Genomic DNA, 236543 nt, shown 5'->3' with positions numbered 1-236543 from the left:
TCTCTATGGGGGTACCACAGGGTTCAATTGTCGGACCGACTCTCTTCTCTGTATATATCAATGACGTCCCTCTTGCTGCGGGCGATTCCCTGATCCACCTCTATGCAGACGACACCATTCTGTATACTTCTGGCCCTTCCTTGGACACTGTGCTAACTAACCTCCAAATGAGCTTCAATGCTATACAACACTCCTTCCGTGGCCTCCAACTGCTGTTAAACGCTAGTAAAACCAAATGCATGCTTTTCAACCGTTGGCTGCCCGTACCCGCCCGACTTGCATCACCAACTTGGAAGGTTCCGACCTAGAATATGTGGACAACTATAAATACCTAGGTGTCTGGCTAGACTGCAAACTCTCCTTCCAGACTCATATTAAACATCTCCAATCCAAAATTAAATCTATAATCGGCTTTCTATTTCGCAACAAAGCCTCCTTCACTCACGCCGCCAAACTTACCCTAGTAAAACTGACTGTCCTACCGATCCTCGACTTCGGCGATGTCATCTACAAAATAGCTTCCAACACTCTTCCAACACTCAAACGACTGATTTTCAATAGAATATCTACATAGGCGTTGTGGCAGACCAGGGGTTTTAGTCAAGATGTTTACATAGATCAGACACGGACAGAGTATGATTAGCTCAGTTTCAAGGGTGTTTATTAAATAATAAATCAAAAAGAAAAGGTCTCCCCAATGAGACCCTCTCCGGGATACCTTCTCCTGGGCCTTCCTGTATCCTGTCAGGTACACAAACTCAACTCCCTCGGGTAACCGTATCCAACCACCTGGAAGTCACCTCACTTCCCCTAGTCCTCCTTGTGTGCTGCCCTTCTGGCAGCTTTATGGGCCTCGCACAGCTGGTGAGCAATCCGCCCTTGATTACTCACCAGCTCCCAATCAGCCCCAATTAGTCCTGTCCGGAGAGCCCGTCGAGACCTGGCACGTCCAGCAGATGGAGCCACCGCCTCGTTATGTATACTCAATCTGTTACCAGGCCTCGACGAGTGGCTGACTGGTGGCTGACCTGCTGTACGCCACAGCGTACAGAGGCCCATTATCAGCAACCATCACTCCTGTGTTTCAATGGCACGTTGTGTTTTTATTTATTTATTTTATTTTACCTTTATTTAACCAGGTAGGCAAGTTGAGAACAAGTTCTCATTTACAATTGCAACCTGGCCAGGATAAAGCAAAGCAGTTCGACAGATACAACGACACAGAGTTACACATGGAGTAAAACAAACATACAGTCAATAATACAGTATAAACAAGTCTATATACAATGTGAGCAAATGAGGTGAGAAGGGAGGTAAAGGCAAAAAAGGCCATGGTGGCAAAGTAAATACAATATAGCAAGTAAAACACTGGAATGGTAGTTTTGCAATGGAAGAATGTGCAAAGTAGAAATAAAAATAATGGGGTGCAAAGGAGCAAAATAAATAAATTAATTAAAATTAAATACAGTTGGGAAAGAGGTAGTTGTTTGGGCTAAATTATAGGTGGGCTATGTACAGGTGCAGTAATCTGTGAGCTGCTCTGACAGTTGGTGCTTAAAGCTAGTGAGGGAGATAAGTGTTTCCAGTTTCAGAGATTTGTTAACTAATCCAAGTTATTATTTTAAAATGCTTATTGATCATTAGAAAACCCTTTTGCAATTATGTTAGCACAGATGAAAAATGTTGTTGTGATTAAAGAGGCAATAAAAATGGCCTTCCTTAGACTAGTTGAGTATCTGGATTCTTGTTCTGAGAAATGAAGGCTATTCCATGCGAGAAATTACCAAGAAACTGAAGATCTCATACAATGCTGTGTACTATTCCCTTCACAGAACGGCACAAACTGTCTCTAACCAGAATAGAAAGAGGGGTGGGATTTGATGTTATTTTAATGGACAAAAAATTGCTTTTCTTTAAAAAATAAGGACATTTCTAAGTGACCCCAAACTTTTGAACGGTAGTGTATGTATATATATTCTTAATCCATTCCTTTCTTAGATTTATGTGTATTTTGGGTATATGTTATGAAACTGTTAGGTATTACTTGTTAGATATTAATGCAATGTCGTAGCTAGAAGCACAAGCATTTCGCTACACCTGCAATAACATCTGCTAAACACGTGTATATGACCAAAAAATAATTATTTGAAAAGAACAAATCATTCATGAACTACACATCACTACTGATGTGGCCTGTAAACAGGCGTTTCCAAACACCTCTTTGTTAGGGAATAACTAGGCCCTCCAAAGAATGGCCTTATGATAAACACTGAACAAAAATATCAAAGAAACATATTGTTCCCACATTTCATGAGCTGAAATAAAAGACCCCAAAAATCTTCCATACGCACAAAAAGCTTCTTTCTCTCAAATGTTGTACACAAATTTGTTTACATCCCTTTAAGTGAGAATTTCTCATTTGCCAAGATAATCCATCCACCTAACAGGTGTGGCATATCAAGAAGCTGATTAAACAGAATGATAATTACACAGGTGCACCTTGTGCCGGGGACAATAAAAGGCCACTCTAAAATGTGCAGTTTTGTCACACAACATAATGACACAGAAGTCTCAAGTTTTGAGGGAGCGTGAAATTGGCATGCTGACTGCTGAATGACCACCGGAGTTGTTGCCAGAGAATTGTATGTTAATTTCTCTACCATAAGCAACCTCCAACATTGTTTTAGAGAATTTGACAGTACGTCCCCCTATTTGGGGGGGGGGGAATGATTTCTGATTGGCTGGGCCTGGGTCTCCAGTGCACCTTTGCCCAGTTATGTGAAATCCATAGATTAGGGCCTAATAAATGTATTTCAATTGACTGATTTCCTTATATTAACTGTAACTCAGCACAACCTTTGAAATTGTTGCATTTATATTTTTGTTCTGTAAATGTAATGTATTGTCATAAACAAAGAGTTTAAGTTTAAAGGCTAATAAGACGGGTGGAACCAGTCATAGAGGGTTCGAGGAAGAACCCTTCAAAGATAAAAGGGTTCTTGGTAGAATAATTTTGCAGGGTTCTATAAAAAACCTTTATAGGTTAAAAAGTTATTGGTTGAGCCCTTCTTAGAGGGTTATAGGTAGAACCATTTACATTCCAAAAAGACAAACTCAAAATGTTGTCGCTTACAGACACAGGGAACTTAAATGATTCACTGACAACCAAATTGAAATGGCTGGAGTTTTAGAATGTGTTCTGAAAGGCATCCATGGGAGTGCCTACTGGGTGCTGGCCAAGAAACTCGAGTAGGGTCTTAAAAGACGGTTCCCAGTCCGGAGGCTCCAGCGGGGGTTCCCAGTCCGGAGCCTCCGGCGACGATCCACGGCCTACAATGTCCCAAAACTTTTTGGAATTAGTGCCCCCTCCCACCCTCCCCCATTTCTCCTTCACCCAAATCCAGATAGCTGATGCTCTGAAAGAGCTGCAACATCTGGACCCCTACAAATCAGCTGGGATAGACAATCTGGACCCTCTTTCTAAAATTATCTGCCGAATTTATTGTAACCCGTATTACTAGCCTGTGCAACCTTTCTTTCGCAACGTCTGAGATTCCCAAAGATTGGAAAACAGCCGCAGCCATCCCTCTCTTCAAAGGGGGAGACACTCTAGACCCAAACTACTACAGACCTATATCTATCCTACCCTACCATTCTAAGGCCTTCGAAAGCAAAGTTAACAAACAGATTACCGACCATTTAGAATCCAACCGTACCTTCTCCGCTATGCAATCTCGTTTAGGAGCTGGTCATGGGTGCACCTCAGCCACGCTCAAGGTCCTAATCGATATAACTGCCATTGATAAGAGACATTACTGTGCAGCCGTATTCATCGACCATGTGGACAAACTAAAAAGCCTTGGTTTCGCAAATGACTGCCTCGCCTGGTTCACTAACGACTTCTCTGATAGAGTTCAGTGTGTTAAATGTGTTAAATTCTCGGGCCGACTCTTTTCTCTGTATATATCAATGACGTTGCTCTTGCTGCGGGCGATTCCCTGATCCACCTCTACGCAGACGAAACCATTCTATATACTTCCGGCCCGTCCTTGGACACTGTGCTATCTAACCTCCAAACGAGCTTCAATGCCATACAATACTCCTTCCGTGGCCTCCAACTGCTCTTAAACGCTAGTAAAACCAAATGCATGCTTTTCAACTGTTCGCTGATGGTTCCGACCTTGAATATGTGGACATCTATAAGTACCTAGGTGTCTGGCTAGACTGTAAACTCTCCTTCCAGACTCATATCAAACATCTCCAATCGAAAATCAAATCTAGAGTCGGCTTTCTATTCCGCAACAAAGCCTCCTTCACTCACGCCGCCAAACTTACCCTAGTAAAACGGACTATCCTACCGATCCTCGACTTCGGCGATGTCATCTACAAAATAGCTTCCAACACTCTACTCAGCAAACTGGATGCACCCACCACTGCGACCTGTATGCTCTAGTCGGCTGGCCCTCGCTACATATTCGTCGCCAGACCCACTGGCTCCAGGTCATCTACAAGTCCATGCTAGGTAAAGCTCCGCCCTTCTTTGTACACTGTTAACTAACCTCCAGATGAGCTTCAACGCCATACAACTCTCCTTCCGTGGCCTCCAACTGCTCTTTAATGCAAGTAAAACTAAATGCATGCTCTTCAACCGATCGCTGCCCGCACCTGCCCACCCGTCCAGCATCACTACTCTGGACGGTTCTGATTTAGAATACGTGGACAACTACAGTCTATCACAGGGCCAGCCAACGAGAGCATACAGGTTGTAGTCTATCACAGTGCCATCCGTTTTGTCACCAAAGCCCCATATATTACCCACCACTGCAACCTGTATGCTCTCGTTGGCTGGACCTCGCTTCATATTCGTCGCCAAACCCACTGGCTCTGGGTAATCTACAAGTCTTTGCTAGGTAAAGCCCCGCCTTATCTCAGCTCACTGGTCACCATAGCAGCATCCACCTGCAGCATGTGCTCAGGCAGGTATATCTCACTGGTCACCCCCAAAGCTAATTCCTCCTTTGTCCGCTTTTCCTTCCAGTTTCTAGTATATGGGGCTTTTCATCCCCCTGAAGCCATTATTTTTACACTGTAGCTGGGAGAGAACCATTCAGAGTGGATAAAACAGAAATACCTGTTCTTCTTTATCTGTGGGGAGACGATAACAGTTCTGCAGAGTCAATACGCACTTCATAACATCTTCATTAACCTGCTGGAAGTTCAGACAGTGTCCATAGAAAAAGTAAGGTACATTTCAATGAAAGTGCATGAATTTGAATTTGAACCAAAAATGCAATGAAAATTCAGCCAATAAAAGTATGTCTCTTACCATTAAAACATATTACTTAAATATTATTATTCATTACATGAACCATGTTTAATTTTCCACTAAATTACAATTCTCAAACAATCATCTAAAACAGATTACATTTTGTGACGATAGAAAATCAACGAAGTTGCACATTTTCATTTTCTATACTTTATAATAAAATGTTATATAAATAGGGTTTAATAGGTTAATGGTAGCCTGTTTTGAAAGTCCCCCAATAGGAAGAGTCTGATGTTAACACTAAGTATAAAACACCCTGGGTGAGATCTGTAATAACAAAATGACAACACTTCTATCCAGGGGCTATGTGCTAATCTAGGGTGAGGAAAAACACTAAATTCTCAGAGGAGATTTAAGTAAAAAGATGTTCACCGGTGTGATTCTGCCCCAGTTTTCACCAGTGTGCATGTGTGTGACAGTGTGTGTGTGCAGGGCCGGCTATTGCCTTTTGGGGGCCCTAAGCTAGATCTCACATCTCACAACTAAATATTTGAGTCGGCCCTCATGACTGTTTTAAACTTCATTTCCTGCAATTCTACACATTTTTCCATGGGGGAAGGAAAAATGTTGCAGTTTTAAAGCAAATCTTCTGCAATTCTACATATTTTGGCATGGGGCTGAGAGAAATTGTTGCAGTTTTAAAGCAAGTCTTCTCCAATTCTACCCATTTTGCCATAGGGTGGAGAGAAATGTTTGCCATATCAAACCCAATTCCTTGCAACAAAAAAAGAAGTCTTATGCCATGTTAATATGATATCTGAGTACGAATGACTAACAAAATCAATGGGTGGAGGCCCTGGAGGTCATGGCCTTGGCACGTGCCCTGTGTGTCCGGTCGGTATTCAGACAGTTTAGATGGTTTAGATGGCTGGCTAGACTAACTACCAATCATAAAATGGTTAGCTGATATGCCTAATTGAGTGACGGTCAGTGACTGACATATAGTGCTGAGCGATTGGTACTTTTTGAGGTCGTTTCGGTTTAATATGCATTATGTGTTTTGAATACTGTAACAACACAGATTTTAACAATTAATACGAGTCCCATGATGGTAGTGACTAGCCATCATTGATTATCACTTATTACCCATCATTTATTCACATTATTTTACTCTATAAAATATTTATGTTGTTGTGTATATTACATTTGTTTTATTTGATGACTTTATTATTTCATTCCAAGTTATTTCTTCTCTATAGAGCTGCATGCTGCCTACGCTGTTGGACAAATCACTATTTTAGTAGTTCTTCAAAGTAAATAAGGCATATTTTTATGACTGCTGAATACCAACTATCAGTCACTTAGATCATGTATTTTCAGGTAGACATACCGTACGAAGCTACTACTCTCGATTGCACATTTTTCTTTCTCTTTTAGGTGGCAGGCGACTTTGGTCCAGTAGTTATTAAAAATACAAAATATAATGTTTATTGATTTTGGGACGGCCCTAAGTGACCGCTTATGTCGCTTATGCCTGGAACCGACCCTGTGTGTGTGTGTGTGTGTGTGTGTGTGTGTGTGTGTGTGTGTGTGTGTGTGTGTGTGTGTGTGTGTGTGTGTGTGTGTGTGTGTGTGTGTGTGTGTGTGTGTGTGTGTGTATTAAACTGAGTGTGTCATTAAGTCCAATGGGTTTGATCAAACCAACATACATTCCTCCGCAGCCAATGGAGGGACAGAGCTTGTTACTGGGCAGTTATGGGTTTATTTTTTTATCATGTTCTTTTGTGAGGTCGATGTCAAGCCTCAAGCCTCATAGAGTCTTGAAGCAGCATGAGTCTTTACAACACACCAGAGTCCTGCAGTTGTGATGAGCATCAGCAATCTCACTGGTTTTGTAGGTCAACCAGTATTGAGCTATGGGTGCAGCTCAGCTTCTGCCACACAGCCTTGTATACAGTGGCTTTAGACAATGTACATAGATCAAAGGTCACACTATTCATGTGTATTGGTCAAGGTAGTCATGCAAGAATACACTGGGTATCGATTTAAACAGATTCCCATTTTATAATTTTTTTATTTTACAAATGTCGTATTTTGCATTATTTTTATGGTCTCAAATGTTTGCTTTCAGTGACTTTTTAGTATCTAAAGTGGCTGTTCGAGAAACATATATATTTTTTACAGTCTTAAACGTATTCACTGTAAGATATTTTGAAAAACAATTATAAAGCAAGGATTCCCTCATTGCATTCCAATCAGTGACCATGTCATTTTCTTTTGTGCTCCCACTCCTGACCAGGGGAGGGCACTTTTCTGTATTGACATCTACATCAGGGTTTCCCAAATGTGGTCCTGGTGGCCATTCTGGGTCCACATTTTGTTTTTTTGCCCTGGCTCTACACAGCTGATTCAAATAACCAACTCACCATCAAGCTTTGATTATTTGAATTTGGGAAAACCTGGCCCTACATTAGAAAGCACACACACACACACTGTCCTGATTTGGACTTTGCGGACAGAATTTTCTGTGGTTCCAGATTCTCTTTACTTGGCCAGTGAGTCAATCTTAATGAGCTCAATACTGCATTAGGTGACTCATTTACTCCTTACAAGAACAATATCAACAAAGACAACTGTCATAATCTCCAAAGAAACAACAAGATATCCAACAACAGAGGAATTAAACATGAAGTAAGACAGCTAATTAATGGCTATCCTCTTCCCAAGCAAATCAACGCATCAAAGATCTTTCCACTTTATCACAAAACTTCAGAGATTTTATTGAGATAAAAGAATAGTGAATTATACAAATTGGATTTAAATAAATTAACTGCATCGGAAAAGGTGATTTTGATTTGGAGACTTGGTTAGTTCTGGACTATTTATTTCCCATGTGCCCTTTTTTAGATGGTCAATGTGTTGCTGTCGACAGTTTTTTATTTAGGTCAGTGTGGCCCCCTCAGGCCCTGACAAACCACTTTCTCCCAGAGTCATAGTGATTGACATATTATCTGATGGCAAATGAAGTCCTGGGCTTCTCAGGTTTTGAATTCTTGATGAGTAACATGTCACAAAATACAACACAGGAGACCATTGTTGCTACTCAGTGTGATTTTAAAAAATCCCTCAATATCCCATCAATGGGAGAGTTTCAGCAGCCTTTAACCACAGAATGGATACGAGGAACTTGGCTGTGAACAGAAATATATGTTTTCCTCAAATGACTTTTGAATATTTCTTCCACATGCATTAATCAGTCAGTTCCTCTGGCCCCACAAATACACAGATGTTCAAGATACACAGATTGAAATCCAAGATAGCGTAGCAGTCAGACGTCTTTGTCTTTGTCATGCCGTGTCCCTTGTATATACTGTATCTTTTTCTCTGCATATCTTTTAAAAATATTTTCATAAACCTCAATTTCTAAATACTCTCCTGTAACCCGCCTCACTCAATGTGGCGTGAATCTGTTTTTTTTCTAAAGTATTTCTATTTACTTTATCAGGAATCCCTCAACTGAAGCTAGCCAGCAAATTACCTACCAGCTATCAGTCAGAAAACCACTGCTAGCGGTCATCAGCTAACCTTTAGCTCGGAAAGCTCTTGCCAGTTTGTACAGCGTGACTCAAACCAGAGCATAACGGACCTATTTTTTTCTCTCCATATCCCCGGATTCCTACCCCAAATTCTGAACAGTTTCATCTGGATCTTCGCAACTAGCTAACCGCAATCCCGGGTGACTACTCCTGGCTAGCGTTTCCATCCCAGGGGGCAAGCACCTATTATCCCGGAGCTAGCCTGGTTAGGGCTCCTGGGCTACCACCGAAGCCCACTCCTGGGCTACAATATCCGGACACCTTCTACTGCCGGTACGGGGCACGGAACCCCGCCGATCCTCTACGACTGGAATACCGACAATCTGCCCGAGGATTCCAACAGGCCCCTCAGGCGCGACGTCCGCTGAATGCCCATTCTGCTAACAGCGGCCTGCTAGCTACCTAGTGCTACTTGGAACCCTACTAATCCACGACTGGTCTATCAACGTCACCGCACGAAGAGGCAAAAACAGACTTACCTCCATCTCAATGTCCCCCAAAGGCCCTTCTGCTAGCTTGCTAGCCCCGGTCTGCTAACTGCTAGCTTGCTAGACCCGGTCTGCTAACTGCTAGCTTGCTTGCCCCAGTCTGCTAACTGCTTGCTTGCTAACCTGGTCTGCTAACTGCTAGCTTATTTAGCCCCGGCCTACAAACTGCTAGCTTGTTAGCACCGGCCTGCTAACTGTCTGAATCGCTGTGTTGCCCAGCCAGCCCAACCACTCACTGGACCCATATGTTCACTTGGCTACGCATGCCTTTCTCTAATATCAATATGCCTCGTCCATTAATGTCCTGGTTAGTGATTACTGTCTTATTTCACTGTAGAGCCTCTAGTCCTGCTCAATATAACTTAACCAACCATGTTGTTCCACCACCTACATATGCGATGACATCACCTGGTTTAAACGTCTCTAGAGACTATATCTCTCTCATCATTACTCAATGCTTAGGTTTACCTCCAATGTACTCACATCCTCCCTTACCTTTGTCTGTACACTATGCCTTGAATCTATGCTATCATTCTCAGAAAGCTGTCATTTTACTCTCTGTTCCAAACATGCTAGACGGTCAGTTCGTATAGCCTTTAGCCGTACCCTTATCCTACTTCTCCTCTGTTCTTCTGGTGATGTAGAGGTTAGTCCAGGTCCTGTAGTGCCTAGCTCCACTCCCACTCCCCAGGTGCTCTCATTGGTTGACTTCTGTAATCGTAAAAGCCTTGGTTTCATGTTAACATTAGAAGCCTACTCCCTAAGTTTGTTTTACTCACTGCTTTACCACACTCTGCCAACCCACTTAGAAAACCACCAAAACCCTGAAATCTCCATCCCTAACTATTACATTTTCCACCAAGATAGAAATGCCAAAGGGGGCGGTGTTGCAATCTACTGCAGAGATATCCTGCAGAGTTCTGTCTTACTATCCAGGTCTGTACCCAAACAATTCAATTCAAATCAAATCAAATCCAATTTTATTTGTCACATACACATGGTTAGCAGATGTTAGTGCAAGTGTAGCGAAATACTTGTGCTTCTAGTTCCGACAATGCAGTAATAACCAACAAGTAATCTAGCTAACAATTCCAAAACTACTACCTTATAGACACAAGTGTAAGGGGATAAAGAATATGTACATAAAGATATATGAATGAGTGATGGTACAGAGCGGCATAGGCAAGATACAGTAGATGGTATTGAGTGCAGTATATACATATGAGATGAGTATGTAAACAAAGTGGCATAGTTAAAGTGGCTAGTGATACATGTATTACATAAGGATGCAGTAGATGATATAGAGTACAGTATATATACGTATACATATGAGATGAATAATGTAGGGTATGTAAACATTATATTAGGTAGCATTGTTTAAAGTGGCTAGTGATATATTTTACATCATTTCCCATCAATTCCCATTATTAAAGTGGCTGGAGTTGAGTCAGTGTGTTGGCAGCAGCCACTCAATGTTAGTGGTGGCTGTTTAACAGTCTGATGGCCTTGAGATAGAAGCTGTTTTTCAGTCTCTCGGTTCCAGCTTTGATGCACCTGTACTGACCTCGCCTTCTGGATGATAGCGGGGTGAACAGGCAGTGGCTCGGGTGGTTGATGTCCTTGATGATCTTTATGGCCTTTATGGCCTCGGGTTGTGTAGGTGTCCTGGAGGGCAGATAGTTTGACCCCGGTGATGCGTTGTGCAGTCCTCACTACCCTCTGGAGAGCCTTACGGTTGTGGGCGGAGCAGTTGCCGTACCAGGCGGTGATACAGCCCGACAGGATGCTCTCGATTGTGCATCTGTAGAAGTTTGTGAGTGCTTTTGGTGACAAGCCGAATTTCTTCAGCCTCCTGAGGTTGAAGAGGCGCTGCTGCGCCTTCTTCACGATGCTGTCTGTGTGGGTGGACCAATTCAGTTTGTCTGTGATGTGTACGCCGAGGAACTTAAAACTTACTACCCTCTCCACTACTGTTCCATCGATGTGGATAGGGGGGTGTTCCCTCTGCTGTTTCCTGAAGTCCACAATCATCTCCTTAGTTTTGTTGACGTTGAGTGTGAGGTTATTTTCCTGACACCACACTCCGAGGGCCCTCACCTCCTCCCTGTAGGCCGTCTTCTACTTCTAAAAATTCACCTTTCCAGAAACAAGTATCTCACTGTTGCCGCTTGCTATAGACCTCCCTCTGCCCCCAGCTGTGCCCTCGACACCATATTTGAATTGATTGGCCCCCATCTATCTTCTGAGCTTGTGCTACTAGGTGACCTAAACTGGGACATGCTTAACACCCCGGCCATCCTACAATCTAAGCTTGATGCCCTCAATCTCACACAAATTATCAAAGAACCTATCAGGTACAACCCCAAATCCATAAACACAGGCACCCGTATAGATATCATCCTAATTAACTCCCCCTCCAAATACACCTCTGCTGTTTTCAATCTAGATCTCAGCGATCATAGCCTCATTGCCTGCATCCGTAATGGGTCCGCGACCCAACGACCACCCCTCATCATTATCAAACGCTCCCTTAAACACTTCTGTGAGCAGGCCTTTCTAATCGACCTGGCCGGGGTATCCTGGAATGACATTGACCTCATCACGTCAGTAGAGGATGGCTGGCTATTATTTAAAAGTGCCATCCTCACCATCTTAAATAAGCATGCCCCATTCAAAAAATGTAGAAGTATGAATAGATATTGTCCTTGGTTCACTCCAGATCTGTCTGCCCTTGACCAGCACAAAAAACATCCTGTGGCATTCTGCATTAGCATCGAATAGCCCCTGTGATATGCAACTTTCAGGGAAGTTAGGAACCAATATACACAGGCAGCTAGCTTTTTCAAACAGAAATTTGCATCCTGTAGTACAAACTCAAATGTTCTGGGACACTGTAAAGGCCATGGACAATCAGAGCACCTCATTCCAGCTGCCCACTGCTCTGAGGCTAGGAAACACTGTTACCACCGATAAATCCACTATAATTGAGAATTTCAATAAGCATTTCTCTACGGCTGGCCATGCTTTTCACCTGGCTACCCCTATCCCGGTCAACTGCCTGGCACCCTCCACAGCAACCCGCCAAAGCCCCGACCCTGTATCCTTCACCCAAATCCAGATAGCTGATGTTCTGAAAGAGCTGCAAAATCTGGACCAATACAAATCAGCCGGGCTAGACAATCTGGACCCCCTCTTTCTAAAATTATCTGCCGCAATTGTTGCAACCCCTATTACGATCCTGTTCAACCTCTCTTTCGTATCGTCTGAGATTCCCAAAGATTGGAAACTGCCGCGGTCATCACCCTCTTCAAAGGGGGTGACACTCTAGACCCAAACTGCTACAGACCTATATCTATCCTACCCTGTCTTTCTAAGGTCTTCGAAAGCCAAGTTAACAGATTACCGACCATTTAGAATCCCACCTTGCCTTCTCTGCTATGCAATCTGGTTTCAGAGCTGGTCAGCCACGCTCAAGGTCCTAAACAACATCATAACCGCCATCGATTACTGTGCAGCCATATTCATCGACCTGGCCAAGGCTTTCGACTCTGTCAATCACCACATTCTTATTGGCAGACTCGACAGCCTTGGTTTCTCAAATGATTGATTCGCCTGGTTTACCAACTACTTCTCTGATAGAGTTCAGTGTGTCAAATCGGAGGGCCTGTTGTCCGGACCTCTGGCAGTCTCTATGGGGGTGCCACAGTGTTCAATTCTCGGGCCGACTCTCTTCTCTGTATACATCAATGATGTCGCTCTTGCTGCTGGTGATTCTCTGATCCACCTCTACGCAGACAACACCATTCTGTATACTTCTGGCCCCTATTTGGACAATGTAATAACTAACCTCCAGACAAGCTTCAATGCCATACAACTCTCCTTCCGTGGCCTCCAACTGCTCTTTAATGCAAGTAAAACTAAATGCATGCTATTCAATCGATCTCTGCCCGCACCTGCCAGCCCGTCCAGCATCACTACTCTGGACGTCACTGACTAAGAATACAACTACAAATACCTAGGTGACTGGTTAGACTGTAAACTCTTCTTCCAGACTCACATTAAGCATCTCCAACCCAAAATTAAATCTAGAATCGGCTTCCTATATCGCAACAAAGCATCCTTCACTCATGCTACCAAACATATCCTCGTAAAACTGACCATCCTACCGATCCTCGACTTCGACGATGTCATTTATAAAATAGCCTCCAACACTCTACTCAACAAATTGGATGCAGTCTATCACAGTGCCATCCGTTTTGTCACCAAAGCCCCATACACTACCCACCACTCCGCTCTCGTTGGTTGGCCCTCGCTTCACACTCATCGCCAAACCCACTGGGTACAGGTTATCTACAAGTCTCTGCTAGGTAAAGCCCCGCCTTATCTCAGCTCACTGGTCACCATAGCAGCACCCACTCGTAGCACGTGCAGGTATATCTCACTGGTCACCCCCAAAGCCAATTCCTCGTTTGGTCGCCTTTCCTTCCAGTTCTCTGCTGCCAATGACTGGAACGAACTGCAAAAATCACTGAAGCTTGAGACTCATATCTCCCTCACTAGCTTTAAACACCAGCTGTCAGAGCAGCTCACAGATCACTGCACCTGTACATAGCCCATCTGTAAACAGCCCATCTATCTACCTCATCCCCATACTGAAATAAATAAATAATCTTGCTCCTTTGCACCCCAGTATCTCTACTTGCACATTCATCTTCTGCACATCTACGATTGCAGTGTTTAATTGCTATATTGTAATTACTTTGCGACTATGGCCTATTTATTGCCTTAACTCCCTTATCTTACCTCATTTGCACTCACTGTATATACTTTTTTTTCCTACTGTATTATTGACTGTATGTTTTGTTTATTCCATGTGTACCTCTGTGTTGTTGTATGTGTCGAATTGCTATGCTTTATCTTGGCCAGGTCGCAGGTGCAAATGAGAACTTGTTCTCAACTAGCCTACCTGACTAAATAAACTAAATTTAAAAAATAAAGTCAGGCTGTAGCCAACGCCTTGTTATGTTTTGTTTTAACCATGGGGAGCATGGAGCCATAACGTTGTCAACCTGTTGTCCCCCATCACACCCCCATACAATGTGGTCATAATCAGCGGCCTTTTAGAAACCAGCATTACCAGGACATCCACTAAGCACATAATGCCTGTCTTAGACAGTAGGCATCTGTTGGCATTTCCACGTGGTATTAGATGCAGAGTAATTACAGGCTAGGGGAAGAGGAGGAGAAGAGGGACAGGATGGGATTAAGGAGGAGAGGAGAGGGGGAGGAGAAGGATGACCTGACCACATGCTCCTCCTGCCGTAAAGCTTAGTTATTACCTCTGGCCCTTTGCTTTGCTGTACTCTGGACGGCCATTCCAGGTCAGACCTCCCTTGGTGGTGATCCTCCAACCTCTTTGGTGCAATCTACCTGCAGTCATCATCACCACAGTCTCACCTCTTTGTTTTCTCTCTCCCTCTGTGTCTCCCCCCTGCTTTGACCTCACATATCTATATATTTACGGCCTTGTCTTGGGTGGCCTCCACCTCCTGCTGAGAGAGAAAAGGGTATTTTAATTAAATGGGACACACACATTTCACTGTAGGTGTCCTGGAGGGCAGGTAGTTTGCCCCCGGTGATGCGTTGTGCAGACCTCAGTACCCTCTGGAGAGCCTTACGGTTGTGGGCGGAGCAGTTGCCGTACCAGGTGGTGATACAGCCCGACAGGATGCTCTCAATTGTGCATCTGTAGAAGTTTGTGAGTGCTTTTGGTGACAAGCCGAATTTCTTCAGCCTCTCTTCAGCCTTCTTCACAACGCTGTCTGTGTGGGTGCACCAATTAAGTTTGTCCGTGATGTGTACGCCGAGGAACATTTGCTACCCTCTCCACTACTGTCCCGTCGATGTGATTAGGGGGGTGCTCCCTCTGCTGTTTCCTGAAGTCCACGATCATCTCCTTTGTTTTGTTGACGTTGAGTGTGAGGTTATTTTCCTGACACCACACTCCGGGGGGCCCTCACCTCCTCCCTGTAGGCCGTCCTGTTGTTGTTGGTAACCAAGCCTACCACTGTAGTGTCGTCCGCAAACTTGATTATTGAGTTGGAGGCGTGCATGACCACGCAGTCGTTTGGTGAACAGGGAGTACAGGAGAGGGCTCAGAACGCACCCTTGTGGAGCCCCAGTGTTGAGGATCAGCGGGGTGGAGATGTTGTTACCTACTCTCACCACCTGGGGGTGGCCTATCAGGAAGTCCAGTACCCAGTTGCACAGGGCGGGGTCGAGACCCAGGGTCTCGAGCTTGATGACGAGCTTGGAGGGTACTATGGTGTTGAATGCCGAGCTGTAGTCGATGAACAGCATTCTCACATAGGTATTCCTCTTGTCCAGATGGGTTAGGGCAGTGTGCAGTGTGGTTGTGATTGCGTCGTCTGTGGACCTATTGGGGCGGTAAGCAAATTGGAGTGGGTGTAGGGTGTCAGGTAGGGTGGAGGTGATATGGTCCGTGACTAGTCTCTCAAAGCACTTCATGATGACGGAAGTGAGTGCTACGGGCGGTAGTCGTTTAGCTCAGTTACCTTAGCTTTCTTGGGAACAGGAACAATGGTGGCCCTCTTGAAACATGATGGGACAGCAGACTGGGATAAGGATTGATTGAATATGTCCGTAAACACACCAGCCAGCTGGTCTGCGCATGCTCTGAGGACGCGGCTGGGGATGCTGGGCCTGCAGCCCTGCGAGGGTTAACACGTTTAAATGTTTTACTCACGTCGGCTGCAGTGAAGGAGAGACTGTATTAATAGTTAACAATTATATATACTTAACAAATAGTAAGACATTTTTGTTCTACTAATGCTGTGTTTTGTCAGGGTGTATACTCTAGTTCCCTGCAGCTAGTCTAGGTGTGTGGTCAAGGACATGGATTTTACTCGAGATAGGGGTATCTGGAGGTGACAATTGATTTAATGGGTTGGTGATAAAACCTACAGCATGCATTTCATAGAATGAGTTGGTGTTTGTATATTGTAAGGTACCAGGGAGAGAAGGCTCGGGTATGGATAATGATAAGAGGAACCTTGTTTTAGGGTATAAACTCTGGTCTCTACAATAAGCACAGTCTTCATAGCAAATGCTATCTAGCTGGGGTATACTCCTTTCTCATATATCAAGTCTCACCTTGTGACCCATTGCACACATCTGCTGTTTTGTCATGGAGACTAAGAGGGTGCATCGTTGCTATAAAATATCTTTGTATTTGTTGAATGTCAGGCTGCTCGGCCCAACAGTAAAGAGTGTTGGGTTGACTTGTTTTATTATTGCAAAAATGAATCGATATTAAATAAAGATGATTGTTTTGAAGAAATTACAGTATGAATTTCCACGACATCAGTTATTCATGGACTTTATAAGAAATCTGGTTATTGTTGATTTAAAATGATGTTTAACAGCAAATATGGGAAAAGTTCATCTAGTCTGTTTTTGGGAACATTACAGTTAATGTTCCGATAATAAACTCAGACTTATCTTCATCTGAATAATTCGATTCATTGATATGTTTGACACATTTCTATTTCTATATAACATTTCTATTGGTGCTTTTGGGGAAAAACAAACCAGAGATTGTAGATTGGAGATTGTCACCTTGACACCTTGTTTCTGCCAGTATTATGAGTAGATGCTTCGTTTTTGAACTAGTGAACTAAAAAAGTGTAGAACATTCACTATCCTTTTCATGCTCACGTATGGGTCAAGTTCACACTGTTCTACTGCAATCTTGCCTATTCAGCTATACATTACAGTCAACCTCATCCCTCTAACTGTACTTTCCTATGATCTTTCCGCTTTGCTCTCCTCTGGCACGTCTCTGCTGAAATAACCCAGAGGATACAGCATTTTACAGTATGAGGAGGTGACTTTCTCTCTGACAGGTTCTCTGCTGGGTGAAGACAAGAGATGCCCACGGGCAGTGTGCCAGTGCCAGGGCCAGATGGGATCACCAGCCAGCCCCTACTGTACCTGCCTGTCTGCCTTCACATTCTTCCCTGTCCCCTGGTGCCCGTCACACTTGCCTGCGCCATCTGTGCCCACTAGCCTGCCCATCCCAGGCACTGACTGTCAGCCTGAGAAGAGGGAGCGCCCGGTTGCATATGGCAGCGGTGACGGCAGACCCAGCTGTGCAGATGTTGTCCCGGCGACAGGGCAGCAGAGAAGGCAGATTGAGGGACTGAGGGGGAGTGAGGGAAAGACAGCCATTCCAACATCTGTGTTCCCCATGGGAATGACGGAGCAGCACTTTGCAGAAAAGCCAGCCTGGTGGTGTGATACCCTGAGCCCCAGTATGAATACTCTCTCTGAGACACTGGCAGACAGGGTGGAATAGTACTTAGCACAACAAATTGTTCAGGGTGCTGCTCTCTGCTCTGCAGACCTGGGTTCAAATAGTATTTTCTTCTCTTCAAATACTGTAGTTGTGCTTAATTGAGCTTACCTGGCACAATAATGGACCCACTGGAATAGTCCCAAGCGTAAACCCTGCCTGGGGCGGCAGGGTAGCCTAGTGGTTAGAGTGTTGGATTAGTAACCAAAAGGTTGAAAGTTCAAATCCCTGAGCTGACAAGGTACAAATCTGTCATTCTGCTCCTGAACAGGCAGTTAACCCACTGTTCCTAAAAATATCTAGCACTCTAGATAAGCTCAATTGAATGCTCTAAGTATTTGAAAGAGAGAAAATAGTATTTGAACCTAGGTCTGGTTCTCTGAGACATAATGGTCAGATCCACAGTTAAGATATACAGTCAGGTCCAAAATGATTGGCACCTTTAATAAAGATGAGCAAAAAAGACTGTATATAATAAAAATACTGAGATGTATTGTATGCTCAAATTTGTTTTGAAAGTGTATTTTATACTAATACAATTGCTCAGAGAAAGAGATTTTGTTTAACAAGTAACACCTTTTTTTATTGGCACCCCTGTTTTCAATACTCCGGCAACCTCCCCTTGCTAGGATAATGGCACTGAGCCTTTTTCTAAAATGTTTTATGAGACTGGAGAACACATTGGGGGAGGATCTTAGACCGTTCTTCAAAACAGAATCTTTCCAGATCTGTAATACTGTATATTTCGGTCTGCACTTAGGGACTGACATCTTCAATTCAAACCATAGGTTTTCAATGGGGTTCAAGTCTTGATTTTGTTGTCAATCAACCATTTCTTTGTGGGTTATCGTGTGTGCTTAGGTTTATTGTCTTGCTGGAAGATCCACTTGCGGCCAAGTTCAGCTTCCTGGCAGAGGCAACCAGATTGTTGGCCAAAATGTTCTGGTACTTGGTAAAGCTCATGATGCTGTTGACATCAAAGATCCATCGCCACATTTCAGAGTAGCTTCTTCTCTGCATATGCATCCCTCTTTCGACGCCAAACACACCACTGGTGGCGCAGCCAAAGAGCTCTAATTTTGTGTTATCTGAGTTTAGCACTGGTTCCAATCGACGTGCCAATGTAGGTTAGCAAACTGAAGACGTTTACATTTGTAGGTTGCTCTCAATAAATATTTTTTTCGGGCAACTCTTCCAAAGAGCCTATTGGCATGGAGGTGGCATCTAATTAGGGATGAGAATCATTCGAAACATACAATATAGCTCACTATTTGAATTATTTATTTTATACAGTGTTTTTTGATAATCTTTATTAAGGGTGCCAGACTGTACCAACAACAAATATGATGACATTTAGGGCCACATATGTCATTAACATGACAAGCACATAACATCACACTCCACGTCAGGGAATAAGTGACCAATCTAAATGTCATCTTCTCTCTCAATCCCACAGCAAGTGGTTTTCTGAAACACTATAGCATGATTATTTTCACAAATCGGTTCCATCCAAAGCTTGATGTCCAAACCGGCTGAAAATTCTCCAGTGTATTCAGAGTGAAAATGATCTTAGCTCCGATGCTCCCTGTGCATCTTGTGTGTGTGTGGCCTGTCATGGCTGATGTGTCCATCCCTGAATGTTGTTCCCCACCGTGCTGGCCACTTGTTACAGTCTCTGACTTTTCTCAGGAAGCCCTTCATTACCACCTCTGCCTCTCACACACACCCGCACACTCACTGCCTCAAATGAATGAATGTAACCTCTGCTCTGGCCAGGTTTCTTGAGAGAGAAAGAGAATGGAGAGAATGGAGAGAGAAAGAGAGATTTGAAGGCAGAAAAGGAAAAAGGGAAAATGAATAAAAGGACTTCATAAATTTTTATGACCACGCCGATAAGGTCAGCCATGTGCCATGGTTACTAAGCAACGCTGCTGCCACCCCGTGTTGGACAGTTGCGAATCGGAGAAGTCAAACTCAAATGTGTTTATTTCAGCTGGGAGTATGACAGGCTATCAGACAGCCTCTGTGCATGTCTCTGGTATAACATGCAATAACATGGAGGTCTTTATCGGTCATGCCAACACACTCAGATGTATGCTTTGTCAATAGAGATCACCATGCCAACAGCTCGTTCCACGGCATTGATCATCAGGTTGACTATGAGCCACAGAGTCAGTAAAAATCTCAATCCATTAGTCGTGCTTACACAACATATAACCTGTGTTATGATGCTAGTAAAGATAGGAAGTTTATGGCGTTTAGTGTGTGACTTTTAGAAAGTTTGAACGACACCTCCCATAATATAAACTTATGAAGGAATCAGGGAATGCTAAAAGTAGTACAGAATCAGTGAATTCTAAGACCCTACCTTAGCAGACTGTCAACTAATGAACAGGTTTAGTACAAAGGAGAAACAGGTTGACTATAGAGAACTCTACTACTTAATCAGGACTAGACAGAAATGCATTGAGCTGTGAGATGGAGAGCAGTCAGTTAATATAATCAATGTATGGATCTACTAAGGTAGGGCCATCAAGAACCTCTGTCTGTGTCCAGTCAATTGCCCACTACCTTTTGAGAAAAGGGTGATTTAGTTTTTTTTGTTTTTTACCTTGTTTTCTCCCCATATTTTGTGGTATCCAATGGGTAGTTACAGTCTTGTCTCGTCGCTGCAACTTCCCTACGGACTCGAGAGAGGCGAAGGTCGAGAGCCGTGCGTCCTCCGAAACACAACCCAATCAAGCCTCACTGCTTCTTGACACAATGCCCACTTAACACGGAAGCCAGCCACACCAATGTGTTGGAGGAAACACTGTACACCTTGCGACCGTGTCAAGGTGATCTGCCACCGTGCTTCTACATCTACATTGCATTCTGTTTGGGGTTTCGGGCTAGGTTTCTATATAGCACTTCTGCTGATGTAAAAAGGGCTTTATAAATACATTTGATTGATTGATTGATTTTCTTCAATTTGTCTTTTAAATATCTATTTAGACCTTAGATATCTATCTGACCTTGCAGCAAACGAAAGGATACAAGTCTTAGTCTACAGTATATGGGCAACCGGGATTGTTCATAAGAAAATATGAATAATTTGTCCCATTCTCTCTGTTGTTCTGCTTTCGCCAAACCAATGCTCCTTGTATGAACCACATTGGGATAAGTCATTGTACTGTAGGCTATAGCTATTTAAAATCTGAGACATGACGGGGTTTTTTCTCATTTCTGTCTTATTGGTGGAGAATTACTGTCAACGAGAACATGGTTTCTCCATTTCTTTATTCTGGAGACATGTCCACTCATTAAAGATTAACTGGGACTTTGTCTCACGTTTCTCACAGAAATCATAATGGGCAGAGAGAGATTCTAAGAGGTTCCAATAAAATCAGGATCTCTGGATGTACATTAGCCTACTGTTTCTACCTATCTCCTACATAATATAGCTTGAATTATTCAACATCCAGACCCAGGGACCCAACCAAGCACTCTTCAAATTGAGCCCATTTCAATGAATTCTCCATCACTGCCTGCAAGATAGGTTAGTGTTTAATGGATGTTTTAATATTATCAAAATACTCTGTGACCTTTAAGTTTTCACTCCAGGGGCAAGCTCTCTATTACTATGAGCGAGGGATACGAATACCAAATTGTTGTTTTCTCAAATGATCAATTGGTACAGTAGAGTATGTTTTGATGGTGAGTTCACTGAGGCCTACACTGAGTAGTGTTCCATAACCTTCACGCTTCTCACATGCTTTTGGGCTCTCCTCATCGCCCAGAAATGATCAGACATCTACCCAGTGTTTTGGTCAAGCCTGGGTACTCACGTCTTGACGAGTGCATGTCACAATGTAGGCTCTTTGGGATATTTATAGTCCCTTTATGTGTCCTCATATTGAGTGATGTGAACAGGCTTGCCATTGCACTCACATTTCATTTGCCATAATACTGGTTATTGCAACCGGCCTCAAATCAGCTTTCTCCCTCCCTCATCCCTCCCAAGCTTTCTCTTTCACCATCCCCCTTTTATCTATCTGTATCACTCAGAGCCATTGTTTTGGACAACAAAGGGATGGTGAAACAGAGATTCTGCCATTCTCTTTCGAAACAGGGTGCTGTGGAGGCTCAAGGAGAACAAGCCGCCCCTGCAGGGCAGTATGGGATATGGTCACCTGACATACAGCAACACCAACAACGAGACGTCTTTTTTTTTATGTTCTGTGAGAACATCATGGAATATTGGGAACACAATACAAATGCACACACTGTAACAGTTATAATTTGGGAGAAGTTTGGAGATTTGGTATCACAGGAATTAAAATACAATCTGTCAAAAGCCATGTGCGATTGAATGACATGATATGAAATGGTATGTAGTGAAAACCGTGTCCTTGTCTCAAACAATTTGTATTTGTAACAATTTTATATTTTCAGCTTCTGTGCTGAAATTAGCCAGATGCTGATTGTCAGTAGGGATTTGTATTGACAAGATCATTGCCATATAAGCTCTCGAGCCATAATACCTTTGATTTCATCATAACCTCTTCATAGAAAATCATGGGAAAAAACAAAGGATTATTGACCATGGGATTTATAAAGCTGATCTCCTAATACCCAAACAGACCACTGGGATTAAAGCCAATGAGTAAAACAACCATAACTGTTACAAATGGCTTTTGATGAGTACATGATTAGTCATCATGAAACATATGCATCATATTTATGAGACAGATGGGTAATCACGTCAAATCTTTTGCTCATTCACATTATCATTACAACAGAACAAGAAATAAATTGTAATACCATTCACAACTATTTGAGTTAAAATACATACCTTAACGATAAAAAGCCAATTAATTAACAAGACACAAACTTTATAAATGTAACAATAAGATGGATAAACAAAGATAAATGCTAATAATAAGCGGTCAAGTTCTTTAATCAAATTGTCTGAGAAATTGCTTAATATTGCTAACAGCCTGAGAAGAAAGCTGCCATATTTGGTGAGCTGAGCTGTTGAGAGCTACAGTATTCAATAAACTGTTTCTAATAATAATCCAGCTGAAAGGCTAGTGGGGTGTTGAAAATGGACGGCAGGCAGGCAGCAGGCTGCAGAGAGACCAGTGTCTGTAGAGAGGCAGCCAAGAAAAGGCAGAAAGGACTGGAGCTGTGCAGATTACCAAGAACAATGCCATGACTGGATGAACAACACACACCCACCCCTCACTGCAGAGAGAGAGAGAGAGAGAGAGAGAGAGAGAGAGAGACCAAGACCAACGCTGCTCACAAATAGGAGAAGAATTACAATCTAGTAGGCATGAGTAACCATTTGAAGACCTTGTATGCCATTTTGGTTGGGATGATTGAAGTCAGGCTTAATGTTAATGATATGTTTTATTTTGGTCTGGGTGGCCACAGGCACAGCACACAATGCAAGGCCAGTGACAGGCAGGCCTTGAATTCCTGGTGCAGTGCATGTACCGGTCTGATGTGGATGCTAAGCCTATGAGACAGAGGCTGCATTAGGTGGAGTGTGCTGCAGTTTAACTGGCCCACTAAAATGAAGGCCAGGATGAATCTGAACAGACAACAAATAACAGTTTCCCTGCTCTAGGGTTGACTATTGATACTGTTTACATATAATTAAACAGAACAGTGTATTATATAGCTCTTATAGTTTCTTAATTTGCGTGTTTTTTTCTAGTATTACATTGTTATTGATTACTGCATTGCTGGGTTTTGAGTTTGCAAGAAAGGAATGTCACTGTACTAGTGCATGTGACATTAAAACTTGAAACTTCTGTTAATGTTATCAACATCACCATCATCCTCCTCCTTGTCACCCTTAACTTACTATATCGCACTTGATTATAGAAAAGAGTAATAGAGTATAACAAATATCCATGTGATGAACAATTCTACCTGACTCAACTATATTGTTTTATTTTAGGATATGTGTAGCGTAAAATAAGTCTTCACATCAAAGGAATATTAATGTAATGGAAAGGAGTGTAATCCTGATTGTAAGAATGTCTTCTCTCTCTGTACTGGCCTTTCGTATCATTGTTTCTTGAAGCAATACTAGAGGTTCAATTATAGTTTTGCTCAGGGTGCTGATCTGTTGTGAAGATTGAGTGGTTGTTTGTGCCTCACAAATACACGGAAAATCCATGCATTTCAAGTTTTTTTTTACATTACAAACAATGCAGGCCTCTTTTTCCAGATCACAGTTCTATGATCGCTATACAGTGGCTTGCGAAGGAATTCACCCCCTTGGCATTTTTCCTATTTCGTTGCCTTACACAGACCATTTGATCTACACAACATGACTACCACTTTGAAGATGCAAAATATTTTTTATTGTAAACAAGCAAGAAATAAGACAAAATAAAAATAAATCTTGAGCTTGAACTATTCACCACCCCAAAGTCAATACTTTGTAGGGCCACCTTTTGCAGCAATTACAGATGCACGTCTCTTGGGGAATGTCTCAAAAGCTTGGCACATCTAGCCACTGGGATTTTTGCCCATTCTTCAAGGCAAAATTGCTCCAGCTCCTTCAAGTTGGATGGGTTCCGCTGGTGTACAGCAATCTTTAAGTCATACCACAAATTCTTGCCTAGCTTGCCTAGCTTGCCTGGCTTGCCTAAGCCATTCCAAGACATTTAAATGTTTCTTCTTAAACCAGTTGAGTGGTGCTTTAGCAGTATGCTTAGGGTCATTGGCCTGCAGGAAGGTGAACCTCTGTACTCATCTCAAATCTCTGGAAGAGTGAAACAGGTTTCCCTCAAGAATTTCCCGGTATTTAGCACCATCCATCATTCCTTCAATTCTGACCAGTTTCCCAGTCCCTGCCGATGAAAAACATCATGGTGTTCTCTGGGTGATGAGAGGTGTTGGGTTTGCACCAGACACAGCGTTTTCCTTGATGGCCAAAAAGCTACATTTTAGCCTCATCTGACCAGAGTACCTTCTTCCATATATTTGGGGAATCTCCCACATGCCTTTTGGCATGTTTGCTTATTTTTTTCTTTAAGCAATGGCTTTTTTCTGGTCGCTCTTCCGTAAGGCCCAGCTGTGTGGAGTGTACGGTTCAAAGTGGTTCTATGGACAAATACTCCCATCTCCGCTGTGGAGCTTTGCAACTCCTACAGGGTTATCTTTGGTCTCTTTATTGCCTCTCTGATTAATGCCCTCCTTGTCTTGTCTGTGAGTTTTGGTTGGCGGCCCTCTCTTGGTAGGTTTGTTGTTGTGCCATATTCTTTCCATTTTTAAAATAATGGATGCTCTGTGGGATGTTTAAAGTTTTGGATCATTTTATAACCCAACCCTGATCTGTACTTCTCCACAACTTTGTCCCTGACATGTTAGGAGAGCTCCTTGGTCTTCATAGCATCGTTTGCTTGGTGGTGCCCCTTGCTTAGTGGTGTTGCAGACTCTGGGGCCTTTCAGAATAGGTGTATATATACTGAGATCATGTGACAGATCATGTGACACTTAGATTGCACATAGGTGGACCTTATTTAACTAATTATGTGACTTCTGAAGGTAATTGGTTGAACCCGATCTTATTTAGGGGTTTCATAGCAAAGCGGATGAATACAAATGAGGTGGCAGGTACCCTAGATAATACCCTCGAATCCCCGAGCTGACAAGGTATACATTTTTCACTCTGCCCCTGAACAAGGCATTTAACCCACTGTTCCTAAGGCCATCATTGAAAATAAACATTTGTTCTTAACTGACTTGCCTAGTAAAATAAAATAAAAATTTAAGCACCACTTTTCCATTTTTAAATGTTTAGATTCTTTTGAAACAAGTTATTGTTTTCATTTCACTTCACCAATTTGGACTATTTTGTGTATGTCCATTACATAAAATCCAAATAAAAATCAATTTAAATTACAGGTTGTAATGCAACAAAATCGGAAAAACACCAAGGGGGATGAATACTTTTGCCAGGCACTGTATAGGCCTATCTATCCATGTATCTATCCAGTAGTCAGACCCTTTACTCAGTACTTTGTTGAAGCACCTTTGGCAGAGATTACAGCCTCGAGACTTCTTGGGTACGATGCTACAAGCTTGGCACAACTGTATTTGGGGAGTTTCTCCCATTCTTCTCTACAGATCCTCTCAAGCCCTGTCAGGTTGGATCTGGAGCATCGCTGAACAGCTATTTTCAGGTCTCTCCAGAGATGTTCGATCGGGTTCATGTCCGGGCTCTGGCTGGGCCACTCAAGGACATTCAAAGACTCCTGCATTGTCTTAGCTGTGTGTTTAGGTTCGTTGTCCTGTTGGAAGGCGAACCTTCGCCCCAGTCTGAGGTCCTGAGTCCTCTGGGGCAGGTTTTTATCAAGGATCTCTATGTACTTTACTCCGTTCATCTTTTCCTCGATCCTGACTAATCTCCCAGTTCCTGCTGCTGAAAAACATCCCCCGGCATGATGCTGCCACCACCAAACGTGCCGCTTGGCATTCAGGCCAAAGAGTTCAATATTGGTTTCATCAGACCAGAGAATCTTGTTTCTCATTGTCTGAGAGTCTTTAGATGCCTTTTGGCAAACTCCAAGCAGGCTGTCATGTGCCTTTTACTGAGGAGTGGCTTCCATCTGGCCAGTCTTCCATAAATGCCTGATAGTTGGAATGCAGCAGAGATGGTTGTCCTTCTGCAAGGTTCTCCCATCTCCACAGAGGAATGCTAGAGCTCTGTATCAAATCAAATCAAATTTATTTATATAGCCCTTCGTACATCAGCGGATATCTCAAAGTGCTGTACAGAAACCCAGCCTAAAACCCCAAACAGCAAGCAATGCAGGTGTAGAAGCACGGTGGCAAGGAAAAACTCCCTAGAAAGGCCAAAACCTAAGAAGAAACCTAGAGAGGAACCAGGCTATGTGGGGTAGCCAGTCCTCTTCTGGCTGTGCCGGGTGGAGATTATAACAGAACATGGCCAAGATGTTCAAATGTTCATAAATGACCAGCATGGTCCAATAATAATAAGGCAGAACAGTTGAAACTGGAGCAGCAGCACGGCCAGGTGGACTGGGGACAGTAAGGAGTCATCATGTCAGGTAGTCCTGAGGCATGGTCCTAGGGCTCAGGTCCTCCGAGTGAGAGAAAGAAAGAGAGAAAGAGAGAATTAGAGAGAGCACACTTAAATTCACACAGGACACCGAATAGGACAGGAGAAGTACTCCAGATATAACAAACTGACCCTAGCCCCCCGACACATAAACTACTGCAGCATAAATACTGGAGGCTGAGACCGGAGGGGTCAGGAGACACTGTGGCCCCATCCGATGACACCCCCGGACAGGGCCAAACAGGAAGGATATAACCCCACCCACTTTGCCAAAGCACAGCCCCCACACCACTAGAGGGATATCTTCAACCACCAACTTACCATCCTGAGACAAGGCTGAGTATAGCCCACAAAGATCTCCGCCAAGGCACAACCCAAGGGGGGGCGCCAACCCAGACAGGATGACCACATCAGTGACTCAACCCACTCAGGTGACGCACCCCTCCCAGGGATGGTATGAGAGAGCCCCAGTAAGCCAGTGACTCAGCCCCTGTAATAGGGTTAGAGGCAGAGAATCCCAGTGGAAAGAGGGGAACCGGCCAGGCAGAGACAGCAAGGGCGGTTCGTTGCTCCAGAGCCTTTCCGTTCACCTTCCCACTCCTGGGCCAGACTACACTCAATCATATGACCCACTGAAGAGATGAGTCTTCAGTAAAGACTTAAAGGTTGAGACCGAGTTTGCGTCTCTGACATGGGTAGGCAGACCGTTCCATAAAAATGGAGCTCTATAGGAGAAAGCCCTGGCTCCAGCTGTTTGCTTAGAAATTCAAGGGACAATTAGGAGGCCTGCGTCTTGTGACCGTACCGTACGTGTAGGTATGTACGGCAGGACCAAATCAGAGAGATAGGTAGGAGCAAGCCCATGTAATGCTTTGTAGGTTAGCAGTAAAACCTTGAAATCAGCCCTTGCTTTGACAGGAAGCCAGTGTAGGGAGGCTAGCACTGGAGTAATATGATCCAATTTTTTGGTTCTAGTCAGGATTCTAGCAGCCGTATTTAGCACTAACTGAAGTTTATTTAGTGCTTTATCCGGGTAGCCGGAAAGTAGAGCATTGCAGTAGTCTAACCTAGAAGTGACAAAAGCATGGATTAATTTTTCTGCCAAATTTTTGGACAGAAAGTTTCTGATTTTTGCAATGTTACGTAGATGGAAAAAAGCTGTCCTTGAAATGGTCTTGATATGTTCTTCAAAAGAGAGATCAGAGTCCAGAGTAACGGCGAGGTCCTTCACAGTTTTATTTGAGACAACTGTACAACCATTAAGATTAATTGTCAGATTCAACAGAAGATCTCTTTGTTTCTTGGGACCTAGAACAAGCATCTCTGTTTTGTCCAAGTTTAAAAGTAGAAAGTTTGCAGCCATCCACTTCCTTATGTAAGAGTGACTCTCTCGGGTTCTTGGTCACCGCCATGACCAAGGGCCTTCTCCCCTGACTGCTCAGTTTTGCCGGGTGGCCTGCTCTAGGAACAGTCTTGGAGGTTCTAAACATCTTCCATTTAAGAATGATGGAGGCCATTGTGTTCTTGGGGACCTTCAATGCTGCCAAAATGTTTTGGTGCCCTTCCCCAGATCTATGCCTCAACACAAATCTGGTCTTCGACCTCATGGTTTGGTTTTTGCTCTTGAAAAAGAAAAGGAGAGCCGCACAGTCTAGGAGCTCAGATGCAATAAGTTAATAACCTAATAACCAATGTTTCGACAGACAAGCTGTCTTCATCAGGGTATAATGACAAACACTGCGGGTTACTAGTTCATAAAGTGTCAAAGAACATACAAAAACATGAATGGATAGCATACGATAATAGATACAATTTGGCTACATAGGCCTACAAACATTTACAATGAATAGCAAAATCACAAGAATGGCTTCAGATCAAAGTCTACATTGAGACTGAAGGGAGCAAGGGTCTTTAAATTAAAGATCCAGGCAGCCTCTCGTTTTAACAATAAATTGTTGAGGTCACCCCCTCTCCTAGGGAGCGTGACATGTTCAATGCTGATATAACATAGGGACAAAATCGAGTGGTTCACTTCCAAAAATGATTTGCGCTTTGTTTTACCCACATCATTTTTTACCTCAAGGACAAGTTATAAGATAAATAACTGTCTTAGTGGAGCACGTGATAACACCTTTGATTTGGATCTGTTTCCCTGTTTGGGGTGTTAAAAGGATCTACATTTGTAAGTGCTATTGCATTGAGGACAGCCATTACACTTGTAGTTTCGATCTGGTAGAGGCGCAAACATACGATGTGCAGGGATTTTTTGGGGTGGTAAATCAGAGTTTACCAATTGATCGCTGACATTTCTGCCCTGCGAGGATACAACCAAGGGAGGGTCCAAAAGCACATTACCGATACTGTCATTGGATCTTAGAATCTGCCAATGTTTGTGAACGATTCACTTAATTTGTTCAGCACGCATTGAATAGTGGATAGTTAGAATGCAAGAATGCTTCTATTTGCGAGACAGTCCATGAAAGAGATCATGTGTAAGGACTGTGCTGAGAGTCGGGAAGCAAGTACAGGGAGTGAGTGTTTTAATAAATAACCACAACAATAAACACAAACACCGCACCGACATGAAACAGACTCAATAACACCTGAGGAAAGAACCAAGGGGAGTGACAGATATAGGGAAGATAATCAAGGAGCTGATGGAGTCCAGGTGAGTGTCATTAGGCACAGGTGCACGAGACGATGGTACAGGTGTGCGGGATAATCAGCAGGCTGATGACCTAGAGGCCGGAGAGGGAGTATATGTGACATCATGTATCGATTTGGTTTTTGCTCTGACATGCACTGTCAGCTGTGGGATCTTATATATAAAGGTGTGTGCCTTTCCAAATCACGTCCAATTAATTGAATTTACCACAGGTGCTCCAATCAAGTTGTAGAAACAACTCAAAGATGTTCAATGCAAACAGGATGCACCTGAGCTCAATTTCGAGTCTCACAGAAAAGGGTCTGAATACTTACAGTACCAGTCAATAGTTTAGACATGTACTCATTCAAGCGTTTTTCTTTATTTTCACTATTTTCTACATTGTACAATAATAGTGACGACATCAAAACAATGGAATAACACATATGGAATCATGTAGTAACCAAAAAAGTGTTAAATCAAATATATTTTAGATTACAGATTCTTCAAATAGCCACACTTTGCCTTGATGACACCTTTACACAGTCTTGGCATTCTCTGAACCAGCTTCATGAGGTAGTCACCTGGAATGCATTTCAATTAACAGGTGTGCCGTCTTAAAAGTGAATCTGTTGAATGTATTTCCTTCTTAATGCGTTTGAGCCAATCAGTTGTGTTGTGACAAGGTAGGGGGGCTATACAGAAGATAGCCCTATTTGGTAAAAGACCAAGTCCATATTATGGAAAGAACAGCTCAAATAAGCAAAGAGAAATGACAGTCCATCATTACTTTAAGACATGAAAGTCAGTCAATGTGGAACATTTCAAGAACTTTGAAAGTTTCTTCAAGTGCAGTTGCAAAAACCATCAAGTGCTATGATGAAACTAGCTCTCATGAGGACTGCCACAGGAAAGGAAGACCCAGGGTTACCTCTGCTGTAGAGGATACGTTCAGCCTCAGAAATTGCAGCTCAAATAAATGCTTCACAGAGTTCAAGTAACAGGCACAACTCAACCAACTGTTCAGAAAAGACAACGTGAATCAGGCCCTCATGGTCAAATTGCTGCAAAGAAATCACTACTATAAGACACCAATAATAAGGAGACTTGCTTGGGCCAAGAAACACGAGCAATGGACATTAGACCGGTGGAAATCTGTCCTTTTGTCTGATGAGTCCAAATTTGAGATTTTTGGTTCCAACCACCGTGTCTTTGTGAGATGCAGAGTAGGTGAACGGATGATCTCCACATGTGTGGTTCCCACAGTGAAGCATGGAGGAGGAGGTGTGAGGGTGTTGGGGTGCTTTTCTGGTGACACTGTCAGTGATTTATTTAGAATTCAAGGCACACTTAACCAGCATGGCTACCACAGCATTCTGCAGCGATGTGCCATCCCATCTGGTTTGCGCTTAGTGGGTCTATAATTTGTTTTTCAACAGAACAATGACCTAACACACCTCCAGGCTGTGTAAGGGCTATTTGACCAAGAAGGAGAGTGATGCTATGTATGCTGCATCAGATAACCTGGCTTCAACAATCACCGACCTCAAGCCAATTGAGATGGTTTGGGAAGAGTTAGACCGCAGAGTAAAGGAAAAGCACCCAACAAATGCTCAGCATATGTAGGAACTCCTTCGAGACTGTTGGAAACGCACTCTAGGTGAAGCTGGTTGAGGGAATGCCAAGAGTGTACAAAGCTGTCATCAAGACAAAGGGTGGCTATTTTGAAGAATGTAAAATATATTTTAAGTTGTTTAACACCTTTTTTGTTACGACATGATTCCATATGTGTTATTTCATAGTTTTGATGTCTTCACTATTATTGTACATTGTAGAAATTAGTAAAAATAAAGAAAACCCCTTGAATGAGTAGGTGTGTCTAATTATTTTTGAATGGTACTGTACAGTATGTAAATAAGGTATTTCTATTTCTCACAAACCTGTTTTTGGCTTTGTCATTATGGGGTATTGTTTGTAGATTGCTGAAGATAAAACAATGTTTTATACATTCTAGAATAAGGCTGCAAGGTAACAAAATGTGGGAAAAGTCAATGGGTCTGAATACTTTACGAAGGCACTGTATATTAGGCTAAATCTATTTTAATTTCTGTTTGATTATCTTGACAAACCAAAAGATGCCCAGTTATTGGAAAATACATTCACATGGCTATATTTCTTTCAACACCACTGCATTTTGTTCAATAGGTTACCTCACAGCCTTGAAAGGACATTTTCCCGACCCTCCTTTTCACGTGACATGAGGGAAACCATGAGACGTTGTGCAGCACGTGACAGAAGAAAACATGTTGTTTTTTGCTGGTAAGAGAGATGCTGAGGGGAGTAGGCTATGGTAGCCTACTTCACATTAACAAACTGCAGTAGAGGCTATACTTATCCATCTATTCAGTGACCATTTTGAGTGTGTAGTATGATAGCTATCGGCAAATGGATACATTTCCAATCTTACGTTTGGTCTCCCTAGTCGGTTAGATGCACGTGGTTCCTGACATGGCCGCTGTCGATGCCCCTACTGCAAGAGAGGCCTCTGCTCATATTCGTCAAGGTCAATTGATGAATGCAGTCAAAGGCTGGCTGAATCCCAACACTCCCGCAGGGCACATTAAAAAACACATTAACACATTAAAGGACATGATTTGATGTCCTCCAATTAAAATAATTTCGTTTTTTTTTCTTCTAAAATGAATGTTAGTCTAGCCAGGTGTGTAGCACGCCTTTCTCATCACCCCATATCCTAGCAGATAGCATCTACAGCAATCATTGGGCTAATTATAACTCGATTAGTTTAATGTAGGCAATAATAATGTCCTTATATACCAATGATGGACACCTTGGTATCCTCTCTCTCATAAAGTGGAGGCAACCCCTGTATGCAATCTAGCGCACAGCACAAGGGGTGGAGTGGCGAACTGCTGCACCTTTAAGGCAATGAAGAAGAAAAGCGGCCGCGGCCGCGAAGGAGGAGGCGAGAGTTATTCCATAATGCTCTGAGCCAGGGAAGGTTAGCACAGGGACCAGTGTGATTTGTACGGCTGCGGGAAGATGCGTGTGCTTGTTGCTTGCTGGATGGAGAGAGGCGGCGAAAAGGGAATGAGTTTTCAGTACAGCTAACAACTATTGCTTCCTGCTTACAAATTCATACGTAATTTTTTATCCAATCCAAATGTATGCATATTTTTCACTGGAAACTTTTTTGTCTCATTATTTATTCATAGTGTTTTCTTTATTTTGTAGACTAATTCGAATTGTTTTAACTTAATTCTTTATTTTCTTTGAATTTCATTTGGAATTCCACCTGTGCATATTGCGCTTGTCCCTCCTCGTGTCGTATGCGTCTTCAGCCTCCAGTCTCCGCTCTGACTCAGCCGCACTCACCTGGACCAGAGCTCAAGGAGGCGAGACCCACATGTACCCCGCAGAGCATCGCGCCCAGAAGCGGGGAAGGCTGCACTAAGGCACGGCGTGGCCACTTCAAGAGAGACGTACAGTTGGATCTAAGCACTTATCATAAGACAATCACCAGAAGCTCATACCTCCTCTTCCCAACGCGAAGAGAGAGAAAGAGAGAGAGAGAGAGATACTGATTTGTACAGACCATCGTTCATTGCAACTGGCATATTGAAGAAATATAAAGAAAACTTAAGGAAGAAAGTGTGTGGATTGAAAAAAAGAAAAAGCATAGCTTGGATATTGAACGGTGCGGGGCATGTGGATATTGGCTGTCATCTTTTTTCAGTGCATCTTGAATGGTAAGTTGTGCTATTTAAAATTAACTTCATTAAAGACATGCTCTGGAAATGTTAATTTAATGTTAATTTTCCTCTGAGCAAATCTTACCAGATATAGCCCATCTTAATTATTTGCGGAATAATATGACTTATTTTATGGTAAAATGATATAGTAAATAGTTGTTGGTATGTCCTGAGAGCCCAATTGAGGAGCGGTTGGATTGGGCAGCAGAAGCAGTGCTGGCTGAGCTGAGCCTGCCAGTCACATCCCGGTTAATTTGGCTACCTAATACCTATAGTTGGATACAACTATGTGAAAACACTGATTTAAAAACACTGAACAAAAACTAGACTCTACTTTGTTCTTTGGGGCGATTAACATAATATTTTATAGTAAGACATTTCTAGAGTAGTGTAATAGTGCATAGGCTACAGTATATGGCGATGGCTTGATATGAAAATATGAACTAAATGCAGGTATCGTTTTGATACATTTCGCAGGTTACACTTCAATAATAAGTAACCTTATTTCAATTTTGTCTAATTGTACATTATCCCCATATTTGTATCTAATGAAACTGATTGTGAGTGTATATTTTGATAAAAGATTTTTTGGGGAAGGGTAACTTCATGTTTAAAGTAATATCATATTTTGTTTTATTTTAATGATTTCCAATTAGTTATTATCGTAGGTCATTTGCATATTAACATCAATACAATTAGGAATTCTATATATTCATTCATAACAGCATAATCACATGTGAATTACACTTAAATAGTGTGCCACTTAATTGTGACAATAAAATGCAAAGATTTCCCCTAGGCACTTAGGGTATATTGATATTTTAAAAGGGTTTTCATTAGGGAAAAAACATGCTTATTTGCTATGGGAAATTTAATAGGCCAATTCATGTTTTATATGAGAATACAATTCACTAAAATATTCCATTGATTAACTGAATTAATATGTGCATAAGATCATCTCTTTATTTCTATCAAATCAGAAGGTATCCTGTGAGATAATAGTGAAAAAGGAAACAACTCCGTTTGTGCTGTCTTTTTTTTATGGAGCTACACCCACCATATTAGAAGTACAAACATGGAGGCATCAGGATAAAAAAAAACAGTTGAGGCAAGCCCCTTGTCGCTCATTTCCCTGTGTTCCCCCTGAAACAGTTGAACACAATCCTTTTGTGTTACACAATGCAAAAGTGATTGGCCTGTAATTCCTTAAAAATATGGATTTGATAAGAGGCAAATGTGCTTTTGGGTTGGGGCTGCCTGAACGCTTAGCGAGTACAAGAAGGGTGTGTGTGTGAGATAGAGGGGGTGGGGGTGGGGGAGAAGGAGAAGGAGGTTGAGGAGGACAAGGGGTTGGGGGTGTTTGTGGGGGGGAGAAATAATCCAGAGACAAATTGGACATTTAGAGGATCTTTTTAAAGATGGATGGATGGAGTGGGGGTTCAAATTAAAGTGGACAGATGCATGTAAACTGAGGGGAGAGAGATGCGTCAACCAAAGATGACAGAAAAACCATTTTGTGGCAATGCTGAAGGGCTGAATGAGGTAGTGGTTTGCCACAGAAAATACAGTGATGCAGTGAGGGACGTGTACAAATGCATTTTAACACAACTGAGGCGGGACTGACTGGTTCTAGAGAGAGTCCCTGTTCCATAGTATGATGTCCATTTCAAATATCAATCCATTATGTGTTACAATAAACCCTTGTGTGAGCTGAGAGCACTATCTCTCCTTTAGCTTTTGAATGGCTTCACATGGTGTGTTTTGACCATGCAGGCTTTGGCGTTGTAAAATGGCTGCTCCTGGAGCGTTCAGCATGGAAACTTTGAATGAAAACACCACTGTGGATATGATACATGCGGAGTCTATGGCTGATGTTGAAGATCTGTGCTTTGTTGACAGATTAAGTTTACGCAAGAGGCACGTTGTCAATCTTTGAGGTTGTTGAAATTATTGTTTTGTGGACAGGAATGGCATACAATAATATACAATACAATATTATTTCATTTTATATGCTTCTTTCTTTCAAAATGACGTGTTTTTTAAATCAATAAATCATAGATATGGCTGATAGGTCATAAATTGAAAAGGTCTTATACTGCAGTGTTTCTTATGATATCAGGCTACTTTGCATATTGCTCTATTTCTTCCTGATTTGTATTTTTTTGAATGTCCAACCAGCGTCCCCATCACCAGCACTATCCTATATTAGAATAGTACAATGTGTAGCCTAGCTCTTCTGAGCAGAGAGAGAGAGACGGAGAGTGATCGAGATTGGATTCCAGACATAACGGCTTTTAGGGTTCTGGTCTAGCAGCACATGCTCCTGAGGTGGTCTCTATGGAAACATGGATAATGAGTGTTGGCGCAGTGTGGGCTGGGTCTGAGCAAGGCCGCACTCTGTGCAGGTGACCCCGGAAGTGCTTCCCCACAGATTAGACCTATCACTCCTGCAGCTCTATGATATTGTTGTAGATAGAGAAAGAATATGTGAAGGTTATTTTTGCATGTTTTAAAGATGTTACTCTGGTGGTTAGTTGTCTGTCATTCTGATATGTTATTCCCAGGTTTCTGTTCTTTTTCAAGGACTGACTACCTCAATCAGTAATAGTTTGGTTCATGTCTATTTGTTTGGTTTAGATCTTGTATTAGATTGTGTATTTATAGTATTTGAGTTATACAAAGGTATGGAGCAATTTATTAACAAGTTGTTAGATCATGTTTTCTTTTTTTAACTACAGCCTGACATTTGACCATGTAAATCTGCACAATCTATAGGGCTCTTTCTGTTGCATATATTTGCTGCTTTCTGTTTTCAAGACTGAGGTGCAAACTCATCTTGTCTTTGGATACAATTTACAATCATAAACAATTCACAGTTGCAACGAGTTAAAAGCATTGTAGTGTTGATGTCAATGACACTTTTCCAGTGCTGTTGCATCATTATTAAATGTACTGGGAACAACAGATCTATCCATGGAGAGACAGACTGGGGAAATGGCATAATGTTGTTTTTGCTCAGCAATGCCAGGGGGCAAATATGACACATGCTCAATTGGACACTAATAAGCAGTGCAAATATACAACAATGCTCCTCAATTGGCACTCAGTATCACTGTGTGTAAGTGTGTGTGTGTGTGTGTGTGTGGGGGGGGGGATTTGCCCCCTACCTCGGCTAATTCAAACATGAACCATCTCAGTGTGGATTCACCCTACCACTTTTCAGACAGACAGTAGTGTCTTGCCATCAGAACATAAACAAATTGTGTCTTTCATCTTATTCAAACACACATTCAGTAGTAAGACTTCCAATGTGGAAAATGCCTTAATCTATGCTGGCCTACAAGAGGATTCCTATTTAGAAGATTAAAGCTATCCTAGGCCTGGCATCTGAATAGCTGTCACTATCAGTTAGACTGCTCGTTTCGAACAGGAATAGCCCAGGGAACCAGGCTACAGGATTAACCTTGATAAAGCTGTCATGACCACAGAGATTTTAATCAACCCATCTGGGAGATCTCCACAGAGAGAGACCCAGGTTTGGTGTTATCATAGCAGACATGTTGACTTAGTAATTGGCTGCTGTGTTTTTGTCATTGCATATGGGGGCAGGTGAGTGGAAGTAAAGGGCAATTATATTTTGAGTGTAAATGTACCTGTAATTATACAAAACATTAAGAACACCTGCTCTTTCCATGACATAAGACTTAGACTGACCAGGTGAATCCAGGTGAAAGCTATGATGTCACTTTTTGATGTCACTTGTTAAATGCACTTCAATCAGTGTAGATGAAGACAGGTTAAAGAAGGATTGTTTCAGTTGCCTTGAGACAATTGAGACATGGATTGTGTATTTGTGCCATTCAGAGGGTGAATTGGGAAGACAAAAGATTTAAGTGCCTTTAAATGGGGTATGGTAGTTGGTGCCAGGCACACCGGCTTGTGTCAAGAACTGCAACGCTGATGAGTTTTTCCACGCTCAACAGTTTCCCGTGTGTATGAAGAATGGTCCACCACCCAAAGGACATCCAGCCAACATGACACAACTGTGGGAAGCATTGGAGTCAACATGGGCCAGCATCCCTGTGGAATGCTTTCGACACCTTGTAGAGTCCATGCCTTGACGAATTGAGGCTGTTGTGAGGGGAAAAAGGGGTTGGGTGAGGGGGTGCAACTCAGTATTAGGAAGGTGTTCTTAATGTACAAATCTGGTACAAATCTGTCATTCTGCCCCTGAACAGGCAGTTAACCCACTGTTCCTAGGCCGTCATTGAAAATAAGAATTTGTTCTTAACTGACTTGCCTAGTTAAATAAAGGTAAAAAATAAAAAATGTTTTGTACACTCAGTGTACGTGCCAATGATGGATGTCGTTTATCACAAAATGCAGGAATATCTACACACATATCCCCACACAGATCCCCATTGTGTTGAATCCTACTGTACTAAATACAGATATAATTTTTTTCAAGATAGTGTATTACTTTCCAGTCATTGTTTCAAATATCAAAGATCAACAAACCTGCACTCCAAACGCCATCTGTGCAACTCATAGATTTGATTTGGGGTCTTTTCTCTTTTCTAAATGTCACCTTATGAAAGACATTGAATAGTTTGTAAATAAACAGTTATTATTGCATTATCATTATTATTTAACTAGTAAAAACAGAAGACAACATTGTTTGGAGGTCATGTTCAGGCCAGTGGGAAACTGGCTGGTGGTGTCCTTTGGTATATATCTGTCAGTTCACGTAGAACCAAGCCTGTATGACAGAGCCACAGCAACAAACACACACCCACAAGAATAAAGGGATATTTGATAATACTCCTCCAACAGCAAAACGTTTGATCTAAAAATGACCTAATAGATAAATACCAACAGCACTATAAAATAAAGCCTTACAAAATACATCCTTCCCATAAAAATCAGCATATGGCAAGTATTTGCAATATCTAAAACATTGTGCAAGATGGATGTCATGACATCTCCTAACATATCCCTGAGCTTGGAGTTGGCTGTTATATCCAGAACAGACTGAACCATATGGTAATGTGTGCACATTGAAATGTTAACTGTTTCTTTTAACCCAGGCCAGAATGCTTAAGGAGATGATGGAGTGCAACTAAGCAGAGAGAGAGAGAGATAAAGAGAGAGAGAGAATGAGTCAGCATGTGGTACACACTGGTGTTTGACACACTGTAAGGAAGTAAACTATTACACAAGGTTCCCACATACATGCACATACACACACACAGGTTATTCCTGGTAGGTGGTGTTTTATATCTGTGAATGAATAAAACAATAGTAGTTAGTAGATAGCCTACGTCATTTGTTTTCCACTTAGCTGGCATGCTACTGTTTCCATGTTAAAGTGGGACAGTGGCTAATGCCCTGACCCTTCAGGAAGGCAGGACCTGAACTAAATGTGGCACAGCTAGCCTACAAGTGGGGATACTGTGGGCCCTACTGTATATTCACAAGAAAAGTGTCCTGCTTGGACTTTTTTTCTTACATTTGATTGTTGTACTGTGCAGCATGTATTTCTCAGAACTACCAGTTTGTCAATGTTGTATAAGATTTTATCTAGCGAAAGGGTATGCTTTCCTTGTTCATAGGCCCTCTTTTTCCTTTGAGATACAGCATACCCCTTCAGCTACAATATCATTATAGATTGAGGCCTGAAAGGTACATATTTTAGGACGAGTTGAGTACACAGGATGAGTTGTTTTGACTTTGAGGGTATGTTATATATGTCAGGGACTGGTGCTGAAGCCAACACACACACATAGCCTACAGTATACTGTAGACTTGGTAATGGACATTGCATCCATATATCTATAATCCAACAGGAGCAGCGTGAGCATCAGTTGACATATAAAGTTTCCGGCTAAAGTCTTTATTTGTTCTCACATGCTCACTCTTGCCCTCTGGGACATCACCATGGCACTGTACTATAGACGTATCTGCTATTTTGAACAAGCATTAGAACAACAGTGCCAACAGCCCTTCCTGAGATAAGGGCTGTGTCCGGGTAGCCAGATGTGGAGACAGGGGTTGCCAGGCGAAGAGGTTCCTGCCCGGTGGGTTTCTGTATGTAATGTGGTGCACGTCCACACACACTGCAGAGCTATTTTTGGGAGACCATTTTTAAAGTCTGTCACAGGGGTAGTGGAAGGAGTGCCAAATGACCTCTACAGAAAGACTCAGGCTTTGGGGTTTTCTACACACACGCACACTCACACCAGGTCAGGCTCATTTATAACACATGGGACAGGTATCCCGCTATGCAAAAGTGATTGATCTCCTGAGTTGACGTGGGAGGCAGGTGAGGTGGCTTATGCATCTACACAGATCACATTCTTCTTTTTCTGTAGGTGAATAACATTAGAGTTGATAACCTTGAGTACAATAAATTGCAATACAATGTAGCCCATTAAAGACAATGGTATACATTGTTGTCGTATTGCACCAGTATTATGGAAAAAGCAAAAAAGCTGTGTAGCCAGTTTGAAAGATTTTTTGTCAGACGTTTCAATTGTCTTCAGTCCATAGAAATGCTTCTAATGAAAGAGCATTATCAAATCAAATTTTATTTGTCAAGCGCTCCGGATACAACCTTACCTTGAAATGCTTACTTACAAGCCCTTGACCAACAATGCAGTTCAAGAAATAGAGTTAAGAAAATATTTACTAAATAAACTGAAGTAAAAAATATATACAATTAAAAAGTAAAACAAGAAAATTACATAACAATAACGAGGCTATATACAGGGGTTACCGGTACCAAGTCAACGTGCGGGGGTACAGGTCCCTCCTTTACGTTTGAGTATAATGCATTAAATTAGCACATTTAAAAATATCCAATTGAAACGAAGCAACACACAAGGTTAGTGTGTTTTATTGTTTCAGTGTGTGAAGTGATGCCTGTTTTCTTATTCAGCCAGTGATTGTTAGCTGCTCGGCTGACTATTAGATGCGTTGAGGCATATCCGACAAGCCCTGATTAGTATGCAAAAAAATCGGCACAATTTCTGTGGCCAGAAATGTGTAACATTTTCAAAGATTTTCCACAAATGTCTCATTAAAGTGTTGCTAGCTCTGGGTCAAATCTGTTTCAGTCTCCATTCTATCAGGCCTTCCCCAGAAGTGATTATGCTAATTGCTGTTTGATCAGATGATTAAATTATAATTTGATTAATCCTGAGCACTAAACGGTCTGAATACGTTTATGTCCACTTGGTAGCATAGCTTTGCAGAGCTAACGTCTCCTGTCACTATGTAAACAGACATGACAGAGGAAGGGAGGGATGACCAGAGAATGACTGAGGCACACCATCCAGATAGAAATAAACATTATTTTTTATTATAGATTGCATTTATTTAGATACGTTAACCAAAAATGTAAATTGTCTTAATGTATATCACATTAAGCCAATAAAAAATGCAGGTGTCCCAGTCAGAGAACACCTAAAATTGTAAATAAATATTAGTGTAGCCTATTTTTGCAGTGAGTAGAGTAAAGAATAGCCTGAATGCAGCTTGCTGTCATCATTGTCGTAGTGAATTTCTGCCAATCTTGTGTACCCTCAGTGTCCATTACAATTATTATATTGTTGTGAGGTTGGGTCCTGTTGATAATATCACTGACTGATGAGGACAGTGTCCTGTGTGTCCCCTAGAATCCACCCCTCCTGTTGGGGACAATTTCAGGTGTTCTCTGACCGGGACACCTGCATTTTTGAAGGGCAGGTTCCAATGCTTGGTCACACACACACACACACACGCGCGCGCGCGCGCGCGCATACGCACACCCACACGCGCGCGCGCATACGCACACCCACACACGCGTGTGCATACGCACACACACACACAAAGAAAAGCTACCTGGCTCTGTCTCCCACTGTGGTATTAGAGACGACTCTGCTGCAGTATGCTTACTCAAGATGGAGTAGCCCTGCCTGTGAAGCGAATGGAGAGGGTGGGGGAGAGGGAGCGGTAGAAATGAGAGGGAGGGGAGAGAGAGAAGGGCATGTTTCCTGAAGCATCAGAGAATGGCTGTGAACGGGAGGGAAGGCAATGATGTCTAGTTATCTGACGCACAATCCCTTTTAACCCCGGGACTTTGATTTGCCCTATTCTCGTGACAGCCTCTAGCTACTATGGCTAACTGTTCATAGCTTTTTGTTTCTGTGGCTGCACATTTCTTTAACACCAAAAATATGCAGCTTCTATATTTGCAATGTTTAATAAATGATTCCTGTACACCTTTTTGTTGTTTCTGTGGCTTGTTTGAGCACGCCATATAAAAAGAGGAAGCTACTATACAGTATCTGTAAGGTTAACCATCAATACAGTTTTTCATAAACCCTAACTTGCATTGAAAAGGACATGTGTCTCCCTGATATATTTAACCATTTTAACCATTTATAATTCATGCTCACGGTGATTCTCTGTCAACTGCTTGCATCTACCGCCCCAGCTGAAGCCTTGGTGCTGCACACCACATGGATGTTCTTAACTTTCTTGAGCTAGGGTCTATATTCCTGAATTTCCGCCTGACTGACGTGCCCAAAGTAAACTGCCTGTTACTCAGGCCCAGAAGCCAGGATACTCATATAATTGATATCATTGGATAGAAAACACTTTGCAGTTTATAGCAATGTTACAATAATGTCTGAGACTATAACACAATTGATATAGCAAATTCCAAAGAAAAACCAACCAGGATTTTTTTTGATCTCCAAGGCTCTTATACTGGAAAGCTATGGGTTCTATGTAATTCCAGCTCCCAGATTACAATTCCTATGGCTTCCACTAGATGTCAACAGTCTTTGTTCATTGTTTCAGGCTTGTTTCTTCAAAAACGAGCAAGAAACATGTGTCTCCCCGATACATTTAACCATTTATAGTCAATTATTGGTCACTGTGATTCTCTGCCAACTGCTTGCATCTACTCCCCCAGCTGAAGCCTTGGTGCTGCACACCACATGGATGTTCTTAAGGATGTCTGCTATATTATCCAGCCTCTTCTATTCCACAAAATCTCCCTGTTCATCCCTACCTACTGGATCCAATATCCAATAGGACCTATAGCATTAATCTCACCTGATCTCCCTGCACCAATAAGACTCACAGGCTCAAATTGACTGGCCTATCACAGGCATGTTTGTCAGACTGTCCTTTGAGTCTTGTCCTATGAGATAATTGTTAGTCACTGTACACAGTCCTTTCGTACCCAGATACTCATAACTTTTGGTTTGGGGTTTGATGACTTATTTTGATCTGAATCTTCTAGTCTTTTACATTGAGGGAGACTCATGTCAACAAAACAAGCGCTGATTCCTACTTTGAACTGGAAGAGATGCACACCCATAGTTGTCATTAAACATTCTCTGTAGTGTGCTTGAGAAAGTTTTTCCAAAGAATGTCATTCCGAATGTTGTCAGATGTATGTTTCTTATAAGGTCGTCATGACCAATATGTGAGATTTTAGAATATCGCTGGAGGGGATGGCTGCCGTTTTACAGGCTCCTGACCAATTGTGCTATTTTGTGTGTTTTTTCGCATTGTTTGTTACTTATTTTGTACATAATGTTTCTGCTACCGTCTCTTATGACCGAAAATATCTTCTGGATATCAGAATGCAAAGTATATACTGTTGTTCCTGGACCAGTCCCAAAGCCTCATCATTTGCATGAAGAAAAGACTGAGATACAGGGTGCGTAGATTCGGGTGCCTTGTGAGAATTCTTCGGCGAGTGGGTAACCCTCCTCTACCATCCGTTCTATTGGCCAACGTGCAATCACTGGAGAATAAACTGGATGAGCTCCGTTCGAGACTATCCTACCAACGGGACATTAAAAACTGTAATATCTTATGTTTCACCGAGTCATGACTGAACGACGACACAGATAATATACAGTTGGCTGGGTTTTCCATGCATCCACAAGACAGAACAATGACCTCCGGTAAGACGAGGGTTAGTGGTGTGTGTCTATTTGTCAATAACAGCTGGTGCGTGATGTCTAATCTTAGTGAAGTCTCAAGGCAACCTGAGGTAGAGTAGCTCATGATAAGATGTAGACCACACTACCTACCAAGTGAGTTTCATCTTTATTTTTCGTAGCTGTCTATTTACCATCACAAACTGAGGCTGGCACTAAGACCGCACTCAGCAAACTGTATAAGACCATTAGCAAACAAGAAAATGCTCATCAAGAAGCGACACTCCTAGTGGCCGGGGACTTTAAAGAAGGCAAACTTAAATTTGTTTTACCTAATATCTACAAGCATGTCACATGTGCAACGTGAGGACAAAAAACTCTAGACTACCTTTACTCCACACACAAAGACACATACAAAACTCTCCCTCGCCCTACATTTGGCAAAGTTGACCATAATCCTATCCTCCTGATTCCTGCTTACATGCAAAAACTAAATCACAAAGTACCAGTGACTGGTTAAATACCGAAGTGGTCAGATGGTGATGATGCTAAGGTACAGGACTGTTTTGCTAGCACAGACTGGAATATGTTCAGGGATTCGTCAAATTGCATTGAGGAGTATACCACCTCAGTCACCAGCTTCATCAATAAGTGCATCGACGACGTCGTCCCCACAGTGACCGTAAGTACATATCCCAACCAGAAGCCATGGATTACAGGCAACATCCACACCAAGTTAAAGGAGCGGGACACTAATTTGTATGGTTATAAGAAATCCCACTATGTCCTCAGACACACCACCAAACGGTCAAAGTGTCAATACAGGACCAAGATTGAATCATCATAATACGGCTGTGATGCCTGTTGGATGTGGCAGGGCTTGCAAACTATTATGGACTACAAAGGGAAACCCATCCCCGAGCTGCCCAGTGACGTGAGCCTACCAGATGGGATAAATCCCTTTTATGCTCCCTTCTAGGCAATCAACATTGAAGCATGCATGAGAGCACCAGCAGTTCTGGATGACTGTGAGATTGCGCTCTCCGTAGCCGATGTGAGCGAGACCTTTAAACAGGTCAACATTTTTTTTAAATGTTTTTAATTTCACCTTTATTTAACGGGGTAGACTAGTTGAGAACAAGTTCCCATTTGCAACTGCGACCTGGCCATAAAGCATAGCAATTTGACACATACAACAACACAGAGTTACACATGGAATAAACAAAACATACAGTCAATAATACAGTAGAACAAAATAAAATAAAAAGTCTATATACAGTGAGTGCAAATGAGGTAAATTAAGGAAATAAATAGGCCATGGTGGCGAAGTATTTACAATATAGCAATTAAACACTGGAATGGTAGATCGGCAGAAGATGAATGTGCAAGTAGAGATACTGGGGTGCAAAGGAGCAAGATAAATAAATAAATACAGTGTGGGGATGAGGTATGTAGATAGCCCATCTGTAAACAGCCCATCTATGTACAGGTGCAGTGATCTGTGAGCTGCTCTGACAGCTGGTGCTCAAAGCTATTGAGGGAGATGAGAGTCTCCAGTTTCAGAGATTTTTGCAGTTCGTTCCAGTCATGGGCAGCAGAGAACTGAAATAAAAGGACCAAAGGAGGAATTGGTTTTGGGGTTGACCGGTGAGATATACCTGCTGGAGCGTGTGCTACGAGTGGGTGCTGCTATGGTGACCAGTGAGCTGAGATAAGGTGGGGCTTTACCTATCAGAGACTTGTAGGTAACCTGTAGCCAGTGGGTTTGGCGACAAGTATGAAGCGAGGGCCAACCAACGAGAGCGTACTGGTCACAGTGGTGGGTAGTGTATGGGGCTTTGGTGACAAAACGGATGGCACTGTGATAGACTGCATCCAGTTTGTTGAGTAGAGTGTTGGAGGCTATTTTATAGATGACATCACTGAAGTCGCGGATCGGTAGGATGGTCAGTTTTACAAGGGTATGTTTGGCAGCATGAGTGAAGGATGCTTTGTTGCGATATAGGAAGCCGATTCTAGGTTTAATTTTGGATTGGAGATGCTTAATGTGAGTCTGGAAGGAGAGTTTACAGTCTAACCAGACACCCAGGTATTTGTAGTTGTCCACGTATTCTAAGTCAGAGCCGTCCAGAGTAGTGATGCTGGACTGGCGGGCAGGTGTGGGCAGTGATCTATTGAATAGCATGCATTTAGTTTTACTTGCGTTTAAGAGCAGTTGGAGGCCACGGAAGGAGTGTTGTATGGCATTGAAGCTCGTCTGGAGGTTAGTTAACACAGTGTCCAAAGCGGGGCCAGAAGAAAACAGAATGGTGTCGTCTGCGTAGAGGTGGATCAGAGAATCACCAGCAGCAAGAGCAACATCATTGATGTATACAGAAAAGACAGTCGGCCCGAGAATTGAACCATGTGGCACACCCATAGAGACTGCCAGAGGTCCGGACAACAGGCCCTCCGATTTGACACACTGAACTCTATCAGAGAAGTAGTTGGTAAACCAGGCGAGGTTATCATTTGAGAAACCAAGGCTGTCGAGTCTGCCAATAAGAAAGTTGTGATTGACAGAGTCTGAGGCTGCACAGTAATGAGGCTGCACAGTAATGTCTCTTATCGATGGCGGTTAAATGTGGTTTAGGACCTTGAGCTTGGTTGAGATGCACCCATGACCAGCTCTGAAACCAGATTGCATAGCAGAGAAGGCAAGGTGGGATTTGAAATGGTCTGTAATCTGTTTGTTAACTTGGCTTTCGAAGACCTTAGAAAGACAGAGTAGGATAGATATAGGTCTGTAGCAGTTTGGGTCTAGAGTGTCACCCCCTTTGAAGAGGGGGATGACCGCGGCAGCTTTCCAATCTTTGGGAATCTCAGATGATATGAAATAGAGGTAATAGGGGTTGCAACAATTTCAGCACATCATTTTAGAAAAAGAAGGTCCAGATTGTCTTTCCCGAATTATTTGTATATGGGTCCAGATTATGCAGCTCTTTCAGAACAGCAGCTATCTGTATTTGGTTGAAGGAGAAATGGTGGGGGCTTTGGCGGGTTGCTGTGGAGGGTGCCTGGCAGTTGACCGGGGTAGGGGTAGCCAGGTGAAAAGCATGGCCAGCCGTAGAGAAATGCTAATTGAAATTCTCAATTATAGTGGATTTATCAGTGGTAACAGTGTTTCCTAGCCTCAGAGCAGTGGGCAGCTGGGAGGAAGTGCTCTTATTTTCCATGGACTTTACAGTGTCCTAGAATCTTTGAATTTGTACTACAGGATGCAAATTTCTGTTTGAAAAAGCTAGCCTTTTTTAACTGCCTGTGTATATTTGTTCCTAACTTCCCTGAAAAGTTGCATATCACGGGGGCTATTCGATGCTAATGCAGAACGCAACATGGATGTTTTTGTGCTGGTCATGGGCAGACAGATCTGTAGTGAACCAAGGACTATAACTATTCCTAGTTCAATTTTGAGTGGGGCATGCTTATTTAAAATGGTGAGGAAGGCATTTTTAAAGAATAGCCAGGCATCATCTACTGATGGGATGAGGTCAATGTCATTCCAGGATACCCCTGCCACTTCGATTAGAAAGGCCTGCTCGCAGAAGTGTTTTAGGGAGTGTTTGACAGTGATGAGGGGTGGTCGCTTGATCGCAAACCCATTACGGATGCAGGCAATGAGGCAGTGATCACTGAGATCTAGATTGAAAACAGCAGAGGTGTATTTGGAGGTCGAGTTAGTTAGGATGACATCTATGAGGGTGCCCGTGTTTACTGATTTGGGGTTGTACCTGATAGGTTCATTGATAATTTGTGTGAGATTGAGGGCATCAAGCTTAGATTGTAGGATGGCCGGGGTGTTAAGCATGTCCCAGTTTAGGTCACCTAGTAACACGAGCTCAGAAGATAGATGGGGGGCAATCAATTCACATATGGTATCGAGGGCACAGCTTGGGGCAGAGGGTGGAATTCAGGATTCAGACACGGCTAAGACATCTGGGTTGGCAGAGTGTGCTAAAGCAGTGAGTAAAACAAACTTAGGGAGTAGGCTTCTTACATTAACATTCATGAAACCGAGGCTTTTACGGTTACATAAGTCAACAAATGAGAGCACATGGGGAGTGGGAGTGGAGCTAGGCACTGCAGGACCTGGACTAACCTCTAAATCACCAGAGGAACAGAGGAGAAGTAGGATAAGGGTACGGCTAAAGGCTACATGAACTGGCCGTCTAGCACGTTCGAAACAGAGAGTAAAAGGAGCAGGTTTCTGAGCACGATAGCATAGATTCAAGGCATGTGACAAATGAAAATGTATTTATTTTGTTTACGTGCACGTTCAGATTTATATCGTCAGTAGAGGGATCTTGTTTAGCCGTTAGTAAACAGAGTTCTTCTGTTTCCTCATCATGCCAGCTCTCTGCCACTCTCTCTCTTCTCTCTCCCCTGTCCTCTCTCTTCTACCTCTCCCTCTCTCTCTCTCTCTCTCTCTCTCTCTCTCGCTTTCTCTCTCACACACACTCTATCCTCTTCTTTCTCTCTGTCCCTCTCTCTCTATCTCTCTTTCTCTCTCTCCTCTCTGTGATTCAGACATCAATGTCTCAGTGCTGTAACTGATTAAGATCTAACTGGCATCCCCTCAGGATCTCCTCTCTCCTCATTCCTGTTCCCCGCTCATGGAAATGAGCATTCAGATGCATCAACTAACCCACTTGAATAAAAAAATAGAAAAAGTGCAAGAATGACCCTCATTTCATCATGCGTCCTCAGGAGGATCCACATCAGAGGAGGATATCATTGGTTTTACATAGCGCTGGAGCAGAGTGCCACTAAGCATGCTGCTCAGTATTATTCATGAGAGCAAATTGGGAGCCGGGGAGTTAGTCAGCAGCAGTGGTAGGCAGGCAAGGGCCCTTTCGTTCCTGGGCTGTAGCAACGCGCCTCTTGCCGTGTAAGCCCTGGGGGCAGGAGGGGGAAGGGGGTGTGCTTACTCACTGCCACAGGACCCTGTCCATCCCGAACCCCCCTCATCCACCCCCTTCTCTCTCCTGAAGCGCTCTGGCTTAATTACCTGCAGCTCCAGACATGGCCTGTCAGTGTGCCACAGTCACTGTTTGCCACTGGGGATGCCCAGCAATGGGCCAGACCACACCACACACACACAGACAGACAGAGCCTTGCCCTGCTCTGTCCTCACCAAGCATGGTCATGACTAACAGCCAACCAGCAATGCTACAGCCACTAGCACTCAGACAGCCTAGCCTTAGGAATTGACTAGAGGACATGATATGGCCAATTGCTTGCTCACTGTATGGAGGTCAAGGGATGGCGAGATACTGTTGCACACACTTGTGAATATGGAGGACACCTAGTCAGTTGTACAAATGAAGGCATTCAACTGAAATGTATCTTCTGCATTTATCCCAATGCCTCTGAATCAGAGAGGTACAGGGGGCTGCCTTTATCAACATCCACGCCCAGGGAGCAGTTGTTGGGGATTAAGAACAGATTTTTACCTTGTCGGCTCGGGGATTCGATCCAGCAACCTTTCAGTTACTGGCTCAATGCTCCTATCCGCCAGGCTACTTGCCACTAAAATATTAAAAGAAGGATGTAAGTAATCAGTAGCTGAAATTAGGAAAATTGAGTAGCTTGACTATCATCTGTTGTTGGGTGGGTGTTGTTTGATGGAGGTAAACACATGTGCAGAATGGAGCCACTGAAGCATCAATAGGCTAGCTGCTAATGCATGGGTCTATTTATGTTGCTGTTACCTCTATCAGTATTGATCCTACATTTACTTAAATAAATCGCCTGGGTGGTTTTGAAAGCAGCAGTGGAGCAGAGAAGTAGGTGATGTTTTGTGCCCTTGAGCTGTCAGGCAGGCCCATAGCAATGTAACAGACAGGAAGCACCCAGAGCCAGACCTGAGCGGACAGGACAGGGAGAGTGCATTAGAGTCACCAGCAATCCAGGATCAGTGCCTTCATTCACTATGGGCCTTCTCCAACAGAGAGTGACACAACTACAGAGCCATCTATTATTTTACACCAAGAGAAGGCCCTCTTCCAACTCCAACAGCCAAACCAGCCAAGCCCTCAACCCCCTCAGCTTTGCTGATAGAGGGAAATAAAAAAGCCCCATTCATTATAGATATGTTGGATGCATTATTGAACAGTATCAATTTTTTCTTCTTTGTGGTTTGGCTCATGGAAAAATGATGTCGATTAAAGGTGCAGTTCGCTGAGCGTGTGGTGGATTTTAGAGAGGTTGTAGGGATGACTGACAGGTCAGTGAAAGGTGTGTGTGTGTGTGTGTGTGTGTGTGTGTGTGTGTGTGTGTGTGTGTGTGTGTGTGTGTGTGTGTGTGTGTGTGTGTGTGTGTGTGTGTGTGTGTGTGTGTGTGTGTGTGTGTGTGTGTGTGTGTGTGTGAGTGTGTGAGTGAGAGAGAGGCCTTAAGCATCTGCATCTGCCTCTGCCGCAAAGGGTTGCATGCTCGAATCCACCAAACATTAACCATCCCCTTGACCATTCTGAGTTAACATCTAACCTTAAGATTTCGGAGTAAATGCCTTAACTTAACCTTAAATTCTGACATGAGACTGTGTGAACTTGTTGGATGAAGAGAAGGTTAGGAGAGATTTGAGTTGTTCTGAATGTGTCAGGCCAGACATAAAGTAGAACCGCAGGTTGTACATGCATGTGAACAGTACATACATAGAGTATATGTACGTGAGTGGGTGCATGTGTCCTGATGCATCCCCAGGTGGCCCTGCCCTAGTAGACACAGTAAGGTTGTGTGTGTGTTCAGTCATGGGTGGTTGGGTTGGTCCTAGAAGCTTTTTACAATTAAAGTGTTTTTCCTCCTCAAGACAAACCTGGCTCTTCCCTGGCTATGTTGCATCGATTCCTTCACATCTAAAACCAAAACCAATGAAAATGTATGTACTGTACAGATAAAATGAATCAAATCAATCAAAATTGGTTGTATATTGTATTGGTCACATGGGCCGAATGCAACAGGTGTATACTTTACAGTGAAATGCTTACCTATGATCCCATTCGCAACAATGCAGTTAAAAGGTAAGGCAAATATTTGGTTAATGAAAAGGAAATAGAACACAATAAAAACAATAATGAGACTATACACAAGTAGTCAATCAATCAATCAATCCAATTTATTTACAAAGCCCTTTTTACATCAGCCGATGTCACAAAGTGCTATACAGAAACCCAGCCTAAAACACCAAACAGCAAGCAATGCAGATGTACTGTAGAAGCACGGTGGCTAGGTAAAACTCCCTAGAAAGGCAGGAACCTAGGAAGAAACCTAGAGAGGAAACAGGCTCTGAGGGGTGGCCAGTCCTCTTCTGGCTGTGGCAGGTGGAGATTATAACAGTACATGGCCAAGATGTTCAAATGTTCATAGATGACCACCAGTGTCAATAATAATAATCACTGTGGTTGTAGTGGGTGCAACAGTTCAGCACCTCAAGAGTAAATGTCAGTTGGCTTTTCATAGCTGATCATTCAGAGTTAGAGACAGCAGGTGCGGTAGAGAGAGTACCGAGTCAATGTGTACCAGTACCGAGTCAATGTGCAGGGGAATGAGGTAGTTGAGGTAATTGAGGTAATACAGTATGTACATGTGGGTAGGGGTAAAAGTGACTAGGCAATCAGGATGTATAATAAACAGAGCAGCAGCAGCATGTGAAGAATGTGAAAGTGTGTCTACCTGTGAGTGTGTGTGTGGGGGGGGGGTCAATATGCATGTGTGTCTTTTGTGTATGTGAGCATATGTAGTGTGTGTGTGTATGTGTGTGTTGGAGTGTCAGTGTACTACGTGTGAGGGTGTGGGTAGTGTCTAGTGTGTGTGCATAGAGCAGTCCAAAAGGAGTCAACGCAATAAATAATAAAGGTGGTCAATGTAAATATTCAGAGTAACCATTTGATTAACTGTTCAGCAGTCTTATGGCTTGGGGGTAGAACCTGTTCAGGTGCCTTTTGGTCCCAGACTTGGCGCTCCGGTACCACTTGCCGTGTGGTAGCAGAGAAAACCATTTATGGCCTGGGTAGCTGGAGTTTTTATTTTTAGGGCATTCCTCTGACACCGCCTGCTATAGAGGTCCTAGATAGCAGGGAGTTTGGCCCCAGGGATGTACTGGGCCATAACCACTACCCTCTGTAGTGCCTGGCAGTCGCATGACGAGCAGTTGTCATACCAGGCGGTGATGCAGCCAGTCAAGATGCTCTCAATGCTGCATCTGTAGAACCTTTTGAGGATCTGAAGTGCCTCTGCAAAATCTTTTCAGACACCCGATGGGAAAGAGGCATTGTCGTTCCCTCTTCACGACTGTGTTGGTGTGTTTGTACCATGATAGGTCCTTTGTGATGTGGACACAGAGGAACTTGAAGCTCTCTACCTGCTCCACTACAGCCCTGTCGATGTGACTGGGGGAGTGTTCAGCCCTCCGTTTCCTGTAGTCCACGATCAGCTCCTTTGTCTTCTCACGTTGAGGGAGAGATTGTTGTCCTGGCACCACAAAGGGAAACTCAGCCGTGAGCTGCCCAGTGATGCAAGCCTTCAAGATGAGCTAAATGCCTTTTATGCTCGCTTCAAGGCAAGCAACACTGAAGCATGCATGAGAGCACCATCTGTTCCAGACAACTGTGTGATCACACTCTCGGTAGCCGATGTGAGCAAGACCTATAAACAGGTCAACATTCACAAGGCCGCTGGGCCAGACGGATTACCAGGATGTGTACTCAGAGCATGCGTGGACATTTCCAACCTCTCCCTGACTGAGTCTGTAATACCTACATGTTTCAAGCAGATCACCATAGTCCATGTGCCCAAGAAAGCAAAGGTAACCTGCCTAAATGACTACCGACCCGTAGCACTCATGTCTGTAGCCATGAAGTGCTTTGAAAGGCTGGTAATGACTCACATCAACACCATCATCCCAGAAATCCTAGGCCCAGTCTAATTTGGATACTGCCCCCACAGATCCACAGATGATACAATCTCAATCTCACTCCACACTGCCCTTTCCCACCTGGACAAAAGGAACACCTATGTGAGAATGCTGTTCATTGACTACAGCTTAGCGTTCAACACCATAGTGTCCACATAGTTCATCACTAATCTTAGGACCCTGGGACTAAACACATCCATCTGCATCTGGATCCTGGACTTCCTGATGGGCCACCCCCAGGTGGTAAGGGTAGGCCACAGTTGGTAAGGGTAGGCAACAACTCATATGCCACTCTGATCCTCAACACTGGGGCCCCTCGGGGGTATGTTCTTAGTCCGCTCCTGTACTCCCTGTTCACCTACGACTGCGTGGCCAAGCCCGACTCTAACACCATCATTAAGTTTGCTGACGACGCAACAATGGTAGGCCTGATCACCGACAACGATGAGAGCCTATAGGGAGGAGATCAGAGACCTGGCAGTGTGGTGCCTGGACAACAACCTCTCCCTCAATGTGAACAAGACAAATGAGCTGATCATGGACTACAGGAAAAGGAGGGCCGAACAGGCCCTCATTAACATTGACAGGGCTTTAGTGGAATGGGTCGAGAGTTTCAAGTTCCTTTGTGTCTACATCACCAACAAACTATCATGGTCCAAACACACCAAGACAGTTGTGAAGAGGGCACGACAACACCTTTACCCTCTCAAGAGACTGAAAGGATTTGGCTCCAGATTCTCCAGATTCTCAAAAATGTGTACAACTACACCATCGAAAGCATCCTGACCGGTTGCATCACCTACTGGTATGGCAACTGCTTGGAGTCTGACCGTAAGGCGCTACAGAGGGAAGTGCTTACGGCCCAGTACATCACTGGGGCCAAGCTTCCTGCCATCCAGGACCTATATACTAGGCGGTGTCAGAGGAAGGCCCAAAAAATTGTCAAAGACTCCAATCACCAAGTCATAGACTGAACCCTCTGCTACCACACGGCAAGTGGTACCAGGGCCCAAGTCTAGGTCCAAAAGCCTCCTTAACAGCTTCTACACCCAAGCCTTAAGACCCCCCTCCCCCTTTGATTTTACACTGCTGCTACTCACTGTTTATGATCTATGCATAGTCACTTTATGACCTACCTACATGTACAAATTACCTCGACTAACCTGTACCCTCGCACATTGACTCGGTACTGGTACCCCCTGCATATAGCCTCGTCATTGTTATTTTATTGTGTTACTTTTTATAGAATTTTTTATATTTTCTTTACTCTATTTCTTGAACTGCATTGTTGGTTAAGTGTTTGTAAGTAAGAGTTTCACGGTAAGGTGTACGTACACCTGTTGTATTCGGCGCATGTGACAAATAAAAAGTTGATTTAATGCAAACTCAACATAACAATGGCCAATAGCTTACATAACACGTTATTGAAAACAAAGACACAAACATTAGCGCTTACAATCAACTTTCAAAACACCCCTGAAACGAGAGAAAACAATTAATGAGAGGCATGCGATACCTGTGGGTAAAGCCACATGACTGGCACACACTCACCTACCAAGCCAGTTGAGTTTAGCGGTGGTAAGTTGAACGGATCGGCAATACAAAACAAAGACAAAACAATGGTAAACAGACTCTGGCATTTCTGCTTTTATATATGCCTAATACAGGGCATGCATGATGTTTGATGGGATTAGCGATAGCACAGGGTTAGCAAGCAATGTTTGTACCAAACAATCAGTCCATTTGTGTGGGGCACAGGCACATCATTCCTTATTATATAAATTTCTAAAGGGAAATTAATGAATAGCCAAATTGTGGAGCATAAATGAGATTCAAAACCTATAGTAGGCTGTAGTAGTCTTTCAGACCAAAAATGGCCCAAAGTGTTGCAAATGCAGACAGACAGGCAGACAGACAGACAGACAGACGGACGGACGGACGGACGGACGGGCGGGCGGACAGACAGACAGACAGACAGACAGACAGGCAGGCAGGCAGGCAGGCAGGCAGGCAGGCAGGCAGGCAGACAGACAGACAGACAGACAGACAGACAGACAGACAGACAGACAGACAGACAGACAGACAGACAGACAGACAGACAGACAGACAGACAGACAGACAGACAGACAGGCAGGCAGGCAGGCAGGCAGGCAGGCAGGTCTGTTGTCTTTCCCATGCTGATGGCTGTGTATTGATAGGATACACATTCATCTTTGATCTGTCTTTTTATGTTTCCCACGGCCTGGTTTTGATCTTTCCCTGGCTGCTATCCTCTTGTTATTATCAATAGATTCTCAGAAGTGGCGCTGCTACTCTGTAAAACAACTGTTTATACTTCAGTGATCTGACTGCTTTATTACTGCTGTTAATGAGATTATTATTCAGAGGGGTCGAATAAAACACACACAAACACCCTCTAGAACTTCACTGCCAGCCCCACCCAAACACACAGGGGCTGTTTTGGTAAACACTGTTGATTTAGCTCAATTTGACTTGGTCATTCAGTTACTACAGCTAAAGTCTTGGTCATAAGAGACAGCTAAGTGCTTTATGATGTGTGTGGTTGTGGTAGGACTTTACATTACAGCACGGAATAAAGTGATGATAATGTGGTAATAAGCTTGTTAATTTACATACATTTGACCTGGTCATTCAGCTATTACAGCTGAATATGGCTGGGTCATAGGCCTTTCCTGTTGTCAAATGACAAAATAGCCCTCTAGTGGCCTCATGGGTGGAATGTTATTGATATTTTTCATAATTTCATAATTAATAAACATCAAATCAAATCAAATGTATTTATATAGTCCTTCGTACATAAGCTGATATCTCAAAGTGGTGTACAGAAACCCAGCCTAAAACCCCAAACAGCAAGCAATGCAGGTGTTGAAGCACGTTGGCTAGGAAAGACTCCCTAGAAAGGCCAAAACCTAGGAAGAAACCTAGAGAGGAACCAGGCTATGAGCTGTGGCCAGTCCTCTTCTGGCTGTGCCGGGTGGAGATTATAACAGAACATGGCCAAGATGTTCAAATGTTCATAAATGACCAGCATGGTCAAATAATAGGTCTGGGACAGGTAGCACGTCCGGTGAACAGGTCAGTATTACATAGCCGCAGGCAGAACAGTTGAAACTGGAGCAGCAGCACGGCCAGGTGGACTAGGGACAGCAAGGAGTCATCATGCCAGGTAGTCCTGAGGCATGGTCCTAGGGCTCAGGTCCTCCGAGAGAGAGAAAGAAAGAGAGAAAGAGAGAATTAGAGAGAGCATACTTAAATTCACACAGGACACCGGATAAGACAGGAGAAGTACTCCAGATATAACAAACTGACCCTAGCCCCCCGACACATAAACTACTGCAGCATAAATACTGGAGGCTGAGTCAGGAGACACTGTGGCCCCATCCGATGATACCCCGGACAGGGCCAAACAGGAAGGATATAGCCACACCCACTTTGCCAAAGCACAGCCCCCACACCACTAGAGGGATATCTTCAACCACCAACTTACTTAGAGAATCCCAGTGGAAAGAGGGGAACCGGCCAGGCAGAGACAGCAAGGGCGGTTCGTTGCTTCAGAGCCTTTCTGTTCACCTTCATACTCCTGGGCCATACTACACTCAATCATACGACCCACTGAAGAGATGAGTCTTCAGTAAAGACTTAAAGGTTGAGACCGAGTTTGCATCTCTCACATGAGTAGGCAGACCAGTCCATAAAAATTGAGCTCTATAGGAGAAATCCCTGCCTCCAGCTGTTTGCTTAGAAATTCTAGGGACAATTAGGAGGCCTGCGTCTTGTGACCGTAGCGTACGTGTAGGTATGTACGGCAGGACCAAATCAGAGAGATACAGTGCCTTGCGAAAGTATTCGCCCCCCTTGAACTTTGCGACCTTTTGCCACATTTCAGGCTTCAAACATAAAGATATAAAACTGTATTTTTTTGTGAAGAATCAACAACAAGTGGGACACAATCATGAAGTGGAACGACATTTATTGGATATTTCAAACTTTTTTAACAAATCAAAAACTGAAAAGTTGGGCGTGCAAAATTATTCAGCCCCCTTAAGTTAATACTTTGTAGCACCACCTTTTGCTGCGATTACAGCTGTAAGTCGCTTGGGGTATGTCTCTATCAGTTTTGCACATCGAGAGACTGAAATTTTTTCCCATTCCTCCTTGCAAAACAGCTTGAGCTCAGTGAGGTTGGATGGAGGGCATTTGTGAACAGCAGTTTTCAGTTCTTTCCACAGATTCTCGATTGGATTCAGGTCTGGACTTTGACTTGGCCATTCTAACACCTGGATATGTTTATTTTTGAACCATTCCATTGTAGATTTTGCTTTATGTTTTGGATCATTGTCTTGTTGGAAGACAAATCTCCGTCCCAGTCTCAGGTCTTTTGCAGACTCCATCAGGTTTTCTTCCAGAATGGTCCTGTATTTGGCTCCATCCATCTTCCCATCAATTTTAACCATCTTCCCTGTCCCTGCCACCACCATGTTTGACAGTGGGGATGGTGTGTTCAGGGTGATGAGCTGTGTTGCTTTTACGCCAAACATAACGTTTTGCATTGTTGCCAAAAAGTTCAATTTTGGTTTCATCTGACCAGAGCACCTTCTTCCACATGTTTGGTGTGTCTCCCAGGTGGCTTGTGGCAAACTTTAAACAACACTTTTTATGGATATCTTTAAGAAATGGCTTTCTTCTTGCCACTCTTCCATAAAGGCCAGATTTGTGCAATATACGACTGATTGTTGTCCTATGGACAGAGTCTCCCACCTCAGCTGTAGATCTCTGCAGTTCATCCAGAGTGATCATGGGCCTCTTGGCTGCATCTCTGATCAGTCTTCTCCTTGTATGAGCTGAAAGTTTAGAGGGACGGCCAGGTCTTGGTAGATTTGCAGTGGTCTTATACTCCTTCCATTTCAATATTATCGCTTGCACAGTGCTCCTTGGGATGTTTAAAGCTTGGGAAATCTTTTTGTATCCAAATCCGGCTTTAAACTTCTTCACAACAGTATCTCGGACCTGCCTGGTGTGTTCCTTGTTCTTCATGATGCTCTCTGCGCTTTTAACGGACCTCTGAGACTATCACAGTGCAGGTGCATTTATACGGAGACTTGATTACACACAGGTGGATTGTATTTATCATCATTAGTCATTTAGGTCAACATTGGATCATTCAGAGATCCTCACTGAACTTCTGGAGGCTGCACTGATAATTTTTTGCACGCCCAATTTTTCAGTTTTTGATTTTTTAAAAAAGTTTGAAATATCCAATAAATGTCGTTCCACTTCATGATTGTGTCCCACTTGTTGTTGATTCTTCACAAAAAAATACAGTTTTATATCTTTATGTTTGAAGCCTGAAATGTGGCAAAAGGTCGCAAAGTTCAAGGGGGCCAAATACTTTCGCAAGGCACTGTAGGTAGGAGCAAGCCCATGTAATGCGTTGTAGGTTAGCAGTAAAACCTTGAAATCAGCCCTTGCATTGACATAGGATGATAGAGCAGCAGTAAGGGCTCTTCGATACTGCACGGTACTGTCTTTCCAAGCTAGTTGGAAGAATTCCAGTTTGGTGTGGCGCCATTTCCGTTCCAATTTTCTGGAAGCTTGCTTCAGAGCTCGGGTTTTTTCTGTATACCAGGGAGCTAGTTTCTTATGAGAAATGTTTTTCGTTTTTCGGGGTGCAACTGCATCTAAGGTATTGCGCAAGGTTAAATTGAGTTCCTCAGTTAGGTGGTTAACTTATTTTTGTCCTCTGACGTCCTTGGGTAGGCAGAGGGAATCTGAAAGGGCATCAAGGAATCTTTGGGTTGTCTGTGAATTTATAGCACGACTTTTGATGCTCCTTGGTTGGGGTCTGAGCAGATTATTTGTTGCAATTGCAAACGTAATAAAATGGTGGTCCGGTAGTCCAGGATTATGAGGAAAAACATTAAGATCCACAACATTTATTCCATGGGACAAAACTAGGTCCAGAGTATGACTGCGACAGTGAGTAGGTCCAGAGACATGTTGGACAAAACCCAATGAGTCGATGATGGCTCCGAAGGCCTTTTGGAGTGGGTCTGTGGACTTTTCCATGTGAATATTAAAGTCACCAAAAATTAGAATATTATCTGCTATGACTACAAGGTCCGATAGGAATTCAGGGAACTCAATGAGGAACGCTGTATATGGCCCAGGAGGCCTGTAAACAGTAGCTATAAAAAGTGATTGAGTAGGCTGCATAGATTTCATGACTAGAAGCTCAAAAGACGAAAACGTCATTTTTTTTGTAAATTTAAATTTGCTATCGTAAGTGTTAGCAACACCTCCGCCTTTGCGGGGTGCACAGGGGATATGGTCACTAGTGTAACCAGGAGGTGAGGCCTCATTTAACACAGTAAATTCATCAGGCTTAAGCCATGTTTCAGTCAGGCCAATCACATCAAGATTATGATCAGTGATTAGTTCATTGACAATAATTGCCTTTGAAGTAAGGGATTTAACATTAAGTAGCCCTATTTTGAGATGTGAGGTATCATGATCTCTTTCAATAATGACAGGAATGGAGGAGGTCTTTATCCTAGTGAGATTGCTAAGGCGAACACCGCCATGTTTAGTTTTGCCCAACCCAGGTCGAGGCACAGACACGGTCTCAATGGGGATAGCTGAGCTGACCAAACTGACTGTGCTAGTGGCAGACTCCACAAAGCTGGCAGGCTGGCGAACAGCCTGCTGTCTGGACTGCACCCTATTTCATTGTGGAGCTAGGGGAGTTAGAGCTCTGTCTATGTTCGTAGATAAGATGAGAGCACCCCTCCAGCTAGGATAGAGTCCTTCACTCCTCTGCAGGCCAGGCTTGGTCCTATTTGTGGGTGAGTCCCAGAAAGAGGGCCAATTATCTACAAATTCTATCTTTTGGGAGGGGCAGAAAACAGTTGTCAACCAACGATTGAGTTGTGAGACTCTGCTGTAGAGCTCATCACTCCCCCTAACTGGGAGGGGGCCAGAGACAATTACACGATGCCGACACATCTTTCTAGCTGATTTACATGCTGAAGCTATGTTGCGCTTGGTGACCTCTGACTGTTTCAACCTAACATCGTTGGTGCCGACATGGATAACAATATCTCTATACTCTCTACACTCGCCAGTTTTTGCTTTAGCCAGCACCATCTTCAGATTAGCCTTAATGTCGGTAGCCCTGCCCCCTGGTAAACAGTGTATGATTGCTGGATGATTCGTTTTAAGTCTAATACTGCAGGAAATGGAGTCACCAATGACTAGGGTTTTCAATTTGTCAGAGCTAATGGTGGGAAGCTTCGGCGCCTCAGACCCCGTAATGGGAGGAGTAGAGACAAGAGAAGGCTCAGCCTCAGACTCCGACTCGCTGCTTAATGGGGAAAACCGGTTGAAAGTTTCTGTCGGCTTAATGAGCGACACCGGTTGAGCATTCCTAAAGCATTTCCCTCCAGAAACCTTGAGAAAGTTGTCCGGCTGCGGGGACCGTGCGAGGGGATTTATACTAACGTTACTACCTGTACTTACTGGTGGCACAGACGCTGTTTCATCCTTTCCTACACTGAAATTACCCTTGCCTAACGATTGCGTCTGAAGCTGGGCTTGTAGCACAGCTATCCTTGCCATAAGGAGATCATTCTCCTGTATATTATGAGTACAGCGACTGCAATTAGAAGGCCTCATGTTAATGTTACTACTTAGCTTTGGCTGTTGGAGGTCCTGACGAACCACGTCCAGATAAAGCACCCGGAGTGAAAAAGTTTAATGAAAAAAAGTTGAGTGAGGGAAAAACCAAAAATATAAACGGTAATTAAAAAGTAAAAAATGTCTGCTCTACCCAAAATTACAACCAATTATTTGCAGCATTACTACAAAAATGTAAGAGGCAAGTAGAAGGGGAAAAAAGTAAAGAACTTGTATGTCGACCCTGTATTAAAGAACATAAATGGTTAAAGAAAAGTGTGATAAATAAAAACATATACCAATTTAATTTAAGGACCAAAAAACTGACAGCTGTGCCATATAAATTGCAAAATAGTTGGTTAGAGATTTTGGATGTACCCATTCGATGGCACATGGTTAATGAATTGATATGCAAAACAACGCTGGATTCAAAACTTCTCATTTTTCAATTTAAATTACTGTACAAAATCCTTGCAACCAATAGAATGTTATATATATGGGGGATACAATCTTCCCAGCTCTGCAGATTCTGCTGTGAGGAGGCAGAGCCATTAGATCATTTATTTTGGTATTGTCCATATGTAGCTCATTTTTGGTCACAGGTCCAGGAATGGCTGAAGAATTGCAACATTTGCCTAGAACTAACGCTGCAGACAGCAATACTGGGTGATTTGAAAAGCCATATCAATCAATCAATAATATAATAATTATTTCAGCAAAAATGTTTCTTTTTAATTTACAATCTGTAGAATCTATGAGAATAGGAAGGTTCAATTATTTTGTGAATCACCACAGCACATTTGAAAAATATAAGGCAAATAGAAATCCAAAATGGCTGATGTTGAGAGATAGATGGGAGGGGTTGAATGGAGCTGAAGGGTGGGACTAATAACAAGATAAACAATGTAAAGCATACGGCATCTGTAAAATGTATATAGGTTCGGAACTTCTGTGAAATAGCACAGTTACAAATAGAAATCAAACTGGATGGACATCAGAAATAGAGGAAGGACTAAGAACAAACAAGATAGAACTATTGTAAAGTAGACTGTGTCTGTAAAATGTGTATAAGATATATAAATTTAAGGTAAAAGCAGAAGTGTTTATTAGTTTACTCCAATTGGCGGTAGGGTTTGCGGGGAATAATAATAAAGGTATATTCTTTTAAAAAGTATCTATGTCTATATAGGTATGTGTATGTATATATGTGTATATGTATGCATGCGTGTATGGATATATATATTTACCAAAAAATATATGGGGGATTGGAAATTATGCAGGCAATTACATTGGAAGCAACATTCTTTCCGCAATATTAAGCTGATCCTCCCTCTAAAGAAAAAAAGTTTTTAAAAAAGTAAAAACCGTAAAGTTGTCAGGTAGCAAAGAATGGTTGGCAACAAAACGCACAAAACGCACAGCATCACGTAAACAAGTCTGCAAGTTGTGGCCGGAAAAGTCCGGAAACAAAACATGTTGTTGTTTTTTACGCAGAAAATCATTATGTCAAACGGTTTTGTTATATTTCAGTCTTCTGTGATGTACAGTATATAACGTGTAATATTGGGCTGCAAACTCAAAAGGGAATACATTTCTACTCTATATTTGACATGGTATAGGTGTCTTCTTTTTTAAGCCCATAACCATGTGTGTGAGGTGTGTACCTTTGTTTGAAAGTAGATTTGTTTAAGACTGCCAAGAAACACCCTGCATGACCCTGATTTAGCCCACTGCAGTAAAAGGTTAACAAAACAACTACAATTGCAGTACATACAAGTTCTCAGACTGTATTTAGGATGTAGGTAGATCGCCATCTTATCCACTGTCCTCTCCAGTAATTTGGGTTGCGAGTCAGTGTGGTATACATGGAGGTCCAAGAGAAGAAAATAAATGGCATTTCAGCCAGGCCAGGGCATAATGTGTACTCTACTCTCTGTGTGAGGGAGATGCACTGTTTTGTTATTTGTTGTTTGCTTTCCTGCACCTGTGTCCCCCTGCTCTGTACAGGTTGAGCAAGCCTTGATGTGAGAGACAGGGTCACTTGACCATGAAGGAGGGCTGAAGGTTACAGAGGAACTGGAAGGAGAGGAGGAGAGAGAGAGAAGGAAGGAAGGAAGAGGCAGAGAGAGAGAGATGATAATGAGAGAAGAGAAGATGAGAGGAGAGGAGAGAGAGCAGGATGGAGTGGAGATGAGAGAGACAGAGAGAAGATGAAAGAGGAGGAGTGTGAATTTGCTGGAAGAGAGCCAAACAGAGAGAGTGGGAGAATGCCCCTGACCTCCCTAGTGGCCTCTCTCCCTCTCTTTCTCACTCTCTCTGCTAATAACTGCCTGCATGTTATTGTCTGAGTGCTTTCCATTTCTCTCTCCACTCTTCCTCACTGTTTTCCTTGACAAATGTTTTTTTTTCTCTCTATAGTATCTCTCTGCTCTCCTCCATTGGGCTCTGGGCTCTGGAAGCACCTGCATGTGTCTGTCATGGCTTCACTGTCTTAAGGAATCAGCCGCCCAGAAATAGGGGCTACATTTTTCATGAGTGTGTTAAAAGGCGTATTGAGACAAAAGCACTCATGAGGCAGCCTCTCCCTTTTTCACATTTCAAACACACTCAGAACTCAGCTTTGATGGCTCTTTGTTCACATTAAAAACCTGCAAAGCACAGAGGAGGCTGGCTTTATTCTCCAAACAATAGCTACAAACCTTTTGGGACCTGTATGTATTGACTGCCCTGACTGTGGTCCTGCTAAGAGGGGTCCATCCATTGTAATGGCTGATGATGGAGCTGGTTGTATTTATATTTATGAGCGCTTAGCTTCAGGCTAACTCTTAGCATGTATTCATGCTATGATGAGCCACCTGCAGCTGCTTAGCTGGGCTGAGAGCTATTGATCTGTGTGTTAACCATAGGGGTAAATACAATGAGGACACACACACACACTTCAGGACTGGTGCAGAGGCAGAGAATGGGTGTGGCCCCTGCCCCTCTGGTCCATGGCTGTGTTGTGGAACATGCAGTTACTACACTATGCTATTCAGGCCGCTGATCAATCAGCCATGTGATACTTGGCTGTGTGTGTCTGTCTGTTAATGTTGGGGTCTCAAGATTTCCTGTTAGCCGATCAATATGGTGCAGTGCTAGAAGTCCATAAGGATGGAGCACTCTTGCACTTCCCTTCCCCATTCCCTGCTTATGGAAGTCTCAATACAATTCATGATCATATGATTTCGATAAGAAACAGAAAGGACTGATGACAACACCTGCAATTAAATTTTGAGCTCCCTCATGTCTGTATCTTTGAGGTACAAATAGTAATCCTGTGCATTTGGGTATGTGTGAATGTGAAGTGAGATCTGGTCCCAGGGATTCCCACAGTAAAAAAGCTGAAATTCACTACTTTCATTAATCTGCATGTTCTGCCCTCATATTTAGCCTCACATTTAAGTGTTTTACAATTTTCTTTCCAGGAGAACACAAAGTAGAGCACAAAAACAATTTGACATAAACACTTGCATTCATGAGTTTTATTGACAAATGTCAATTAAAAAAATAAGGTCCACCAAGAAAACACAGATTTAAAAAATGCATTTATTAGAATGCTATAACTACAGAAATAATTTGCTCAGTGGGAAATGAATATCCAACTAGTCAATGACAACTGTGTGGAGTGTTGAGTTTGTGACAGCAATCCAATGCAACAACAAAGAAGTCCGTAGCTTAAAAACACAATGTTTAAAATGGGTTGGAAGCACGTTTCCAAGATGTTTTGTCTCGTCCCTTGTATATATCATTTTTCTTCGTATATATTTTGTATATATTTTGTATATTTTTAATCTCAATTTCCATCTAGCGAGTATAGGAAACACTGTCACCACAGATAAATCTACGATTATCAATCATTTCAATAAGCATTTTTCCATGGCTGGCCATGCTTTCCTACTGGCTACCCCTACCCCAGCCAACATTTCAACAGCCCCTGCAGCAACTTCCCCAAACAGCTGATGTTCCGAAAGAGCTGCAAAATCTGGATCCCTATAAAACAGCTGCGCTAGACAATCTGGACCCTCTCTTTCTAAAATGATCCGTTGAAATTGTTGCAACCCCTATTACTAGCTTATTCAACCTCTCTTTCGTATCGTCTGAAATCGACAAAGATTGGAAAGCTGCCGCGGTCATCCCCCTCTTCAAAGGGGGAGACACTCTAGACCCAAACTGTTATAGACCTATATCCATCCTGCCCTGCCTTTCTAAAATCTTCGAAAGCCAAGTTAATAAACAGATCACCGACCATTTCGAATCCCACCGTACCTTCTCCACCATGCAATCTGGTTTCCGATCTGGTCATGGGTGCACCTCAGCCACGCTCAAGGTCCTAAACGATATCATAACCGCCATTGATAAAAGACAGTACTGTGAAGCCGTCTTCATCAACCTAACCAAAGGTTTTCGACTCTGTCAATCACCACAATCTTATCGGCAGACTCAATAGCCTTGGCTTCTCAAATGACTGCCTCGCCTAGTTCACCAACTACGTCTCAGATAGAGTTCAGTGTGTCAAATCGGAGGGCCTGTTGTCCGAACCTCTGGTAATCTCTATGGGGGTACCACAGGGTTCAATTCTCGGGCCTACACTTTTCTCTGTATATATCAATGATGTCGCTCTTTCTGCTGGTGATTCTCTGATCCACCTCTACGCAGACGACACCATTCTGTATACATCTGGTCCTTCTTTGGACAAACATCCAATCAAATCAAAATCAAATCAAATTTCACACAGGACACCGGATAGGACAGGAGAAGTACTCCAGATATAACAAACTGACCCTAGCCGCCCGACACATAAACTACTGCAGCATAAATACTGGAGGCTGAGAGAGAAAGGGGTCAGGATACACTGTGGCCCCATCCGATGACACCCCCGGACAGGGCCAAACAGGAAGGATATAGCCCCACCCACTTTGCCAAAGCACAGCCCCCACACCACTAGAGGGATACCTTCAACCACCAACTTACCACCCTGAGACAAGGCCGAGTATAACCCACAAAGATCTCCGCCACGGCACAACCCAAGGGGGAGCGCCAACCCAGACAGGAAGATCACATCAGTGACTCAACCCACTCAAGTGACGCACCCCTCCTAGGGACGGTATGAAAGAGCCCTAGCAAGCCAGTGACTCAGCCCCTGTAATAGGGTTAGAGGCAGAGAATTCCAGTGGAAATAGGGGAACCGGCCAGGCAGAGACAGCAAGAGCCTTTCCGTTCACCTTCACACTCCTGGGCCAGACTACACTCAATCATATGACCCACTGAAGAGATGAGTCTTCAGTAAAGACTTAAAGGTTGAGACCGAGTTTGCATCTCTCACATGGGTAGGCAGACCATTCCATAAATATGGAACTCTATAGGAGATAGCCCTGCCTCCAGCTGTTTGATTAGAAATTCTAGGGACAATTAGGAGGCCTGCGTCTTGTGACCGTAGCGTACGTGTAGGTATGTACGGCAGGTCCAAATCAGAGAGATAGGTAGGAGCAAGCCCATGTAATGCTTTGTAGGTTAGCAGTAAAACCTTGAAATCAGCCCTTGCCTTGACAGGAAGCCAGTGTAGGGAGGCTAGCACTGGAGTAATATGATACATTTTTTTGGTTCTAGTCAGGATTCTAGCAGCCGTATTTAGCACTAACTGAGGTTTATTTAGTGCTTAGTTGTGTGCTCACAAGGACAGATGCAGAGCCTCGGTCTGATGCCATTAAAAGGTAATTTACCACCTTCACAAGTGCAGTCTCAGTGCTATGATGGGGTCTAAAACCAGACTGAAGCATTTCCTATACATTGTTTGTCTTCAGGAAGGCAGTGACAGCCTTTTCTAAAATTTTTGAGAGGAATGGAAGATTCGATACAGGCGATAGTTTTTTATATTTTCTGGGTCAAGGTTTGGCTTCTTCAAGAGAGGCTTTATTACTGCCACTTTTAGTGAGTTTGGTACACATCCGGTGGATAGAGAGTCAAGCACAGGAAGCAGCTCTTTCAGTAGTTTAGTTGGAATAGGGTCCAGTATGCAGCTTGAAGGTTTAGAGGCCATGATTATTTTCATCATTGTGTCAAGCGATATAATACTAAAACACTTGAGTGTCTCTCTTGATCCTAGGTCCTGGCAGAGTCGTGCAGACTCAGGTTAACTGAGCTTTGAAGGAATATGCAGATTTAAAGAGGAGTCCGTAATTTGCTTTCTAATAATAATCTTAATTAAAGTTCATTAATTTATTACTGCTGAAGTGAAAGCCATCCTCGCTTTTTAGTTAGCGACAGTATCAAAAAGGAATTTCGGATTGTTCTTATTTTCCTCAATTAAGTTGGAAAAATAGGATGATCGAGCAGCAGTAAGGGCTCTTCGATACTGCTTGGTACTGTCTTTCCAAGCTAGTCGGAGGACTTCCAGTTTGGTGTGGTGCCATTTCCGTTCCAATTTTCTAGAAGCTTGCTTCAGAGCTTGGGTATTTTCTGTATACCAGGGAGCTAGTTTCTTATGATAAATTATTTTAGTTTTCAGGATTATGAGGAAAAACATTAAGATCCACAACATTTATTCCATGGGACAAAACTAGGTCCATAGTATGACTGTGACAGTACGTAGGTCCAGAAACATGTTGGACAAAACCCACTGAGTCGACGATGGCTCCGAAAGCCTTTTGGAGTGGGTCTGTGGACTTTTCCATGTGAATATTAAAGTCACCAAAGATTAGAAAATTATCTGCTATGACTACAAGGTCCGATAGGAATTCAGGGAACTCAATGGGGAACGCTGTATATGGCCCAGGAGGCCTGTAAACAGTAGCTATAAAAAGTGATTGAGTAGGCTGCATAGATTTCATGACTAGAAGCTCAAAAGACGAAAACGTCTTCTTTTTTTTTGTAAATTGAAATTTGCTATCGTAAATGTTAGCAACACCTCCGCCTTTGCGGGATGCACAGGGATATGGACCCTAGTGTAGCCAGGAGGTGAGACCTCATTTAACACAGTAAATTCATCAGGCTTAAGCCATGTTTCAGTCAGGCCAATCACATCAAGATTATGATCAGTGATTAGTTCATTGACTATAATTGCCTTTGAAGTAAGGGATCTAACATTAAGTAGCCCAATTCTGAGATGTGAGGTATCATGATCTCTTTCAATAATGACAGGAATGGAGGAGGTCTTTATCCTAGTGAGATTGCTAAGGCGAACACCGCCATGTTTAGTTTTGCCCAACCTAGGTCGAGGCACAGACACGGTCTCAATGGGGATAGCTGAGCTGACTACACTGACTGTGCTAGTGGCAAACTCCACTATGCTGGCAGGCTGGCTGACAGCCTGCTGCCTGACCTGCACCCTATTTCATTGTGGAGCTAGAGGAGTTAGAGCCCTGTCTATGTTGGTAGATAAGATGAGAGCACCCCTCCAGCTAGGATAGAGTCCTTCACTCCTCAGCAGGTCAGGCTTGGTCCTGTTTGTAGGTGAGTCCCAGAAAGAGGGCCAATTATCTACAAATTCTATCTTTTGGGAGGGTCAGAAAACAGTTTTCAACCAGCAATTGAGTTGTGAGACTGCTGTAGAGCTCATCACTCCCCCTAACTGGGAGGGGGGCAGAGACAATTATTCGATGCCGACACATCTTTCTAGCTGATTTACACGCTGAAGCTATGTTGCGCTTGGTGATCTCTAACTGTTTCATCCTAACATCGTTGGTGCCGACGTGGATAACAATATCTCTATACTTTCTACACTCGCCAGTTTTAGCTTTAGCCAGCACCATCTTCAGATTAGCCTTAATGTCGGTAGCCCTGCCCCCTGGTAAACAGTGTATGATCGCTGGATGATTCATTTTAAGTCTAATACTGTGGGTAATGGAGTCGCCAGTGACTAGAGTTTTCAATTTGTCAGAGCTAATGGTGGGAAGCTTCGGCGTCTTAGACCCCGTAACGGGAGGAGTAGAGACAAGAGAAGGCTCGGCCTCTGACTCTGACTCATTGCTTAATGGGGAAAACCGGTTGAAAGTTTCTGTCGGCTGAATGAGCGACACCGGTTGAGCATTCCTAAAGCATTTCCCTCCAGAAACTGTGAGAAAGTTGTCCGGCTGCGGGGACCGTGCGAGGGGATTTATACTAATGTTACTATCTGTACTTACTGGTGGCACAGACGCTGTTTCATCCTTTCCTACACTGAAATTACCCTTGCCTAACGATTGCGTCTGAAGCTGGGCTTGTAGCACAGCTATCCTTGCCATAAGGCGATCATTCTCGTTCTCCTGTATATTATGAGAACAGCGACTGCAATTAGAAGGAGTCATGTTAATGTTACTACTCAGCTTCGGCTGTTGGAGGTCCTGACTAACCATGTCCAGATAAAGCATCCCGAGTGAAAAAGTTGAATGAAACGGTAATTAAAAAGTAAAAACCGTAAAGTTGTTAGGTAGCAAAGTAAGTAAGTAGCAAAGTAAGGTTTGCAACAAAACGCACAGCAACACGTAAACAAGTCTGCAAGTTGTGACCGGAAATGGCGTCAAAATCACAATCAAGCTTCAATGCCTTAAAACACTCCTTCCATGGCCTCCAATTGCTTTTAAAAGTAAGTAAAACTAAGTGCATGCTCTTCAACCGATTGCTGCCGATTGCTGCCTGCATCCTCCCGCCTGATTAACATCACTACTCTGTACGTTTCTGACCTAGAATATCTGGACAACTACGAATACCTAGGTGTCTGGTTAGACTGTAAACTCTCCTTCCAGACTCACATTAAGCATCTCCAATCCAAAATGAAATCTAGAATTGGATTCCTATTTCGCAACAAAGTCTCCTTCTCTCATGCCGCCAAACAAAATTGACTATCCTACCAATCCTTGACTTCGGCGATTTAATTTGCAAAATAACCCCCAGTACTCTACTCAGCAAACCGGATGTAGTCTATCACAGTGCCATCCGTTTTATCACTAAAGTTCCATATATTACCCATCACTGCTCTCGTTAGCTGGCCCTCATTACATATCCATCACCAAACCCACTGGCTCCAGGTCATCTATAAATCTTTGCTCACTGGTCACCATAGCAACACCCACCCATAGCATGCGCTCCAGCAGGTATACTGTATCTCACTGGTCATCCACAACACTTCCTTTGTCCGCCTTTCCTTCCAGTTCTCTGCTGCCAATGACTGGAACGAATTGCAAAAATCTATGAAGCTGGAGTCTTATATCTTCCTCTCTAACTTGAAGCATCAGCTGTCAGAGCAGCTTACCGATCACTTTACCTGTACACAGCCAATCTGTAAATAGCACACCCAACTACCTCATCCCCATATTATTACGTACCCTCTTGCTCTTTTGCACCCCAGTATCCCTACTTGCACAGCATCATCTGCACATCTTTCACTCCAGAATTAATGCTATATTGTAATTATTTTCACCTCTATGGCCTATTTATTGCCAATATCTCTACTTTTCCACATTTTCACACACTGTACATAGATTTTTCTATTTTTCTTTTCTTTTGTGTTATTGACTGTACGTTTATTTATGTGTAACTCTGTGTTGTTGTTTTTGTCGCACTGCTTTGCTTTATCTTGGCCATGTAGCAGTTGTAAATGAGAACTTGTTCTCAACTGGCATACCTGGTTAAATAAAGGTGAAATAAAAAAAAGTAAAATAAAAAATCACGCCAGTATGATTGTGGCCTCAGAGATATCTGCACAACCAACATGCATGTGCAAGTGTTTGTAGGCTATATGTTATACCTGATTAGGTGAAAGCGGTTGGTGGAGTTTGGAACTCTTGTTAGGATTTTATGAAGTGATAAAATGTTTGTTACCAAGGGAGGGGGTTTGGCAGCCACCACAGGCAGGCAGGTTGGGTAGTGACATGCCAGGGAGTGTAGGATCACACACCAACAGGTAGGCTGGTTACAGTGACAACAGTAGCAGCTTTAGGCCACAAGTCACAGGCAGGTTGTAGGAAGTCTGGAAAATGACTGTATACCTAATTAAGTCACTACAAACTGTGATGAGATGACAAATGTACAACAACAAATCCAATCTATTCGCGTTTAAGAAAAAATACAGGTTTGGTATTGTTCTCAACAGTTTGTTTCATATACAGTTTAAGTCGGAAGTTTACATACACCTTAGCCAAATACTTTTAACTCAGTTTTTCACAATTCCTGACATTTAATCCTAGTAAAAATTAGGATCACCACTTTATTTTAAGAATGTGAAATGTCATAATAATAGTAGAGAGAATGATTTATTTCAGCTTTTATGTCTTTCATCACATTCCCAGTGGGTGAGAAGTTTACATACACTCAATTAGTATTTGGGAGCATTGCCTTTAAATTGTTTAACTTGGGTCAAACGTTTCGGTTAGCCTTCCACAAGCTTCCCACAATAAGTTGGGTGAATTTTGGAAAATTCCTCCTCACAGAGCTGGTGTAACTGAGTCAGGTTTGTAGGTCTCCTTGCTCGCACACACTTTTTCAGTTCTGCCATACATTTTATATGGGAATGAGGTCAGGGCTTTGTGATGGCCACTCCAATACCTTAACTTTGTTGTCCTTAAGCCATTTTGCCACAACTTTGGAAGTATCCTTGTGATCATTGTCCATTCGGAAGACCCATTTTTGACCACGCTTTAACTTCCTGACTGATGTCTTGAAATGTTGCTTCAATATATCCACAAACATTCCCTCCCTCATGATGCCATCTATTTTGTGAAGTGCACCAGTCCCTCCTGCAGCAAAGCATCCCCACAACATGATGCTGCCACACCTGTGCTTCACAGTTAGGATGGTGTTCTTCGGCTTGCTTCCTCCAAACATAACAATGGTCATTATAGCCAAACAATTCTATTTTTGTTTCATCAGACCAGAGGACATTTCTCCAAAAAGTACGATCTTTGTTCCCATGTGCAGTTGCAAACCGTAGTCTGGCTTTTTTATGGCGGTTTTGGAGCAGTGGCTTCTTCCTTGCTGAGCGGCCTTTCAGGTTATGTTGAGATAGGACTCGTTTTTACTGTGGATATAGATACTTTTTAAAAACTTGTTTCCTCCAGGATCTTCTGTTGTTCTGGGATTGATTTGCACTTTTTGCACCAAAGTACGTTAATCTCTAGAAGCCAGAACGCGTCTCCTTCCTGAGCGGTATGACGGCTGCGTGGTCCCATGGTGTTTATACTTTTGTACTATTGTTTGTACAGATGAACGTGGTACCTTCAGGCATTTGGAAATTGCTCCCAAGGATGAACCAGACTTATGGAGGTCTACATTTTTTTTTCTGAGGTCTTGGCTTATATCTTTTGATTTTCCTATTATGTCAAGCAAAGAGGCACTGAGTTTGTAGGTAAACCTTGAAATACATCCACATGTACAGCTCCAATTGACACAAATGCTGTTAATTAGCATATCAGAAGCTTCTAAAGCCATGACATCACTTTCTGGAATTTTCCAAGCTGTTTAAAGGCACAGTCAACTTAGTGTATGTAAACTTCTGACCCATTGTAATTGCGATACAGTGAATTATAAGTGAAATAATCTGTCTGTAAACAATTGTTGGAAAAATTACTTGTGTCATGAACCAAGTAGATGTCCTAACCGACTCGCCAAAACTATAGTTTGTTAACAAGAAATTTGTGGAGTGGTTGAAAAATGAGTTTTAATGACTTCAACCTAAGTGTATGTAAACTTCCGACTTCAACTGTACAATAATAATCCATTTAACAAACCAACGGCCATATAAGAAGTAGATTGTTCATGTACTTATTCCAAAGCCTATGTTGACAATCGGTTACATGGAGTGCTTGCCTAGTATCTCTGATTTCCCAGAAGCCTCAGTGCCTGCCTATGCAGCACACCACACTACACTCTTAGCAAAAAGGGTTCCAAAAGGGTTCTTCGGCAGTCCCTATAAAAGGGTTCTTGAAAGGGTTCTCTGGGGTTCTATGGGGACAGCCCATAGGAAAACCCTTTTTTTCTAAGTGTGAAGCTCATAAAAGATTGGTGCAGTATTGGGTTGTAGGGGTGTGGTGTGGTATGGTATGGTGGAGTAGCAGCATCCACCCACACACACAGCACGTTTCTTATGGCGGTTGGTGAGCAGACCTCTAGCCGCAGTTTCCCATGATGCACTGTGTTTGTAATCAGGTCTGGTGGTATGCTGGCCCTCCAAGTTCCTCTCCTCTCCCTCAGCTCCTCTGCAATGCCTCTCAATGCTGAACAACTCTCCTTTCTCCAATCCTCATTGCAGTTAAAAACAGCACTTTGGCCATGTCGTCAGAGCACAAAACCATTATACCACCACAGACCTAAAGTGTAGTACAATATAAGAAACCTTAAAGATAAATGCATAGTGGAGCTCTGTCTATTCCAATACCAAAACTTGATTTAAAAGCTCTGCTGACTAGGCTTTCAGAGGTTTTAGTTTAGAAAAATAGTACAATGGCCAACATTGTTAAGATGGAGACTGGTTCTTCTGGATCCTTCAAGCCATTCATTGATTGTTCTTTTTTTGTTTCAGTTTTTTTTCTAAAACTCAGAATGTTACATTGTAAAATAATCCTCATAAAAATACCATTCAAATAAGGATGAAAAAAACCCATCCCTAAAAACATAAATGGGCTCAGTATTTTTTCTTCACATTTAGGATCAGGGATATAGTGGTATAAATCAAAGGTGACTAAAGGCTGAACATTGGTTGAGAAGAAAACCTACACACAATCAATGACTAACATTCCCCCCTCTCCTCTCCTCTGTTTGCCTTGCAGTTTTCAGTGAAGATTTACGTTCCAGCTTATATTTTGTCAATGCATCTGTGCAAGAGGTAGTGTTTGCCAGCACCACAGGGACCTCGGTGCCCTGTCCCGCCGCGAGCGTGCCCCCCGCCTCGCTGCGCTGGTACCTGGCCACCGGAGAGGAGATCTATGATGTCCCCGGGATCCGCCACGTGCACCCAAATGGCACCCTCCAGATCTTCCACTTCAACCCCTCCAGCTTCAGTAACCTCATACATGACAACACCTACTATTGCACAGCGGAGAACCCCTCAGGGAAAATCAGGAGCCAAGATGTCCATATTAAGGCTGGTGAGTTGTCTATCTAGTTGGTTTATACCTATACTTTACAGTGTGGTTGTTTATTTACAGTATAGGGGCAATGCCAAGGCTGGGGTTGATTCCATTTCAGTTCAGTCAGTTTAAGAGATGAAACTGAATTGACCATAGACCATAACAATACAATATAATACTGTTCTATTTAGTCTTGTGCCCTGGACCATGTAGTGGTTAGTGGTCAGTGTGGTTCTGGAAATTAACTGTTGATTACAGAGGTGGGAGTTAGGGCTGCAGACAGTATGGCTGTGAAGAAGTTGACCAGAAGCTTGTTGGTCACTAAGTGGGACTAGTGACCACAAGCTCAGCCTTTCAGCTGGAAATGTACAACGTGAACCACAGACCTCACATTGGGTTGAGAGTGTGAGCAAAGCAGCGAATTAAGAAAAGGAACAAAATATATAGACTTACCAAATATTTTGACAAAACAGGAAAATAAAAGTCAATTCGTTCATCAGTGTCATTTCTTGTGTAATTTCTTATGTTTTTCAACAAGAACATTTGTCTGTATCCCCCCCCATTTCTTTCAGTTCTACGAGAGCCCTACACGGTCCGCGTGGAGGACCAGAAAGCCATGAGAGGCAATGTGGCAGTGTTCAAGTGCATTATCCCAGCCTCAGTGGAGGCCTACATCACCGTTGTGTCCTGGGAAAAAGACACAGTGTCAATCAACATCCAGAGTAAGTCTCTGCTCTCTAATCGCTACTGTAATGTATACAGAGAAATGTATGTAAAAAAATAAAATTAAAATAAAAAGAGTCTGGTAAATGAGTATCACACTGCAAGAAAGGAAGGCCATAGGTTTGAGATAGCGTTTTGACCCCAGGGATGTGTGCATGTGCTATGCCCTGTCTGTCTGCAAGGCCTTGTGAGGTCAGGCTAGACTAGTATAGTGCCCATGCCCCTTGTCCCTGTTCCAGCCATGCAACCAGCCTGTTGCGTTGTCTTGTGTCCATGTCTGTCTGACCTCATGACTGACTGGCCCTATTTCCCTGCTGACCTGGCTGGGCGAGAGTCTTCCACGAGAGCAAGGAGGAGGGCATGGCAGCCCTGTGGTGTCACTTAGCCTCAGTGCTATTGACCTAGTTCTCTGGTGATGGGGGCCATTGCATGGTACGCGTTGCACAGTTTGATCATTCAAATTGCTTAAATGGGACGCTCGTCTACTCGATTGTTTCCTAGACCCCGGGGGCAAATTCACTTTATGTGGGGCATTTAACAAACTCAATAGACAAAGATAATGTCGTTTTGACTTTTGGATGGAGGGCAAATGCAGCGGTTTCTTTTTTGTTGATCTTTCACAATTTGTCCGCTGAGGCGAAAGCAACCATGTTGAAAGCTATATCAATCTCTTAATCGTCCATAAATGGATTTGCCGGGAGGACGTTTTGGAGCTGAGAGGATATGCGGTTATGGTTTATGGAATACATACGTTTCATAATGTCAAGTATTTTTTTTCCCTAGATTTAATACTTGACTGTATTCTAAGACTTGTCATATAATCCATTCGATTTATGTACTGTAAGGACGCAATGCAATCATTTTCATATGCAAGTCTAAATGGGTATTTTTCCTTGCTGTCCTATGTGAACTTCACTATCAAAACAAAATGTTTACTTTGTGCTGTTAAAATCTAAATGTACACGCTGTCAGAAAGATGTAGCCGCCACCAATCCAGTGCTCTTCTCCATGCTAAATAATAGATGACGGAAGTCTATGAATCTAACAGCAAATAGTCTTTATTAATTTCTCAACACATGCACCCACTGTCCATCCTCCCCATTCTTCATGACTCACGCATATCAAGTGCAACTTAAATAGTCTGCGTGTGTGAAATAATGTGTGTGCGTGTCCATGTGTGCGTGCATGTGTGTGTCTGCGTGCATGCGTGGTATCCATGCGGACTGGTGGCTTTAGGCAGATGACCATGCCCTACTCTTGTTTTCTAGGGGCCGCCAAAGCCCACCTTTTAAATGTTTAATGAGTAAAAAAAATAGAAGACAATATCAACACTTAGACTCGAAAAACTTCATGAAATAAAGTTTTTCTGTCTCTGGTAGTATGAATTATGGATGATAGTATTTCTATTGGAGAGGTGTACCATGAAGCAGGCAGCTGGCCCCATCTAACCATCCCTCTGTAAGTCTCACTGGGGTTAAGCCTACTTTAGGATGGGTTGCTGTGCAGAACCTAACAATGCACCACTCAAAGAGCTCCAGTGTCTGCATGCGTGGAATGACGGTCTAATATGAAAAGTGTGAAAAATACACACAATCAAGAAGACAGTCACTAGAAGTTGCAGTGCAGTAAGTGCATTGTCTGTGTCAGTGGTCATAGATAATCCCTGGAAATGGTTAGCTACTAGGTGTGCAGGTTTTTGTTGCAGCCCAGCACTGTCTTACAGTACACAACAGTACTGCTCTTCAGGACCTTGACTTGTTAAACCAGATGGTTGATGCAGGGCTGGAACAACAACCTGTACACCATATAGCTCTCCAAGCTCAGCGTTGTTGACCACTGGTGAATGTAATTGATGTATCATTACATTGAACATTTGGCATTACATGGTTCAAAACAATATGGTAACATCATTTTAGATGGAAAGAAAAACTGGTAGGGTGATGATCGAGTGGCAGGAATTACAGCAATGATTTGAAGGAAAAAATTGTCATGCCCTGACCTTAGAGAGCCTTTTTATTTCTCTACTTGGTTAGGTCAGGGTGTGATTTGGGTATTCTAGTTTTCTATTTCTTTGTTGGCCAGGTAGGGTTCCCCATCAGAGGCAGCTGTCTATCATTGTCTCTGATTGGGAATCATACTTAGGCAGCCTGTTTTCCTCCCTAGTTTGTCTTGTCTTTGTATAGTTGCTGTTTAGCACTACAGAGCTTTACGTTTGTTGATATATATATATATATTTTTTGGTGTTCATTTAATAAAGTACGATGAACACTTTCCACGCTGCGCTTTGGTCTCACTCATTCAACAACGGACGTAACACATATCCCATTCATTTGTGTCTATAGCTACATGGTCCCCTCCTCTGATAAGCAGCTGATTGTCACTAAGATATGGCTGGGGATGAAGCAATGACACCCACACATGTATCTTTTCCGCTGCTCTGCTGCGTGGCAGGCTGCTACAGCATAATGCAGGATGAATCCAGTGATGTATTGTTCTGCGTTCAAAGCTCTGAAATGTTTTCATTCCCATGGTGAAGGGTTCCTTGCATCTGCAACTGTCTTATGGATTGTGTTCTTCCGGGAACCATTTTAGGAATCCTCCTCATGGGTTCAGTCGGCTTCCCTTCACTGTTTGTGAATAAGACTTAAGACAAGGGATATTATGAAATATGCCCAATAGTAGAAAGCTCATCCTATAGCTACTATGCTGATGACACTAATGGTTGTATTTAAACCAAAACCTCAAAATAGCTTCTCATGTTGAAAGAAAGTATGCTTGTTGCATTGATAGCCTCTGACAAAATCAAAAAAACTATTTTTGTTGCATGCAGTAATAAACATTCAATTGATATTCTATTAATTGAGATTATATTGTTGAAACAAACCCAAATACTTATTCTCCATCAATAGCAAAAAGAGTGTTCATATTAGGTTTGTTTGTGTCATGTTGGGGTTGGGTTGCTGATTCTGTTTCTGTTGACTCACAGAGAGAGAGAGAGACAGCCCAAGCAGTGTTCTCCATTCCCCAGGTGCAGACTGAGGGCTTTGCTGTGCTGTGCTGCAGTCACTGAGGAGGGCCTTGTAGTGATTTGCCATGGCCTGATCTGGCCTGCTCTGCATTCAGCACGAGTGGGGCCGGCCCCCAGCACTGCAGAGAGGCACACACGCACACTCTCTACACACTCCTTCTCATTCCACACACGAGCCACAAACCAGGGCTATCAGCCATCACATCACATTGCCCTTTTCTGCTCCACCTACCCACCCCCATTCTCACACACACACACACACACACACACACACACACACACACACACACACACACACACACACACACACACACACACACACACACACACACACACACACAAACACGCCATGGTCACTCCCTGTCCTTGTATTTAGGAGCAAAGTGATAAGGTACATTATGACATGGGAAGTCATTTGTACCACCATTGACTTTGTACCATCCTCATACCATCAGTATATACGGGTTATTGACTATATGTGTTATACCTGAACGTGTAACATTTATTGTTGAATCAGCTATCCAAAAGAGCTGTTCTCTTTCAGAATACACACTATGTGATATAATGGTGTTCAGCAACAACATAGTATTCATATTGTTCTTATTCCTGTCTTATTGATATTCATCCAAGCTTCCCTGATTTGTTCTTCTGGTTGGAAGTTCAACACTGTTGCCTATCTATCTGGTGTATTTCACAGTTTATCACTCATGTTTCATTGCCATTTTCCAGCCATTTTCAAGTTGTTTAGTGGCCAGCCAGTCAGTCATGTGTGTCTCCGGGCTGGTGGTCACTGTGAAGTAAATATCAATTGTTTCATCAAAAGCCAGGCCACCATCATCATGTGTTCATGGGCTGGTGTTTTCTCTGCTCTCTCTGTCTCTCTCTCTCTCTCTCTCTCTCTCTCTCTCTCTCTCTCTCTCTCTCTCTCTGTCTCTCTCTCTCTTCTCTCTCTCTCTCTCTCTTCTCTCTCTCTCTCTCTCTCTCTCTCTCTCTCTCTCTCTCTCTCTCTCTCTCTCTGTCTCTCTCTCTCTCTCTCTCTCTCTCTCTCTCTCTCTCTCTCACGCTCTCTCTGTGGTGTCAGCTTTACAGTACTCTCAGTTGGTATTAGCTAGAATGTCTTAGCCCTGTCCACCTTTGGGAAAGCAACCTGTAATTACCTTGGTAACCCCGAAAAAAACGAACCTTTTTCAAACGCAATTTTGTAGCTGTCTGCTTGTTTTAGTCCATTTCAAAACTACATTTAGGAAAAGTACAACATGTCTAAAGATGATTTCAACATTGCCTGCTCCAGAACATTCTTGGCACGTAGAAAAACGTAATATTGTTGTTCTTTCCTCATTGTGCTGCTTTTATAATTGCACTAGCACTGGAATACCGGCCACCCCTGCAGACCCCGCAAGGCAGGGGGGCCCACGAGCTCTTGGGCCCATCGATGTCTATTTTTTGTTTTAAAAATCATTTTACAGGAACCCTCCAAAAAGTAATTAATAAATCTTTTTAATTTCCATATGTACTAGGAAGCTAATTGTTTGTTTATTGGGTTTCAAGAAATTGACTGACTCAGGCCTTGAAAAATAAATTATTGAAAGTAAGGGGGTATCGTGAACAAGTGCAATGAGTGGAGCTTACTCAGGTGTTTAAAAGCACATATCAGACCGACAGCCCAATGCTTCTTAGGTAGTTCTTTATGAGTTTATTTTAGAAAACGATCTCAGGGATGGTTACAGGGATGGTTACAGGGATGGTTACAGGGATGGTAAAAACAGCTTGATTGCCGTAGCAACATCAGGGAAACTAGGCAGAAAGGAGTGGTGCTTCAAATACAGCAGTTCTGCAACATCTTTAATTGGTCCTCTCATTACCCTTCATTGCTGGAAAGAGATGACTTGTGTAGGAAGCCCTGGGGACAGGTCGTCTGGATATTGGACAGCCATAACAGATTATCATCTTTAGCGGACAACAGTTCAAAAAAATCGGTTCGCAATGTCGTTCATACTGGTGAACTGGCTTTGTGTGGTTGCAATATCAACAGTCCCTTTATCTCTGGTATATCTTGGCAAGCATCATTCAAGACTAAGTTTAAATCGTGTGCAGCGCAATGTACATAGAGTATAACACATGTCTCAGTAAAGATTGTCTGGCTTGTCAATACTTAGTATAGAAAACTGTTGGGCCCACAACCTAGGCCTACGGGCCGTGGTGAAAACATTTGCACATAAAAATGCAAGGCGACGCACTCGCGTACTCTAGTTTCTATAGCCCTCTACGTAGAAAAAAGAGAGAGACATTTACAGACACAGATAAACATTTTTCTTAGAGAAACAAAGAGAAAACGAGACACAGGGAGAGAATACTTCAGGATAATTGTTAGGTTATTTGATGTGTAATTGTTATTAAAAGGTTTATTGTAGCAGCTTAATACTGTATTTAGCTATAGATAGTATGCTGCACTGCATAATGAAACAATAAGCTAGTATTTTCAGGGTAGAATGGCTGTATTATTTAGTGTTAATAGTTGGTTTTAGTATGCAATTTTACAGTTAGCATGGTTTGATTTTCCAACTTTAATTACGGAACCAGTATTTACATTATTGCCACCAGCCAGCAGTCTAAATGTCAGCATTGCTACATCGTATATAGCTTCTTGAAATGTTATCCTTAACATGAGAAAATTATGACCAAATAGGCTTACCAATAAAAATGTATCCATTGTCTAAAGCAAACCTTTAGGCTACATGCCCTGGCAGTGGCACCACAGAAAGCCTATCATCAATTCGACAGACAGCCGCATTGACATGCCACAATTTCAGCACCATGGACAGCGATCAGTAGTCTATACTTTTTGAATGGCTGTACTAAACAAGTTAAATATCTAACGTGTGATGAAATGTTTTACACACATAGCTTACGTTACGTGTACTTGGACACCTGGTCCCACAATTGACCACTCTCCCACTCTGAATACCCTGAAGCCACAGGTCTCTCCTCACAGCCTCTATTTCCTTACGTGGGAGCATTGCAAACTTTAGATCGGGATTTTTGACCTGGTTTGACATACATTGTATAACACAGCAGTTTTCAACATGGTTTTTGATTTCTGTATAATACAAAATAAACAAAAATGTTGGCTCTTTTTCAATGGGGAAGAAGGGCCTAGGGGAATTCCCTGTGACGTGAATATCGACTGGGAGTATATGGTCGGTGTTTGTAAACAGTCCTCTCTGAAATGGGACCGATGATTTTATCACAGAATATATACTATCAATATTACTTTCTGTACACCATTGATTTTAACATTTTGTATTGCGTTGGAGCAAATGTGGATATCACCATTGAAAGTTTGATGTCATACATGCATGTAAAGGGGTGTAAAACTCAGCATTTTTGTAGCTATTCGAAAGTAAAAGGGATAGTTCATCCAAATAACAAAATGACGCATCGCTTTCCTTACACTGTAAGCAGTCCGTGGACAAGGTACAGTGGTTCTTCCTTTAATTTTTTTTAATGCAGCACAGCTTGCCTGGTGCCGCAGAATTCTATGGTACGTTATATAACTGTCAGCCATTGTTGCCAGAATGACACAATTTACCACAATCTGCCACCATCTACCACAAACGGTTGCAACATAAGCTCAAAACTTTTATGGGAAAACAAATGTATGACAGAAATCCAAGCTTTGCTTTAGTTTCCCTGGCACTGTTTCCAAATGCATTTCTGGCACAAATCCAATTTAGCATTTAGTATTTGTGGTACAAATCCCATTCAAGTCATGGGACTGATTTTTGCATTTTTCGTGCATCATGTTCAAATCATCTGTAAGTGACTTTGTTAAGCGTCACAATTCATTGTCGATACTTTCGGATTATTTGGACATAATGAGCAAAAAATGATAATATTGGTCGCATGAATTGAATGGGATTTGTGCCACAAATGCTAAAACTTTAGCATTTGGAAACAGTGCCAGGGAAATAAAACCAATGCATAGATTTCTGTCATACCTTGTAAATAGACTGCTTACAGGTTAAGGTATCCAATGCATTTTTTGTATTTGTGTGAACTATCCCATTAAGTATTAGATCAACATTTGTAGAGGGAAAAAGTCATTAGTAATTCAGCTGTATTGATGTTTCCTTTTTGAGGACTGAAGAGAAAATTAAATTGGAAGGAATCATTTCTCATATTACTTTAACTATAGACTACATATATCAGGTGTTATGGTGTGTTGAGTGTAAATTGCAGCATTCATACAGTATAGCACACTCACTGTTGGTTTGCTCTATGGTAAAACAGTATAGAAGCAGCGTAAGCATTGGTGAATGCAGCACAGCCTTGAGAAGGGGGCTGAAGCTGGGGCTGAGGCAGAGGAGGGATAATGGTTTTACTGGTCTCTGTGTGATGGAGACAGAGAGAGAGAAGGGACGGAGGGAGGGATGGAGGGGAGGACTAACATGGCCGTGTTTCTGGAAGCCATAGCCATGTTGGAGGAGGAGGGTGGGGTGAGGTGAAGGTCTCTCTCTCTCTCTCTCTCTCTCTCTCTCTCTCTCTCTCTCTCTCTGTCGACAGGCAGGGTTTGGACTCTGATGCGTGACAGGCCGGATGGAGAGTCTTTTTCGAGCGCTCGTCATTCCTCCTCTCTATGATTGGCTGGAGTATTGTTATTCACACCGAAAATGGGTCAGGCGGCCTGTGGAGGATTGAGTGTTTGTACAGACGTACAGTCCGCAGACACACACACACACACACACACGGCTCAAACTAAGGTTGAATGTATTCTGGAGCAGAGCACTCACTCCCTGCAAAAATCAAATAGATAAATAGAAATAAATGGTGTGCTGTATAGTGAGCAAGGTAGTGAGTGTCTCTGGTGTAACCAGCATTCTCCTCCTCCTCTCACAGGCTCCCGGCTGGTTCTCCCGCAACACCTGGTGGCAGGGGCCTTAGCAGGAGAAATAACGGGATGAATAAAGGGATACACAAAAAAATAGGGAGGAAAATCGATACCTGTGCACATGAATCTGGCTGCGGCTGCCACTAAGCATTAGGGGATCATGACGGGAGAGAGGCAGTTGTGCGCAGGGCAGTGTGAACACAACGTGATAAGCATGGGTGTGAGGGAGGAGAGAGGAGGGGAAGCATGCTCCCCTTAGCCAGCCAAGCCACATGGAGAGCCAAAATGTCCCCCGTATTTTATTATCCATGCACTTATTTAAGTTTGAAAGATCCTATGAAGATCCTGACACTGTCGTAGACACTCAGTGAGCATTTGTGAATGTTGATAAATAATGTAATGCAGATCCATATGTGGTTAGCTAGATTCCAACAGCCTTTGTCAGCCTTCCCCTGCTCCACTCCCAGACCTAGACAGATATATTAATTCTCTTATCTCCCCCACCACCACCACCACATTCCCTGCACTGATCAAACTCCCACCTCTGCACTGTGGCTGTTTGCTCATGAATAACCACAATTTGTTCCTTATTAAACTCCAGGCCCGGGCTGGGAACGATTAGAGCTCTGAGCCGGTGTGAGGGAGAGAGGGGGACTAAGTGCAGCTTAGTCTTTGATAAACAGTGAGCGAGGGCTCCATAGGTGCTGCTGCAGTTTGGCACATGTACTGTATCCTCCAGGGAGGAGAAAGATGTTGGTAGTTGTGGTGGACTCTTTTTACAGCCTCCAGACCCCAGCAGCACCAGAAAGATCTGGAGCCCTGCCAGGTCACACGTGGCCCCCGTCCAAGATACAGATTAGCTATCAGCGCAACATGGGCTAATCATGGAAGGAGCCACACATTAAATAGCATTTAGAGATTTCTGTGGACTGGATGTTTTGGAGGCCCTGATCTTTATTTTACTCTTCTTATTATCTATCCTGATGCCTAATCACTTTACTCTGCCTTAATGTACATATCTACCTGAAATTGTATTTATCAGTGGGTCAAAGGGAAGGTGTCAGTGGTGATCGGAGAGTAGAGAGTGTGCGTTTTAGTGACATTAGGATGTTGTTTTTTTCCAATGATTTGAACTACACTAGTGTCTCTCTGGGTCCCTCTTGTTTTGTGGCGAGACACACACGTGACAAGACGAGGTACCTATGATCTTATAAGGCCGTTTGTTTGTCCAGTTTGAGTTTCCATTCAATTGAATGTAGACATGTTATGGTATGCCATGTTTTCAGACAGAAACAGGCCCTGACACGCTGGTGTCAGAGTGTTAAAGAAGTGAACGTCTTCGCAGAGTTTACAAGAGAGTAGAGGAGGGAAGGTTATGATGGTCAGCTGAGGAAGGGTAACCCATCACTCTGCTGAGATGGCTTTATACAGTAGATGGTCCTGCCATGGAGGAGGGACAGCAATATCAGATGAATGCTACACCTACATCTGGACAGACAGATGGACACACAAGGTGTCTGTGATATAGATATGATACACAAGGTGATATAGGAGAACATCTGGAGGAGGAGCCCAAGGAGAACGTTCTAACTTTCTATAAAGAATACTTTCATCGTCCTGGTTTCTGTTGGGTTGGTTAAGCGATCTTGAACCATAATGTAAGAGCAGAAAGACTAGGGAAGGACAAGGAAGGGAGGAAAAAGAGCCGTGTTCTAGAGCTAGAGACGATGGTGACAAACACGAGCCTTAGCGTCAGTCTCAGCCAGAGACAAACAAATGGTTGTGCTGCTGTCTTCTTAGCACCGCGTGATTACTCTGTCAGCGAGAAAAGAGGGGAAGGCTATTCCCCCCTCCATCACTCCATTTCTCTCCCATGTTTAACCTTGCTGTTGGTGATGGCGACGTCACAATTAGGTGATCCATAAGACCAACCTTTGACTGGCGACATCTGCATGGAAACTGCAGCAGGCTGATGGCAGAGAGATGTGTGTGTGCGTGTGTGTGTGTTTGCAGGGAGAAGGAGGGGGAGGGGGGCGGAGACTGTGGCATAGGCTGCTCTTATCGCATGTGTGCAGCTACTGCAGTGTCTTTGAGAGACAGAGGGGCTGTCCATGAATGCCACTCACTCTCCCTATTCACAGTAAAAACACACACTCTCTCTCTTCCTCTCTCTCTCTTCCTCACTCTGTCTCTCTCTCTGCCTGCACTGCATTTTCTGTCAAGACTGAGAAAGAAATAAGAAAAACATGACTTGAGCTTTGATGCAGACTCACGACAAATGGGTCCATGTTGTCACATTTTCAGATTTCTTTCTAATAAGGGACAGGCGAAAAGTGAAACGTCATTTGACATCAGAGCATTTCTCTTCTGATGTATGTGTGCGTGTCTGTCTGTCTCTGTGTGTGTGTGTGTGTGTGTGTGTGTGTGTGTGTGTGTGTGTGTGTGTGTGTGTGTGTGTGTGTGTGTGTGTGTGTGTGTGTGTGTGTGTGTGTGTGTGTGTGTGGATCTGTTTTTTAAACACTTATGATTGCAACAGCAACATTAAACCCAGAATATATCACAACTATCATACTAGGGTAGACCTTTACAGATTTAAATATATATATATATATATATATTACGTACATTTATTCACATATAGAATTGGATATAATATATCACAATACCCAATTTTTTTCACTGCTTCTGCAGGGTTATAGTTTGTACCATGTTGATGCAGAAATCAACCACACCTGTGTAATGTGTAATGCACAGCCTTCTGAAAACAGCTCCTCTTAATCCATGTCTGGTTCGCTCTGATTCTGTCTTTAGACAGAAAAATATGACATATTGACAAACATTCTTTTAATGATTAAATATAAAAATCTAGGAACCTTTATCAACTCAATGAAAGGAAGAGCTCAGTCATCCAGGCCAGGGGGAGTCCCCTCCCTTCTCTCTCCATCCCAGGATCTGCCAGAAGAGGATAGTGTATAGTGATGATGAATCCCTCCAAGGTCATGATGCTAATCAGAACAGGGAATAATGAAGTTAATTCATTCACCACGGAGGGAGGGAGGGAGATGCTCCGCCAGGATAAAGGTGACCTGCCTATAGGTGTTTCCAAGGCTACAGTACTTCCTCACCAGGGGAAATCACCTTGATAGATAGGTCGACATATTGGGCAGCTGGGATAGTGATATCCCTGTGTACTGAATACCAGAGTGGGTTCTGGGAATTCTACCCCCCACCCATCTCTCCCCACCTTGTCCCAGTCTCCCCTACCCAGATGCAGTGTCATGTCCTACTCTTAGAAGTTATTTATTGAATGCTGTGATAAGGGACCTTGAGTTTGATGTGGTATTGAAGAACAGATGGGGAAGGGATGACTGGAAGATTTATGCTAAGTAGTGTGTCTACACTGAAAGACCCTTACCTTAGAGGTTGTTTCTTTGTAGGTGTTTGTATTAGGACATGTTCATATTATGAATAGTGATTCTTCTGTTTTGGAATAGCAAGTAAAAAGTAGTTGGCAATCAGTAGATTGATGATTTAATAATAGGCTTCATGATCACATTGTTTACCAATGATCAATTTGGAACTTGTATTAGTTTCATTGATAGTGAATTTCACTGTTGTTGTGTAATACATGCAAATGTTGGTGGTGTTTTTAATGATTATATTCTACAAATTTGATGTAATAAAATTAAACTAGATATATTTTTATAGAATAGTTTAATTGTAAAATATGACACATTTATATTTTGATATTGCATTTTTATTAGCAACATTTTTAATTCGATTTTATCTACATAATATAATTCAATTCTTGATTAATTATTTTCATGCGTATATTTTTTATTTTATTGGTATGTTAAAGATATTTATAAAATGTATTTGTTTTTGTGTTTCAGTTCAGTCAACCAATTATGTTATGTATTACAAAATATATTTAGAATAATGTATTTATATAGAAAGTAATACTATTTCATATATATAAGAGTGACATACTTTTTAAAAGAACAATGGCCCATCACAGAGGAGCCTTTCTTGATAAAGATATCCACAGTGTTCCCATGTTGGCATATCAAGGCCAGTTACTCCCTGGACCCTGTCCTCCTGCTATGCACACGGAAAGCTTATACTCACATAACTCAAGTACACATTGCCTATGTATGGTGGACAAAGTGCACTGCATTTCCAGCATGTTCTCTCTCTGAGGTGTAGAAATCTATTTGCTTTTGGAAGCTGCTTGCATAATCCTTTAGTTACACTTGGCAGCTGCAGAGACAGATACAATAGTAGGAGAGTTGGTTGTAAAAAATCATTCTGGGCACAAAGAAATTGAACTGATAAGCGTATGTGTGTAGGGTCCTTTGCATAATCCAGTCTAATCTATAGCAGAACACAGAATGAAGTGTGTTAACTAAAAAGAACAGTGTCAGCATTCAAATTCACAGGAAGCCTTTTATTTGGCACGATGCAACATGATCTGGTTTGTGTCATTGCTCTTGTCCATGCCTTTGATTTTTTAATTTTTTAATTTTTTGATCACGCAATCGAATATGCAAAACCATTTGCTTCTCGCTTTCTTGAGGTTTTAGACTACCAGTGAGTACCATTTAGATTATACTGTATGTATTAACATTTTTAAAAAAGAACAGAAAAAAATATAAGATTTCTGTCAATTAAATATTGAATAATTAAATTATATTTAATGTGATGTTCTTTATGTTTGAGGTATTAATATTTGGCTGTCAGGAGTCCCATAACATCCCTGATCCTCAGTATAGTAAATATCAATTTGGTTGCTGAGGTTCTCAGTTGATTTTGACTGAGGCACCTGATTGGTGCATTGGGTGGATGACTCGTCGAATGCTTAGCCAATAGCGTTTTCTGCACTAACACTCTTTTTTTCTTTCTAAATAAATTGCCTGGAGAAATTGAACAAAACAGTTGAGAAAGGGAGCAAGGCTTTCATCTCATTGAGAAGCACATATTAGCTGTGGTGGGAAGATAAGCTACTCTCTCTCAACAGCTATTAAGCTCACTGTATGGTAGCCAGTTTCTTATTTTTTAATTGTGCTTGGTTTTTACAAGCTTTCGCCTGTGTGCACTCACGACACTGTGGCGTAGGTTTCACTGTTTGTGCGTGTGTGTGTGGTGTTTGTCAAATGACGGGCAACCTGCAGAAACATTATGCAAACTCCAAAATGGAGGCCAGACCATGTGACCTTGTGCAGCCATTTTCTCTCCGTCTCACTGACACACACACACACACACACACACACACACACACACACACACACACACACACAGCGATCACTAAGGGGTCTCTCACACACACTCCTAGGACGGTAGGGGAGAACCTCCTTCTGTGGAAGGCACCATGTACTCCTCTTTGCGCCACATAATTTCCTGCCATTTAAATGCCATCAAAAAATATGTTTTCAGCAATTTATGATACACTGAATATTTTATTTGAAAAGATTCGTGTTTTAAGTATTTACAAATGCCAAATTGAGTTTTCCTTCAGGCGTTTAATATATTATGGATGATCTATTTTTATACTATTTATTCAGTTTCTTTCTATTTCTATTAGTTATATCTGTTATGAATTGTCAGTGAATGGAGTTCTAGAATTTGATAGCAGTGTACAGTTCTTTTGTTTGTTTTGCACCGACGTGGTCCGATACAGACTCCTCTAATCCTTGAATGGCACATTTAATACTCTACAATTAATGCTCTATAACATATGTTATAATTGTCATTGTAGATAAACATCTGTTTGGATTTATCCTACTGTCTGATTCCTTGGGTGTGATGTGTCACTGATTACATTGTGTGTTTCTGGTGCCTTGATCCCAGTTTAGCCCCAAACCAGGATTACTTTTCCACAAAGCCTGGGTCAGTGAGCGCAACGTAACCCAAGATTTCTTGGCATCCATGGCAATACTCTTGAAGAAAAAGCAATCAACTATCTTATACAACAGATAGTTCTTAATCTGCTGACAATCAGGGTGAATAGACAGACAGAGAAGGCCGCTGGTAATGAGTTTATTTTTTCCAAGGAGCAGTGCTGGGAGCAATGGGGTTATGTTGTGAATAAACGGCAGCCATTTTGTGAGCAGGCCTCTGTTACTTTATCAAAGACAGTGCTGCCTGGTACTCATTGAATATTGAATAGATGAATTGATCAATACAGAAAAAATATAATCGGCACAGTCTCCCTTTGCTATCACCCCTGGACCATTGATGAAATACTTTTAAGAACGGAAATGAGTTCTGAAGCAAATATAGTCAATGTCCTATGATCAGCTTTGCAAATGTTGTGAAGTGATAATTTGGTCCATTCTCTATTCTCGTTTTTGTTTCTGTAACATAAAGAGAAATAGAAATAAACACTTATAGGAACATTTAACACATCATTAATTGATTAAATCTATGCCATGCCCTATTGAATGTAAACCTTTAGAATCCATAGGTGAGGGATATTCTACCAAACATTCTGACTTTATAGAAAGTACTTGATTTCTGTTTTTTTTTTTTTGTGTATCTCTTTATTTTTTTGTATTTTTTTTTTAACCCTTGTTCTTCCCGGTTGGTCGTTACCTTCATTGCAACTCCCGTACGCACTCGGGAGAGGCGAAGTTTGAGAGCCATGCGTCCTCCGAAACACAACCCAGCCAAGCTGCACTACATCTTGACACAACGCCCGCTTAACCAGGAAGCCGGCCAAACCAACGTGTAAGAGGAAACACTGTACACCTGTCGACCGTGTCAGCGTGCATTGCGCACGGACCGCCACAGGAGTCACTAGTGCGAGATGGGACAGGAACATCCCTGCCGGCCAAAGCCTCCCCTAACCCGGACAGCGCTGGGCCAATTGTGCGCCGCCCCATGTGTCTCCCGGTCGCGGTCGGCTGCGACAGAGCCTGGACTCGAACCAGGATCTCTAGTGGCACAGCTAGCACTGCGATGCAGTGTCTTAGACCCATGCGCTGCTCGGGAGGCCTGCATTTGAATTTATCTCTCATAAAAGTTCAGACAACTCCAACATGATTGCATTGGTGACACAGACACTGCATCAGATATATGATGCTGTATTCTACTGATAGAAACTGAGGCAGAGACAGGAAGGGACGTGAAATTCATACCATGCCAGAGAACAAAAACCCAGCAACAGGTGTGCTTGTTTATCAGCCACGATCATTTCTCTTGTGTGAAAGAGTGATGCTATAATGGCACTATTGTCTGTACAGGCAGAGCAAACAGTCAGGTGAGGTGATCAGCCAGCCAATTCAAATAGCCCATAATGGCTGTTCTAATGGTTGTTTCTCTAAGGCTTGTTTGCTTGCTGCTTTGTGGCTCTGTGGCCATGTGTCTGACAGACGGGTCTACAGGGATTATACCTGCTAATGAGTGGAGGAGGAGCTGGAGGCGGGGGGTGATGAGGTTGTGGGGATGTGTGGGACAGGACTGTGGCAGCAGGGTGGGTAGGTTGTTACAGTTATGAAGTCACATTGCTAAATAACTTGCCCAACCCTGTGACCCCTGTGAGCTTATCTGTGGCAAGCAGACTCCTCTCCTCTCCTCTCCTCTCCCTCTCTCTCCTCTCCTCTCCTCTCCCTCCTCCCTCTCCTCTCCTCTCCTCTCCTCTCCTCTCCGGACAACACAACAGATACCTGTTGAGCCAGCTGCTATGCCCTTTATGGAGCGATGGAGAGGAGGAAAATCTAGGGGGAGGGCAGGTTGTTGTCATGGCAATCTTTTTTTATAACTACACACTCCCCATATTGTTTTCTTTTTTTTAGGAAATGCATGCCTGTACCAGTGAAAGAACGGACTATAGTTTTGCCACATGGAAAAAGAGCTGCAGTCTGAAGTTGTGTGACTGCATAATGCTCACAGTAGTTTTCCATTCACATGCACAGTATAATGTCCACTCCCACCCTCATGTCACTTATAAGAATACTCTGAATACTTACCCAAGGTTGATGCCTTGTCTTTTATAAGTGGATAACTACTGCACTGACCTTAATAACTCATTGTTAAGTGCCATAGAGACAGATTCCTCTATGTCTAGATAGATATCTCTGTGACCTCTTCCTGGGATTCCAACATCATTCCTTCCCTCAGAGTCTTCCTGATCTACTGGTCAAGTTGTTTTCCAAACCCCCATTCTCAGCAACAGTTGCGCAGCTGTTGCAGGCCTGAGGTCAGAGAGTCAGGTCAGTATGCCAGCCCAGACCAGCTCTAGCTTGGTCTCTACCCAGGGGGGTCTCACTCTGCCTGCATCCGTCCGGTCGCTCAGTCGGGTGCTCGCTCTTCTGCCAGGATTAAAGCTAACCTCCCCTGGTCTGGTCCAGACAGCATGGCTTTAATATATCTCTAATCCCACCAACATATGGAGATGGCAGGAATTAACACAGCGGAAGAAAATAAATGAGTTAAAGCGGCCAGTGGCTTAGGGCCCCAATATTTGGTCTTGGGTGACCCGTCTGCCATGCCGCAGAGTTTCTTGGGACAGATTAGGACACTTCTGGAAAGCATTGACTGATGGCTTGGCTTGGTTATTTGAGAGTTATCTCACTTAGATGCATTTCAGTAACATACTGTATGAATAAAGGACACCTTGTTCTTGCCTTGAATTTTTTTCAATGCATGCTCCTACAGTGGTGCCTGTTCAGATTATTTTGGGGTAGAGGGTGCAGGTAGGAGGTCGGTGGGGGGTATGACACTTTGAATGAGGTGCTTTGAGGTGCTAACACCCGTCCCCATAGGGCTAGTTCACATCATAGGCTAACACATCACCATCCCTGAACCCATTGCACTCCTGATATCACCCCAGCCCAGCCCAGCCCAGCCCAGCCCAACCACCCTCCTGCAGCACAGCCAGATCCTGTTAAATAGGATTAGACTGGCTACCTGCCTAGCTACCGCTCAATGCTAGAATGGTACTCTTATGCATCTCCTGGTTTACAAATGGCTGCCAACAACAACATGTGACTATTTATATTGAATAATAATACCATACTATGATACCTGTTCCGACAATCTCCATTGGTTAGCTTTGGTAGTACTAATGCTATCCCCTCAGTACTGATTTACATAGCTTAGCATTGTTAGTTAAGCATCGTTAGCGGGGCGTTTCATGCCTAATTGGGATCTATTGGGTGGCCTCACACTTAAGGGCACTCAGGCTCAAGGCAATTAGCTGCTTTGATGCCGACTGAGTGCTCTGTGTGTTTTTCTACCTCGTCACATTTCTACGTCCATGTTGCTCTGCACTGTAAATACCTGTGATATAGGCCTTTTGGTTCAAAAGTATAGTGCACACACTAGACAAAATCCCATGATTTGAACATGGAGACAAAAAGGGGACGTTTGTAGGACAGACAGAGCAGTCTGTTTTCTTGAAGCGCATGATGTGACGTGCCCAAAGCAGCCTCCCTTTTTCTTTAGGACCAGTGGACACCAATTCCACAGGGTAAGAGGCTTTGTGGCCAAATCCCCTGTTGATCTTTGTAAAGTTTGTGTCTTACAATTAAGTACAGATGGTTTGCCGCTGTAAGGCTAGTAAATAACTAGGGCCTCTATTTTTGCCAGGGTTTTTTACTGGTAATCCCGCTATGTAACAGTTTACCAAGATTTAAATCTGCCAAGGCTTTACCTCGCCCACTTCTCCCTATCCCTCACTCCATCAAAAAGCTCCTTATCCTCATTTGCATATGCTATCATTAAGTGGGAGCACACACAGAGGGAGCAAATGACTATATCTGTTAACATGGACAGGCATGATGCCAGTAATCTCTTTTATTCATCCTCTCAGTTTAGAAATCCACATCTATAGACTCAGAGCCATTGTCTAGACGCAAATCTATCTGTTTTGTCATAGAACTTGGGGTATAGATGAGTAACTAACAGTGCAGGCACACACACACAAACACACACATACACCTTCTGAAAAAAAACAGATGAAAAACTTAATGGATAGATAGACACATGAATAAAAGACAACATGATATGTATAAAATAGTAAATGTGGTTACACTTTATTTGGATAGTCCAGATAGTACATCTGTAGATGCTCTACAAATGGTCATTCTATCAACAAACTATCTGTTGATATAACCCAACCCCTCTGAATCAGAGAGGTGCGGGGGGCTGCCATAATCGACATCCACGTCTTCGGCGCCTGGGGACTGCTTGCTAAGGTTACGTTAGGATTAGGGTTACATTTAGATTTAGAATAAGGGTTAGCACAGGGTTCGCCAACTCTGTCCCTGGAGAGCTATTGTCCTGTAGGTTTTCGCTCCAACCTTTATCTAGAGCACCTGATTCTAATAATAAGCTGGTTGATAAGCTGAATCAGGTTAGTTACAACTAGGGTTGGAGTGAAAACCTACAGGAGGGTAGCTCTCTAAGAACAGGGTTGGAGAACCCTGGGTTAGGGTAAGGGTTAAGATTAATGTTAGGGTAAGGGCCTCCCGGGTGGCGCCGTGGTTAAGGGCACCACCCGGGCGCCATCAGAGACTCTGGGTTCGCGCCCAGGCTCTGTCGTAACCGGCTGCGACCGGGAGGTCCGTGCGGTGACGCACAATTGGCCTAGCATTGTCCAGGTTAGGGAGGGCTTGGCCGGTAGGGATGTCCTTGTCTCATCGCGCACCAGCGACTCCTGTGGCGGGCCGGGCGCAGTACACGCTAACCAAGGTTGCCAGGTGCACGGTGTTTCCTCCGACACATTGGTGCGGCTGGCTTCCGGGTTGGATGCACGCTGTGTTAAGAAGCAGTGCGGCTTGGTTGGGTTGTGTATCGGAGGACGCATGACTTTCAAACTTCGTCTCTCCCGAGCCCATACGGGAGTTGTAGCGATGAGACAAGATGTTAGCTACTAAAACAATTGGATGCCACGAAATTGGGGAGAAAAAGGGGTCAAATTAAAAATAAAAAAATAAAAAATGTTAGGGTTAAGGTTTGGGTTAGGACCAGGGTTAGTCATTAGTTGAAATGATACTGATAGTCTGTAGATTTTCTGTAGAGTATCTACAGATGGATTAACTAAAAACATAGATGTTTTTGAGGATTTGAAATCTCAGGGAGGTAGCCTAGTGGTTGGGCCAGTAGCCGAAAGGTCACTGGTTCAAATCCCCCAGGCGACTAGGTGAAAAATCTTGCGATGTGCCCTTAAGCAAGACACTTAACCCTAATTGCTCCTGTCAGTCGCTCTGGATAAGAGTGTCTGCTCAATGACTAAAATGTAAATTGCTACAGTGGCTTTCGAAAGTACTCAACACCCTTGGCATTTTTACTATTTTGTTGCCTTTACAACCTGGAATTAAAATTGATTTGTATCATTTGATTTACACAACATGCCTACCACTTTGAAGATGCAAAATATTTTTTATTGTAAAACAAAAAAGAAATAAAACAAACAAACTGAAAACTTGAGCGTGCATAACTATTTACACCCCCCTCCAAAGTCAATACTTTGTAGAGCCAACCTTTTGCAGGAATTACAGTTGCAAGTCTCTTGGGGTATGTCTCAAAAGCTTGGCACATCTAGCCACTGGGATTTTTGCCCATTCTTCAAGGCAAAACTACTTCAGCTCCTTCAAGTTGGATGGGTTCTGCTGGTGTACAGCAATCTTTAAGTCATACCACAGATTCTCAATTGGATTGAGGTCTGGGCTTGACTAGGCCATTCCAAGACATTTAAATGTTTCCGCTTAAACCAGTCGAGTGTTGCTTTAGCAGTATGTTTAGGGTCATTGTCCTGCTGGAAGGTGAACCCCTGTCCCCGTCTCAAATTTCTTGAAGCCTGAAACAGGTTTCCCTCAAGAATGTCCCTGTATTTAACGCTATCCATCATTCCTTCAATTCTGACCAGTTTCCCAGTCCCTGATGATGAAAAACATCCCAACAGCATGATGTTGCCACCACCATGCTTCAGTGTGAGGATTTTGTTCTCGGGGTGATGAGAGGTGTTGGGTTTGCGCCAGACATAGCGTTTTCCTTGATGGTCAAAAAGCTCAATTTTAGTCTCATCTGACCAGAGTATCCTCTTCCATATGTTTGGTGAATCTCCCACATGCCTTTTGGCATGTGTTTGCTTATGATTTTCTTTGAGCAATTCATTTTTTTCTAGACACTCTTCCCATAAAGTCCAGCTGTGTGGAGTGTACGGTTTAAAGTGGTCCTCTGGACAGATTTTCCCATCTCCGCTGTGGAGCTTTGAAGCTCCTTCAGGGTTATCTTTGGTCTCTTTGTTGCCTCTCTGATTAATGCCCTCCTTGCCTGGTCTGTGAGTTTTGGTGGGCGGCCCTCTCTTGGCCACAACTTTGTCCCTGACCTGATTGGAGAGCTCCTTGGTCTTCATGGTGCCGCTTGCTTGGTGTTGCCCCTTGCTTGGTGGTGTTGCAGACTCTGGGGCCTTTCAGAACAGGTGTATATATACTGAGATCATGTGACTTAGATTGCACATAGGTGGACTTTATTGAATTAATTATGTGACTTCTGAAGGTAATTGGTTGCACCAGATCTTATTTCGCGGCTTCATAGCGAAGGGGGTGAATACATATGCATGCACCACTTTTCAATTTTTAATTTTTTAGAACTTTTTGAAACAAATAATTTTTTTCATTTCACTTCACCAATTTGGACTATTTTATGTCCATTACATGAAATAAAAATACAAATCTATTTAAATTACAGGTTGTAATGCAACAAAATGGGAAAAACGCCAAGGGGGATGAATACTTTTCCAAGGCCCTGTATAGCATACCTTAAACAGGTCAGTTTGAGTGGAAGTCATTACTGGATTATGTAACTAATATGTGAGTCAGGTTATGTCTTCAGTCACGTACAGTAGGCCTGTACATCATTAGGGCTGTGGAGTAACAGGAGTAGTTACCTCAGCCTATCTGCTGGGTGAACCACAGATATATCACAGTATCATAAACATGATGCTATTTGCTTAACTTTGGTCTGTAGATAATGTATGATTTGAGCTACAGTCCACATAAGAGGCCCGTTAAGCCCATCTTTCTCATGGGACGGTGCTAGGGCCCAGAGCAAAGCAGGCCTTAATGAGGAGAGCACCATTGGCAGGGGTTACCGCCAACATCCTGATATTGTGATAATCAGAAAAATAACCAGCAACAGTTGATCCTCTGCAACAGTTGATCCCCATATGCTGCTTTTCACATTCGACTGCTCTCAATATTCAAATGTATTTATACATGGTCTGTAAGTAGGGAGCTCCGCTCCGGATTCATCTACATAAGACGGTAGTTACGCTGGAGCTGGAGTGCCTTGGGATAAGAACAGATGGGAGCGTTTAGCAACCTTATCACCACCCCCCTCAACCTCTCCTTCTTTTCTCTCCTCTTCTCTACCCTTCTCCCCTCGCGCTACCCCCCGCCGGCTGTTCAGTTAACCTGTCACTTGTCATTGCCCAAAAATCCAAGGTACCATATGCCTCGCTGTGACTTCCTCCCTCCTCCCCCCTCCCCTGTCTCCTTCACAATGGCATGAAAGTCCCCTGTCGTCTCTTGAAACATAAGGATGTGGCTTTTCCTCTCTGGTGTCGCATAGTGCGTGGCGCTGGTTGTTACCTTTTGATACAGAGTGTGTTGCTGAGATCACAGACCCCATGTGTAGCTCCTCTTGCATAATGAGCGGAGTCTGTTAACGTGACACTGCAGTCACAAGCAGTGCAGCAGGCATGACACACTGGAGCAAAAATACTTCTGATAACCATGAGATAACTCTGGAATGTTTATAGAAGACACCAAAGCTTTGTCATTGTCAGTTTCACTCACTGTGCTGCTGTTTCTCTGAATACCTCTCTACTACCGTGACATCATCATACCTGATCCAATCCAGTCTGATAGACACGTCCCCTTCTCGGAAATGGGACTGACTGTGTGGCCTCACTGATTGACTGTAAGATAATCAGGACTGGAGTATTACTGGTTATGATTGGTTGTTGTTTTGTCCAAAGTATAATGTTAGACCAGTGTATGTTTATAAAATTTTGAATCAAATGATAAGCATTTATAAAGGCTTATTCACAGGTTTTTGTTTCTTAATAGTGTGTAAAAAGATAATTATAGTGGATGGCGCTTGGTTCCTGTTGGAATTTCGAACTGTTGTCCGTCCACAGAGGGCAGCTCCCAGCAGACATTGCAACGCCCACAGTTTGTTGTTGTTGTTTATGTTGCTTTCATAAGGTCATCCCCACCACATGGGGCAGCATACTTACAACAGCCACCCCATAGTTCTGTTTGTCCCTGACAGTCTGTTTATATGTGGGCTCCCCTCACCCCATTCTAAAGGTCAAAGAGCTATTACACTCATCATCACAACACTCCAAGACTGTCACTGTAGTTCCATCACTCCCGGTTAGCTACTGGTTTACTGGTCTGCCTTATTCAATCATTGCACGACTAAAGGATGCTTATGGATGAGTCAGAGTATAGTGAATGGCAACAGGACTGGTGTGATCTGGGTTGGAGAAAATGAAAGCCCAAAAGCTACGAATCGGTCAATTCCACTCTATTTCTCTGATAAATGTTCTAATCCAATACATTTAGTGTATGTAACTGAGAGTTAATAATAAATAGAGAGTAAATAGCTACATATTTTTTAAATTTTTTAAATTTTATTTCACCTTTATTTAACCAGGTAGGCTAGTTGAGAACAAGTTCTCATTTGCAACTGCGACCTGGCCAAGATAAAGCATAGCAGTGTGAACATACAACACAGAGTTACACATGGAGTAAACAATTAACAAGTCAATAACACAGTAGAAAAAAAGGGGAGTCTATATACATTGTGTGCAAAAGGCATGAGGAGGTAGGCGAATAATTACAATTTTGCAGATTAATAACACTGGAGTGATAAATGATCAGATGGTAATGTACAGGTAGAGATATTGGTGTGCAAAAGAGCAGAAAAGTAAATAAATAAAAACAGTATAGGGATGAGGTAGGTAAAAATGGGTGGGCTATTTACCGATAGACTATGTACAGCTGCAGCGATCGGTTAACTGCTCAGATAGCAGATGTTTGAAGTTGGTGAGGGAGATAAAAGTCTCCAACTTCAGCAATTTTTGCAATTTGCAATTTGCTTTATCTATCTGTATGGACTGAGATTATATTGTTTTCACAGAGTGAAATGCAGACCCAATCCTCTGCAGTTCCAGTCTGCACTGTGTGTCTCTAGGAGCAGGAACAGCTAGGTCAGGTTGTTAGCAGCAGAGCACTGACAGTCCAATCCAGCACACATTCACGAGACTCTTTTGTTTTTACCTTCCTTTCTTCTGCCAAGAAAAAAAGAGGGTGCATCGCTCTTCGGAGTAACCCACTGACACCTCCCTCTGATCTGCCTGCTTTCTTCCTAACCCCCCCTCTTCTCTCCTCTCCCTCCATCCATCCCTCTCTCCCCTCCTCCCCACCCTCTCTCTCCCCATGCTCATGTCATCTCCTGAGAGTCAGTCTCCTGGTTGCCACAGTAACCAGTTCACCTCTCTCTCCAGTCTCAGTGCACCTAAAGAGAAGAAAGAATATGTCTGCTGGCGAGGAGGGAGAGAAATAGGGAGGGAGAGAGAGGGAGGGGGAAGGAGGAAGCAAGGCTTGAAGTGAGTGAGAGCCTAGACATACACCCTTCCCAAAAAAAAGGGGATAGACATGTTTCAGTAATGGAAAACTGCTGTTTCACATTTCTGTCTTTCTTCAGTTTTTATCCAGCGCCATGAAGAAATCCCCCAGAACAGATACAGCTGCTAGTGGGTGAGAGAGAAAGAAAGATTAGGAGAGAGATGGAGGGGAGAGAGGGAGAGAAATGGAGATATGAGAAAGAGAGAGTGGGAAAAGGAGGTGTGTGTGTGGAGAGTGTGGGGGGGGGTCTGATATGACAACCTTGCTTTTTGCACATTTGCAGGCTTCACAGGACAGTCATATTTTTTCAAAATCCCCCATCACAAATCACCATCCACCAATCCCTACCCGGTCTCCCTCCCTCCCTCCCTCCCTCCCTCCCTCCCTCCCTCCCTCCCTCCCTCCCTCCCTCCCTCCCTCCCTCCCCCCTCCCCTCACTCCCTCCCCTCACTCCCTACCCTCACTCCCTACCCTCACTCCCTCCCTACCCTCACTCCCTCCCTATCTCACTCACTCCCTCCCTCCCTCCACTTTTCCCCATCCCAGTTTACTGGTGGAAAGGGAGCTGTCTCTGTCTGCCCTGCCAGCCTCAGCCCCAGTGTGCCCATGCATGCGTTCTCGTTCCAAAGACAAGGCTAGTCCTTCATCGCTTTGCTCTGCGCCCTACTACACTCGCTCAGACACTGCCAATTACACCCACATTACCACCTCATTACCCTGGACGCAACAGCCACTGCTACTGCAGCAATCACAACTAAAACGCAATATAAATCAATTACATTCATTTTGACATTATTTGCAAGTGTTTTTTCAATGGATGGGGGGTGGGGGCTGTCACATGTTAAATGCTCTCCTGGTGATTGTGGTCATTTAGAGTGATATGGTAATGCAGTGTTGATGGCTATTTCCCTAAGCAGTTTTTTTTAATGTATTAATCTTGTGGCATTACCTTTCGGTGATGTGAGATGATTTAGGTATTTTAGATGACGCGTACTGGGTAGTAGACTAAGCATTTCATCTAATCACCTCAACCGTTACCAATACAGTTATTATACTATTATCTTCATCCTCATCCTCATCATCCTATGTATGTTGTGCTCTTCACGTGCCAAATGTACTCACGTATATTTCCCCTCTCACAGAATGCAAATGACTAAATAGTGGGACCTTGATTATATTGATGGTGCATTGATTTGTAATGGAGGTACCTAGCCTCACTGTCTATCTGTACAGTACGGTGTAAGTGTCGTCCCTGCAGACCCCAGCCCAGTCACCCCATCCAGAGCTTCTCCAGACTAGAGGCAGAGCCATCATTGAGCATGATGTTAATGGGGTTCCCTCCTGCTGGTTAACGAGGGCAGGCAGACACGCTGCACTAATTGCTCTGTGTGATATATAACAGCCAGCCAAGCAGCCTGAGTTTGGGACAGAGAGCGCATGAATGCAATGAGACTGAGACAGCAGCTGCTTGCCTTCCTCTTAGCCCAATATTTGCTTATTAACCCTGGGCTGGCTCTGGCTCTGGCCTAGTGCGTCTATGGGGAGACTGGGGTTATATATCAACAGCAGAGGGGCTGTGTTGTGGCATGCATGGTGCCTGGGATACTGGTTTTTGACTAATTTAGAGCCTTGTAATCTCCATAGGAGGACTCAGGGTGCAGTGTTTGAGTGTCAGTGACTGTGTCAGCGGTGGCAGACGTCTGTCTGTCTGTCTGTCTGTCTGTCTGTCTGTCTGTCTGTCTGTCTGTCTGTCTGTCTGTCTGTCTGTCTGTCTGTCTGTCTGTCTGTCTGTCTGTCTGTCTGTGTTGTTTAGAGTGATACAGATGTAGAATCTTAATTTGAGCCAGTTTGCTACAGGCAGTAGCATATCCATCCGCCTTGCCTCTCTGACACCAAGGAGGGATGAAATCCTAACCAAGGTCTTGGGAAAACCAACAGTAATTAGTGATACATAGACAGAAATGACTGGCCAACTACCACCCTCAGCAGACTAGAGATTTGGGAGACTGTGTTGTAGTAGTTTGAGAATACAGCAGATAACATGGAATAGCTTACTGCAACGACACCCCATTGAATACATCTGGAAAATAATTATCTCTGTGAATAACTGTGGTTAATTGACTATGCACTGAACTGCACAGTATGTTCAACCTGTAAACAGAGAGAAACACAACTGGGAAGAGAAGCCTTAGAGGGGAGGAGAGATGAGGAGCTCTGTTCTTTTCTTTTCTGTCTCCACGGTAACATTGATTGATATTCTTCAGGTGGAGCAGCAGGGCTGACCACTGCAGGCTAACACTCCACTCCACCGCCAGAGGGGTGGGGGAGGGAGGGAGAGGAATAGGAGTGGTGAAGGCTCGGAGACAGGAAGTGAAGTAGAGAGGGAGAGTGGGGTGGTAGAGGTAAGGGTAGAGAAAAGTGCACGGAGACAGAGAGAGGGGGAGGGGAGAATCAGTAGAATATCTGTTGGTTAACCCCCAGATCCTTTTAATCCCAGACACTCCTGTATCGACTCTGTTGAAATGAGGCACAATATACTTTGCGCACACATGCGAGTGTGACTGCATAAGTGTGAGTGTGTGTGTGCCCTGTGCATTTTGGCCATAAATCTGAGGCTGGACTAATGAATGTGTCTAGGCCCCAGTGACCCTGTTTCCTAACTGTTACTATGGCAACACAGGGCCACCTTTGCATGAGAGTGGCCTGCCTGGCCACTCCCCCAAGCCTTCACCTCTTGTGAGGGGAGAGAGAGAGAGAGAGAGAGAGAGGGGAGAGGGAGAGAGAGAGAGAGGGGGAGAGAGATGCAGGGGTTGTCTCCCTGTGCTCTACTGTGTGTTAATTTCACACGTCTGCTTTATTAAGAGGTAGTCGGGCAGAACGCTATAATTAATTAATTACACACACACACAAACACACACACCAATTTACTGAGCACTCTCCCAACTTTTACTCTCCCAACTTTACTCTCCATTGGTTGGCTTCACTCTTTTTTATTCAAAACATTACAAACAGTACAGTGTCAGGCAATCAACTTAAACAACTCCCCTGTAGCATCGTACAGTATCTTTATTCCAGGGCAAAATGTTTTTTAGAAAAGCAAGTTTATATGCAGCATGATACAAGTGACTGTGATTGTTTTATCTCAGTAAAACATATGTATGTTGAACTGCATCAATCAAACAGCAGCTGTTCATATGAAAGATTCCCAACTATAATATGCCAGATAATCTGCTGCTATTAGCTAGAGCGAGTGAGGTAGAGCACGGAGAGATGTCTTCACTCAGTGTCTTCTCTCTCCCTCTCTCCTTCTTTCTCCCTCTCTATCTCGCCCTCTCACTCTCTCTCTCCCTCTCTCTCCGTCTGGCTCCTGAATATTTAATGGGGCTGAATTACAGAGGCCCTCAACCATAATAAATGGAGAATCAGACAATTAAAGCAGAAGCGCCTGTGCTTTGAGTCTTACCTCTCCCAGAGGAGTCAGAGATTATTTAAAGTGGCACACTGTTTGATTATCTAATCCTCCCCTTGCCCTTCTGTTTTACTTACCGCGATGCAGCACTGCACTGTGCTCCACACTGCCTGCTCCCTCCGTTTGCCTTCGCAAATTACCATGAAATGCCAATGAAAACTCAATCTATCTAAGACCAGTCTATACTGTAGGCGTTAGATCTGAGGAAGGACCTGAAGTCACTGCCACTGAACTTTTTCTTCTTCTTCTCACTTAATTGACTTGGTTTTTAACAGAGGTTTGGTTTAGCTAGGGATGGCCTGGTTTTCAGAGCTGGTATCAACATCACATTTGACAAAACATCATTTATTTGAAAGAAACATGTTTGGAAAGTTGACAGGTGTTTGTTTTTGTGTGTGTGCGAGAACCATAGACATTAAAACCAGTAAATAGTGAAAGCGCTGACGTCATCCACATATTCCTATGAAAAACTCCCGATGGAGTATTTGAAGCGCTCCATATTGCTGAATGGGGCTGAATGGCACCAAAAAAATAGCTAAGGTCCATGGTGAAAGTGGCCTTAACTAGCAAAGGTCATGGTTGATGTAGTCGTTTTCATCCTGCCTGAGAGACTCAACCTTAATGTCTATGGCATGAGGGCGCGAGCCTCCTCGTAGCCTGCCAACCTGTGATTGGTCTGTGTCAGCATAATGTCCTGTGTGACGACAAACATAGTAGTCAGAATGGAACACTTTAATTAAATATCTCAATTTGTAGTGAGCTTTAAAAGAATTCACCATGGTGATCGAACTTGATTGTAATAAACACATTTTAGTGCCCAAAACAGCCATAAAAATATAAATGTTTGGCTGTTCTGCCGATCGTAACTTTCTAGGGCAGACCAGTAGCCGACCTGCAGAGGTCGTGACTTCACGTTCCAGACCGGACACTGGGGGGCGTGAACCCACAAGTGGAACCTCTCACTCCTTGATGGTTGCTGACATCCAGAGAGGTGACTCAGGACAGGTGAAAACACTGATCTCTGTATGGACTATTGAACTGTCACAATGCCTGGAGTGGTGGGTGCGGAGTCAAACGCAGAGAGCAGAGGATACTGGGGAAACCAGACTTTATTTCGGTTTCCAATGTTAACGCCCAAAACAACAGGCGAAATAATCACAAAAATGTCCAACACAACACAAGGCACAAACGGACAGGAACACTACACGCACAACCACGACTAACAGAAAAAAACAGGCGGGCCTAACATGCTTAAATAGTCCTGAATCTAAAACAAAATTAGAGACAGGTGCAACCAATAAGACAAAACAAACAGAAAAGGAAAAGGGGATCGGTGGCAGCTAGTAGACCGGCGACCACGACCGCCGAGCGCCGCCCGAACAGGCAGGGGAGCCACCTTCGGTGGGAGTCGTGACAGTACCCCCCTCCCTGACATGCGGCTCCGGCAGCGCGCCGCCACCGGCCTCGAGGGCGACCCAGGGGGCGAGGCGCAGGGCGATTCGGTTGGAGGCGGTGGAAGTCGCTCAGTAGTGATGGGTCCAAGATGTCCACCACCGGTACACAGCACCTCTCCTCCAGACCGCACCCCTCCCAGTCCATGAGGTACTGTAGGCCCCTCACCCGGCGTCTAGAGTCCAGAATAGAATGTACAGTGTACGCCGGGGACCCTTCGATGTCCAGAGGGGGCGGAGGGACCTCCGGCACCTCACCTTCCTGCAGGGGATCAGCCACCACCGGCCTGAGGAGAGACACATGAAACGAGGGGTTAATACGATAGTAAGGAGGAAGCGGTAACCTATAATACACCTTGTTTATCCTCCTCAGGACTTTAAATGGCCCCACACACTGCGGCCCCAGCTTCCGGCAGGGCAGGTGGAGGGGCAGGTTTTCGGGTCGAGAGCCAGACCCGGTCCCCCGGTGCGAACATGGGGGCCTCACTGCGGTGCTGGTCAGCGCTCCTCTTCTGCCGTCCACCAGCTTGTTTCAGTGATTCCTGGACGGCTCTCCAGGTCGCCTTCGAGCGCTGCACCCATTCCTCCACCGCAGGAGCTTCGGTCTGGCTCTGATGCCATGGGGCCAGGACCGGCTGGTAGCCCAACACGCACTGGAACGGTGACATTTTAGTGGAGGAGTGGCTGAGGGAATTCTGAGCCACCTCCGCCCATGGGACGTACCTTGCCCATTCACCAGGCCGGTCCTGGCAATACGACCGCAGAAACCCAACCACATCCTGGTTCACTCTCTCCACCTGCCCATTACTCTCGGGGTGAAAACCCGAGGTCAGGCTGATCGAGACCCCCAGATGTTCCATGAACGCCCTCCAAACTCTGGACAAGAACTGGGGACCCAGATCAGAAACGATGTCCTCAGGCACCCCGTAGTGCCGGAAGACGTGGGTAAACAGGGCCTCCGCAGGGCCGTAGGGGGACCGGGCAATGGGATCAGACGACAGGACTTAGAAAACCGATCCACAACGACCAGGATCGTAGTGTTTCCCTGAGACGAGGGAAGGTCGGTGAAAAAATCCAACGACAAATGTGACCACGGCCGTTGTGTAACGGGGAGGGGCTGTAACCTCCCTCTAGGCAGGTGTCGAGGAGCCTTGCTCTGAGCGCACACCGAGCAGGAGGAGAAATAAAACCTCACGTCCTTGGCCAAAGTGGGCCACCAGTACCTCCCCCTAAGACTCCGCACTGTCCTCTCAATACCAGGATGACCCGAAGAGGGTAGTGTATGGGCCCATCGAATCAAACGATCATGGACACCAAGCGGCACGTACTGAACACCTGCTGGACACTGAGGAGGTGCAGGTTCCAACCGTAACGCCCGCTCGATTTCCGCGTCCACCTGCCATACCACCTGTGCTACCAGACATGAAGCTGAAAGGATGGGAGTAGGATCGATGGGCCACTCCTCGGTGTCATAGAGACGGGACAGCGTGTCAGCCTTAGTATTAAGGGAGCCTGGCCTATGGAGATCGTGAAATGGAATCGGGTAAAAAAAATATGGCCCACCTGGCCTGACGCAGATTCAATCTCCTCGCTGCCCGGATATACTCGAGATTACAATGGTCAGTCCAGATGAGGAAAGGGTGCTTGGCCCCCTCAAGCCAATGTCTCCACACCTTCAGAGCCTTGACCACAGCTAACAACTCCCGGTCCCCCACGTCATAGTTCCGCTCCACCGGACCGAGCTTCCTCGAGAAGAAAGCGCAGGGGCGGAGCTTCGGTGGCGTGCCCGAGCTCTGTGATATAGCACGGCTCTAACCCCAGCCTCGGACGCGTCCACCTCCACTATGAACGCCAAAGAGGGGTCTGGATGAGCCAGCACGGGAGCGTCGGTGAACAGCTCCTTCAGACATTTGAAGGCTCTGCCCGCCTCCGCTGACCAGTACAAGCGTGCCGGCCCCCCCTTCAGCAGTAAGGTAATGGGAGCAGCCACCTGACCAAAACCCCAGATAAACCTCCGGTAGTAATTGGCAAATCCTAAAAACCGCTGCACCTCCTTTACCGTGGTCGGAGTCGGCCAATTACGCACGGCTGTAACGCGGTCACACTTCATCACCACCCCAGAGGTGGAAATGCGATAACCCAGGAAGGAAATGGCTTGTTTGGAGAACACACATGTACAGGTCATGCTTGATGTACAGGTCATGCTCCAGCAGTCGCCCAAGTACCCTATGCACCAGAGACACATCCGCGGCGCGTGTGGCAGAATAGATCAGTATATCATCGATATACACCACCACACCCTGTCCGTGCAAATCTCTGAGAATCTTGTCTACGAATGATTGGAAAACAGCTGGAGCATTCTTCAACCCATACGGCATGACGAGGTACTCATAATGACCAGATGTGGTACTAAACGCGGTCTTCCACTCATCTCCCTCCCGGATACGCACCAAATTATATGCACTCCTAAGGTCCAGTTTTGTGAAAAAACGCGCCCAATGAAATGATTCCACCACCGTGGCGATGAGAGGTAGTGGGTAACTAAACCCCACTGTGATGGAATTTAGACTTCTATAATCAATGCACGGAAGCAGACCTCCCTCCTTTTTCTTCACAAAAAAAGAAGCTCGAGGAGACAGGTGACGTGGAGGGCCGAATGTACCCCTGTCCCAGAGATTCAGTGACATATGTCTCCATAGCCACTGTCTCCTCCTGGGACAATGGGTACACATGACTCCTGGGAAGTGCAGCATTTACCAGGAGGTTTATCGCACAATCCCCTCGTCGATGAGGTGATAATTGGGTCGCATTCTTCTTACAGAAGGCGATAGCCAAATCGGCATATTCAGAGAGAATGCGCGCAGTGGAAACCTGCACAGTGGAAACTCTCCACCGTTGTCGCACCGATGGAAACTCCTCTGCACCTACCTGAACACTTCTCTGACCACCCTCGGAGAGCCCCTGTTTCCATGAAATCTCAGGATTGTGATTAGCCAGCCAGGGAAATCCCCAGCACCACTGGAAACGCAGGTGAATCAATAAGGAAGAGACTAATCCGCTCCTTATGATCCCCCTGCGTTACCATGTCCAGTGGAACCGTGGCCTCCCTGACCAGCCCTGACCCTAATGGTCGGCTATCTAGGGGAAGGGTTGGTCTTGAGGCACCAGGGGAATCCCTAGCCTTAACGTGAGCCGACGATCCATAAAGTTCCCAGCTGCGCCTGAATCAACTAGCGCCTTAGGCTGTAGAGAGGGAGAAAACTAGAGAAATAAATTAGTAGGAACATATGACCAACAGGGAGCTCCGGGTGAGTCTGGTGCTGACTCACCTGGGGTGAACGAGGAGTGCTCTGCCTGCCCTCCCGACTCCCAGACAAGCTCCTCCAGCATCGATTGGCAGTGTGTCCTCTCCGACCACAGCTGGTGCAGGAGGAGCCTCCTCCTCCGGTTCCCCTCGATGCGGCCCCCCCTAACTCCATGGGGATTGGAGCGGGAGGGCCGGGAGGTGGAACTAACAGGGCCCGTTCTGAACGCCCGCGGGCAGCTAGCAGGTTGTCCAGTCGGATAGACATGTCTATGAGCTCGTCGAGGGAGAGGGTGGCGTCCCAACAAGCTAGCTTCCTGCGGACATCCTCTCGGAGGCTACACCGGTAGTGGTCCATCAGGGCCCTGTCGTTCCACCCCGCCCCAGCAGCCAAGGTCCGGAACTCCAGCGCAAAGTCCTGCGCACTTCTCGCCTCCTGTCGCAGGTGAAAAGGCCGCCGCTCGGCCTTCAGGTGGGTGGTCGAACATGGCCCGGAACCGGCGGGTGAACTCGGGGTAGTGGTCCCTCGCCGAGTCTGGGCCATTCCACACTGTGTTGGCCCACTCCAGCACCAGATCGGGATGCCGTAGGAGGGGTAGGTGGTGCTGGCGGAGGAGGAGCTGGGGGTGAGGTAGAGAGGCCACTCCCCTCCCATCGGCCCATCCTCTCCATCATTTGGTCCATTGCCGACCCGATACGGTGGAGAATGGCCATATGATGGAGGACTCGCTCCTCCATGGATGGGAGAGGAGGTGCAGCTGCTCCTGCTGACTCCATAGTGTGGTGCGTGCTTCTGTCACAACAACTGGAGTGGTGGGTGCGGAGTCAAACACAGAGAGCAGAGGAAACTGGGGAAACCGGACTTTATTTCAGTTTCCAATGCTAACGCCCAAAACAACAGGCGAAATAATCAGAAAAATGTCCAACCCAACACAGGGCACAAATGGACAGGAACACTACAAGCACAACCACGACTAACAGAAAACAAGCCCGCACAAAAACAGGCGGGCCTAACATGCTTAAATAGTCCTGAATCAAAAACTAAATAAGAGACAGGTGTAACCAATAAGACAAAACAAACAGAAAAGGAAAAGGGGATCGGTGGCAGCTAGTAGACCGGCGACCACGACCGCCGAGCGCCGCCCGAACAGGAAGGGGAGCCACCTTCGGTGGGAGTCGTGACATGAACAGAGAAAGTGAGAGATTGGAGAAAGGCCTACTTTTTCATCATGTGCATACAAAGCACATTTTTTCACACGTGGCATCATTTTGGGTGTTCAGATCGTAGATATTAATTGAATTGATAGTGATAGCTAACTTAATGCTTGCCAGTTCTCTATGCACAAAGGTTTCACATCAGTGCAGCTGAGAGGGGAGATCTACTATACATATTCATGAGGTATACAGCTGAGGCCCATCACTGGGGCCATTTAGCATCAGCCAGGGAGAAGCCAATGATAGCATTGTAAATGCACAGCCATCAGTGGCTTAATGACTTGAGTCTAACACTGGCCAATTAAGACGCACAGTCACTCACCATGGCCCAATGGCCCCCATTCATTTCAGAGGAAATAGAGTCTGAAGTGAGCCTGTGTTCACATCCCAAAAACATATGTGTGTGTGTGTGCGTGCATGTGTGAGTTGGCCAATGTTTAGCTCAGCAAGGAACCTTAGTCCCAATACATACAAACCTTGCTCCAATGTGAACTGCATAAATGCAGTAGGTGTGTGTAGGAGAGGACAGTGCTGAACAGCTGTAAGTTAGTCCTAATGAACAGAATGAGCACTGATACACAGCTCTGCCCATCATAATATCATCACACACTAATCACGCCCTAAAGCCACTACTGTCTGTGTACGTGTGTGTGACCCTATTTTAGTTATTTTTGTATGTATCAAGGGAACATAGTCACGGCCTGCCATTGTCATGGGGTTGTTGTACTGCAGAAGATAATTTATTTGTTTTTGATCATTTTGACTACCTTGATCCTCATAGGATGAATCAATATATGAACGTTAGGAATTAATTTAAAACGTCCTGTGCAATGACCAACGACAGACAGTAATGAGTGATTGATACAGTCTCTTGCTCCAGGGCATCGTTAGTTAGACTATTATTGTCTTGTCACTGGGACAATGTTAAATGTCCATCCACAGTTAATAGCAGTAGTGTGTGTTCAGTCTGGCAGAATATGACATCTTTATCCTCCACTCTGGCGTACACGCCTACGGAAGGAGGGAGTCGTCAGCCCCAGGCTACTGTAACTAGTTAATGAGCAGAGGGATGTTTCTCCTGATTATCACCATGTAGAGAAACTGTTGCTCACTCAACTGCATACATACTGTACATCTACAATACATGGTGTGCCTGGATTTAATGCTAGCTAGCTAGCTAGCTAGCTAGCTAGCTAGCTAGCTAGATAGATAGATAGATAGATAGATAGATAGATAGATAGATAGATAGATAGATAGATAGATAGATAGATAGATAGATAGATAGATAGATAGATAGATAGATAGATAGATAGATAGATAGATAGATAGATAGATAGATAGATAGATAGATAGATAGATAGATAGATAGATAGATAGATAGATAGATAGATAGATAGATAGATAGATAGATAGATAGATAGATAGATAGATAGATAGATAGATAGATAGTCTGTAACTTGCCTTACTGTCAGTGTGTTCCCAAGCTGTAAGCTCAACCAGGTAAGAGAGAGGAACATATACATAATATATACAAAAGTATTTGGCTATTTCAGCCACACACATTGCTGACATGTGTATAAAATTGAGCACACATCCATGCAATCTCCATAGACAAACACTGGCAGTAGAATGGCCTGACTGAAGTGACACCGTCATAGGATGCAACCTTTTAAACAAGTCAGTTCGTCAAATGTCTACCCTGCTAGAGATTTCACAGTCAACTGTAAGTGCTATTATTGTGAAGTGAAAATGTCTAGGAGCAATAACAACTCAGCCGCGAAGTGTTAGGCCACACAAGCTCACAGAACGGAACCACCGAGTGCAGAAGAGTGTAGCGCGTAAACATCTTCTGTCCTCGGTTGCAACACTCACTACCGAGTTCCAAACTGCCTCTGGAAGCAACGTCAGCACAAGGACTGTTTGTCGGGAGCTTCATGAAATGGGTTTCAATGGCCGAGCAGCCGCACACAAGCCTAAGATTACCATGCACAATGCCAAGCGTCGGCTGGAGTGGTGTAAAGCTCGCTGCCATTGGACTCTGGAGCAGTGGAAACACGTTCTCTCGAAGTGATGAGAAACACTTTCTCTCTTTCAGCATGACAATGCCCCTGTGCACAAAGCAAGGTCCATACAGAAAGGGCTTGTTGAGATCTGTGTGGAAGAACTTGACTGGCCTGCACAGAGCCCTGACCTCAACCACGTCAAACACCTTTGGGATGAATTGGAACGCTGACTGCGAACCAGGCTTAATCGCCCAACATCAGTGCCCGACCTCACTATTGTGGCTGAATGGCAGCAAGTCCCCACAGCAATGTTCCAACATCTTGTGGAAAGCCTTCCCAGAAGAGTGGAGGCTGTTTTCGCAGCAAAGGGGGGACCAACTCCATATTAATGCCCATGAGTTTGGATTGAGATGTTCGATGAGCATGTGTCCACATACCTTTTGGTCATGTATTGTAGCTAAGGAAAAGATGATGTGTATTATTTTTTTCATCTGTTGTATCTGGAAACCTGTGTGTGTACTAACTTACTGCATGTGTGTGTGTGTGTGTGTGTGTGTGTGTGTGTGTGTGTGTGTGTGTGTGTGTGTGTTTCCATTGTGAGCTTAGCACATTATGCAGACAATTGTTTGGTAGGAAGGTGCTGGGATAGGGATAGCGTTGCCCTGACAACCCCAGTAGCTGTCAACAGCTTCCTGTAATGGTGACAAATGGTGGTTATTACAGGAGGGGTAATATGGTGGAATCCCCCTCTACCGAACTGTACTGTACTGCCTTAGAGATACGGAGCTTCTTCTCCTAAGGACTGACAATTAATAAGACCAGGCCTTATTACAGTACAACTCAGGGCCTCTTCTACTCTGACACTCCCTCAGAGTACATAACAGGCCTGTGTTGAAGATAATTATAGTGAAATCTTTTGAACACATTGAGCGTTTGATTGAGCATGCCAGGAGTGCCTTGATGGGCAAGTTTCGAACCCTTGGGACTATTCCATAGATTCCATTGCGCTAGACAAGCTCAATCAAGCGCAGCTAAAGTATTTGACAGAAAACAAGTAGTATTTGAGCCCAGGCATGGCAGACGCCGCTGCATAGGACCTTGATGTGTTGTTGTTCAGAAATTATTTTTAAAAGAGTCTTTCAGAAGTGGAGAGAAAACACAATAATTATGCAGTTCATGTCTTTTCAACAGCAGCTTCAAGTCTGAGCGCAGCAGGGAACACACACGCGCGTACACACACATACAGACACACACAGAGGGAGTAGACAGAGAGAGAGCGTGTAGAGGATATATTCATTATAGATGCAGATAGCTGCAGGTGGGCTAGCGTACTGCTGTTCATGTCAGGTAGTGTGAGTTTGTGTGGCCAAGGTTACAGTGACAATAATAACCCCTGTCTCTGGGGGTGAACCAACCTCCACTCCCCAACACGGCACATCCTGGCAGAGACAGCCTGGCAGAGACAGCCTGGCAGGGAGCACAAGCTATTGCTAGTCGGCTGGCTCTGCAGGGACTGGGCTTCTGCCCTACTTGGAGGATAATCAAATGATGATGAAGCAAATTTCAATTTGTGTTGTTGAAAGATAGCTTGGATGTATTTTTTTATTTACGCGAGCTGTTCAGCTGCCACAGTTCAAAGTTCAAAAGGGATGTTAAAAGTGTTTATGCTCCTAAAAGACAGCTTGCATTTTGACAATATAACATTAGCCTAATTCAGCAAAGGGATGTGAGAAATGTTTCAGCAAGAAGCATTTTACTACCAGACTATATCTTACCTCCCATCTAGAGAGAGACAGAGAGCGAGGCTGTGAGGCCGGAGTCTTCAAGCGCCTGTTGGGATCTGTCAAACAGACACGGCTGACATTTTTATGAAAATTGCTCTGCCTGGCCATGATCTGTATTAGCATATGAAAGTTGTCTTCTTCCCTTTTATTTCTCTCTCTCTCTTGCACATTGGTGTATGCTAATTTGTAAGTCATTTCAGATGACAGAGAGTGGTTGTATCCCAGAGGTGCTGTCTCTTTCTCTCTCTCCCTTTCTCTCTCTCTTTCTAACCTCCCATACTGTCTCAAACTCCCTCTCCCATACGCGCTCTTTCTCTCATAGTCTATTTCTCTCTCTCCTCGTGTCTCTATCAGTGTAGAATCAGCTGATGCCTCAGAACTGTGCTGCGGGTCCTACGCAGTGGTCCTTTTGTCAACAGTCATGGAGAAAGCCCCCTTTTAGGAAGATGGTCTCCCAGTAAGCATAGGCCAGCCTGGAGAAAGAGTTCAACAATGCCACCATGTGTCTCCCAGGGAGAGATGATTTGTTAATGTTATTCATTTTTGTGTGTAAGGTTGTTGAGTTATTTTATCAGTGCAAAATTGCCAAAAACTGAATTTCCTAAATGGAAACAGCATGAGAGGACATTTTACAATATCATGTATTAGTATGGCTACAATTCTCTGTTACTATTCATGGCTATGATTCAGTCAGAATTTGTCAAATACCCCATGTAGAGAATACAGTCTACATTAGTACTCACTGCAGAATCTATTGAGTGGAGACTCACAGAGGCTGACTTGTGTTCCTGATCATGGCCATGCCAAGCACCTGGCTAGAGGAAGAAGAGGGGAAGGGGATGGATGAGGATTGGTGCCACCTGGGGTTTGGTGATGCCATTGCCATACCCTCAGACACTCACTCGCATCACACACACACACACACACACACACACACACACACACACACACACACACACACACACACACACACACACACACACACACACACACACACACACACACAGCTCTGCGTTATCAGGGAGGGCTCTCTCTCTTCCCTCGTCTGCGTTAGTATTCAGTAGGCGGACTGGGGGAGCAAGGGAGGGCGTAGTAGAGCCCTGTGGATCGTTATTATTGACCAAGCCTCTGTGTAGCCCTGTGCTGCAGAGACAAGTCCACACACACACACACACACACACACACACACACACACACACACACACACACACACACACACACACACACACACACAAAGTGTAGTTGCTGTAGTGTGAGTCAGTTGAACATTCCATATTCACAATTATCCCTAAATAATAGTTAAAAATATATATTAATTATTAATTGGGCTTGATAAAATAAATATAATTTTGAATGGTCGTAGAGAGAAACCCCATCCTAAGCATGCATCAGGAATCTGATTTCAGCCCTCCACTGAGGGGAGCGGGATTCAATAAACAACAATCTAGAGGCTCTGTGTTTGTGTAATTGTGTGAGTGAGTGAGCAAGACTGTGTGTGTGTGTGCGTGTGTGTGCGTGTGTGTGTGACTCCACACAGACTTTTGAGGTGCTTGAGCACACACACACACACACACACTCCTCGCTCCACACAGACTTTTGAGATGCACGAGCACACACACACACACACTCCTCGCTCCACACACACACACAAACATGCACGCACAAACACACATTACTCGCTCTCCGTTGTCATGGATTAGATGAAACCTGTTTTAATGAAAGCGCCTCTCATTCATAAGCCTGTAGAACAAAATCTTGTCAGCTTTTGACACCTAGCAGCATGCCAGGCGAAGTTCAGTGGAAAGGAGGATCAAAGAAGGAAGGACTGGAGAGACTGACTGATTCCCCCTCCTTTGATATATGTTATTTATAATAGCTTGGAAATGAATTATTTTTCTTAACCTGCATGTCTGTCTCACTTAGGGTTGTCTTGTCTTGAAGAAAATAAAGAACAGTTGAGTTGTTTAATAGCTTGTAAAATATCACATCTACTGAGGAGTGTAATTGGTTTAGAAAACACTAGGATTCCATTCTCCTCTGCTATAAGGTTTAGCAGAGATGATGTGTTTGTCTAGCATGCAAGTACACACACACACACAGAAACACACACACACACACGAATGCGCAAACACTCTCCTTTCCCCCTCATTTTACCAGTGGTTGCCTGTCACACACAACTGCATGTAAATCACAAGCTGAAAAGCCCTTCAGGATATCAAATCCATGCTCTAACTAGGTCAACGCTCGCTCCTCACAATGCACTGCTGCATCCTTCTCGCCTCCCTCTCTCTCTCCTTTTATATCTGCACTACATGACCAAAAGTATGTGGACACATACACATATGCTTGTTGAACATCTCATTTCAAAATCATGTGCATTTATATGGAGTTGGCCCCCGCTTTGCTGCAATAACAGCCTCCACTCTTCTGGGAAGGCTTTCCACTAGATGTTGGAACATTGCTGCAGGGACTTGCTTACATTCAGCCACAAGAGCATTAGTGAGGTCAGCCACTGATGTTGGATGATTAGGCCTGGCTCGCAGTCGTCGTTGCAATTCATCCCAAAGGTGTTCGATGTGGTTGAGGTCAGGGCTTTGTGCAGGCCAGTCAAGTTCTCCCACACTGATCTCGACAAACCATTTCTGTATGGTCCTCGCTTTGTGCACGGTGGCATTGTCATGCAGAAACAGGAAAGGGCCTTCCCAAACTATTGCCACAATGTTGGAAGCACAGTATCGTCTAGAATGTCATTGTATGCTGTAGCGTTAAGATTTCCATTCACTGGAACTAAGGGGCCTAGCCCGAACCATGAAAAACAGCGCCAGACCATTATTCCTTCTCCACCAAACTTTACAGTTGGCACTATGCAATCGGGCAGGTAGCGTTGTCCTGGCATCGCCAAACCCATATTCGTCCGTCGTACTGCCAGATGGTGAAGCCAAAAAACGTGTTTTCACTGCTCCAGAGTCCAATGGCGGTGAGCTTTACACTACTCCAGCCGATGCTTGGCATTGTGCATGGTGATCTTAGGCTTGTGTGTACCTACTCGGCCATGGAAAACCATTTCATGACACTCCCGACCAAGAGTGCTTGTGGTAACGTTGCTTTCAGAGGCAGTTTGGAACTCGGTAGTTAGTGTTGCAACAGACGATTTCTACGAGTGACGCGCATCACAACTCGGTGGTCCCATTCTGTGAGCTTGTTTGGCCTACCACTTCGTGGCTGAGCCGTTGTTTCTCCTAGATGTTTCAACTTCACAATAACAGCACTTGCAGTTGACTGGGGCAGCTCTAGCAGGGCAGAAATTTGATGAACTAACTTGTTGGAATTGTTGCATCCTATGACGGTGCCACTTTGAAAGTCACTGAACTCCTTAGTATGGCTGTGTGCTCGATTTTATACACCTGTCAGAAACGGGTGTGGCTGAAATAGCCGAATCCACTAAAATGAAGAGGTTTCCACATACTTTTGTATATACAGTGCATTCGGAATGTTTTCAGACCCCTTGACTTTATCCACACTTTGTTACATTACAGCCTTATTCTAAAATGTATAACATTGTTTCTTATCCTCATCAATCTACGCACAATACCCTATAATTACAAAGCAAAAACAGGTTTTTAGAAATGTTGGCAGATGTTAATTTTTTAAAACTGATATATTACATTTTCATTTTCAGCCCCTTTACTCAGTACATTGTTAAAGCACCTTTGGCAGCGATTACAGCCTTGAGTCTTCTTGGGTATGACGCTACAAGCTTGGCACATCTGTATTTGGGGAGTTTCTCCCATTCTTCTCTGCAGATCCTCTCAAGCTCTGTCAGGTTGGATGGGGAGCGTCGCTGCGCAGCTATTTTCAAGTCTCTCCAGAGATGTTCGATCGGGTTCAAGTCCGGGCTGTGGCTGGGCCACTCAAGGCATTCAGAGACTTATCCAGAAGCCACTCCTGCGTTGTCTTGTCTATGTGCTTAGGGTCATTTTCCTGTTGGAGGGTGAACCTTCGCCCCAATCTGAGGTCCTGAGAGCTCTGGAGCAGGTTTTCATCAAGGATCTCTCTGAACTTTGTTCCGTTCATCAAATCAAATCAAATCAAATCTTTCCCTCGTTCCTGACTAGTCTCCCAGTCCCTGAAAAAAATTCCCACAGCATGATGCTGCCACCACCATGCTTCACCGTAGGGATGGTTCCAGGTTTCCTCCATACATGACGCTTGGCATTCAGGCCAAAGAGTTCAATCTTGGATTCATCAGGCCAGAGAATCTTGTTTCTCATGGTCTGAGAGTCCTTTCGGGGGCCTTTTGGCAAACTCCAAGCGGGCTGTCATGTGCCTTCTACTGAGGAGTGGCATCCGTCTGGCACACTCTACCATAAAGGCCTGATTGGTAGAGTGCTGCAGTGATGGTTGTCCTTCTGGAAAGTTCTCCCATCTCCACATAGGATCTCTGGAGCTCTGTCAGATTGACCATTGGGTTCTTGGTCACCTCCCTGACCAAGGCCCTTTTCCCCCCGAGTGCTCATTTTGGCCGGGCGGCCAGCTCTAGAATGAGTCTTGGTGATTCCAAACTTCTTCCATTTAAGAATGATGTAGGCTACTGTGTTCTTGGGGACCTTCAATACTGCAGAAACATTTTGGTACCCTTCCCCAGAGCTGTGCCTCAACACAGCTCTACGGACAATTCCTTCAACCTTGGTTTTTGCTCTTAAGCTCTACGGACAATTCCTTCGACCTTGGTGTTTGCGCTAAAGCTCTACGGACAATTCCTTCGACCTTGGTGTTTGCTCTAAAGCTCTACGGACAATTCCTTCGACCTTGGTGTTTGCTCTAAAGCTCTACGGACAATTCCTTCGACCTTGGTTTTTGCTCTAAATCTCTACTGACAATTCCTTCGACCTTGGTTTTTGCTCTAAATCTCTACTGACAATTCCTTCGACCTTGGTGTTTGCTCTAACATGCACTGTCAACTGTGGGACCTTATATAGACAGGTGTGCGCCTTTCCAAATCATGTCCAAACAATTGAATTTACCACAGGTAGACTCCAATCAAGTTGTAGAAATATCTCGAGGATGATCAATGGAAACAGGATGCACCTGAGTTCAATTTCGAGTCTCATAGCAAAGGCTCTGAATACTAATGTAAATACGTTTTTCAGTTTTTAATTTTGAATGAATGTGCAGAAATGTCTAAAAACCATGGCATTATGGGCTATTGTGTGTAGATTGATGAGGAAAAACATGTATTTAATCCATTTTAGAATAAGGCTGTAACATAACAAAATGTGGAAAAAGTCAAGGGGTCTGAATACTTTCCAAATGCACTGTTATAGTGTATCTCTTTCTTTCTCTCTATTTCACCTTCTCTCTGTGTTTTCTCCTTCTTCATTTCAACTCTCCTCTTTCTATCAAATGTAAAATATCACAAGGTTGAATCAATATTCTTTAATTAAACATCAAGGACATGAACACAGGTTCGCTACTGCCTTCTATGGATTATTGTAGCATTCTGCACAAAGGCCAATACAAAACAGTATGTCTCATTACTCCTTTTTCCCTTTCTATATCAAATAGAAAATGGGGTCAACATTTGTGTAGATTGTTGCAGTGTTGTAATGGGTTTTGTGTTTTACAGACAGTATTCAATAAGAGGTGTAGGTCACTGTTCCAGTTCTCATAGCTTCAACACTGACTGGCATAGATGGGAAGGAAATGGGAGGTACTGTGCACATGCCATTCGCAACCCCATCCTAAACAGCATCCTCCATCATCTCTGTCTGAGGAATATCCTCCCAGCTCCTGCTATGACAGCTCCGGCAGCTATCAGGCATTAGTCCTCCTAAACGTTGACGACCTCCCCCCATTTCCAGTTTTCCCACGAATTAGCATGATATTAGCACATCCGACCTGAGCTGCGCCGCGGTGCCATATCAAAGCGCTGTGTGATCTCTGTCCCTGGATCTCTCTGCTTTAGTCTGAAAGAGAGAGAGTTCCGCCAGAGAGAGACAGAGCAGAGCGATGAGCTATGTGATAACGAGCGGTGTTAGACTGCCACAACACACAGCCGTGTCACATTCCCTCTCAGATGTGTTCAGCTAAATGGGCTGGAGCAGATGCTCAGTGTCTGGAGTCTCGTCGCCTGGCACATCACAGAAGACAACTCTGCAAATATTTACCAAGCCGCATGGATATTCTATATCAAGTTTTGCTATGGCTGTTTTTAGTGTTTTTATTTGTTGAATCATATCTGTGCATGCAGGATGATTCTGATACCACTCTGTTGTGAATGAAAAAGAAAAAGAAAGCATATATGCCACACAGCTGTATGGTTGTACAGTATGTTGCTCCTAAGCTACATAAGCAGGTTGAATGCTGCATATGTCTAACGATTAGCTGTGTCTTGTTATGTTGCAGCGCCTCGGTTCCTCATCACCTCCACGGGAGCCCTGTACATCTTGGACGTGCAGAATGAGGACGGATTGTATAACTACAGGTGTATGACACGCCACCGCTACACAGGAGAGACCAGGCAGAGCAACAGCGCACGCCTCTTTGTGTCAGGTATGCAGAGGGACAGTACAGCTTGGATACGAGTCTGTTGTGCAAGTTGAGTGCCAATGATAGCCTGGAATACACTCTGAATATCACTAGGTTTCACCATTGTTTCACTTCACTCCTTCAATCTGGACCTGTTCCAAGCTAGTCAACTGAGTATTGCTAACAATGCATACTTTTGACCAAAATATTGCATTTCTCTCACCTTTGGCCATTGCTCGTCCCTCAGACCCCTCCAACTCGGGGCCGGTCATCCTGGATGGTTTTGAGCGTCGCGAGGTGATGACATCACACCGGGTGGAGCTGCCGTGCAAGGCGTCTGGTCACCCGGCCCCGAAGTACCGCTGGCTGAAGGACAACCGTCCGCTAGAGCCGGACAGCCGCTTCAGGCAGAGTGTGACGGGCCTGTTGATAGAGAGGGCGCAGCCCAGTGACAAGGGAAGCTACGTGTGTGAAGTGTGGAACAGCTATGGCAACGCAGAGGTGGTGGGGAGGCTGCAGGTCAAAGGTCAGTAATAGACTGTGTGCAGCATGTTGTGCTAAATGTACAGTATATTTGTTGTTCATCTGTTAATTGTATATCTGAAATACTGTTCAGAGTTGGATACTGTTCAAAGTTCATACATTTCTAGCTGATATACAGTATGACGCATTGACAATAAGCTCCCTCTTCCAGAGCCCCTGAAGGCAGTGGTCAGCCCGAGGAAGGTGAAAGGCAGCGTAGGTAGCCAGGTGTCTCTGTCGTGCAGTGTGAGTGGCTCGGAGGAGTACGACCTGTCCTGGTACCGGAATGGAGAAATGATCTACCCTGGGAACAGTGTTCGTATGACTGGCAACAACCGGGAGAACCTGGTCATGGCTGGGATGGCTAAGAGTGATGGAGGAGCCTACCAGTGCTTCGCTAGGAAAGGCAAGATGTCCGCCCAGGACTTTGTCCAGGTCATCCTGGAAGGTCAGTACTCTCAGTGGATGTCTGTGTGGTCAGGGGGTTAACAATGTTACTTTCAATCGCAGCAGAAAACCTGTGTGTTTTTATTTTTGGGTAGTTGTGTGTTTTTAGTGTGTATGTGCATGTGAGCATTGTGTGACCATGCATCTGTGTGTGAGTGTCCATGCATGTGAGTGTCTGCTTGCCTGCATGTGTTTTTTTGTGTGACTGCAGAATTGGGGAACACCAACCATTGATCAGGTGTCTGTGTGTGAGTGCTAATGAGGGCTGCAGTAAAGCCCTGCCACAGCCTCTATGATTAGATTATCTGAACAAGCCTCACATTGCTCGCATGGCCTGAACTCTGTTGCTGTGGCAACTGTCTCCCATGGCCATGGACCAATATAAAGAGGGTATTGATAATCTATAATGAGGAGGAGGAGGAAGAGGAGGGGGGAGGTGGAGTAGGAACAATTCCAAATCCTCTCCACTGAGATATACAGTATTAGTGTGAATGGACACTGTGTGTGCTCATCATGATCCTTTGATGCATGTGACTTGAGGTCAACAGTTTTTTTTAATCCCTGATTTACTGTATCTGGCAAAAAGACAATGTAATGAATTCTCCTTTTATAAACTAGACATACTAGACATATATCTAGGATCAGTCGACCCAAACCTAATCATCACCTTGACCTTAAAGGAAAACTCCACCCAAAAACTATCTTTTGGTATTTGTTTCATTAGTCCATTGTTGATATAATCCCAAAATGTTTTGCTTGTCAGCAATCAAGTTTTCAAGATATGTAACTTTCAAAATACAGAAATATGACCCGAATGACAAGTAAAACATTTGGGGAATATATCAACAATGGACCAATGAAACAAATACCAAAATATACTGTAGTTTTGGGGTGGAATTTTCCTTTAAGGCGGATAAAATGCAGCTGACTTTAGATTGGTATCTAGATCTACTAGAAAAAAAGTATCTTTAACTCTAACCCACCTCCCATCTTGTCTCCCTCTCCCCCTCTCTCCAGACGGCACGCCCAAGATAATCTCTTCCTTCAGTGAGAAAGTGTTTGGAACCAACGAGTTTGTGTCACTGTTCTGCACGGTGAAAGGCACACCAGAGCCCAGGGTGATGTGGACGCTGGACGACGATCCGGTCATCAGGGACTCCCGCCACCGCATTGGCCACTACACCGACCAGGAGGGCCATGTGATCAGCCACCTGAACATCAGCCAGACAACAGGGCCAGACGGGGGTGTCTACCGGTGCATCTGCAACAATTCGGCCGGGGCGGTATCCTACCAGGCGCGAATAAACGTAAGAGGTGCTTGTCAGATCAGCTCCTCCAAAACAATTACATTTTACACATTTATGAACTTATGAATTATGAATTAATTTGTTGTTGTTGTTGTTTTTCCTGATGCATGTGTTTTTTTCCGAAGATCCTTTGAGAGTGCCTGACTAACCTCTTTCGAACTTGTTTCAGTGTCTCCTTGTTGTTTGTGTGTTCTGTGTGTGTTGTGTCTTAGTTGTGTGTTAGTTGTGTGTTCTGTGTGTGTTGTCTGTTAAATGTGTGTTCTGTGCGTGTTGTGTGTTATTTGTGCATTAGTTGTGTGTTCTCTGTGTGTTAGTTGTGTGTTAGTTGTGTGTTCTGTGTTAGTTGTGTGTTCTGTGTGTGTTGTGTGTTATTCGTGTGTTCTGTGCGTGTTGTGTGTTATTTGTGTGTTAGTTGTGTGTTCAGTGTATGTTGCGTGTTAGTTGTGTGTTCTGTGTGTGTTGTGTGTTAATTGTGTGTTCTGTGTGTGTTGTGTGTTAGTTGTGTGTTCAGTGTGTGGTGTGTGTTAGTTGTGTGTTCTGTGTGTGTTGTGTTATTTGTGTGTTAGTTGTGTGTTCAGTGTGTGTTGTGTGTTAGTGTGTGTTCCGTGTGTGTTGTGTGTTAGTTGTGTGTTCTGTGTATGTTGTGTTTTTAGAGACATTTTTTGTTTCTTTCCTTCTTGTTTTGTTTACGTACTGTATGTCACAAATATGTGTATGTGTGTACATGTGTGTCTGTGTTTTTGTACATGAGTCTGTGTGTGAGCGTGTTCTATCTGGTCTGTTTTCCCCTACGGTCGTTCTGTCTGTGTCGATGTGTGTATCTTTGTGTCAACTAGCTCCCCTGTCTGTCTGTACCCATCTTTTTCCTTTTGATTTAATTTCCTATTCAAAACATGCCAGATTATCCTAGGGGCTCGTATAGTGCTGCGATCATCACTCACTGGTGTCAGCGGTAACTTCTCTAATGCCCTACTCCCTACCTAACATTCACTGATGGCTTTATATTGGGACGCCATTAAGTTGATTTACACTAGCACTAGCATTTGACTGAGGAGCAATCTACACTCAGCAGGGAGGTGCCGGGCAGCTCTATAGCCAGCTACTGTAAGACTGACTGTCACCATGGTTACTAGGGGTATATCTAGAGACTCCAGGCCCTTCATCCTCCACTCAATGCTAATTCATTACCTTATAAAGGCTCAAAACAGAGAAGGATAGGCCTTCTGTGTTAGATATTGGATAACTCATTTTGATGGTTTTCCCACTGGAAAGCACAATAATGTAGCTAAGCATGGGCTTAGTGAGGGGATGCTAAAGTCTCCAGTTCAGTAGGTTAGCTAGCCTAGCGCAGAAGAGAGCGGAGCTGAGCAGAGTGTCCATGTCTTCTGAATGCAGCCTGAGCGTAGAAGATAAATATCCACAGGTGGCATAGCAGAGACAGTGTAATGACTGTTTCTCACATTGTTTGCTTCTTAATCATGCTAAAGAGAGTAGCAACGTGGATGCCTTTACAGTGCGCTAGAGGTGCACACCACCACAGTTTAGTTCAACTGTTCTATCTAGCTACAGTACCTAACTCTAGATTTGTACCTTTCTGTAAAGTGTTAGTTTTCCTATGGCTCCTATAGGCAATACAGGATGGATTGGGTAACTGTCATCTATCTACAGTATGTTAAATATCCTAATAGTCAGTCAGTATCCCTGGTAGGGTCTGTATTATAGAGCTGTGTTGGTTACATGCTGTTGGTTTTCCAGCAGTATGAGAGAGCGAGCAAGGGGAACATGAGTAATGCTTTTGATAATATGTTCATAAGTGGAGAGTGGGAACATTGGGCTCTAATGCTTGTCAAATGCAATCATGCCTGGCGTCTAGCAGGTGCTAGAACAGTGTGATAATATTCACTTCACCTCGGAGAGTTTAAAATAGGAAAGTAGGTACACGCCCTCTGGAACACTCAGCTATGGATCGGTCCCAGGGACGAGGAACTAGGGTGATTTTATATTACTATTATTCAATGAGATTTATGTAAATGATTGCCTTTTATTTCCTAATTACAGGAAAATGAGGTGTTGATATTATACTAATAGTAGGATATTGTAGTCATGGCACTTAGCAAGTCCCAATGGAGTATAGTATTTTAATATGCTTTACAATCTCCAATAAATGTTGTCCTTGTCTTTCAGAATGAATCCCTGTCTGTCTCCATGGTTTCTGACACACTTAAACATCTCAAACTTCTAAAGTTTCACATTTCTCAGCCTCAAAATCATTTTAAGAGAGGTATTTCTCTTCTGTCTCCATTAAGGGCCTGCCAGCATACGACCAATGAAAAACCTCACCGCCATTGCTGGGCGGGACATGTACATTCACTGCCGCGTCATTGGCTACCCGTACTACTCCATCAAATGGCACAAGGACGCCAACCTGCTCCCCTATAACCACCGGCAGCGGGCGTTTGAGAACAATGGCACGCTAAAGCTGTATGATGTACAGAAGGATGTGGATGAGGGAGAGTACACGTGTAGCGTGCTGGTCTCACCTTCTCTCTCCACCAGCCAAAGTGTGCACGTCAGTGTGAAAGGTACAGTATGCACTCAAACCTTTAACCTACTCAGTTAAAGATATAAACCAGGGGTCCCAACCTGTAGAGCTATCTGCGGGCTTTATGCTATGTTCATAACCAAGTAGCAAGGTGGTAATTACCAGTTGTGAGGTTGTAAATTCAGGCAATGGCATCTAGAATAGGCTACCTGTCACCCCTCTAACATACATGATTCTTCTCATGATCTACTCAGAAGGACCTTGATTTGATGAATCAAGTGTGTTAGAGCCTCTTGTATAGGCACAGATATATGCCATAATCAGTAAAAGGTATGGCTCTTACAATCAAATCAAATTGTATTTTTCACATGCTTTGTAAACAACAGGTGTAGACTGACAGTGAAATGCTTACTTACAGTGCCTTGCAAAAGTATTCATCCCCCTTGGTGTTTTTTCTATTTTGTTGAATTACAACCTGTAATTTAAATGGATTCACCCCCTTTGTTATGAAGCCCCTGAATAAGATCTGGTGCAACCAATTACCTTCAGAAGTCACATAATTAGTTAAATAAAGTCCACCTGTGTGCAATCTAAGTGTCACATGATCTGTCACATGATTTCAGTATATATTCACCTGTTCTGAAAGGCCCCAGTGTCTGCAACACCACTAAGCAAGGGGCACCATCAGCAAGCGGCACCATGAAGACCAAGGAGCTCTCCAAATAGGTCAGGGACGAAGTTGTGGAGAAGTACAGATCAGGGTTGGGTTATAAAACATATCCAAAACTTTGAACATCCCATGGAACACCATTTAATCCATTATAAAAAGGTGGAAAGAGTATAGCACCACAACAAACCTGCCAAGAGAGGGCCGCACACCAAAACTCACGGACCAGGCAAGGAGGGCATTAATCAGAGAGACCAAAGATAACCCTGAAGGAGCTGCAAAACCTCACAGCAGATATTGGAGTATCTGTCCATAGGACCACTTTAAGCCATACACTCCACAGAGCTGGGCTTTATGGAATAGTGGCCAGAAAAAAAATATTGCTTAAAGAAAAACATAAGCAAACACGTTTGGTGTTCGCCAAAAGGCATGTGGGAGACTCCACAAACAAATGGAAGAATGTACTCTGGTCAGATGACACTAAAATTGAACTTTTTGCCATCCAAAAAAACACTGTCTGGTGCAAACCCAACACCTCTCATCACCCTGAGAATACCATCCCCACAGTGAAGCATGGTTGTGGCAGCATCATGCTGTGGAGATGTCCTTCATCGGCAGGGACTGGGAAACTGGTCAGAATTTAAGGAATGATCTTTAAGTCATACCACAGCTAAATACAGGGAACATCTTGAGGGAAACCTGTTTCAGTCTTCCAGATATTTGAGACAAGGATGGAGTTTCACCTTCCAGCAGGACAATGACCCTAAGCATACTGCTAAAGCAACACTTGAGTGGTTTAAGGGAAAACATTTAAATGTATTGGAATGGCCTAGCCAAAACCCAGACCTCAATCCAATTGAGAATCTGTAGTATGACTTAAAGATTGCTGTACACCAGCAGAACCCATCCAACTTGACGGAGTTGGAGCAGTTTGTCCTTGGGCAAAAATCCCAGTGGCTAAATGTGCCAAGCTTATAGAAACATACCCCAATAGACTTGCAGCTGTAATTGCTGCAAAAGGTGGCTCTACAAACTATTGACTTCTTCAAAGTGGTATGCATGTTGTGTAAATCAAATGATACAACCCCCAAAAAAAAACTATTTTATTTCCAGGTTGTAAGGCAACAAAATAGTAAAAATGCCAAGGGGGGTGAATACTTTCGCAAGCCACTGTACGTGACCTTCCCAACAATGCAGAGACAAGTGAAAAAGAGCTCCACCATGTGGTGGTCTCTAATAGAGGTGGCGGTTTAGATATAGGTGCAACTGCACCCGGCATCCCGGTAAGAAGACAGAAATGACCGGTAGGAGACAGGGATGCAATTCACACATTATTTCCACACTCAAGACAGGCACACACACACAGCAAACAGGAAGTGGACTAGGTGGAAGTGTTGTAGTGATAGTGACAGTGGTTTGTAGGTCAGTGACACGCTAACACTAGCGTGTGTTGGGAGAGTACAGGGCTGCAGAAGAAATGGTCAATGGGTTGTGGCCCAGCCGTTGATGTGCAGGGCAGAGGTTTATGCTCCTCACTCTGCCACTGCTTGCTGAAGACTTACCCCGGACTGGGCTAGATTGTGCTTTTATACTTGTCCTGGTCACACCTGCTTATTGGACAGATGTACTGTGGAGATGCAGTTCAGCAGGATCAAAGGTGGTGATGGGCGGTCAAATGTCCTAAGCAGAGGTCACTGGTTGTGGCATGTAACTGGAGAGCTCCAGAGATGCAAACAGAGTAGCCTGTAAACAATGAGATCCCATCCCTCGCCTCTGCAGAGTCAGGGAGTCAGGCAGAGTTAGGTAGGCTACTTGTTTCAAGAGTTAGAGAGGGCTATGAGTTAGTTCATGAGAGGGACTGTAAGGGTTTTCTACACATGTGGTACCAGTGCTGAGTTGATGTGCAGGGGTACGAGGTAATTGAGGTAGATATGTGCATATGAAAATCAATCAAATTTTATTGGTCACATACAGATATTTAGCAGATATTATTGCGGGTGTAGCGAAATGCTTGTGTTCGTAGCTACAGCAGTGCAGTAGTATTTAACTGTGCAGTAGTATCTAAATCAATTCACAACAATACACACAAATCTCAAAGTAAAAGAATGGAATTAAGAAATATATAAATATTAGGACGTGCAATGTTGGAGTGGCATTGACTAGAATACATTAGAATACAGTATATACATATAAAATGAGTAAAACAATATGTAAACATTATTAATAAGGAAAGAAGTGTTTTCAATACGAAACTGATTTTAGCAGGTGCGTCTTGTCGAATTTCCAAGACTGTGTCCCTGTACTAAAACTGATATTTCTTATTCGTTTTGGAAGTTACAAGCCTGAAACCTTGAACATAGACTGCTGACACCATGTGGAATCCATAGGTATTGCATCCTGGGAGCTATAACATTCCATTGTAAGAACATGGTCTCTCAAAAACAAAATTCTGGTTGGTTTTTCTATGGATTTTCTCCTGCCATATCTATTGTGCTATATTCTCCTACATCATTTTAACATTTCTACAAACTTCAAAGTGTTTTCTTTCCAATGGTACCAATGATATGCATATCCTGGCTTCAGGGCCTGTGCAACAGGCAGTTTACTTTGGGCACGTCAGTCAGGCAGAAATTGAGAAAAAAGTGGCCTAGCCCTAAAGTGACCAGTGATCCTTTATTGAAGTGACCAGTGATTCCATGTCTATGTCCATAGGGCAGCAGACTCTAAGGTGCAGGGTTGAGTAACCGAGTGGCAGCCAGCTAGTAACAATGACTAAGTTCAGGGCAGGTTACTGGGTGGAGGCCAGCTAGTGATGGCTATTTAACAGTCTGATGGCCTTGAGATAGTACCTGTTTTTCAGTCTCTCGGTCCCAGCTTTGATGCAGCTTTGATGGGGTGGCAGATAGCCTAGTTGTTAGAGAGTTGGGCCAGTAACCGAGAGGTTGCTAGATCGAATCTATGAGCTGAGAAGGTAAAAATGTGTCGTTCTGCCCCTGAACAAGGCAGTTAACCCAGTGTTCCTAGGCTGTCTTTGTAAATAACTGACTTGCCTAGTTAAATAAAGGTTAAATAACTAAATAAAAACTGTACTGACCTTGCCTTCTGAATGATAGTGGGGTGAACAGGCTGTGGCTTGGGTGGTTGATGTCCTTGATGATCTACTACTGTTGTGTAGGGATAAAGTGACTAGGCAACCGGATAGATAATAAACAGTAACAGCAGCGTATGTGATGAGTCAAAAGAGCTAGTGTAAAAAGGGTCAATGCAGATAGTCTGGGTAGGTATTTGGTTAAGTATGTAGCAGTCTTATGGCTTGGGGGTAGAGGCTGTGCAGAGTTCTTGCTGTGCGGTAGCAGAGAGAAATGTCTAGGGCCTTCCTCTGACACCACCTGGTACAGAGGTCCTGGATGGCAGCTGTAAAACATTTTGAGGATCTGAGGGCCCATGCCAAAATTTTCTGTTTCCTGAGGGGGAAGAGGTGTTGTCATGCCTTCATCCTGACTGTGTTTGCGTGTGTGGACCATGTTAATTCCTTAGTGATGTGGACACCGAAGAATCTGAAGCTCTCAGCCCTCCATTTCCTGTAGTCTCCCTCAACGTCTTGCTGACGTGGCACCACACTACCAGGTCACTGACCTCCTCCCTATTGGCTGTCTAATTGTCTTCAGTGATCAATAAACTTAATGATGGTGTTGGAGTCGTGCGCAACCACTCAGTTGTGGGTGAACAGGGATTACAGGATGGGACGAAGCACAAACACCTGAGGGGCCCCTGTGTTAAGGGTCAGCGTGGTGGATGGGTTGTTGTCTACCCTCACCAATTGGGGGTGTCCTGTCAGGAAGTCCAGGATCCAGTTGCAGAGGGAGGTGTTCAGTCCCATGGTCCTTAGTTTAGTGTTGAGCTTGGAGGGCACTATGGTGCTGAGCTATGGTCGATGAACAGCCTTCTCACATAGGTGTTCCTCTTGTCCAGGTGTGGAGTGCAATAGATATTGCGTCATCTGTGGATTTGTTGGGGCGGTATGCGAATTGGAGTGGGTCCAGGGTGTCTGGGATGATGGTGTTGATGTCAGCCATGACCAGCTATGACTAACATTGTAAAGAATCCCATCGTCAGCTGATCTGAACATTCACAGCCGCTATGCCAGTCTGCCAGTACACTACAGTACTTAACCTCAGACGGCTCTCCCCACTGAGCACAGATGTCAATTAAACGTCTATTGCATGTTGGTTCAACATAATTTAATTGAAATGACATGGAAACAACAATGATTAAACCAGTTTGTGCCCAGTTGGTCTTTCCTCAATAATGGTGCTGCATAATTTGAAGTATCAGAAAGAACATACCAATCGGAATCCTCTCTCACGGGTCTCAGCGGCGCCGCCACGTTAACATTTGTGCGAGGTGGGGGAAATCACGCCGACTGTGGCCCTAAACAAAGCCCAGAACAACGACATTCCCACTGTACCTAATTTGCCTCTCAGCTGCTTAGCATTCTGAGGCTGCGGAGAGGAGAGGAAAAGAGTGGGAATCCCCAGGAGCCCATTATTCTTACTTTGTTGAGAATTAAATAATTGTTGAAGTGTCGTTTATTTCAATGTTATTTTAAATCATGAATTCTTCAAAGCATCTGCTTCGCACCATGGCTATAGTGTCCCCAGAGAGAGAGAGAGAGACAGAGGAAGAGAGAGTGAGAGAAAGAGGGAACAAGGGAGAGGTAGAGGACAGCCAGCCTCTCCGCAAGGGGAAATGTAATTAATTTCTCTCTCTCATCTGCATCTCCATGGTGTTAAGCCATGCTATTAATACATTTAGAAACTAGATGGGGATGAGGATGGTTGATCAGAACTAACTAAGTTGAATCCTTGCTTTAAGATACAAACATAAATACCCTTTCCATAACTCTACCCGTCTCTTTCTCCTGCAGTTCCCCCCACCATCCATCCCTTCGAGTTCCCTCGTTTCTCTATTGGCCAACGTGTGTTCATTCCGTGCGTGGTGATGTCAGGTGATCAGCCTGTCTTCATCACCTGGCAGAAGGACGGTCGGCCAATCCCGGCCAGCCTCGGCGTAACGATCGACAACATAGACTTCACCAGCTCCCTACGTATCTCCAACCTGTCTCTCCTGCACAATGGCAACTACACCTGCATCGCACGCAACCAGGCCGCCACCGTGGAACACCAGAGTCAGCTCATCGTCAGGGGTGAGGAGGGGGAGGGAGAGGGGTGAGGAGAGGTGAGGAGGGGAGAGAGGTGGGGGAGGTGTGAGGAGGGAGATGGAGAGCGGTGAGGAGGGAGAAGAGTGAGGAGGGAAGAGAGTTGAGGGGGGAGAGAGGTGAGGAGGGGGATATAAAGCAGTGAGGAGATGAGAGGGTGAGGAGGGGAGAGGAGGGAGAGGGGTGAGGAGGGAAGAGAGTTGAGGAGGGAGAGAGGTGAGGAGGGAAGAGAGTTGAGGAGGGGGATATAAAGCAGTGAGGAGATGAGAGGGTGAGGAGGGGAGAGGAGGGAGAGGGGTGAGGAGAGGAGAGGGGTGAGGAGGGGAGAGGGGTGAGGAGGGAGAGGGTTGGGGGAAGATGTGGAGAGGGGTGGGAGGGGGAGGGAGGGAGTTGATGTGGGGAGAGAGGGGGGAGAAGGGTTGACACCACTCAAAGATATGAGTCGAGAACGTATTTGCTAGTTTTTCCAGTATTCTGCAAGAGTAAACTCTCTTCATATGTTCCCCTACAGTTGGAGTGGATCCAAATCAACCTACCACTAGGCCTATGTTGGGTATAGCAAAAGAAAACCTATATGCTAAAACATAATATAACCCTAAACCCAATAGCAGTGTTGCACATTCTGTTTTACTGTAATCTTTTAATGTTGTGATGTGAGATGCCACTTATTCCACTACTGGGCAAATATGCTAACCCACTCGCTAGCATTGGCTCTTCTTGTTTTTCTCACACTTGGTGTGAAAATATAGCATTTCTAATTTGTGCTATTTAAGCCACAAGGTATTACAAACTCAAACTACAACACCATAACAGATTAACCCGTTTTAATTACCTTTTGTCTGTTGCTCTCCCAACCAGTCCCTCCAAAGTTTGTGGTGCAGCCCAAGGACCAGGATGGCATCTATGGAAAAGCTGTGATCCTCAACTGCTCTGCAGAGGGATACCCCGTCCCTACCATAGTGTGGAAGCACTCCAAAGGTAAATAGGCCAAAATATAAAAGAATTGTGTTAAGTAGAGAGTTAATGTTTTGACATGGAGTGAAACATGGAGGTACTGCATGAACCTGTCCAAATAGAACACAGATGTTCCATTTCAAAACGTTTTGCTACAGTGTGCACTACTGAGCATGACCCAGGATGAATTAAAAGCTATTCTTCTCCCTTCTGACCACTATGATGATATGTTTACACACTTTGTTCATGATTGAGGATAAATACCCTTCTGTAACTGTGCATCTTCCATTTCTACTCCTTTGACTATCTTGCTGAATTGCATAAACACAACATTGTCCTACGGCAAGCTTTTTTATTAAAGAGCATCTGTTTATGAGAGCCAACACAGCAAACACAGTGTCCACAGCCTTAAGGTTGAATTGTGAAAGCTAAGCGCTGCAACTCTAAACAAATGTAAATAGGAAGAATGGAAGGCAACATCTTCTCACGTTACCGTAAAGGAGGAAATGGAAATGTACTGTAGTTTTTGTTACTGCAAAACATCCATCCATTATGTAATAATTCTTCATAATTTGGTCATAAACTATGCAAGAGGTGTTTTTAATACATCTTACATCTTCCCCTCCTCCTCTCTCTACCTCCCTCCACCTTTCCCTCTCTCCCTCTCTAGGTGCGGGGGTTCCCCAGTTCCAGCCTATAGCCTTGAACTCGGGCTTCCGTATCCAGGTACTGGTCAACGGCTCTCTGCTCATCAAACATGTGCTGGAGGAGGACAGCGGCTACTACCTGTGTAAGGTCAGCAATGACGTGGGAGCTGATGTCAGCAAGTCCATGTACCTCAACGTCAAAAGTAAGTCATCTGTCATGGCTGTATTTTTATTTTATTTTAAATTTTGCCTTTATTTAACTAGGCAAGTCAGTCAAGAACAAATTCTTATTTTCAATGACGGCCTAGGAACAGTGGGTTAACTGCCTGTTCAGGGGCAGTTATCAGCTCTGGGATTTGAACTCTAACCACTAGGCTACCCTGCCGCTGGACTTCAGTGTCAAATGGAAGATTCCTCTTCCAGTCAGGACTATGTACCTTAACCTCTTATAGGGGGGTAACATATGGAATTGTTTTAAGAAATGATACCACGGATCATTTAGATATTTTATTTGAAGTGTAGGACCCCTTTCGGTATCAATTAGTTATATTTTTGTATTATTTGATAAAATGTTGAATTTGACCTTTACTATCATAGCCCAAAGAAAATAATTGAATAACACAATCATAAATGGCAAAAAAGACAGTCAAATGCATAAAGGAATAAGGTATTGAAGTGTGTCCTTTATCTTGGAGATATAAGAAAGCTCAGGATATATTTTAGTTTTTTTGGACATACTTAACCCCTTATTTTTGTTGCCACAAAACTACCTCCATACTTCCATTCATTTGTATGGGTTACCTTCAGACAAGTCCTGTCGTAGAGCACAAAACTACCTCCATACTTCCATTCATTTGTATGGGTGACCTTTAGACAAGTCCTGTCATAGAGCACAAAACTAGAGCACAAAACTACCTCCATACTTCCATTCATTTGTATGGGTTACCTTTAGACAAGTCCTGTCGTAGAGCACAAAACTACCTCCATACTTCCATTCATTTGTTCATTTGTATGGGTTACAAGTCCTTCAGACAAAAACTACCTCCATACTTCCATTCATTTGTATGGGTTACCTTCAGACAAGTCCTGTCGTAGAGCACAAAACTACCTCCATACTTCCATTCATTTGTATGGATTACCTTTAGACGAGTCAAAACGGAGCAAAACAGAGAGAGAGAGTATCCCCTTTCCATAGTGGGGTCATAATAGTTTGTAGGCCAAACCGTTTGGACGCTACAGATGTTTTTGTGAGAAGATTTTCAGGTGTCACATGCTCTGACAAACACCGCTGTAGCTCGGCCACCTTCACCGCAGATGGCCGACATAGGCGGATGAGACGCAACCCATGAGACGCAACCCATGAGACGCAACCCATGAGACGCAACCCATGAGACGCAACCCATGAGAGGCAACCCATGAGAGGCAACCCATGAGAGGCAACCCATGAGACGCAACCCATGAGAGGCAACCCATGAGAGGCAACCCATGAGAGGCAACCCATGAGAGGCAACCCATGAGACGCAACCCATGAGAGGCAACCCATGAGAGGCAACCCATGAGAGGCAACCCATGAGAGGCAACCCATGAGAGGCAACCCATGAGAGGCAACCCATGAGAGGCAACCCATGAGAGGCAACCCATGAGAGGCAACCCATGAGAGGCAACCCATGAGACCCCCATGAGAGGCAACCCATGCGAGGCAACCCATGAGAGGCAACCCATGAGAGGCAACCCATGAGACGCAACCCATGAGAGGCAACCCATGAGAGGCAACCCATGAGAGGCAACCCATGAGACGCAACCCATGAGAGGCAACCCATGAGAGGCAACCCATGCAAAAAACCTGATATCTCTAGCTTAAATTGACAGATTTTAATGGGATTTTTTTATTATGTTACTTAGATTGACGCATGGTGCGTTAATAGACTCTTAATTAAATATGGTATGCATGTGGGAGCAAAGGGTTGAAAGAAGTAATGAGAGCTTGGAGAGATCTCACATTTGATTGGTTTCGTTATCCAATGAAAACTGCTTTAATTTTACTTGCTGGACAAGAATATAGTATCATGCATTCAATTTATATTATATCATCCATAAGAAATAATTCCCCAAATATTTGGGGGAGATTATGTAATATTTGAAAGGGGCTGAAGGTGCTGAAAAAAATCTAATTCATTTAATTTAATTTAATTTTACTTGGGTGGATGGAACTGGCTCTAGAGGTGGGTGATGGGCACAACACCACATCATGTCACTACCAATCAAATCCCAGTGGTTAGACTGGGAGACACACAATGATGGGAGATGGAGGGAGGAGGGACAGAGGTAGGAGAGATGGAGACAGGTAGACAGGGCAGGGGAAATTATATTGTATCAGAATTTAAATACAGTTAAATATTACACACACACAAATAAGACAGAGGGAGAAAGACAGAAAGAGAAGACAGAGGGAAATAGGAAGCAGAAGAGGAGGAGGAGGAGGAGGAGGAGAAAGACAGACACACAGAAGAGCAGCCTATGGAGGGGAGGGGAGAGAGAGAAGGGGGAGACAAGGGAGGGTGACGGACGGGTAGTCCATCCCTCCACCCCCCCCGGCCCTCTTTTCCACATGGCAGCCTCTGCCTGCATACAGAGTTCAGAGCCTAATGGAGGGGAGCTAAGTCCATGGCCACTCAGCGGATAAACGCCTGTGTTTCTCTGAGAGAAAAAGAGAGCGACGGATACTGGGAACGCTGCATGGTTGCTTTTGTGGGATATGTTCAGGCAGAAAGATACAGGGCCATGGTAGTGTTGGTGTGGTGGTGGCACCACACTGGTGGCCTCTCTGTCACAGAGCACAGTGACACCAGTCACTTAACATTTAGCCATTTAACGCAACAAACACTACCCAGCACTATACTGGACCACCCCACTGTAAATACAGAGCTAAAACAATGTGTGCTCTTTGACATCCCTAGCACTCTATTCCCACACATGGAAACTCATTCCAGCACAGACCACTAACATGACAAAATCAAACAGAAATGGATGCTCGGGAAGACTCCATAAAAAGGCTTTCATGAATGTCTCTAGTGAGAGCCAACATGTAGCCTAGTGCTTCCCCATGGGTCTCCCTTTAGATGTTAAAGTCTATGATTATACTATAAGTTGTGGCTGTATATTTTTCCAATAGGAACACCTCCCTCTTCAGGTGAAAAAAGGAAACTGTCGAAAAAGTGAGGCCAGACTATTGTTTTCATCTTTCATGTTGAAGGAGTTCCCATTTGATGTTGATGTTGAATAGACTATGTAAACTGCACTGATTTGTAATATGAAGGAGGAACTGTTGATTGTCCTAAATCAACATAAACATTTTTAGCCAAAGTTTCTGGGTAAATCAGGTTCTTAGTGTGTCTGGGAGGTGTGTGTTGTTTATGTGTACAGTTGCAGTCGGAAGTTTACATACACCTTAGCCAAATACATTTAAACTCAGTTTTTCACAATTCCTGACATTTAAACCTAGTAAAAATTCCCTGTCTTAGGTCAGTTAGGATCACCACTTTATTTAAAGAATGTGAAATGTCAGAATAATAGTAGAGAGAATGAGTTATTTCAGCTTTTATTCCTTTCGTCACATTCCCAGTGGGTCAGAAGTTTACATACACTCAATTAGTATTTGGTAGCATTGCCTTTAAATTGTTTAACTTGGATCAAATGTTTTGGGTAGCCTTCCACAATTTTCACACAATAAGTTGGGAGAATTTTGGCCTATTCCTCCTGACAGAGCTGGTGTAACTGAGTCAGGTTTGTAGGCCTCCTTGCTCACACAAGCTTTTTGGAATTGAGGTCAGGGCTTTGTGATGGCCACTCCAATACCTTGACTTTGTTGCCCTTAAACCATTTTGCCACAACTTTGGAAGTATGCTTGGGGTCATTGTCCATTTGGAAGACCCATTTGTGACCAAGCTTTAACTTATTGACTGATGTCTTGAGATGTTGCTTCAATATATCCACATAATTTTCCTGCCTCATGATGCCATCTATTTTGTGAAGTGCACCAGTCCGTCCTGTAGCAAAGCACCCTCACAACATGATGCTGCAACCTTCGTGCTTCACGATTGGGATGGTGTTTTTCGGCTTGCAAGCCTCCCCCTTTTTCCTCCAAACATGAAGATGGTCATTATGACCAAACAGTTCTATTTTTATTTCATCAGACTAGAGGACATTTCTCAAAAAAAGTACGATCTTTGTCCCCATGTGCAGTTGCAAACCGTAGTCTGGCTTTTTTATGGTGGTTTTGGAGCAGTGGCTTCTTCCTTGCTGAGCAGCCTTTCAGGTTATGTCGATGTAGGTCTCATTTTACTGTGGATATAGATTCTTTTGTACCTGTTTCCTCCAGCATCTTCACAAGGTCCTTTGCTGTTGTTCTGGGATTGATTTGCACTTTTCACACCAAAGTACGTTCATCTCTAGGAGACAGAACGTGTCTCCTTCCTGAGAGGTATGACGGCTGCCTGGTCCCATGGTGTTTATACTTGCGTACTATTGTTTGTACAGATGTACGTGATGCTGTTCCTTCAGGCGTTTTGAAATTGCTCCCAATGATAAACCAGACTTGTGGAGGTCTTCAATTTTTATCTGAGGTCTTGGCTGATTTCTTTTGATTTTCCCATGATGTTAAGCAAAGAGGCACTGAGTTTGAAGGTAGGCCTTGAAATACATCCACAGGTACACCTCCAATTGACTCAAATTATGTAAATTAGCCTATCACAAGCTTCTAAAGCCATGACAGCATTTTCTGGAATTTCCAAGCTGTTTAAGCACAGTCAACTTAGTGAATGTAAACTTCTGACCCACTGGAATTGTGATACAGTGAATTATAAGTGAAATAATCTGCCTGTAAACAATTGTTGGAAAAAAATTACTTGTGTCGTGCACAAAGTAGATGTCCTATAGTTTGTTAACAAGAAACTTGTGGAGTGGTTGAAAAACGAGATGTAATGATTCCAAACTAAGTGTATGTAATCTTCCGACTTCAACTGTACGTGTATGTTTGTGTACGTGTATGTCCTTGTGCGTGTGTGTATCTCTGTACGTGGCATGTATGTGTGCGATCTCCTGCTGCACTCCTAAGGCTGGGCTGGGTGCTCATGTAATTCCAGTCACACAGTGTGGGAGCTTATACCCTTGTAGCTGTTATCTGGTCAGAGCAGAGTGTCTGTCTGTCTGTCTGTCTATCTGTCTGTCTGTCTGTCTGTCTGTCTGTCTGTCGCAGCCAAATACTGCTACCTCATGACTAGCTCTCTGTCTGTCTGTCTGTCTGTCTGTCTGTCTGTCTGTCTGTCTGTCTGTCTGTCTGTCTGTCTGTCTGTCTGTCTGTCTGTCTGTCTGTCTGTCTGTCTGTCTGTCTGTCTGTCTGTCTGTCTGTCTGTCTGTCTGTCTGTCTGTCTGTCTGTCTGACTCAATCACTCATGTAATACTCTCACACAATTCCTCAAAAACATACACACACACAGTACATGTACCAGGACACGTACACTTACGAACAAGCACATACACACTCACATGGATAAACACAATTATACACTGTACACCAGTGGAGGCTGCTGAGGGGAGAGCGGCTCATAATAACAGCTGGAACTGAGTAAATGGAATTGCATCAAACACATTGAAACCATGAGATTGATGTATTTGATACCATTCCACCGACTCCACTCCAGTCAGTACCAGAAGCCCGTCCTTCCCAATTAAGGTGCCACCAAACTCCTGTGCACTACACACTTAAAGCCTTAAAGTCTTACATCTAGACACACACAGCAGAGAACCCACAGGAGTGGGAGATTTTCATCGCTGTGTACATTTTTTGGACATAGGCTGCTCAGTATTGTCTGCACGCACACACACACACACACACATGCGCGCACACACACACACACACACACACACACACACACACACACACACACACACACACACACACACACACACACACACACACATACACATACACATACACACACACAGACATATGTCCCTCTGCGTTGTGTGTGTGTGCGTGCGTACGTGCGTGCATGTATGTGTCTGTGTGTGAGCCTGTGTGTTCTCCCTTAAGGTTGAGCTGGTCTCCTGGAACAGGTTGTTGTTTTGATCATTGTGCGGTCGGATCGGGGCGATCGGGTGTTGGTTGTGTCTGCCCCTCCTGCTCTCTGGAAAGTGAGCCTCCCTGGGAGCCCTGCTCCCCTTGTCTCCTATGGATCAGTGTGCTTGTGCCAGACGAGACCCTCGTTAACCCACAGGGCCTGTCCTCTGCTGACCAGGTGTAGTGTTATATACTGTACCCACACCAGACTGTATCCTCCTCTCCATACATGTAGGCACTAAGCATGCTGCAGACTAGCAGTTGTAGTGTTATATACTGTACCCACATCAGACTGTATCCTCCTCTCCTCTACATAGACGGTAAGCATGTAGCAGACTGCTGGAGCAGTACAGGCTGTGCTGTACTGGTGTGTGTTGTTAATCCAGGCCATATGACACCACTGCTGCTTGGGAAGCTGCTGCCACTTAAGAGGCTTAGGTGTAAATTAGAGCAACACTGGAAGTGACGGCTGTAAAGTGGTCAGGTGATATACAGTACTGGATGAGCTTTTGACTGGGTGATCACTCATAGAAGTTTACCTGGCTGTGTTACTGGAAAATACACACATATAGGCATACACACGCACACGCACGCACGCGCGCGCACACACACCACACACACACACACACACACACACACACACACACACACACACACACACACACACACACACACACACACACACACACACACACACACACACACACACACACACACACAGGCCATTACTGAAGAATCATGGTCCTCACAGGCTGCTACTGTAATTCAGCGGTTTAGACAGATTCCATTCGGCCAGGCTATTGTGGCGGACGAACGGGGAAATTAATTGCGGCTGTTGTGATGTCATAGTGAGACGTTTTCATTGTTATTAGTGTCTGTGCATAGGCTAATGCCTAACCATAATACACCATGCATCAACACATTGGAACGCTGTCACAGACGCCCACAGCCAGCAGAAATAGCTTATGTTGCACTAGCAGTATTTTCACAGCTTTATGTGTGTGCGTGCGTGCATGTGTACGTGTGTGCGTGCATGTGTACATTCACAGTATTCATACTTTATATATCACAGGTTCAGAATATTTGGCATATTGCCTAGACACGTTAACACTTCATTCTACCTTCCTTAAAATTACCCATGCCCTTATTTAGATTTTGTACAGCTGAGGGAACCAAAAACATCTGAACCCATTCCCCTGTCTAAATGACTACAGTCTCTACTGTATACTGTACGTACCTCCACTGATGCAATTGACTGGATGCATCACTAATCCAGAGTAGGTTGGTTTTATCAAAGTGGGTCAACAGCCACTTAATGTTTATCAGTGCCAATTAGGATCAATTAAGGGCAATACACTCATAACGCTCCGAGACACAATGATGAGAGCACACACATAATGAGACTTAATTGGTGAAAAACAGCATTGTTGCCTGGTCGCCAAGCTCCCAATCACCCAATCAGACAGCTTCCCTCAGACACTGGAGTATAGAAAATAATCATTCTGTCTCTCTCTCTCTCTCTCTCCCTCTCTCCTTCCTCTGTTAGAGCCAACTCCCCACACAAAGCAGCCTGTCTGCAGCCATATACTCAGCATCATGCTCAATATCCAACCCAATTGTGCAGCTAAGGGAATTATTTTGGTGCAGTGAGTAGAGCTAGCACCCAGTGAACCAGTCATCTCTGTGCCATCACCGCCATTCTCCCTACCTACCCACTCTACACGCACACACACACACACACACACACAGTGCCCCAGGGGCAGTGGGCTCCTGTAGGGAGTGATCCCGTCTCGTTCTCATCTCACTCCCATGGTTCAGTCATCCAGCCAGGGCACCCTGTGGCCTACATTCCTCAGCCAGAAACTCACTCTGCTGGGGTAAACAGAGCCTGATGCCTGCGGCTGTCCATCCGACCTGGAATCTACAGTCATACACCATTCAAAGGTTTGGGGTCATTTAGAAATGTCCTTGTTTTTGAAAGAAAGGCACATTTTTTGTCCATTAAAATAACATCAAGTTGATCAGAAATACAGTGTAGACATTGTTAATGTTGTAAATGACTATTGTAGCTGGAAACGGCAGATTTTCTATGGAATGTCTACATAGGTGTCCAGAGGCCCATTATCAGCAACCATCACTCCTGTGTTCCAATGGCACATTGTGTTAGCTAATCTAAGTTGATCATTTAAAAGGCTAATTGATCATTAGAAAACAATTTTGCAATTGTGTTAGCATGCTGAAAACTGTTTGTCTGATTAAAGAAGCAATAAAGCTGGACTTCTTTAGACTAGTTGAGTATCTTGAGTATCAGCATTTGTGGGTTCGACTACAGGCTCAAAATGGCCAGAAAGAAATAACTTTCTTCTGAAACTATTCTTGTTCTGAGAAATTAAGGCTATTCCATGCGAGAAATTGCCAAGAAACTGAATATCTCGTACAACACTGCGTACTACTCACAGAAGCTTTTACTTTGCAACTCTGCCAATAAGGCCAGCATCCCGGAGTCACGTCTTCACTGTTGACGTTGAGACTGGTGTTTTGCAGGTACTATTTAATGAAGCTGCCAGTTGAGGACTTGTGAGGCGTCTGTTTCTCAAACTAAACACTCTAATGTACTTGTCCTCTTGCTCAGTTGTGCACCGGGGCCTCCCACTCCTCTTTCTATTCTGGTTAGTGCCAGTTTGCGCCATTGGAACACAGGAGTGATGGTTGCTGATAATGGGCCTCTGGACGCCTATGTAAATATTCCATAAAAAATCTGCCATTTCCAGCTACAATAGTCATTTACAACATTAACAGTGAATACACTGTATTTCATATTGATTTGATTATATTTTAATGGACAAAAAATGTGCTTTTCTTTTAAAAACAAGGACATTTCTAAGTGACCCCAAACCTTTGAACGGTAGTGTAGGTTCATGTTTCTGTTAGATGACCATTCAATGTACTGCATGTTGATGGATCAGGGGTGTCAGGTTGGTATGAGATGGGATGTTTTGTTATCTGTTTCAACTGAGTGAATAAGATGGTGGAAATATAGGCCTACTGCATATTTCACATCAGGCATATGTATGGTACATCTATTTAAGTCTGCCTGGTGATACAACCTGTTTGTCATGTGTTTGTCAAGTTCAGTTCCTGCTACTGCCACCAAAATGTACAGTGCATTCAGAAAGTATTCAGACCCCTTCACTTTTCCACATTTTGTTAGGGTATTTTGTTAGGGTACAGCCTTATTCTAAAATGGATTCAATATTTTTTTTCATTCAACAATCTACACACAATACCCCATAATGACAAAGCGAAAACAAGTTTAGACATTTGCTATGAGACTCGAAATTTTGCTCAGGTGCATCCTGTTTCCATTGATCATCCTTGTTTCCACAACTTAATTGGAGTCCACCTGTGGTAAATTCAATTTGGAAAGGTGCACACCTGTCTATATAAGGTCCCACAGTTGACAGTGCATGTCAGAGCAAAAACCAAGACATGAGGTCGAAGGAATTGCCGTGAGAGCTCTGAGACAGGATTGTGCCGAGGCACAGATCTGTGGAAGGGTACCAAAAATGTCTACAGCATTGAAGGTCCCGAAGAACACTGTGGCCTCCATCATTCTTAAATGGAAGAAGTTTGCAACCACCAAGACTATCCCCAGAGCTTAGCAATCGGAGGAGAAGGGCCTTGGTCAGGGAGGTGACCAAGAACCCGATGGTCACTCTTACTGAGCTCCAGAGTTCCGCTGCAGAGATGGGAGAACCATCCAGAAGGACAATCATCTCTGCAGCACTCTACCAATCAGGCCCTTATGGTAGAGTTGCCAGACAGAAGCCACTCCTCATTAAAAGGCTGATGACAGCCCGCTTGGAGTTTGCCAAAAGGCACATAAAGGACTCTCAGACCATGAGAAACAAGATTCTCTGGTCTGAAAAAAATAAGATCGAACTCTTTGGCCTGAATGCCAAGCTGGTCTGGAGGAAACCTGGCACCATCCATACGGTGAAGCATGGTGGTGGCAGCATCATGCTGTGGGGATGTTTATCAGCAGCAGGAACTGGGAGACTAGTCAGGATTGAAGGAAAGATGAACAGAGCAAAGTACAGAAAGATTATTTATGAAAACCTGCTCCAGAAGTCTCTGAATGTCCTTGAGTGGCCAAGCCATAGCCCGGAACTTAGCCCGATCGAAGATCTCTGGACAGACCTGAAAATAGCTGTGCAGCGATGCTCCACATCCAACCTGACAGAGCTTGAGAGGATCTGCAGAGAAGAATGGGAGAAACTCCCCAAATACAGGTGTGCCAAGCTTGCAGCGTCATAACCAAGAAGATTCGAGGCTGCAATCACTGCCAAAGGTGCTTCAACAAAGTACTGAGTAAAGGGTCTGAATACTTATGTAAATGTAATATTTCAGTAGGTTTTTATATATGTGCAAAAATGTCTAAAAAACTGATTTTGAGAGAGAAGCAGGGAAGCAGGCTGAGCAGGCTGGAGTGCATCATGGTTGTTGCCCTCTGGGCTGGAGGTTTTGAAACAGGGCTCTACTAGCCTCTCCTCTGTCAGCTAGAGATACACATATCCGTCAGTGCTGCTGAATAAAGCGCTTGCATGCGCGCATGCCTGTTTATTTAGTCCGCAGGGTGAAATAAAAAATGAGTGGTTGTCTAATGTGTGAGTCTCCCAGTGGAGGCGTCACCTCGCTCCCCTGCCCCCAGAGCCGTGTTCCTCTGCCCATAATTCTGCTAGATATTAAAGAAATACGTCAACACAGCAATTACAGAAACAGCCTGGCACTGTGGCAAATGCCTCAGGACAGACAGACAGACACAGCTGTGCTGCTTACTCTCTCACACACTGGTTACATTGGTCTTGTCTCCTCCTGTGTGATGCCCACCTCACCTCATGTAGCCCTTCCTTATAGTAGGAGTTTCATTGACTACGTTTTTTTCAACAGTGTAGCGTCCCATTGAAGGCCTCTCATCCAATCTCAACATGTCATAATTATGGTAATTCTAGTGGACAATGTCATAAATGTGTGTTATAGTTTATGACTTTGTAAACATTTGTAAAATGAGAATACCATTGCTCAAAATACTAACATTTACAGAAGGCTGTAATGAATCTTTTTTTACCTCACTACTCCAAGTGCATCTCACAAAAAAATCATAGTTGTCATGCTAAATAAATCAGCCTTATTTTTCTGTAGCACGGCTCAAAATGGCTGGGGAGTGAATAAGAGATGAAGCTTAAATGTCTGCACCCCCTCGCCTGACACTTCCCATTACATCACAGGAGCCATGGTGTGTGTGTGTGTGTGTGTGTGTGTGTGTGTGTGTGTGTGTGTGTGTGTGTGTGTGTGTGTGTGTGTGTGTGTGTGTGTGTGTGTGTGTGTGTGTGTGTGTGTGTGTGTGTGTGTGTTTACACACTCAGTTGTGGGGGTAATGAGCTGTGTGTGTTTGAGTCTCTAGTGTGTGTAGTGTGCTGTCCTTAGTGTGCTGTCAGAGACCGACCAATAACAATTTACTCCTATCCAAGCCTTGTCTGCTTGTGGTCATAAGATGTTAGCTGTCACAGCTCAACATAACAGGCAGGCATGGAGTTTATTTTGTATTATGTTAGAAGTTGGAGCAAACCAGCACACTTTGCAACCAATGAAGTCAGCTATACTATGACTCAATTAAGTGTAATTTGAGCAGTGAGATTTGATTCATTACACTGTTCCCCTGTCTTGTAACTACCCTCCATGTGGCAGGTATCACTATGATGTCCCACTGGAATTGTATTATGGCTAAACATGTTCAGCCAGTCTTACTTCATAACTAATGTAACATATGCCTTCTCCTCTTTTCTCTCTCTCTATCCCTCTCCCTCTCCTCCTTTCTCAATCTCTGTATTTCTCGCTCTCTCTCTTTCCCTCCCCTCTTTCTCTCTCCCTCCCAGTCCCAGCCATGATCACGTCGTACCCCAACACCACGCTGGCCACGCAGGGCAGTGAGAAGAGGATGAGCTGCACGGCCCACGGGGAGAAACCCATCATGGTGCGTTGGGAGAAGGAAGATCGCATCATCAACCCAGAGAGCAGCCACCGCTACGTGGTCACCGTCAAAGAGGTGGCTGATGAGGTCATCTCCACCCTGCAGGTACACATACACACCACCAGGGGTGCTCGCTTCCCAGTTACAGTTACCTCAGCTGAGGCCAGGTGGAGCGCTACTGGTTATGCAGAGATTTTGCTTGGACCAAAGCGTTGGAGAAAAAGCCTGCCTACTGAGTTTGTCAGTTTGTTATGATGGCTCATCATGAGCCCTGTCTGTGAATGATATAGCCCAGAATGTGTATTTCCCATAGACATTCTTATCTATGTAGCTGACCCTCTTTTTCCATTATAGATCCGGCCTACAGGGAGGGAAGACTCTGGCTTCTTCTCCTGCCATGCCATCAACTCCTATGGTGAAGACCGAGGGATCATTCAGCTAACAGTGCAAGGTACAGCTGCCTAACACTGACAATTGTCATGAAAACATCATGAAATAAAAAGATATAACCCCCCCCAAATAAGGTAATGATGCAACATCAGCATAATAATAATAACAATAATAATAATAATAATAATTTATTCAACTTACATAGCGCTATTCATTACATAAAGAATCTCAAAGCGCTTTAAAGCAACACAAAAAAAAGACGAGCAATTTAGAAAACAACAACAACAGCATTATTCAAGGTTATCAGAGGGTCGGAAAGTTCATGGCTTGACTGATCATCAGAGGGAGGTGGTCAAAAGGGCAGAGTAAGCAAAGATGGTCTCTGGAGCATGTCCAGGGGCATGCAGTGTCATCAAGATGTCTCGCCATCCTTGCCGTTTGTGTGGCTTCTCCATAGTAGGACTTGGATGAAGTTTGAGCTCAGCCACTGCAGTTAGTGGACTCCCTAGTAGGTGTAGCTAGCTAGCTAGTCCTTCACTACTACCATAGTCTTGTATACCCATATTAGAGCTCTGCTACCCCAACCAAGCCTGACAATCCCCAACATTATACATTGGGTTAGGACCGGGTAGGGCTTGTTTTTTCATCAGTAACTATGGTACGGGCAGGGCTCGGGAATCACTAAATTGATCACTAACATTTTGAAGCTGAGCCATTTGCTGGTGCTCTGCTGCACTGCACAGTTATATCTGACTAAGATCATAACATTGTGTCAGAGGTGCTTCAACCTCTTCAAATATAAAACAGGACAGATTATTTCACAGATAATAATAATGTTCATTGAGTTTTGTCACGAAAAGTAGCTAAAAGCTAACTGCTCTCCCGTGTCTCTTCATTGAGCAGAGCAGCCTAAGCGGAGCTGTTGCTATGAATACTCAGAGTCAAAGCGCCATGAGCAGAGCGAATGCAGAGCGCCCTACGCACAGGGAGCGAGTGACAGACAGAGGGGCATCTAATAGATTTACTAAAAGCAGAAGTTATTTCTGATTTCGGGTTTCAGGCAGGCCGGGGCCTTAAATTTGGCTGAAGCAATCTGGCCTGGGTTGGGTAGGGCTTTAATGTCGCAGGCATGGGAAGGGCTTGGTGTCACGTTCTGACCTTAGTTCTTGTATTTTGTCTTTGTTTTAGTATGGTCAGGGCGTGAGTTGGGTGGGTTGTCTATGTTCCGTTTTCTATGTTGTGTTTGCGTTTGGCCTGGTATGGTTCTCAATCAGAGGCAGGTGTCGTTAGTTGTCTCGGATTGAGAATCATACTTAGGTAGCCTTTTCCCACTTGTGTTTCGTGGGTGTTTGTTTTCTGTTTTGTGTGTCGTCACTAGACAGGACTGTTTCGTTTTCGTTCGCTCTCCTTGTTATTTTGTTTTTGGTGTTCAATGTTAATAAATTATCAACATGGACACGTACCACGCTGCATATTGGTCCGATCCTTCATACTCCTCATCAGAGGAAGACGAATATCGTTACACTTGGGGTTAAAATTCATGCCTGTGCAGGGCTCTAACACATATGTGTGACTTTGTGGTGTCCTTCAGAGCCCCCGGACCCTCCTGAGGTGGAGATCAGAGAGGTGAAGGACAGGACCATCGCCCTCCGCTGGACCATGGGCTTTGACGGAAACAGCCCAATCACAGGCTTCGACATTGAGTGCAAGAACAAATCAGGTACAAGACAAACAATAGTTATCTTTGTGAGAGATGGTATGTTCTGGATGCCAGCGATGTATAGTAATACTGTAAGCAGTGTTTCACCTATATTCATTTTGCAGTGGTGGGCCGTCACTACTAAATTGTTGCCTCTACTCCAAAGTTATGATTTATATACAATATTTCTACCGAGACGTGCTTTTAAAAGACTAGTGCGAGATTTTGGCAAGTAAGCCCTTTTTATACTTACACAGAGTCAGTTGAACTCATGGATACCATTTTTATAACATTTGTATGTCTCTGCATGCAGTTTGAAGTAACTTGCTTACTAGGTTTAGTGCAATATCTATGACTTCCAGTCTTTCTGCTGACACTAACTGCTGACACTAAGACATAAACATGGTATCAATGAGTCACGAGTTATTCTGATTCTGGAAAAGTATAAAATGGCTTGATTTCCAAAATTTCGCACTATCCCTTTAACAGGGACAGAGTGACAAGTGACAACATCAATTTGTAGCAAACAAAGTGAACAATGGCGCGAATGAGAGCCACGAGTGCACAGCCACCACTTGCTCCTCATCTCCATACAGTGCAGTGGCACGCATTAGTTATATTTCAGATGATGTCAACAAAATGTCATTTTCATGCACTTTGGAGTAGAATGTCTTAAAAAAAAATCACCATCAGTGACATTCTCACAGTCGTTCTACAAAAAAATCTCCCGGAGGTGCATTCCCCAGAACACCCCCAGGAAAGAGCAACCCCCCCCTATCACCGCTGCCTTTTCCACTGCTGCTAAAGATAATCTTAGGCGAAACACTGTATGAATACAAATCCTTTAACTTCCTGTGTATGTCTATAGTCTATCCTGATTAAAGGCTTCTCTGTATCATCATGTTAAGATGGATGTGCTCCTTTTGTCTTCCAAATAATCATTATTCATGATATTTTCTTGTCTCAGTGCTATAATTCAATACCGCAGATTAATGCACTTAGCAGGCGCTGACCTCTAGCCCCACTCAGTGGTCCTCACAAACCCACATAAACCTTGACCTCCGGCCCTGCAGGCTCCTGGGAAACAGCCCAAAGGACCAAAGATGTGTCTCCCCAGCTCAACCAGGCCACCATCATAGACCTGCACCCCTCCTCCACCTACAGCATCCGCATGTTCGCCAAGAACCACATCGGCAAGAGTGAGGCCAGCAATGAACTCACCATCACCACAGACGAAGCAGGTATAGACTCACTAGACCACCACTGGTAATATGTATGCACTTGCAGCATACACACACAGACACCCCAGCTAACAACAAACGTTCCCGCAACTTTAGAGAACGTTGTCTTAAGATTCTCAATAGGTCATTAACTAAGGTTTTCATAGGAATGTTCCCGTGATCTGCAAGGAATGTCTCCAAGAGACCATTCCCTTAATGTGAAATAGAGTTTACCGAGATTGTGGTTACCATGTTCTCTGAACATAAGATATTAATGTTCTATACACATTGAATGAGACCATTGCAAGAACATTCATGTGTCCAGTTTTCTGTGGGTTAGGTGAATATTCCATCAACGGCCCACCAAACATACACAGAACATGGTTTCCATGTGGGCCTTTGCACTTCACCAAACAGAGGAAGGGAAGGGTGCTCAACAACAATGACAAAAAGGGTTTACCAAGATAAACTTCCAATAGCACTAATTTGAGGTACAAAGGAGTTGGAGCACTCAACAAAAAAGCTGAGATTTATTTATTTTAGCTCACTGTAATCAAATCAAATCACGTATTTATATAGCCCTTCGTACATCAGCTGATATCTCAAAGTGCTGTACAGAAACCCAGCCTAAAACCCCAAACAGCAAGCAATGCAGGTGTAGAAGCACAGGATGCGAACAGGTGACTGACGTTTTAACATTAAGCTGACGTCTTCCTCAGAGTGACCTGACCATTGCACTTAGTTCCTTTTTATAGCCTAGTGGCCTATTGAGACACAACAATGTACGAAAATAATAATGATTTCATCAAGGTAAATGGCAAGTGATAGTACAAAAGAATGCTAATAATAACAGAAATAGTTTGATATTTGGGTGTTTGTGAATCCGGAGACACAGAGACCAATAAAATCAAGGCAATAACATTATAGAAACAAAGACAGTGAAAAATCATAGTTTAGCTCCTTAGGATCTACAGTGTCTAAGGCAGCATTTCCCAAACTCTGTCCGCGGGACCCCAAGGGGATGCACCTTTTGTTTTTTGCCCTAACACTACACAGCTGATTTAAATTATCAAAGCTTGATGATTAGTTGATTATTTGACTCAGCTATGGAGTGCTAGGGCAAAAAACAAAATGTGCACCTCATGGGTTCCAGAGGGCCGAGTTTGGTAAACCCTGGTCTTGTTACATAACTAGGAGTGATGGGTGCGGAGTCAGGCGCAGAGAGCAGAGGTTTAAGGAAAAACGTATTTTTTTCGGTGATAAATAGTCCTGCCAAAACAACAGGCTAAGAAAATGACCGGCCCAAAACAGGACCCAAACAGTCCGGAAAAATTACAAACTATACCATCCACACAACAGAACAGAGAAACAAGCCCGCACAAAAGCAGGCGGGCATACCAGGCTTAAATAGCCCTAAACCAAACCCCAAACGAGAAACAGGTGAAACCAATAAGACATAACCAACAGAAAAGGAAAAAGGGAATCGGTGGCTGCTAGTAGACCGGTGACGACGACCGCCGAGCACCGCCCAAACAGGAAGGGGAGCCACCTTCAGTGGAAGTCGTGACAGTACCCCCTCTCCCCTGACGCGCGACACCGGCCTCGAGGACGACCCAGAGGGAGAGGCGCAGGGCGATCCGGATGGAGGCGATGGAAATCCCTCAGCAGTGATGGATCCAAGATGTCCCCCCCAGCACCTCTCCTCCGGACCGTACCCCTCCCAATCCACGAGGTACTGTAGGCCCCTCACCCGGCGTCTAGAGTCCAGAATAGAATGTACGGTGTACGCCGGGGACCCCTCGATGTCCAGAGGGGGGCGGAGGGACCTCCGGCACCTCACCTTCCTGCAGGGGACCAGCCACCACCGGCCTGAGGAGAGACACATGAAACGAGGGGTTAATACGATAGTAAGAAGGGAGCTGTAACCGATAACACCCCTTGTTTATCCTCTTCGCGACTTTAAATGGCCCCACACACTGCGGCCCCAGCTTCCGGCACGGCAGGCGGAGGGGCAGGTTTGGGTCGAGAGCCAGGCCCTGTCCCCCGGTGCGAACATGGGGGCCTCACTGCGGTGGCGGTCAGCGCTCTTCTTCTGCCGTCTACCAGCTTGCTTGAGTGATTCCTGGACGGCCCTCCAGGTCTCCTTTGAACGCTGCACCCACTCCTCTACCGCAGGAGCTTCGGTCTGGCTCTGATGCCACGGTGCCAGGACCAGTTGGTAGCCCAACACGCACTGAAAAGGTGACATGTTCGTGGAGGAGTGGCGGAGTGAGTTTTGAGCCACCTCCGCCCATGGAGCGTATCTCGCCCATTCTCCTGGCTGGTCCTGGCAATACGAACGCAGAAACCTACCCACATCCTGGTTTACTCTCTTCACCTGCCCATTACTCTCAGGTGATAACCCGAGGTCAGGCTGACCGAGACCCACAGACGCTCCATAAACGCCTCCAAAATCTGAACGTGAACTGGGGACCCCGATCAGAAACGATGTCCTCAGGCACCCTGTAGTGCCGGAAGACATGGGTAAACAGGGCCTCCTCAGTCTGTAGGGCCGTAGAGGAACCGGGCAATGGGAGGAGAAGGCAGGACTTAGAAAACCGATCCACAACAACCAGGATCGTAGTGTTCCCTTGAGACGGGGGAAGATCGGTGAGAAACTCCACCGACAGATGGAACCACGGCCATTGTGGAACGGGGAGGGGCTGTAACTTCCCTCTAGGCAGGTGTCTAGGAGCCTTACTCTGAGCGCACACCGAACAGGAGGTGACATAAAACCTCACATCCTTCGCTAAGGTGGGCCACCAGTACTTTCCCCTAAGACCTCGCACTGTCCTCTCAACACCAGGTCGGCCCGAAGAGGGTAGCATATGAGCCCACCGAATTAATTGATCACATACACCAAGTGGCAAGTACTGAAGACCCATAGAACATAATGTTGTTGGAATATTCTCCTAACCCTATTGCAACATTCTCATGAAATGTGTCTAGAACTTGAATTTCTGAGAACATGGCAACCATGTCCTGTGTATGTCTAGTGGAATGTTGATGAAATATTCTCCTAACCCTTAGAAAACTAGACACATGAATATTCTTGCAACGTCCCATAAAATGCATCTAGAACATTAATGTTGTAAGAGGGGAATGGGGAGTCAAGTCAATTCATTAACAGTGGAGTGACATCAGCTCAATTGGCTCTATTGCATTAATGAAGACACGCTGACCCTGCACTAAAAGCAGGACTTTTCAATTAACAGACCATGTTGTAAATGTCACACTGCAATCAATGTCTCACTGCAAATTGCCCCTGTTCCCTTTGGTGGTTATTTGGTGGTTCCTCCCAACCCCCACTCTGCACTTCTCTCTCTCACTTCTCTTCTGACTGTCTGTCCCCCATGACCTCTCATAAACATGACCACCATCTTCATTATTGTGAAGTGGGCTGGGCCATCTGAGACCAACTACTCTGGTCTACCCATAGATACAGTAGGACCTTAGCCTTCCATGTCTCAGAATCGTAGAATTGACTTGACCTTGGCATAACCTTCAAAATACACTCAGTTTGGATAGTTCCATTCCATTGGCAGAATGCTGGTAGACTGACTTCTTTGCCCTGTACCTCATCTACTGCACTGATAGTAGCTCAGATCTCAATTACCTTAATGTGTCTTTTCTTCTAGCCCCTGATGGTCCCCCACAAGATGTGCAGCTTGAAGCTTTCTCCTCTCAGAGCATCAAAGTCTCCTGGAGGGTAAGCTACATTTAACCTGCTATTACCACTAGGACTGTATAACCCTTACTGCAGCTCTATGGTCTGTTTGCTACATGGTCTGCTACTCTTCAGGGCCTTGAGGGCCACAACCATTCTTCTGTCCTTAAAGAGCTTTTGAAAAATACACATTTCCCCCAATATCTAATGTGCGTTTCCCTCTCCTACTTCTTCACTCCCCCTCTCTGTCCTCCCCCAGGCTCCTAAGAAGCACCTCCAGAACGGAGCGATCCGAGGCTACCAGGTGGGCTACAGGGAGTTCAGCTCCGGGGGAAACTACCAGTTCAATGTCATCACCATGGAGACGACGGGGGACAACGACCACAGTGAGAGCATCACCCTGGACAACCTGAAGAAGTTCACCCAGTATGGGGTGGTGGTGCAGGCCAGCAACAGCGCTGGGACTGGACCCTCCTCCCAGGAGGTCATCTCTACCACACTGGAGGATGGTGAGGACATGCGCACATGCACTAAGGCACACACACACACACACACACACACACACACACACACACACACACACACACACACACACACACACACACACACACACACACACACGTGCGCACACTGCCCTTAGCTATCAGTAACAATATGGTAGACAGTGGAAATCTTATGGATTTCACAAATGTATTTCGCAGAATGAAGGTATTCTACGGTATTGTGGTGCATCAAGGGTCAAACGGCGGATGTTTTGTCTTTGAGGGGAGGGAACTCCCAGGATGGAGCTTTATTGCCATCTAGTGGATAGTGTTGATACTGCTTGTGTTGTGACTGTCACATGATCAGTATGTGGCGGTCATTATTGCCATGGCTCTAGAAAGCATGATGAATGCTAGATCCCAAAAGTTCAAATAAGCATTTTGAAGTTCACTTCCATTGTCCTCCAAGAGTAGCTCAATATTTTCATCTCTTCAGTAATCTCTTCTGTTCATGCTTCTTGTTTGGAGAGTGAGGTAACAGTGTTGTTTTTCCTCCTGCGTGGTTGTAACAGTTCCCAGCCGACCTCCAGAGAACGTCCAGGCCACGGCGGCGTCACCAGAGGTTATCTCTCTGTCCTGGCTGACCCCTCCTAAAGATGCCCTCAATGGCATCCTGCTTGGCTTCAGAGTCATCTACTGGGCCAACCTGCCAGACGGAGGTACAGCAACACACAGTACACAGTACACAGTACACAGTACACACACACACACACACACACACACACACACACACACACACACACACACACACACACACACACACATAGAGGGAAGGATGTAGATGTTACACTGTATCTTGCCTGGTCCGTAACTCTCCAAGACACACTGTATATAGAATGTATACAGTATCAACATGATTCGCTATGCATGAAAATTGAAGTGGATGAATGAGACACATTAGTAGTGACCCAGGCTTTCTAGTCCAATTCAGACAGCCTGGCATGGCATGCAGTCGTCACGTGCTGGAGAGACATCAGAGTGACCGCTTCTGACAGCCACGTTACCTTTGACCCCTCATCTGTCATATCACATCCTCGCTGATGGCCCCTGGATGCACTAATAGAAAAGCACCGCTCACAGCTTGACAGCTCAATCTAGTTTGCATAGTAACAGTGCATTTCATAGTGGGACACGCTCCAGAGTGCCAACAATACTACAGCCATAGCCATGTGTTGTATATATTCAAAACATATTGATATCGTATGTAACATTGAGTATGAATACAGATCTTATTCATTTAAATGAAATATGTCACTCATTATGTGCGATAAAAAAATCATATTTATGTATTTATTGTCTAAGACACTTGTCTAAACCTTCAGCCAGTGCCTGTTGTGCTCTTCATATATTCAAAATATGAGCCAAATATCATGGGTTGTTAAACCCTCATGCACCAGCAGACGGGGCTATAGGCCCTTTTTCTAAGTCGGTGGAACAACTTTGTTTTATTCATCCAACACTGCTGTTCTAAACATTTGACTCTATCCCGTCACTGCAGTAATCAAACTCAAAATAATGTTTTCTTTTATTATTTGCATTCAAGCACTCATCAATGGTGAATATTTATCACCCATTTCATGAGTCAGAATAGTGATTAAAACTATCGTAAACCACAGCATATATTGTACTATACATTTCCAAATCACAGCATTCTGACTCGTAAACCTTTCACTCACTGTTATATCCCAAAGAAGTGCTCTGAACAGCCCACAACACAACCATAAAGGATGGAGCTACAGAGACATAGATGAACAGATTCCAGCTAGTGTAGAACACCTGAGCTGTTAATATGCTATGGCTGCATTGGGACAGTTTGGTGTTTGAATGGCATCATTAAAGAGAGCGAGGAGGAGGGAGAGAGAGAGGGAGGAGGAGGAACACCTGTACTAACAGGGAGGATGGCGCACTAGGATGGCGCACATTACAATTCCAGTGGGTTGGAAGTTTACATACACTAAGTTGACTGTGCCAGCTTTGAAAATGATGTCATGGCTTTAGAAACTTCGATTAGGCTAATAAGACATAATTTGAGTCAATTGAAGGCCTACCTTCAAACTCAGTGCCTCTTTGCTTGAAATCATTGGAAAATCAAAATAACTCAGCCAAGACCTCAGAAAAAAATTGTAGACCTCTACAACTCTGGTTCATCATTGGGAGCAATTTCCAAACACCTGAAGGTACGAAAAGTGCAAATCAATCCCAGAACAACAGCAAAGGACCTTGTGAAGATGCTGGTGGAATCAGGTACAAAAGTATCTATATCCACAGTAAAACGAGTTCTATAACGACATAACCTGAAAGGCCGCTCAGCAAGGAAGAAGCCACTGCTCCAAAACTGCTATAAAAAAGCCTGACTATGTTTTTCAAGTGGTGACAAAGCTTGTACTTTTTGGAGAAATGTCCTCTAGTCTGATGAAACAAAAATAGAACTGTTTGGCCATAATGACCATTGTTATGTTTGGAGGAAAAAGGGGGAGGCTTGCAAGCAGAAGGACACCATCCCAACCGTGAAGCACGGGGGTGGCAGCATCATGTTGTGGGGGTGCTTTGCTGCAGGAGGGACTAGTGCACTTCACAAAATAGATGGCATCATGAGGCAAGAAATTTATGTGGATATATTGAAGCAACATCTCAAGACATCAGTCAGGAAGTTAAAGTTTGGTTGCAAATAAGTCTTCCAAATGGACAATGACAACAAGCATACTTCCAAAGTTGTGGCAATATGGCTTAAGGACTTCAAAGTCAAAGTATTGGAGTGGCCATCACAAAGCCTTGACCTCAATCCCATAGAACATTTCTGGGCAGAACTGAAAAAGCGTAAGGTTTGAAGGAGCCCTACAAACCTGACTCAGTTACACCAGCTCTGTCAGGAGGAATGGGCCAAAATTCACCCAACTTATTGTGGGAAGCTTGTGGAAGGCTACCCGAAGCGTTTGACCCAAGTTAAACAATTTAAAGGCAATGCTACCAAATACTAATTGAGTGTATGTAAACTTTTGACCCACTGGGAATGTGATGAAAAAATAAAAGCTGAAATAATCATTCTCTCTACTATTATTCTGACATATCACATTCTTAAAATAATGTGGTGATCCTAACTGACCCAAGACAGGGCATTTGTACTAGTATTAAATGTCAGGAATTGTGAAAAACTGAGTTTAAATGTTTTTGGCTAAGGTGTATGTAAACTTCCGACTTCAACTGTACCTTAAATTTTTTTAGAGTGGCCTTTTATTGTCACCAGCAAAAGCAAAGAAAAATTGCTGACTTACAGAGATGTAAACAAATTTGTGCACAAAATTTGAGAGAAATAAGCTTTTTGTGCATATGGAATGTTTCTGGAATCTTTTATTTCAGCCCTGAAAACATGATCATGAGAACGGTGAGGAATCAGCCCAGAACTACACGGGAGGATCTTGTCAATGATCTCAAGGCAGCTGGGACCATAGTCACCAAGAAAACAATTGGTAACACACTACGCTGTGAAGGACTGAAATCCTGCAGCACCCGCAACGTCCCCCTGCTCAAGAAAGCACATATACATGCCCGTCTGAAGTTTGCCAATGAACATCTGAATGATTCAGAGGAGAACTGGGTGAAAGTTTTGTGGTCAGATGAGACCAAAATGCAGCTCTTTGGCATCAACTCAACTCGCCGCGTTTGGAGGAGGAGGAATGCTGCCTATGACCCCAAGAACACCATCCCCATCGTCAAACATGGAGGTGAAAACATTATGCTTTGGGGGTGTTTTTCTGCTAAGGGGACAGGACGACTTCACCGCATCAAAGGGACGATGGATGGGGCCATGTACCGTCAAATCTTGGGTGAGAACCTCCTTCCCTCAGCCAGGGCATTGAAAATGGGTCGTGGATGGGAATTTCAGCATGACAATGACCCAAAACACAATGCCAAGGCAACAAAGGAGTGGCTCAAGAAGAAGTACATTATGGTCCTGGAGTGGCCTAGCCAGTCTCCAGACCTTAATCCCATAGAAAATCTGTGGAGGGAGCTGAAGGTTCAAGTTGCCAAACGTCAGCCTCGAAACCTTAATGATTTGGAGAAGATCTGCAAAGAATCAAATCAAATCAAATCAAATTTTATTTGTCACATACACATGGTTAGCAGATGTTAATGCGAGTGTAGCGAAATGCTTGTGCTTCTAGTTCCGACAATGCAGTAATAACGAACAAGTAATCTAACAATTCCAAAAAACTACTGTCTTATACACAGTGTAAGGGGATAAAGAATATGTACATAAGGATATATGAATGAGTGATGGTACAGAGCAGCATAGGCAAGATACAGTAGATGATATCGAGTACAGTATATACATATGAGATGAGTATGTAAACCAAGTGGCATAGTTAAAGTGGCTAGTGATACATGTATTACATAAGGATGCAGTCGATGATATAGAGTACAGTATCTACGTATGCATATGAGATGAATAATGTAGGGTAAGTAACATTATATAAGGTAGCATTGTTTAAAGTGGCTAGTGATATATTTACATCATTTCCCATCAATTCCCATTATTAAAGTGGCTGGAGTAGAGTCAGTGTCATTGACAGTGTGTTGGCAGTAGCCACTCAATGTTAGTGGTGGCAGTTTAACAGTCTGATGGCCTTGAGATAGAAGCTGTTTTTCAGTCTCTCGGTCCCAGCTTTGATGCACCTGTACTGACCTCGCCTTCTGGATGACAGCGGGGTGAACAGGCAGTGGCTCGGGTGGTTGATGTCCTTGATGATCTTTATGGCCTTCCTGTAGCATCGGGTGGTGTAGGTGTCCTGGAGGGCAGGTAGTTTGCCCCCGGTGATGCGTTGTGCAGACCTCACTACCCTCTGGAGAGCCTTACGGTTGAGGGCGGTGCAGTTGCCATACCAGGCGGTGATACAGCCCGCCAGGATGCTCTCGATTGTGCATCTGTAGAAGTTTGTGAGTGCTTTTGGTGACAAGCCGAATTTCTTCAGCCTCCTGAGGTTGAAGGGGCGCTGCTGCGCCTTCCTCACGATGCTGTCTGTGTGAGTGGACCAATTCAGTTTGTCTGTGATGTGTATGCCGAGGAACTTAAAACTTGCTACCCTCTCCACTACTGTTCCATCGATGTGGATGGGGGTGTTCCCTCTGCTGTTTCCTGAAGTCCACAATCATCTCCTTAGTTTTGTTGACGTTGAGTGTGAGGTTATTTTCCTGACACCACACTCCGAGGGCCCTCACCTCCTCCCTGTAGGCCGTCTCGTCGTTGTTGGTAATCAAGCCTACCACTGTTGTGTCGTCCGCAAACTTGATGATTGAGTTGGAGGCGTGCGTGGCCACGCAGTCGTGGGTGAACAGGGAGTACAGGAGAGGGCTCAGAACGCACCCTTGTGGGGCCCCAGTGTTGAGGATCAGCGGGGAGGAGATGTTGTTGCCTACCCTCACCACCTGGGGGCGGCCCGTCAGGAAGTCCAGTACCCAGTTGCACAGGGCGGGGTCGAGACCCAGGGTCTCGAGCTTGATGACGAGCTTGGAGGGTACTATGGTGTTGAATGCCGAGCTGTAGTCGATGAACAGCATTCTCACATAGGTATTCCTCTTGTCCAGATGGGTTAGGGCAGTGTGCAGTGTGGTTGAGATTGCATCGTCTGTGGACCTATTTGGGCGGTAAGCAAATTGGAGTGGGTCTAGGGTGTCAGGTAGGGTGGAGGTGATATGGTCCTTGACTAGTCTCTCAAAGCACTTCATGATGACGGATGTGAGTGCTACGGGGCGGTAGTCGTTTAGCTCAGTTACCTTAGGAGTGGGACCAAATCCCTCCTGAGATGTGTGCAAACTTGGTGGCCAACTACAAGAAAAGTCTGACCTCTTTGATTGCCAACAAGGGTTTTTGCCACCAAGTACTAAGTCATGTTTTGCAAAGGGGTCAAATACTTATTTCCCTCATTAAAATGCAAATACATTTATAACATTTTTGACATGCGTTTTTCTGGATTTTTTGTTGTTGTTATTCTGTCTCTCACTGCTCAAATAAACCTACCATTAAAATTATAGATGGATCATTTATTTGTCAGTGGGCACACGTACAAAATCAGCAGGGGATCAAATACTTTTTTCCCTCACTGTAGTTAGTTAATTCTGCATTTGACAACTCTTGATATCATTGTTTTTCTTCCTTCCTTCTTCCCTGTCTCTTTTCCTTGCTATGTACTTCTCTTTCTCTGCCTTCCTCCTCCCCATATTTTTCTAATTGCTCTCTATCCCCTTCTCTTCTTCTCTCTCTCAGAGCTGGGGGAGATCCGTAACGTGACCACCTCTAAGCCATCTCTGGAGCTGGATGGTCTGGAGAAGTACACTAACTACAGCATCCAGGTGCTGACCTTCACCCGGGCAGGGGATGGGGTGCGCAGTGAGCAGATCTTCACCCGCACCAAGGAGGACGGTACGCACACTAGTAGACCAGGACACCCCAGGCACTGATCTAGGATCAGCTTACCCTACCTAAATTCTAACCTTAACAGTTAGGGGGAAGGTGCAAAACTGTATCATACTAAATTGGGGTTAACCTAGAGGCCAGGGGTCAACTGGCAGGTAAACCGTGCCTAGATCCGCATATCCCCTCTTGCATTATGGAAGAGCATGTTGCCAAGTATAAATCATTTTGACAGGACTTCTGTTTGAATTTGGTGTGAAATTATAGAAATATGAGTTGATAATCGGTGCAGACAACTCACATTAGTAGTAGGTGAAAAACTGCAGCTCTAGCATATTGCAGATCGCCATGTAGCATAAGAAGTTAAGGCACGCTCATTGGAATGACAGATTTTGACACTGACAAAATTTAAATACAGAGTGGTTTCCTTAGATGTTGCTCAAAACAAGAATAAGGGTAATAATGTATATTTCCCTATTTCACGGTTTTCCCTCACCAGTCCCTGGTCCTCCGGCTGGCGTGAAGGCAGCGGCAGCATCTAACTCAGTGGTGTTTGTGTCGTGGCTCCCTCCTCTCAAACTCAACGGCATCATCAGGAAATACACTGTCTTCTGCTCTAACCCACACCCCACGGTAAGGAGGGCACAGAGTACAGGGTCTCAGAGCATAGTGATGAAGGCAAGTCAGTGGTGGGCATACAATAAATTTGAGGCCTAACATAATTGTAGGAGAGGAAGGCACCAGGTTCCGGGGCTAGACTAGATATGGCATGAGAGGTCTTATAAACCATCCCTCCAGCTCACATTGTCATGGCTGTGTCATCAGTGTTCAGCTCTAAGGATTGATAGTTTGTTACAGACTTTTGGAATAGGTCCTGTATCTCTCTGCTAACATCATGCCGGTCTCTCCCCTCCTACAGGTGAGCAGTGAGTTTGAAGCAGCTCCAGACATCTTCTTCTACCGTATCCCCAACCTGAGCAGGAACCGTCAGTACAGCATCTGGGTGGTGGCCGTCACTGCAGCCGGCCGCGGAAACGCCAGCGACATCATCACCATCAAGCCCCTGGCCGAGGGTAGGTGGAGCTAGGGCTGTTGCGGTGACTGTATTACCACCACAGGCGGTCATGAGTCATGAAGTAGTCACAGTAATTAGGCTATCAAACTTTCTAATTGCCTGGAATTATATTGTCCCTCTAATCACTCTGACATCAATGCAAATGTATTTGTGAATCTAATCAAACACTTCCCATGAGCCTATGAGCTCATGTTGCACAACAGTTCTATAGACTATGCAATTGCGGGAGAAAACAGAGGCCACTAATAAAAAGACGAGGATCCCATCAGCTTTCTATAGGCTAGGTCTACTACATTTATTTCTCAACTTTCCGAATATTAAGCACATTGCTTATATTTACAACAGGAGTATAGCCTACATGGCTGGCATGAAAATAAACCACGGGGAAAAGCGTTATCCATTCGCTATTTAAGTGCATTTTTCCCAGCTGCCCGTTTCGATACAGGTGCATGATAATGGTCCATTCTAAATTAAAACAAATGTCACACATATATTAGTTAGTATATGCAAAGACAATATTAAAGAAGAGTCTGATGGGTGACAATATTAGCCTATCACTTGTGAATTATATATTATCACTTGTGAATGATGCCCAGCATAAGAAACAAATACTTTTTTTGTGTGACTTTTTCTTATCATAGTAGTACACCTCATGTAGCCTAGCCCATAGGCCTATATGTTTTAATAAGGATATTATCACAACTGAAGTGGCCAAATTACTTCTTAAAATTAAGCACATTAATCGGCTTTACAAGGGGTGTAGAGCATATATAAGCAGTGCGTGAGTTTTATGTTTGGGGAAGATAATTTTAACCATAAAAATGCACCTTTATAATAAAAGCATTACAAGCATAATTGCATTTCGGTCACTTTTGATAATGATGTTTTCTGCTAATGGAACATTTGCGCTTATAGCCTACTACCATGTGTGCATTGCTGCCTTTATAATGTGAAGAAATAGCCTAATAGTTTATCAACATTTTAAGCTAAACGTTCTGATCTGTTGCGTCATTAACATTGCATAAAAACGTTTTTTTGACTCTAGTTGTATTAATTTGGGATCTATCACATCTCACAGACTATGCTTGGAATATTAATTTCTCGCACAGAATAGAATAGGTCGACTTTTGTACTATGGGGATAGTATATTCACATAGGCTAGTGCTTTTACTGTTCGTTAGGCCTACTCATCTTGTTGGCTGACGAAAAGTAAATGTGGACAGTTCTTCCAATATCTTCAATATGCACCTCGGAATAAGGACGTGCACAGTTGCGTCCCCGGTGTGTCTATCTTCACTTGTAGCCTGTGAGAAAGACCTGATCACATGATGGAGAGCCATGTGAGTGAGAGGCGCTTCGGATTGCGCAGCTCACTCAGGGAGAAGGGAACAATGCAGCACTCCAGGTCACAAAAGGCATGGATTTTGTTAGGCTGCATTATGGCCACAAAGGAGATCCCGCCGTGAAATTCGAGGCATTATCAAGTGCTTGTCAAATTGTGAATGGAAGACTATTGGAGTGTGTACAGCCTGCGCAAATAAACAAAGCAGAGCTCATGCCTTTCAAGCAACTTTTTTCAAATGATCATTAGTCTCATCTTGCAGCCTTACAATGTATTAAAAATCAAAACATATAGCCCAACGTTTTGTAGAACAACTAAAGTTACATTTATAACTCTAAATTAATCATATAAACTCAGCAAAAAAATAAACACACATTTTCTTATTCAAAGATAATTAGGAAAAATCCAAATAACTTCACAGATCTTCATTGTAAAGGGTTTAAACACTGCTTCCCATGCTTGTTCAATTAACCATAAACAATTAATTAACATGCACCTGTGGAACAGTTGTTAAGACACACTAACAGCTTACAGACAGTAGGCAATCAAGGTCACAGTTATGAAAACTTAGGACACTAAAGAGGTCTTTCTACTGATTCTGAAAAACACCCAAAGAAAGATACCCAGGGTCCCTGCTCATATGAGTGAATGTGCCTTAGGCATGCTGCAAGGAGGCATGAGGACTGCAGATGTGACCAGGGCAATAAATTGCAATGTCCGCACTGTGAGACGCCTAAGACAGTGCTACAGTGAGACAACAACGGCACAGAATCGGTACATACGGACATCACACCTGTGGGACAGGTACAGGATGGTAACAACAGCTGCCCGAGTTACACTAGGAACACACAATCCCTCCATCAGTGCTCACACTGTCCGCAATAGGCTGAGAGAGGCTGGACTGAGGGCTTGTAGGCCTGTTGTAAGGCAGGTCTTCACCAGACATCACCGGCAATGATGTCGCCTATGGGCACAAACCCACCTTCGCTGGACCAGACAGGACTGGAAAAAGTGCTCTTCACTGACGAGTCACGGTTTTGTCTCACCCGTGGTGATGGTCGGATTCGCGTTTGAGCATTCCACTTGTCTGTCCTCTGGAGCGGGATCAATTTGGAGGTGGAGGGTCCGTCATGGTCTGGGGCGGTGTGTCACAGCATCATCGGACTGAGCTTGTTATCTCTGCAGGCAATCTCAACGCTGTGCATTACAGGGAAGACATCCTCCTCCCTCATGTAGTACCCTTCCTGCAGGCACATCTTGACATAACCCTCCAGTGTGACAATGCCACCAGCCATACTGCTTGTTTTGTGAGTGATTTCCTGCAATCAGCAGGAAGTGTTATGCCATGGCCAGCGAAGAGCCCGGATCTCAATCCCATTGAGCACATCTGGGACCTGTAGGATCGGAGGGTGAGGGCTAGGGCCATTCCCCCCAGAAATGTCCGGGAACTTGCAGGTGCCTTGGTGGAAGAGTGGGGTAACATCTCACAGCAAGAATTGGCAAATCTGGTGCAGTCCATGAGGAGGAGATGCACTGCAGTACTTAATGCACCAGATACTGACTGTTACTTTTGATTTTGACCCCCCTTTGTTCCGGGACACATTATTCCATTTCTGTTAGTCACATGTCTGTGAAACTTGTTCAGTTTATGTCTCAGTTGTTGAATCTTGTTATGTTCATACAAATGTTTACACATGTTAAGTTTGCTGAAAATAAATGCAGTTGACAGTGAGAGGACGTTTCTTTTTTTGCTGAGTTTAGGAGTACCTATTTCTTTGTTAACTGCTCAACACAGAATAACAGCATGCGTGCACTCCCTCAAATCGTTTGGAGAAAATATCCTTTCTACTTTATTCAGCTTTGTTCAATTGTATTCTTCATACTATAAAATAATATAAAATAATGCCACGGAATTATAAGCAAATCTTGTCCGCTACATTAACTAGTGTAGCACACAGCCATTTGACAAGGACAGAGTACGCTATCATTTTCTTTTGAAATAGACTACATATCATGCTTCTTTAGACCTGTCTAAAATAAATCATGGATTCATTGTGAAGGTGTAGGCTATATTACATGGATTTATCGGACTCTTTAAAATGTCTTGCTTGTAGGCTAGGTGTGAAAGCCAGGAGATGCTAAATGTGTTTGTTAATTAACGGTCAATTATCGTGAGACCGACAGTTATTTGCTTGACAATCACCGGCTAATGAAATTTCGTGATCGCCACAGCCCTATGTGGAGCTTATGTTTCACTTCTCAGTATTCAGGAGTAGATGATAACAAAAGGTGTATCAGTCTCTGGATGATTTTAGAAGACACAAAAGATGATGTTTGAGTTGTGTTTTTTTTGTCAAAGCTATGATCAGAGCATCAGAACATTTAAAGGGGCGCAACCCTGAGAAACTCTCCCTATGAGGTAAATAAGGTGAGAAAAGAAAAGAGGAGACTATATTATCCCTGCCTCCTAACTCAGGATGTGAATGCAGCATCAAACTGAATGCAAATAGGTCTGCTATTCCACCCTGTCAGCACTGTGCTTCTTTGTGAGAGCTGATAAGCCGAGGGTGAGCAGTGATAGCCAGTGTAGTGTTCTCATCCTGCTAGAGGCAGGGGTGATAAATGTAGTCCCCACTCTGGAGCTCTAGACCTGATGTGTTTTAGATATCCGTCTGCTGCACGACCAGCCTGGTTCCAAACAGATTACTTTACATCTGTCCAAGCACAGAGATGGGCTCTGCATGTGTAGAGGTGAATTCAATAAAGATGGATAAGGAACTAATATTGTATACTGCTTTTTCAGAGCTTCCCTTGACGGTATTTGGGATTGATTTCCACGTTTGGGAGTATTCCATACATTTTATTGTACCAAGCAAACTAAATCAAGTCAGCCCAAGTATTTAAAATGATTTGACCCAGTTGTGGTGTGTTTGTGTGTGTGCAGCTCCTGCTCAGATTCTGACGTTCAATGGCACTGTGACCACACCCTGGATGAGGGACATCGTGTTGCCCTGTAAGGCGGTGGGCGACCCAGCCCCCACGGTCAAGTGGCTCAAGGAGACGTGAGTACAGGGAAGTCTGACCCACAGCTGGGGAAACACATCATGCTGCATGTAGTTCAGACAGTAGCACTTAGTACAGACTGTGTTTTGAGTAACTTTTAATGCTTTCCACTTGAACTAAATACCAGTGAAAAACAGTGGCTCTTTGTTTTTACAGTATCCTTTCACACTCATCAGCAGAATGTTAAAAAATCATAGTTGTTTACATGTACAGCATGTTCCTACACACAAAAAGTAGGGGTAACATTATCCAAGACTTTTAAATCATTTCCGCTGCTGCGTATCTCACCGTAGTTCATTTTCTAACTGTCTCTCGTACATTTGTGATTCAGCAACGGAAGCCCCGCCCCTGCTGTGATCGACAGTAGACGCATCATCCAGGGCAATGGCAGCCTAGCCATCCGCACAGTGAAAGCTGAGGATTCTGGGAACTACACCTGTGTGGCTAGCAACAGTTTTGGGCCGGATAAAATCATCCTCAACCTGCAGGTTCAAGGTAACCAAAAGGAGTCTGTAGTGGAACAGTGCAGTATACCACTCAATTCAAATCAATTCTCCATTTTATGGAGTGTATTCGCAAAGTATTCAGACCCCTTGACTTTTTCCACATTTTGTTACATTACAGCCTTATTCTAAAAATTTTTTTTTTTTAAATTTCACCCTCAAAAATCTACACACAATACCCCATAATGACAAAGCAAAAACAGTTTTACATTTTGTTTTTGCACGTTGACATAAGTATTCAAACCCTTTACTCAGTACTTTGTTAAAGCATCTTTGGTAGCGATTACAACCTCGAGTCTTCTTGGGTATGACGCTACATTACAAGCTACAATACACACCTGTATGTTGGAAGTTTCTCCCATTCTTCTCTGCAGATCCTCTCAAGATCTATCAGGTTGGATCGGGAGCATCTCTGCACAGCTATTTTCAAGCCTCTCCAGATATGTTAGATCTGGTTCAAGTCCGGGCTCTGGCTGGGCCACACAAGGACATACAGAGATTTTTCACAAAGTCACTCCTGTGTTGTCTTAGCTGTGTGCTTAGTGTTGTTGTCCTGTTGGAAGGTTGACCTTTGCCCCAGTCTAAGGTCCTGAGCGCTCTAGAGCAGGTTTTCATCAAGGATCTCTCTGCTCCGTTCATCTTTCCCTCAATCCTGACTAGTCTCCCAGTCCCTGCTGCTGAAGAACATCCCCACAGCATGATGCTACCACCACCATGCTTCACCGTAGGGATGATGCCTGGTTTCCTCCAGATGTGACGCTTGGCATTCAGGCCATAGAGTTCAATCTTGGTTTCATCAGACCAGAGAATCGTTTTTCATGGTCTGCGAGTAATTTAGGTGCCTTTTGGCAAACTCCAAGTGTGCTGTCATGTGCCTCTTACTGAGGAGTGGCTTCCGTCTGACCACTCTACCATAAAGGCCTGATTGGTGGAGTGTTGCAGGGAAGGTTCTCCCATCTCCACACAGGAACCCTGGAGCTCTTTCAGAGTGACCATCACACCTTGATATGTCTATATAAGGTCACCTCCCTGACCAAGGCCCTTCTCCCCCGATTGCTCAGTTTGGCCAGGCGGCCAGCTCTAGGAAAAGTCTTGGTGCTTCCAAACTTCTTTAATTTAAGAATGATGGAGACCACTGTGTTCTTGGTGACCTTCAATGCTGCAGAAATGTTTTGGTACCCTTCCCCAGATCCATGCCTTGACACAATCCTGTCTCGGATCTCTATGGACAATTCCTTTGACCTCATGGCTTGGTTTTTGCATTGACATGACATGTTGACATGCACTGTCAACTGTGGGACCTTATATAAACAGGAGTGTGCCTTTCCAAATCATGTACAATCAATTGAAGAAACATCTCAAGGATGATCAATGGAAACACGCTGCACCTGAGCTCAATTTTAAGTTTTCATAGCAAAGGGTCTGAATAATGATGTAAATCAGGTATTTCTGTTTTTTATTTGTAATACATTTGCAAAATATTCTAAAAACATGTTTGTGCTTTGTCATGATGGGTTATTTTGTGTTGATTGAGGAAGGAAAAAATATATTTAATCCATTTTAGGATATTGGCTGTAATGTAACAAAACGTGGAATAATGTAAGGGGTCTGAATACTTTCCAAATGCACTGTATGCCCCTTGAGATAGGACCTAATTCAAATCCATGTTTTTACTTCTAGTTCCTCCAGACCAGCCTCGTCTTACCGTTACCAAGACGACCACCACATCTATCACTCTGTCCTGGATACCAGGAGACAACGGAGGCAGCTCCATCAGAGGTCATACTCCAACACAGCAAGCAGCAACACTAACTATTATAGGAGATTTTATTGTTTTACCTTGGAAAACAAGTTACTGACTTCATTAAATAGTGTCCCCTATGAGCAACACCAGGATGGTTGTTTAGCAGACAACAGTGCATCAGACTAACCTCTCTCTCTCACATCAGGCTACATCCTGCAATACTCAGAGGACAACAGTGAGCAGTGGGGCAACTTTGCCATCAGCCCTAGTGAGCGTTCCTATCGCCTGGAGAACCTGAAGTGTGGCACCTGGTACAAATTTACACTGACAGCACAGAATGCTGTGGGGCCAGGGCGAATCAGTGAGATCATCGAAGCTAAGACTCATGGGAAAGGTAGAGAGATGGTGACATCCTTTTACGTATGTTATGAAATAGTGACTCCATTGCTTTGACACAATTAATACAAAACTGATACTTATGAATGGACCGCTCATTAAAGTGTGCGTGTGGTCTGACTCCTCTCTCCTCTCTGCCCAACAGAACCCCAGTACTCTAAAGAACAGGAGCTCTTCACCAGTATCAATGCCACGCGTGTCAAGCTCAACCTGATTGGCTGGAACAACGGTGGCTGTCCAATCACATCCTTCACGTTGGAGTACCGTTCGGTGGTGTCTCCCACATGGACCACCGCCCAGCGCACCTCTCTGATCAAGAGCTACATCCTGTATGACCTGGCCGAGGCCACCTGGTACGAACTGCAGATGAAGGTGTTCAACAGCGCCGGCTCAGCAGAGAAGAGGGTCAAGTTCGCCACACTCAGCTACGACGGCAGTGAGTGTACTTGTCTCTTCACTGATGCTATACATAATGCAGCAAGTTATAAGTTGAAAGATATACACGCTTAAATTGACTTATTCAGTATAACTGAATGAAAATAACTGTATTTTAAAAGGCATTTACCTTCCCATCCCTTGAAAATTGTCACAACTGATCGAGTCTCCATCCAAGATGTTAATTTACGGCGTAGGTACTATACCTGCCTTAGAGCAGAAGTAAATGAATTCATATTTTGCTATTTACTGGTGCTGCCATTAAAGAAGCTGTCTCATGCAAGTCTCATGCAACTGATGAATGGGGCAGTAAAGTATCTCCAATAGATTTTCTGCTGACTCCAGTGGCTGTGGTGGTTGTTGTGTCTGCTGCTGCTGTTTATGACACCTCCATCACTGCCCTATCGAGCGCTCTGTGCTGCATGAATTAAATAATTATGTGATCTACCGACTGCAGAGGGGCTAGGGGGGGCAATAGATGAGCAATCACCTGCCAGTGCCAACACCCCCCAGTCCCATAGCGATTCAATGGCCTTACCCAACCCTAAACCTTACTCCCTCTCTCACTCACACACTCACGCACTCACGCACACACGCACACACACACACACACACACACACACACACACACACACACACACACACACACACACTCACACACACTCACACACTCACACACTCACACACACAGCCCCCATCCATCCATCCCCCAGCCATCCACGAAGGGAAAAAAAGCTGACTATTCAGCGAATAAGGAAGAGTTCACCTCTTTTAAGTAGTGCTTCAGTTAACTGGGCATTATTGGAAATTCGGCAGAAGGTCAGGTGCTGATTGCAGGCAACACAGTGCTACAACAGCTTGTTGGAGCAGATTGGGTGGGATTGCTGGGAAAGACATTTTGATTGGGATGTAAAGCCGCAGACGCACTGTTACCTTTTGCCAGGCGCTTGCTGCATGTTTTAAACATTAACACAAAGGTCATTTAGTATTCATCGACAGACCTTGTATAGACGTTAATTGACAGTGAGTGTACGACATGATAGGAACACCTTCCTAATATTGAGTTGTCGTGCGGTAGCAGAGAGAACAGTTTATGACTTGGCTGACTGGAGTCTTTGACTACCAGTCAATCTATGTCATGGAAATGTTTTGTTCACTGTGTGTATATTTGTATTTGGCTGGTGTTTTGCAGTCATTGTCTTCTCTACCAGGTCTGGTTTGCACACTTGACAATCCTGTAGTTAAGCACAAGAAACTTACGTGGTCTTGTCATAACAAATATCACAACAGTTTGTCAGCTAATTACATTTCTATGACCTGTCCCCAGGTACCATCGCTCCCCTGGTGAAGGCCCCGACGGTGAGTGCGGGCAGCACGTCCAGTAACGAGGGTCTGAAAATGGTGACCATCATCTCATGTGTTCTGGTGGGCATCGTGCTGGTCTTCGTCCTGCTACTTGTCCTCAGGAGGCGGAGGCGGGAACAGAGACTGAAGAGGCTTAGAGGTGAGAGGTCACAGCAGCAACATGATTGGTTAGATTTCAGTAAAAGATTTCTGTAACTATTGTCAAACTATTTTCAAGTATACTAAGAGAATCATCTGTATGTAATGTGATTGTTGTTCTTGTTTGCTCTGTAGATGCTAAAAGTTTAGCCGAGATGCTGATGAGGTAAGCATGAGCAGTTTGACACATAACTTAATAGATAGTTCATATTGTTTAATGCATTACTGGAAGAAGAAAACATGAAATACTGTTTCTATGGAATCATATCAGAATCACTATTATATGAATATCGTATGCAGTGTGTAATGAGATCTGAATTGACCTGTGTACGGCTTCCTGTGTTCCCCATGCAGTAAAAACACACGACCTGCAGACACCATCAACAAGCAGCAGCAGACCATGAGGATGCACATCGACATCCCCCGAGCCCAGCTGCTCATAGAGGAGAGAGACACCATGGAGACAGTCGGTGAGTGGACACTGATACATTATGCTGCTTTCATGTGTTCTCTGAATTATCGGCAACTTGTGACTTAAACTTACAGAACGCTCCCAGACACACCATAACTCATAATGAGCTTCCAATTAGGAAATACGAGTGGGAAATTTGTGTAACATTGGATAACAATGTGTGAATATTACATATTTGTGGCCTTCTAAGTGTTAGTAGTGCCTACTGTGGTTATTGTCATCGTACTGTAGGGACCATGTTTGTGAAAGCTCTCTTTCTCTTTCAGATGACAGGTCCACAGTGCTACTGACTGACAATGACTTTGGGGAGACCCAGAAACAGAAGTCATCTACGGTTACCCACACTGTCCACTACCAGTCCCTGTCACAGGCCACCGGACCTCTAGTGGATGTATCTGACGCTAGGCCAGGAACCAGTAAGTCCAGTACGAACATCCTCTTTACATTACTGGAGGTAAAACTAGAATGAATAAGTGGTATCAGGATTGCATTCATACGGCTGAAACCGATACAGCTAGAGTGTATTCTAGACAACCAGACTGACTCCAGTCCTCAGAGAGTCATCAGTAGCATTATGATCAGTGTCACTACCATCTCCACTGATGTCATTCACACAGATTAACAATTCCTTTCGGCACAATGTACAGTGCTTTCAGAAAGTATTCATACCCCTTGAATTATTCCATATTTTGTTGTGTATTCAAAATGGATTAAATATATATATTTTACTCACAGTACCTCATAATGACAAAGTGAAAACATGTTTTTAGAAACTGTAGCAAATGTATTGAAAATGAAATACAGAAATATCTAATTTATATAAGCGATTTCAGCTGTGAGTCTTTCTGGGTAAGTCTCTAAGAGCTTTCCACACCTGGATTGTACAACATGTATGTGTATGGTATCCAACCAAAAAAATGAGCCTATTTGCAAAGGACTGCAGTCAACCCAATCAAACATTCTCTTTGACCATGATGGTTTTCTCACTGCTATTGTAAGCTCTAAGTATTTGTGTGAAAACAAGAAGTCCCGAGATGAACTCCATGTGCAGAGATATTGTGATGGTGGGTGTTTTCTCTTTGTTGGTTTATGTCAGGATAAAGTGTCCAGCCTCATTGCTATAGCCAGCTACAAACTTTAAAACTCCATTAAAAACAGTCAGCTTAAAAAACAGAGCATTGCGTTACTCGAGATGAGCCCTTGCTAAGTGACATAACACCCTGGTGTGTGACTGTGATGTAACATCCTGTGTCCTTCCTCCTCAGACCCCACAGCCCGCCGCACAGCCAAAGCAGGCCCTGCCGCACGCAACCGCTACGCTAGCCAGTGGACCCTGAACCGACCACACCCGCCAGTCTCGGCCCACACCCTGAGCACTGACTGGAGGCTGCCCACGCCACGGGTGGCCGGATCTGTGGATAAGGAGAGTGACAGCTACAGTGTTAGCCCATCTCAGGACACAGGTAACAACGCACCTGAAGATGAGACAAGTCTGTAACAACAGCTGTAACAGTCCCCATATAAGAATGTCTGAAACATAACCCTTAACCATGTCTATAACAAACCTTTCACCTCTGTATTAACAACAGATAGGCCTACTATAAAACTTGTAACAATGCCAACACTTATTAACAAATATAATGCTAGCATTAGCCCCTAACTGCTTTACTAGCACGACCTCTAACCCTAACCCCTGGTGTAGACCGAGCGCGGAGCAGCATGGTGTCCACAGAGAGCGCATCATCCACCTATGAGGAGCTGGCGCGGGCCTACGAGCACGCCAAAATGGAGGAGCAGCTGCGCCACGCCAAGTTCACCATCACAGAATGCTTCATCTCGGACACGTCTTCGGAGCAGATGACGGCAGGCACCAATGACTACACAGACAGCCTGACATCCAGCACGCCCTCCGAGTCAGGCATCTGCAGGTTCACCGCCTCCCCGCCCAAGCCTCAGGACGTCAGCCGAGTCATGAACATGGCCGTGCCCAAGGCTCACAGACCGGGTGAGGCCGCGTAGACACATAGCTAGCTCTGCTATAGCTAACACTTGAGTCCTGAGCTCTGTTGCTAACCTGTTGCTAACCTTCGCTAACCTTCATCAGGCCTGTATTTCTATGGGTTTGTAAATATTTACTGCTGATGTATTCACTCAACTGTTGAATATGCTGACGATAATGATGTAGTAATGCCACTTGATGATGTAGTAATGCCACTACTACTTGATGCAACAAATGTGGAGTTTTGCAGACAGTTCTTTGCATAAATTACAGGGACATGTATTAATTAATTAAGCTTATTCTATTGACGATAGTGCAACAACATTACATTGCAGGAAGACCAATCTTTAACATTGAACCACTTAAGTCTGTGATCTGCTATGAGGTCACTTTATCTTATAAATTCAGTCTATTTTTTTATTAAAGTCATCATCTCTATTCATTCTATATTTGGCTCATTGTAGAGTAGATTTTATTAAACTCAGACTTTGTAGACTTTACTCAGATAACTGTGTAATAAATTGCACTAGTGTCTTAAATCTATTACATTACTTATTTAGGTTATAGAAAAGCCACAGTCTCCTTCATCCATTACCCCAATGTGTATAATGAGATATGGGGGAGCTTTAAACCACATTGTAAATGTTGTCATTCATTTAATGTTGATCAAGGCCATGAGGACAGATTGCAGCATGGCGGTATGAGAATTTTTATTTTACCTTTATTTAACCAGGCAAGTCAGTTAAGAACAAATTCTTATTTTCAATAACGGCCTAGGAACAGTGGGTTAACTGCCTGTTCAGGGGCAGAACGACAGATTTGTACCTTGACGGCTCATCACTGAAGTATTCTTTGGCATATAACCTCAATAACCAGGCAAATTTTGTATACATAAATCTTCTTAAGGCTAGGTGTCACGCTAGCGGGACAACTTCCGGTGAAACTGGAGGGCGCACAATTCAAATAAATAATCATAAACATTATGGATATTAAACATGTATGTACATACAGGTGTCTTATATCGGTTAAAAGCTTAAATTCTTGTTAATCTAACTGCACTGTCTGATTTACAGTAAAATTTACAGCGAAAGCATGCCATGCGATTGTTTGAGGACAGAGAGCCACACATCAAAATATTTTTCCACCGGCACAGGTTTTATAAATTCACAAATATAGCGATTCACTTACTTTTGAAAATCTTCCTATGATTTGTCATCCAAAGGGTCCCAGCTAGTGTCATTTTGTTAGATAAAATCCTTCTTTATATCCCAAAAAGTCTGTTTAGTTGGCTCCATCGATTTGAGTAATCCACTCATTCAACATGCAGAGAAAGGAATCTGAAAAGCTACCTCTAAACTTTGTTAAAACAAGTTAAAATAAATTTCTATTTCATCCTCAGATTAAAATGTAATTAAACTATAATATTTAATACGGAAAGAAGTATGTTCAATAGGAAAACGGTATTAGCAGGTGCGTGTCCTCTTCGTTGCGCGCGCATACACGAATTTCCAAGTCTGTGTCCGTGTACTAAAACTCATTATACTTCCTCATTTTGGAAGAAACAAGCCTGAAACCTTGAACAAAGACTACTGACACCAAGTGGAATCCATAGGAATTGCATACTGGGAGCTAGATTTAATTATTTACCTATATGTTCCATTGGAAGAGCATTGGATTTTCTTCTACCATATCTATTGTGTTATAGTCTTCTACATTATTTTAACATTTCTACAAACTTCAGAGTGTTTTTTTTCCAATGGTACCAATTATATGCATTTCCTGTCTTCTGGGCCTGAGCAACAGGCAGTTTATTTTTGGCACGTCAGTCAGGCGGAAATGGAGAAAAGTAGACCCTAGTTTGAAGAAGATTTATGTAAATTACTTTCACATACTGTATAAGCTAGTTTTGTTGGTTGGAGTGGCAGATGTGATGAGCTTGTATCTGAGGGGGGTAAAGACATTTCTATTTCCACCCAACCCTTCCCCCAAGGGCAGTAATTTTTCTAATGAAGTATTTTGAACTGAGATTTTTCCATAATTTGGCCATGTTATGTTTAATTCAATGGTGTTGTTTTCCAAAAGCTAACTCCAATCTCTCTCTCTACTTTGTCCTGTAGGGGGCGAGCTTGTGCACCTGCCTCCTTACCTGCGCATGGACTTCCTGCTGAACCGGGGCATGTCGTGCACGGGTACTGGAGGGAGGGGTGGTGCCGGGGGGGAGGGGGCCATGGGTCAGGCCTGTCTGGAACCCCAGAAGAGTCGCTCCCTGAAGCGGCCATCGCGTATGGCGCCCCCTACACCCACAGAGGCCCCCCAGGCCACCAGCAGGGCCAGCAGCAGGGACCCAGTGCCCCAATGGCAGCCTGGCTCAGCCGCCACCCTGCCCCACAGAGAGGGCTCAGAGCTGGCCCAGGCCGCCAAGCTCAGCACCTCCCAGGAGTCCCTACTGGACTCACGAGGACATCTCAAACAGACCAACAACCCCTACGCAAAGTCCTATACGCTAGTATAACACCAGAGGCATGGGGCCGGACTAAAACTCACACTAACACTGGACTTATTACACTTACAAGTGCAGTAAACTGACTCTCACCACACAGTCCTGTATATAACGTCCCCTTTCTTCTTAAACGAGGGATAACTTTTACTAATCTCCTTTTATTTATTTTGGAGCTTTCTTTGTTTTTTAAACTTGTGAGAAATTTCACTCATCTGAAATGACACGCAGAGCTTGACAAAATATTTACGTTATGCGGGAACATCATTTATTATTGATTATTATTTTTAATCAATAATTATTAATCATGGATTATTTGTTGTTAGTTGTCAACTTTTAATGATTATTAATTATTGATTACAAATGATCAATTATTACCATTACTACACTGTTTTAATAAGAACCTGGACAACTTTTTTCCGGAGTGTGAGATGATAATTTGGAGCCCATCATTTTTTTTCTATGGAAAATTCCTTTTAAACACTGAATGAAACTTGGAAAAATCTGAAATCTGAGAATGAAAGCAATCGACAGCAGTCCAAACTTGTCAGCTGCTCTCAAATTGTTACTTTTTGAAGAAAAAATAAACCTATTTCCTATGGATGCATGGGGACTGACCAATTAAAGACTATTATAAGGATTATGATCACTACTGGACAGCCCAGTTGAGCATTTTGTCACACTATGAAATGATCCAATGTGAAGATTTATTATTCTTATTACTATAAATATATATATAAAAAGAGATCACTTTTATTTGTGGATATTACAGGGAAGAATTGATTTGGTTAATGAAGTCCTTAGTCATGTTTGCACATATCTCGTTTTGATTAGGAAATGGAGTCACTATTGATATTTCTCTGTATTCCATTCTCTGATGGTGCAATATGAAAAAAGATTATGAAAATTATATGGATACTATTTGCTCTATACTGTACTATAATGAAAATAATGACTATGTTGTGAGTATACTTACAGGGCGGGACAAACTCCAGCTATGTATCAGGTGTAGTTTACCACTGCTAATTTGCCAGGGTGGTAGATGAAGTTAGCTAGAACAGGGAGGGTTAGAGATTTAACGGTTTGCACTTCATGACACCCAAAAAGTGTGTCCAGTCAGAGCCCCTATTCTCAGTGCACTAGGTAGAGTCTTCAAGACTCTCACTCTCCTCTTCAGTAGATTTACTGTTGCTGCATTGCAGTGATGCTCCTCTACAGGGAAAAAACAATGAGACAATCCAACAGAATCCCCCTTTCAAACCAAACCTAAAGTCTATGGGAAATATCTATCTAAAGTGTGGATATCACAAAACTGTCTTGTTGTTGTCTACCCTGGCCCATTTCTTTCTTTCTTTAAGTCGTGGAGGGAGAGTTTGATAAGAATGCTGTGAGGTTATTAATGCCAGTTTTTATTATTAGTTTTAATTCATTGTCTTCATATTCCTTTTAACAAGATGTTGCTTTTTATTTTTAACATGGTGTTCACCATGGTGGCACTGAAATAAAGAGAAATTAACACACCGTTCAAATTTGATTAATAAAAAGGCTGTTCCCAAAATGATCCTGCAAATTTGGACATGAATGACTGGCGATGGGTCTTTTTAGAGGCACTGATAGAGGAGGATGCCTCCGAAGGTTTCCCTGTGTGGGTCACTGGGGGAGTGAGTGAGTGAGTGAGTGAGTGAGTGAGTGAGTGAGTGAGTGAGTGAGTGAGTGAGTGAGTGAGTGAGTGAGTGAGTGAGTGAGTGAGTGAGTAGGGTGGTAGTGGTGGATTTTTGGATAACTCATCTTAAAGGGCAACTGCACGTAAAAAGCAACTTCTCTGGTTGAAAATGGCCTATGTCAGAAACATTTATTCCAGTGCCAAAATTGACAAAAAAGTTTAAGTAGAATAACTTTGCTTATAAAGTCAGTATATTCCAAAACAGAGTTTTGTGAGATTTGTGTAACTGAGGTCGTCATGACTTACATGAGGGTTGGGTTTGGATTACAATCATGCCCATGAAATGGGATTGTATCGCCAAGGGAGAATTGTTATGCACTGAGAAATTAATGCGGTGATTGCGCTCTATCCAATCATAGCAGCGAACCTCCAGACAGCGAGACAGACCTGCCTATTAAGCAACTCCCCAGACTCTGACTCATTTACATAAAACAACTTGTCGCCAATGTTATGTTGAAAGAACATTTGGCCCCTAAGCCCTTTATGGAGTGAACAACTTGCTAATGTGTTTGATAGTGATCACTCAAGTCTGCCACTGTTTTGGTCAAAATGAGAATTGAGACAACTGCCTCTTGTCAATATTCCAAAATTCCAAACCCTTTCTAGAGTGTCTCGTGTCCCGCTGCGACCTGTTTTGTAAGATGATTCGCTATGAAACGCTGCCAGACAGACACACTCTCTGGTAATAAAGTAGTTTTTCATGCACATGTTATAACTTGAGAAATACTTCACTAAACACCTTAGCTAAATGTAAAATTGTGCGACTAAGACCTCAGCAAAAATGTGAAAATTACAGATTTCTTGATTTATCTCTATGTTGTTGCTATTGTGCCTTAAGAGGGACAAATAAAAGTAACTGCCAGGGTACGATAAATCAAACATAACACACCCACATCTAACCACACCCCCAAGACTCAAATCTCATTTATCTTTTTTTAAATATATAATTATTTTCTTTTTTTTCTCCACACCAGATACAAACATACACATACAAACAACAAATTACAGACGCACACAAACAACGACTATCTCATCTGCCCAGGTCCGCATGCTCACCCCCCCCATCCCTATTACCAGCATTATTGTTTGCCACATGTCCTTATACCAATTTGTTTTTCTCAGTTACCCATGCTATTTCAATAATTAATCATTAGATTTTTCCATGGTGTTGATGATGGCAGATTAATTGATTTCCAAGTTTTTAAGTATATGTTGTTTAAAGATGAGTGATGGAAGAGAATCATCCAGCCCATTGGGTATCTCTCACTGCACCCCCATATGACATGTCTTGAAATATGCAGACAGATGGATTAAAAGTTAGTTTACATTCTAATACTTCTGACAGCCAACTTTCTTGCTCCGCCCATAACCTTTGGACTTTATAGCATTCCCAGAAAGCATGAATGATTGAGTCATTGTTCATTTTACATTTAAGACATGACTCTGCCATTGTGCCGTGGAATTTGTGAATTTTGTCTCTTGTATAATAAATTGTAAACATTAGTTTATACTGGATTAAGCGTACATTTTTGGGTAAGTGTAATTTCATTAGTTATGCTCCAACATTCCCTCCATCTTGTGACAACATCATTTATTTTTAAGTCTTGGTTCCAATAGTTTATCTAATTTATCTTAATGAACAGCAGAAAAATGCATGCGATTCGGTGAGTTCAGCCACTCTTTAAATGAATTTAAACAACAGTCATTGATGATCATCACATTCATTACAGCACTCATGAGTCTCACAATACTAAAATTCTCCAAATGAAAATATTGTTTGTACCAATGACCTTGAATGTTTTTTCAGTGCTAAAGATATTAACCAGCGCTCATTAATAACTTGTGCACAACTCTTTGCCTGCAGGTGGCAGTGTTGCAAAGTTAAGCTGTCTATTTTCATTGAATAACACACTTCATCAATGTATCATCTCTAGGTAGCCTCAAAACATATCAGATAAATTTCACACTCACCGTCTCATATTTCTAGTAAATTTGGTAATGGTTGCCATCCTGCATGCTTCAATGTGCAGTGAAGAATGTGAGACGGTATATTCATATTGACTGATCCAATGTGTGGTGATCTTCAAGACTATTAGGAGGTTTAGTTATGGGGGGGAAATGTGACCTGGCAGGATCAATAGCCAGGATGGATCAAACCAATCAATCCTTATGTTCTTGCTGCAAAGAAGTGTGTGTACAAAAACAGTGAGAATTAGCCTACATTCAACTCTCATGGCACTGCTTCGGATGTGTTCTGTGTATAGACAAACCTACACAAAAACCCACTCAGTTGCTGCTGGAATGCAAAGGCCACATGTCAGGGCCTAACAATTAAGTCCCTTCAAACACAAACTCTCTAATATGCCACTAGCTAGCACAACTTGGCATTTTAACCCATTAGGTGCTGAAAACAGCTCCATTTCAACCCCCAGTGAGTGGGTGTGGTGTTAGGCTAGTAGCTGTGACTTTGAGTAAGAGGCGCTTACTAAATTGGTCTATTGATTTGGAGCCTTCCAGACTGTCACTCTGGAGATTCAGCCTGAGTTCCCCAAACGACGCCTCGGCCTGAAAATTGCTTCCACTGTCCTATATCACAGACTGGGGGGCTAATGGGAAGGAGTATTACTCAGCATGACAACTTTATTCGCCATCCTCTTCTGAAGTACACAACAAATTAAATGCAGTGACAGAGATTTACTCAGCCCGCCACACTTGGTCGTTATTAACTGCTGTCATAAATAAAAGATGCGGGCCGGACTGAATTCCCTCTGATATGAAGTAGAAATATGGAGCTGTCTGTCACTGGGCCGGGCTGGTATGTTGATTGCATCTAAAGATGGACATGGAGCGCTGCTTGATTTGCTTTAATTAAGACATGTTAAATGCAATCACATGGTCAGCCAAGGGTGTATGTTGTGTGTGGAGAGGGAGGTATGGAGTTGGTGTGGCATCTGGTGTGACATATGGAACATAATGTTTTTTTTATGAGATATTGGGATATGGGTACATGATGACAGGGAAGTAGGAAGATTAATCGTTTCACAGTCCTCATTTCAGATGTTCATTAAAACTACGACCATATGACCCAATGGAGATGATATAAGAATTATTGAATTGGGTGTGTGTTACCGTTCAGTTGCTGTACCGTACATCCTTCTGGGGTTCAAGAATCCATGGCATGGGTGTGATTGCTCAGAGTTTTGGACCTCCAATTTACTCTGAAGTCAGTATATTTATCCAATGTACCACCATCCTACTCAGTATACTGGTCTATCTCAACTCCTACTCCCAACCCTGGTTCGTAAGCTGGCTTCCTGCCAGCGTTGACATCAAACAATGCTGCAGCATCTTTCAGGAAGAGAAACCACTTCACATATCTACATAATGTTTCCTTATGCCTCAGTCCAAAGAATACCTCAAATAGCCAGGCAGCACATCCCACTGACACCAACGTCGCAAATATGAAGTTCCATCTGCATGGACTCTGGGGTGCACTAACCCCTTGGCAAATCGCTACTGTAGGTTAAACCACTTAACAGCGGTGTTAGTTAGCTTACCAACAGGGTCATCCCAGTATATTTTCATTCAGTAACTTAAAATGTACAAATGCCCATTGTAAAAACTGCATACAGTACATAACAGCAAGATTTTGAGAAAGTGTAAACGCGAAGACAGAGACAGAGTGTCATTGATCTTGGGCAATGTATTTATAGTAGAGCATTGAGTGTCTGTCACCTCTGACAGAGACCCTCCATTGACCACCAGCACTGAGTCATAAGGCTGGATCTCTTGGTGCCTGAAAACACAAGTGCTTCAGCAGCTGTCAGTAGAAAGCATGAATAGGACATTCTTGGGTTAGGGTCAGCCCTAAAAACATTCAAAATAGACTGAAGAGGATGGTATAGTTCCACCATAGTAAACCGTATGGTGTGGCAAATCAATAGCCTATCCATGCAACACATGTAGATGTCAAACCCAATACATGTTAATGTCATCGTCACCAATCAACTGCATTACAGTTAAAAACGACTTTGACGACTCTGTTAGTTCATATTTGTTAAATGTGCACCAATCCGTCGTTCTTCTTCAGTCCCCCACGGCCTGCGTTCCATTGACCTCTTTACCGCATCTATAGCCAGGTTATAGATTCCTGTATGTAGGATTAGAACAACACTTAAGGCTTGCACAACCTCAGCGATAGTATTTTTACCGCAAGTTTGTGTCCCGGGATCCCGCTTAATAGCTTAGTGGTTAGCTGCTAGCCGTCAAGCTAATAGAGCAGGCTAGTAGTGTTAGCCACCTAGTGCTTTTATCCATGGCTGGACACAAATGTGATAGGTGCAAGATGATTTCCACACAAGAGGAGGGAGGGAAAGTGGAATTGATCAATGGACAAGAGTCTGTCTGCCCTACATGCATCACCATCAAGCAGCTTCGGGAAGAGATTGTCCAGTTGCTAGTGCAGATGCAGTAAAAGCAGGACCTGCTTTCCAAGTTAACCGACCTGGCGACAACCCAGGAAAATCCTATCTCAGTCTCGATTGCCTCCTACTGCAACCAAGGTGAGTCGGGCAGTGTCTTTATATTGAATGTAAGAATGCAATAAACTGATATACAATGATTTAATTATTTCCAATTACATTTTCATGCTTACTGAAACCTGGCTTAAACCTGAGGATTGTAGGACTCTAAATGACACAACCTCTCCAGCCCTTTCTTATGTAAAGAAATCCAGTCCTTATGGCTGTGGTGGTGGGGTGGCTGTGATTCACAGAGACAAGTATACAGTGCATTCGGAAAGTATTCAGACCCCTACCCTTTTTCCACATTTTGTTACATTACAGCCTTATTCTAAAACTATGTCCACACAATACCCCATAAAGACAAAGCAATATTTTTAGCAAAAAAGTCAGGTCATCTGATGCAGCATTCCATCACTTTCCTTCTAGGTCAAATAGTCCTTACACAGCCTGGAGTCATTGTTCTGTTGAAAAACAAATGACAGTCCCACTAAGCGCAAACCAGATGGGATGGTGTATCGTTGCAGAATGCTGTCGTAGCCATGCTGGTTAAGAGTGCCTGACAGTGTCACCAGCAAAGCACCCCCACACCATCACACCTCCTCCTCCACGCTTCACGGTTGGAACCACACATGCGGAGACCATCCATTCACCTACTCTGCGTCTCACAAAGACAAAGTGGTTGGAACCAAAAATCTAAAATTTGGACTCATCAGACTAAAGGACAGATTTCCAAATTTCCTTGTTCGAGAGAGATATATATACATATATGTTTTACCATTTAGTGTGTGCACTGTATTTACACTTGGGATATTGCATTTCAACATTAAAGTTAAGACAATCGCTGACGGACATCTTTAACTCGTCGCCAAACCCACTGGCTCCAGGTCATCTACAAGTCTTTGCTAGGTAAAGCCCCGCCTTATCTCAGCTCACTGGTCACCATAGCAGCACCCACCCGTAGCACGCGCTCCAGCAGGTATATCTCACTGGTCACCCCCAAAGCTAATTCCTCCTTTGGCTGCCTTTCCTTCCAGTTCTCTGCTGCCAATGACTGGAATGAACTGCAAAAATCCCTGAAGCTGGAGACACGTATCTCCCTCACTAGCTTTAAGCACCAGCTGTCAGAGCAGCTCACAGATCACTGCACCTGTACATTGCCCATCTGTAAATAGCCCATCCAACTACCTCATTCCCATACTGTATTTATTTATTTATCTTGCTCCTTTGCACCCCAGTCTCTGTACTTGCACATTCATCTTCTGCACATCTAACATTCCAGTGTTTAATTGCTATACTGTAATTACTTTGCCACCATGGCCTATTTATTGCCTTACCTCCCTTATCTTACCTCATTTACAAACACTGTATATAGACTTTTTCCTACTGTATTGTTGACTGTATGTTTGTTTGTTCCATGTGTAACTCTTTGTTGTTGTATGTGTCGAATAGCTTTGCTTTATCTTGGCCAGGTCTCAGTTGTAAATGAGAACTTGTTCTCAACTAGCCTACATGGTTAAATAAAGGTGAAATAAAATAAAACATTTAATTTAATAAACCCTCCCAGGAAAATGTTCAAGGAACCAGAGTAAAACGTTCTCAAAACCTCCTTGTAACCTATAAAGAAAGTTCCCAGAACAGACAATATTCACCTCCGTTCTAAGAATGTTTAAAAAACATTCTGTTTTACCAATCATAAAATGTACAGCTTTGTTTCCAGAACAAATTGGAAACCAAAAACGGACGTTCCCACAACATCCAGGAAAGCAAATGTGCTAGCTGGGCTCATTCCTATTATATTCACACATGGCTCAACATATAACACAGATCTGAAAACAAATCCACTGTAATTGGTAACATGTTATTGTTGTAAGTTTGGCATATAGAACATACTGTATATGTAAGGGATAATGAGGTGTATGGGAAAGTTTGAGAATCCCATTATGTATCTATTGGATCTTTGAAGGCACTTGATCAGCAGGGTTTCAGTGCAAAAAGATTTTAAACAGTTGTCTCAATTGACTGCTGCAACATTATTGGCTTTAAAGCCATATAGTAAATCACCTAGATCGATCAATGCAGTCAAGTTCAGATTACAGTGCAAGCTCAGGATGAAGCTGTTAAGCTAAGAAGCCTGTCAAACAGTGTAATGATGCTTAGCTTCAAAATGTTCATGGTTCAAGCAAACACCTTACCTATCAAGCTGACTTAACACGTTCTGCCTACCTCAAATCCTATATGATATACTTTTGTTTTTAAGATACCTTTAAAAGTTATTTGAATTGATAATGTAAGGTCCTACAGTTGAAGTCGGAGGTTTACATACACCTTAGCCAAATACATTTTAAACTCAGTTTTTCACAATTCCTGACATTTAATACTAGTAAAAATTCCCTGTCTTAGGTCAGTTAGGATCACCACTTTATTTTAAGAATGTGAAATGTCAGATTAATACCAGAGAGAATTTGTTTCAGCTTTTATTCCTTTCATCACATTCCCAGTGGGTCAGAAGTTTACATACACTCAATTAGTAATTGCATTTGCAATTAGCATTGCCTTTAAATTGTTTATTTTTGGTTAGCCTTCCACAAGTTTCCCAAAATAAGTTGGGTGAATTTTGGCACATTCCTCCTGACAGAGCTGGTGTAACTGAGTCAGGTTTGTAGGCTTCCTTGTTCACACATGCTTTTTCAGTTCCGCCCACAAATGTTCTATAGGATTTGAGGTCAGGGCTTTGTGATGGCCACTCCAATACCTTGTCTTTGTTGTCTGTCGTGGTCATTTCCTGCATTACTAAATGAGGAGAGTTTACAAACCACACACCAGTCAGAGTTATACTTAAACTTCATCTTTAATTATATGAGCTTCACCATAGGCCTTTGACTCTCAGATCAATTCAGTGTCTATAAATGAATTCTGAAAATGCTAACAAAATAATTCTAGTATCTTCTATAGCCAAGATACACCCCTCTCAACTTACATGACGAACCACAGATCTCAGAAACTTCACAAAGGGCCTTTTACTTGAGAGAGGAGTATCCCATAGCCAGATAGCATTAGCTATAAATTATCGTTCAGTTTGGTCTCTAAAACGAGATTCTAATCTCATTCCTGGTACTTCATAGTACCAAAACATTATTTCACTATCTGGAATGCTCTTTAGGCTTTATTGGTTAAAGACATCGTAAATCTCATCTGTCAGTGCTATCTCATAGAGGCCCATCCTCAGTGGAACACACACACACAATATTCGACAGATTCTATTCTGTCGAATAAAACAACCATTCTAAAGCAATACAAAGATAATAAAATAATCTTACAAGCACTATAACATAATCTTGCAATTTTCCACAACATCTCCCCATCACATGGTTTAACAGATACATTCACATATGAAGACAGTGTTCCATTCTGACCTCTCCCCTCTCTGGGCCCCAAGGGACTTTTCCCTAGAGAAGAAAGGGAAAATGCAACTGCCGACAGTATAGTCCAAAAAGAGACATTCTAATGACAAGTATCTCACATAAGCATATTATCAAAGTAAATAAAACATCTTATTTATCTATGTTACCTAACTAATTCTGATTCAGCTATGACATGTCATTAAGCCATTTTACTACAACTTTGGAAGTATGCTTGGGGTCATTGTCCATTTGGAAAACCAATTTGCGACCAAGCTTTAACTTCCTGACTGATGTCTTGAGATGTTGCTGCAATATAGCCACGTCATTTTCCTCCTCATGATGACATCTATTTTGGGAAGTGCACCAGTCCATCCTGCAGCAAAGCACCCTCACAACATGATGCTGTCACCCCCGTGCTTCACGTTGTGTTGGTGTTCTTCGGCTTGCAAGTCTCCCCCTTTTTCCTCCAAACATAACGATGGTCATTATGGCCAAACAGTTATATTTTTGTTTCATCAGACCAGAGGACATTTCTCCAAAAAGTACAATCTTTGTCCCCATGTGCAGTTGCAAACTGTAGTCTGACTTTTTTATAGGCGGTTTTGGAGCAGTGGTTTCTTCCTTGCTGAGCGGCCTTTCAGGTTATGTCGATATAGGACTCGTTTTACTATGGATATAAATACCTTTGTACCTGTTTCCTCCAGCATCTTCACAAGGTCCTTTGCTGTTGTTCTGGGATTGATTTGCACTTTTTGCACCAAGGTACTTTCATCTCCAGGAGACAGAACGCGTCTCCTTCCTGAGCGGTATGATGGCCGCGTGGTACAATGGTGTTTATACTTGCATACTATTGTTTGTACAAACGAACGTGGTACCTTCACGCATTTGGAAATTGCTCCCAAGGATGAACCAGACTTGTGGAGGTCTACCATTTTTTTCTGAGGTCTTGGCTGATTTCTTTTGATTTTCCCATGATGTTAAGCAAAGAGGCACTGCGTTTGAAGGTAGTCCTTGAAATACATGCACAGGTACACCTTCAATTGACTCAAATTATGTCAATTAGCCTATCAGAAGCTTCTAAAGGCATGACATGATTTTCTGGAATTTTCCAAGCTGTTTAACAGCACAGTCAACTTAGTGTATGTAAACTTCTGACCCACTGGAAATATTGTACAGTGAGTTATAAGTGAAATAATCTGTCTGGAAACAATTGTTGGAAAAATTACTTTTTTCATGCACAAAGTCGATGTCCTAACTGGCTTGCCAAAACTATAGTTTGTTAACAAGAAATTTGTGGAGTGGTTGAAAAACAAGTTTTAATGACTCCAACCTAAGTGCATGTAAACTTCTGACTTCAACTGTACGTACTTTAAAGGTCCTACACAGTCATCCTATTTTGCAAGTAAAAATTGCCTTTGAATGACCAAAACATCATGCATAATTGTTTTCCGCTCTTAAAATGCTCAGAATTGAATATATTGTACCTTTTCTCCCATCTCTAACTGTTGGGAAGCATGAAATAACAGGCAGAGGTGGAAAACACACTCAATTGTCGTACTTGAGTAAAAGTAAAGATACCTTACTATAAAATGACTCAAGTAAAAGTAACCCAATAAAATACTACTTGACTAAAAGTCTAAAAGTATCAGATTTAAATGTACTCAAGTACAGTGGTGGAAAAAGTACTCAATTGTCATACTTGAGTAAAAGTACAAAGTAAAAGTAAATTCTATACATCAAATTCCTTTTATTTAGTAAACCAGGTGGCGCAATTTCCTTTTTTATGACTTTTTTTTGACAGCCAGGGGCACACTCCAACACTCAGACATTATTTACAAAGGAAGCATTTATGTTTAGTGAGTCCACCAGATCAGAGGCCGTAGGAATGACCAGGGACGTTCTCTTGATAAGTGTGTGAATTGAAACTTTTTCCTGTACTGATAGCATTCAAATTGTAACTAGTGCTTTTGGGTGTCAGGGAAAATGTATGGCGTAAAAAGTAGCCAAAAGTATAAATAGTGAAGTACAGATACCCCAAAAAACCGACTTAAGTAGTACTTAAGTATTTTTACTTAAGTATTTTACACCACTGATAACAGGTTCAGTGGGCGGCGAGCTTATATTGTTGAGCTCGCCTTCACTGACAGCTCTTTGAAACACCCTTGTGGTCTTTGCCAGGTAACAAGGTAAACAATGGACCACGTGTCATTCTGAGCTGATTATGGACTGTTGAATATCAGACGAACTGAAGGAATACACAATTGTATTTCTATTGTTTTCTAACTAATTTACAGAATACAGTTCACTGATAGACTTCTTCACAATAATTAGTAAGGCCTGAGTCACCTTAGAAGCTTCAACATAAGGGAATGTACATAAAAACAGCATACAATAAATGTACTGGACAATTTATTGGTGCCTCTGTATTAGCATAAAAAATAACAATATGTTTTGAATTGTATGTATTGATCAGACATGTATTTGATCATTTACAATAGGCCAGCATAGCCAAAATATTGATCGACATAAACACTCATGAAAAATAAAGGTGAGAAATAATGGTGAGACGCCATTTGACATTAAAAATAATAATTAGAGCAGTGTAATGATGCTTAGCTTCAAAAGGTTAATTGTTAATGCACACACCCAATATAGGCACCTGGCCACCTAGCTCTCGAAATAACCCTTCTTCTCCATATGTAGGGGTTTCAGCAGTTACATTTGTCAACATTTTATTCCTTCTGAACTATAATTCTGAGGCTTTAAAGTTTAGAAAAGTCAATAATCATCGCTTTCAAATGGTTTTCCGAAAGACGCTGATATTCCCCTTATCTTTCCAACAAGTTCAGTCTCAGTGCAGTTAGACGTTCATCCACGTTCTCCAAATGTCAAATTTTGAAGTTGCTCATTCTAGGCACTCATTCCGAATGGTTAAGAATGGGCTTAAGGTTTGGGATAGGGTTAAGGTAAGAGCTAAAACAAGAATCCATTCAATTCTCTGATCCAGAGTCATGAGATTATGCCCATGACTTCATTTCCTGACTTCCTCAGGACATGGATAGACGTCAAATTTTGAAGTCAATCTTGAAAGACCTGGCTGTATCTTTCATATCAGAGAGAAAGAATCTTTCAAAAAGATACACTTACTGTAGCAGTATTGTACAGATCAACAGCTGTGTCTGCCTCCAGTTGACGAACTACACTTCCTACTCAGTTACGCTTACACACAGGTGTTTGGAGCATGCTAGATAGCCAATGATGTCTTCCCTTTGTCTTCCGTAAACAAGCACTGCAACATGGAGAAATGGCAGTGTGGGAACACTATCCCTAACCCCATAAAGGTGTGTAGTAATTTAACCTTTATTTATTTGTTATTATTATTTGTCACTGATATGAAAGATACGTTCCTTATGTTTCCAAAAACTACTTATGTTTCCAAAAACTGTTTGTATTTCAAATTGTTGTGTGCCTGAAATGCTCAATTGATGCAGATTTGAAATTAATAACATTGATTTAAAAGAAATCCCGCTATGCCCTCAGACGAACCATCAAACAAGCAAAGCGTCAATACAGGATTAAGATTGGAGGATACAGGATACAGGATTAAATACAGGCTTAAAAACTGGGGAGTACTACTACACAGGCTCTGACACTCGTCGGATGTGGCAGGGCTTGAAAACTATTATGGACTACAAAGGGAAACCCAGACACGAGCTGCCCAGCGACGCGAGCCTACCAGACGAGCTAAAGGCTTTTTATGCTCACTTCGAGGCAAATAAAACTGAAGCATGAAAAAGAGCACCAGCTGTTCTGGATGATTCGGTGATAACGCTCTCGGTAGCCGATGTGAGCAAGATCTTTAAACAGGTCAACATTCACAAAGCCGCGGGGCCAGGTGGATTACCAGGACATGTATTCAAAGCATGCGTGGACCAACTGGCAAGTGTCTTCACTGACATTTTCAACCTCTCCCTGACTGAGTCAGTAATACCTACATGTTTCAAGCAAACCACCATAGTCCCTGTGCCCAATGAAGCGAAGGTAACCTGCCTAAATGATTACCACCCATAGCACTCACGTTGGTAGCCATGAAGTGCTTTGAAAGGCTGGTCATGGCTCAGACCAACAGCATCATCCCAAATACCCTAGACCCACTCCAATTCGCATATTGCCCCAACAGAGCCACAGATGACGTCATCTCAATAGCACTCCACACTGCCCTTTCCCACCTGGACAAAAGGAACATCTATGTGAGAATGCTGTTCATTGACTACAGCTCATAGCTCATTCGTGGACACCATAGTGTCCACGAAGCTCATCACTAAGCTAAGCACCCTGGAACTAAACATCTCCCTCTGCAACTGGATCCTGGACTTCCTGACGGGCCACCCCCAGGTGGTAAGATTAGGCAACATCACGTCTGACACGCTGATCATCAACACTGGGACCCCTCAGGGGTGTGTACTTAGTCCCCTCCTGTACTCCCTGTTCACCCACGACTGCGTGGCCAAACACAACTCCAACACCATCATTAAGTTTGCTGACGACACAACAGTGGTAGGCCTGATCACCGACAACAAAGAGACAGCCTATAGGGAGGAGGTCAGAACCCTGGCAGTGTGGTGCCAGGACAACAACCTCTCCCTCAATGTGAGCAAGACAAAGGAGCTGATCGTGGACTACAGGAAAAGGAGGGCCGAACAGGCCCCCAGTAACATCGATAGGCCTGTAGTGGAGCGGGTCAAGTGTTTCAAGTTCCTTGGTGTCCACATCACCAACGAACTATCATGTTGGCTCCCTTGTCAGACTCATGATACTTACATTTAGGTCAGTGCTTGCAAGATCCACTGACCACTGTCCGTAATGGTACAGCATTTGTCTTCAGGATTAGCATCCTGGAAAGACCCATCGAATGTTCTCCCCAGTTGCACGCACACGTGTGACATAATAGTAATTTTCGGTGCAGCCTATCCACCCAAAATGAAAAGCAGCAACCACTGTCGAATGTCTTCATTCTTCTGCAAATAGTGCAAAGTATAATTTACACTATGGCATCCATTCACAACACAGTGTGTTTTTGTGGGCATGCTGGTTAGTAGCTTGCTAGCTAACAGTCCCACCACAGATGAAAGGTTACCAGTGTCTTTGGTTGTACGTTCTGCTTGAGCTGGCTAAAGGTTTCTAAATGAAGCCAAAGCAAGGCGTAGGTGGACATGTGATGAGGATTTTAAATTAATTAAAATGATAAGATGCTACTGGGACTGTTGATATTGCAAACACACAACTCAAAGCAATAGGCAAGAGAAGAATATGTATTTTCTTTTGCATTTTGAACATGTTTATCTAACCAGCTTATTTAGCTGTTCTGTGTCTAATATTAGAGCATGGATAAGCTTTTTAATAAAAAAGAAATATCATGCCTGTTTATATTGAAAACCCTATTTGGACGTCCTACATTTAGAATACAATTCTCCACTTTTCCCTGAATGTTGACACTTATTTCAGGTCTCAATCCAGTTTAGGTAAACAAAAAACAAAAGAAAGATATCCAAACAGCCAGCTACAAAGCACAGTGTCCCCACATAGCTTTGCATAAGGTCCCCTGATGATCCAATGATCTCAGGTCATTTGTCCTACTACTCAATAGGAATGTACTACTACTCATGCATGAACTACAATGTTGCCTTTTATGGGTTCTTCATTACATTACTCCTAAGACAATCCATAGTGCTGATTATAATCTTTCAACACCGCATTTTCAAGGATTGCCATCTAAAAAAAGATAACTTCACGGGGTACACGGAAAATCAGTAAAGATAGTTTCAAGTGCTTAAGACACATTCCGGAGTTTATTATATTGTAGCTCCAAGATATCAGCAGTATTAGCTTTCAGAGCCTGTTCAACCTCCCTAGTGATCAAATTGATAAATATGAGTTATGACATTTTACAAATAAAATGGATTTAGTATTGTCAAAGTAAGGCCTAGATTCAATCGGATTAAGCGTTAACCAGCGGGTCTGAGTTGGCGGTGTCAGAGGTGTTACTGTGTTGGAGCTTTCAAATCGGTGAACAGCTGCTTCTGTGATCGTTGTCATGAAGCCACACCCACCTCACTCACGATAGACGTTCAGAAAGAGAGAGTGTATGCTATATAGAAATAATCAACCTCAAATTGAAAATCATTCAACAAAATAATGATAATTTCTATCAGCCTAACTGAGGTATAGATAACATCTCACATTCAAGTGTTCAAGCTTGTAAACAAGGCCGTAAGGGATTTCTTTTAATGCGTCTCCGTGCAGCCAATGGCAATGTCCGCTTTAGGTAGAATGCCGAGAGCCGCTTGTGGATTTGACAGCTCTAATGCGGTTGTTGGCTAGAGCAGATCTGACAGAATCTAGCCCTAAGAAAATAATTTTGGGCCCTTGTGTTGATTTGGTGTTTGGTGTGGAGTGGAATGGTTTAATGGGGCTGTGTACAGGGTGGGGGCTGGATTCAATCCGTGTCATGGAACATTGTCTTTGAATTTCGAGCTGTAACGTGGAATTCCCCCGATGCTTCTGCAATACGGATTGAATCCAGCTCCTGGGTGTGTTGCGTTGCAGTAATATTGTGAAGGAATAGTCATGGAGGAAATTAGATTTTTTTTCAGGTGGAAGCGGGCAGGGCCATTTGCAGGGCTAACACGGACATTGACGGCATGGGCGGCACAATCTGCTCAGACCTGGATGTGCATTTTGTCGGTGGGGATCGCTGCTGCTTCATGACTAGTTTGAATCATGCTGGCATGTTGTTTCCAGAGTTCAGCTGGGTTTTCCATGTTCGGCACTGGTGTTTGATTTATTGATTTTATGCTCGGCACTGGTGTTTGATTTATTGATTTTATGCTCGGCACTGGTGTTTGATTTATTGATTTTATGCTCGGCACTGTCAAAATGATTTATTGATTTTATGCTCGGCACTGTCAAAATGATTTATTGATTTTATGCTCGGCACTGTCAAAATGATTTATTGATTTTATGCTCGGCACTGGTGTTTGATTTATTGATTTTATGCTCGGCACTGTCAAAATGATTTATTGATTTTATGCTCGGCACTGTCAAAATGATTTATTGATTTTATGTTCGGCACTGTCAAAATGATTTATTGATTTTATGTTCGGCACTGTCAAAATGATTTATTGATTTTATGCTCGGCACTGTCAAAATGATTTATTGATTTTATGCTCGGCACTGTCAAAATGATTTATTGATTTTATGCTCGGCACTGTCAAAATGATTTATTGATTTTATGCTCGGCACTGTCAAAATGATTTATTGATTTTATGCTCGGCACTGTCAAAGTGATTTATTGATTTTATGCTCGGCACTGTCAAAATGATTTATTGATTTTATGCTCAGCACTGTCAAAATGATTTATTGATTTTATGCTCGGCACTGTCAAAATGATTTATTGATTTTATGCTCGGCACTGTCAAAATGATTTATTGATTTTATGCTCGGCACTGGTGTTTGATTTATTGATTTTATGCTCGGCACTGTCAAAATGATTTATTGATTTTATGCTCGGCACTGTCAAAATGATTTATTGATTTTATGCTCGGCACTGTCAAAATGATTTATTGATTTTATGCTCGGCACTGTCAAAATGATTTATTGATTTTATGCTGGCACTGTCAAAATGATTTATTGATTTTATGCTCGGCACTGTCAAAATGATTTATTGATTTTATGCTCGGCACTGTCAAAATGATTTATTGATTTTATGCTCGGCACTGTCAAAATGATTTATTGATTTTATGCTCGGCACTGTCAAAATGATTTATTGATTTTATGCTCGGCACTGTCAAAATGATTTATTGATTTTATGCTCGGCACTGTCAAAATGATTTATTGATTTTATGTTCGGCACTGTCAAAATGATTTATTGATTTTATGTTCGGCACTGTCAAAATGATTTATTGATTTTATGCTCGGCACTGTCAAAATGATTTATTGATTTTATGCTCGGCACTGTCAAAATGATTTATTGATTTTATGTTGATTTATTGATTTTATGGCACTGTCAAAATGATTTATTGATTTTATGTTCGGCACTGTCAAAATGATTTATTGATTTTATGCTCGGCACTGTCAAAATGATTTATTGATTTTATGCTCGGCACTGTCAAAATGATTTATTGATTTTATGCTCGGCACTGTCAAAATGATTTGTTAAATAAAGAAAGAAAACAGACATCGATGACAGGCACATGGGCTAGTGGGGACCATAAACAAACACAATGTTAACAAAATAACTTCTGACTCAATGTTTACCTCTTGGATATTTATTAAGTATTCTTTGAATGTGTCTCTACTGAAGATTGATGGTATTGTACAGTATATTCCACTCATTTGGGTTTGAACAACAAAAGGAAACAATGGGGATTCAATAGAAACACCCATTAAAAAACAATTAATGTTGAAACAAAGTCATACAAACAAAATAAAAACACTTTCCATTGACGTTGAAGGGAAGGAAGGAAATCCACAATTCTCATATAAATAACGGAACAAGCCCTAGATTTAGTTGGCAAGTTGAGACACCGGAGACATTGGAAAGCAAATTGTAGCCATTGATTAAATTCTAAATGCATCAGCCACTGGGCGCTGCGATAACTGGGAGGGATCAAACAAGACAAGCTGGAATGTCTGGAAACACTCCCCACAACGAGAGGGAAACACCCTTAATAACAGACATACTAGGGAAAAAAATCTTTAGATTTATGATGCCACAGTTGAAAAGAATGCAGAATCTGACGATCAATCTTCACAATACATTTGGCTACTTGTTCCGCCTGAGGGTGATAGAACCCTGGTTCCAGTTTCTTAATTGCTTTACGAGGAAACCTACTTATCAAGCAGCGTTTTATTGTTCAAATGGGTATATTGCAGTGTACACGACATGAGAGAGACATGAGAGGACTACTAAGGGTTTGGACTGCTACAGCAACTGGAAAATATAGAGTGTAGTAGTATTACAGTATCATTAAAACACGAAAATAGCAAAATCATAGGAAAGATCAAGATTTATCCAGAACTTAACCATCATTTATGGACACAGCAATCAATTAATAAGTTACATATAATCATTTCAAAGATATCAGTGACCCCTTGATCCTTGAACCCTGACCCCTCCCTCTAGCCTTCCCTCTTTCCCTTAACTCCCCCCCAGTTGAGTCCATAATGGTGTGGTTTGATTGACATGCAAGACCAAACCCCCAACTGGTGCAGTCCCGGCCTATGGGAGACAGAGCTGCCCGGCTCTGTCCTGCCCACTCTAGGACTTTACTTCCTGCTTCTTCTTGCTCTGGAACTTCCGGAACTGTGATTGGATGGCCACAGCAGCCTTCTCCGTCTCCGGAGCCTTCATGTCGATGTCCGCAAAGTCCTCCTCAGGAGCAGCCTTAGAGTCATCTGTAGTGAGGCAATAAAGACAGTGAGAGACTGGAAGAGAGAGTGAGACAGCATAGAAAAACTGGGGAGTCTTACTGTATGTGACTCTACCACAGTTGGGGTCACTCTATTTCATCCCTCGATCATGAATGGAAAAGGTCACCTAAAAAATGGACAGTTTTCAATTCATGAATTGACTGAAAAACCTTTGTTAATAGCTATAGAATGTTTCATTCTAGAAATGTGTTTAATTTGAATTCAATTCAATAGATTATGTTTAAAGAAGCAGCCTTTTTCGAGCGTATACAGAGGGTAGGGGCTTTGCAACTTCAAAGACTTTAAATCAGGGGATAAAATGTGAAATATGAAGCAAGGCAAGCCTTTCTAATCTCCCATACATATACATGCTGTCATGTCCTCTCTTCATCCAGGAGGATTTCATTTTCTAACTCCCCTTTCATTACTCATACATTTCCCCCTTTAATCTAGAAGACAAAAGACATGTACATTAATACATCAGAATATATTTATGTTTTATTTACTTTCAAATGTAAGTTTAAACGTTTCCTAATACATAGATAATCACAGCCAAAATGCCAGCAAAGACTAAATGAGTTCAGATCAGTGCCCATGCTAGATACCGAAGAGGGAACATTCTGTGAATATTAAGCCTTGGTTGATTGCTTAAATATGAGGAGTGAACATACAGAATTGGATGCTTGAAGTGACTGTGAATGACCAAAAAAGCAATACTGGGTGCAATTTCTGTGATGCAGTTTCAATTACTAGGTCTCATCCCAACAGAATTGGGATGCGATAGTATACGTCAGTCTCCATTCACATGCATCTACTATGTGGTTTGAATACTGAAAGATCCATTCCTTTACAAGATGTCACAAATGCCATATGCATTTTACATTGTAGATAGTTGTGAATGTACACTCTTAGAAAGAAAAGGTGCTATCTAGAACCTAAAAGGGTTCTTCGGCTGTCCCCATTGGAGAACCCTTTGAAGTACCATTTTTGGTTCCAGGTAGAACCTTTTGGGGTTCCATGTGGAACCCTTTCCACAGAGGATTTTACCTGGAACCAAAAAGGGTACCCCTATGGGGACAACCGAAGAACCCTTTCAGAACCCTTTCTTCTAAGAGTGTACTAACATATAAAATGTGCACACATACAGCTAAATGAACAACATACGTTTAGGTTTAGATGGATTTTCTTCACGACCATGGCATCCTTTGAAGACAAAATGTTTTCAATGGAGAGGAATGTACATTTCATGATTGCAGAGCCCATACAATTACTCTCCATGCTATCTTTCCTTGTGTAATGGAACAGTGTGGGGACATCCCATTTCCCTGTGGGCCTAACCCATCTAAATTGATTGAAGTCAGTGGCTATTGCCAGTGTGGGTGCGTTGTTTTTTAAATATAGTTTCTGGAGGAAAGGGATGTTTCTCATGTACATATCTTGTGTTCTTCGTTAACAGACTGAGTGCCCCCCCCCCTCTCCTCTGATACATATTGCACACTTCACAACAAGGTCACAGTCCTCCTAAACCATGAATTGAGACTTGAGGAGGTGCATGTGTGAATATCTAAATTCTCCCAAATTGATGATGTCTTCATTTCTGGGGGAGATGGTAAAAGGTCATGTTGGAGCTGGTGACTGTCTGATGTATGCTGCTCAGGGACACTGGGACAATGATTGATAGTCTCAGAACATCTAGGTGAGAGCACTCAGTAGCATATGGAGGTGTATTACAATAGCTGGAATCCAAACTACATGTAATCCCCACTACCAAGTATAAAGTTCACCAAATTTGTCTAGAATAAAACATAGTCAATATAATACTGAATAAAGTCAGCCTTAAAAAAACTATAGGACTGAATGTGAGATTGTGGTAATAGATCATTCACTCATGTTACTATAGCAGGCATGGGATGCCATTGTCAGTCTTTACATTATTATAGGTCCCTTTGGTACATGTATTCTATCAACTTAAACTTAGGCAATAAAACCAATCAAATTCAATTGACAGAAGTATGGTATTTGTGTGGCTTTTACCTTTGGATTAAACTGTATAACAATGCAACTCATCGTCCAACCAGTTGAGACTAAAATCCATATGAACACCAGGTCTTACTCTTTATACTGTCTTCAGTGGCTCCAGAAGGGTGGAGAGGAGGCTCACGGCCACCCTGTTATGCTGAAGGAAGGATCAATTTAATGTGCAGAATGGCCAAATGAACCCTTTTAAAAGTGATTGGCTATCATTAACCTGCCGGCTTCATTGTGTCTTAGGATGAGATTCCAGGGATGGGGGGGGGGAGGACATAGTATATGTTACATCAATTGATTATATTGTGTATTGTTTAAAAACTTAATAGGATCCATTATTGGCTCTGTCGATACATATAGACTACAGGAAGTAGGAGGTTTCACCTTCTAGTGTGCAATATGACTATCAAATACCAAAGTCAGGGAATAATCTTGGGGAATCATCAATTATTTGATCAAGAATCTATTTGAAGTAGGACTTTTAATTAAATTTATCCTGTAGTCACATTCACTTTACCTGAATGACTGAATTCTACACTTAATGTCATTTATAGATATCAAAGGATCCTCCAAAGTATTGCAAGCCTAAGTTTGACGTCTCTAACTCTGAGGATTTGAATGTCATTATCATGACAGCAATACCATGCCCCAGCTTGGAAAGTAGGTCTTTCTGTGAATTTCAGGCATGAATGTACCCAAGGTAGATTGTCTTTATTTCTATAATGGCATATTTTCTTTCATAAAAAAACACAGAGTTAGTAAAGACAAATTATCTGTTGAGTTATGAGACATCTCTGATTCTCTGTTTTTGCTGTTTTTGGACATTCTGCTCTCCATGAGTAGAACTGCAGACTGTGGACTCTCACTCAATGTGTTCTATGACTCTCACTCAATGTGTTCTATGACTCTCACTCAATGTGTTCTATGACTCTCACTCAATGTGTTCTATGACTCTCACTCAATGTGTTCTATGACTCTCACTCAATGTGTTCTATGACTCTCACTCAATGTGTTCTATGACTCTCACTCAATGTGTTCTATGACTCTCACTCAATGTGTTCTATGACTCTCAAGCAATATGTTCTATGACTCTCACTCAATGTGTTCTATGACTCTCAAGCAATGTGGTCACATGAACCAACATGGATGGCGTTTTCGGAATTTCACAAGATGATTTTTAAAAGCAGGATATTAGTTAGTTACAGCAGGCCTATGTGATGTATGTTGTGTATTTTGTCATATTTTTCCTGTATAAATCCTGTACACACCTTGTCCAGCAGGTTTGCTGTTTCCACTCATGGCTCCAGATCCTTGTCTCTGCAAAGGAAGAGATAGCGAGGGATCAATATTCCAATATTCAATACTTTACATATGGGGAAAAACTTAGAGGTAGACCAGTAGCCAGAAGGTCTCGGGCCGTTTGTGTACATACATGCGTACAGGTGTGAGCTTCTGCTGAGACTTCTGCTCCGTGGAGGAAGCCCACACTCCCCATCCTGCACATCACATCCCTACCTGAGTTATTAATACAGTGCTTTCAATGAATTTAAACACAGCAGATGAGCTTTGATGCCAGGTAGGCGGCTGAGGAGGGAAATCATAACAACAAAAAAATGGTAGTGTCCTCAGTTTCCTCAGTTCTCTTATAGAAGAGGAAGGAAGGGGAACTCATTTCAAAGCTTTGCCATCTCAAATCAAATCAAATCAAATTTTATTTGTCACATACACATGGTTAGCAGATGTTAATGCGAGTGTAGCGAAATGCTTGTGCTTCTAGTTCCGACAATGCAGTAATAACGAGCAAGTAATCTAACTAACAATTCCAAAAAAACTACTGTCTTATACACAGTGTAAGGGGATAAAGAATATGTACATAAGGATATATGAATGAGTGATGGTACAGAGCAGCATAGGCAAGATACAGTAGATGATATCGAGTACAGTATATACATATGAGATAAGTATGTAAACCAAGTGGCATAGTTAAAGTGGCTAGTGATACATGTATTACATAAGGATGCAGTCGATGATATAGAGTACAGTATCAACGTATGCATATGAGATGAACAATGTAGGATAAGTAACATTATATAAGGTAGCATTGTTTAAAGTGGCTAGTGATATATTTACATCATTTCCCATCAATTCCCATGATTAAAGTGGCTGGAGTAGAGTCAGTGTCATTGACAGTGTGTTGGCAGTAGCCACTCAATGTTAGTGGTGGCTGTTTAACAGTCTGATGGCCTTGAGATAGAAGCTGTTTTTCAGTCTCTCGGTCCCAGCTTTGATGCACCTGTACTGACCTCGCCTTCTGGATGACAGCGGGGTGAACAGGCAGTGGCTCGGGTGGTTGATGTCCTTGATGATCTTTATGGCCTTCCTGTAGCATCGGGTGGTGTAGGTGTCCTGGAGGGCAGGTAGTTTGCCCCCGGTGATGCGTTGTGCAGACCTCACTACCCTCTGGAGAGCCTTACGGTTGAGGGCGGTGCAGTTGCCATACCAGGCGGTGATACAGCCCGCCATGATGCTCTCGATTGTGCATCTGTAGAAGTTTGTGAGTGCTTTTGGTGACAAGCCAATTTCTTCAGCCTCCTGAGGTTGAAGAGGCGCTGCTGCGCCTTCCTCACGATGCTGTCTGTGTGAGTGGACCAATTCAGTTTGTCTGTGATGTGTATGCCGAGGAACTTAAAACTTGCTACCCTCTCCACTACTGTTCCATCGATGTGGATGGGGGTGTTCCCTCTGCTGTTTCCTGAAGTCCACAATCATCTCAGCAAATTGGAGTGGGTCAAGGGTGTCAGGTAGGGTGGAGGTGATATGGTCCTTGACTAGTCTCTCAAAGCACTTCATGATGACGGATGTGAGTGCTACGGGGCGGTAGTCGTTTAGCTCAGTTACCTTAGCTTTCTTGGGAACAGGAACAATGGTGGCCCTCTTGAAGCATGTGGGAACAGCAGACTGGTATAGGGATTTGAGAGACAAGTCAAGGACCATATCACCTCCACCCTACATGACACCCTAGACCCACTCCAATTTGCTTACCGCCCAAATAGGTCCACAGACGATGCAATCTCAACCACACTGCACACTGCCCTAACCCATCTGGACAAGAGGAATACCTATGTGAGAATGCTGTTCATCGACTACAGCTCGGCATTCAACACCATAGTACCCTCCAAGCTCGTCATCAAGCTCGAGACCCTGGGTCTCGACCCCGCCCTGTGCAACTGGGTTCTGGACTTCCTGACGGGCCGCCCCCAGGTGGTGAGGGTAGGCAACAACATCTCCTCCCCGCTGATCCTCAACACTGGGGCCCCACAAGGGTGCGTTCTGAGCCCTCTCCTGTACTCCCTGTTCACCCACGACTGCGTGGCCATGCACGCCCAACTCAATCATCAAGTTTGCGGACGACACAACAGTGGTAGGCTTGATTACCAACAACGACGAGACGGCCTACAGGGAGGAGGTGAGGGCCCTCGGAGTGTGGTGTCAGGAAAATAACCTCACACTCAACGTCAACAAAACTAAGGAGATGATTGTGGACTTCAGGAAACAGCAGAGGGAACACCCCCCATCCACATCGATGGAACAGTAGTGGAGAGGGTAGCAAGTTTTAAGTTCCTCGGCATACACATCACAGACAAACTGAATTGGTCCACTCACACAGACAGCATCGTGAGGAAGGCGCAGCAGCGCCTCTTCAACCTCAGGAGGCTGAAGAAATTCGGCTTGTCACCAAAAGCACTCACAAACTTCTACAGATGCACAATCGAGAGCATCCTGGCGGGCTGTATCACCGCCTGGTATGGCAACTGCACCGCCCTCAACCGTAAGGCTCTCCAGAGGGTAGTGAGGTCTGCACAACGCATCACCGGGGGCAAACTACCTGCCCTCCAGGACACCTACACCACCCGATGCTACAGGAAGGCCATAAAGATCATCAAGGACATCAACCACCCGAGCCACTGCCTGTTCACCCCGCTGTCATCCAGAAGGCGAGGTCAGTACAGGTGCATCAAAGCTGGGACCGAGAGACTGAAAAACAGCTTCTATCTCAAGGCCATCAGACTGTTAAACAGCCACCACTAACATTGAGTGGCTACTGCCAACACACTGTCAATGACACTGACTCTACTCCAGCCACTTTAATAATGGGAATTGATGGGAAATGATGTAAATATATCACTAGCCACTTTAAACAATGCTACCTTATATAATGTTACTTACCCTACATTATTCATCTCATATGCATACGTAGATACTGTACTCTATATCATCGACTGCATCCTTATGTAATACATGTATCACTAGCCACTTTAACTATGCCACTTGGTTTACATACTCATCTCATATGTATATACTGTACTCGATATCATCTACTGTATCTTGCCTATGCTGCTCTGTACCATCACTCATTCATATATCCTTATGTACATATTCTTTATCCCCTTACACTGTGTATAAGATAGTAGTTTTTTGGAATTGTTAGATTACTTGTTCGTTATTACTGCATTGTCGGAACTAAAAGCACAAGCATTTCGCTACACTCACATTAACATCTGCTAACCATGTGTATGTGACAAATAAAATTTGATTTGATTTGATTTGATTATGTCCGTAAACACACCGGCCAGCTGGTCTGCGCATGCTCTGAGGGCGCGGCTGGGGATGCCGTCTGGGCCTGCAGCCTTGCGAGGGTTAACACGTTTAAATGTCTTACTCACTTCGGCTGTCTCACTGTTAGTGTGGAAAAACTCCCAAGGATTCACTGAGGTGATGGGATGGCATCCTTGTTAGGTCTCATCTGTCTGTGTTATACTCTGTCACATGGGGTGAGGTTGATACTGGGGTTCACCAGAGGTTACTAACACCCTCCCTTACTCTCTCCATCTCATTTCTCTCCCCCTTACTCCATCTCTACCTTTTTTTCCTCTCCCCCACCTTCTTCTTCTCTCTTCCTCTCTCCCTGCACCCTGCAGCTCTCAACAAACAATGCCTGAGCAGACAGGGGCCATGGCTCCGGACCCAGAGAGGGAGAGAAAGAAAGAAAGAAAGAAAGAAAGAGAGAGAGAGAGAGAGAGAGCAGAGGAGGGATGGGAAGCTAATCCAAGTTCAAAGGAATATAACACTCCTCCATATCAGGCCACATTAGAGCCATGAAATGAACTTCTACAGCCCAGACCAGCACTCCAGCGCAGTGCCACACAATACACTACACATGGCAGTCTATCCTCTATGTAGGGAAACACTGTCAAGGAGTACCGTAGGCAACACTAGGTAAGAACATAGGGATCCACTGAACAGGTATACAAACAACACAACGGACAAGACATCCTATAGGACAACACCTTCAAAGACTGCCATGCAAGATACTGTAATACAGGCAACTACAGTGAAACAACACACACACACACAAGCTCAAAAGTTTACATTATGAGTTGGTATTTCCCAACTGGAAAGGAGAGGATACCTTTATTGCTTTTCCACTGGTGCTGCTGTGATACAGTAGAGAAGCTCAGCATATAGAGTGGTTGCAGAGGTTAATGAAGAAACAGTAATCGCTATCTAATCTGCTCTAATCTTTGTGTTGTTGATCGTTGTCATTAGGGACCCTGTAATTGTTTAATGGTTGTTTTCTCTTTAATGACACGCAAGCAACAGCCAACAGATGTGAAAGGGAACAGCTGTGATGAAAACCATCAACATGAAGGATGGTTTCTCCTAGTCTTCATCAGTTTGAGGAAAATCCCTGATTTAGGGTCGCATCAGCTCTGTGAACGCACCCCCAGTCTCTACACACTCCTCCCTCTCTCACTTCTCTTCCTCCTCCTCCCTCTCCCTGTGATCCTTCTCTCTGCCTGGATATGGTTAGAGCTTACATAAGCAGGCTGGTCATAACGTTCAGGAAGATTACTCTGAACACACTGGCACATATTCCACATTACTCATCTTTGCTCTTTTTTTTCTCTCCAATGTGTCTTTTATCTCGCCCTCTTTCAGCTCTATCTTTGTTTTACAGCGCCTAATAAAATGTGCCCCCAAAAATTATACATTTGCATGAGGCTTTAGAAACCATGAGTGAATTCCAAATGAGACGTTTGTCACGGCTGCCTGATTCTCACGTTCCCTCTCTACTCTCACTTCTGCTTGGCTCCTTGATGCTTATCGTTCCCGCACTCGCTCATGCAAGTTTAGCAGCTATTGCCAAAGTCCTGCCAGCAACATCATCAACAAGCCATTCAAAACATGATGTATTCTATATTATACAGAATTATGGGTCACATGCTCAGTGTGGTGTGGCGGCTTTCCACACTGAACATTTCATTAGGCGCAACAAAGTGTGGTTCGTTGTCTGTGCTGAGTGTCAGATGAAGTGATGAAGCTGTAACAGTCTGTTAATTAATAGGGTTACACATGGAGCACAGTCCCTATCTGAGCCACTTTACTAGAATACTGTAGAGGATTGAGCGGGCACAACAATAACATCCTCACACGCCCTCTGCCTATCTCTCTCTCTCTCTCAAGCATGCAGAGGAGCAACATTAGAGGATCTAGATTAGCATGACAACGTGGTCCGTTAGGCCCTTTTGCTGTTGTAACTCTGTGGGTTGGCATCATTAGTCCACCAATAGAGTAGCATCTGGATACAAACTGAACTTGCCATGTAAGCAGAAAGCATCTTCCATAAAAGAGGAGATAAAGCAGTGGATCATGAATATTTGGTGAATGATGTCGATGCTTCAGGGTTTGGGGAGATGTGAACTGCCTTACTTGTCTTTTTGGGTGAAACTAATGCAAAAAAAACAGTTTTTGCATTTTATAGCCAAGATTAAAAAAATACCACAAATACCCATAATTTGTGACTGGCAAGAGTCCCACCACAATACATGGAGACATTGACATGATCTGCACAAACAGAGTTATTAGCATTTTGTCTCATGAAAGAAGGCTCGAATTAATATGTATGTCTGAATGAATGAATGAATGAGGACACAATGTGCACTGCCAGTTTGGCATGGAGGAGAGACCAGCAGATTTGTCATGCACCTGCAACCCTGTCTCTGGAAGACCTCAGCATCCACACACGCACGCACATACACACTCACACAAATGCTCTCTAACTCTCTTCCACTTCCTGAAAATCCCCATGTTTTTGAAAGAAAAACGTTTTTTTTTTTGTCTATTAAAATAACATCAAATTGCTCAGAAATAGTGTAATGTTGGAAATGACTTTTGTAGCTGGAAACAGCAGATTTTTTATTGAATATCTACATAGACGTACAGAGAATTATCAGCAACCATCACTCCTGTGTTCCAATGGCACATTGTGTTAGCTAATCCAAGATTATCATTTAAACGGCTAATTGATCATTAGAAAACCCTTTTGCAATTATGTTAGCACAGCTGAAAACTGTTGTATTTCAATTTATGCTCAGCAGTGCCTCGCAAGTGCTACACCAACTGATCTATTTTGTTATCAAAGCTCGAGTTTTGAAATATAATATGGTCTGAGAAGAACAATATTGGCAGGCCAGGCATGTAATGGGCATACTGCACAAACCTCATTCCTACAGAACTGTTTTTATTAGGTTAAAAACATTTAAGCCATGTTTAAAAATAAATCTGAGTGGTAGATGCCGGCTTGCTTTTGACCACGAAAGTGATCTTGAATCAGAAAAGGTTGACGACCACTGGTATAGATAAAGGTGGGGAGACAGGTTTAAGAAGGATTTTTAAGCCTTGATACAATTGAGAAATGGATTGTGTATGTGTGCCATTCAGAGGGTGAATGGGCAAGACAAAGGTTTTAAGTGCCTTTGGATGGATTATGGTAGTATGTGCCAGGTGCACTGGTTTGTGTAAAGAACTGCAACACTGCTATGTTTTTCCACACTCAACAGTTTCCCGTGTGTATCAAGAATGGTCCACCACCCAAAGGACATCCAGCCATCTTGACACAAAATGTGGGAATCATTGGAGTCAACATGGGCCAGCATCCCTGTGGAACGCTTTCGACACCCTATAGAGTCCATGCCCGGACGAATTGAGGCTGTTCTGAGGGCAAAAGGGGGGGGGGTGTTCCTAATGTTTGGTATACTCAGTGTAGAATGCAGTGTATGTTACTGATAGGAGAGAGTCTGCATATGAGAGGTAGATTGTAACCACAGATGTAGAGCTAAGTGTGTTTATATGAGTGTACCCTCCACTTAATTTCTGATTGTGTAACTAATATCCCAAACTAGAGATGGGGGTAATGTGTACTGTCTCCTGGCAGGCTTCAGTCCAGGAGGTCTGCACTACAGTGTGTCCTGCTTCAGCTCAGCATAGTTCAGCCTGGTTGGGCCCATGGACAGCACAGCTTACACAGCAGCCATGGAAAACACTACATTAGGTTGGCCACTGAGAGATGCCAAAACAGATGGCTCCAAATGTTGGAATACTTGTTTGGTGTGGCCCGCGAGTGAGCAAGAGAGTGGGTGTGTGTGTGCGCATGTGTGGGTGTGTGAGTTTGTGTGCTTTGTGAGTCCAACTGATGCCAGACCTAAATAAAACCTGAAACTCAGATGTGTGAGGGTATGTACAAATCTTTATATTTAGTTGCGTGTGAACGTGTGCGTGGGTATGTGTGTGCGCCAGTGTGTGTCTGTTACACGCTGGCATGCCTTGGTTCCATCACACCTCGTCCCAATACATCTGAGCCTCTCCTCCACTCCTTTCCTCGCCTATCTGCTCTCCTCTCCTCTGCTCTCCTCTACTGGGCTTTAATTTCATTAACCCACAGACCGAACATGAAGGATGACCTTGTCTCCACCTCATTTCATCTTTACTGATAGATGTGTTCCTGACACAAGAGAGCCTAGGACACACAAAGAGTAATGACCGGATGATCTTCCATCAGAGTAATGAATGAATGGTGCTGTGGTGAAAAACATAGGAACACAGCAATGAGAGACAGATTAACAAAGCTTTTACACAACCTAACCTTTGCACACTCAAATTTCAGAAATGTTGGTAAATGAGCTTTAATTGTTTAAAGAAATTATGAAAAAGATTGGTGCTTTTTCTAATCATGGCCTGGGGTTGTTCAACGACAGACATGTATTTATTTAAAAACTTGGTTTCATTTTAGAGAGACAATTAATCACGTTTTCTTTGCACACACAGAAAAAAACATGTTTTATTGTCACATACACTGGATAGGTGCAGTGAAATATGTTATTTTACAGGGTCTGCCTTAGTAGTACAGCACCTCTGGAGGAAATTAGGGTTAAGTGATTTGCTCAAAAGCACATCAACATATTTTCTTCCACCTTGGGTATTCAAACCAGCAACCTTTCGGTTACTGTACCAACACTCTAACCGTGAGGCTACCTGCCACCCCCTGCTACAGCGCTTAGCAAAAAAGAACACACATTTTCATACACATCTAAAAGCTACGAATTCAAAATATGACAACAGTAATATTTTACACACACACGAAGGAACCCACATTTATTTGAAGAGTTTATTTCCAAAATGCTATAATCACCAATTTTTCACACACACACACAAAACGTTCCTTTTTCAGGACACTGTCTTTCAAAGATAACCCAAATAACTTCACAGATCTTCATTGTAAAGAGTTTAAACACTGTTTCCCATGCTGAACCATAAACAATTAATGAACATGCACCTGTGGAACAGTCGTTAAGACACTAACAGCTTACAGACGGTAGGCAATTAAGGTCACAGTTATGAAAACTTAGGACACTAAAGAGGCTTTCTACTGACTCTGAAAAACACCAAAAGAAAGATGCCCAGGTTCCCTGCTCATCTGCGTGAATGTGCCTTAGGCATGCTGCAAGGAGGCATGAGGACTGCAGATGTGGCCAGGGCAATACATTTCAATGTCCGTACTGTGAGACACCTAAAACAGTGCTACAGGGAGACAGGACGGACAGCTGATCGTCCTGGCAGTGGCAGACCACGTGTAACAACACCTGCACAGGATCGGTACATCCGAACAGCACACCTGAGGGACAGGTACATGATGGCAACAACAGCTGCCCGAGCTACACCAAGAATGCACAATCCCTCCATCACTGCTCAGACTGTCTGCAATAGGCTGAGAGAGGCTGGACTGAGGGCTTGTAGGCCTGTTGTAAGGCAGGTCTTCACCAGACATCACCGGCAACGATGTCGCCTATGGGCACAAACCCACCGCTGCTGGACCAGACAGGACTGGCAAAAAGTGCCCTTCTCTGACAGGTCGCGGTTTTGTCTCAATAGGGGTGATGGTCGCATTTGATTTATCACCGAGGCCTATACTCTGGAGCGGGATCGATTTGGAGGTGGAGGGTCCGTCATGGTTTGGGGCGGTGTGTAACAGCATCATCGGACTGAGCTTGTTGTCATTGCAGGCAATCTCAACGCTGTGCGTTACAGGGAAGACATCCTCCTCCCTCATGTGGCACCCTTCCTGCAGGCTCATCCTGACTTGACCCTCCAGCATGACAATGCCACCAGCCATACTGCTCGGTCTGTGCGTGATTTCCTGCGAGACAGGAATATCAGTGTTCTGCCATGGCCAGCGAAGGGCCCGGATCTCAATCCCATTAAGCACATTTGGGACCTGTTGGATCGGAGGGTGAGGGCTAGGGCCATTCCCCACAGAAATGTCCGGGAACTTGCAGGTGCCTTGGTGGAAGAGTGGGGTAACATCTCACAGCAAGAACTGGAAAATCTGCAGCTGGTGGCCACACCAGATACTGACTGTTACTTTTGATTTTGACCCCCCTTTGTTTATGGACACATTATTCTATTTCTGTTAGTCAAATGTCTGTGGAACTTGTTCAGTTTATGTCTCAGTTGTTGAATCTTGTTATGTTCATACAACTATTTACACATGTTAAGTTTGCTGAAAATAAATGCAGTTGACAGTGAGAGGACGTTTCTTTTTTTGCTGAGTTTATATACACACTTTTAGAACCACATATACCAAGCTCATGCTTATGCAACAGCTCATGCTTATGCAACAGAAACTTCACATGAGATACAGTAAAACATGTCAAACTGTACCTATTTATCTTTCTTTTAACATTTATTTTAAGAGCTTATATCCAAAATGCTATATCTACCAATTTTTCACACATATATCTGGGTCTGGGTCAGAGATTAAGAGATTGCGTTGGCCCCTGACCTCAGTGGCTGGGTCTGTCTGTGGTGAACGCCAGTGGTTGCTGGTCACTCTCCCCGACTATGTCGTGCCGACAGTCATTCAGGAGCATCATGGTGATACATTGAGACATCTGTCACAACATTATGTCAGACTCTCACTGAACACGCCAACTTGCCGTTCATCATTAAACACTGCACTCAGGCAAAGGCATAAAATACACAAACATAAACACAAGCACAAACTAAAACAGATTCTCATGTTGGGCCACCAAGCAGCACAGCACAGCCATTTCCAGAGATGCCACTGATTAGGAGTAGGAGATTGGAGAAAGAGGAACAACAACAGCAGCCATGGTCCACTCAGTCTATTACATAGTGTTTCACTGAGACTCAGGCGGTAATATGGCCAGTTAAAATGTGAGTGGGCACAGTTACTGCAGGAACTGCAGAGATAACGATTCCATGGTGTTCATTTAGTTCAGTTCAGTCAGTTCCCAGTTGAGACAGGCATCATGGGCACAGCTTGGACTGAGGCACTGAGGAGCTGCTTGTCACGTCATGCTCCCAGTCCCATATGTCAAAGCCGGAGAGGAAGCTTAACTAATGGGATGAGGGTGATGATGGTGATGATATTGATAATGATTATTATGTTTCCAGCAAATAAGGCTGGTTTTTCCTAGCATGGTTGTGTCATAAGTTATAGTGAGCACACAGCTCTGAGCTTAGGGAGGTGTTGGTAGATAACTCAAAGCTGTGATTCCTTCTTACACACACACACACACAAAAAATGTTTAGCAAGCATAAGACCCTGCCATCCTCTGTCCCTTCCACAGGAGGTAAATTGCTGATGGGTGAGTCGGTGAATCCCCAGGGCATGCCCAGCCCAACCTGGTCCTATACTCGCATGCAGAGCTTGGCACGCACCACAGCGCAGTGCGTTTAACCTGGTGCCACCCAGAGGTCTGCACTCAGCACTCCACAGTCCTTCAGCTTGACTCTTCAACCTATCTGTCTACCTGGCAAAGCCACCCAAAGTCACGCCAAACTGCTTCCTCTCACTGTAAACCTTAACCCCTTACTAGGGGTAGATGGGAGCCGGGTTACTGTATATGAGCCAAACCTCATTGCCTCAAGCTCACATTGATGGTCTGGATATATGGTATAGAGCTGCCTTTATGGCATAGCTAGTACGTAACCTTAACAACGATGTGTTGTTGTGAAATTAAATATCATCAGTAGGCAAATAGAGACATTCTCTTCCTGCTGTTAGTTAATGTATTCATCTCATCTCTCATGACTAAATGGAGTCAAATTTCTGCTGTAGTTTAAACCTAGATCGGAGCATCACTTCCTGTTTGATGTTAAACATGTATGTTTAACCATTGATATAATTTATTTAATAAAGCACGCCCTCACAATGATGTGATGAAAGGGTGGTGTGGTAGTTAGGGGGTTGAATTAGTCAAATAAATAAATGTCTCCTCGCTGACGTTTCTGGGGCTATTTTGGGTGTTTCTGGCAGCTTGGTCTCTCCAGAGGTTCTCCACACTGCAGTCAGTGTCTATTAACTATTCAACAAGGAGGAGAGGAGACGCTAGGCAAACTAGGACACAGATGACAATGTCGACAACTCAGCCCCAACCAACAGTCCTCAGCAGCACTATCGTTGTGGGGTGTACAGGGGATGGGAATCGGGAGCCAGAGTGACAGTGTGGAAGACTGGCTACCACGGCTCAGAGGGATAGGAGGGAGGTGGGAGCTGAAGGGAAGCAGGGTTCAGGTAGGATGGAGCCGGCTACTGAGACAGGCTGATTCAGACACTGGACTATGACAGCTATGGTTCATAGCCACCAGAACTGTTACCAAAAATGTGCACTCAAGCTTAGTGGATTTTCTGCTGCAAAGCACCCATTGTGATTTGGTACCATACATGGACGCTGAAATTGTATCCACCTAAGCATTGGGCGCTCTCCTAAGCTTTACAGGCCCTACTGTGATTTGTATTGTTGTCTGGTAAATTAAATGAACACTGAAATTGGACAAGACAAGCAATAAGCCAGCTGATTGGAGTGAATGTGGACTATTCAAATGAACCATTTTCACCACTGACCAATGGAACCCTCACTGTATTAACCTAAGAATAACCCCTTCTTCACACATTACCCGGTGTCGAAACTCATTAGCATACCGGTACGCCAATGTTCCCTAATCAAAAAGACCTGACACAAGAAGAGTCTCCTTTAAATGAATGCTTTCAAGGCAGAGCTTTAAGCTGAGATGGTCTTTGTCATTATTCCAGGCTCTATGGGAGGAAAGGGATCTCCTGAGCTCAGCTGCCAACACATTAGATAACTCTGGCTTAACCATAATTCTGTTTTGTAGCCCGATATCCAGCTTAAAAGCTCAGGGCTTGGCAACGTTGGATGGAAATGGGCAAAAATTCAATGCATGCACATACAGAATTTATTACTTAGCCTAATAATCGCTGGAATCCTGTCAAGTGTCCATCTACCTTGAAGGGTAGTGCTAGAATGCCTACTCGTTAAGCAGACACACAGAAGCCAAGTTTAGAGGATAGAGGATGTCCATGTTTGAATGGGATGGCATAATGGTAAAGGTCTTCCTCTCATGCGTTAATGCTCTGGTGTTGGAGGGCACAGTTAAGGCGTTCAACTTTATATTTAAGTCATTCAGCACACATTCTTATCTAGAACAACTTAGAGAAGGGAGTGCATACATTTTCACACGGTCACCCTTGGGAACCGAACTGGCGTTGCAAGTGCCATGCTCTACCAAGTGAGTCACACAGGCTTGACTCATCCATCTATCCAGAATCTGAAGCTGACATCGTCATTATTAGATACAGACTAGGTCAGCGGTGCCGCTGAGAGAAGGAAAGTTAGGGGACGACCTTGGTGGTAGGAGTGACCGTGGGAGAGACTATTTTGAGATGGCCTCCTCTTCGTGACAGTGTTAAGTGACAGTTGTTGAACTTTAGTTCATTCTCTCCGGCATTGCATTTAGCTGTTTGTTAATATCAGCATAGAAGTCAATTGAGTAGATTCTGCCTCTGCTCTTCACTTTAGACCTGGGAATGTTGCCTATGTTCATTCAGTCTGCACACTGACTGATGTAACAAAGGAGAGTGGAATTTTGCAATGACAATAACAAGGCTTCAGACTTAGGTATGAGCATCATAATTCCAGATACTGTCTGAGTATAATGTAAGTTCTTAATGTTTTTCTTTCCGTCCATACTTTCTGGAAAGTTCAGATTCTGGATTACTGTCTTTGTATAAAAGGTCATTATCATTCCATGCGTTGTCATGGTAAACATTGAAGGACGGAAAATCTTTATGTAGAGACAGACAATCCAGCAAGACATGAATCTCTAATTATAGAAGAAGAGGGACCTAGTGACATGTGAGTGCTGTGCTTCTAGTGGGCCACTCATTCCAAGTCGGGTACTTCCATTGACATCCAATCTGCCCTGGCTGCGCTGTGTTAACAGAACCTTCCTTCCCTCACTGACCTGTATGTGTTGTACTAACTACAGTACATATTATCAGACAGACAGGAAGTAGCAGTTTTTCTCCCTGCTGGAATAACCGGAGCAAAACTAATGATACACCAGCATGGTTTCCCCATAAAACATTAACACGCATTAGACAGACTCCAGGGCTCTCTCTCTCTCAGCACACATCCAACAAAGTGCACAACATCTTTCAGCAGCACATCTGTATATACAAGCGTCTCAGAGTAGGAGCGCTGCTTTACAGTAGTATCAGTTTTGTCTTTTAGATTCGAATGAATGGACCTGATCCTGGATCAGCACTCCTACTCTGAGATGTTTAATGAATACAGGCCCAGACAACATGACGGCTGTTGTCTGCACTGTATTTCTATTAGGATGAGTAATCATAATGAGAAGTTGATCCATACAGTCAATCCTGTGCCTCAGTCCTAGCTCGAGGACATGGCTATATGTAGCTGGTTATTATACAGTAAGTGTAATCCTTTGGCATCACATGGAATGTGTTACGAAAGCATCATAAAAACAATGGGGTATTAGATGTTTAGGCGTTGCTATAAATGCATCGTATTTATGTTACTTTATTGAGATTAATGCTGAATGAGAATAAAACAAATGTCCCGAGACTGACTGTTATGAGAAACTGGAGCTCAGATGCTAACCTCCCTTTATGACTCTCTGAGACATGCAAAACTGGGTTCAAATAGTTTGTTTTCTTTCAATACTTTATCTGTGCTTGAATGAGTTTGCCAAATATATGGGTCTGGCGCAATGGAACAAATGGAATAGTTCCAAAAGTGCATACTTTAGTCCCATCTGGCATACTTGGCAGTCTAAGTCTAACAATCAAAGTATTTGAAAGATCTTAAATACAATTTGAACCCAGGACTGCTTCCATGCTTAAATGTGTCTGCAGTGTAAAGCTTACTACAAGCTCTACGCAGATGCAAGATTCGGAGTGTTGCAATGTCATTTTTAATACCAAAAGGAGCATCTTCTTGTAAATGCTCCAGCATTCAAAACACATTTTTACTACCTGAAAATTGAGACATGCTGTATCATTCCTTCCGCAGCTGTGGGGGCAGTGTTGTCGCTTGATTGATATAGCTGATCTAAAAGCTCTAAAGGCTATTCATCAAAGTAGCGTATTTTGCATTGATAACCAAATATAATCTCAGCGACTGTTCAAACTGTAAACAAAAACATCAAGAATCCACCCAAAAAGGTATTTTGTTTACTACAGGCTATTGTGAAATGATAGAACCTGCTGTAGCCAGCTTGTTAGCCATGTGCTTTTTCTCCAGGATCAAAACATGATAATGTTCTATTTTTATCTGATATGGGAATAAATACAGACGTGGCAAAAAGTTTAGAATGACACAAATATTAATTTTCACAAAGTCTGCTGCCTCAGTTTGTATGATGGCAATTTGCATATACTCCAGAATGTTATGAAGAGTTATCAGATGAAATGCAATCAATTGCAAAGTCCCTCTTTGCCATGCAAATTAACTGAATCCCCCAAAAACATTTCCACTGCATTTCAGCCCTGCCACAAAAGGACCAGCTGACATCATGTCAGTGATTCTCTCGTTAACACAGGTGTGAGTGTTGACGAGGACAAGGCTGGAGATCACTCTGTCATGCTTACTGAGTTCGAATAACAGACTGGAAGCATTAAAAGGAGGGTGTTGCTTGGAATCATTGTTCTTCCTCTGTCAACCATGGTTACCTGCAAGGAAACACGTACCATCATCATTGCTTTGCACAAAAAGGGCTTCACAGGCAAGGATATTGCTGCCAGTAAGATTGCACCTAAATCAACCATTTATCAGATCATCAAGAACTTCAAGGAGAGCGGTTCAATTGTTGTGAAGAAGGCTTCAGGGCGCTCAGGAAAGTCCAGCAAGTGCTAGGAAACTCCTAAAGTTGATTCAGATGCAGGATTGGGGCACCACCAGTACAGAGCTTGCTCAGGAATGGCAGCAGGCAGGTGTGAGTGCATCTGCACGCACAGTGAGGTGAAGACTTTTGTCAAGAAGGGCAGCCACTTCTCTCCAGGAAAAACATCAGGGACAGACTGATATTCTGCAAAAGGTACAGGGATTGGACTGCTGAGTACTGGGGTAAAGTCATTTTCTCTGATGAATCCCCTTTCCGATTGTTTGGGGCATCCGGAAAAAAGCCTGTCCGGAGAAGAGAAGTTGAGCGCTACCATCAGTCCTGTGTCATGACAACAGTAAAGCATCCTGAGACCATTCATGTGTGGGGTTGGTTCTCAGCCAAGGGAGTGGGCTCACTCACAATTTTACCAAAGAACACAGCCATGAATAAAGAATGGTACCATACATCCTCCGAGAGCAACTTCTCCCAACCATCCAGGAACAGTTTAGTGACGAACAATGCCTTTTCCAGCATGATGGAGCACCTTGCCATAAGGCAACAGTGATAACTAAGAGGCTCGGGGAACAAAACATCAATATTTTGGGTCCATGGCCAGGAAACTCCCCAGACCTTAATCCCATTGAGAACTTGTGGTCAATTCTCAAGAGGCGGTTGTACAAACAAAACCCCACAAATTCTGACAAACTCCAAGCATTGATTGTGCAAGAATGGGCTGCCATCAGTCAGGATGGTTTTGAAAAAGAAGGGTCAACATTGCAAATATTGACTCTTTGCATCAACTTCATGTAATTGTCAATAAAAGCTTTTGACACTTATGAAATGCTTTTAATTATACATCAGTATTCCATAGTAACATCTGACAAAAATATCTAAAGACACTGAAGCAGCAAACTTTGTGAAAATTAATATTTGTGTCATTCTCAAAACTTTTGGCCACGACTGTACACAAGCAGCATATCAAACTGGGATAATATTTTAAGTTACACTAGCAAGATTAAGTATATTTACCAGGGCATACACTAAATTACTAAAAGTATGTGGACACCTGCTTGGCGAACATCTCAATCCAAAATCACGGGCATTAATATGGAGTTGGTCCCCCCTTTGCTGCTATAAAAGCCTCAACTCTTCTGGGAAGGCTTTCCACTAGATGTTGGAACATTGCTACTTCCATTGAGCCACAAGAACATTAGTGAGGTCGGGCACTGATTTTGGGCAATTAGGCCTGGCTCGCAGTCAGTGTTCCAATTCATCGCAAAGGTGTTTGATGGGGTTGAGGTCAGGGCTCTGTGCAGGCCAGTCAAATTCTTCCACACCGATCTCGACAAACCATTTCTGTATGGACCTCGCTTTATGCACGGGGGCATTGTCATGCTTAAACAGGAAAGGGCATCCCCCAAACTGTTGCCATAAAGTTGGAAGCACAGAATTGTCTAGAAAGTTATTGTATGTTGTAGCCTTAAGATTTCCCTTCATTGGAAGTAAGGGGCCTACCCCAAACCATGAAAAACAGCCCCACATCATAATTCCTCCTCCACCAAACTTTACAGTTGGCACTATGTATTCAGGCAGGTAGCATTCTCCTGACATCCGCCAAACCCATTTCATCTGTCGTTTCCACTGCTCCAGTCCAATGGCGGCGAGTTTTACATAACTCCAGTCAACGCTTGGCATTGCGCATGGTGATTTTAGGCTTGTGTGCAGCTGCTCGGGCATGGAAACCCATTTCATGAAGCTCCCGACGAACAGTTCTTTCCAGAGGCAATTTGGAACTCGGTAGCCACTTGTTGCTCCTAGACGTTTCCACTTCACAATAACAACACTTACAGGTGACTGGGGCAGCTCTAGCAGGGCAGACATTTGACAAACTGACTTGTTGGAAAGGTGGCACCCTATGATGGTGCCATGTTGAAAGTCACTGAACTCTTCAGTGAGGCCATTCTACTGCCAATATTTGTCGATGGAGATTGAATGGCTGTATGCTATTGCCACCTTGACAATGGGTGTTGGACCAGCGACGATATAATGTTACCAAAAGGTGTCCTCTACTCCAAAAATCCCACTCCACCCACCTGCGTGCATGCACATAGATCAACGAAGTGAAACTTGAAGTAACCTTTAATAATTGCTAGAAATTAAATCTGCCTCCTCTCCTTCTCCTGGTGTCTGTCCCCATCCCACACCTCTGATGTTAGCCCTATGTTGTGGACCAGGTTATGGGGAGTGCACAGCAGACAGGGATCAGACAATTTAGCTGGATTACAGATCATTTTATCATAATCTCTGCTCATTGTGAGGGGCGATTAGGGTCAGAGTGTGGCATCGTGATTCACAATGAGCACTGAATAATTCTGAACCAGGATCATGTCTCACCAGCGTAATGTTGCATGTTTCGTACACCGTGGAGTATTACATAATGGACTGATCTGAGGACTGTGACCAATTTCAATTTCAGAGAAACATATGATTTAAAAGAATTATACCTATGCACTCTGTCAGATGCCAGTTAGTCATTCAAAAGAGATTATACCAATTAATATGACGTTTCCACTAACAGATTAACTCAAAAATATTGTTCAGGTCAAAAACAACAAAAAATGTACTTTGGCTAATTTCCTCAGACTTCCATTGACTGAATTGGTGCCTAAATCTGTCGAACAGGCACTTCTGAGCTGAATTTAATTCCCTCTTTCTGACTTTCATCAGTAGAAACGAGGGTAAAAAGGACACAAAGAGACACTACACTTCCCTACCTCCCTCGCCTCTGCTACACCGACCTTTTTACACTAATTGGTAGCAACCTTCTCTCATTCTCCTTTTCCATTGATGTAGAAAAGGCTAGAGTGAAGAGGGGGCCTGGTGGTCCACTTCTGATGATGAAACAGAGGGCTTTGCTAAGTAGGCACCAAGGCCACCATGCATCCAAATTGTTGGATGCAGTTCCATATTGGACTCTTTGTCTGATGCATTGCCATTACTTAGACAGAGAATCAGTAGGTTAAGATTTAAATAATACTATTTTCAAATAGAGGATGTTATGAAACAGTTTAAGTTTCTATATCATAGCAATGTAATAAAATATGTCAAAATGAAGTTATATACCACTGTTAGTTGATCATAGCATGCATGATTGATGGTTTTTGAATCAACGAACCATTTCCTTATTATTCTGCATCTACTGTACACACATCCATATGAATGGCATACTTCAGTACTTGTCATCTTAACCTACACTGACAACTCACATGGAAAACACCAAACCACTGGACCATGCTCTCAAAGCTAATCAAACAAGGCTGACTGCACCCTGTTTTTAAGCCTGGAGGCGACACTGGCTGTGCTGCTCTTTCTGTCTATATATCTACCAATCTATCTCTCTTCATCTACTTTATCTATCTGCCTGCACGATCACAATCGACAACTAACTCAGAGACATTGGTAAGGTTTATTTACAGCACGTTAAGCATCTGTTGTTTGGGTCCCCCAAGTCTCTACAGGGATAGAACATTCTGGATCATCTACCCATCTTCTTAGCCACACTGCACCTTCACTGTGGAGGCAGTGTTTTATCACATCGTGTTTCATAATTTCATAATGACATCACGCGCAACGTACTAAAATGCTTATTTTTACCCCAAAATAAATTTGAAGGCAATAGGACAAACAGTGTTGTGATTTGTTGCCATTGTGAAGAGGCTGTGAAATTAAACAAGTGAGTGTCTCATCAACACATTAAGATATCATGGCTGTTGAATGAGCCTGACCTGTCTAAATCTGAATGTTTTTTTAATTTAACCAGGTAGGCTAGTTGAGAACAAGTTCTCTTTTGCAACAGCGACCTGGACAAGATAAAGCAAAGCAGTATGACACAGACAACAACACAGAGTTACATATGGAGTAAACAATAAACAAGCCAATAACACAAACAAGTCAATGACACAGCAGAGAAAAGAAAGTCTATATACAGTGTGTGCAAAAGGCATGAGGAGGTAGGCAATAAATAGGCCATAGGCCATTAAAATTCAGCAGATTAACACTGGAGTGATAAATGAGCAGATGATGATGTGCAAGTAGAGATACTGGTGTGCAAAAGAGCAGAAAAGTCAATAAAATAAAAACAGTATGGGGATGAGGTAGGTAGACTGGGTGGGCTATTTACAGATGGGACTATGTACAGCTGCAGTGATCGGTTAGCTGCTCAGATAGTTGATGTTTAAAGTTGGTGAGGGAAATAAAAGTCTCCACCTTCAGCGATTTTTGCAATTCGTTCCAGTCACTGACAGCAGAGAACTGGAAGGAAAGGCGGCCAAATGTGGTGTTGGCTTTGGGGATGACCAGTGAGATATACCTGCTGGAACGTGTGCTACGGGTGGGTGTTGTTTTCGTGACCAGTGAACTGAGATAAGGTGGAGCTTTACCTAGCACAGACTTATAGATGACCTGGAGCCAGTGGGTCTGGCGATGAATATGTAGCAAGGGCCAGCCGACTAGAGCATACAGGTCGCAGTGGTGGGTGGTATAAGGTGATTTGGTAACAAAACGGATGGTACTGTGATAGACTGCATCCAGTGTGCTGAGTAGAGTGTTGGAAGCTATTTTGTAGATGACATCGCCAAAGTCGAGGATCGGTAGGATAGTCAGTTTTACTAGGGTAAGTTTGGCGGTGTGAGTGAAGGAGGCTATGTTGTGAAATAGAAAGCCGATTCTAGATTTGATTTTGGTTGGAGATGTGACAGGACGGGATAGATACACCGCACCACAGACAGAACCAAATCTCCACCCGAGCGGATTTACATAATCCTGCATGCAACAAAAAAATATTGAACAAATCTGCTTAATATCTGAGTATTTGTGGAGAGCATTCCAATCTAGCCTGTTGACAGAGGGACGGTCACTTGTCTCTAAATGTGGAGATAATGTGGATTTAGGGCCCGGGTTATAATGCTATCGCCAGAGGCCTGACACAAGAACTTAATGCATGTACAGATGCAGTTACAAATAATACACAGGCGTATACTTAAGAAATTACCCAGCTGCTTTTCAAGACCACAGATGGCTCCTAAAGCCCCCAGCCAGGAGGCTGCAGCGGGGACGGTTGCGATGTGTTTAAAAGACACTGAGACCAAGCAATTCTTCAGGCTCTGGCTGAGACTGGGACCAGGGTGTGTGACTGGTTTATGATTGCATGTGATTCTTTCTCTGATTATCTCCCACCCTCCCCCATACACCGTGCGCACCACCTCTTTTCTACTCCACACATGCATAGTCTGATTATATAACCCAGTAGTAACCCAATACTGGGCCCCATCTTGACTGGTTACCTGCACATTGTTTGGAACACATTGTCATTACATACCATTGTCTTCATACTGGGCACAAACTGGTGAGATTATTTAGGCCTATTTATAGGTAGAAACTTTGTGTGAAAGTAAATGGGTGGTGGGGTGGGAGGTGAGCTAGTGGGGACTATTGGCATTGATTTCCATTTAATTATTTATTCACAGAGCCCTTCTAAAGCCTTGGCTTGATTCTTTATGGGCATATAAATCCATCATGGAGATGGGAAGCTAGTGAATGTCTTGTGTGCTGCAAGATCCCACTTTGTAATGTCTTATTAAATCACATTTTATTTGTCACTTGCTTCGTAAACAACAGGTTTTGACTAACATTGAAATGCTTACTTACAGGCCCTTCACAACAATGTAAAGATATATTTTTTCAATAATAACACACGGAACAAATACACAATGAGTAACAATAACTTGGCTATATACACGGCGTACCAGTATTGAGTCGATGTGCAGTGGTACAAGATAATTGAGGCAGATATGTACATATAGGTAGGGGTAGAGTGATCTCATTTATAAAATCCTGTGTTCATGCAGTACCATAGAAACCTATATAAACATGAGCAGGGAGAATCATTGTCAGATAGGTGCTCTGCGACGGTCACGCCCTGACCTTAGAGAGCCTGTTTATTTCTCTATTTGGTTAGGTCAGGGTGTGATTTGGGTGGGCATTCTAGTTTTCTATTTCTTTGTTGGCCGGGTATGGTTCCCAATCAGAGGCAGCTGTCTATCATTGTCTCTGATTGGGAATCATACTTAGGCAGCCTGTTTTCCACCTGAGTTTGTGGGATCTTGTTTTTGCACAGTAGCTGTATAGCTCTGCAGAAATTTATGTTCGTTTATCTTTTGTTGTTTTTTTGTTGTTCATTTTAAATAAAGAAGATGTACACTTTCCACGCTGCGCTTTGGTCTCATTCCCGACGATGGCTGTAACAACGACGTACAGTATGATCTCATACCTCAGTGTATTTTGTATTTGTACTTATTATGGATCCCCATTAGCTACTCGTCCTGGGGTCCAACAAAATTAAGGCAGTTTATAATTTTTTTTTAAACATTCACAGATTTCGCAACACACTGTGTGCCCTTAGGCCCCTACTCCACCACATATCTACAGTACTAAATCCATATGTATGTATAGTGCGTATGTTATTGTGTGTGTGTGTGTGTGTGTGTGTGTGTGTGTGTGTGTGTGTATCTGTGCCAATATTTGTGTTGCTTCACAGTCCTCGCTGTTGCATAAAGCGATTTTTTAAATCTGTTTTACAAATCTAGTTTTACTTCTTGCATCAGTTACTTGATGTGGAATATAGTTCCATGTAGTCGTGGCTCTATGTAGTACTGTGTGCCTCCCATAGTCTGTTCTGGACTTGGGGACTGTGAAGAGAACTCTTGTGGCATGTCTTGTGGGGTATGCGTAGGTGTCTGAGCTATGTGCCAGTAGTTTGGACAGCTCGGTGCATTCAACTTGTCAATACCTCAATACATCAATACCTGATGAAGTCAATTTATCCCCCACTTTCAGTCAGGAGAGATTGACATCCCGTATTATTAATATTAGTTCTCTGTGTACATCCAAGGGCCAGCCGTGCTGCCCTGTTCTGAGCCAATTGCAATTTTCCTAAGTCCTTTTTTGTAGCACCTGACTACACGACTGAACAGTAGTCAAAATGTTACAAATCTAGGGCCTGTATGTAGGACCTGTCTTGTTGATAGTGTTGTTAATAAAGCGATGCTCTGCCTTCTTATAGACAGACTTCTCCCCATCTTAGCTACTACTGCATCAATATGTTTTGACCATGACAATTTACAATCTAGGGTTACTTCAAACAGTTTAGTCATCTCAACCTGCTCAATTTCCACATTATTTTTTACAAGATTTAGTTGAGGTTTAGGGTTCAGTGAGTGTTTTGTTCCAAATACAATGCTTTTAGTTTTAGAAATATTTAGGGCTAACTTATTCCTTGCTACCCACTCTGAAACTAACTGCAGCTCTTTGTTGAGTGTTGCAGTCATTTCAGTCGCTGTAGTAGCTGACGCGTCTGGCTTTACTCAAAGTCGTTAGTAAAAATTGAAAAAAGCAAGGGGCCTAAACAGCTACCCTGGGGAATTCCTGATTCAAACTGGATTATATTTGAGAGGCTTCCATTAAAGAACACCCTCTGTGTTCTGTTAGACAAGTAACTCTTTATCCACATTATAGCAGGGGGTGTAAAGCCATAACACATACATTTTTCCAGCAGCAGACTATGATCGATAATGTCAAAAGCCGCACTGAAGTCTAACAAGACAGTCCCCACAATCCCTTTATCATCAATTTCTCTCGGCCAATCATCAGTCATTTGTGTAAGTGCTGTGCTTGTTGAGTGTCCTTCCCTAAAAGCACACTGAAATTCTGTTGTCAATTAGTTTACTGTGAAATAGCATTGTATCTGGTCAAACACCATTCTTTCCAGAGGTTTACTAAGGGATGGTAACAGTCTGATATTGGTTGGCTATTTGAGCCAGTAAATGGGGCTTTACTATTCTTGGGTAGCGGAATGACTTTAGCTTCCATGCAGGCCTGAGAGCACACGCTCTCTAGTAGGCTGAAAATGAAGATGTGGCAAAAAGGAGTGGTAATATCGTCTGTTATTATCCTCAGTAATTTTCCATCCAGATTGTCAGACCCCAGTGGCTTGTCATTGTTGATAGACAACAATCATTTTTCATATCTTTCATAATTGTCATCACAAGTAGATTTTGGTTGATGTCGACTTAATGTTGCACTAAAGACCGGTAGCTAACACACCTAGAAAGCCAATCCAAAACCCAGGTGTGTTATGTGTTTTCTACTCAATGTGTTTAATTTGTATTTTTTTAATTTAACTACGCAAGTCAGTTAAGAACTAATTATTATTTTACAATGACGGCCTACCCCGGCCAAACCCTCTCCTAACCCGGAAGACGCTGAGCCAATTGTGCACCGTCCTATGGGACATCGAATCAAGGCTGGTTGTGATACAGCCCGGGATGGAACCAAGGTAGTGTAGTGATGCCTGGAGCACTGAGATGCAGTATCTTAGACCACTGCGCCACTCGGGATCCCACTGGGTAGAGTTGCCTGGGAATGCTTCCCTCACACACACACTGAGGCAGCCACTGACCGAGCCTCTCCATTGGACCACCTATCCAGGCAGAATGTGTACCAGGATAGAGAGGGGGCAGCTGTAGAGAGAGGAGGGGGCAGCTGTTGAGAGGGGAGGGGGGGCTGCTGTAGAGCTAAGAAGACTAGCCTCATCTGCCACTACCACGGCCAGCCAGTCTGTCTGTCTGTCTGTCTGTCTGTCTGTCTGTCTGTCTGTCTGTCTGTCTGTCTGTCTCTCTCTCTCTGTCTGGCTCTCTTTCCCTGTCTGGCTCTTCTTCTCTGTCTCTCTCAGCCAACTGCTGCTGGATTCCATTGACAGAAAGCAATTGTGTTGCACGAGGCCAACTGTACTAGCCTATACACCGGGAAAGTGACCAAAGAAAATGCAGCTCAATTGTTTCTAAGATTGGCCCATTGTTCTGAGGGAACGAGAGACAGTGATAAGGTCCAAGATTGGGGGCCTCACTTATTTCCATTTCCCCCTGCTCTGCGCATGCAGTGACAGAACAGAATGTGTTATTGCAATGGGTCACCGGTATACCTTGAATTATTCAGTGACTGTAGGGTGTACTCTTTTCAGGCGCTCAGTGCAGTGTTTGCATATACTGGATTCTGGGATGGCTTGTTCTGTTTTTCTCTAGCAGTGTAATAAACGCAGAGACCAATTGCCTTCAGCTGAGACATGATTGTTATAGACATGGTTTTATGGCTTAACTGAACTGACTGATGCATTCGGTTGATTGGCAGACTTTGTGTCTAGGTCAATATCACTCCCGCTTCAACTAACACATACTATTCATGCTGGATTAAGCATTAATTTACATGTCATAGCTCAACAATCTTGTTTATCAAATGATTCTCACACAGGTAGAATATTCCCTTATGTAGGCCTCTTAAGTAGTTCTGCCTACTTCAAATGCAAAATATTAAATGAGAAGACTACATGATTGAGTAGGCCTTTACAGTATGACAACAACCGTTAAATAAAGACTGCATAAAACATTTTGACTATGTATGGCTCTTACAGCAACAGCGGCCATTAGACAACCTGCTTTCAATTTCCCGGAATATTGGTATTTTGCGCGCGGAACACCTGGAGCGGAGTTCTTCGGTGATTTCTGCCAGATTAGAGGCCATATGAAACTGTAACCATTCAACAAAAGTCTTCAGTTATTATGTAACCACGTAAATTCATGTTTCCTCTTGTCATTGGGCTAATTGACAGTTTATAATCCTAGTATGTCCTCACTTTTAAGTATAGAGTTAGTCAGATGATTTATGGTTCTCTTCTAACAATACATTAAAATCATAATGCACCAGAAAACAAATGTGGAGCTGCTGCTGGGCTGCAACCTGGATTCAAGGGTAGACGTAACATAGTAAAAGTAAATCTGTTTCCCTCCATTTAGTATGCTATGTTAGGTTTTGTATGGTATGTATTCATTTGTGGATGTCTTTCATCCATTTCGTATTATTTGTTACGAATTACAATTTGTATGATATCCCAATGGGCTCAGATGTCAGTTCAACGTATAATTTGATTTACATTTGGTTGAGTTGTCAACTGATTTCAACATGATATGAAAAAATGTTTGTGTTATATTGCCTACCTGTCCACCTTGACCAACCACACTCCTTTAATTTTGCCTTAAAGATTTCTTCAGGATCGGTGTCCCTTCCATGGGACGATTGAGCTAATGTAGGCTAATGCGATTAACATGAGGTTGTAAGCAACAACAACATTTCCCAGGACATAGACATATATGATATGGGCAGAAAGCTTAAATTCTTGCTAATCTAACGGCACTGTCCAATTTACAGTAGCTATTACAGTGAAAGAATACCATGCTATTGTTTCAGGAGAGTGCACAATTTTGAAAATGAAAAGTTATTAATAAAACAAATTAGGCACATTTGGGCAGTCATGACACAACATTTTGAACAGAAATGCAATGATTCATTGGATCAGTCAAAATGTTTGCACATACACTGCAAAATCGAAATTGCACCTGGTCTGAAAATAATACATTGTGGCCTTTCTCTTGCATTTCAAAGATGGTACATAGAAATACAAAATAACAGTTGTTTTTATATTTGTATTATCTTTTACCAGATCCATTGTGTTGTATTCTCCTACATTCCTTTCACATTTCCACAAACTTCAACGTGTTTCCTTTCAAATGGTACCAAGAATATGGATATCATTGCTTCGGGTCGTGATCTACAGGCAGTTAGATTTGGGTATGTCCTTTTAGGCAAAAATTGGGGGAAAAAAGGGGCAGATCCTTAAGAGGTAAAAGTAACCTTCTGTCTTAGGTAACCGTAACAAGTGTGATATACTGTATTACACTATTTTGAGCATCCTGGATTTACGTTTCCTATGTTACGTCTAGTCTATGAGACCAGGCCTGGAATTGTGTTTACTTTAAGGTGTCTACCCTACAAAGATAAGCACCCAGGCTATATTTCCAAAGCTATATTTCCAAAGCATGCATCATTGTATTAACAAACTAAACAAAAAATTCCACGTAAGGACAAAAATTACCAGTGGTGGTTCAGAGAGGACCGTTTTGGGTTGGTTTACCGGGAGTTGGATAATAAATCATTTTAGATCGGCTGGACTTCACTGACACTTGCTTATATTCTAGCGAAACGTTTACTATCGTTGCCATAGCAGAAACTACAAACAATTTATTTTATTTCACGCTGTATCCTAATTGGCTACTTTGACACGATTTGTTTGCGCTCCGTTTGAATACTGAAATTAGCAGCAGCAGACTATCCATAGATTCGTTTATTAGCCTACGCTATTATGATAGCGATAATTGAAATAAAGCAGGTACACCTACCTCACTCATGATTCCGAAGTGTTGTAGTGTGGCAGCTAGGAGGATTCCAGTATTTGATATACAGTTGATGTACAGTTGTCACTGGTAAGAAGTCCTGTCCACGATGCCTTGGATCCGTTATAGAGGGGAGGTTTTATACTACGTGAGTAAATCCTACATGTCATCACGTTTCCATTAAACCAATAGGAATGCCGTCGGCACTATCTCAAAAGTTATTGTCACCTCAGCTGATTATTAGATAAAACAAACCAATACCACTTCTGTTGCCACAGCACAGTGTAGACGACACATCAAAGCTACCCAGATGTTTTCATGAAATGCAAAGCAGCTAATGTCATCCAATGTTAATGGCACTGCAAGTTGTATAGGAAATGTGTTATAGCAACACATTTAGCCTTATTATGTGGGAAGACAGCTTTGCCCTGACCAACATAGCTGCAGGAAGTAGGGGTTCTGAGAGTGCTGCAGTTCAGTTGAAAAATCACAATTAAAAGGGTATTAATACCAGTCAAGTTTTTTTAAATTATTACTATTTTCTACATTGTAGAATAATAGTGAAGACATCAAAACTATGAAATAACACATATGGAATCATTTAGTAACCAAAAAAAGTGTTAAATCAAAATATATTTTTGATTAGAGATTCTTCAAATAGCCACCCTTTGCCTTGATGACACCTTTACACTCTCTTGGCATTCTCTCAACCAGCTTCATGAGGTAGTCACCTGGAATGCATTTCAATTAACAGATGTGTCTTCTTAAAAGTTCATTTGTGGAATTTCTTTCCTTCTTAATGTGTTTGAGCCAATCAGTTGTGTTGTGACAAGGTACAGGGTATACAGAAGATAGCCCTATTTGGTAAAAGACCAAGTCCATATTATGGCAAGAACAGCTCAAATAAGCAAAGAGAAACAACAGTCCATCATTACTTTAAGACATGAAGGTCAGTCAATACGGAAAATGTCAAGAACTTTGAAAGTTTCTTCAAGTGCAGTTGCAAAAACCATCAAGCGCAATGATGAAACTGGCTCCCATGAGGACCGCCACAGGAATGGAAGACCCAGAGTTACCTTTGCTGCAGAGGATAAGTTCATTAGAATTACCAACCTCAGAAATTGCAACCCAAATAAATGCTTCACAGAGTTCAAGTAACAGGCACATCTCAACATCAACTGTTCAGAGGAGACTGTGTGAATCAGGCCTTCATGGTCAAATGTATGCAAAGAAACCACTAGTAAAGGACACCAATAACAATAAGAGACTTGTATGGGCCAAGAAACACGAGCAATGGACATTAGACCATTGGAAATCTGTCCTTTTGGTCTGATGAGTTCAAATTTGAGATTTTTGGATCCAACTGCGTGTCTTTGTAAGATGCCGGGTAGGTAAACGGATTATCTCTGCATGTGTGGTTCCCACCATGAAGCATGGAGGAGGAGGTGTGAGTGTGCTTTGCTGGTGACACTGTCAGTGATTTATTTTGTTTCAAGGCACACTTAACCAGCATGACTGGCACAGCATACTGCAGATAAGCCATCCCATCAGGTTTGCGCTTAGTGGGACTATAATTTGTTTTCAACAGGACAATGACCCAACACACCTCCAGGCTGTGTAAGGGCTATTTTGCCAAGGAGGAGAGGGATGGAGTGCTGCATCAGATCACCTGGCCTCCACAATCCCCCGACCTCAACCAAATTGAGATGGTTTGGGATGAGTCAGACTTCAGAGTGAAAGAAAAGCAGCCAACAAGTGCTCTGCATATGTGGGAACTCCTTCGAAACTATTGGAAAAGCATTCCAGGCGAAGCTGGTTGAGAGAATGCCAAGACTGTGCAAAGCTGTCGTTAAGGCAAAGGGTGGCTATTTGAAGAATCTCAAATATAAAATATATTTTGATATATTTAACACTTCTTTGGTTACTACATGATTCCATATGTGATATTTCATAGTTTTGATGTCTTCACTATTATTCTACAATGTAGAAAATAGTACAAATAAAGAAAAACCCTTGAATGAACAGATGTATCCAAACTTTTGACTGGTACTATATTCAACAAACTTCTGGTTGTCTTTTTGAGTGGGTGAATGAAGGTTGATCAAAGTCTCATCCATTATAATTTCTACACATAAAAAAAATGTTTTATCTGTTTTTGCACTTTACACTTTCAAGTTATGGATTCATGATGTGTAAATTATGGGCCAATGCCTACATCTAATATTTTATTTGCAACATCGACCAATACTGATATATACAGTGCATTTGGAAAGTATTCAGACCCCTTCACTTTTTCCACATTTTGTTACATTGCAGCCTTATTCTAAAATGGATTAAATTGTTTTTCCCCTTCATCAATCTACATGCAATACCCTTTAATAACAAAGCAAAAACAGGGGTTTAGACATTTTTGCAAATGTATAAGAAAACGGAAATATTTCATTTACATAAGTATTCGTACCATTTACTCATTACTTTCTTGAAGCATCATTGTCAGCGATAACAGCCTTGAGTCTTCTTGGGTATGACGCCACAAACTTGGCACACTTGTATTTGGGGAGTTTCTCCCATTGCCTCGAAGCCACTCCTGCACTGTCTTGGCTGTGTCCTTAGAGTCGTTGTCCTGTTGGAAGGTGAATCTTCACCCCCAGTCTGAGGTCCTGAGCTTTTTGGAGCAGGCTTTCTTCAAGGATCTCTCTGTACTTTGTTCTATTAATCTTTCCCTCGATCCTGACTAGTATCCCAGTCCCTGCCACTGAAAAACATCCCCACAGCATGATACTGCCACCACCATGCTTCACCATAGGGATGGTATTGGCCTCGTGATAAGTGGTTCCTGGTTTCCTGCAGACATGACACTTAGCATTCAGGCCAAAGAGTTCAATCTTGGTTTCATCAGACCAGATAATCTTGTTTCTCATGGTCAGAGAGCCCTTTAGAGACCTTCAATGCTGAAGAAATGTTTTGGTACCCTTCGCCAAATCTGTGCCTCTACACAATGCCTCTTTCGGGGCGGCAGGTAGACTAGTGATTAGAACGTTGGACCGGTAACCGAAAGGTTGCTGGATCGAATCCCAGAGCTGACAAGGTAAAAATCTGTAGTTCTGCCCCTGAACAAGGTAGGCTGTCATTGTAAATAAGAATTATTTCTTAACTGACTTGCCTTGTATTTTTTATTTTTTTAAAGACACAATCCTGTCTCAGAGCTCTACAATAGCTTCGACCTCATGGCTTTTACTCTGACGTACTGTCAACTGGGGACCTTACATAGACAGGTGTGTGCCTTTCCAAATCATGTCCAATCAATTGAGTCCACAGGTGGACTCCAATCAAGTTGTAGAAACATCTCAAGAATGGTCAGTGGAAAAAAGATGCACCTGAGCTCAATTTCGAGTCTCATAGCAAAGGGTCAATACTTATGTAAATAAGGTATTTTTGTTTTACATTTTTTTGCAAAAATGTCTACAACCTGTTTTCACTTTTTAGAATGAGAATAAGGCTGTAACATAATAAAATGTGGAAAAATTGAAGGAGTCTGAATATCTTCCAAATGCACTGTATATTTTTTAACCATTCTAGCACAGTTACAAACAGCAAGTTTCTATGTTCATAAGTGTCACGACTTCCTCCGAAGTCGGTCCCTCTCCTTATTCGGGTGGCGTTTGGCAGTCGACGTCACCGGTCTTCTAGCCATCGCTGCTCCCCCTTTCATTTTCCATTTGTTTTGTCTTGTTTTCCCACACGCCTGGTTCACATTCCCTCATCAGACTATAATATGTATATTACCCTCTGTTTCCCCCATGTCTGTGTGTGGAATTGTTCTTTGTGTAGGTTGTTACGCTACAGGCTGGCTTGCGCTAGGTTTGTTTCAAACTTAGGTTTGTTTGTTAAGTTTAATCCGGTTCATGTTACCGTGGTTGTGCTTTGTGCTGCCTCGCCTGTGCCTTTGGGCCAGGGTGTATATTAAAGTTCTCCTGTTATCACCCATCTCTGCTCTCCTGCGCCTGACTTCCCGACAACCAGTCATTCACTCCGTTACAGAATTCCACACCCATCAATGGAGACAGCAGGAGCGGGTGCCTCCATTGTGGGGGTAGAGGAGCGCGTCCGGGAGCACGCGGCGATGCTTCACCATCTCGGCACTGTCATGGACCACGTCGTCCAGACTATGGACCGCTGGGAGAGACAGGGAGTCTCTGCAGCACCTTTACCAGCACAACAGGTGTCTCCACTACTCGCCTCCTCTGCACCCGGTCCCAGTGGGATTCGTCTCGCCCTTCCCAGGGAGTTTGATGGGACGGCGGCACGCTGCCAGGGGTTCCTGCTGCAGCTGGACCTGTATCTGGGGACCGTCCACCCGGGTCCTTCGGGACGTGAGAGGGTGTCCGCCCTCATCTCATGCCTCTCGGGGAAAGCCCTGGACTGGGCTAACGCTGTGTGGGTAGAAGGAGATGCGGTGCTGGACCACTTCGAGGAGTTCACCCGGAAGCAGTCTTTGACCACCCGCCCGAGGGTAGGGTGGAAGGGAAACGTCTCTTCCACCTGAGGCAGGGGATGAGGAGCACCCAGGAGTTCGCCCTGGACTTCCGGACCCTGGCCGTCGGAGCGGGATGAAACGACAGGGCCCTGATAAACCACTATCGCTGCAGCTTGCGCAAGGATGTCCGTCGGGAGTTGGCCTGCAGGGACACCACCCTCACCTTTGACCAGCTGATGAATCTGTCCATCTGGCTGGATAACCTGCTGGTCACCCGCGAATGTTCAGACGCGGCTCTGTCGGTTCCATCTCCTAGCACCATTGCTCCGGTGCCTATGGAGCTGGGGGTTGCTTCACTCAGGGAGACCGGAAGTGGGGCCTTCATCTGTGGCCGCAGAGGTCACACTGCTGGTCGGTGTTGGGATGGTTCCTCTGGGGGTCGAGGCAGCAGGCCGAGCGCTCTGGCGTCATCCCAGGTGAGCTTGCACCATTCTCACCCAGAGCCCTCTGTTGCCCACCTGTTTTTGCAAATCGGCAGAGCATTCGCCCATTGTTTTCCCTGCATACCCAGCATAAGGCGCTCGTCGATTCAGGCGCGGCTGGGAATTTTATCGACAGAGCATTCACCCATAGGGATCTCCAATGTTCCAGTGGTTAGGCCCTTTCCAGTTCACGCGTTGGACAGTCAACCATTAGGGTCCAGCTTTATCAGGGAGGCCACCACTCCTTTGGTCATGGTGACGCAGGGGGGTCACAGAGAGAGAATCAGTCTATTCCTCATGGACTCTCCTGCATTTCCCGTGGTGCTAGGCCTTCCCTGGATAGCCTGTCATGACCCCACTGTTTCATGGCAATGGTGGGCTCTCACGGGGTGGTCGCGAGAGTGCTCAGGGAGGTGTTTGGGGGTTTCCATTGCTGCTACTACTGTGGAAAATCCAGACCAGGTCTCCACCGTGCGCATTCCCCACGAATATTCCGATTTGGCTCTCGCCTTCTCTAAGAAGAAGGCGACTCAATACCACCCCATCGTCGGGGGGATTGTGCGATAAACCTTCAGGTAGATGCGGCACTTCCCAGGAGTCACGTGTATCCCCTGTCACAGGCGGAGACGGCGGCTAAGGAGACATATGTCTCCGAATCACTGTGTCAGGGGTACATTCGGTCCTCCACTTCACCCGCCTCCTCTAGTTTATTTTTTGTGAAGAAGAAGGAGGGAGGTCTGCGCCCGTGTATTGACTATCGAGGCCTTAAAACCTCTTAGAGCTACCCCCACACTTTTTTCAATGTCCGCCTGGAGACATACCCAAATCTAACAGCCTGTAGCTCAGGCACAGAACCAAGGATATGCATATTCTTGGTACCATTTGAAAGAAAACACTCTGAAGATTGTGTAAATGTGAATTGAATGTAGGAGAATATAACACAATAGATCTGGTTTAGATAATACAATGAAAAAAAACATATGTTTTTTTTTTGTATCATCATCTTTAGAATGAACAAGATAAAACAAACATTCAGATAGGATGATGGGGACAATTTCAGTGAAAAACATAAGAGGGCTAAAGTACTTGTGCAAAGAATGATAACTTCCAAAATGAGTGTGCTACATGACATTTATCATGAATTCACCCACATTTATCATGAAGTCACCCAGTCCCACACAAATAGCCCAAATGTACCCAAGTGGCCAAATTGGTGAAGGTATACATTTTCAAACAAATAACTATACACAAAATACCAAAATGGTATTCTAACACCCCCCCCCCAAAAAAAAAAATATTTGAGAAAAAAATATATACATTTACAAAATAACATGGGTAACTATTTACACACTTTCAATATTTGGAAGACCCTCAGTCCTCTATCAAATCAAATTTATTTATATAGCCCTTCGTACTTCAGCTAATATCTCAAAGTGCTGTACAGAAACACAGCCTAAAACACCAATCAGCAAGCAATGCAGGTGTAGAAAAACGGTGGCTAGGAAAAACTCCCTAGAAAGGCCAAAACCTAGGAAGAAACCTAGAGAGGAACCAGGCTATGAGGGGTGGCCAGTCCTCTTCTGGCTGTGCCGGGTGGAGATTATAACAGAACATGGCCGAGATTTTCAAACGTTCATAGATGACCAGCAGGGTCAAATAATAATAATCACAGTAGTTGTAGAGGATGCAACAGGACAGCACCTCAAGAGTAAATATGAACAGTTTAAGGTTCCATAGCCGCAGGCAGAACAGTTGAAACTGGAACAGTAGCAAGGCCAGGTGGACTGGGGACCGCAAGGAGTCATCATGCCAGGTAGTCCTGACGCATGGTCCTAGGGCTCAGGTCCTCCGAGAGAGAGAAAGAGAGAATTAGAGAGAGCATACTTAAATTCACACAGGACACCGGATAAGACAGAAGAAGTACTCCAGATATAACAAAGTGACCCTAGTCCCCCGACACATAAACTACTGCAGCATAAATACTGGAGGCTGAGACAGGAGGGATCAGGAGACACTGTGGCCCCATCCGATGAGACCCCCGGACAGGGCCAAACAGAAAGGATGTAACCCCACCCACTTTGCCAAAGCTCTACACAATATTGCGCTGCTGATGCCAGGTTCCATAGCAGTCTCTTTCTGCTGTAAAGCAGAGGGTCACCAAGCATGTGGCACAGGTGATGGGGGACTTCATTTTGCAAAGAACTCCATGCTGTGCCCTTTTGGCCCTGAGGCACATCCATGCCTGCAGAAATACATTTAGGCAGATGAACACCACTTGTGGTAGGAGCTGGATGAACCAGCTTCAGTGGGGGATGGACACCTTGGCCCTGGGGGCTGCCATTCGGAGTCAGTGTCACTGTGAAAGAAAATGTTCAGTTAGAATAGTTTCACATATGAGCCCTGTATCAACAGTTATAATAAACAGATATACATATATATATATATATATATATATATATATATAGAGAGAGAGAGAGAGAGAGAACATGGAACATAAGGTTGAATATATTATTATGACCTGCTAGATATACTGTCTCTTTTATATTATGACATTTCAGCTAGATATACTGTCTCTATTATATTATGACAGACCAGCTAGATCTACTGTCTTTATTATATTACAACAGACCAGCTGTATCTACAGTCTCCATTTCACTTTGGATATTGTTGTGGGCCTGCCCTCCCCTCAACAGCCTCAAATAGGCTATTTCATGTGGGTTGGAGTGGGGCGGCAGACACACGCATCTCACATTTCATGACATTACATGTTTTATATTGCTTCTAAAAAATAAAAATAAATGACAAATAATATTTTATATTATTAATTTCAAACAAGGGCATTAGCATGATAAGAACTTACCCGTCCAAAACGATGTCCTCTCCCGTTCAAAAAATATTCCTCCACAATCGCTAAATGAATCGTCCTACAACAATCTCTGTCTCACCTTCCCAATCAAGTTATTCTAAAATTGTGTGTACATCTGTATATCTAGACTTAGATTTAGCTTTCCCTGACTTAGTCGCCATAATGATTGATATATAAACAGCTTAATATGCGAAACAACGCTGTGCGTAATATGTGTTTCTCCTTCCGGTATGAAACTTCAATAGCGAATGACTCTCTTTATGCCTGAGCTTACTACATGGGTTGGTCTTGCAACACATAAACATGACCTATTGCCGTTTACCTCAGCTCATTAGCTATCTACCCAGCTAGATTTCAAGACGATCAGTGGTCATTGGGTTAAAATTACAGTCAATCAATGAAACAGCGGGCAAATCATTGGTGCACAATGATTTCATGACTTGTTGTCTTCAAATCGGTTTCTTTCACTCAATACATCCCGCTAAATGACCCATCAGGTTTGATTGTGTTACAAACAAACCAGTTGAATGCAGTGAAATCAAACATGACTGGAAAAGTTACGTTCTGTGTGGGTTATTTACCTGGAATGTGTCGTCGAAAATGGAATTAGACGGAATTCACGACACAAGCAGTTCACAAAACGTTTCGTGTTAGGCTATAAAAACGGATTTTATCAAACTAAAGATCATTCATTGTGTAACAATGAGCATTGGAATTGCAAACAGACGAAGATCGTCAAAGGTAAACAATTTATTTTAATGCAGTTTGTGATTATGTTAAGCCTGTGCTGGTTGAAATTGTTTTTTTTATGGGACTCTATGCTCAGATAATCGCATTGTATTCTTTCGCAGTAAATCCTTTTTTAAATCTGACAACGCAGTTGGATTAGCAAGATTCTAGGCTTTCGATACATGTGAGACACTTCTATTTTCATGAATGTTTAATACGACTATTTATGTAGCGATCACCGTATGTTGTGGAATTTCAACCCGCTACCGGGTTCCGTGCTCAGAGAGGCTAACCAGATCACTGGGAAGTACAGTTACCCGCTACCTCTCATAGCCACAGAGATTGAGTAAATGCACGGGGCGTGCTTCTTCACTAAACTAGATCTCTGGAGCGCTTACAACCTGGTGCGTATCTGGGAGTGAGAAGAGTGTAAGACTGTGTTCAGTACCATCTCAGGGCATTATGAGTACCTCGTCATACCGTACGGGTTGATGAATGCTCCGTCAGTCTTCCAAGCCTTGTGGATGAGATTTTCAGGGACCTGCACAGGCAGGGTGTAATGGTGTATATCGATGACATTCTGATATACTCCGCTGCACGCGCCGAGCATGTGTCTTTGGTGTGCAGGGTGCTTGGTCGACTGTTGGAGCATGACCTGTATGTCAAGGCTGAGAAATGCCTGTTCTTCCAGCAGTCCGTCTCCTTCCTAGGATACCGCATTTCCACCTCAGGGGTGGAGATGGAGAGTGACCACATTTCAGCCGTGCGTAATTGGCCGACTCCCACCATGGTAAAGGAGGTGCAGCGTTTTTTAGGGTTTGCCAATTACTACCGGAGATTTATCCGTGGTTTTGGTCAAGTAGCAGCTCCCATCGCCTCACTGCTGAAGGGGGGCCCGGTGCATTTGCGGTGGTTGGCTGAGGCGGACAGGGATTTTGGTCACCTAAGGACTCTGTTTACCTCAGCTCCCGTGCTGGCGCATCCGGATCCCTCTTTGGCGTTCACGGTGTAGGTGGACGCGTCCGAGGCTGGGATAGGAGCCATGCTCTCTCAGCGCTTGGGTACGCCACCGAAGCTCCGCCCCAGTGCCTTCTTCTCGAAGAGGCTCAGCCCGGCGGAGCGATACTATGATGTGGGGGACCGGGAGCTGTTGGCTGTGGTGACGGCGTTGACGGCGTGGAGACATTGGCTTGAGGGGGCTCAACACCCTTTTCTCTTCTGGACTGACCACCGCAACCTGGAGTACATCCGTGCAGCGAGGAGACTGAATCCTCGTCAAGGCAAGGTGGAACATGTTTTTTACCCGTTTTGTTGTCACCCTTTCTTTCAGGCCAGGATGTTAAGGCAGATGCACTCTCCTGGCTGTATGACACAGAGAAGTGGCCCATGGACCCTACCCCCATACTCCCGGCCTCCTGCCTGGTGGCGCCGGTAGTATAGGAGCTGGACGCGGACATTGAGCGGGCATTACGTGAAGAACCCGCTCCCCTCCAGTGTCCCGCTGGGCGTCTGTACGTTCCATCTGCTGTCCATGAACGGTTGATCTATTGGGCCCACAAGTCACCCTCCTCTGGTCATCCAGGCATCAGTCGGATGGTGTGCTGTGTGAGTGGTAAGTACTGGTGGCCCACCTTGGCAAAGGATGTGAAGGTTTATGTTTCCTCCTGTTCGGTGTGCGCCCAGTGTAAAGCTCCTAGGCACCTGCCCAGAGGTAAGCTACACCCCTTACCTGTTCCACAACGACCTTGGTCGCATCTGTCGGTCGTTTCCTCACCAATCTTCCTTCCTCACAGGGTAATACCTCACAGGGTAACACCAAGTCCTGCTGTCTCCTCCCTCTGCCCGGTCACCCTACGGACATACAGACTGCGGAGGCCTTGTTTACACATGTCTTCCGGGCACTACGGGGTGCCTGAGGATATATTGTCTGGTCGGGGTCCCCAGTTCACTTCGACTGTCTGGATGGCGTTCATGGAACGTCTGGGGGTCTCTATCAGCCTTACCTCGGGTTTTCACCCCGAGAGTAATGGGCAGGTGGAGAGAGTGAACCAGGATGTGGGTAGGTTTCTGCAGTCTTATTGTCAGGACTAGCCGGGGGAGTGGGCGGCGTTCGTGCTCTGGGCCGAGATGGCTCTCCTCCGCCCTTCCAGATGGGGTAGGTTCCTCATCAGCCCCCTTTGGACATCACCCATGTTCAGGGGCCGTGCCCCAGAAGGCCAGCGCGTCACCACGGACTGGGTCTGGCTCTCGACCCGAAACCTGTCCCTCCGCCTGCCATGGGGCCACTGGGGGCCATTTAAAGTCCTGAGGAGACTGAGGTGTTACGGTTACAGCTTCCCCTCGAGGGGCCTTCAGTACCTCATGGACTGGGAGGGGTACAGTCCGGAGGAGAGGTGCTGGGTCCCGGTGGAGGATGTTTTGGACCCTTCTATGCTGCGGGAGTTCTACCATCTTCATCCAGATCGCCCTGCACCTCGGCCTCCGGGTCGTCCCCGGGGCCGGTGTCGGCGCACAGCTGGAGCCGTGCGTTAAGGGGGTACTATCACGACGTCCGCCAAAGTCGGTCCCTCTCCTTGTTCGGGCGGCGTTCGGCGGTTGACGTCACCGGTCTTCTAGCTATCGCCGCACCACCTTTCATTTTCATTTTGTTTTGTCTTGTTTTCCCACACACCTGGTTCACATTCCCTCATTAGACTAGATGTATATTACCCTCTGTTTCCCCCATGTCTGTGTGTGGAATTGTTCTTTGTGTAGGGTGTTACGCTACAGGCTGGCTTGCACTAGGTTTGTTTCAAACCTAGGTTTGTTTGAGTGAAATGCATCAGAAAGGTATTGGAAAGTTCCTGGAAAACATCAGGGAAGATAATAAGGTTCAAATTGCGTGTAGAAAAAAAAGATCTGCGTTGTTTTTATTTGAGGTTTTGTCACAGTCCCTTCTAACGTGTCCTGCACTGCCTGGGAGCATCGTAGAGAGGCACGCACGTGTTCCTGAGAGTCATAGCTTTTAGACATGGGTCGTAATAGCTAATAGCCCCAACTGCTCAAAAGCTTCAGACAAATCCGGAGGAAGAAAACAGAAAGTTAGTTTGTTATAATAGCGCACATCGGAGATTACTCACAAATGGAGGAGGGTCTCAAGCGGAGGAGGAAGGAAAAATAACAGAAATAATATATTATTACGGGATATTATGCCAAGTTTCAAAAGGCCCTCTGAGGCCCCAGGCAATGTTATTTATAATAAGGGTCATGTGGAGAAAATTGGAACTCTCTGAAATGAAAATGTATGGCCCTCCCTTCAGCCAAATATGTTTTATCTAAACCCTCCCTGAACGCTTGAAAAAGTGACCCTCCCCTATACCCATAACAGTATTTAAAACCTAAAGTGGATAGCAGACAACATGCCTAACATTTATCCTCACTTCTTGGACAGACCAGAGCCTTAGTTATGTAGTTTTAGAAACTGTTCTTCATCCTGTAAACATTACATGGCAACGCAGGAATGGCGCACAGGGCTGCAGGCCAGATGGTTGTTGGTTTGCAGACCACCATGGAGAAGAGTAGGGGTGGAAAGATGTCCTTTATCGTAAAATCATTGCATGAATTTATCATTGTATTTGCAGGTCTGAGAAAACATTTCCTTTTATAAAGATTTCATGCATTTCTACAGAATTTGACAAAACATTTTAATACCACACATATTACAGAAATGATGGTGGACAGAGAGTTCATGTGTTCATTTTATCATATTTCTCCAATGCCAAAATAGTTTGTCTTGTTCGCAAAGAAACTGTCCCTGCTTGCAAATAATAAAGGAATCTGAGCATGGTACTTTCAAAAGTTAGGCCTACCTTTCCACCCCAGACAGAGTAGGCCTACCGAAGCAGAAACTTTGAAGCTTTAACTGCTGACTACTCTTCTTTCATAGCTTAACACAATGACAGAAGGTCACAAGTGTTTACCTAAAAGCTGCCTATAGCCTAATATCATCTGTCAAACAGGTAGGCCTACCTCTTATTTCTTAAATAGGAAGAAATAGGCTCCAACACAAAGCTTTCTTGTTGTTAGTAAAATCTCATTAAAATGAAGACGGTTAAAATGAATTATGCCTTCTTGAATTTGCCTACTTTCAGCACCATGAGCTGTCCATTTCAGATTGATTGCTCTGCAGCTGCTGCTTCAAGTTTCAGCACCACAATGTAAGTTACTTGAATCTGGCTTATTGTGAGGTCAATAACGCTGATAAATACATCATGGGCAAGAAACATATTGTTTTTCATCAAATCAATTATAGTAGTAGCAAGCAATCAAAGTTGACCAGTCCTCCTCATCTTTGCGTTTTTCCTACAGGTAAAACACAAATATGTATTTATGTAAATTTCGATCCATCCCTTAGTTCCCTAATGGTAAGTCCGCCACTGACTGCCTCACTGCGGTAGCAGATCACCCACCAACAGAAATGAGTGAGTCCTGTCTGTACAGCATGGAGTGGTATGGTTTATGATTCCTGTCTCGGAGGGGTTTACAATTAGTCTCCTATTGTCTAGTAACAATGTTTTGGCTTTATGGGTTTGCTTTAAGCAAGGGAGGCATCGATTCTATTCATTGGCTGGGTTGAACAAGTGTAACAGTATTGCTTCCTCTCCTTACCCAAACCTGGGCTCGAACCAGGGACCCTCTGAACACATCAACAACTGCCTCCCATGAAGCATCATTACCTATTGCTCCACAAAAACCACAGCCCTTGCAGAGCAAGGGAAATAACTACTTAAAGCTCTCAGAGCGAGTGATGTCACCAATTCACACCGGTTACACTCACCCCCTTTGACCTCCTCCTTCTACGCAGCAACCCCAGCAGAGCCCAACTGAGTGATCTGGGTCAATAGCATCAATGTAACAGTGTTGCTTCTGTCCCTCTCCTCACACCAACCTAGGTTCGACCAGGGACCCTCTGAACAAATCAACAACTGCCTCCCATTTAGCACCATTACCTATTGCTCCGCAAAAGCCTCAGCCCTTGCAGAGCAAGGAAAACAACTACTTAAAGGTCTCAGAGTGAGTGACATCACTGATTCAACCACTATTAGCACTCGTTGCTAACTAGCTAGCCATTTCACACCATTTACAGTCCACTGGCCCGCTCTGTTGTTTGATAAGGTCTAGAGGTTTATAACTTTCATAGTGCAGCCATTTTGCCGACTTTGGTTGTCCTTATCTGTCAAATGGCATAGGGAAAGGGTTTTTCAGGTCTCCACACTTTATCCTTGTTACCGCGATTCATGTTTTTCTTTGCAGCTTCGTCCAATATTGATTCACCTGAGTAGTTATTTGGATTCAAAGCCGCCTCACTTTTGTTTAGGTATGTGTTCCATAAATTAATCAATTTAAGACTAGCTTACTCTCAATCAGCCATTGTTCCACATCACAACCAGTTGGAGCACCCAGCTGCATCCGAACCAGCAGACCCACCTGTCTTCCTCTGGGCCAGGCAGGGGGATTGGGGAATAGTGCTCTATGTTTTACCTCCATTGATCATCAGTCATTCTGTGAATGGATTTACCTGTATCCAGGAATGAAATGCTTAAGCCCTACTACACACAAACATGCACATGTACACACACACACACACACACACACACACACACACACAGAGAGAGAAAGACAATCCCCAGGGGAGACACAGAGTTTGTTGTTACACATGGTTCTGTAAAAAAAAGGAATCTCTTCAGTTTGTTATGTTCGTTATGTTAAAATACAATTCTATGGTTATGGGTCTAATTGGTATTCTGTGAGAACATTTAGCTGTATTTGCATAAACAGTTCCCAGTAATTAATTTGGCAGTTAAAACTTGGAGATCCAGATGACGAGCAATTGATGTGAGATGAATTTTTGTTACAGTTTACGATGTGAGTTCCTGGTGATTAAGTAGCTCCAGTGGTATTTGGTGGGAAGAAGCGGTGCAGGCCTGCATTCTAAGCACACACCCAGTTCCCACAGCAAGATACAGCACTATATTTCCACAGAACCAGCTCTGAGATGAGCAATGCATGAGTCCTAATAACCAGCTTGCATTGACATTTAACCTCAATTTGATATCATAACATACAGGAAGTTTACTTTTAACTGTTTGTAATACTATTCAAGATCATTCGCAAGCTGCTCACTCCAGTCGCGTGGATGTATCTCTAGGAGGTCTATATGGCAGATGCTTGAAATAAAGATCATGACATGAAGCAACAAGATCATTCACTTTAGTTTTCAAGCAGTTGTACTGGAGTTCATTCAGGAACAACATATACCCACTCTGCAAAACATCTACATGGAAAACTGATTTGAAAAAAGTAATCAAAATAAGGGAATTTTGTCTTTTTTCACCCAACCTAAATCCAATGACATGGTGACACGTTTTGTTGATTTCACGTTGAATTCACTTTAGTTGACAACTCAACCAAATGTAAATCAAAACTAAACGTTGAGCTGACGTCTGTGCCCAGTGGGTACTCTGCAAAACTACTTATGCAAGCAGGATATCATCATTGCGCCCTTGAACACAGCCCTAATCGATTACCTCTGAATATCTTGGTGTGAGGGTAGAGGAGCCTTGTCATTGAGTCACATTCCCTCTCTGACCGAAAGACAATGCAAAAATACTGTCAGGGTGGCTGTGGAGTAAACTTCTGATGTGGGGAATATTTGAGTAGACTTTGATGAAACCTAAAAACGGTTGTGTAAACACAGAGAGGATTTCAGCTTGATTGGCTGTTTCACCATCCTGTCTGTCTGTCTGTCACGCTGGCTCTGGCCTTGGCACAGACAGCTAAAGTCAGCTGTGAGTCACCACTCTGCTCTCCTTTTTCAGGTCACATTATTGCTTTTAATAGAGGTGTCTTAATTGTAGAGGGCAATTAAATAGCACTCTGTGACACCCCCTACTCCCACGCAGCTTACTTGGCCTTCCATTCAGCTCCAGGGAATCTCTCTCTCTCTCTCTACCTATAACACAAACCCCTCTTCCTGTCTCTCCCACTGTCTCATTCTCTACATATCAGATTCATAATATCTATCTACTCTCTTTCCCTCCCCCTCTGCAATGCATTCTGTAAACAGCAGTGAGGGTAAGGGGTCTGTAAGAGCCTCTGTGTGTTTTATGTGTCAGGCTGGCGACTTGCATCTAATCCCAGTAGTCTCGCCTCTGCCTGTGGCCAGTGTGAAGAGACAGAGACAGCTGCCTGTTGACAGCCTGCCTGCACAGCTGCCTGCCTATACTGGGAAAGTCCTCCAGCCAGCCCTGCACTGTGCTTTACTGAGGGTTAGGCTTGGCATGGTAAGGCAGTGGTTCTACTCTTTGCAATAAATACACTTTTTTTAATTTAATTCCATTTGTCATTTAATGTTCCTGAATCTCCTCTCTGCAATGGTAAGGCATTGGTTCCAAACTCCAGTCCTCGAGTACCCCCAACAGTTCACATTTGTATTGTAGCCCTGGAATAGCACACCTGATTCAACTCGTCAACTAATCACCAGTCCCTCCAATGAGTTTAATCAGGTGTTTTTTTGTCCAGGGCTACAACAAAAAAATGTGTGCTGTTGGGGGTACATGAGGACTGGAGTTGGGAACCACTCTGGTAAGGCACAGAATGTAAGGGATTCCTATTACAGGCACTGCTGATTGGTTGATTCAGCAGCCTGTTTAAGTGGCCTTTATCCACAGGTTAAATTATTCTCCATAGGTTCATTTTTGTAGTGAGTCATTCTTACAAATACATTTTTGTTATACTATCTACATTATTTATTATTTAATCATTCATCCAACATGCTTTAATGAGTTCAGTAACTTACAATGGTAGGGGATCGTTTGTTTTTTAATAGTTACTAATGGTATTTACACACACATACAGGCTGACCAGAAGTCTAATAGCCTACTGAACATGAGACTGTGACAGCACACCACAGTTTAGGCACTCTGTTTACCTGACTGTGCTTCCTTTTAAACAATAGTTAATTGTGTGACAAATCAAACTAAGCCAAGCAGTTCTACCCTGTCAGATGTTATACTTGGAGACAACCCTGGAGCCTATATGCATTCCCAAAGCTATGCTTTCCGATGCACTGTGCAACCCAGACTCTCCAAGCAGTCCACACTTGCCGAGTCTGACAATTTGAAGCCAAGCCCAGATGCAATGTTGGTCTCATATTGCTAAGGTCAGGTTCATATAGGCAAGAACCATCTACTGGTGAGCATTTGTAAAGACAATGTGGTGGTCTCAGTGGTAGTCTGTATTAGGACATGCAGGACCGACTGATAAAGTGTTATATTCCACTGTCAATACAACAGACCGCAATCAATGATGACATGCACAAACGAAATGGCCTCTCATGTAAAGCATTTTCACACTGAAGATTACAACTAACATGGGTTATATTATCTGTGCCTGCACAAGGCAGTCTTGACTCCCTCCTCAAAGCAGCCAATATCCAATGGGTAGTTACAGTCTTGTTTTTTAATTTTTTTATTATTTCACCTTTATTTAACCAGGTAAGCTAGTTGAGAACAAGTTCTCATTTACAAC

At 43.5% G+C, this 236543-nt stretch overlaps 2 protein-coding genes across 7 annotated transcripts; one reads left to right on the top strand and one right to left on the bottom strand.

Moving 5' to 3' along the window:
- The first annotated feature begins 32424 nt into the window (after positions 1-32424).
- LOC112257806 (Down syndrome cell adhesion molecule homolog) lies at positions 32425-171925 on the top strand. 5 transcript variants are annotated; one of them, XM_042326809.1, is made up of 34 exons: positions 32426-33220; positions 72583-72900; positions 73455-73604; positions 116794-116940; positions 117164-117442; positions 117611-117886; positions 118903-119199; positions 121499-121774; positions 127329-127607; positions 128131-128172; positions 128478-128597; positions 129244-129423; positions 141275-141474; positions 141724-141820; positions 143351-143479; positions 144532-144699; positions 148356-148426; positions 148644-148893; positions 149439-149585; positions 155189-155344; positions 155835-155968; positions 156255-156408; positions 160697-160814; positions 161147-161310; positions 162999-163097; positions 163268-163456; positions 163604-163894; positions 165221-165397; positions 165532-165562; positions 165751-165866; positions 166135-166284; positions 167134-167331; positions 167571-167873; positions 169985-171925. In XM_042326809.1, the coding sequence occupies exons 1-34, from the start codon at positions 33178-33180 to the stop codon at positions 170377-170379; spliced, it is 6144 nt and encodes a 2047-aa protein (XP_042182743.1). In that variant the 5' UTR covers positions 32426-33177; the 3' UTR covers positions 170380-171925. The 5 variants fall into 5 exon arrangements, with proteins under 5 accessions (XP_042182747.1, XP_042182743.1, XP_042182742.1 ...); XM_042326808.1 differs by having other exon boundaries at positions 166135-166293; XM_042326813.1 differs by lacking the exon at positions 167571-167873 and having other exon boundaries at positions 32425-33220; positions 166135-166293.
- A 16397-nt stretch (positions 171926-188322) lies between these two features.
- LOC112259119 (calmodulin regulator protein PCP4) lies at positions 188323-219564 on the bottom strand. Of its 2 annotated transcripts, XM_042326806.1 has the most exons (4): positions 219428-219564; positions 192779-192827; positions 190647-190685; positions 188323-189467 (listed from the first exon to the last, which is right to left on the bottom strand). In XM_042326806.1, exons 1-4 carry the CDS (start codon positions 219434-219436, stop codon positions 189331-189333), a joined length of 234 nt encoding a protein of 77 aa, XP_042182740.1. In that variant the 5' UTR covers positions 219437-219564; the 3' UTR covers positions 188323-189330. The 2 variants fall into 2 exon arrangements, with proteins under 2 accessions (XP_042182740.1, XP_042182741.1); XM_042326807.1 differs by lacking the exon at positions 190647-190685.
- Between the last annotated feature and the right edge of the window lie 16979 nt (positions 219565-236543).

This window comes from Oncorhynchus tshawytscha, linkage group LG09, assembly GCF_018296145.1.
Source record: "Oncorhynchus tshawytscha isolate Ot180627B linkage group LG09, Otsh_v2.0, whole genome shotgun sequence".
Lineage (NCBI taxonomy): Eukaryota > Metazoa > Chordata > Actinopteri > Salmoniformes > Salmonidae > Oncorhynchus > Oncorhynchus tshawytscha.
Note: the sequence above shows the minus strand (reverse complement) of the source record. Positions and strands in the feature narration are given on the sequence as shown.

Bases quoted from the DNA above. Each gene is read 5' to 3' on its own strand.
- LOC112257806 (XM_042326808.1), top strand. From the start codon at position 33,178: ATGTGGATATTGGCTGTCATCTTTTTTCAGTGCATCTTGAATG. The intron at 117,443-117,610 runs GTCAGTAATAGA...TCCCTCTTCCAG, and splicing joins GGGGAGGCTGCAGGTCAAAG to AGCCCCTGAAGGCAGTGGTC. The intron at 128,598-129,243 runs GTAAATAGGCCA...CTCCCTCTCTAG, and splicing joins AGTGTGGAAGCACTCCAAAG to GTGCGGGGGTTCCCCAGTTC.
- LOC112259119 (XM_042326806.1), bottom strand. The intron at 190,686-192,778 runs GTGTGTACAGGA...TTGTCTTCAAAG, and splicing joins CAGCAAACCTGCTGGACAAG to GATGCCATGGTCGTGAAGAA. The intron at 189,468-190,646 runs GTATGTTGTTCA...GCCTCACTACAG, and splicing joins AAATCCATCTAAACCTAAAC to ATGACTCTAAGGCTGCTCCT.